The 212,811-nt window shown below is 37.5% G+C and overlaps 7 protein-coding genes across 33 annotated transcripts; 3 read left to right on the forward strand and 4 right to left on the reverse strand.

Moving 5' to 3' along the window:
* Positions 1–18,067: 18,067 nt before the first annotated feature.
* hint1 (histidine triad nucleotide binding protein 1) lies at positions 18,068–19,540 on the reverse strand. Its single transcript, XM_051910519.1, has 3 exons — positions 19,353–19,540; positions 18,770–18,874; positions 18,068–18,364 (listed from the first exon to the last, which is right to left on the reverse strand). Exons 1-3 carry the CDS (start codon positions 19,461–19,463, stop codon positions 18,200–18,202), a joined length of 381 nt encoding a protein of 126 aa, XP_051766479.1. The 5' UTR covers positions 19,464–19,540; the 3' UTR covers positions 18,068–18,199.
* Positions 19,541–19,913: 373 nt separating this feature from the next.
* On the forward strand, positions 19,914–25,330 carry ubxn8 (UBX domain protein 8). 2 transcript variants are annotated; one of them, XM_051910517.1, is made up of 8 exons: positions 19,914–20,051; positions 20,515–20,640; positions 20,732–20,820; positions 20,932–21,054; positions 24,157–24,288; positions 24,431–24,472; positions 24,599–24,673; positions 24,752–25,330. In XM_051910517.1, exons 1-8 carry the CDS (start codon positions 19,976–19,978, stop codon positions 24,920–24,922), a joined length of 834 nt encoding a protein of 277 aa, XP_051766477.1. In that variant the 5' UTR covers positions 19,914–19,975; the 3' UTR covers positions 24,923–25,330. The 2 variants fall into 2 exon arrangements, with proteins under 2 accessions (XP_051766477.1, XP_051766478.1); XM_051910518.1 differs by having other exon boundaries at positions 20,747–20,820.
* Positions 25,331–25,863: 533 nt separating this feature from the next.
* On the reverse strand, positions 25,864–36,296 carry ppp2cb (protein phosphatase 2, catalytic subunit, beta isozyme). Its single transcript, XM_051910515.1, has 7 exons — positions 35,836–36,296; positions 30,288–30,497; positions 30,034–30,207; positions 29,811–29,900; positions 27,992–28,153; positions 27,773–27,891; positions 25,864–26,600 (listed from the first exon to the last, which is right to left on the reverse strand). The coding sequence occupies exons 1-7, from the start codon at positions 35,935–35,937 to the stop codon at positions 26,528–26,530; spliced, it is 930 nt and encodes a 309-aa protein (XP_051766475.1). The 5' UTR covers positions 35,938–36,296; the 3' UTR covers positions 25,864–26,527.
* Positions 36,297–36,911: 615 nt separating this feature from the next.
* LOC127521311 (purine-rich element-binding protein gamma-like) lies at positions 36,912–55,565 on the reverse strand. Of its 5 annotated transcripts, none has more exons than XM_051910509.1 (10): positions 46,171–46,255; positions 45,522–45,636; positions 44,940–45,084; positions 44,625–44,790; positions 44,249–44,483; positions 44,003–44,146; positions 43,752–43,914; positions 38,463–43,558; positions 37,983–38,029; positions 36,912–37,891 (listed from the first exon to the last, which is right to left on the reverse strand). In XM_051910509.1, exons 3-10 carry the CDS (start codon positions 45,058–45,060, stop codon positions 37,234–37,236), a joined length of 6,630 nt encoding a protein of 2,209 aa, XP_051766469.1. In that variant the 5' UTR covers positions 45,061–45,084; positions 45,522–45,636; positions 46,171–46,255; the 3' UTR covers positions 36,912–37,233. The 5 variants fall into 5 exon arrangements, with proteins under 5 accessions (XP_051766469.1, XP_051766471.1, XP_051766472.1 ...); XM_051910511.1 differs by having other exon boundaries at positions 44,930–45,084; XM_051910512.1 differs by lacking the exon at positions 45,522–45,636 and having other exon boundaries at positions 46,171–55,565.
* A 3,638-nt stretch (positions 55,566–59,203) lies between these two features.
* wrn (WRN RecQ like helicase) lies at positions 59,204–99,139 on the forward strand. The gene is made up of 36 exons (XM_051910513.1): positions 59,204–59,438; positions 59,563–59,636; positions 60,564–60,682; positions 64,501–64,646; positions 64,725–64,873; positions 67,144–67,293; positions 67,605–67,647; positions 67,813–67,921; positions 72,590–72,914; positions 72,993–73,067; positions 73,890–74,010; positions 74,475–74,550; positions 74,685–74,752; positions 75,441–75,549; positions 76,318–76,386; positions 77,502–77,584; positions 77,677–77,783; positions 77,883–78,070; positions 79,362–79,536; positions 79,778–79,959; positions 80,048–80,149; positions 80,451–80,543; positions 80,628–80,757; positions 81,066–81,236; positions 82,016–82,110; positions 82,812–82,875; positions 82,970–83,055; positions 83,210–83,291; positions 83,502–83,614; positions 84,410–84,524; positions 86,526–86,648; positions 87,489–87,651; positions 87,829–87,953; positions 91,114–91,233; positions 91,550–91,690; positions 97,955–99,139. Exons 2-36 carry the CDS (start codon positions 59,583–59,585, stop codon positions 98,066–98,068), a joined length of 4,185 nt encoding a protein of 1,394 aa, XP_051766473.1. The 5' UTR covers positions 59,204–59,438; positions 59,563–59,582; the 3' UTR covers positions 98,069–99,139.
* Positions 99,140–105,069: 5,930 nt separating this feature from the next.
* nrg1 (neuregulin 1) lies at positions 105,070–189,117 on the forward strand. 21 transcript variants are annotated; one of them, XM_051909678.1, is made up of 11 exons: positions 105,070–106,254; positions 142,349–142,523; positions 142,846–142,967; positions 174,457–174,592; positions 177,299–177,357; positions 182,063–182,086; positions 183,613–183,715; positions 183,882–183,996; positions 184,374–184,504; positions 184,868–185,068; positions 186,968–189,117. In XM_051909678.1, the coding sequence occupies exons 1-11, from the start codon at positions 105,768–105,770 to the stop codon at positions 187,647–187,649; spliced, it is 2,235 nt and encodes a 744-aa protein (XP_051765638.1). In that variant the 5' UTR covers positions 105,070–105,767; the 3' UTR covers positions 187,650–189,117. The 21 variants fall into 21 exon arrangements, with proteins under 21 accessions (XP_051765638.1, XP_051765637.1, XP_051765639.1 ...); XM_051909677.1 differs by having other exon boundaries at positions 105,079–106,254; positions 174,454–174,592; XM_051909679.1 differs by having other exon boundaries at positions 105,079–106,254; positions 174,454–174,592; positions 183,616–183,715.
* Positions 189,118–198,067: 8,950 nt separating this feature from the next.
* fut10 (fucosyltransferase 10) lies at positions 198,068–203,322 on the reverse strand. Of its 2 annotated transcripts, none has more exons than XM_051909701.1 (4): positions 203,169–203,322; positions 202,235–202,457; positions 199,907–200,742; positions 198,068–199,694 (listed from the first exon to the last, which is right to left on the reverse strand). In XM_051909701.1, the coding sequence occupies exons 1-4, from the start codon at positions 203,169–203,171 to the stop codon at positions 199,458–199,460; spliced, it is 1,299 nt and encodes a 432-aa protein (XP_051765661.1). In that variant the 5' UTR covers positions 203,172–203,322; the 3' UTR covers positions 198,068–199,457. The 2 variants fall into 2 exon arrangements, with proteins under 2 accessions (XP_051765661.1, XP_051765659.1); XM_051909699.1 differs by having other exon boundaries at positions 203,062–203,322.
* Between the last annotated feature and the right edge of the window lie 9,489 nt (positions 203,323–212,811).

The following is a 212,811-nucleotide window of genomic DNA, read 5'->3' on the forward strand; positions in this document are numbered from 1 at the left end:
AGTTTACTGGGTCCAGCTGACGTTCTCTGCACCATAAAGTGAAGACTCTCCACTTTAGGTATATAGTTTCCTTGTGGAGGGAGCTCTAGAGTTGAGGTTGAGAGACCAGTATTCTGGAGCTGATCCCCTTCAGGAGCCAGACCCACAGTTTCCACACTCGGGTTGGCCAGAATGGGCCTACAAGGCTGATCCCGTCCCGTCTAGAGCAGAGCAATCTTTGCTTACTTTGGATTAAATAAACTGCATTTGGGTTCTACACTACGCTCGCCTCAGTGGACTGATTGTTACATTGGGGAAAACCCCCCTGTTCCTGAGCCACCACTGCAGGGGTCTCATGTACAGCAGGTCAAAAGGTATTACATTGGACGCTGCTGCCATGAGCCCCAACAATCTCTGAAATTGCTTCACAAGGTGCAAAGTGATGGCTAAAAAAAATGGCTAATTTGAGAGGTTTTGACTGACTGAAGTATGTATTGGAAGTTTGTATCTGTTGTTGTATCTATGTGAGTGCAATTTTTAATTTCTACCTATTTGTCTGGAGCTTCAAATTTAGGCCACAGGTTTATGACTTTCATCTCAAAATTCAAATTCACTTTTTCATTTCACAAGCTTTCACTCTGGATCTGTGAGTGTAAATTGTCATATTTATATTCTAATGTTCTCTTAAACGGCTCTTCTCTTAAAGTAATTCCCAGTCCACACATAATCATCACATCCACAAAAATGTCAAATAATAAGGTGAACCAACATTTTATATACTTCTCAGAAATATACTTTATGCACTTCTCAGAAACATAGCTACTTAAAATTGCACTCAAGTATACTTGACTTATACTGACAGAAATGTACAGGTGCTGGTCATATAATTAGAATATCATCAAAAAGTTGATTTATTTCACTAATTCCATTCAAAAAGTGAAACTTGTATATTATATTCATTCATTACACACAGACTGATATATTTCAAATGTTTATTTCTTTTAATTTTGATGATTATAACTGGCAACTAAGGAAAATCCAAAATTCAGTATCTCAGAAAATTAGAATATTGTGAAAAGGTTCAATATTGAAGACACCTGGTGCCACACTCTAATCAGCTAATTAACTCAAAACACCTGCAAAGGCCTTTAAATGGTCTCTCAGTCTAGTTCTGTAGGCTACACAATCATGGGGAAGACTGCTGACTTGACAGTTGTCCAAAAGATGACCATTGACACCTTGCACAAGGAGGGCAAGACACAAAAGGTCATTGCAGAGACTGGCTGTTCACAGAGCTCTGTGTCCAAGCACATTAATAGAGAGGCGAAGGGAAGGAAAAGATGTGGTAGAAAAAAAGTGTACAAGCAATAGGGATAACCACACCCTGGAGAGGATTGTGAAACAAAACCCATTCAAAAATGTGGGGGAGATTCACAAAGAGTGGACTGCAGCTGGAGTCAGTGCTTCAAGTACCACTACGCACAGACGTATGCAAGACATGGGTTTCAGCTGTCGCATTCCTTGTGTCAAGCCACTCTTGAACAACAGACAGCGTCACGCCTGGGCTAAAGACAAAAAGGACTGGACTGCTGCTGAGTGGTCCAAAGTTATGTTCTCTGATGAAAGTAAATTTTGCATTTCCTTTGGAAATCAGGGTCCCAGAGTCTGGAGGAAGAGAGGAGAGGCACACAATCCACGTTGCTTGAGGTCCAGTGTAAAGTTTCCACAGTCAGTGATGGTTTGGTGTGCCATGTCATCTGCTGGTGTTGGTTCACTGTGTTTTCTGAGGTCCAAGGTCAATGCAGCTGTATACCAGGAAGTTTTAGAGCACTTCATGCTTCCTGCTGCTGACCAACTTTATGGAGATGCAAATTTCATTTTCCAACAGGACTTGGCACCTGCACACAGTGCCAAAGCTACCAGTACCTGGTTTAAGGACCATGGTATCCCTGTTCTTAATTGGCCAGCAAACTCGCCTGACCTTAACCCCATAGAAAATCTATGGGGTATTGTGAAGAGAAGATGCGATATGCCAGTATGCCAGTAAGTATTGAGTGCCATACATGCTCATACTTTTCATGTTCATACTTTTCAGTTGGCCAAGATTTCTAAAAATACTTTCTTTGTATTGGTCTTAAGTAATATTCTAATTTTCTGAGATACTGAATTTGGGATTTTCCTTAGTTGTCAGTTATAATCATCAAAATTAAAAGAAATAAACATTTGAAATATATCAGTCTGTGTGTAATGAATGAATATAATATACAAGTTTCACTTTTTGAATGGAATTAGTGAAATAAATCAACTTTTTGATGATATTCTAATTATATGACCAGCACCTGTATATTTGGCCTACTCAGTCTTTTAATACTTAAAAGTATAATTAAGTATTCCAAGTATACTTGGATTGTAGTTGTTTTACATACAGTTTTATAAACAAACATTGTTTGAAAATAAATATTGATTTATAAAGAAAACAGATATGTTTTATATGTTTTATCAATATACTGAATTTTCCAGCTATCCATGTTTTCACTGTTACAGGGTTACAGTAGGGGGCGCTATTATGCATCTTATGAAAGAGTACAGAATCTCTGGATCAAAACACAGAAGAAGAAGAAGCTGAAAGATTGCTCACGCAAATATAAAATAACGCGATCATCAAACATTAAACAGCATGTAAATCACAACTGCCTTACGTTACCAAATGAAATGATGAACCAATGAAGAGGAAACGACTGTGAAGCTTTGGGAGTGTTAATGGACTTAATCTACTCCATCTGTGTTTAGAAATCTGCATCCTCGTTCTGAATATGATCCAGAAGTAGTCTTTGACAAAAATGCGATTTTCTTAACTGTTTCTTAACTGTTTTCTAAAATGTTGCCTTTCTTTATGAAACTTACCCACATTCAAGTGTTGATAAAAAAAGTTGCATGAAGCTAAAATAAAATGTTTATTAAATTAAAGTAGCCTACATTTAAAGGTAGCCAATATTTCATATATAAAAGATGAATACCTAAATTGGAACATAGTAGTATACTGAAAGTGCAAAAATAATATATAAATAGTAAGCTATAAGTATGATTTTATGTTACCTTAAAGAAAACTTACAAGTATACTTGCAGTAAAAATGTACTACTAGTATTAAAATAGTAAACTACTAGTATACTTATAAGTTCACTTGTAGTACAAATGTAGTTGTGAACTAGTTGTGCACTTAAAGTTTACTACTTTTACACTTATAGTACACAATATTTTTATATACTAAAAGTGGGCAAATTTAGTCCCAAGCCATATTGAAATAGTACACTTACAAGCTTACTACTAGTGCACATTGATATTAGTACACTTAATACATAAAGTATACTTAAAATATACTTGAACATTACTTAAGTATACTTCATAAAATGAACTTGAAGTATACTTCTTTTTTGTAAGGGTAGCCACTCCATCGTTACATAAAATGGACCTAAAAGCCCCTGTGTGTTTTACAGGAAACTGCTGCACCTGAAGCTTTCAGTCACAGAATTTATCCACAGCTCGCCTGCTGTTACACTGAGAAATGTCACTATACAGAGTGTGCTTGTAAATTACAGTAAGTCTGTGTGAGCTGTGGCCAGCACTGTTTATCTAGTGGTTTTAACAGCTCCCCCAACTGTGAATGTTGGAGGCACTTCAACAAGTTGTCTATTGATGAAACTGCTGTCTGTTAATCTTTCCACCACTGCAGCTGGCCAATATGAGTTTACATGCATTCAACTCTTCCTAAATATTTGTCAAAACACATGTCCACATCTTCAGTGATGGGACATTTAAAGAAAATAGTCAAGCCATCAGATCACACTAGAAACGTTATGATTGTTACTCTGGCCATTAGTGCAATAATTAGACACCTAATTATTGCACTAATGGCCAGAGTAACAATTTCACAGTAACATTTTTAGTAATTTTACACAGTAACATTTCTTAAATAATTAATAAAGCAATACTAGGGCTGGAGAAGTCCAAGGTCTTAAAAGGGACCTTCATTTAGTGCCTTAACATTAAAGTAAACATTAAATCAAAATGGACAATTCTTGTTGTTTTACGGAATATTGCACTGTTTATTATAAATGATTTATCGGTGCACATGATTGTTTTAAATTCATGTGGCTCGTAATCTTTAATCAAAATAACTTCCCCTTTCTCTTGCAGTCTCTTCTCTTCTCTTCTCTTCTCTTCTCTTCTCTTCTCTTCTCTTCTCTTCTCTTCTCTGATGGAGCAACCTGCCACTCACATGAGATCCACCTATTGCAAACCACAACCATCCAACTATTCAACCAATTCCCCATGGACAAAATCAAGCCCTGCCCTACATTTGTTCTTATTCCAGAAGCAGTTTCACTCAGATATACGTCACAATAGAGAAGAAAAGATGATCGCACCTTCCGTTCCATGCTGATTTTAAACAAAATATCTCACATTAGTTACCTTGTTTCCCGCTTGACCACCAATCAGCTGATTACAAACTGACCTCCAAGTCAAGGTGTACAGAATTTTATCAGTGTACGGCTTTTCTTTTCAATATACACATCTGTTCTTGTTTCTCTTCATTATTCTCATAATAATGAATGGGTAACTATAGCAGCTGGGATTTGTTTCCCCCACAAATGTAATTCATGACGTGACGTGTTATTGAATTTTCCTGTGTCACAGTCAATTATGACTAGTTAGTTTAATCATAAAAATTGTTTTAAATCATTACTAATAGTCATGCTATTGTCAACCTGTGGTAATAACAGATTTAAAGTACACTTAAAGGCATGCAGTCTGACTAGTATTTGTTTTGTATGAGTGAGGACTAGCTTCTTTGTACTACACACTGTGTGTGTGTGTGTGTGTGTGTGTGTGTGTGTGTGTGTGTGTGTGTGTGTGTGTGTGTGTGTGTGTAGTGATGAATGACTGACTGCTGTATTATCTGAATGAATGGAAAACAAATGAAATGACATGCTCATCTGCTCTCATAATATGCTGCTGCTAAAGTGAAGAAATTGATTAAAACCTGCTCAGTGTGCATAAAATGCAGACTTTACCAGAAAAGATCATTACAGAATATCATTTCAGAATTTAAAATATTACAGTGTAAGAGTGAATCTGTGTGAATAAAGACAGCAAGATGTAGATGTTCTCCAGTATAGTCTTTCTGCTTCAGTGGGTTACTTTCATCAATATTGTATAATAATTTCATTTTATTTATATTTTAATATACTTTACAACTGTTTAAGAGCTGCTGTCTGACTCTAAGAGAAAAACTTATGAGGAAGACTGAAAAGCACCAGACCGTTAGCTGGTTACACCTCAAAGTGTCTGTTCATCACCTATAAAACTTTCCTTCCAATATATTACAGTTTCTGTAGACTCAGTCACATCACCCACAAAAAACCTTCATATCTGTTTTCAGATGGAGAGTGTTTTACAGTGCGTATCAAACTGTGATGCATGCAGCACCCCCTTATGGTACATCTCCCTCTGGAAATCTAAAATGCTAAGAAATATGAGAACATAACTGGGAATTTATGGATTACTTCAATTTAAAGTACTTTTGAGTATTTGAAATCTTGACCATGAATCTTCTAAAAGTTTAATCAGTGTTAAAACAATGCTGCTGGTGTGGATTTTTTAATATTACCTATGTGTAATATTACCCATTCTGTATGGTTGGTCAGAACTGTGGAACTCATCGACATTATGAGAAAAAAAGAATAGATACTGCAAAAACTTGATTGGCCCTGATGTTTTTTCTCGATGTGACCAATTTTAAAATGGCAAACTTAAATTGAAAGTACACTGAGTGTGACACAGGTGCAGATATGCCACACGTTATATGAGAATATGTATTGGATTTTTTCCAGGTCTTCTAATGACAGAGCAGGTTTGAATTCAAATGTAAAACAACGTGAACGTGTCTGGTCATCACGGGCCCCCTCCCTGCGGGCCCCAGTTCAGGTTAGGCACTTGTTCTGAGAAAATCATTTTAAAAAGTGCTTCAGGGCTCTTCAACTTCAGTCCTGGAGGGCCGTGTTGTTTCCCACCGGTCTGTAATTTGCAAGCAATTCTGAACACTGTGATTAGCTTGTATATTGGTTAGGGTTGAAACTAAAGTCTGCAAGACACGGGTCCTCGGGACTGGAGTTGAAGAGCCCTGGCTGAAATATTGGGGAACAGTTTGGTTGACTGATATATATAGCTCTAAAAAAGAGACCACTACAAATTGTTTTTCTGAATTTACTATTTATGTGTTTGAGTAAAATTATCATTTTTTGTTTCATTCTATGAACTACTGACAGTATTTGCATTTGCAGAAAAATGAGAACTGGTAACAAAATAACAAAAAAGATTCAGTGTTTTCAGACCTTGAATAATACAAAGAAATCAAGTATTTACTAATTTCAAGTAAAATCAAGTATTTACTAGTATTTACTCAAGTATTTAAAATCGTGTTTACTAAGGAAGAGTTCAAAAATTAATATTTGATGAAGTAACCCTGATTTTTAATCATAGCTCTCATGTGTCTTGGCCATAGCCCCTTTCACACATACAGTCTTTTCTGATAAATTTCTGGTAATTACCGTTAAGAGATCATGTTTGAACAGGACCTTTTCAAAATATATCAGTAAATCGGTTCTGGCAATTGAGAAGTTGTAACATTACCAGTAATTTACCATTATGATGCTGAGTGAACAAAGAATGAAGATTACCTGTATGATCATGTATGAGGTTCGAACACGCTGACGTAATAAGTCTGCTTTGGGCCAATCTAAAACTCTGTCAGAGCTGTTTACGGTAAGTTCATCGCCTAGCTCAGGGGTGTCCAAACCTGCTCCTGGAGGGCCACTGTCCTGCAGAGTTTAGCTCCAACCAATTAGACACCAGCTAATCAAGGTCTTATTAGGCATACTAGAAACTTCCAGGCAGGTGTGTTGAGGCAAGTTGGAGCTAAACTATGCAGGACAGTGACACTTCAGAGTAGGATTGGACACCTCGATCTAGATCACCAAAGATCCTCCACCATATTTCACAGTGGGTGCAAGACACTGTGGCTCTCCAGAACTCCATCTAACCATTAGACGACCAGGTGAAAACTGGATTGATCAGAGCATATGACCTCACACAGTCCTTTACAGACCAATCCAAATCTGCAAATCTGAGCCTGACTCTTCTTTGCTTTTGATTGATGAAGGGCTTTTTTCTAGCTTTGCACGACTTTTATTAATTTCTTTTATTAATTTTTCCTTGTTATGAATCTTTTCTTTATGAATTCTAGATAATTTCAATGCCTTATGTTACTGTTACATTACCCCCCCCTCCACGGTCCGCTCCTGAGGACCGCGGACCCCGATGTCGTGGTGGTCGACCTCTACCTCGGGGAGCTGGCTTGCTGGGATGTCTGGCGTGGAAGTCGTCAAGGAGGCTGGGGTCTAGAACATCATTCCTCGGGACCCATGAGCGTTCTTCGGGACCATAACCTTCCCAGTCGACCAGGTATTCAAGGGACCCACCACGACGCCGGGAGTCCAAGATGTCTTTCACCTGGTAGGCTACTCTGTCTTCTGCGATGAGTGGAGGAGGGGGATCTTCGGGGTCGCCAGGCTCTGTGGAGGGAAGGACAGAGGGATGGTGAGGCTTCAAGAGTGACACATGGAAAACTGGGTGAATGCGATACTCAGGAGGGAGTTGCAGGTGATAGGTGACGGGGTTGACTTGCCGGATGATGGTGAAGGGGCCAACGAACCTAGGACTCAGCTTCCTACAGGGCAGGCGCATCTGATGTCCCTGGTTGACAGCCAAACCTTCTGCCCTGGCTGGTAGTTGGGTGCGTGGGAGCGTCGAAGGTCGGCTGTCAACCTGCGCCTGCGTAGGGCTCGCTGGAGTTGCAGATGTGCTGAGTCCCAGACCCTCTCGCTCTCCCGGAACCAGTAATCCACCGCCGGAACGTCTGATGGTTCCCCATCCCAGGGGAAGAGTGGGGGCTGGTAGCCGAGCACGCATTGGAAAGGTGTAAGGCCTGTAGTGGGTTGACGGAGTGAGTTCTGGGCGTACTCGGCCCAGCCCAGGAACTGGTTCCAGGAGTCCTGGTGGCCGTGACAGAAGGTACGTAGGAAACGGCCGATCTCCTGTATCTTCCTCTCCGTCTGCCCGTTCGTCTGGGGATGGTATCCGGAGGAGAGACTTATGGTCACACCTAGGAGTTTGAAGAAGGCCTTCCAGACTCGGGATGTGAATTGGGATCCACGGTCTGATACAATGTCTTCAGGTAATCCAAAGTAGCGGAATACATGGTTGAACAATAGTTCTGCCGTTTCCATGGCAGTGGGGAGTCCAGGCAGGGGAACTAAGCAACAGGAAAAGCGGTCGACGATGACCAGTACACATGTGCATCCATCGGAGACGGGAAGGTCGGTAATGAAGTCCACTCCTAGGTGTGACCAGGGACGAGTGGGAACGGGCAGAGGCTGGAGCTTTCCGGAGGGAAGATGGCGTGGACTTTTGGAGACGGCACATTCCCTGCACCCTTGTACGTACCTTCTGACGTTGGATATCATGTTGGGCCACCAGAAGCGCTGTTTTAACAGCGAGAGGGTTTCGTTGACCCCGGGGTGGCCAGTGCCCAGTGAAGTATGCGTTGAGTGGATGAGGGGTGTGCGTCATGACCGGGGTACATACTTCAATCCGGGGGGACAACCCGGCGGAATGCTGGTGGAGGCATTGGACTCGGGGAGCGTCTCTTCCGACCAGTAGATGGGACTCACTATGAGTCGTTCGGGGATGATGGGCTCTGGATCCTCGTTGTTCTCATCGAGGCTATGGATACGGGAAAGGGCATCGGCTTTTACGTTCTTTGATCCGGGGCGGTAGGAGATGGTGAAATTAAATCTTGTGAAGAAAAGAGCCCACCTGGCCTGGCGGGGGTTTAGTCTCTTGGCATCTCGTAAGTATCCTAGGTTCTTGTGGTCTGTTAAGACTGTAAATGGGTGTTTAGCTCCCTCAAGCCAATGCCTCCATTCTTCCAGGGCAAGTTTGATGGCGAGGAGTTCGCGGTTGCCGATGTCATAATTAACTTCCGCCGGGTTGAGTTTCCTGGAGAAGAAAGCACATGGATGGAGTTTGCTGGGATTCCCCTGCTGCTGGGATAACACCGCTCCCACTCCGGTGGTTGAGGCGTCAACCTCGACGATGAAGGGGAGCTCTGGGTCAGGGTGAACCAGGAGGGGAGCGGTCGTGAAGGCGGTCTTGAGGGTCTCAAAGGCTTGGGTGGTGGCTGGGGTCCAGGACAGAGACTTGGGCTTACCACGGAGGAGGCTGGTGAGTGGACCGGTGATGGAACTGTAGTGCTGGATGAAACGGCGGTAGAAGTTGGCAAATCCTAGGAATCTTTGTAATTCTTTAATAGTGGAGGGAATGGGCCATTCTTTAACTGCGGTGACCTTCCTCTCGTCCATGCGGACGCCACTGTGGTCGATGTTGTAGCCGAGGAATTGCACGGAAGGCTGATGGAAGGTGCACTTCTCGGCTTTCAGGAAGAGGTGGTATTCTCTCAGGCGTTGGAGGACCTCCGCAACGTGTCGGCGATGTTCGGCCAGCACCTCATGCATGAAGTCTTGGAATACGGAGGGGGCGTTGACCAGTCCATACGGCATGACGAGGTACTCATAATGGCCAGTAGGGGTCACGAAAGCCGTTTTCCACTCGTCCCCCTCACGTATTCTGATGAGGTTGTACGCGCTGCGGAGGTCCAGCTTGGTGAACACAGTGGCGCCGCGTAGATGTTCCAGGGCCGTTGGGACGAGAGGAAGGGGGTAACGGAACTTAACGGTGATTTGGTTGAGTGCTCGGTAATCGATGCAGGGCCGCAAGCCTCCGTCCTTCTTAGCCACGAAGAAAAAGCTAGAAGCAGCAGGGGAAGTGGACGGTCGGATGTAACCTTGCTTGAGAGCCTCGTCGATGTACTCCTCCATGGCTTTCTCCTCCGGAACGGACAGGGAATATATCTTCCCTCTGGGCACTGGCTCACCTGGGATGAGGTCAATGGCACAGTCCCATGGCCGGTGGGGGGGCAGCTTGGAGGCTTGTTTAGGACAGAAGACATCCCTGAAGTGGGAGTAACAGGCTGGGATGTCCGTGGAACGTTTCTCGAGAGGGCTTTCCACAGTAGTAGCCCCGACTTGGATTTCTTGGGAACCTGGAGAACTGGACGCGGGGAGTTCAGGGAAACAGTCCTGGAAGCACTGGTTACCCCACTTCAGGATTTCTCCTGTCCTCCAGGAGATGGTGGGGTTGTGCTGCTCAAGCCATGGGCGCCCTAGGATCACGTCAGATGTAGACTCCTCCAGAACCAGCAGCTGAATCTCCTCGGTGTGGAGCACTCCCACTTGGAGACGGAGGGGTCCCACGCTGTAACGTACTTTCCGTAATGGTTTTCCTGTTATCGCGTGGATCTGGTAGATCTTCGGCGTTGGGGTGGTTTTGAGATGCAGCTGGCGACAGAGGGCTCCGGAGTTTCCAGCTGACCCAGAATCGAGGAGCGCACTGGCTGAAAGACAAAGTTCAGCGGCAGTAAGTGTTACTTCAATTGTGAGCGGTTTCATTTTATTCAGAGTGGGCAGGATGGCACTCACCAAAGGCCGGGCAGGACGTAGGGGGCATTCAGTGATATAATGCCCGGCACCACCACAATACAGGCAGAGATTCTGGGTCAGCCTCCTCTGTCGCTCAGCTGCTGAAAGACGTGAGTGCTCAATTTGCATGTTGTCGTTGGCTGGTTCTGGGGAGCTGACGGACTCTGGCTGGCGGGGAAAGGAGGGGAATAGCGGCTGGCCCTGGTGCTCTTCTAAGCACAGCTGCATACGAGTGGCGAATCTGATGGATAGCTGAATGAATTTCTCGAGCCCGATGGAATCCTCGTATGCAGCGAGATGCAACCGCACGCGTGGATCGAGGCCTTGACGATATGTAGTGATCAAAGCCTGCTCATTCCAGCCACTTGCAGCAGCGAGGGTACGAAACTGGAGGGCATAATCAGACACAGTTAGTGCACCTTGCTTTAAATTGCATAATCTCTCACCAATCGACGAGTCCTAGGCGGGTTTACCAAAAACTTCCTTGAAGTGGGTTGTAAAACTTGACAAGGATGATACTACGGGGTTGTTTAAGTTCCAGAGAGGTTCAGCCCATCGCAGTGCTTTTCCATGGAGCTGAGAGATTATGAAAGCCACCTTTGAACGATCGTCGGGATATAAGTGCGGTTGTATCTCCAGGACCAGCGAACATTGCAGGAGAAAACCGTTGCAATCCTCCGCCAGACCAGAGAAGGGCGCCGGTTTGGCCATGGGACTGGCGACCACGGGAGGTGAAGGAGCTGCGGCGGTGGATGCGGAAGTGTTCGCTGGTATCGTTGTCGTGGAGGTGCTGGCGAAGGTGCGACGAAGTGCAGTGACCAGCTCTTGAATGGGATCCGGGGTGCTCATGCTGTTACCTGGGCGGTGTTGGTCCGGTCTTCTGTTACATACAGAAGGGAGTGGAGACACAGGTAAGGATTAACAGGTTTATTTCAGGTAATGCAGAGCGTGAGCAGAGTGCAGGTGAGTGATGGCAGATGAATAGATCGCTGAGCCGATGAACTGGAACTGATACTTGTCTGTGTGTTGTTAGGGAGCGTGGATGCCTGGAGACATGGAACAGACAACACACCGGAGAAGCACGGGAGACGAGGAGACGAGGAGACACTGGGAATCACTGAGGACGCTGGAGACAGGTAAGTAGAAAGCAAGGGAGTCCAGGAGGTAAGTGAACACAGGTATGTGTTAACGAGACCGGACAGTGACTGAGTGAACTGGCGTGTCTTTTATGTGGCTGTGGTGATGAGTGTGAATGAGCGTCAGGTGTGGCTTGTCAGTACTCAGGAGAGGGAGTGCGATGTGATTGGGTGAGTGTGGAGCCTGGCGTGTCTGTGACAGTTACATGATAATTTCTTTTTACGTTATTGATTTGATCATTTACATATAGTCTACTATATGCTCTGATATGTTAGATTATTTCCAAATGTTAGATTTTTTGTGTCTGTTCTGTGCTGTAAGATCGAGTAGGTGTATTTTCCATCAGAACTGATTACATGATGTACCTTGGTATCAAAATATTAGAATCAGAATGATCTTTATTCGCCAAGTGTGTGCAAACACAACGCAGATTGTGTTGTTGTTTTCAGTAGCTCTGGGTACATACATACATACATACATACATACACAAGAAAATAGAAAGAACCTTTAAAAAAGTAAGATTAAGAAAAAATAAGAATAAAAAATAATACATTAAAAAAATGATAAAGTAATACGCATCTAGGTCAGAACACTTGTGTACAGATGTGTGTATTATAATGTATATACAACTGTATAAATAAAAATTTGTATTTACATGTATGTATTTATTGCCTAACTCTCCGCTGGCAAAACGCCATAAGAGTACTGAATTGTGAATTATAAAAACAGGTAATTGTGTGCTAGCTATTTAAGGTAGAGATAGGCTGGGGAAAGAAACTGTTTTTATGCCTAGATGTTCTAGTGCACAGAGATCTGTAACATCTGCTTGAGGGCAGAAGTGCAGGCTGTGGTCTGTGATGATGTTACCTGCTCGTTTATTCACTCTGAAGATGTACAAGTCCTGGAGGTTGGGCAGGTGCACACCAGTTATCCTCTCAGTTGTCCTTACAGTCCGTTGCAGACAGTATTCTTATGTCTGATTTGCTGACTGACCCAAACCAGACTGTTATAGAAGTGCACAGAACCGACTCAATAACCGCCGAGTAAAACTGTGTCATCTGGTCAATCAGCATCATTGTTCTGAATATGATCCAGACGTAGTCTTTGACAAAAATGCAATTTTCTCAACTTTTTGTATAAATTGTTGCCTTTCTTTATGAAACTTGCCCACATTCAAGTGTTGATAGAAAAGGATGCATGAAGCTAAAATAAAACGTTTATTAAATTAAAGTACATTTAAAGGCAGGCTTTTAAGTATAAAAAATGAATACCTAAATTGGAACATAGTAGTATACTGAAAGTGCAAAAATAATATATAAATAGTAAACTATAAGTATGATTTTATGTGACCTTAAAGAAAACTTACAAGTATACTTGCAGTATAAAACTACCAAACTAGTAGTTTACTGAAAGTGCACTTCAAAGTATACTTTCATTCACTAAAAAATGTACTAGTATTAAAATAGTAAACTACAAGTACTAGTTCACTTGTAGTACAGATGCAAGTACAAATGAGAAAGGTAACACTTTACAATACGGGTGCACTAATATGCATTAATTCATGCTTAACTAATGCACAGATAATCATGTTTCAATGTATGACTCATGAAGAACTAAACCATTAATTAATGATTACTGCATCAGCAACTAATAAAGAGTTTAAATGATTAATAGATTAAGTAATATACGAATTGTTATTAATTAATTCCTTAATAACATATTTTATTAACTAATAGTGTAAGTTAATGTGTTAATTACCACAATGGGTTGAAGCTATGTACTTCAACTTCCAGCTGTCTGCTTTAATTAATTAATGATTTGCAAATGTATCATTATGTTATGACTTTACTTGTTGAGGCACACGACTATTAACTAATTGTTAAGTAATATGTCAATATGGTTTTGACATCTACACTAAGCCATGGATTTCAATTTCCAACTATCTACAACCATGATTCCTCTATACCAGATAAACTGCTGTATCCAGAACCTTGTTGTTCATGGCACAGGAATGTGTCAGGTTAAGCTTGAGGTCTAGGATTCAAAGGCAGAACACTGAGAACATGCAGCCGGGCACTGCTATTTCGTAACATTGTGTCTAGACCGGACAAAGAGAATAGAACCCATTATAATCAGTGATAGTGATACTACACTGGGTGCGGCACGACGCAACACAACAAAACGTCACTTCTGTTATGAAGGACAAATGGACTTGCAATGGTCTGTCATGTCCAGTGCAGACAGCTGTTGCGGCATGACTCAATAATGGTCGCATCCAGTTTAAACACAGTGCAACATCAATCTGTAGTTCAGATTCTGGTGTGCTGATATTTGTGTGCAGCCCAACTTACCCATCCTTCAAACACATTCTCTGTCATTACACTCACTGCATGCGCAACTGTCAAAATACATTAATTACATATTACTTAACAATTAGTTAATAGTCATGTGCCTCAACAAGTAAAGTCATAACATAATGATACATTTGCAAATCATTAGTTAATGATTAATTAAAGCAGACAACTGGAAGTTGAAGTACATAGCTTCAACCCATTGTGGTAATTAACACATTAACTTACACTTTTAGTTAATAAAATATGTTATTAAGGAATTAATACATTATGACACGTTTAATTATTAATTAATAACAATTCATATATTTACTTAATCTATTAATATAGACTCTTTATTAGTTGCTGATGCAGTAATCATTAATTAATTGTTTAGTTCTTCATGAGTCATACATTAACGCATGATTATCTGTGCATTAGTTAAGCATGAATTAATGCATATTAGTGCACCCGTATTGTAAAGTGTTACCATGAGAAACGTAGTTGTGAACTAGTTGTGCACTTAACATTTACTACTTTTACACTTATAGTACATTTAAACTAATGTTTTTATATACTTAAAGCAGTATTGAAATAGTACACTTACAAGTTTACTACTAGTACACATTGATATTAGTATACTTACTACATAAAGTGTACTTAAAATATACTTGAACGTTACTTAAGTATACTTCATAAAATGAACTTGAAGTATACTTCTTTTTCGTAAGGGGAGCTCCAGTGCTGATGGTGAGGGTCCTAGATGTGAGTTTCCCCAGTCTCACTAGCTGCTACCTGTCTGTCAGGAAGTACTGTAAGTACAGAAATATGTCTGTTTCCATCTCTGCAGACATGAGATAATGCAAGATCTGCAGTATTTTCTTAAAAGTGTTAAAATCACAATTGTTTCTTAAGTTATTCCACGTGCCTTACAAGGGCCATGGTGATCTAATCAGAGCTGTTAGGGTACATTTTGTCTTGAGTTCATCATTAAATGGTTGCAAGAGAAGTAAAGAACTTCAATAGGTACTTTCCCTAGTCCCTTCCTGTTACAGAGGCACAGTATAATAACATGTTTAGTTTCAGAAGACTTGGAGCTTCTTTCTTTTCTCTCCTTTCATTCTGCAAATAGCCTATCTTACTTCTTTTGGGCCTTTCTTTCTCTATACTCTGATCTTAAACTTCATCTGTTAGATACAATACTTTGGATATTAATACTTAGGATTTACTTTTCTATCTTATCTTGAAACTTGTTTGCTACATTTTAATAAAATTTGTTATTCTTTTTTCAAATTTAATCTCTGACACAATCATTGCTTGTCTGACAGGATCTCACTGCATCAGTTTGCGATACACAACTAGAGCCCGTTTCAAAGTGTCCTCACCACACACTTCACCCCAGCTGCTGTTTGCCATTCTTTTTGTAAGTCACTTGATTTACTCCTACATTCGAATGTGTTGGCAGTCATCAGTGGACAGTCGTTTTTTCCCTCTGCCAGTCTGAGCTTTGTTGTCCCCAATGTCTGCTGCTTGACCTTGTTCTTACGAACCATCATCTTTTAACAACAGGCTGCTTCTAACCTCAAAATTTCACTGTAAAGCCAGCATTGAATCATTCTTTTCCTCACTCAAAAACTTTTCGTTTCAACTGTTTTGGCTTGATCAACAGGAATTTTGATTCCAATTACTTTTGAGGTGCCCCCTCACTCCAACATTGTTTGGGATCTTTGCTCTTATCCTGAAGCACACATTCAGATATTCAACAAGAATACAGAATCTGATGGGAAACTGTCAGTTCTCAGGTTGGGAAGTCCTCATGAGAGACACGTTGCTCACAGTCAACACTCCTGTAGTAACACAGGGAAAATTAAAAACCGTATGTTCGCTAGACTATGCTGGGACTTAAAGACAAACGTTCCTTTGGCAGGATGTTGTTGAAGCTGAGTATCAACAAATACACGTTAGGGCTCGTCTATGAGTTTAGTCACCTCAGATTCACCGTGCCTGCATGTTGCAAGGAAGAAGAGATTATTCTCATAAAATTGCATGCTGATTTTTTTTTTTTTTTTTACTTTTTACTATTAAAAATAATTTAGATCGACATGAGGGTAGGTAACTGACGACAGATTTTGTTCCTTAAAAAAAAAAAACCACTACAAACTTGTGAACAAGTCGTGTTTTCTTTCCACAAATCAGATGTTCCTTTTGAACCAAAAATCATACACATCATGCTGGCACTGGTGCTAAGGACACAGTCAGTGGCTTAAAGTCACTTTAACTGTGCCTTGCCTTGTGTCCATCCCACTTTTCAAATTGTTCCTGGACAGTTTCAACTAAATGAATTTACCCATATGAGCCTCATGAGGGTGCTGTAATGCAAGAAACCATTTCACTCATTTCCGTGTATAGGTTAGGCTGGCTAATGAACCGCCATTGTATCATGGCAGTCAGCTGCCTGTTATTTACATTTGATTTATATAATGAAGTCTGTTTGAACTTTGCAAATGTGTGATCTGTATTCAATATAAAAGTAGTTGAGCAAATGGAATAACCTTGACTTGAATCCACACACTATAAAGCTTGACATTATTCATATAAAAGATTCATACACTATATTGCCAAAAGTTTTGGGACTTTCCACAAGGTTTAGGAGTGTGTTTATGGGAATTTTTGACCATTCTTCTAGAAGCGCATTTGTGAGGTCAGGCAGTGATGTTGGATGAGAAGGTCTGGCCCGCAGTCTCCTCTATAATTCATCCCAAAGGTGTTCTATCGGGTTGAGGTCAGGACTCTATGCAGGCCAGTCAAGTTCCTCCACACCAAACTTGCTCGTCCATGTCTTTATGGACCTTGCTTTGTGCACTGGTGCGCAGTCATGTTGGAACAGAAAGGGGCCATCCCCAAACTGTTCCCACAAAGTTGGGAGCATGAAATTGTCCAAAATTTCTTGGTATGCTGAAGCATTAAGAGTTCCTTTCACTGGAACTAAGATGCCAAGCCCAACCCCTGAAAAACAACCCCACACCATAATCCCCCCTCCACCAAACTTTACACTTGGCACAATGCAGTCAGGCAAGTATCGTTCTCTTGCCAACCACCAAACCCAGACTCGTCCATCGGATTGCCAGACAGAGAAGCGTGATTCTTCACTCCAGAGAACACGTCTCCACTGCTCTAGAGTCCAGTGGCGGCGTGCTTTACACCACTGAATCCGATGTTTTGCATTGCACTTGGTGATGTAAGGCTTGGATGCAGCTACTCGGCCACGGAAACCCATTCCATGAAGCTCTCTACGCACTGTTCTTGAGCTAAGCTGAAGGCCACATGAAGTTTGGAGGTCTGTAGCTATTGACTCTGCAGAAAGTTGGTGACTTCTGCGCCTCAGCATGCGCTGACCCCGCTCTGTGATTTTACATGGTCTACCACTTTGTGGCTGAGTTGCTGTTGTTCCTAATTGCTTCCACTTTGTTATGATACCAGTAACAGTTGACCGTGGAATATTTAGTAGTGAGGAAATTTCACAAATGGACTTATTGCACAGGTGGCAACCTATCACAGTACCACGCTTGAATTCACAGCTCCTGAGAGCGACCCATTCTTTCACAAATGTTTGTAAAAGCAGTCTGCATGCCTAGGTGCTTGATTTTATACACCTGTGGCCATGGAAGTGATTGGAACACCTGAATTCAATGATTTGGAGGAGTGTCCAAATAATTTTGGCAATATAGTGTATATCAGCTCATTCTCACATTGCTGTTGTCCTGAGCTCAGAGGCACATGCTGATCTTCAGGGGGAAATACTCAAACACATACTTTATTTTTGTACACTGCTTTCTCACACCTTTTTATTTCTCAAAGTTAACAATGTAAAAACATTGGATGACATTCAAGAGTCAGCCCGGGAAATACAACCAAAAACAAGGAATATTTGTAGCAAGACTAAAATAATGACACATTCCAAAAAATAACATTTAATGGTTTTTATTGACATCCTCAGTCAGAACTTAATTTCAGTTGTTTTCTTTAGTGATTCCTAAATGACATTTAACATTTAACCTCAGTTATGGCAAACAATGACACGACTAGCTATAAAGTGGTTATCCAGGAGGCCATCCCAGCTGACGGCCACCCAGGACATGGATGTGAACATGGTAAACGGACTGACCACCGTCGGGACCCTCATTGAGCACCAGTCGGTATCCTCTGGGTAAACCCACCTGCTCAGCACACTTCTTAGCAACCATCATCAGGTGTCCGAGCAGCTGTGCCAACACAAAGAAACATCAGAATATATAACACTCACAAAAACATCCAGCACATCCACCAGTAGATCTAGTCAATTGGCATAGATTTCAAGAAGTGCCTTTATAAAAATATAAACCTATAAGGCATGAGTTACAAAGCTAGACCATAATACTGATTTTTAGCAATAACCTTTCAATCAGAGAATCACAGGAAACATATTCTATGTCTATATTAATGATTGTAATGTTGTGAGCTGGTTGATTTAGATCAGAACTCTTTATTGAAGAATTATTAAATGAATAAGATCAGGAACAAAACCACAAATAATTAAGTAGATTCATGTGCACGGTATTCATTTGGGGGCCTGTGGCTCTGAGATTAAGTTCAAACACACTGTGATACAGTGTCAGTTTAATACTGACCTCTTTATCAGCGTCCTCTACTTTAGAGATCTGAGTGATGGCCTTTCTGGGGACCACCAGGAAGTGAGTGGGAGCCTGAGGGGCCACGTCATGGAAGGCAATACACTAATAATTCATTACACACACAGGAAGAGATTGAGAGAAAGAAAGAGAGAGAGTTTAACAATGTGTATTATTCAACTGGGTATAATAAGCAAGTGTATAAGTAGTAAAACTGCCGTGTAACTGAAAGCATGCATTATTTTGGACGGGGGCTTCATCAATCGCTGTTCAATGTGCAACAAAAGTGTGCAGAAATGCACATGCTCTCGTACAAGTGCAAAACATGTGAACTAGCACTGAAATTTGGCACATTTCCAAATATCCTAGATTTCAATATAACTGTCAGCAGAACTCGAAAGGAATTTGCAACTGAACTTCAAACGCGTCTATAACAGTGATCAGACACTCGAATGATTCTCATTCTTATAAATAGTCTGAAGCGCATTGTAATGCTGCAGATCAGGCGCAGGATCGACCACAGACTTGCATGTCAGCGCTGATGGCAGTATCGCTATCGCTGTACAAACAGCTGAGATCGCACCTGATCATCTTCATAAATGATGTTGGCAGGAATCTCTTTACGGATGATTTTGCCGAATATCGTGTCTCCTCCCGGCTGCGCGCTCTGAGCTCGCGACACCTCATCCGCCATGATCACAGATCTGCTTCTGCAGCTGCGGAGCTGTCAATCAGACATGCGAACACACAGCTCAACGCCTATTGGCTGAGACCAGCACAAAACGAGAACAACGACTGGACAGAGCCCAGTGACGATCGGCCACATGATTGGACACTCTTTTCATAATAAAAGCGCCCTGGCGAGACGACCTATATATTTCAGTTTATTGTTTGCTTTTATTTGTTCTATAATGCTTTGTTGGCACTACTATATTCATAATAATAAAATCTAATAAAACTGAGCAGTTCTATAATTTTAATATTCTATGATTGCAATCTTGTTGCTAAAATTAGCATAGATCTGTTATAACAGCGCAGAAATAAACTGAATTAGAGCAGTCTAAAGCTCAGTGCAAACCTAAAAACTCAATAATAAGCAAGGTCTAATAAAATACTAAAATAATACTATTTATGTATTTTTCGCGTCTTGTCAGCTTTTAATTTGAAACTTCTTACTTCCGTGTTGTTATTCGTATCACTGCTGACATGTCTAACAGAGGTGTTGTGCTCTGTGTTTTACTGGCGGGATTTTGCTTCATTTCATGGAAACACTCGTTAATTGGTAACACGATATCATAAGAATCATTATTCCAGCAATTATTATTCTTTTATTTTTCTGAAAACACTTCGTGTCACACATTTTAATAGAGCAAGAACAAATGGCTCCAAATTCATTATTAAAATTTCCTGTAAAATACAGTCTTCAACTTAAGTGGGAAAAAAATGTGTTAAAAATTTAACCGACGTAATTGAATTAATAGTATCATTTATTTAGATCAATTGTCGATGTTTAAAATGTTTGAAGTCTTAAGTGTGCTTTTAAAATGCCAGTGGTGTGATACTGCTTATTAAATTATGGATAGCTTTTTTTTCTCCAGTGGAAATGGATATTGTTCTATATTTTGAGGCCGTTGCTATAAATCTTGAAGATCAGCTTGTGTTAATGCTGCTGCAGCTGTGAAGTGATCCAGGGCTGCTAAGATCTGACCACTGAGGGCCTGACAGCTGTTTGATGTGTGTTAAAGGTGTTACAGATGCTCTGAAGCTGGCCGGACGTGGGCTCATATTCCTGGGCATCTGCACATGGCTGATTTACATGTTTCCAAGGCTGAAATCTTTCTTCTTTCCAGTGTGTCAAGAGCTCCCAGACAGTACGCACATTCAGATGACAATTTTTATTCTCATTTAATTGTGTAGTTGTATATTTGCTGTAACTGTAATGGCTTATTTTTATGATTGAAGTTTGTGATCTTGCAGGCCCACTGCATGAATCCAGCAGACTGAAACAAGAGCAAGTTAGAAGAATTCAACAACATCAACACAATGACAAGGTTCAGCACAACACATGACTCCCTGCCTTTAAAAGCAAATAAATGTTCCACTGTAGGTCAGTAAATATGTTCTGAATATATTCTAAATATGTTGTTTCTCATATCATGAAGACGTCTGACTATGCTGAAAGCGTGTTAAAGCCGAGACAGAACTCGTTGCTCCAGCAGAAAATTGAGCGACACCATCGCATGACAGGAGAGACCTGGAAACTCAGCCAAGGGTTAACAGTCGGGGTGAGCAAACTCATCCACATATCACTAGTGTCACATGCTGCAGGACAGGTAATGTGTTCTTCTGTTTTGTTTTGTTTTGTTTTTTAAAACAATTAAAAATAAGTCAAGGCACCTTTATTTCTGTTGCGCATTATAAAATACATATTTTTAAAAATCAAATTTACAGTGATAAACAGGAACATAATGATCAAAGATGCAAAAAGAGTTAAACTCTACAGTTAAGCAGCTCTACAGAAGACAATAGTGTTGTTATTCAGTCAAAAAGTTAAAGTAGTAATACATGTTAGAGTGTAATACTCATGCATCAGAAAAATAAACAATTTAGATATAATGTAGGGGTTCTCAACTCAAGATGTTCAAAACAACTGGCTGTTATGTATCTTCACTATTATGTTTATTAGATAAAAATACTCTACTGTCTGTCACATTTATTTTATTTAAAATAACAACTATTAACAACAATAAACACGTGTATGAACATACATTGTGTACACAATATTATGCAGTTGAAAATAATTACTGCATCAATCAATCTCTAACATTACGCTTCACAATATCATAATACAGATGTACTTTAATTAGCAAAACATTACACTTAGATTTGTAGAAGTTGCCACCTCTGGTGTTGCCATAACCCATCTTTCATTTTCTTTTGAGCTCTATCACTGTCTCGCATTGCAATATGGGAAATAGTCCATTAGTGAGTGTGCATCAAAAGTACGCTCCAAATCAGAGTGCATTGTGGGTATAAAAGAGTGAATGAACGTAGGGAATGATATTGTTCACTCAGAATTGGACACCACTACAGAATGGCAGTAACGCAATATAGTGCACTTTTTAAGAAATAGGGAGCAGTTTCAGACACAGCTCCACTTTCCTGCAGAGTTCAGCTCCAACCCTGTTCAAACACACCTGAAAAAGCTAATCAATGTCAGGGTCACTAGAAAGCTACAGGCAGGTGAATTTGATCAGGGTTGGATCACAAGGGCCAGAGTCTGGAACTCCTGATATAATCAGTACAGTTGCAGAATAGTGTGATGATTTTAGCAACCTTTCCAGCATCTTATCTTGCTGGCAGCCACAGTAATGTGTAAGTGTACCGAATCTAGGAATTATCTTCATTAAAAGTTATTAAACAAAATTAATAGTACTTAGTAGTAGTAGTAATGGGGATTATGTACAACAAACTTACGTATTGTGCAAAACAGGTCGCATCACTTCCAGTTCAGCTCTTTGTTAAATGGGTCAATGACGTATAAGGATTTTCGACAAGCCAATTTTAAAAGACAAAAAATAATATCTCTTGCAATTGTTCAAACATTAAGAATGTTGTGTACACATAAATTCATATTAATTTTAAATTAAGTGATTTTAGTGGGGTTTTTTTTATCTAGATGAATTGGCCATAGCCTGAAAAAATGTCACGTGGTGCGACCGTGATTTATCTTAAAGTTAATTCATTTACATGCTTAACATTTTTTTACAAGTTCTCAGTAATGTAGTGTTTAGAAACAAAGTATTTGCAGAGTTGCCTTCTTAAATGTATTTAACAGACTTATTTTTCCTGTAAATTGCATAAAACTGATAAAAATGTTTTAAAAATACCATTCACTTAAGCATACTCTATCAGTCATTCATATTTCAGCCACAGAAATTAGATATTTTATTTTTAATTTAATACAGTTATTGCTATTATTGGTCAAGTCAAGTCACCTTTATTTATATAGCGCTTTTTACAATGCAGATTGTGTCAAAGCAGCTTTACAGTGATAAATGGTATATAATTTTGGCTGCACAGCAGCTCTTAAACAAAATGCTGTCAGTGTATGCAGATGCAAAGCACTGTTGAATATCAAATGTCAAATGTCAAGTGTCCCCAACTAAGCAAGCCAAAGGCCCACCACATGATGCTCCAAATGACACAAAGACCTTAAATATCATTAAAAAATCTATTTAAAGAGATCAATAAATAATCAATTTTATACAAAAAAATAGATTTAAACAGATTTTATTAAAATTTCACAGAATTTTCATTAACACAAAAAAATTGTATAAACATTTTTTTATATTAAAAAAATCACATCGGAAACATAAGTGCACCATTTCATTTAAGTTGACTAAGAAAAAATTAATTAATACTTTAATTAATCAAGGACACATTAGACCTAAAATAATCAAAAGTGACAGTAAAGACATTGAAAATTTTACAAAAGATTCTATTTCAAATAAAAAAAAAACACTGCAGTGGTCGCACCACAGGATTACAAAACACTTTGGAAATCATGCCAAATAGTGCAGAAAATGAATTCAAATAAATTTAGAGTAATTTCAAAGACATTTCCAAAACAGAAGTTATGGTCGGACGGCCGCACCACATGATATTTTGACACTTTAAATAAGAAAATTACAAATAACTAATGTTTTTTGAAACGTTAAAGAGAGTGGTGCATGGGAGAGGTACTCTATATATATATAACTTTTATGCATTTAAACCAAATTTAAAAAAATCTGCAGATGCAGATTGATATCTAAAAGTTTTTTATTTTTCTTCTTCTCACTATCATTTAGATATTTAAATTGAATTAAACAGTAACAATAAAATGAACTAGCTAGGTTAGCAGATTACCTTAAAAGTCCATAGATGTCGGGGTCAGTTCATACTGCTGTTAACCCTTTCTTCGAGAAGCGGGCGCAATTAGAACTCCTTTCCTGTTTGTTCATGTGACGTTCGACATAAAGACAATTAATTGTAATCATGGCTGACTACAAACAGAGCATTTCTACAATGGCATTGTTAACAGTAAACTTTTACATGATACACTGCATTGGCTCCAGTAGGTGTCAGTCTGATTATAAGACAGGGGTGTCCAAAAATGCTCCTAGAGGGCCACTGTTCAGCTCCAACCCTAGTTAAACATACCTGAACCAGCCAATCAAGGTCTTACTAGGCATACTACAAACTTCCAGGCAGGTGTGTTGAGAGCTAAAGTTGGAGATAAACTCTGCAGGACAGTGACGTTCCAGAGCAGGATTGGACATCCCTGGTCTAAGATGAGTGACACATATTACTGAGAGCACCTTTATTTGTATTTTGTGGTTCAGGGGGAAGAGGATCAGATGTGTCTTGATGTCAATGTAGACGAGAATCCTAATCAGGGAGCCAGGAGGAGACGGAAGCTGCTGCAGACTGTTACTCGAGATCCTGTCCAAAAGGAAGCACCCAAGCAGAAGAAGGTGGGGAAACAGTGAATGTGTTTCGCTTGGAATGTTGCTCTAAAGGAGCCCTTAAGCACAGGCGTAGATTTAGGTAGGACTTTCAGAAACGTACGTTTTGGGCCTGTGTGGAAGAAATGTGTTTTTTTTCTTTCCATTAAAGGTCATAGTTTTGCCCGATGAGCCGTCAGAAGACACCGAGGGGGTGAGTGGACCAACTCTTCCGACATATGAAAAAAACCAAGCAAATGATGACCCAATGATAAATATTACTTTCTTCTGTGAAGTTGTGTATTTATAGTTACATCTCTGCTCTGTAATTCGCTAACAGGTTGTAAAAATAGCTCTAAGATGTCCAACCAGAAGAACGATCCACCGGCGATTCCTCAAAACCTGGAGCTCGATGGTGAGTCCTTCCTGATTACTGTCGTCTGCTTTGACTAGAAAAGATGATGAGGTAATATTAACTGCTTATGATCATTAGCTCCTCCTTGACTGGATGATGAAGACAGGATACCATCCTGCTCTCTACACGCTGTGTACATCCTACCCCAGGAAAACCCTGCTGATGGCTGCAGACGTGAGCCTGGAGGAGGCTGGGATTCTCACTGACACACTGCTGCACGTGGAGGAGAAAGAGCTGTCCGTTACCTAAGAGCACTTCTGTTTTTGAAATGCTTTAATGGGACTGAATGGATATCAGTATCAGTGCTGTAACATCGTGCACCAATCAAAAGGACAGAATTGGGATACATTCATTGTAACTCTTCACTTTTGCTCTTCAACTGGCATATGGATGAATCTTACAGCCTGTATGCTGATCTTAGTTTTTCTATAAATACATGAGAATAATCCTGTTCAGATACAATGTTTTTTAAATCAGCAAAAAAAAGTAATGGTAATAAAACAAGGGTTGTTAGGGTGACAGTCAAAATTCTCAGGTAGTTTTTATATTAGGCTGCAGATTGGTACTCTCGTCTCATTTTATCTAATATCTGAATGTTCATATACTAAAAAGTTTGAGGTCCATACAATTTTGACAAATAAATGCAGGTCAGTGTAAGAGACTTCTTTCATGTTTTTCTTTGTAATCTTTCTCCAAATCTATTAACTTGCCCAACTCTGAAACACCTGGTTATGGAAATGCTATAACTGAATAAGTGTCACCTTTGGGATGTGAAGTTCTGGACAGTGACTTTGAACTTGAACCTCCATGGGAACCAAAGAATCGTTCGCTGGTAAAAGAACTACAACTACAAAGTGATAAAATGCTTGCTTGCAAAAATGCATGTTCTCAGAATACATGGATATTTTAGACCATCTGTGAATGGAGAAAAAAGCTCTTTGCAGCCAGATGGTGTAGTTTCACATGTACCAGCAGAGGATGACCAGTCAAAGCTTAAACAATGATCTGCACCACTCTAGTACAGCAAACAAAAACACTTTATGCTCCAGTCAATTCTTAATGGAAACTACAAAAAAACAGTTCCACTCTACATTTCTTGCTGAGTATAGTTTCACATTATGCAAGTATTATTTTACTCTCAAGATGATAATCCTCAAGTAGCAATGTCAAATAAAAGCACAACTAGTGTGTGGTTTTGGAGTAGCTTGCGATTAAAAGTACTTTATTAGTTCAAATACACCAAAGAAGAGGCTATCACTTATTAACAATAACACAGAAGACAGGAAACAAAAGAAAATAAAATGGTAAGATTAGACAAAGAGGGACAGTCAGATGAAGTCCATGTACACTTGTGTGTTCACTCCCAGAACGGAAGAGGCACGTCCTTCGGTTTCAACATTCCTTCCCGATAGGATTTTTTTGTGTTTTTTTGATGAAGATAGAGGAAAGAATGTCAGCTTGTGCACTTGTATAAAATGTTACTGTTTTTCACATGCCTGGCATTGCCAACTTAAATGACATTTTTTTTCCAGTGATACCGTAAGAGAGAAAGCTAGTTGCTTGTTTTTTTACTCAGAGTAATTTACAATTCAAGAACGAAGGAACAACTCTATTCATTGTATACAGCAGGCAATTTGCACTATAGGCTAAAACGAGACACTTTGTAGCAGTACTGAGACAGAGCGATCGGATTTGGGCATTAAATGCTTGTATGGCACATTTTGGTCCATGTTAGTGTTGTGTCAGAACATATCCCCCATTTTATGTACACATTGGATGAATAGATGTATGCATGTTTGGAATTGTCAATTTTTCGTTTGCGTAAGAGGTCTTTGGAGGCAGGCCAGTGCTTGCTTATAGGAAGTAGTCGGGGGTGCGGCGGGTGACGTGAGGCTCTCCGCGTCGGGGAGCTGGATCAAACTGAAGGCTGTGGAAAAAAGGAAAATGCAGCTCACTGTATGTTCAAATCAATCTCATGAAAACCTGTCCTGATCACATTTCAACAAGAAATAATATATTGCAGAATGCATGAAAATGAAGATAATTTTAGGACTAGATTTTTTGCATTGTGACATTAAGCACATTTTACCTCACAGTTCACATTATGTAATATATTATTTTTAATTCCCACTATTCTCAATGGTGATTGTTATTACTGCAAGTCATTTTTTTATTTCTCCTATCCTGGTTTAATATGCAGTGAGACATATGTAGGCTGATTTTCCTGAAGTGTCCAACACTTGTGCTATGAAAACACTTCTCACATCCAAACACAACAACACACAAGTTTGGGTTGTTCTTGTTCAACCAATGGCAGACGGGGGAGTGTTCAGAGTACCTGCTTATATTATATATATATATATTTATTCATTTTTCTTGCAGTTTGTCAACAATTACACAGCAATAAGAATTTTGAAGTAATATGGTTAAAGTGAATCTATTATGCCATTTTAACAGCTCCTAATTCTGTTTTGGAGTCTCCTACAATAGGTTTACATGCATCCAAGGTCAATAAACATTTTAATTTTCTCAATGTACATTGCTGCATCACCTCTTCTCTCACAGTGTCTGAAACTGTTCCATAAAGAAATCAGACTCTCAAAACCCCTCCTTTCTGAGAGCTTCCTCTGCTCTGATTAGTGAGCCTAGCTGCTACTACTACAGTGTTTAAGGGTCAAAGTAGATTGTTCATGGGCAGCCAATGAACACCATAGGTGGGCATTATGCAAATTTGTTACAAACCTACATAGAGGTGTTACAGAAGTGAGACCAGAATTGCTGACAACTCGTTTCTTTCTTGTAGGAGACAATAACTTTGTGTCGTACACTTTGATCTTTAAAACTTTGCAGACATTACAATCACAATATTATACACTACATGAAAGGTAATATCCGAAAAAGCATAATAGGGACTTCAAAAGCAATGAAAATAATGTCACAATATGAAGATAATACCACAAAAGTGGAAAACCTTTATAGTCCTCGAAACAGGCTTCATTTTCATTCTTTAAGTAAAACAATTGAAATATGGTTCAGACTTGTTCTTGACATAACACTTTATAAGTGTATATGAGAAAGATCATAATAAGTGTAACTTACAATGAATATTTAAGGGTATCGTCCAGTTCCATAATGGCTGCCTGGTTGCCACAGCGATAGCAGTAGTTTGGCGCACTGAAGATGGTGACAACGTTCCTATCATGACACCAATTGTACCCCTGAAAGAAAAAAAAAAAAAAAAAAAAAGTTGTTTTATATGATCTGATCTTGATTGTTATTCCACTGAAGGGCTATGAAGAGTTGAATTGTGGATCTCACCTCCATGACCAGCTGATGTGCACGGGACACCAGCGTGAGGCCATTAGCGTGGTTGAAGGTCTCAGAAATGTCCTGTCCAAAGGTGTAACCAGCTCCTCGTGGCGAGATTCCCCAGCCACCACGATCATCAGGGTCTGACCACAGCAGGTCACACATGGGTCCCTGAAACACACACACTGATTTACAGCCAATCCCCTCAAACCAGTGAAAGCCTTTATAAGAATGTGTGTTGTATAGATGCCATATATCTTAAACGCACTTTAATTACTCCTGACATTTACAAATACAGCTGGTATCTTGGTTCATTTGAACAGGTAATAAAGTTTAAGAGACAAGGTTCTGCAGGGCTGTACAGTCACAAGAGTTCAGCTCAACACCCATGAATCTGATCTTGATAAGAGCAGACGAAAGCCCATAATGTACAGCAGGTGACGGTGAATGAGCGTGACTTATGGCCACTTCATCCATGCTGCCTCACAGCAGTGGTATCTGCCTTGAGACACATTTTATCTGAGAATTTCAGTTATGAAGACATGTCGCATATTTCCGTTGGCTTTTTAAAATCAGAACTATCAATGGCAATGAATCATTTGGAGCATTAAGCATTGTTTTGGTTTCTGATGAATTGGCCATATGGATTTGTAAAGTAGTCTGAATCAATTCAAGATTCATTTGTCAGAGTTTCCCCAGTAAAACAGTACCAGAGTGGAAATCGAGGCTGGTGTCTAATTATACATACAACTATGACTACACAAGAGAACTTTTATTCAATTAGTGCTGTCATGTTTTTGGTGAGAACGGCCCTTTATTCACATTTTTATTTCTGCCTGAGCCGTTTTTCAATGGGGGGGGGAATAAGAGGAATTTTATATTCCTCTTAAAAAAAAAATTAGTATTTAAAAATAATAATAATAATAATAATAATAATAAATAAATAAATAATAATACTACAAGAATTTTAGACTACAATTGTAAAATTACATTAATAATATTTATGGTTGTCTTAATTTTCAAACGTTAAACCACTGAACATTTATTTTCACTGAAAACCACAGGAAGCCTACAAATATGCGAAAATGGTTGTGTTCCCAGATGCAGCAAGTAGTAAGTACTAACAAAAAGTTTACAGTGTTTCTACTGCATAGACAGACAGGTTTTATTAAAAGCCCATTTTGCCAGCAGTGAATTACCCCTTTAAAAGGTGCAATGTGTAAATTTTAGGAGGATCTATTGGCAGAGATGCAATATAATATACATAACTATGTTTTCAGTGGTGTATAAATACCTTACATAATGAACCGTTTTTATTACCTTAGAATGAAACATTTCTATCTACATACACTCCCCTTACATGTTAAGTCACCATTTTGCGCCGGCATGTTTCTACAGTAGCCCTAAACGGACAAACTGCTCTACAGAGGGCGTATACTTGACTGGCTAGTCTCTGCCGTCTCAGACGACAATGTCTTTGTCCTGTGTTGGCCACGGTAGCTTCTCTGTATTGCAATTCGCAACGTCACCGGTAGATGATGATAGATAATAGATAAAGATGATAGATAATAGATGATAGATAAAACTTACATACTGCACCTTTAAACATTTTTCTTTCTTCTCCCACAGTTAATTCAATTAGATTTCAAACAATATGTGCCAGTCTTTCTGAGTGTCATGGCAAGGGCAGAGCAGTTCTGATACAACATTTCATTCACACAGACCAAAACCTTAAAATTTTACACTACTGCTACACACACTGATGTCCTCTTTCTTCAAGCCACTTGACACAGTCAATAGTGTGGATGCGATCTGTGGTTGTACTGACCTCATGTGGCACCTCCTGCAGACGATCCAGTGCACGAATGTGATCCAGTGTGTCAATGGATGGAGAGAGACCACCGTGCAGGCAGAAGATCTGACACAAAGAGAGAGAGAGTTATGCAAGATATTTACGGCCATCAGCAGGTGTCAGAGGATTCTACGGCAGAGAAGTTACTTCGGTTCTGTTATTATTCTTGTGTATTTCTTAGAAGAGGAGGGTTTCTCACCTGCCCATCCACCAGGGCTGTGAGGGGTAGGTAGTCAAAGAGGTCTGTGAAATACTTCCAGACGTTTGCGTTGCCGTATTTCCTCAAGCACTCGTCATAGAAACCGTACACCTGTGTGATCTGTCTGCTCTCGTGGTTTCCTCGCAATATCGTGATGCGTTCGGGATAGCGAACCTACAAATGAAGACGACAAATGGAGTGTCAAGAAGTTTGGAGTGTTTGCAAGACCATCATAGTAAATGTAGCCAACGTACCTTTAGTGCAACAAGAAGTGTGACTGTTTCCACTGAGTAATATCCTCTGTCTACATAGTCGCCCATAAACAGGTAGTTGGTGTCAGGTGACTTCCCACCAATTCTGAAGAGCTCCATCAGGTCATGAAACTGGCCATGCACATCTCCACACACTGTGACGGGGCAGCGCACCTCCTGCACATTGGACTCCTTAGTGAGAATCTCTTTAGCCTGCGTGTGTGAGAACGAGAGTGCATCAGTCACAGTAAGAGTCCAAGGACCTCAAGTATAAAACTTTACGTAGATTTCATCCTAAAAGTATGCGTATACACAAAAGCTAGACTTTGCATACGCACAAAAGTTTTCATGCATGTATAAAACCATGCATACGCCAGAACCTGCGCAAAATTCCCTTTATAAAACCCAGTCAGCGGAAGATCGGGCGTACATGCATCTCCACTCCGTCTCTTCCCCAAAATAGTGACATATGGGTATAAAACTATACAATGCCTAGTTTTACCACGCATAACATCTGCATACCCTTTCCATATGCATATTCCCATCTATGTGATACCATGTTTAATGGTAGGCTACAAGACATCAGGAAAATATGAGATACGGACTGTAAGTGCTATTTGTGCAGTCACATTACATTGCTAAAATTATTTAGCATCCTTGTCTTGTTTTAGAATAAATACTATATCAAAATATCCATAAAAGCCATATAAAATATTTTTCAGAGAAAGTTTTCAGAGAAAACATACGAGTTATTCTCATTCTTTTCCACTGGCCAAATAGTATTTTTAATTATTTAAATTAATCAAATTACTTTTTTGCAGCAGCGTAAATACACTTGTGTCAATTGACTTGTGTCAGTAACAAATCATTTTAAAAAACGTGCAAATCTTACCGTTTCCTTCAAATTCTATCCTTCAAATACAATAGTATTTTTCATCACAGGAGTTATCATTGGGATACTGTCTGCCTGCACATCAACAGCACCTCCGTGCAGCAGTGGTTGAACAGTATTGTCATCGGATCTTTTCAAACTGGCCAATGGACCATTCGACCATTGAACGAATCCAGCAGTGTCTTCCATAATAGAGTCAAGTGCACATCTATTGTTCTCGCGAGAAATATTTTCTCCGAACATGAGTTCTGCAATTTAAAGAGGAATTATCATGCGACTAGCATTCCTCGCTGTCATTAGAGAATTAAAACAGAGCGTGCCACAGGAAAAGTGTTCAAAAGCAGTGCATTTACTGCAAATATTTCCATTTAAATTCATTCAAATTTTTCTTTAACTTCTGGATAATGACTATGCTTAACTCCATTAATGAGAGTGGGATATTTAATTAAATGTGTATATCAAAATGAAAACAGTTTAAAGTCATTCTGTTTACTTCATTACTTTGCTCGCTCCAGTAAAAGTTTTTTTTATAAATCCCGATTATAAAAAAGTGTGCACGCACATTTCAATGCATTCAATTTTTGTGCGAACATACACATATATGTATGTATATGTATATATGGCCCCAGGTGAGTAGCCTAATCATGCACCGAAATAAATTCTGGGACAAAACCAAAAATAACTTTTTTTTTTTTTACTTATTTTAGAATAAGTATTCTGTATGACTGTATTAATATTACACTTGATTAATATTATGAATTTTACCTAAACACCGAAATTAAATCTTTTAGAAAACAAAGTTTTTTTTCTTTCAAAGTTTGTTTAATAATCAATTACTTATTATTTACAAAAAATTAAATTGCACATTTTTATATCAACTTTTTAATAATAGAATATTTCTATAACAATTTGTTGGTTAAACTTAAACATTTAAATGATGGCTGTAATAATTTGTTTTTACAACAGATTTATTCAAACACATTAAATAATGAAGACTACTAACAGGTTAAGTAAAAATATAATGAATATGTAATTGAATAATGAATATGCAAAATGATGCTCTCTAGGAGTTATTTTTTCCAGCTAACTATTGAGTTTATGGTTACTGAATGACTTTCCTGAGGTAAATGTAACGTTACATGACATTGTTCGAAAGCTGTTTTATTGACATCTTTAGGCAGTTGAAACACTGCTTGATCGATTAAATGAGACATGGTACATTTCAGTAAGGTGTCCTATATCTTTCAACATTCCTTCTGATGTTCATTCATGTTTATTTAGTGCTATAACTAGTAGTAAAGAGGAAGTGATTACTGGTTCACGTGCTTGATCTGCACTGCCACTTGAAATGAGGTGCTACAGCAATCAGTCACGCCAAACCGACATTTATTCTTTGAATTGTGATAAAATCTGCAAAATTAGAAAGTTTAGACTGTTTCATATCAAAAGTAACAAAGCTTATTGCGATTATTGGATGGCAGGTGCACTACAAATGTTCGGTGAAGTTTTATTCTAGCATCAACAGAAAAAAAGCACAGACTAAAAGATCGATCTTGAGATTTACGAATCTTTATCAGTATCGCGGATGCTAGGGCTGGGCGGTATGAAGATATATATCGTGACAATATAGTGTCTCAGAGATTTTGCTATATCGTTTAGATCACGGTATGTAAATATATTTATTGTGTACTACAGTACTAAAAGTTATTGAGTGGTAAAGTATGGGGATTTGCGCTGATTTGCGTATGTTAAATAAACCAACTGTACCTGAAAAGCTTAAATTTAATTTGTATATTTGTTCTATTGTCTATTTATATATTCTATTGTCTGTTTATAATTTGCTTATTTGTTCTTATTTTTCATAAAAACAAAAGTAAAGATAACTAGCCTATATTATGATATATATTGTTATCGTGAAATAAAATGTCTCATATCATGAAATAAACTCTCATATCACCCACCACTAGCTGACACACTTAATTGTTGTAGTTCATCCACATTGTGTGCATGAAATAGATGCTGAACAGTCAAACTGCACCACTGGAGAAGTGCCAATTCAACATCATTGTTTCGGTCAATGATTTCGACCCTTCACAACCATTTCGGCCTGAAAATTTTTGGCAGCAGAAAATAAGTGTTGTGAAAGCATTCAGTGCGTCAGTGCATGCCTAGCCTGGGTTAACCTCAAGCACACGGAGCAGGAAAACAGATAAAAACATTTCCAAAGCCCAATCTGGTTGTTTTTGAAGGAGGAGCTACAAACATCCAACCTTCACACAACTCAAGCACCAAGATTGCTTTAGACAATTTTCACACTTATTAATGGCATTTGATAAAGCAACAGGCACTATTCCTCTCATCTAGTGACTTGAACAAACAGTACACCCATTGTCTGGACATGATGTCTCCTTGAAGTCTTAAGTGACCAGGCAAGCACCACTGAAACTTTCATCAGAAAATGTAAAAATCTAGTTGAATATCATAAATGCACGCTCCCAAATCTCTCTAACATTGTCAGTCAAATCAAGCCTGCCTTTACTGGAATGCCGATGCTGAATTGAGAATAAATGGACAGGCTGCTAATACGGACCACCTTCTATATAGGATTGTCTAAAGTTTGACCATGCTGAAAATCCTCAAGACAACAGCAGCTTTTAAACATGCAAAGATGAAGTCATATAACAAGAAATAATAAAAGATGCCAGAGTGCTTATCTGATGGACGTGCATGTCTGTGCTCTCTGTATCACTGTGAAATCAAATCAATATCTGCTGAGAGAACAACCCCCATCACCATAGAGACAGTATGAGTGTGTTTCCATGGAGACCTCTGGTCCCATTTCTATTTAGTACAGTAGGAAACAGAGTTTTCTTTACTTTTACCCCTTTTTAACATAGTCCACGATTGTGTGTAGCAATACATAGGCAGATTTAGACCAGTACAGATCAAGCCATGCTTTCTGCTCGAGTACTCAATACTCAGGAGTTAGGGAGCTATTTTTGCATCTTTGCCCCACGTGCAATCCTGTGACGCCAAAGGCCTGACATATTCTTAAAAAGTACAAACAAAACCAGCAAACTCAAAACAAAAGTCATCACTTTTTATTATATGAAGACTCACTGGCTCAATGAAAAAAGCATTTCTCAGCTCTTCCTGAAGAGCTGTATGGGTAACATTTAAAACGTCAGAATGGCATGTCGTGACAGTTATGAAAAACACATCTTCGTGTTTCTAGATTAAGCAATACTGCAATATCGGTTCATCAAATAATGGATTAGGTTGTTTTTTTTTTTTAATGGCAATCTTCTGTTCTGTTAGGATTACATCTTCAAGCAGAATAATGGCACCTAACGAATGTGCTTTATAAATAACATTTTAATATAATTGTGACAAAGCAATAAGGCTTTATATGCCACACTACAGAATAAAGTTACTCGCTATGTTTTGTGCCTACTTTTTGTGCCTAGCACTAAATCTTATACTGTAGTGCCTAAATGAAAACCATCTTCATTTTAGACACCATAAAGAACTCCTGATAAAGCCTTCCTACTTTTTATCCAGAAAAACATACACTGACTGCATTGATACATTTTTATCAGATATTCTCTGCTGTTTGAGCCACCAGAGCTGCTTTATTTCCTTATTTTAATTGAAACTGCACTTTTTACTAGGCCTAACTTGTATTATCTAAGCCTTTGGTTATATCAAATAGATAACTACACACATTTTCCAGGCAATGTTTTGGTAAATCTTTGGATCTTCTCAGGACTTGTTCAACATAGTCTAGAATTCATGGAGTCCGTGATGACATCAGACAGATGTGAGGTAACATCTGTGTCACATGTAAACAACTGTGGTAGTGACTGTAAATAGAAGCAACTTGAGTGTGTTTGCTGGAGGATACTATTCAACCAGACAGGCAGTCAATTTCAAGTTATATAGACTGCAAATGACAAATTTATATAACAAATACTGACATGAATAAATACAGGCAACTAAATATAAATTAGTACACCATTTCACCTGTCGCAAATTCGTTAACCTTTGAAAATAAAGTTACCAGGAACACTTTATACAAGAGGTTTGTTGGCTGCTGTGTTACATCAATCAAATGATGCTATAATAACGTTAACACTTTATCACGTTAGAATTATTAAATGTACAGACAAAAACATGCAAATCAGGAGAATCATTTCGATAGGTCCTCGACACATTTTGGTGAGCAATGAGAATTTTTAAATAGCCGAAACTGATCTGCTTTAGTCATTATGGAATATCAGTAGACATTTTTCCTCCAACCTTTCTATGCAGGTTACAAAAGTATTAAGGAGTTCTCTATCAGTTTTATTGTACGCAACAATGTAATTGTTGAAGGACTACTGCGAACTTTATTTTACTTTGCTACAATACAGAATAAAAAAAAAGTAATTTTCCTAAGCTACAAATATCTATATCAGTGTGTGCTTTTATGTAAATCCCATTCATTGCATCAAAAAATGGTTCAAAGAATCTTGATGACTGTTTTATATAATAATGATGTATATATTTGATGTTTTCACAGAGCGTTCAGTAATGCTAAGGGTTATATTTAATGGAATCGTTTATGTTTATTAAAGGACATATGAGCTAATAATGTATAAAACACGAGATTTCCTTTACCTTCTCGCAGAGTGTTCTCACTTGGTTCTCGGTCAGCTGTTTGCACTCGTTCAGCTGTTCGACCCATTGGTCTAATTCTTTCGTGAACGTTTTATCATCCATCACCTGCGCGATTCTGCGGTAGTTCTCACGGATTCTTCGGTAATTAAATCAGCAGTGAGTGCGCGCGCACTGAACTCCAGTTTAATGTACCACTGCCACACTCACGCGCTGCGCTGGGCCGACGCGAAGCACAAACACCAAACACTGCTGTTCAACTCGGATATCAGCTCATTAAACGCCAAATGCCGTGTCACGGGTGTTTTTTTTTTATCTCGGCTTGGTGATAACAGATATCTGTCTTTATACTGTATCCGCGATCTGTCGTTGATAGATTTTCCGTTGACTCGTTGCGCTTCCGACCTTCCTCATAAACGCGCTGTGTAATGGCCGCTGCTATCGCCGTCCATGACGTCATCAAAAAGGCATGCTACTAAACCCTCTGCTGCCCCATGTGGCCAGGAAGACCATATGTACTTTTCCATTGTTAAATGAAGGCCAAACTGTGCATTTTTAATGTTTACAACGAATTAGTGGGAAACCTATTAGACATAACATGCATCTCTGTGCCCAAATATAATGGCTACTTAATAGGCTACTTATATGTTCTGCAATATAAACAAAAGTTAAAAATAAATAAATAAATTAATTAATAGTTCCCCGTCAAGTGACACATTTCTGAACAGCAAAGTAATACAACTCAGCAGAGTAATACTGTTAGTTATGTAAAATACCTGGCAAAACTGTGTGGCTAAACCTACCCACCCCAGTGTGCGGACTTCACATTTCTTTTTTCATTAGTTTTTTTTTTGTTGTTGTTGTCCTGCACCTGAGCCCAGTTTGGGTTTTTTTGGGATGTGCACACCTACCTGAATATTTAAACCTACCTATGCCAGAATCATGAATAGTACAGTGTAGTGTATATGTAAGTATCATGTTTCTAATGATGTGTAAGAGGTCACAAACAATATCTGTTGAAAACAGCGCTGTTATGCAGTGAGCTGGCCAGCATATTGCAGAACAGTTTTTCTACTAAATTTGTAGAATTATCAAATCATTTCTTTATTCACATAAATGTTGAATTGCAATAAATACCACAATAAAGTAACTGAACTCTGTACAAAACACTGTTATATACAGAAATGGATGGTTTTACCTGAAAATGTATGTTATATAATATATACATTAAAGTCACATTAAAGTACATTTGCTTAAAAGTACCAAGTGCATATGTATGTATCAGTGATTTTAGTTATAAGATGTAAAACCAGTTCTTTGATGTTATTTCCCCGTAAATAAAATTGTCATAGACAAAAATACATTAGCTATCTATGTGATTCACTCGTAGCTTGTAGTTCATTAGCCCATGGTGTTGGGATAATATCTAGTATCAGGGTGAATGGCTGAAGTGGAGCCTGTGGTGTATGTTTGTCCATTCAGAAGGAAATAGGGGTAATGAATAGCTGTAATCGTGCTGGGCATAGGGACATGTGTCAAAGCCTGAACTGAGAGAGGAGGATGTACCAAATTTGCATTCAAAGGACAATTTGGTAAATTATAAGGTTGTGTCATGGCTAAACTGAACTGGTTTACTTGTTCTTGTGAGAGCACAGGACGATGTGCTGCAGTGTTAGTTTGTCGATATTTAACACTATCAAACGCTGGATGTGTAGCACAAGAATCTCCTCGTAAAGTTGCTTGGGGAGCCGAGACTGAAGGCCATTGAGGTCTTTGTACGTCTGCTAAAGATCTCCTCTCATCAGAGTGTGATAAAGTCACTCGTCTTTTAGACAGAAGATTCGAATTTATTTCAGGGTGTGCATGAGACGTGGAAGGTGAAGACACGTTCCAGTCTGCAGCGGTGCTTCCAACCATTCCCCAATGGCCCGGATCCACTCTGTGAGGAAGAGCGCAGTATGGCCTTGGGATCTCAACATGGCTTGCAGGAGTTGTTTGGAAAGGGGGGTTCACACCTTTATTATTCATGTTATATTGTGTTACAGGTGGATGAGTTGCCCTGAGGATGTTGGAAAACACTAATTTAGCCACATTTATTAGCCATTAAAAAAAAATATTTACTTTTATATTACATTTTAAAAATCTCCTACCTCCTTTTAGCCATGTTGTAAGCCACCTCCTTGTCAGCCTTTATACTCTAGATTATAAAAAAAAAACATTTAGAAAGATACACAATGTTTAAATTAAATATCTCTATCATTCAAAAAGCAACTCTTTAACTTCCTAAAAATCGAAGTAAACTGCCATTTGTAACCCATATTCAAGAAGATATTCAACGAGAAAAAAAAAAAATATGGAAGGACTTTATTCACTGGGAATTGATTGGATCGAGAGAAATGGGTGTTATAGCTAATGTAAGGAGCCAGACCAAGTAAGAGTTTGCTAAAATAACGCATTATAAGCATTATGAGGAAAGGGGAAATTAATTTCTGAGAAAGTTATTACATTTTTATTAAAGCCAAACTATTTTCTTTGGAATAACATGAACCCCGAGTCACAATAAAACCTAACATTTTGATTTCATGTTGACTTATATATATATATATATATATTTCTGAGCAAAATCTTACCTGTGCAACACGGGGTTGAGAGGACATCCACAACTGTAAACTTTTGCGTTTCCGTGCAGCATTACTCTTTTGTTTGGTCTCTGCTCCATCCATGGACGGAGGAGGCTGTTCCACTTTGTTTACGAGAGCAACACCTGACTCTGTCACCCCAAAAATAATCTGCGGGTTTGAATTCTTATATGTCTTGAGAACCTCACTTGGTGCACCATGACCCATGTCTTTCCACACAAGAACCTTAGAGGCATCATATAGAAGGTGCTCGATTCCAAACCATGATATTTTGCAAATCACTTCTTTGCATGATTTCAAGAAAAGTGCTTTTTCTTGGAGGTATCTGCATGCTATGGACAGATGCTCTGCTTTTCCAACATCAAATGTCCCTGGCAACTGATCTGATGGTGTTTCCACAAAAGTCATTATAACTTTGTGGACCTTTTCCAGTCTTTCCAAATTGTCTCCAAAATTGATCATCGCAGTAATTGGTACAGATAAAAAGAAGCTTTTAATATCGTGGGGATTTCTGAGAGCAGCCTCAGCCTCGAGGAGTTCACGCTTGCTCTTCAGATACATGTAGTAAGATGCATCAGGGGCCGCATGGAGCTGTTGGTGCAAGGAGGACACTGCACTGTAGTATTCCTGCAGTTTGCTGTAGCCCTCTTGTGCCAAGATCTTTTGAAAAGAAGCAAACAACGACGACTGCTGCTGAAAGCCAACCTCCCCCTTGTAGAGTTCTCCGTAAAGAGAAGGATCATACCAAAGCAAACTCCTAAAAGTAGGTTTACCTCTCATGAAGTTCATTTTGTTTTCTACAAACTGCCAAGCTTCCATCATCATCTGCAACTCCAAGTAAGAATTCACAGCTTCATACTTCAGGTCTACTTGTGCAGGTGGATGTTCCAAATATTGTTCTAAGATGAGACACCTTGAAACGAAAGACTGGTTGAATGGCTCTTTCTGATCTCGTTCAAAACTAGAGACAAAATGCTGCAACATGTTTTTGCATTTAGACTGCAAAGATCCAAGTTCGGTTAACAAGGTTGTTTCATCAGCCATTTTAAGCATGTTTGAAATGTCACTGATGCTGTACTCATTGCCAGCGAATGTACTGCTCACATTGCCATCATCAATGATTTCTATGATCGCGTTCGAAGACTGATTCTCTTGACTCTTTCGTTCACATAAACTATCCAAATTTGCTGAGGCATTTTGCTGGCCAGTTGTGTTATTTCTTTGCATCTGTAACTGGGCATTGCAGGTGTTATTAATGGAGATTTCTGGGGAACCAATATTCAGGTCGTTCACCTGGACCAAGGGATGAGGACTCGTATTATCTTTGACGGTGTCTAATGCACTGGTACTGTCAGGACTAACACTAGTGACTTTGCTCCTTCTTGATCTTCTGGTGCGTTTGGTTTGAGAAGATCGTCTGCCTCTCTTAGATTCAACAGGTACTAGCAGGCAAACATCAGTTCCAGTTTGAGCATGTTCACTTTGAGGAACCTTCCTGGTTTGAACAGAGGTTTTGGTGCATTCACTGGAATTGTCTTTTGTAACTGCGTCACTCCCAGGAGGCAACAGGCAGGGAAGATTCACCATACAGTACTGGCCTTTTTCAAACAACTGCTGTTTATGTGCCGTGCTGTCAAGTGTTATCCACACCACTGGTCTTTCTTTCAGATCTTCATTTACTGTTTCTTGTTTCTTGACAGTGGACTCAAATTTGGTCAAATAATCTCTTAGTTTAGAAATAAGCTGGGTTTCTGGTGAGTTCGCATCATCTTTTTTGTTTTGCTCTGGCCTTGATAAATCACATTTGTCTTTGATTATGTAAGTACTTGATGATTTGGTAGAACCAAGCAAATTGGTGTTGCTGCTCTTTACGTGCTCTGAAGAAATCTCACATTGGCCACTCAAAGCTGGATCATCAACAGTAAGATCTACAACATTATTTGATGCACATTTCAAAGCCTCTAGACCACACTTTGAATCTGATGTTGCCTCTTCCAACACCTTTGTATCAGTACTCCACACACTGCTGCCATTAGATGTGTTGGTAAAAATTTTGACACATGGGTGATTCATATTTGGGATATTTGCTGGCATGCGTTCTCTTGCTTGTACATTTAGAGAACTTTTCACGCTTGCATTTTGCTCACATTTGATAGTGTCTGTCTCAGCTGTATTATTGATAGTATCCATCACTTTGGTTTCTGTGAATTTAGTGGTATGACTGTTGTTTGTGTTGCTTACGGTCACATCACTGTGTGTTTTTGATGCCTTATAATCATGTATACTCAAGCTCTTAGAAGCATCTACATTGTCATCTACTGATATTTTCATAGTGAAATGCTCGTTGCTTAATGGATTCAATCTAGTGTCTGATGTCACTTTCAGCAACATGTTCTCCTCCTTGCGCTCTGTAATACTCCCATAATCTTTGCTAGTGCTTGTCATCAAGGATGTTTCCTTTTGATTTGGAATGTTTTTAGTTGTCTTCACTTCTTCATCCACCATTACTGAAATTAGGTGTGAAGTTAAATCTTTTGATGCCTTCTGAGTGTAGGCTGAGTTACTTTTACAGAGATCTTCTGAACATGCTTCTGTATGATTTATTGGTTCCTCTTTGGTCTCAGGAATAGTGTTGAAACCTATGGATGGTGTCAGATCTTTGCTGATAACAGACATGGTTGGACAACACTGATCTTGGAGTATACCTTTAAAAGCATTAGCTTCCTGACAACTCTCAATGTGTAGCCACTGTCTGTCATCCTCAGCATCAGATGTTTGAGAAATTACTCTTAAAATAGAGTCTGGGTCTTGATCTTTTTCAGATGTATGTGACGGAATGTTTGTAGAGTCTGATGTTGCCGTGCTGTTTACTGTTTCATGGGCACTCTTAGCTGACACAATTTTTCTGCTAAGATTCTTCTTTGCTTTCCAAAAACGTGTCTTCTTGACATATTTGCTTCTCTTTAGAGAGTGACCTAGTGATAGAACTGTGTGCTGTTTTTTGAGACATGCCTTCTTACTGCCTGGTCTGCTCAAGCTCTTGCTTTTCACATATATTTTAGATTTAGTGAACCTCCGAGCTAGTAGCTGTATTAGTTCGGCATTACTGGTTGCAGTTTCTTTGTGTCCTTCACTGCTGCACATTTGGGTCCCTGGGGTTTGAATCACTTTGTTGTTTCTTCCTCTCAATTTCTTTTGAAGGCCTTTGATTGTTGAAAATCGTTCAGAAAGAGAAAGCATTTCTCTTATATGGGCAGACGTTTTGTTGGCTTTTAGAGTAACTCTGAGATGGAGATCTTCTGAGATTCTCGTGTGTAGGTATGTTTTGGCTTGGTTGTGATCTTTGCTTTCATTTTTTGGCTTGGAAATGGTGTCTGTGGGTCTGCCCATAACTCTGGGTGTAAGGTAAGCCCTTAAGGATAAAACATGCTTTTGATTTTTGCTTGGCAATAGTTGATCAAGTTGAAGTCTTTTGTACAATTCCCTGTGAGGGCTGTAGTCCAGCTGTACTGTTTCCATTTCAGGCTCTGGAGGTATTTCACAGTATTTTACCTGTCTAAAGGAATCCATCCCTTGAACACTGCTGCAACTTTGCCCATTCTGCTTTTGCGTTTCTGCCATGGCAGGGCTGAGATTACAGTTGTCTGATGTCCCGCAGCTAGAGACTTCGACACAGCTTGCAATATCCATGACGATTATGTTGTTTGCATACATAAGGGACGATTCAGTGCTGGGCCTTTCAACCAAGTTAACACCTAGAGTAGATTCATTCTCCTGCATGTCCTCTCCTGCACTTCTGGAGAGCTCACACTCACATTCTGTGCTGTGATTAAGCTTAGCTTCATTAGAGGGACAAGTTGAAGGACTCGGGTGCTTGAGATCAAACTGAACACTTCGTGTATCAGCTTTTTCATCTGTGAGGTTAAGATTCAATGAACCCAGCACCAATGATTGCTCTGAAAGTTTATCTGAAGACTGAATCAGACCCACATCCTCCTGTAGGTGATCCTGTACCTTTTCTGTCAACATTACTGCACTGGGTTCTGGATGATCTGGATGTTTGTTCTCATGAATATGTGTTATGCTCCATTTATCCCTGTTAACAAAATCATTGTTATCTGACAAACTTGCAGCATCATGCCGTTGTGCTTGGCACAAACTAGATGGATTCTGTTTGTATGGGTTGTCTTTTGTCTGTAAAACATGATTTTCTTTGGGCTCTCTTTGAGACAGACTGGAGGTCTCCTTTGTCTCATAGATTTTTTGAAAGAGCAATCCCTTTTTATACTTCTCATAAAAAACCTCATAGAAAAGTATACGGTTAGCTAAATCTTGCTTTTGTTCTAGTGACAAGTTTTCTTGTGACCAGATTTTTTGTTGTCTCTCTTCCTCATTCATTCTAAAGTAGCCAGCATATTTCTGGAACTTCATTTTGAATAACTTCATTGAGGGCAATGCTGGGCTAGGCACACATTCATCATTCATTGAGGATTTTAGGGAACAAGCACCCTTATCTCTTTGAGCTTCCTTCTTGTCCATGTTTGATGGCTCTTTTGAATCACACTTATTTCCAGCAAACCCATAATTGTCCTGTTGGTTTTGATAGGCTAGTTGGATTGTTTTATTATCACATGCTGAGCCAGTGTACACTGCCTCGGCCTCTGAGCAGTTGGTCTGTTGGTTTGCTTCTTGTCTAGACAGACGTGGATCCCTAACAAAGCGTGAAGAATACACTAAGGTGGAAATTTTGTCCAATGGACTTTGAGGTGTTTTGTCCCATTTACTGTCATTTCTTCGATGTGTGAATGCTTTCTTTCCCAGCAAGCTTTGGGAGAGAGCAGTGTGATCCATAACTGGTACTGAACTGCTGGAAGATACAGAGTCCTCACTGGCAAGAGTCCAGTGCTGTTTTGGCTCGAGTGACCGAGTGTTTTGCATATCAGTCTTTTGAAATGGAGCTTCTACTCCTGGATTCTGAGGGGTATAATCCGTCTCTAAGCAGCCCGGTGTGCCAAAATGTTTGAATGTAATGGTGGCTGTGTTTCCTTTTCTTCTTCTCTCTGCCACAGTACAGGCCTTAAAACGATCTATTGCATTTTCAGTGGTAGAATAAACAACAAGTTTTTGATTAAATAGATAGATGCATGATAACGAGACATTCATTTCTACAAAGCTGTTTTGAAATCATATGCATCATGGAAAGTGTAATACAAATAAACTTGATGTGATAATGATGGGCATGTATTTGATGTGTTAAAAAAGAGGTTTGTTTTATTTTACCCTGCACTTGGCCAATAGGTAGCGCTGAAGGAGAGAGTGGTAAGTTTGTAGGTATAGTCAGAAGGGCACTGCTGGCAGGAACGAATGAAGCTACAGCATACGGCAAACACTGCCTGGGTCTTTCACTGAGCTCGTGATTTTCATTAAAGTCAAATAGAAAAACCTAGAAAAACAATGTTTTATTAAGACTCTTGCTGATCTGTAGGTACATTTGATTGGATCATTTGCTATTCTGAAATTAATCAACTCACAGCAGAGCCCAGTACTTGCTGATGAAGAGTGTCTCGATGGGACACTGCATCTTTACACATGTGACAGTCAAAGCTCACTGTGGGATCCTGCGTCTTGTTCCAGTCCAAGCTTGGAGCAATTTTTTTCACCTTTCCATAAAGAACCTGAAGCGCCAAAGCACAAAAATGCTCACAATTGTCATTTCATAAGTAAGTGTCATTCCAAAATGTTCAGACTGTATAGGGTACAAGAAACATTCAACAAACCTTGAAAATTAGCATTTTGTTTGCACTTAATATGCTGGTAGTTGACTTTAATGCCACATCGACATGCCTAAACAGATATACACCATGTGATGGCTTTCCCAAGGCATGCTGGACTGTGTTGCCAACCCGCAGACCATGCTGATAAATCTGGGCCGTCATTTGATCTGATGCAACTAAAAAACAGAAACTTTCCTCCATTTCTCTCCCGTGTCTTCCTTTAGCACGCATCTCTGCCCTGTAGTGACAGATAAGCAATGGAAAGCAAAATTCATTCTTTGTGGATTCACTTTTTTAAATATACAGTTACAGTAGGTAACAGATGTATGAAGCAGAATCACTGAAGATGTTATTGCACACTGCAGTTTTATGTAATTACCTTTTTTCAGAGAACTTTTTAAGGAGTTCTTCATTGTGCACTAAACAAACATCTCTCCAGATCCATGCGTTTGCTCGGTCCTTTCTTGTGTCTAGGTTGGAATCTCTCAGTTTTGTCTGAATGAGACTGTAATCGCGGCTGTCTTCTGAACAATGTTCCAGTAGGACTGACCGAACAAAAGTGAAAGCACTCATTAAAAAACAGCTGATGAATTTAACAGTAACTCTGGATTACAACAGTAACATCATCACACAGTTTGCATGCCATCACAAATCTTTTTCTGCCAATGTGGATTTTGTGAAAACCTAGTAAAACCTTCTCCAGAGGTCCGTTTCTTCCTGGGTATAGTGAAGTTCTTCAGTGCCAGGATTCCTGTTAATGTTGACTGTTGCGATCTGGAGCCCTCTACTGTCTCCTCACGCTGTCTTCTCTCCATTGTTGTTTACAACTGATACTCACCCTAAAAAAAGACAATATACCTTAATTAATCTGACGTTCAAAAAGAGAGTATAGATTTTGTCTGAAGACTCTTTGCGATATTCCCAAAACACTATAATAAGCTGTCACTCTTAGGCAAACAGATAAAACACGGAAACCTTAACAGCCGATTTGCTCTTTCACACGCACACACACACACACACACACACACACACACAGTTGGTGTCTTTGGTGTTTGTATAGATAACTAAATGTATATGGATTTAGGATCAAGTGCATGTTGCCCCACTAGCACTAAAGCACTAAAGCACCTGTGCCCCACTAGAACTAAAGCACACTTATCACCACCCAGTAATCATTTACTCACATAGATCTTTGCTAGAGTTCTGAAAACCAGCATTACCATACTGAGAACTGCCTTTATGTAAAATAATGGTTAGAGTTAAAACTAAATCTTACCAAATTTCATGGCAGCGAGAGCTTCCCTGTTGTCCAGATTATATGTTGTAGTGCTCACAAATGTGAACTTTGATTAAACCTGGTCAGCTCTCTGTTTGTTCTATTTATCACGTGACTGTCCAACCATAAAAAGTCAGTTAGGTTTTAGTTCAACAATAACTTCTTAAACAGATGAATAAGATGCTATTTAGGACAAGGAGGGGTCGCAGAAATCTTGATTGAGAAAAAGAAATGCATCTTGGAAAATAATGCTGCCACAGCAAAACTCAACACACAGCATGGTAAAATACACCAATGAAATGTAAACATCGACACAGGTGTTTAAGCCTTTACATGTAAAAGCAGCCTTTAGTCGTGGTCAGTACTAATATAATGGTTTAGGGAACGTTGCTGTTATGCAATGACAATCACATGGGTTCTAGTGAAAGCTGATTTGGCTAAAGCTGTATTGTTAGTAGCATTAAATTACGTGTTGGTTATTTTCACATAACAGTGCATGTGAAAACCCAGATATGAATATATGTAAAATGTTTATTGCCAAGTAAACTCATGTCTACACCATAACCGAGAAAACAAACTGACATATATCAATACGCTGATGAAAGATATCATAGTTTCGCCTTGTAAGATCAAAATTCTAGGTACTTACCATCATGTAAAATGGCAGTTGAACATGTATGACATGATCGAAGATGTCTTAGCAAGGAACTGTGCGAAGTTTGTCACTTCAGTTTGAGGAACATCAAGTGAGACATACCAAAAAGGAAATCGCTTGACCTCAAACGCTGAACAGCAAATGCACAGGAAATTACCTAGTACTGTTAGCTCTAACACCACGGGTTCTTCTTTAGTCCAACCACCAGTGAGCCTCGAGAAAATATCACCCACATACACAAGCGATGAGAACATTTGGTTCATTTTACTTTGAGAATACTTTCGAATTTTAGTATTATACTATTTGAGAATCTCCTCGATATATGGTTTAAGGGTCGCCACATGCAGGGCTTCATAAAGGAAAACAGTGGCCATTAAAAAAAGACTAGCCAATATATTCTTGTGCCTTGTTTTTACAATGTATAAAGATTCTAGATGACACTTGAATCTGAATATAATGGTTGTTTCATCTTTTTTTGTAGTTTTTGTATTTCCAACATATGTGCATTTCTCAGATGCACTTTAGATCATTTATGCAATAGAGGAAATGCTTTTTTTTACTTGAAGCTGTGCACCAACTGACCATCATTCTCAGAAAGAGAAGCCTCTATTTACAACGTTTACGCCCATCATCACACCCGCATTTGAAGCTGCCGTTTTCTGTGCTTCCTTTTTTGTGGGTTTTTCTTCTTCTTGAGAATGATTTGAATCTCTAACAAAGTTCTTAAAATACTTACACATCCTATGAATGCAGATGAAAACAATTCCTTGCTGCAATTATGTGACTAAATAACCAGTATTTCTGAAAGAAAAGGCCAGCGCTATCAGGCAGCTATCAGAAACCATGGCTCAGCGCTTAAGCTCAAATGACCCTGAGTCAGAGGGATATTTCTTCCTGACACGATTGGAAGAGCACTAGAGTTAAGATTCAGTATATGCGGAACACACTAGAAAAACAATGCGAAATAGATCAAGACAGTCAGATGATCTGTATCCTTTACGGTTTCTACACATTTGTCCTTGTGACTGTTCAGAGACACTAATTTAAAAAAAAAAAAACTTTGCGCTTATATACCAAAAGTATGTTACACCAAAACACTTATGTACAAACGACTACAAAAAAAAGGTTATGAAGTCACTTTAATGGGAAAAAAGATAATATCCCCGTTTTGCCAGCATATGCTTACAACAGTCAATAAAATATCATACTGTTAGCCAATGATATCTAAAGAGTTGATCAAAGGACACATTTTAAACATAAAAAAGTTGTACTTTATTAGATTGTCTGTGGAACTTTTACACACAAATATTGGGCAACTGTAAATAAGCATCACACATTTCAGCATGTACTTTGGTGTGGATATCCACCAGAAGACGCCTAGAGCTCAACCGATTCCAGTTATCACACCCACGTATTTATAATGCACTGTTATTCACCATAACATAGGAGTATCAGTCATGCTAGGTTGGCTGCTCCCTGGTTGCATGTCTGACATATTTTTGCAGCTTAAACAGGAGTAAACACACCTTTCCTATGTCAACTATAACTGAAAAACAACAGCAGACTTGTGTGCAGGCAGGGAGCCACCAACACACGACTGGAACGCAGGCTTACGGTCACACAGTTGAGCGCCTGGACGTATGCATGATTTACAGTTACGCAAAACTGCTTGCGTTGAGAACGGGCATCATGAGATTGATGACGGCGTCTGGTCTCGGGTTTGCTCTACTGTTTCCATTGTCATTCAGCATGCATGCAGCTAGGGTCCAGAACAGCACCTTTATAAGTTCTCATATAGCACCATTTTTTCATATATATATATGTGTGTGTGTGAAGTTTGTCAGGACCCTACTGTTGGCATGCACAAACGTCAATTTTAAACTTCATAGTTCTCCATATATGAATCCTACATATTTCAACCTTACATTACAAGGCAAATCAGGAATATTCATACTGTACCATACATGTTAAACAGAAACTAATACAGTACTCACATTAAAGAAAGTGCTACTAGACAGAACCATTTCTTTCTTGTTTTTGAGTCGTATAATATTAAAAGGCTCTACAGGAGGACACACTACATTACATTATCTAAAGGTACACAAAAACATCTTTTAAAAATTTCGCCATCTTTTAAAATCATTTATCAAACACTGACACGTCTTAATTCCAACTGCAAATGGTCAACACAAAGATAAAAAAGGAACAACTCAAGAAAGCTTGTGAACAACCACTCTGTTTTCTTTTTTTAGAACATTACATTACCCACACAACTACCAAGAACAAATACAGAAGTTTATGCATCTCTGCTCTGATATTTCCAGAACTAAAATATTTTACTTTTTGACTCTGTGTTATTGTTCATTTTATTTGCGAGATCATGTTATCGCATTCGAAATACTTTTTTCCCCGTTTCTTTTGTTTTCTTAGATCATGCGTACAAAATGTTACGTTTTAGAGATGAAGGCAAACTACGTTGGAGCAACAATTTGTAACCCTAAATTCAATCATTACAACCACAGTGTAATGATTTTAAGGCCTACGGGTTGACTTCAGTACATGTTATGCATAACAGTCCAATTTCATGAATTCAAGTGTTTAGAGTAACTTGGATATAGCTGCAATACAATAGCATTTTGAGATGGCCTTATAAATTGACATAGCTGTTTCTTCTAACACTACAGAAAAATAGACAGCAGTCTTCCCAATAATTGCTTTTTAAAATGAAATCAGCCATTTTATCTGGGTGATAAAACTGTGTACACTAGCAATAATTATATACCACCTATACATAAAGCAAGAAAAACATCATACGAACACTGCTCTCTTCTGGTCATGCATTGCACATACACGTATAACAAGCATACTTCTACTCATTTTCTTTGTTGGGAACAAACCTGTACTCAGATTTTTAAAGTGCACACGGTTCATCCATTTCACGCCAGCTTTTATACTGCTTCATAGGTAAAAGAAAAATAACTTGCCGCTGCCATTCAAGGGTTACTTTATGAATATTTTGATGCCCTTGGAAGAGAAAAAGGGGGAGATAACAACTGCCTCATCATTCCTACCTTCTAAATACAGGTAATCTGAATACTAGGCATTATGACCCACACTAGTATATTCTGCCTCCTATAGCAGCCCTTATTGTAAGAAATCTGTGTGCAGACAGTCATAGGAAACGAACCAACAATGAGAACAATATAATCACAGACTGAATACTTGGTGTCAGTGATACGCTAATTAGACACATCGCAACCAAATGTGATCGAAATAAACCAAGAAGTGCAAAGAGCAAACAGATGAATGCACTTCTGAAAGGCTGAGGTGTTCATTTGGGAGCACGATTGTCACTCTTCTCACATGGGGCATAAACGAAGGTCCTCTTTGCAGTGGTGAAGCAGCTCAAAGTGCTGTTTAAATAAAGTGCTTCCTGTAGGAGGTGTCTGTTATAGATCAGCATCTTAAAGGGTTAGTTCACCCAAAAATGAAAATTCTGTCATTAATTACTCACCCTCATGTCATTCCACACCCGTAAGACCTTCGTTCATCTTTGGAACACAAATTAAGATATTTTTGTTGAAATCCGAGAGCTTTCTGACTCCTCCATAGACAGCAATTTAACCACCAATTTCAAGGTCCAAAAAAGTACGAAAGACATCGTTAAAATAGTGACTGCAGTGGTTCAAACTTCATTTTATAAAACGACGAGAATACTTTTTGTGCACAAAAATGAAACAAAAATAACGACTTTGTTCAACAATATCCTCTCTTCTGTGTCATTCTCATACGCTGTTTACGTTCAGCGCTTCCAGGTTCTACATCAGAACGCCGACTCATTATTGGCTAGCTCCTGCATCAGCAGCACACGCATGCGTCGTGCTGCTCACATGAACAACGTCTGCCAATACTGAGCCGGCATTCTGACGTAGAACCTGGAAGCGCTGAACGTAAACAGCGTATAGGAGAACGACACGTCGACTATTTTAACAATGTCTTTAGTACCTTTCTGAAACTTGAAAGTGGTGGTTAAATTGGTGTCTATTGAGGAGTCAGAAAGCTCTCGGATTTCATCAAAAACATCTTGATTTGCGTTGCCAAGATGAATGAAAGTCTTACGGGTGTGGAACGACATGAGGGTGAGTAATTAATGACAGAATTTTCATTTTTGGGTGACTAACCCTTTAACACTAACCCAAAGAACGTACCCATAATTCAGTCATATTCTGATACAAGATAAATATTCTCACACACACACACACACACACACACACACTTACGAACAGAGAAGAAAAGGTATTAGGTAACATCTGTTGATAGCTGAGAACTCAAAACGTATCAATAGAAGTGCCGAAACGAATTGCTTTTCCTGTCAGCTGGACAGTAATTACAGTACAAATAAACCCAAGAAGCCAACTCTTAAAACCAACGCAAATATTCCTTTAGTTGTGCTTCAACGAGAAAACAACTGCCTAGATGCACGAATGTCATGCCTCTAAATGCTACAAGCCCAGAAAAAAGGTTTGGTAAAGGCAACTATAGTTAAAATATGCTTTTTGTGTTTTTCATAATAGTACACTACTGCTTGTATTATATTCAATAGAAATTCAGTATGCAGAATACATACTGTGCATAGTATGCCCAATTTCAGTGTAGATTTTAAAACTGTATGCCAAAATCATTTCCGACAATCCAATAAATTGGGCATGAAAGACATCTGGGGATGCAGCTATTTGCTTGTAATTTGTTTATTTTATCCTACGCCATTTAAAAAAGGAATGATTATTAGTTATTAGTTATGCAGTAGAAAATATGTATGATAATATGTTGTTTTAAATACAGCTTGTTTTGAACAGAATGACATCATGTCAAACGCATTTAACCTTTTTTTTTTTTTTTTTTTTTTTAGATCTGTGTAAATCCATAATGCAACACCTCACATAACCATCCAAACCTAGCTATATTACATTCTGCTATTTAAAACAAACATATTTAAACAGCCCATTTATGTTCGCTTTGCTTTTGCACAGTTCTCGTTTAATCCCACTGACAGGGACTGATGAAAATAATATTGCACACCTATCAAGAGTGATTCAGCATTTGTCTTGTCAGAGAGATGGAAAAAATCCATTATTTAAAGCCATGTTTAAACGCTTTTAAATAAACCTAATCTTGGTGTGTGCCTTCATCATTTATGCTAAAGCCACACAATGTCATATTTGAAGCTCTATAGTTCAAGCACCTCATTAAATTGGATATTTTTCATTAGGCTAGTGTGTAAATAATTCATCCAAATAATGTAAATATTAAATGCACTTTTTGGTGTCTGATTTCAGATGGGGAAAGTAATGTGTTTGTGCAATGGCAAAGTGTAGCCATTCTTTTGATCATTGAGATGAAGTCAGACTTCAAGCTTCAAAAGGGGGGAAAAACCCTCACTTTGGACCATCAAAATACTCCAGCACTCGATCGTTCAGGACGAACGTGTGCAGTGTATCTCTGACATAAGTGCTTGATAAGATCTTGATTATTTGATTCCCAGCTCTGAGAAATTGCACAGCAGCCTCATACATGTAAAGCCCAGGAAGAAGCATTGGATGCAAGAGACCAAGTCCTAATGCTATCACACTCTCTCTCTCTCTCTCTCACACACACACACACACACACACACTCACTGAAATACTGCACCTGTCCGGTCCCACACACACACTGCAACCCCAGCAGAGCCTCTCTGCACAGGGACGAGCCGTTTGGATTCTGCCTAGATTCATATCAACTGCAATAATGGCCATGAACAGAAGGGGCCGGACCGTCCGCTAGAGGTACAACTAACAAGAGAAAGATCAGAAACAGTAGTCTGCGTCAATCCTCGTGCTCCTCCGTGTCTGTCCTCTTCTCTTTATGACAGCTGAAGATGTGTCGCATCTCCTCCTCGTACCTTATGAAGTTCTCCCCGAAGCGCGCCCAGGCTTTCAGCGGGACGGTGATGGTGTTCCTGTAGGGCTGCCGGACCTCGCTGATCTTCAGAAACACGCCAAACCTGTTCGAGCCCACGTCGAAGTAAAAGCGCTTGTTATCGACGCGGAACGACGCCGCCTCGGGCAGTTCGGGCGACTCGTCGTGGTTCCGCGCGCAGGCCCGCTCGGGTTCGTCGTCCCCGTAGTCGTCGATGAGCTGAGACAGCGCGTCTCGGAACTCGATGAGCCCTTGCGCGGGCAGCACGATGGTCTGCTCGATGCCCTGCCCGTAGTAACCCATGCCGCCGTGTCCTCGGGTGACGGTCTGCCTGATGCGCAGAAACCGGCCGCGCTGGTTCTCCTTTAGGTCCAGGTAGTACTTTCTGTTGTCCCGCTCGATGAACTCGCTCTTCAGCACCCGGTGCGTCTGCTCCTCTGATGCGGCGGAGCCGATGGGAGACGCCGCTTGGTCCGCTGCTCTCCGGCGGGGTTCCAGCGCGCGGCCCTGGCCGTTGCTCTGCTCCTCTGGTCGGCGGTCCGGCGCCTGGCATCCTCGGAGCCCTATGTGCGCGTAGTAATCGATGAAGTCGCCCAGGCAGTAGCGCAAGTCGGGCGCCATGGACATGGACAGGGTGAGTTTGCTCTTGCGGATGTTGTCGTGTCTGCCTCGGCCGATCCACACCTCGGCGATCTTCAGGAAGCGGCCGCGGGTGCTCTGCTTCACGTCCAGGTAGAAGCGCTTCTTCTGGATGTCCACGCGCTTGGATGCGAGCTCCTGTATGTCTGATGCTTTGCTGCTCGCGTACTGCTGCGAGTATCCTGATGTCATCCTGCCTCTGCCTCTGTCTGTGCCCCTCCGGTGACTATCGGCCATAATCATTCACGGCGCTTCATCATCTCTCCGCTCTGTATTATTCCGCTTATCGACAACTCGAGCTCCGGCGAGTCTCCTCGACTGACCTGAAAATGGCAGCAGCAGCGGCTCCGCTTAAAACGGCTCATCGACTTCCTTTGTCCTGATGAAAGGTCAAGCGAAGCGCGGAGGCACGTACCGTTTGCACCATATTTTAAAAGCTCTTGTTTTTCGCCTCACCATCCATCTGACACATATTCCTGCCAGCTGGAGTGAGAGAGACAGCGGATCTCTATGGAGGGCGCCGCTGCTGTAGTGCGAATGAACCCAATGACCCACTCCCCCTCCCTCTACCACACACACAGGGGCGCGCACGCGCGCGCTCCAGAACGCAGCTCAACTTAACTTACATACCGCTTCTGCGTACTAGAACACGCACTGCGCACGGCAAATTATGTAGTAGTACATAGTATTATACTACTATAGTACATTATAGTACTATAATAGGCTATACTACTACATGTCGGTTTTCAATGGAAGCTCATTTCCGCCACATACAATAAATCATGCTTTTGTAAATCATGACGTAGAGTCGAAAATATGGCATACTAATTCCTAATTATGACTTACGTAGAAATTATGACATTAACCCTCTGGTGTTGTTTGGTCATTTTAGACCGAAAAAAAAAAAGATTTAAAAATCGCTACTTCATCGGAATGGTATGAAACTCAATGACTTTTATGGCAGTCGCTATGTGACCACCAAATAAATAAATAAAATTAAATTAAATAAAAAATCGTAGATTCGAAAAAGCTAAATGGTCGTTAAAAAAAAAAAAAAAAGTTGTTCAGACTTGTGTTGTTCGCGGTCAAAAATGACCACCATTGTAAATGATTAGGAAATAAGCAAAAATACGAAAATACAGAGATTTTTTTGTATAATCTACAAATCATCCACGATGTTAAAAAGTGCACAGCAATGAAGGGGTGACACTCTAAAATATCAAGAGTGCAAAATAAAAACACTCTCCCATCCCCCCACCCCCCACACACATGAGTGAACTATAGTAAGACTGTAACACAAAGGAAGTTTTTGAAAATGCGTGAAATAAAATCAATAATTCAGCCACAATGCAGTAAAAACACCGACACCAAGGAAGGAGTTACACTCTAAAACATCAACAGTACAAAAGAGACACACCCACTCAACACACTATTATACACACACAAATGAACTGGTGTGGCTTTAACAAAATTGAGCAAAATTGAGCCAGAAGATACATCGGTTATCATCAGTAAATTTTTCAGTAAAATTGCTTATGTTTTTATTAATTTGTAAATCACATTGTGTCTGCTAACCAACTAAATAAATTGTAACTAGAGAGAAGAGTGGCACTACCTACAAGAAGGATGGAGACAATCTCTTTTTATCAAGTCAGGTCTGCCTCAAAAACGTTCCTATTATCTATGAACCCTATATTATTCTGTGGACACTGAATGATATCAATCCACAATCTGACTTGTAATGCTGCCTCAATCATAATCACACCATGTTGGTTCGTTTGGCCAGAGGAGAACTGCTCCCCCTGACTGGTCCTGGTTTCTCCCAAGATTTTTTCTCCATTTCTGTGATAGAGTTTGGGTTCTTGCCACTGTCACCTCTGGCTTAAGTTGGAGACACTTAATATTCAGCAATATTATTGATTTGATTGCACTGGCACTATTGGATGAGAACTGAATGGAGCTGGATGATGATATCACTGTTTTCCACAGAGCTGCAGCTGAATTGAACTCATTTAATAATTGATAATCTTTACACAGTTATTGAACTGAACTGAATCAACACTGAACAGACTTCAGCTGAACAATGACACTATTGTCTTTTTAGAGCTGCTTTACAGCAGAATTGAACTCTGTTTCAGTCGCTGATCATTATTTTCCTGTTTAACACTGTAAAGCTGCATTGAAACAATCTGTATTGTATAAAGCGCTATATAATCAGTACATTCCTCTAAAAAGTAACTAGCTACTAATTACATCTTCAACAGTGTAATTAGATTACTGTACTAATTACTCTCTCTAAAAATGTTTGCATTACTTATTACTCATTTCTTTTTTAAATCCAATATCAACATCGACCATGTGAACAATACAAGGATAGACATGAAACTGTTTTTTTAATTCTTTCAAATAAATAATATAAAATTGCATAAGTTATTGTTGATCTGACAAAAGTATTTAAAGACGGTTACATTGAAAACATACATTTTAACATTAGATTTTAAATTTTGATGCTAAATCCACTATTGTTTGTACACACTATTTAATATTAGCAGAAGTAACCGTTAAATTACAGAACAATTAAGAGTAATCCCTTACTTTACTTTTCAAGAGAAAAGTAATTAAATTACAGCAGTGGTGGATAAAGTACTTGAAAGCCATACTTGAGTAAAAGTATAGATATCTTACCAGAAAATGACTTTGGTAGAAGTTAAAGTCACTGTTTAGAATATTACTTGAGTAAGTTTAAAAAGTATGTGATATTTTTTGTACTTAAGTATCAAAAGTATTTTTTTGATATTAAATGTACTTAAGTATTGAAAGTAAAAGTACAAGTAAATGTAAAATACAAAAGGAGCAAAAAAAATATTAAAAATTGTTCTATACACAGTTTGAGCTGCAAGATTGTTCAGTTTTAACTCTTTCTTACATTTTGTTTTCTTTGAATTAAAAAAAATGGCAAAATGTTTATTGTAAGTTGTAAATATAAAAAATACTAATATATTAAAATACATTGATCATTCATGTTAATTCATAGTGCATTATAACTAATGTAAGAGACTTTAAAATGTTAAAATGTAAATGTTGAAATTAACAATGAACAATACTTTTATTAACCTTATGTTAATGTTACAAATGGACTCTTACTGTAACTTGTTCATATAAGTCATACTTAAAAATTGCCATCTTTACACACAAAGGCATAGCATAGGCCTATTATATGTATACTTTCACACATTATTTGCCTCTATTTTAGAAAACTTGAGGATTATCTAATCAAAATATGTGTTACAGTTTCGATAAAAAAAAAGAACTGAAATCGAACACATTTCTGTCGCTGCATGATAGGGATACAGTTTAAATATGCAGCTTCGCTGGATAACGAAAGCATAACAGCGAACAAATGAACATAAACTAATGCAAATGAATAACAATCGTGACATTAAACAGTTGGTGTTTTTGTCACATTGTTTTAACCGCTTGAGGTTCTACTATCTCTCAGCCTCGACGGCAAACATACTGTTCTCCATTAATGCAGCATCTAGTCAACAAACTAATTACTTTATAATGATATGAAAATATGTACTGTAGTGTACTGTATAATATAGAAGCCCGTTTCCAAAAAATAAAAAGAGTAATTGCGATTTTTTATCTTAGAATTCTGACTTTTTATCTCGCAATTGCGAGTTTACATCTCACAATTGCGTGATATAAAGTCAGAATTCTGAAATATAAACTCGCAATTGCGTGATATAAAGTCAGAATTCTGAGATATAAACTCAAAATTTCGTGATATAAAGTCAGAATTGCGAGATATAAACTCGCAATTGCGTGATATAAAGTCACAATTCTGAGATATAAACTCGCAACTGCGTGATATAACGTCAGAATTCTGCCTTTTTTTCTCATTACTGTGTGAAACTTTATTTCTCACAGTTACTTGCTTGCGTTTCCTTTCATTGCGACTGACCATCAGGATTGCTGCTTCGTTATTATTCTACATAAAATGGAAGACATTATAAAGGATTATTTTTAGCGCGGATTTACCAATAAAGAATTTTTGATTTTACTGGAGGAGACACATAAAGATTTGTCTCCGGACATATGCATTATGCAGGAATATGTATATAGCATGTTTCCACGGTAACCTTGTACATGAGTACAGCGTTTCAAGGAGAAAAAACAGCTTTTACTGCCATCTAGTGGGCTTAATACTAAAACACCAATACCTATCATGTTTCATTAACTTTGTAACTTTGCAACTCAAGTCTGGTGGCTCCATAAAAGGGGGCATTCAAGGGTAGAATCATGCAATTCTGCAAATACAGTGGAAGTATTTGGTGAATAAAAGTTGTTTTTAACAGAATGGATACACTGCTCCGGGTGTGTGTTCACGGTGTGTGTGTGTGTGTGTGTGTGTGTGTGTGTGTGTGTGTGTGTGTGTGTGTGTTCACTGCTGTGTGTGTGCACTTGGATGGGTTAAATGCAGAGCACAAATTATAAAAATGGGTCACCATACTTGACCACATGTCACTTCACTAATGAATTTGACACAATAATAATAATATAATAGTAATAAGAAGAAGAATCAGCTGTGGCGGAGACGCAATAAAACAGACGAAGCTGAAGTGGCACATTTTATACACTAACAGCTTCAGACATCAGAACGGCAGCACGGCTATCGTTGGATGTACCAGAAATGTTGGATGTCCGGAATTGTTACAGACAGAGAAACTGTCTGTCAGTTAATTGCGAGTTCTGAGAGTTCTGAATTCTGAGATATAAACTCGCAATTGCGAGAAAAAAAGTCAGAATTCTGAGATATAAACTCGCAATTGCGAGAAAAAAAGTCAGAATTCTGAGATAAAAAGTCGCAATTACTCTTTTTATTTTTTTATTTAGTGGCGGAAACGGGCTTCCATAGTATAACATACCGTTTTGTTGTCTATGTTTTAAGTCCGTTTTTGAAGTGTCCCGCTCTGTGCAGCGCGCAGCCTCAGGTCACGTGTCAAAACAAACTCTACGAGGCATCAGTGATAGTTTTTATTTTGCCTCTAGAGGCCGCTCTAGTACCGTATAATGACAGCGCACTCTTATCAGCCGCTCCAGCAACGGACGCAACCCGGAAAATGAAATCAACCGCGGTTGTGCGGGCACTTGTTTGCACATGTTTGCTTGCAGTCTGTGTTCTTCCGACTTTATTTTGTAGTAAGTAACGAAAATGCTTTGGGGAAATGTATCGGAGTAAAAGTATAGCCTACATTTTATTTAGGAAATGTAGTGGAGTGAAAGTAAAAGTTGACAGAAATTTAAAAACTCAAGTAAAGTACAGTTTCTCCCAAAAAATACTCAAGTACTGTAACGAAGTATTATTACTTCGTTACATTACACCACTGAATTACAGTAATTAATTACTTAGTAATGCATTACATCCAACACTAAATAAAGGTGACTTGACACAGAAACAAAGCTGTTTTGATGCTGTTTTGACTGCTCTGTGTATGTCCATGCAAATAGTGAATTATATCTGATCTCCGTTCCGTTCCCAGATTTAACCCTGTGAAGCACGCATTATTCAGTTGTTTTTCTTCAAACATGAGAAACTTTCAGAATCTTTGTATTGAAGTATTTAATAGCTTTCAGATCATCTAGAACTAGTAATTAATTACCTTGTAAACCCAGAATTTTAAGACTCTGATGTCATTGCAGACATCATGCATCAATGTCAATTTTTAGATAAGCAAACAATATGCCTTATTTAACATCTGTAATGAACTTATGAAGTAACACACTATAATAAAGCATGAGTGTAAAATAATACAGATTGCATCAGTATCTGATATGTGAAATTAGGCAACCTTCCTGTCACCACACAGGCCTATACCTCACATGCACCCCATAAAACACTAGTGCTCCTTATCGTCTTAAAACATGAACACATAAGTTTACAATAAGTCTTACGATCTTTCATGAAATTTTATTTAAATTATCCTTGTGAATTTTTTATTATATCATTTTAAATAAAATATTCACAGTAGGACATGATGCAGACAAAAAAGAGAGTTTTCACTTTTGTATCCTTTTGAATTTGAGTCAGCAGTCTATATGTTTAAGTACTCACATATCCAATATATATGTCAGGAGCACAAAAGCTTTTAAAAAGCATAAACACAAAATAGATTTGCAAGAGGAACACATTTTTAAATGCATCTTTATGGAAAATTATGATAGGCCTACCCTATTCATTTTTCAATAGCCTATATATTAAGTGTTAAGCATTGTAACTAAATAGCTACAGTATGATAAACAATACTAGTTCCATGAAGACTTTGTTCACACAGATGCTTTACTTTAGCCAGTGTTACTTCATTGATATTAAACAAATAAACACGGCGCGTATGACTCTAAAACAGTAACGCCGCCAACGTGTTGATTTCACTCCAGTCCCACAGGTGGCGCTGCTTGGTGTTTCACACACAAATACAGCGCGGGAGAGTTTGGCTGAAGTAACTGGAAATGTTGCGTATAAATATAAATTAATGTTCAACACAAACAGACAGGCTTTGAGTTTTCAAAGCTTTTAGAGGAATATAAAGTGCTGAATGAAATGCACAGACAGACAGCGGGACATTCAGCGCTGTGAGCAATAAACGCGTACTTTGTGTGTTATTGTAAGTATACGCAAGTCAAAAGTAATATTATTATCACGCTATATGTCAAACGCATACTAAACAGTCATACTAGCACTGCTGTTATTATGTGCCGTACTAGCTTTGTGGTGTTTTATTGTTAAAGACGGACGAAATGAAGCTGTAATGGGTGACAGGACTCTACCTGAATGGATGAACAACAAACCCCAAGAAGAACACGTGAGAAAACTCAACAATACAAACATACAGCACACATGAAAAACGTACACTGACCTGTTTACCTGAAATCTGCTCTTTTTTTCTTTCATACATGTGTCCTCTTCATTGGCATGTTGTGTATGAGGAAATGCTGTCTGTGTACCTGTGCTTTCACTAATGTGTATGTTTTCCATTGGTTGAGAGAGAGTAAAAGTCACTTATTTGCATTATTTACTGAGGCACCTGCAGCACTATCATGCTCATATTCAAATAAAACCAAAGCACTGTTTGCAGGTCAACAGTCAAGAAATACTGGTTTAATACTGGTCTACTTATACCAGCTTATCAAATACACATCAATTTATAAATGCAGGCTGCTCAGATGAAACTTGTTCTGTAGAACGAAAGGTTGTGCTCCACATTTATTGAGGTTTATGTAGTGAAAGTCAGTTCAAAAGCTTTTCTAAAGTTTGACACAGCTAGTCTATAACATGATCTGAACGGTTTGCATGATATGATGCATTCATCGCATAGATTAAGTGTGTGTCTTGGCACTGAAGCTTGCAGTACTATGAATATGATATTTGCATGATGCCACCTTTGACATGAACCTACAAATTTCTGGTTATGTATCAGTCACAGCTTCAGTAAACAAATCTTGAGGATTTTTCTAAATGTTCTTGTTATTTATATTTGGTTAACCAGTTTCAAGTAGAGAGGAAATAACTTATTTGTCTAAGCTGGTAAACAAACATGGTAAAATTGGAGTATGATGCACCTGTATGAAAAGCACCTGGCAGCCCTTCATGTTTTTATATTTTTCCATCCGACTGTAGTAGGATCATGTATCTCAGGGACAGCGCTGCTGTGAACATAGACTCTTTGGTTGTTTTGCGCTTACAGTTTTACTATAACAAATAGGAATTGGCTTATTGTGTGTTTCCACAGACACCAGGAAGCTATAAAAAGAATGTTCTGGAGGATTATCTTCCTTGTCTGGAATTTGGTGGGACAGTCATATACAGCCAGGAAAGACACGACTGCTCATTTTTATCAGAAGATTTAAGGTAATATATTTGGCTGAACTTTACAATTTTCATTACAATTAAGATGCACTACAAAGGATTTCTTCTTTAAAGAGATAGTTTACCCAAAAATGAAAATTCTGCATTTACTCCGCCTCAAGTTGTTCCAAACCTGCATGAGTTTCTTAGTTCTGCTGAACACAAAAGATTTTTTTTGAAGAATGTTGGTAACCAAACAGTTTCTAGTCCTCATTGACTTCCATAGTATGAAAAAATATACTATGGAAGTAAATTGGGACCAGAAACTAGCTGTGTTTACATGGAACCTAATAATCCGTTTGTAATCAGACCAGTAGCACAGTGGGAATAAAAAAGCCGCATGTAACAACGTCAATCGGAATGAACTGGCCAAATCTGTTTGTTAAGTAAAGTGTCATAAATGAGTGACCTGTCATTCTAAAATTCTCCTTCCACTCATCATCTGTGAAGTGGAGAACGATAACGTCCCATCAGAACTTGCTTTGGACTCTCATCCACAGATGCCTTGTTTTGGGAGCGGAAGGAGCGTTTTTACTGCTTGATAAATATAAGCAGCATGCAACAAAGCTTCATGTGCTCGCTGTCTCCTAATTAGAACCCAAAATAGATAAATATTAAGTCTGCTCTTTAAAACAAAAAAAGAAACAATGTAGGAGAATGAAATCTATTTGTCAAAAAAATCTGTTTGTATTTGAAGCTTGTGATATATAACAAGCACATCAACCTGATCACTTTATTTAGCATCCATGTAAACACTACATTCGGATTCATCAGTCGGAATGATTTCATTCCAATTGAAACAAAAGGTGTCTATGTAAACGTAGCTAATGTTTGGTTACCCACATTCTTTAAAATATAGCTTATATTTTGAACAATTTTTGTATAGTATTTTTTTTCTTTCATACTATGGTCAATGAGGACCAGAAACTGTGGTTGCTTCTCATTTCTTATTTGTGAATCCTCATTTCCTTTCCTCACGTCTTAGCTCCACGCCTTAGGATGCGAGGGTTGGATACACCTGTGTATCCTCGCTCATGACTTCCTCCTCATTCCTCGCCTCCTCATGGTGCAATTAGAGAATTTAGATGTACTTGAAAGGATTAGTTCGCTTTCAAATGACAATTAGCCCAAGCTTTACTCACCCTCAAGCCATCCTAGGTGTATTTGACTTTCTTCTTCCTGATGAACAAAATCTGAGAGATATTAATACATTTTCTGATGCATCTGAGCTTTATAATGGCAGTGAGTGGGATCAACGAGTATGAGCTGAAGAAAGTGCCTCCATCCACATCCATCCATCATAAATGTGTACACATGGCTTCGGGGGGTTATAAAGGCCTTCTGAAGCGAAGTGATCCGTTTGTGTAAAAAAGAAAAAAAAATCCATATTTAACAAGTCATGTAGTAAAATATCTAGCTTCCACCAGACCGCCTTCCGTATTCAAATTACGGAAAAATACTTAACTGGCATTGCGTCAGTTAAGCTTTTTCCGTAAGTTGAATAGGGAAGGCGTAGGACGTAGCGTAAGCTTTTTGAACTGCAAGAGTTTTACATTTTTTCGTAATTTGAATACAAAAGGCGGCCTGGCAGAAGCTAGATATTTCACTTCATAACTTAAGTATGAATACAATTTACACAATTACACAAATGCATCGCTTCACTTCAGAAGGCCTTTATTAATCCCCCGGAGCCGTGTGAATATGTTTATGATGGATGGATGTGGATGGAGTCACTTTCTTCAGCTCATACTCGTTGGTATCGCTCACTGCCATTAGAAAACTCAGATGCATCAGGATATTTATTAATATATCTCCGATTATGTTCATCCGAAAGAAGAAAGTCATTAAACCTAGGATTGCTTGAGGGTGAGTAAAGCTTGGGGTAATTTTCATTTGAAAGTGAACTAATCCTTTTAAGATGACTGAGATCGCTTGGTTTCCGGGTCACGGGCTGGAGGACGGAGGAGCGAGGAAATGAGGAAGCATCAATTTGAGTATTGAGAAGCACCCTGTTTGGTTACCCACATGTCATCTTTTGTGTTCAACAGAACGAAGAAACTCATACAGGTTTCAACTTGAAGGTGAGTAAATGATGACAGAATTTTCATTTTTGGGTGAACTATCCCTTTAAGTTTTTGTTAGAAAATATTTATAGAACCGGTACATAAAGAACAGTGGTAAAAACCATGTTCTTGTTTCGAGTCACTAGTTTGGTAAGTCTAATAATGATTTATTTTGATTTATAGCTAATAAAAGAAGGCTGTTATAGTGACAAATATGCCACTTGCTCAGATGACATCTTTTTCTTTATACACGTCTTGTAGGACTTTGTTCTTGCTATCAGTGATCTTTTAGCTGGTTTTAGCTGATACGTTGATCACAAATTATGAATATTCTTCAAACATCAGATTTTTCCGCATGGAGCACGATGTTAAAAACTTTCTCTGCAAGTATCTTGCAATTTTATATTTTAACTACAAATGTTGGTAGAGTTCCACAGTGTTTATTTACAGTTTTAAATTACATTTTATACTTAAATTCTTCTTACTGTAATGCAAACAATTCTTGAAAAGTCATGGAAATTTCTATTGTGAATGTACATGTTTTTCTGCTTGTTTAGCTCTGAATTTTTTGTAAAAATGTTGCCCTAATGCTGAAGGATCAGGGCTGTTCATTCAGTCCTGTGTAGATTTGACCCACCCCTTATGGAAAGAAAATATATTTCCCTATATATGAATGATCAATATATTACATGATTTAACAGTATATTTGAAAATATTCAAAAAAATATATTGTGTGAATATATTACAATATATTGAATAATACATAAGGAATTGCTGCTTTTCATATATTGAAAAATATGTGATAATATATTTACTAATATATCATAATGTATGTAATTTTATAATCAGTAATATACTTCATAATATATAGATTTATATGTGATCAGATATGGTACTGCATGCGTAATATATTGCAAATATATTTACTCATGAAGTCAAATATATTATGTAACACATTTCTTGCATTTTATAATTATTTACATTTTAAATGTTTCATATTTTCAAGTTAGTTAACAAAAGCACACCTGCATGTACTAAAGTTTCTACCAAAGAGACTATCACTGTGCTATAGAGTGCACAGCCGTTACTTTTTAAATAAAGTTATTATAGTCTTAATGGTGTTCAGGCCAATCATAAACCTAACCTCAGGCTCTACTCTTCAGCACAATGGTAACACCAAAAACTCACACATACCAGAAAACCTTTTAAATTTCAAAATAATACACTAAGAGATCTCCCCCTATATCAATATTGAGCAAAACATATGAAGTAGCACTTAATTTTAACATTTACTCTCCTTTAACAGTAAGGAGCAAAGCATGCTGGGAACTAGAAGTCTGTTGTAACCACTGATTGTAACTCATTCAATATATGTGTTTACAATACATTCACATTTATATGGGAACATGTATGTGCAATATATGTACACAATAAAGGATAAAACTTTATGAATGTAATGCTATTTTTGTCTTCATTTATAAATATCTTATATGTATCAATATATAGCCATACATGGTCAATGCATATATTGCAGTATATTGAAAAATATAAGCACAAGTTTCCCATATATGGAAATGTATTATGTAATATATTGCATTATATTTTGCAGTATATTCCCATATGTTTTTGTTTCGTAAGGGACACAATTACTGATGTCACGATTTCTCCAGCTGGTCTGCTGTGAATGAGTTTGAATGAACAATGTCTGGTAACCTTCCTCGTCTCTCCTTATGTTTGGCTTTTGTGTGTCTTATCCAGATCTGGTCTGGCTTCGGGATCTGCGGTGGGATTTGATCTGGAATGGCCGCCCAGCTTCACCAAAGGAAAGACAAAGAAAGTGGCTGTAGTGCAGCTGTGTGCATCAGAGGAGAAGTGCTATCTGTTTCACATCTCCTCCATGTCAGGTGAGCTCAGGTAGAAGCTGCCTGTCATTGTTTAGTATTACCTGGTTATCTGCTCACGTATGTCTCATCATGCCCCAGGGTTTCCTCCTGGCCTGAAGGTGTTTCTGGAGGATGAGAGCATCATAAAAGTTGGAGTGGGAATTGAGGGTGACAAGTGGAAGTTATTATCTGATTATGACATCAAATTGAAGAATATTGTTGAGCTCTCTGATCTGGCCAATGAGACGGTATGCTGTCTTAGTATTTATAAATATATTTCATCATACGGTAGTTTTAGTATTTGTTATGGTGTGAAACCTTTGCATTTTTTATTAGTAGAGTTTGAGGAATCAAGTATCACTATTACTAGTGCTCATTCTTGATCAAAGCTGTAACACTCAGAATTAAACTCCCTGCATGAATGATTCCTCATATCTTGTGTTCTGTTGAGGTGAAGTAATCACACCTCAACCTGGTAGATGATGAGTAATGGATAATGTACAGTTAGACAGTCATTATAACAAATAAACCAAGATGATCGGGGTTTATTTTGCAATAATAACTTGCTGACTGTAATTTGTCTTGATTACAATATATAGAATATTGCATCATCAGCAGTCGTGGCAGCATAACAATGGTGGCGTCAAGATGTTTGTTTGAAATGAGAGAGCAAGTCAGTGGTGTGATGTGAGAGACATGAAAGTACATATATTACTGTACACTACAGCATTTCCAGGCATGACTGTGAATATCTGGAGATATCTGCCTCCTGGATGACAATTGACCAATCAGTATCAAGTTTTCTATTAAGTCAGATAATAAATCTCACCGACATGTGTTGAAGGAGGTGCTCCATCCATATTCACAATACATCTTAAGGATATAAGTAGCTCCTAACTTGCCAATTTAGGAGAAACTCTTAAAAATAATAGCTGTGTCAGTCCTAAATTTAGGACTCCTAAATTTTTCCTCTAAGAGTATTTCACAGAGCATTTTAGCACTAAAACTAGCTCCTATATCTGTGAAAAGTTAGGAGTAGTCAGGAGGACTCTTAAGTCACTAAGACCAAATCATAAACAATCATAAAATGGTTGTTGCCGGCGATCTACCTCAGCAATCTGCCCAAAGATACTGCACACAACTGAGGGTATAGGTGATAGATCCTTGAGTGCTGAGCCTTTTCTTCAAAAATGCAATAAATGTTTTGATTTATAGATTTTAATCTGTGATGACATAACATAAAGGTTTGTTTATGTACAGCCAAATTGTACTGAATGATGGAGAATAAAACATTGCAGTCCAGTTGAACATAATATCCTATAGTCGGCACCAATAGCCTTGTGGGCAGCTTGGGTGACCCGAGTTTGAGTTCAGGCTTGTGGACTTTTCCCGATCACATTTTCTCTTCCACTCACTGCCCTATCATAATAAAAAGGCAAAAATAAATCTTTCATAAATAAATAAGAAAATAATGTCCTATTACCTGTGGCAGTTTTTTTCACTAGTTCACACTTACAAATGATCGAATAGAGAAAACAAGTAAAATAAGCATATTTAACATGATGTCCAAATTTAGCCCAAACCCAGAGTACTCCCCTGTATCCCCGGCCTGGGATTAGGAACTAGCCAAGAGTGAGGAGTCAGGGTGGAGGAGGGATGCAGAAAACTGTTGAGGTAACTAGGTGAATCGACAAACATATGCCTCCTCTCGAGCTGATTAGGTAGATCATTCGAACCTGCTCCTCCCGAACTTTGTTTATATCATTTGTCGCTTGAATTCGACATGTAAGAGGCTGACAATTAGCTGAACATATACTTGTTTAATTAGTGACACTTAGCCTTTATTTGAAAATGACAACATTTTTATTTTAAAACCTTTGCAACAAAAATTGCAACATGATACCTCATTCTACAATATTTCTATGATTAAATCACTGACAGAGACCTCTCCACTATCAGCCAATCACTGTGGGCATAGTTAGTAAGCGTGTTGACATCATCCATAGCAACAAGGTCAACCCTGCCCTTACTCTTAGCCTTAGACTTCTCTCTATTCCTTAGTAAAAGTTGGTCTCAGGAGCTTTGTGAATAGGTTTTAAGAGGAAACCCTTAGCCAAAAACTTTTATTGCTATTTAGGTGAACTCTTAGTGGTAAGATAAAATGTTTTGTGAATATGGTCCCAGAATTGCAAGAGACTTGACTCTTGAAACCACCTAGCAACAACTCAGAACACTCTAGCAACCACATAGCAATGCAGTAAAAACATTCAGAGCCCCCTGCAACAACTCAAGCATCATGGCAGTGAGAGTTGAGAGCTGTGAATAAATACAAATACAAAACAACCGTTAAGTTAAATAGGTTTATTCAGTGAAGCTCATTGACCTCGATATGTGAAGAAAATAAAACCTTATAGTTAGTAAAATCTTGTATTGCATAGAAATCTTGTATTGCATAGAAAATGTATTGCTGATTTTGAGTGAGATGAATTGACGTTTGTGTGTTGGTTGTTTTATTCAGCTGAGATGTTGTGAGAAGTGGAGTTTGGATGGTCTAGTGAAGCACTTGTTAAAGAAGCAGCTCTTCAAAGACAAACTTGTGCGCTGTAGTCACTGGGACGACTTTGGTCTGACAGAAGACCAAAAGAGATACGCTGCCACAGATGCTTATGTGAGTCCAAATAAACCATAGCAGCTTAAGAACAGTAAAAGGGTAATGTTGTGGTGTGACAAACTAAACACTGTCTAAAATATTTGAACAGTATTTTTTGCAGGACTGTTTAAAATGTGAAGATGTTTTTTTACCACTTGATCTTGCAAAAAAAAAAAAAAAGTGTGACTAAAATATATGATTAAAATGGTGAAAACATAAATAAAAATAGTCACTTACAGCACCAGCATATAATCTTAACAGTATTTATGTATTCATATAAATCAGATCTTTACATTCTGATGCTAATAAATCTATTATTTTCCCAACAGGCAGGTTTGCTTATTTATCAGAAACTACAGAAAATGATGTCTGGTGAGATCACTTATTTTCTTGTTAGTGTTGTGGCTGAGCTATTGTTTTGTACCTGCATGTAATGACGATCAAATAATGTTTTGGTCCTTTTTTAACCTGCACTATATGTCATATTTGTATTTCTATATCTGTCTTTCTGTACACTTTGTGTTCATTTGCCAATAGGTTGTTCAGGATCCTCAGTGCTCGGTTTGAAACAAAGAGTTTATCAGATAGCTCGTGATCTTAAAGTTCTGGCTGATCATATTCCAGATGAACTGGACTGCACAGACAGGTCAGTTTATTTTCCTCTAAGGACCAGTAATAATGTTAGTCAAGCACCTCTTCATATGTCAAATGAAGATCAGTGTTTTGTTATTTGTACACGGCAAATACATTTGCATATGTCTGCCTTCAGAGCAAGACATTGATGAATAGTTATACATCATCGCACCATAGGCCCGCCCACTGGCGTCCAGTTGCTTAACGGCTGAAATTTTTCCTACGCTGGATGAGAGCGTTGCGTCAAAAGCAAATAAAACCCATTATAATCATTGACACTGTCTACACTGATACAGTATACAGATGCACGTTCAATTTCTGACATACTCCACGCACTTGAGTCTGGCTGACAACAGGACAAATGGAAGAGTGAAAGAACGTTTGCTTTAATGTGTCCGGTTTAAACAGTTCGTTTGCGTCTCTGTACAGTTTTCAGAAGGATTCCAGCTTCGGAATTAAGTGAATGGTTTATTTTAATTTTTTTTTTTTTTTTTTTTTTATTATGCAAACAGACAATTACAATATTTACAGAAAAGAAATTAAATGCAAAATACAAAGACCAACAAAACATACATAACAGCCAGTATGATTTGGGTGTGTGTGTGTGTGTGTGTGTGTGTGTGTGTGTGTGTAACTAAGTGTAACTGGGTGTGGGAGTGGAAATATAAGAATAAAGGAGCATGTAGGAAAGTACAACAGACATAACCAGAGTTAAGAAAAAATATATATCAAAGAGGAGGAAACAATGATGAAGATAATAATAGTATCACACGCAAAAAATGAGGAAGGTGACAATAGCAACAGTATTAATAATAAATAATAATAATAATAATAATAACAATAATAATAATAATAATAATGATAAATCCAATTAATAAGAAATGACAAATAGTAATAATAGTATTAGCAGTAGTAGTAATGATAAATATTAAGAAATATACTCATTTCATCCGGAATGAGGGGGAGGTTAAAGGATCAGGAAGAGGAAAAATAAAGATAACAGTAATAGCAATAATGATAATAATATTAATAATGGTAGTATTGATACAGCCATTAATAGTAATGATAATAGTAGTAGTTGCAATGGCAGTGATAATAATAATAATAATAATAGTATTAATAATGGTAATATTGATACAGCTATTAATAATAAGATATTATAAAGCTGCCTCTATTCCCCTCATGGCCATGGCATAGGATAGACCCCCGTCAGTGTCATGTTGCAACGAGCTATCAAGGTGCGGTGCTGCGGGGCCGAGGGTCCCAAAATCAATCCCCATCCGTCCCACACATGCCACGCTTACCCTGTCTGTGTTTTTTTTTTTTTTTTTTAAATAAATATGGCTGCTTTCATTGTTATACTCATAATATGTTTGTCAACTAGTGTATAATGCATTAAAAAAGCATGGCGTGCAGCATGGAACCAGCCCAGTGCAAAGCCCAGGCCGCCACGCCCACGCCACACTTACCCTATGTGTGTGCATTTTTTTTTTTTTTTTTTTTTTTTTTTTTTTGAATGGTTTGAAAGTGAATGGTTTATTTTAATGACATCCCTGTTTCTTTGGAGCTTTTTGTTTTGTAATTGTGACACAGTGTAATGGAGAGTTTGCAAAGAAACTTTTTTTTTTGAAAGATGAAGCAGCCCACTGTATTGGATCTGCATCACGAACCATAAGAAAATGATTTCACAATGCTTTGTCTGTAAATGATGGTTTTATATGGATAATGTTTTCAAAACACTTACTCGCGTGCAATAGCGAGTGGGTGTTGATACTGTTTCCTATGCAGTGACGTTAGCCTATCATAACAGTGGCATTTACTGACAAGCCTTAAAGGAGCCGTGCCTTAAAAACAGATCATTTCAGACAGAGGATCAAAATGAGGGTTGAAAATAATTGTTTTTCCACGTGTGTGTGTGTGTATATATATATATATATATATATATATATATATATATATATATATATAATATATTATTTTTTTATTATTTTTTTTTTTTGTGTGTGTGTGTGCAAAAAAACCTTATTAACCTTATGAACCTCAAGGAACAGATTGAAATAATAAAATAAATCCATGTTATGACCCCTTTAAAAAGTTCTTAAAAAGTTTTAATTCACGCTTACTCAAGGTAAGGGCTTAAAAGGTCTTAAATCAGAGCAGGAAGTCTTAAACCCTGGGTATACTTTTTTTTTTTTACGCGTACGCTAGTGTATGCGCACAGTTGAACGCACAGCCTTGAAAAGTATACTTCATTTGACTCGTATGTAATACACGTGTGTTCAACGCATGCACAGTTTTGAGCAATCTCTCGCCACGAGTTACAGCCCATGTAAACATCTTTGTATTCTTTCATGCTAGAGTTGTACAAGTGAGGGTACTTTCTAACCTCTTCACACAATCTCTCGTCTGTGTAGGCCTCCATTGTCGCTGTAGCTTGCATGCCTTCCGGTCTGTTATGTTTATGCAGTTTTTCTTTGAATACCTCGACACCCCAGGGCACGGTTGCCACCTTGTGGATAAACTAATTGCTGCAAAAAAAATAAAAAAATAAATGCACTTGTGCAATCTGCGCGTACAAGTAAGCGTCGTTACTTGATATAATTGATATTGCATGCATAGCAAAAAAATGAATTTCTTCCTTATTTTTGTCCGTTTCTCAATACAGATATATAAACATCTTTAAATCAAGATACATTTACTTGAGATGCAAATGTAAAATAAAGTCTTGAAAAATGTAACAAAATGAGGTGAGTTTATGCTTAAAACAAGTACAAATATCTGTCAATGAGTTATAAAACTTTCCTTTGAATTAAGTTTATTTGTGTATTCTTGTTTTAAGCATAAACTCACTTCATTTTGCTTAAAACATGACTTTAGACTTCGTATTTTATGTCATTTTGTATTTCTAGTAAATACATCTTGATTAAAGAATCTTTAGACATCTGCACTGGAAAACAGACAAAGATACTGAGGAAGGACATCACTTTTGTGCAGTGTGATCAGAATCTAAAGTAAGATATTTCCATATTCTAGTGGTTGGGAGCAGAGGTGTTCAATATACTTGTTTTGTAAAATGAAATAAAAAGTAATGGACACCTGTTGGAAGTTGTATTTTCAAACTCTGAAATGTTGCTAATACAACCCAATGTGTTTCTTATTAGGCATTTACATTTAGAGAACATATTGACGTATTGTGTTCCCTTCAATCTATTCAATTTATTCAATTTATACAGAAAATTCTGTAGCTTTTACCATCAGGCTATGATTCCATCCAGTCAGACTCAGAGATCAAACATGTTTGATATTTTTAGCCGATCTCGTAGTATATGATGCTTGACAACTGTACAGTGCAATTATGCATTTGTCAGTGTTGGTTAAGTGACTTCAAACAAACTCCATTTCAAAGATCATGTTGCTTTATACAGCAGTTAGTTTCGGTCCTGAAAATAGATGTAGGTGTAATGCATTTTGAGAACAGAAGCCAGTATCATGAGGAGTATCTTGGAGAATGCAGACACAAATATACAACATAGAAGGGCTATTCAACTCTGGTCCAGGAGTTCTAACACTAATCAGAGCTAAACTCAGCAGGACACAGCCTTCCAGGAGCGGAATCGAATAGCCCTTCAATCATGTATTGAATTTTGTTACAATGTGTGGGCACTAAAAGTCAAGCATAAAGTGAATGTATAACAATGCTTGAATTCTGATTACAGTATGCTAATACATCTAGTCTTTATTCAGTGAGATTGTGAAGACACACTCATTGTCCATCTGGAATTCTCCATGTGCATCAAATCCAGCATTTTTCTTAATTTTTGTTATACAAGCATTTAAAGTACTCTCATTCAAAAATGGTATTTTCATTTTAATATGTTTCCATCCAAAGTTGCGAATTTAACTTGTGCGCCAATTTGGAATATCGCATCAAACATATGCGAATAAAGCACTGTTTCCATCCAGTGAGTTGAAGAGAACAAAATTCCTGATAAACTGCTGCTAAATATCACTAAGATAAATGGAAGTTGCTGCATAGAAGCCACTGTATATAATAATTTTCATATATAATAAATTATTTGCGCCTCAGAACGTGCAGATGAAACGCAGTCATGTTATCTTGCATTCAGATGCCTGGTGTTTGTGAACGCAATCGTGTGAGGTGCTTCTGGGAGGGAATTAAACTGATCCGCTTTAACAATAGACTTTGCTCAGGCATTTCAGAATGTTGCTGTGCAACGAGCTCGGTCCACTGATTGGTCCAGTTATGCCGTCCCATTGTGAAGTCACATGTCTTTTTTTTTGATGCACATCAAGGAATTTATTCGGTAAAAGTGTTTCCATCCTAGTTGATGTGCATGTCTTCGTTTCGCATAAAAAATGTATCCAACTCAGTTGAGTGCACAAGGTTTTTTTTTTTTTTTTTTTTTTTTTTTTTATGCGCATTTTTAGAATTTAAACGCATCTTAGCGTTTCCATCCAGCTTTTTTTATGCGATATATATTAAAAATAGGTGGATGGAAACATTTTGAGAGACCTGAAACTGTAATTTCACATGATATGAGCCATGCTTGAAATGTAGAGGCAAAAGTTTGAAGTTTATTTAAATTTTATTCTCACTGTGCTTGATTATTATTAAGATTATGTGAGTTATGATGTTAAAGTGATTTGTATGATTTTTCAGTGCTGAGAGACTAGTGGATGATCTGTCTCAGACACTTGCATCTCTAAGATGCGTTTTGTCGATTGGCAACAAAACGGCTGATCGGTCAGTTGAAGAACAGTCATCCCTATACCACAACCTCAACAATACCAAAACTAAGACATGTCATGAAGGCGTTTCCACATCTTCTGAAGAGTGGAGCCACAGTCATTCTAAGGAAGAGCCTGGCAGACGCAGTCCGAGCGAGGGTGTGATGTCTCTGGATATCTCAGAGTATGAGCTGCAGATGCTGGAGCAGCAGGCCAGACAGGAGCAGCTGGAGGAGGAGTGTATCTTAGCTTTCCAGGTGAGCGCCACATTCAGCTCTTCTGTGCTTTGTCTGTGTCACTTACTGATGCTTCACGATTGTTATGATTTCCTTCAGACTCAGCAGGCATCAGCCCCCGAGAACTCTCATGAAACGGAGAGTGATGAAGAGTTAGATGATGAAATGATGAAGGTGAAAGTGAATACAGCTCAGTTTATGTTTTCAGGTGATAGCTGCAGAGTGATTGTTCACATACTGCAGCAGCAAAAAAACTTTTTTCCAATTTAACATGAAAACTCTGTGATCATTTAGTCACCCTTATGGTTGTTATTAAAGCAGCAGTATGAAACTTTTGCCTCTCTATCGCCGTCTCTGTTTGAAACACATCAGTGCGGATCTGTCATTGTACATAAACATGACAATAAGAAGTACGTCCTAGTAGGAATATATCTGAAAAAAATGTAATCTGAAGTAACATATCTGCTGCAAAGTTTTATTACATTTTTGTTCCTGAAATCCACCCTTCTGCTGAGATCAGGATAATCATGATTTTTTTTTGGATCAAACCTTTCCCAGTCTTAAAATGTTTTGAACGACACAAACTGACGATTTAATCCAGATCACATTTCCCGACAGCTCAAATTACAAATAATTTTAATAAGATTACTATTGCGAGGAATAGTTAGGAAATCGGTTACATAAGACATCAGTGTTCTAAACTGTTAAGAAGACAGTTTCTTAACACTATGTACTTCCTCAATAACTGATTTTTATCTTTTATTCTAACCAAAACATACTACATACTGCAGCTTTAAAGTGAGTCAGTCAAGCTCCAAAAATACCATAAAGAGCCATTAAAGATAGTCCAAAAAACGATATGGATTTGGAAAGACATTAGGGTGCGTTAAATGATGGCAGATTTTTCTGAAAACTCAACATTTACTCATAGTTTGATTCTTAGTTTCCAGGAGCGAGTCTTTACTCTTGTCATGTCTCTCTTCTGTTGTTCGACAGTGTGCTGATGACATAGAAAAATTAAATGATGAACCTGGTCATGAGAAACAGACAGATGTCCCACAGTCTGGTGCTGACGATGATGATGAGGATGTTGAGGAAGATGAGGAAGAGGTGTCTGGTAAATTTACCGTCCATCGTGAACATGCATTGCCTTCCCAGATTAATATACAGTTAATTATTTTATGATTATGTAATTTTTGACTGAATTCACTGAATTCAACTTGAATGGTATTCATGTTATATGAATATATTGCTCTGTCCAGAGCCAGTTTATATGTTGCAGTGAGTTTCAGTCTTAATATTAGTCAGCAATATTCTGAGAAGTTTTGATACTTCATTTTTTTTTTTTTAATACTACCGTAAAAGATAAAAGCTTTGTTTCTAATATTTATTCTATATATTTCTATTTAAATGTAAATGATGCATGATATTGTAAATAACACAGTCAGGTTTCCTTTTATTTTAGGTTATTTTGAGTTATATTTATTTTGTAATTATTTTGAGTTATCATTATGCTAGATTTTGTTTAATGTTTGTTAGCAGCAGTTTTGAGTTTCAAAAAACTTGTTTGTTTCTGTTTAGATTCAAGTATCCCACAACCAGTTCCTGAACAAATTAAATGTCTGAAAATGTACTTTGGACATCCCAACTTTAAACCGTAAGTTTTGAAACCCAAGCAGTCTTGGTGTGTCTTTTATATGGTTGCTTATGATTATGTAATTTTTCTGTAGTTGTTAATGGCATTAGCACACTGTTTGTTTGATCTGTCATATGATGCTCATGGTTTTTCAGGGTTCAGTGGAAAGTGATTCAGTCCGTTCTCACAGAGAGGAGGGATAATCTTGTTGTCATGGCAACTGGTATAACTTTTTCTTGATCGTTGAAGTTATGAGATATTTACTAAATGATCTTGAAGTCTTTGTAGTTCATTTTCTAAGTAATTGTTCATTTTTGTGTATGGTTTAATGGCATTTAGTGAGTGTACATATTTATGATACTGTACAGATGAAAAATATCTGCATTAGAGATTTACAGTGTTCAGGGTTAGATATCATTCTGCATGATCTACATTTCTTTGCTCTGTTGTGAGATTAGCGTTTATCAGGTGATAGCTGTTCTAGCTATTTATATATCAGTGAAGTATTTAGAAGGTGTAGACTTTAGCCATTATGCATCTGTGTTAAACAGTTGAATGTTGATGCACATCAAGGAATTTATTCGGTAAAAGTGTTTCCATCCTAGTTGATGTGCATGTTTTTGTTTCGCATAAAAAATGTATCCAACTCAGTTGAGTGCACAAGTTTTTTTTTTTTTAATGCACATTTTTAGAATTTAAACGCATCTTAACGAACTATATTATCGCCCAGCTAATCTGCTAAATCCAACTATAAGACATGAAGATATGAAGATATTATAAACATTTAGATCATGATTTTCTGTAAAGCTGCTTTAAAAACAATGTGTATTGTGAAATGCGCTATGCAAAGAAATTTGACTTGACTTAGTTTGTGTTCAAACGTCTGCTCACATGAAATGCTGTGTTGGCAGGATATGGGAAGAGTTTGTGTTTCCAGTTTCCTCCAGTGTACTGCCAGAAAATCAGTGTGGTCATTTCCCCTCTCATCGCCCTCATGGAGGACCAGGTGCTTCAGCTGCAGTACGTCATATTTCTGACATCATTCATGAAACGCGAATTGCAACTGACTTTACTACCGTATTGTGACGTATTTCAAGTTATGACATTTTGAATATGCATTCAGGGCTGTAGTTGATTTGAATGTGTAGTGGATTGGTCAGCCTGTAGATGAAAAGTCTACATAATACAACATTAATCAGATATTTCAGAATAAGAAATCCCATGGCAGCTCTAGGAAGAAAATTGTGTGTTCGTTAATGAGATAAATCAGTGTGATATATCAATGGAGGTCTCATTTATTAATCTTTCATTCGTCTTTGTGTTTGTGCAGTTTTCAACCAAGGGACCGGAACCCACTAGGGGACTCATCAAACTTCCAAGCCCCCACCCCCCAAAAATATTTCAAATAAGACAAAACAAGTTTTAAAATAAGTTACAACAGCTAAAAATCAATATGTAAGCTGAAATTCATTTTAATCTGTTCCCTCAACATCTGCCAGTTTTATTTACGTACCAGGATTCTATAAAATCTGGATATATGCACCAATTTTAAAAGCGTGATTTCTAGACCTGAAATTTTTATAATGAATATACATTTTTCTAGTTATTTCAAGCCGGAAAAAAAAAAAAAAATATATATATATATATATATATATATATATATATATATTAAATAATATTTTATTTTATAGCTCTTGGAAGAACATTGTGTGTTCATTAATGAGATAAATTAGTGTGATATATCAGTAGAGGTCTCATTCATTAATCTTTCATTTGTTTGTGTTGCAGAATGTCAAACATCCCTGCTTGTTTTCTGGGATCTGCTCAGACCAAAAACCTATATGAGGAAGTGAAGAGGTAAAAGGCTGGTTTGCATGAAATACTTTTTGGGCACTTGACATGTCCTGTGATGTTACATGCTATATCTAAAAAAAGATTAATAATGGGGAAAAAATAGAATATTAAGCAGGTACTATACAGGATTTAAAATACAGTGGCACGTGAAATCTTATTAAGCTTGTATTTAAGCTTGTATTCACCTATAAACACTGATAAAATAGACTCACAAACATAGAACTTATCAAATATAGCACAACTGTGCTTGCTTGACGAGTGCAAACCAATGAAGTTTGTTCTCGTGTGCCAAACAAAGAACAGTTGAGCTTCTGTTTACGTGATTTGATGAGCTCTATGTATGTGTGTTGATCAGTGTTAAATCTTCATATAAATCTTTGGTTTCCCTTCAGAAATCCTTGATTAAACTTCTCGATATGTATATTGATATGGATTACTTTTGTATGGATCTCTTTATGAACTTTTTAAAGTATCAAAGTTTTTGGCAATGGACTTTCAATAGAAGGACAAAAATCTTCATTTGTGTTTCAAAGATGAGCATAAGTCTTATTGGTTTGGAATAACAAGAGGTGAGTAAATTATGACTAATTTTATTTCTGGGTGAACTATCCCTTTGATACATACATTTTTGTTCTCTTAATTTTGACCCAGAGAGGATTTTTCTGAAAATGCTAGTTAATGTTATCGCATTGGACTAAAAAGCAATACAAAACTTGTGCTAATTGAGAGAAAACAAGTTGATAAAAAGATTTAATCCAGTATTTGGTGATAATATAGCATAATAACAGATTTACAAGCAATTTTCAACATGGCACAAGGACATCTAATAGAGATGCTGTGTTATGACCTCGAGAGCCAGTGACCAATTTAATCACATTTTATGACCAATTAATACAGAAAACCAACTATTTCCAAAGGGTTCACATACTTTTTTTTTTTTTTTTTGCCATTGTATATTGTCCCTCATACATTCATTAATTGTGACATGGCATCTTGAGGTGGATTAAAAATGTAATTGGACATGAATACCAAGAATAACCAAGAATAGTTTCACTAAAGATGATTCAGTGATGTGTATTCAGCCACTGACGTTTCTTTTCCTGTTGTCTTGTCTTCAGGGGTCATTTCCGAGTGGTGTACATGACACCTGAATTCTGCTCTGGGAATATTCCTCTGCTAGTGCAGCTCGACAGGACTGTTGGTAAATCAAACAGGAAGAAATCAAATGATGTTTGAAATGATTCAGTGCTTCAGTGTAACTGAGGAACTTCTTTACTGTGCATGTGTTTGTAGGTTTATCACTGGTTGCGATAGACGAGGCTCATTGCATCTCTCAGTGGGGTCATGATTTCAGAAGTGCGTATCGTGACCTGGGGAAACTCAAGCAAAATCTCCCCGGTGTAAGTCATATTTGGTTTTAGTTTGTCATTATAAATTTATAGACCAATAGCACTTGTTGATTTTGATCATCTATTCCTAACATATTATTCTTTAATCAGGTTGCTATTTTGGCGCTCACAGCTACTGCGAGTCCGTCTATCCGTGAGGACATCGTTAAGAGCCTTCATCTGATCAATCCCATGATCACCTGCACCTCGTTCGACAGACCAAACCTCTACCTGGATGTCAATCGCAAGTCCGGTGACGTTATCCAAGACCTCAAACAATTTCTTGTTAAAAAGAAAGGGTAGGCCATGCCAAATCTTGTAATAACTTGTCAGAATAATTCTGTGCAAATGTTTTTTGGCTCAGGAGTGTTTTGGGATTGCCTAATGCAGTTCTCAACCAGGTTTATATACAGTGCCCCTTAAAAGTTTGTGAACCCCTTGCAGAATCTGTGAAAATGTGAAAAATTTTAACAAAATAAAAGAGATAATACAAAATGCATGTTATTTTTTATTTAGTACTGTCCTGATTAAGATATTTTACTTAAAAGATGTTTACATATAATTCACAAGACAAAAAATAGCCGAATTTATTAAAATGACCCCGTTCAAAAGTTTATGAACCATTGATTCTTAATACTTTGTGTGGTTACCTGGATGATCTATGACTGTATTTTTGTTTTGTGATGGCTGTTCATGAGTCCCTTGTTTGTCCTGAGCAGTTAAACTGAGCTCTGTTCTTCAGAAAAATCAGAGCCCCCGGCTCTTAATGCATCGTGTTTCCTTCTGGAGCATCAGTGAATGTTTGAACCTTTTTTAATAGTTGTGTTTGAGTCCCTCAATTGTCCTCAGTGTGAAAAGATGGATCTCAAAATCATACAGTCACTGCTGGAAAGGGTTCAAATACGCAAAAAATGCTTGAAATCTGAAGAATCTGCAGGACCTGGTGGATTTTTCTGAAGAACGCTGGGCAATTTAACTGCTCAGAACAAACAAGGGACTTATGAACAACCGTCACAAAACAAAAAAAACAGTCGTAGATCATCCAGGTAACCACACACAGTATTAGGAATCAATGGTTCACAAACTTTTGAATGGGGTCATTTTAATAAATTCAGCTATTTTTTTGTCTTGTGAATTATATGTAAACATCTTTTATGTAAAATATCTTAATCAGGACAGTACTAAATAAAAAATAACATGCATTTTGTATTGTCTCTTTTATTTTGTTAAATTTTTTCACATTTTCAGAGATTCTGCAAGGGGTTCACAAACATTCAAGTGGCACTGTATATCAACAATATCAATCCCAGTAATCATGAACGACTAGAAAAGTAATAAAATTTTTTGAACCTTTCAGTTATTGATACTTGTGTAATTATTTTATTTAATTACTTTAATGCATTACCAAAGTCCGGTGCCCACTCACGAAAATTTGATACCAGCAGTTTATACGTAATTATTTACTAAAGAATTTGCCTTTGTCTTACTATCTCCATTTTAATTATAATCTTCTGAATCCAATAAGATTCCCTTTACACACATTACAAATTCATTTTTAAAATTTAGTTTTTATTTCTCTCTCTCTTTTAGGGGTGGTTTTGAGTTTGAAGGCTCAGCCATTGTGTACTGTCCTTCAAAGAAAGAGGCGGAGCGTGTGACAGCGGCGCTGCATAAGCTGGAAATCCCATGTGGAGTTTATCATGCAGGTCTGAGCATCAAACAGAGGAAAGAAACCCAGCACCAGTTCATGAGAGATGAGATTCAGGTGAAGTCAACTTGTAATGTTCGTCTTGTGCCAGAAACAGAACTCTGCTGAATAGCAGCATGTGCAGTTTGTTTTTGTATTGCCTCTAGTGGTCATATGCTAATGTGCCTAAGGTTGTGGCATCTTATGAACTGGTGAAGATGAGTTAATTTTAGAGTTTTGTTTCAGAAAATGCTCTGGGTGGGGTTTTCTGAAAGTTACAGTACATAACAGTGTTGTTTCTTCATGGTTTCATCCGCAGTGTGTGGTGGCCACTGTGGCGTTTGGGATGGGCATTAATAAATCTGATATCAGGAAGGTCATCCATTACGGAGCTCCCAAAGAAATGGAGTCATACTATCAGGAGATCGGGAGGGCTGGTAGAGACGGGCTGCCCAGCGCCTGTCACGTCTTATGGATGCCTGGAGATATGGCCCTGAATAGGTGACAACTCTCATCTTCATTTTGTTAACTAGCTTAGACTTTTTCTGATGAGCTTGCTGAAAATATATCTGCTTTTGTTTTCCTGAAGATTCATACTCAATCAGTCCAAAAGTGAGCGCTTCAGAGATTACAAAATGGACATGATGGCAAAAATGGAAAAGTATCTAAATTCAACCAAATGCAGACGAAAGTAAGTGAATTTGATTTTGGGTGAATCTCATGATCTCGATCAAGCGAAATAAACACAATTGAATTTTACCAAAAATAAATAAATAAATAAAATGTTCAAATGTATTACAGTAAGTTTAGTGGGAAATATATCAACTTCCTACTCATAATAATGTTATGAATTATTAAAAAAATATTTCTTTATTTTGTTTTTGGCGTGAATGTGACACTTTTACATATTTATAAACACATTCCTGTTGAGATATGATTTCTGTAGTGTAAAGGTGATGATATTTTTGAGCATTGTGTGAATTGTATCGTAGGTTGATATTGTGTCATTTTGAAGACAAGCGTCTGAGGAAAGTGACGTCTGGAATTCTGGGTAGCAGTGAGTGTTGTGATAACTGCAGGACAGGGTGAGTAGATCTGCTCTCTGAGTGTCTTCAGACTGTTCTGATAGTTCATGAAGGATGAGTTATTTTATCTTGTTGTGATGTCAGTGTGAACAGAGGCGATCCAGAGGTGGTCCTAGAGGACTTTGGCTTGTGTGCATATCAGCTGATAAAGGCTGTCAGCACTATGGACGAGAGGTTTGGCATCACAGCGCCCATCCTCTTCCTGCGTGGCTCAGTACGTCAAACACAACATCTGTGAACACCCACTAACATACAAAACCAAACCCTCTGCCTTGATGCTCAGAATGTGGATGAGTTTGTTTTATGTCACTTAATTAAAATCAATTATCAATCCATAAAGTCTTTGCTCAAGATATTTCCATGAAAGGATGCAAAAGGAAAAAGGATCCCTGAAAGATGTTATACTGCATCAATGAGGCCTTTATCTTTTACACATGAGTTAGACCTTTTTAAAATCAGAGCTATAAATGAACATCTGATTTTATCTATTTATGAACATAAATGAAATAATCTTTCTTTTAGAGCTCTCAGCGGGTTCCGGATCACTTTCGGAAGCACTTTCTTTTTGGTATCGGCAGGGAATTCTCAGAAACCTGGTGGAAAGCTCTTGGCAGAGAACTGGTTGCTGAAAAATATCTGATGGAAGCCACAGGCCACAACAAATTCAGCACTCTCTGTAAACTTACACCCAAGGTACTGGCTAAAGATTAGTCATGAACTATTAAGTAAAGCATGTTTCAAGGAGCGTCGCTAGAGGGGGGGAAATGTGGGACTGCAATTTCATCCAAGGGAAAAAGAGAAAAAACGCCCCCCACTTCATGAGACATTGAATTCAGCACGTGGGGGCCCCTTTTATTAGTAGCAGCATGGACTCTGCATTGAATTTATTGTGTGAATGCATTCAAATCTATAAAACTGCCTCTCATGATGGTGGTATTTATGTTAAAATATAAATAGGGGAATTTTTAGGGCCAAGCACACCTATATTATTTGTTGGAGACTGAGTTTCACTACAGTGATACCTACTGATCATGAAATATGAAAGATTGGTACTTTTGCTTAGAACTGTTTACACCTGGTATTAAGATGCGTTTTGGTCGATCGGATCACAAGTAGACGAGGGAGACACATACCCCTTTACACCTGGTGTTTTAATATGTCTCTTTTGTCCACTTTCAACCACTTCTGTCCTGATTTCTTCAAGGGGAGGGTCAATGGGCTATTAATCTAAGTGCTTTTTTTGATTTTTCCATCTAATGGACAACATAAGCTCATGCAATTTACTTCTGGAAGTATCTCTGGAAGTAGTGGAAAGTGGACAAGCTCAAAACATTTTACATTACGTACACAGCTGTATTTAGCGTCGTCCACTTGTGATCCGATCAACCAAACAACATCTTAATACCAGGTGTGCACACTTATGGAAAAAACATTATATATTCATCAAGATCGTATGTGAATATTTGACTCAGGGCAGATCATGGCTGAGTAAAGCTGAAGATGAGAGGAACAGGCAACTCCTGCTGCAGCCCAACAGGGATCTGTTCAGCAGAGTGTGTGTACCGCGGTAAGACCCTCACATCCAATCACAAGTGCTCCAACAACATGCAAACTCATATGTGCACTTTGTAGTTGAGGACACACTGGGTCCATGTGGCAAACCTGAGCCACCTGTCATTTCAGTGCATCATCTATTTCTTTAATTCAGTGTTCATGAGAGGCCATTAACTCAGAATTACATTTATTTTGTGATATCACTGGAACACAGAGCAGACTGCAGATGATTATTTTACATTTGCCATACATCTCTTCTATGCTTGAATAAGTTTATCAATGCTGTGATAAGCCATATGTTGGAGAGCTTAAATGGTACTAGTTTTCTATTGGGTGGGCAGCGCCTACCCGTTGCTACACCTTGTGTAATGAGGTATTTTATCTTTTCTGAATGCAGTCAGTAAATTAGAGGGTTGTGTGCTGTTTGTTATTTTGTTCCATCTGCACAGATTCCAATGCATTCAGTCTAATATTTAGCTTAAATCTAATGAACATTTACATGTTTTTTTTTTTTTCGTTTCGTTTTGTTTTTATCTTCAGTGATTTACATTTTGTTAGCTTTTTTGTCAGTCATGTACTTCATGTAACACTTGAAGGTGTTGTTTTGTAACATTGCAGAAAAGCAGGAGCTGGACATTTTCCTGCTATGCAAAATAGCATGGCACAAAGATCTCTGGATGCATTTTTCATTGTATTCCTGGTTTGTCTTTGCAGGAGAAAAGCAGATCCAGCACATGTTGAGTCTACTGCTTTTAACCTGCAGTCAGATTACACTCGGGTCAGTATCATCCATTAATGAATGCTGAAATATTTCATCTTCCTTTGAATGAACAGTTTCACTTTTAAATGGTTGATTTTATTGTTTTCTGCAGCCCTCTTTTGTTTCTTTTCAGAGGCCAAAGGTCAGTTCTACAGTTGACACCCCTCAGATGGTGGAGAAAGGAGGTTTACCCTCAAGGTATGAATTATACATAAATATTAACTGAAATTTTGACTCCAAATTGGCTTTTTTATTTGATTATGGTTTGTGTATGTTGTTCAAAGGTTTTTACCACTAAATGTGTCACGTCGCAACATTTCTTGGTGTTATGATATTTAATTTTTGTATACAGATCAGCTGCCAGACCAACCCAGATTCACACGGCTGTCAGAGCCCAAACTCCAGCGGTCTCTGCTAGAGAAATCCAGCTACAGGTACTGAATACGAAACAGCTCTGCCAAAGAGTGAGGATGAGCCCAGTGCTGTTATTTATTAATCCTGCTGCGTACTGCTCGCCTTCAGCACCCATCATGTTTCTTATTTCTTAAGGGCAACTGAAAGTTCGCACAGCAGTATATGTTTCTGGAAACAACGGTCAGAATCTGTTTTTCATACTTTTTGTCTTGTTTCTTTTGTTTTTGCAGTCTGAACTGTATGGTAAGCTGGTGTCTGAGCGTCAGAAGTTAGCTAGTCTCAGAGACATCCCACCAGCTCTACTGGCTACCAATAAAATCCTGTTGGACATGGCAAAATTAAGGTAATGTTTGCTTGAAGGATAGGGTTTGATGTCCTTTGGATAGTGTAGGATAGGGTATTTCCCTTAGAGGAGCATTTCCTTTTACTACGGTCACATTTATTGTTGCTCTGTGAAATTTCACTGACAAAATCCAGTCATTCTAACAGGAATCTGTGTGATTGGGAGTTTTGCATGAGATTGAAAAGGTTCCCCATGCAGATAGCACTCATTTTGTCACTTGCTTGGTTTGAAAGTGACTTTTGGTATGAGCTGTGATTTGTACATCACTATACTGTTGACAATAAACAATGGACCGTTTTTTGTGATCGTACTTTAATTGTTAAAAAGCATTTGTACTGTCAATTTAAAGAAAACACACACACACACACACACACACACACACACTTGTATATGTGGTTTACGGGGACTCTCCATAGACGTAATGGTTTTTATACTCTACAAACTGTATATTTTATCCCCCTACACTACCCCTACCCCTAAACCTACCCATCACAGAAAACTGTCTGCTTTTTTTTTATTTAAAAAAAAAAAAACACTGTTTAGTATGTGTTTTTTAAGCCATTTGGTTTACAAGGGCACAGGAAGTGTCCTCATAAACCATGTTTACGTTGTAATACCCATGTCATTATACACATTTGTGTCCTCATAAACCATGTATACAAGAACACACACTCACACACACACTCACACACACACACACACACACAGACACAGTGTTATAAGATGTGATGTTAAACTTAGGCAGGCATGACTGTCATGTCATATTTTGATGCTTCATGTGGACTTCTTTGGCAGGCCGTGCACAACATCCAGCTTAAAACAGGTGGATGGTGTTTCAGAAGCCAAAGCAGCCATGTTAACACCTCTGATTGATGTCATCGTCAGATTCTGTCAGGCACACAGCTTACAGGTACTGCACACTAGGACACTGCTAAACATTGTATATTGTGCACTACTCTTCAAAAGTTTGGGATCAGTAAGTTTTGTTTTGAAAGAAGATTCTTGTGTTCACCAAGGCTGCATTTTGCAATGCTTTTTTTTTTTTTTTTTTGATGCAATTTAATGCATCCTTGCTGAATAAAAGTATTCATTTCTTTAAAAATGTGATTCCAGACTTTTGAACGGTGTGCAAAAATTGTTTGATGTGCAAAAATAATGACTGTAGGTCAAACTTTATGTTAGGTGGCCTTAACTACTATGTACTTAACTATTATATATAATATACTTACTTATATGTACATGTCGGTGCATTTTAGTTACATTTACAATACTTGCATTTAATTAATAGTTGTAGTTACACTGTTAACGTTACCCCTAACTGTAACCCAGTTATTATTATTACCCCAAAAACAATAATTTAAGGCAGGCATGGCAGGGAGTGTATACAATGATAGGACAGGAGAAGAGGAAATCATTTCAGAGTAATCATGGGGATGATGATTTGGCCTTTGCAAATGAGCTGAATATATATAATATATATATATATATATATATATATATATATAATTTTTTTTTTTTTTTTTGTTAGATTTGAAACATCAGATTTTAAAACTGAGCGGAATTTGATTAGACTTCAATTGAATGTAGGGCAGGAGGTAATCATAACATCTGAAGAAGTTTGTAGGACCTTAAAAAGGGTTAATACAAGGAAAGCAGTGGGTCCTGATAAAATAACAGGTAGGGTCCTTAAGGAATGTAGGGAGGAACTTTAGTATTATTTACAGTCATCTGTTTCAAGTGTCTGTGGATACATGCTATGTACCTAGTGCCTGGAAAGTCTCATTTATAGTGCCTGTGCCAAAAATATCAAAACCAGCAGTTTTAAATGATTATCATCAAGTAGCTCTGACATCTACTGTTATGAAGAGTTTTGAAAAAATAGTGTTAGATTGTGTTCTTTGTGAGGTGCAAAACAAACTTGATCCTTTACAATTTGCATATAGGAGGCGGAGGAGTACAGAAGATGCCCTTTTGTATATGCTGCATAGACTCTATTGTCATCTTGATCAACCAAAGCGATATGCCCGTGTTATGTTCATAGATTTCTCATGTGCATTTAACACCATACGACCACATATTCTAAAAAAAATTGTTTAAGCTGGGTGTGAATAGTAGGCGCATTAGATGGGTTGAGTCTTTTCTGACTGATAGATTACAATGTGTTAGGGTAAACTCTGCTTCGTCTTCCCCTATTGTTACCAAATAAATGTGGGAGTGCATAGTCTTTGGGTATTTATTGTTAGTACATAGTTGATAAGGCCACCTAAAATTAAGTGTGACCTGACTGTATATTGCAAAAAAAATTACTGTTCTCAAACAGGTTTCCTAAATCTCACCTCAAACAGATGTTCACAGAGTGGCAGTCTTCAACCTACCAATGACTTAAAGTTGTCACTGCAAATTCAACTGGCATATGAAAGTATTTTAACATTCAGAAAATTATACGCTTCATCTTTATGCACTTACGGTTGTGGTGTATTATGAAAATATTCACAGCTAAAGAGTGTTGATATAATGTGTATATTTTCAGTACAGCACAGTCTTGAGTGCCTCATTTCTCTTTGAAAAATTACTATAACAAATTGAAAGGACATAACATTTCTACATAACATTTAAAAAAAAAAAAATTAATCAAATTGAATGGTGTCTGCCTTCACTAGTAGATCTAGTGTTAACTAAGGTTAATAGTTGGTTTCAGTGAGACACAGTAGCTGCTAAACAGCTGTTTCACGTCACAGCTGTCACAGTTCACCACTGGAACATTGGATTGGCCAGTCAGCATCCAGGACCACGTCCATCCATTTTATAGTGGATCTTACTGGCTCCAATTGCTTCTCTCAGGGCTTGTGGGTTGATTTATTATTTTCAGGATGAAGCGTTATAGTGTATGATGAGTTGTTCTGTGAATCAGGTGGATGTTTCCTCCAGCGCTGCTCCACCTGTCCAAACAGCCGGCGTAGGTTCTGTGTGTCAGTCTCTGCCGGATAGTGTCTCTGTCACTTATAGACTGTTCCAGATGGAGTACAAGAGCATGGTATGACATTCACTTCCTATTACTCACCTCTAGTGCATGGTTTTTTTTTTTCTGACATTTTATTATTATTATTATTATTATTATTATTATTATGCCCAATGTCCATCAAGTGAAAAACATAGCAGTATACCTGGGTCAATGACAAATAAGGATGTCAGAGAAGATGAAAAGCAACAATTAAATAAAATTACGTCCAACAATGCACAAAAATTAGTTGGGGTTAAAAAAAGGAAAATTGTTTGGATGTGTGAGAGACAGAAAATAATGTACAAAGATGCAAAACAGAAGATAAGCAGCTTGAGTGTGAAGCAGCAGCAGTTGCTAAATATGCATCCAGGACAATAGGTGTCTGGCCACTGGGAAAACATAAAAGGGTTAGTTCACCCAAAAATGAAAATTCTCACCCTCATGTTGTTCCAAACCTGTAAGACTTTCGTTCATCTTCGGAGATCTTTTTGATGAAATTTGAGAGCTTTCTGTCCCTCCATAGACAGCTTATGGAACTGAAACTTTGATGCTTCAAAAAGTTCATAAAGAGATCGTAAAACTAATCCATATGAATCGAGCGGTTTAGTCCAAATTTTCTGAAGAGACACAATAGCATTATATGATGAACAGATTTAATTTAGGCTTTTATTCACATATAAACATTCATTAACTCACACATCATCATGAATGGTTTTAGAAAAGATGTATTTAAGTCACTGTCTGTTAAATTAATTGCATTACCACGTTTTTAAATCAGTTTTGGAAGAATAAACTGAGCGCCATGTCATTGAGCCGGTATGTTTTTCTGGTGAAGCAGCAGTTGTTTGACGTGTTTGTGTTTGTCTTGTGTAGAGGCAAGTAGCAGACGCTCGGTCTCTGCCCATGGCAGTGGTGGAGTCTCATCTGCTGCAGGCGCAGAAGATGGGCTGTGCTGTGGACACGGACAGAGCTGGACTCTCAGCATCTGTCTATAACATCATCAGAAAAAACATCGCCTCTCCTCCAGCCAGCTCAGGTTAAACACATCTCACCCCAAAACAACCCACTATCTAAAAGTGTTGTTGTTGGTTTTTTTGTTTGTTTGTTGTTTTTAAAGAAGCTATTTTTGGGCCTCTATTTTTGAATTTGTTCAAAAATCACATGATGCTGCTGAATTATATTAATAAATAATGAATCTTTTATTCCTGAACAGATCTGAGTGATTTTAAAGCAATCCGCTCTCGTGTTCCTGAAGATATCAGTAACTTCCTGCTCAGGCTGGCGGTTTATGAACTCCAAAGAGAAGCACATCATGACATCAGCTGGATAGAGCCGCTGGTGTGTTTCACTCCTGTCACTCTTAACTCCAGGAGAGATGCATTGGATTGAAATCATTTTGTATTAGTTGAAATTTTTTTTTCGTAATCATGTGTACAGGTGCTGGTCATATAATTAGAATGTCATCAAAAAGTTGATTTATTTCACTAATTCCATTCAAAAAGTGAAACTTGTATATTATATTTATTCATTACACACAGACTGATATATTTCAAATGTTTATTTCTTTTAATTTTGATGATTATAACTGACAACTAAGGAAAATCCCAAATTCAGTATCTCAAAAAATTTGAATATTGTGAAAAGGTTCAATATTGAAGACACCTGGTGCCCCACTCTAATCAGCTAATTAACTCAAAACACCTGCAAAGGCCTTTAAATGGTCTCTCAGTCTAGTTCTGTAGGCTACACAATCATGGGGAAGACTGCTGACTTGACAGTTGTCCAAAAGACGACCATTGACACCTTGCACAAGGAGGGCAAGACACAAAAGGTCATTGCAAAAGAGGCTGGCTGTTCACAGAGCTCTGTGTCCAAGCACATTAATAGAGAGGTGAAGGGAAGGAAAAGATGTGGTAGAAAAAAGTGTACAAGCAATAGGGATAACCACACCCTGGAGAGGATTGTGAAACAAAACCCATTCAAAAATGTGGGGGAGATTCACAAAGAGTGGACTGCAGCTGGAGTCAGTGCTTCAAGAACCACTACGCACAGACGTATGCAAGACATGGGTTTCAGCTGTCGCATTCCTTGTGTCAAGCCACTCTTGAACAACAGACAGCGTCAGAAGCGTCTCGCCTGGGCTAAAGACAAAAAGGACTGGACTGCTGCTGAGTGGTCCAAAGTTATGTTCTCTGATGAAAGTAAATTTTGCATTTCCTTTGGAAATCAGGGTCCCAGAGTCTGGAGGAAGAGAGGAGAGGCACACAATCCACGTTGCTTGAGGTCCAGTGTAAAGTTTCCACAGTCAGTGATGGTTTGGGGTGCCATGTCATCTGCTGGTGTTGGTCCACTGTGTTTTCTGAGGTCCAAGGTCAACGCAGCCGTATACCAGGAAGTTTTAGAGCACTTCATGCTTCCTGCTGCTGACCAACTTTATGGAGATGCAGATTTCATTTTCCAACAGGACCTGGCACCTGCACACAGTGGCAAAGCTACCAGTACCTGGTTTAAGGACCATGGTATCCCTGTTCTTAATTGGCCAGCAAACTCGTCTGACCTTAACCCCATAGAAAATCTATGGGGTATTGTGAAGAGGAAGATGCAATATGCCAGACCCAACAATGCAGAAGAGCTGAAGGCCACTATCAGAGCAACCTGGGCTCTTATAACACCTGAGCAGTGCCACAGACTGATCGACTCCATGCCACGCCGCATTGCTGCAGTAATTCAAGCAAAAGGAGCCCCAACTAAGTATTGAGTGCTGTACATGCTCATACTTTTCATGTTCATACTTTTCAGTTGGCCAAGATTTCTAAAAATCTTTTCTTTGTATTGGTCTTAAGTAATATTCTAATTTTCTGAGATACTGAATTTGGGATTTTCATTAGTTGTCAGTTATAATCATCAAAATTAAAAGAAATAAACATTTGAAATATATCAGTCTGTGTGTAATGAATGAATATAATATACAAGTTTCACTTTTTGAATGGAATTAGTGAAATAAATCAACTTTTTGATGATATTCTAATTATATGACCAGCACCTGTATATTTGGCTGAAATGGTGGTGTTAGTGCACCAGCAGAGGGCAGCACAGTGCTGTCACTTTTGGATTTGTTTGTTTTTATCAGAGCAACTGATATACTGATCACTGCTGATGGTTTGTCAACTCTTTCCACTTCATCTGTGCTGAGGATTATTCATGGTGTCTGATATGTGCAAATGCTGAAGTTTACTATGACCTTTTACCTCTTAGTTTTATTATCTCAAAAATCATGTACCAGAAAAATTCAAGGTCTTAAATGATAAATAATATATGTTGGTGCATTCAAGTCCTCCTGGGAAGTTCGTATTTACGAGGTGGGAAGTCATGTTTATGACGGCAGGTGCGTTCAAGTCACTTTTGTCGGAGTAAGATGGCAGTGTAACTTCTTTTAATTAATTACACAAAAATTCTACTTTTAGAAAATGAAACATAAAGAAGGTACAGAAGGTGGTTTTCGTGTTTTTTTTTGTTTTGTTTTTGTTTTTTTTTAATAATTTATGAAGCCAGTGTAAACTTCATCTTTACATATTATATTGTTATATTATAATGCTGTCATATTTTGTGCAGGCAATTAGCTTACATTATTGTAAATAGAAAAGTCTGACAATGTCACTGCTAAATACCTATTAGTATTATGGTATTCCTCCATGCTTCTCACTGACACACCCCCAACTCGTACAGATCGTGGCTTAAAGAAACTCCTGAGCTTCTCACTCATATTTACGACATTGTGGTGCCGTTCATGTGTGTTCAGTTCGTAAATACGATCTTTCTGACATGACTTGAACGTACCATAAGTCAATACCTGCCATCTGTGTGCTGATTCAGGAAACACACTGTATTCAGAGAATTCTGCAGTGTGGCATAACATAATCTGTCTAAAACTACTTTATAAAATTAGATGTGCAGCTCATATTGATAGAAACTAAATTGAATATTTGTATTTTACTTAATTATTTGTGTGCATAGAAAGCACTTTTCCTTACATGTTTTATCCTAAAACCATATTAGTAACATTCACACCCATGCTGTTTGTCAGAATTGATAATTTATAGCCATGTCTGATGACAGTTACTGTGGCGTATTCTCAGCTGTGTTGAGCTCTGACATAAAGACACAGCATCTGCTGTGTCTCTCAGACTGATTACGGCAGACCTACTTTATTTTTCTTAGCCATCATCCCAGCATGCCTCATCTCCAGATGTAGCGTCATTGGCTTCTGCAGCTGTAGTATATACATGTTTCACAGAAGCCTCTGCTAGATTTGATGATAATATTGTTTTACCACTGATGTCTTATAGTAAAGGTTTTGTAGATGTTTTATGCAATTACTTGCTTGCTTCCATGCTTGTGTAGGTTATGTTCTTTGATGGTCACGTTAGCAGGTGTATGAGTTCCTGAGATGCCAGTGTGCAGGGATCAAATGCCAACAGATGTGTTTCATTGTTTATAGGATAAATCAGCGACTGCAGACAGACCTGGTGTTAAACATGTGTTTGAAAAGTCACAGCTCGATTCAGATGTCATGGACACGAGTGAAGATGAGCTCTTCATCAGTATTCCCATGCCGCAGGTGACAGACATCTCAGTTTTTCTGCTTATGTGCGCACATGATCTCTGAAATCAGTGCATATGCTGATAGACGTCATTTGAAAAGCTGATCTTTCATTAGTTCTGATATCTAGTCTACCTTCTGTACAGATATTTTTTTATATCTGTTTGTCCCAGGATCAATGCGGTCATGCATGTAGGTCAGAGGGAATATTATATTAGATTCAAATGATTAATACTGCGTTTGTAAACATACTTAGTGATTGAACAAAATGGGATTAAACATTAATGTTTAGTTTCTGATTGCAGTTGAGGTAAATCTCTGTTGGTGTGTACAGGATGATCACTGCTTGGGCAAAGATGTCCGTCTGACGTCATGTGACCCTGGTCCTCAGAGCAGTGGAATGGTTCTGGCCTCCTGGAACCAGGACAACCTGGATAAGGACACGCAAGATCTCTTCAGCGATTCACCTGTGAAGGTATATTTTAAGGCTCAGATCTGATAAATAATTTTCTGATAAACACATGATTCAAAGAATGATACACTCGTGTTCAAAAGTTTGAAATTAGTACAATTTTTTAAAAATAAGTACTTTTATTCATCAAGGATGCTTTAAATTGGTGAAAAGTGTCAGTAAAGATAATTTTTTTTTTTTTTTTTAATTATATTTCAAATAAGAGCACATTAAATTAATCAAGTCACAGTAAAGACATTTGTTACAAAAAAGTTTAAAATAAATGCTTGAACTTTCTATTCGTCAAAAAAAGTTTCCACAAAAGCAGCACAACTGTTTTCAACATTGATAATAATAATTAGAAATGTTTCTTGAGCATCAAATCATGAAGACTGAAGACTGAAAAGTTCAGCTTTGATTACAGGAATAAATTACATTTCACTAGAAATATTTCACTACAAAATGGTTATTTTAAATTGTAATCATATTTCACATGTTGTTGTTCACATTATTGTTTTTGCTGTATTTTTTTTCTGTGAAAAAGAAACATTTAAAAATCGTACCAATCCCAAACTTTTGATCGGCAGTGCATTAACTTAGCAGGCACGGTCGCTAAATGAAACAGACACCAGAGAGACGAATGAATACATGTACATTACAAACACTATAGAATCTCAAAATACCCTTAACATCCATCGCCATCTTGACCTCATGTTTGGTAAAAAAAGATTAATGCAATTTTCACTTTACATGTATTAATACAGTGCTCCGTGTAAATGAGTACACCCCCTTTGAAAAGTAACATTTTAAACAATATCTCAATGAACACAAAAACAATTTCCAAAATGTTGACAAGACTAAGTTTAATATAACATCTGTTTAACTTATAACATGAAAGTAAGGTTAATAATATAACTTAGATTACACATTTTTCAGTTTTACTCAAATTAGGGTGATGCAAAAATGAGTACACCCCACAACAAAAACTACTACATCTAGTACTTTGTATGGCCTCCATGATTTTAATGACAGCACCAAGTCTTCTAGGCATGGAATGAACAAGTTAGCGACATTTTGCAACATCTATCTTTCCATTCTTCAAGAATGACTTCTTTTAGAGACTGGATGCTGGATGGAGAGTGATGCTCAACTTGTCTCTTCAGAATTTCCCATAGGTGTTTGATTGGGTTCAGATCAGGAGACATACTTGGCCACTGAATCACTTTCACCCTGTTCTTCTTCAGAAATCCAACAGTGGCCTTAGATGTGTGTTTAGGATCATTGTCATGTTGGAAAAGTGCACGACGACCAAGGGCACGGAGTGATGGTAGCATCTTCTCTTTCAGTATAGAGCAGTACATCTGTGAATTCATGATGCCATCAATGAAATGCAGCTCCCTGACACCAGCAGCACTCATGCAGCCCCACATAAGGACACTGCCACCACCATGTTTCACTGTAGGCACCATGCATTTTTCTTTGTATTCCTCACCTTTGCGACGCCATACAGTTTTGAATCCATCAGTTCCAAAAACATTTATCTTGGTCTCATCACTCCAGAGTATAGAGTCCCTGTAATCTTCATCTTTGTCAGCATGGGCCCTGGCAAACTCTAGGCGGGCTTTTTTGTGCCTGGGCTTTAGGAGAGGCTTCTTTTGTGGACGGCACCCATGCATGCCATTCCTCTGCAGTGTACGCCATATTGTGTCACGGGAAATAGTCACCCCAGTTTGGCTTTCTACTTCTTAAGATAAATCAGCATGCAAATTCACTGCAGTTTCTTCAACCCTTCTCATCAGAAGACACTCCTGTTGTCACGTCCACTTTCATGGACGACCTGGACATCTCTGTGAGATGGTTGCAGTTCCATCTTTTTTTAAATTTTTGTACCACTTTTGCTACAGTATTCTGACTGATAAGTAAAGCTTTGCTGATCTTCTTGTAGCCTTCACCTTTCTGGTGTAAAGAAATTATTTTCTTTCTCAGGTCTTGTGACATTTCTCTTCCATGTGGTGCCATTGCTGACAGCATGAAATGGGAAGGGGTTTTAACACCCTTTTATAGTCAACTGTCTGCTGGACACCAGTGTAATGAATAATTAGACTCATCTGTGGTTGAATTCTTGTTAAATTAAACATTTGTAGTCTAAAATTTAGCTTTGCACCAGAGACTTTCAGTGGGTGTACTCATTTTTTGAGTAAAACTGAAAATTTTGTTCTCTAAGTTATATTATTAACCTTGCTTTCATGTTATAAGTTAAACAGAATTAATATAAAACTTAGTCTTGTCAACATTATGGAAATTGTTTTTTTGTTCATTGAGATATTGTTTAAAATGTTACTTTTCAAAGGGGGTGTACTCATTTACGCTGAGCAATGTAATAGAAAATGTACAAAGATAAATTTCTATTTGGTCTGTATTAAAATAAAAAAGTAAAATGTTTTATCATGTAGTTCACATGAAAAAACGTGAAACGAGTCTAGGATACTATGAAGTAGGGACAATGTACAGTCAGTCAGTCATTACAAAATAACCTAGACAAGGGACCGGTCATGAAAATTATTATAAAAACATTTTTTTGTTTTTATTGACATTAGGGCTGGGCGATAAAACGATAACGATATGTATCGCGATAGACACGTGATCGATATCAATAAAAAATGTGTTCGATAAAACGTTCGATATTTTTTTTATTCTTCGTCGGAAGAAAACAGAGGTTGCGAAGCAAGTTTGGTTGCATTAACAAAGGCACTCGCTCTCTGGTAACCTAGCAACGTAGGGAGTGACACGCTAACAGCCAATCATGTAACAGTATCAAGTTTGGTTGCGCCATATCGTTGTCTCGTGCTGGTCTGCTGGATTCCTCTTCAGTAACCGGCAACTGATAAGCAGAAAATGAGTGCCGCAGCAAGCGAGGAAATTGTAAATAAAAGAGGAAATGTCAGCTCGCCAGTATGGCAGTTTTTTGGATATTATAAGTCTGACCGTAGTCAGACCAATGTCGTCTGCAAATTATGCAAGACTGGTAATACCACGAACTTGATGTACCACCTTAGCCGTGCTCACCCTTTGGAGCACAGCCGTATTCAACCAACAACATCTGTAGCTGCAACACCGCACAACATTTTAATTATTTGAGTTTTCTATGGTTGTTGACATTTCTGTCTTAATAACTGAGGGGATTATGATCAGAGGAAGGTTAAGTTTAAAATAAAAATGTTTAAATGTAATATATTTTTCTCCTGGTCCTTATTTTAAATGGGTCAGAAAAAATTATCAATAATTATCGATATCGACCGATATGAAACACTGATATCGTGATACAGTTTTCAGCCATATCGCCCAGCCCTAATTGACATCATTATTGAATGTAAACATTTAAAATAAAACCTCTGAATTCCCTACATTGCTACTGAGTGAAATTTATATTTTGTACAAAACCATATTGGGTACAGCATTGTTTGCTTATTTATTTATTTATTTATTTATTATTATAAAACTACGGATACACGCAAAAGGAATTGAAAATCCTTGTGAAAAGGTTCTTGGAAAAAAGTGACAAGTAGAATTATCTGAAATATGTATAGACTGTATAAAACACTTGAACTTTAGTAATGTTCAGTAATTTCTGAACACTGTGTGACTATGATTGTAACATGGATGCTGTTTTTGATGAATGCGGCACCTTCAGACTTAAAACAACTCATCACATGATGTTAACACAGACGTTTTTTAGGCTGTAATCTGAATCCTAACCCTTGGTTTAGGTGTAATCCTGTCTGCTAGAATCATTGAACATCAGACACCCTCCCCTGAAGTGATGAGCGCTGTGCGCTGCTTTAGCGTGAGCCAACTGTCTTTAACCTCTGCTTGACCTTTGACACGCACCATTACCCGAAACCTCCCCTTGTAAGCTCAAAGCCATTAAGGTCATAAGGTTGTGACCTGTGTCACTGCGCTTCACGTCTGATCTTCAGGAGTGCGGGAGGTGTGACAGGATGAAGAAGATTTTATACTTTTGGCCCATGTTTCTAAAAACAATGTTTCTTAAAACAACAAAGGAAAAAGGCAAAATGAAGTTTTAATTATTAATAAGACAATGTAATAATGCTACTTCGGTAACACTTTATTTTAGGGTCTTTTAACTAGTTGATTATTAGCATGCATATTATTAGAATATTGGCTGTTTATTAGTACTTATTAAGCACATATTAATGCCTTATTCTCCATGAACTTATTCTACATTCTTAATCCTACCCAATACCTAAACTTAACAACTAACTTACTAACTATTAATAAACAGTAAATTAGGATTTTATTGAGGGAAAAGTCATAGTTAATAGTGAATATGTGTTCCCTATACTTAAGTGTTACCACTACTTATTAAGACTAATATATTAATGTTAATTTTTGTGTGCATGGTTCAGGTCTTTTCCAGTAAATTCCAGCCATTACTGTCTAGTGTGCATCTCTCTAACCTGTTAACATGGACCTTAATGGTGATAGAAGCTTGTTTAAAGAGCACGTCCATCATTGCTCTTTTGTCCTGCAGTGACACGAGCCTGTAGTTCGATATGAGATCATTAGGGCGTCTCAAAACACACCCTCCCTGATGTCCCCTCGCCCACTCTGGAGTGACACAAATGATTTAACATGAAGACTGAACAGATTGCAAGACAGGGAGATAAGAAGAGCTGGCTGGAAGGAAATGAAGTTTGGAGAGACCCATAAATGGCTTATGAGGAATTGTGATGGATGTTAATCCGATGGTGGGCAGCGTGGGGTTTTCCTCTGTTGATGCAGCTGTCTGCGTCATGTAAGCCTTCTTACCCAGTATCTTCTCATTGCTGTGGCTGTAACTTAAAGGTACACCCTCTAAAAAACAAAACTGCATGCATTTTGCAGAAGAACATTGTTTTGGTTGTGCTTCAGCTCTGCATGACTGTGCAGATGAATATGAGCCTTCACAATAGATAATGCTTTACAATGAACTCTGTTAGAGAGCTTCATATGGCAATTCATCAGTTCAATAAAATACCTTACTCACCTGTTGAGTAATAAATGTGCCATCTCCTTTTACAACATTTCAAATCCCTCAGTTCTCAGCATCTCCGAAAAGCCAAGCCAATGTTTATTCTGGTTTTATTACGAGCTCTGTCTCGTTCTCTTTTTGCCAGCTGACTCTCCTTTGTTCGGCGTTTGTTTAAAACAGGTAATTCCTTGGAGTTTGGAGATTTAGCTGCTCCATGTCAACTTTTCTTGCTCATTTTGACAACTAACCTATGCCACTCCCACACCAGATACGCATCAAAGTAGCCTGAGCAACTTTTCTCTATTTACAGATATGACGAGAGACACATTGGAGAGAGATGCATGTATGCAATTTCCCGCAAAAACCTTGACAGGTCTAAAAAATAAACACTTATAATAGGCTTACCATAGTGAATCAGGGTAAGACAAGAACACGTTTTGGAAGAAGGATGTTGACTATATTGTTAATTTTGAACAACAAAAAAGTGACAGTGCAAGCCAAACACTGATTCAGTTTGTGTGTTCAAAAACACTTTTCAAATCATAGAATTTGCCAACAGTGTTATAAATTTTGCCTCTTAAGCTCAAACAAGAGCAAGTAAACAGACTATGAATGTTGAGGCGGGATGTCTGTCCCTGTAGCTGCCATTACGATTTCTTTTATTCATATATATGCACAAGCCATTGATGTTGACTAATCCTGTTTCTTACGCATACAATATAAGATTAAACTTGGGCCATTGTAATAGTGTCAGATTCAGTCTTAACAGTGATGCTTTTTGGTGTAATGATCTTGTCCTTTCAAAATCACCATATAGAGAATTGATGTGAGCAAGCTGTTGGAGCAAGCTTCTTCTTCAAATCTTTGTAATTATGTGGTTTTAAAAGTTGAAACTTATAAAAAAATATATGAAACAGAGGCCAGCTGCTAAGAGCTGTGCAGATAAAACTCTTTAACCCCCCTCGCCTGAGAGTAGGACCAGTTACACTACCAACGTTTACATGCACCTAAATAATACGCTTAACCTCAATCGATCCAAATGAAATTTTGATTGAACCCAAAGGGGTGGTGTAAACCCAAAAAAATCAGAGATGCGTATGGTTACGTGCATTTTATGTCTTATGAACGTACATGTTTATTTAAATCTCACGTCTTATGAACTGCCCTCAAGAGGCGCACATACAACTGATGCTAAAGGCGTAATTGTCTTTTGAGCAAAATTAACAATTAGCTGATGGTTATCTTTGTTTCCACAGACTGCGAGTCAGCCTACGAAGAGAAAACTACCGGATTGGGCTGAACGACCAAACGCCACAGTAACTGCTGCTACTGAGAAGAAAACCAAAAAGAAGAAAGGACTTTTTGGTTGACACTCTTGGGTCTTACTAAGCTGTTTAATGTACATTTTGATATTTTGTACAAGATTTTTTTTTTTTTTTTTTTTTTATAAATGCCTCTGAATACTGATATAATCTAGTTCTACGAGAGTGTTTTCTCATTATTTGTCTGCATTTGTTGTCAAGGCTACTGTTGTTAGTGAAGGGGATCAACAGCTTGAACTCCTCTAGGTGTTTTTCAGAATTCTCACAGGTCCACACAATAGTCAGGGACTCTTTCTTGATTTGTGCATATCATGTTTCTGATTCCATGAGTGGCCTAGAGCTGAACGCTACTGGCTTCCACCTGTCGTTGTGGAAACACTCCTCCCAGAATTCCCGCCAACTCCCAGACCTCAAAAAACAGGGAGTTTTACCAACTGTTGTCGGGACTTTATTTCATTAATTTGTTCATTCCTGGGCATAAATATTAAGTAAATAATTAAAGAACTGACCAGAAATTATACGATTTTTGAAAGTTGAGATTGCCAAGTTATTGCCAGTTGTTTATTGTCAAGGAGTAAATTGGTTTGTTAAAACAAACAAAAATGTACAGATAAAAAAAACAAAAAAAACACCTGTAGTTAATACACTACTGATGCAATTTCAGTTAAATGTTTCACTGCTCCCTGTGAAGCAGTGATTTTGCATTTGACTTATGCTTCCTGTTATTGATGCAGCACATTCACAGAGCAGCATGTGTGTGTCAGCCCTGTAAAATTCAGTTTACTAAACAGGAGTAAAGTGCAGGCTTTTATTGTCCGTTCTGTGTCTGTCTTCTGCCACAATTTTCCCCACCATATTAAATACTTCCATTCACAAGTTGCTTTCCAAAACCTTTCCAAACTTTCCCCATCATCATCATCATCCCCAAAACCTGTCAGTTTTGCTCTGGTAGGACATTCAACTGATGCTCCTGAGCACTTCTCTAAGTCTGTCTATGTCTAACATTTGGAACAGGTTTAGCACAACAGTAAATGATTTTGTGCCCTTAACCAGTGTAAATCATTGTTTTGTATAAAAATGTAACAAAAACAATCAAATAATTAAAGAGATGTAACTGTACCTGTATCTGGGGGGAAACTGAGTGCCATGAGCCAGGATCCAACACAGTCAGATCTGAAATGCTGTGAGCACCTTTGAGGTTTCAGCTGCAAAAAATTCTTTCACTGCCCTAAATGGACATAAGATGGCATGAATGTACACATTAACATTTCATACATATGGGACAGAAGTTCATTATAGATAAAAGAACAAAGCTTAAGTGACATTCACACCACCAGAGACGTTGCCGCTGTATGTCGCTAGTCTCTATACTGTGAAGTCACTTCTGGGCATTCCTATTGCTGTCGCATTAAAGTCAATTCAAATTTGTATAGCGCTTTTCAATACGCATTCTTTCAAAGCAGCTTCACAGAAAATCATGATGTTAATGATGTAATCTACATGCATTATAGTCATATTTAACAGATTAGAGCTGGGCAATATTGTAGTTTACATTTTGCGATGATACAAACAATCAAGCAGTTGAGATTTGCTATATAGTAAATTTATCACCCTGTATGTGAGTATACTGTATGTATGTGAATAAAGCTGGACATACTTGTATATCCAACTTTATATAAAGAGCTGGCTGATAATATGGTTACATTTTGCAATGCTAAAAGCAACCAAGCATGTTACTGGTAAACTGCACGTCTGAACCTATCTTTAGGAAATGTGATCACATAATATTGAAACTAAGATGTTCTAATTTGACTAGGAATTAATTTTCTTGTCTATAAAAAAGTAGCATTCTGCTGTTGAAGAGTATTATGCAATTTACAGCAGTGCTAGTGTATTAAATCATAAACCAGATATACAGTGCTCAGCGTAAATGAGTACACCCCCTTTGAAAAGTAACATTTTAAACAATATCTCAATGGACACAAAAACAATTTCCAAAATGTTGACAAGACTAAGTTTTATATAACATCTGTTTAACTTATAACATGAAAGTAAGGTTAATAATATCATTTAGAGAACAAACTTTTCAGTTTTACTCAAATTAGGGTGATGCAAAAATGAGTACACCCACTGAAAGTCTCTGGAGCAAATTTTAGGCTACAAATGTCTAATTTGACTATAAAAGGCTGTTAAAACCCCTTCCCATTTCATGCTGTCAGCAATGGCACCACATTAAAAAAGAGAAATGTCACAAGACCTGAGAAAGAAAATAATTTCTTTACACCAGAAAGGTGACAGCTACAAGAAGATCAGCAAAGCTTTACTTATCAGTCAGAATACTGTAGCAAAAGTGGTACAAAAATATAAAAAAGATGGAACTGCAACCATCTCACAGAGACGTCCAGGTTGTCCACGGAAGTGAACACCTCGACAGGAGCATCTTCTGATGAGAAGGGTTGAAGAAAATCGGCATGCAAGTTCACTGCAGTTATCTAAAGACGTAGAAAGCCAAACTGGGGTGACTATTTCCCGTGACACAATACGGCGTACACTGCAGAGGAATGGCATGCATGGGTGCCGTCCACAAAAGAAGCCTTTCCTAAAGCCCAGGCACAAAAAAGCCCGCCTAGAGTTTGCCAGGGCCCATGCTGACAAAGATGAAGACTACAGGGACTCTATACTCTGGAGTGATGAGACCAAAATAAATGTTTTTGGAACTGATGACTTCAAAACTGTATGGTGTGGCAAAGGTGAGGAATACAAAGAAAAATGCATGGTGCCTACAGTGAAACATGGTGGTGGCAGTGTCCTTATGTGGGGCTGCATGAGTGCTGCTGGTGTCAGGGAGCTGCATTTCATTGATGGCATCATGAATTCACAGATGTACTGCTCTATACTGAAAGAGAAGATGCTACCATCACTCCGTGCCCTTGGTCGTCGTGCACTTTTCTAACATGACAATGATCCTAAACACACATCTAAGGCCACTGTTGGATTTCTGAAGAAGAACAGGGTGAAAGTGATGCAGTGGCCAAGTATGTCTCCTGATCTGAACCCAATTGAACACCTATGGGAAATTCTGAAGTTGAGCATCACTCTCCATCCAGCATCCAGTCTCTAAAAAAAGTCATTCTTGAAGAATGGAAAGATAGATGTTGCAAAATGTCGCTAACTTGTTCATTCCATGCCTAGAAGACTTGGTGCTGTCATTAAAAATCATGGAGGCCATACAAAGTACTAGATGTAATAGTGTTTGTTGTGGGGTGTACTCATTTTTGCATCACCCTAATTTGAGTAAAACTGAAAAATGTGTAATCTAAATTATATTATTAACCTTACTTTCATGTTATATTAAACTTAGTCTTGTTAACATTTTGGAAATTGTTTTTGTGTTCATTGAGATATTGTTTAAAATGTTACTTTTCAAATGGGGTGTACTCATTTACGCTGAGCACTGTACAATATATAAATACACATTTTAACAATCTACTGCAAGCTCGCATTCGGATCTGCCTCTAACAAATCAACAGCCGATGAATAGAACCAAGTTCCCGTCCTAATTTTTTTCTTTTTTGGTGATTTGTTTAATGCTGAAAATGGAAGAAAAGGTCTATCACTACTTCCATTTCATCACAACTTTAAGAAAATAAATGATGATTTTTGATGACTTAAGAATTTTTAAAGAATTGCTCTTAGGAACATTCTTAACTCTTATCATTTATTTTTCTTAAGATGGTTTTCATCTGGCCCCTCATCACCTTACTGAAGAAATAGCCCGCCGGGACCTTCACCTTCCCAAACTTGTCCACGTGCCATGTTCATGGCACTGAAAATATTTGTGCAGGTCAACAGGCTGAGCCACATTGGTGAACAGTATCTCAGGAACTGCCTAAAGCTCTCTGTGAAATCCACAAAACTCTTTGTAGTTGCAAATACGGTGCATCCGTTGTCAGTTTTACATAGCTGAATCTCTTTGATGCAACTGGCCACAGAATTATGCCTGCCTTTCATGACACTGATGTTGTCGCTGATGAACATTACCACATTGATGATGATTTACAAAAGCTAACTTTGGGCAAGGTAAAAATTGTACAGCTAAGTAAACCATTTTTCTGCAGCAGATTGGCGGCAGCAATCTGATGTCATGCATTGCCTTGGTTTGGTTGCATTCATACCACTGGAGCGGGTGACGGAGGGAAACTCACACTCTTAAGAAAAATCTAAACAGTATCAAATTAGGGTTCTTTGGCTTGTAACAATAGCAGAACCCATTTGGTGCTATTTGGAGATCTGAAAATGGCTGTGCACCGATGCTCCCAATCCATCCTGATGGAGCTTGAGAGGTCCAGCAAAGAAGAATGGGAGAAACTGCCCAAAAATAGGTGGCAAGCTTGTAGCATCATACTCAAAAAGACTTGAGGCTGTAATTGGTGCCAAAGGTGCTTCAACAAAGTATTGAGCAAAGGCTGTTAATACTTATGTACATGTGATTTTTTTTTTTTTTTTTTTTAATTTGCAAAGATTTCAAACAAACTTCTTTCACGTTGTCATTATGGGGTATTGTTTGTAGAATTTTGAGAAAAATAATGAATTTAATCCATTTTGGAATAAGGCTGTAGCATAACAAAATGTGGAAAAAGTAAAGCACTGTGAATACTTTCCAGATGCACTGTACATGTTCTGTTAAACTACAAAGAGAAAAAGAGTAGGAAACTAGTTACAAATTGAAAGTTAAAATTTGTAGACATTTTAAGAAATGTGTAGGCAGTCTTTGTAACTGAATGGCTGAGCTCCAGGAAATCAGTAATGAGGTGTGACAGTTACACATTTGAAAAACAAAAAGGCGGGAATAAAGAACCCTAAACTCTTAACAACAAAGAACCATTTCAGCACATAATGGGTTCTTCCGGACGATATAGAAAAACATTTCTCTAAATAAAAATGTTACTACATGTAAAGAACCTTTAAAGAACCATAATTTTTAGAGTGCACGCTTTTACAGAGAGCAGTGCAACTCCAGGCCATTATGGAGCCCCTACTGGAGTCCACCAATGACTAGAGCACAGGTGTTAAACTCTGTTCATTGAGGGCCACTGTCCCGCAGAGTGTGGCTCCAACCAGCTCCAAAACACCTGCCTGGAAGTTTCCAGTAATCCTGAAGACTTTGATTGGCTGGTTCAGGTGTGTTTAATTAGGATTGGATATAAACTTTGCAGGACAGTAAACTGAGTGTGCGTCTAAATCAGCTCCCTAGTCAAGGACACTGATCAGGGAATCGATCATTTTAAGGGCTGTCTCAATTTCTTCCAGTGCACTGAAACTTTCGCTCCCTGACAATTCCCATGATGCACCATGAAAACCAGGGAGCATCGATGCTCGCTATGTTCCCTTAATGGAAGTTCTGAAGTGCAAAACATAAATCATGTGAGCCAACTCACCACACATAATGACACACGATAGATGTTTTTTTAAAATACACACCATTATTTAATTATGTCAGCATAAACATACATTGCTAGACAGGTAATAAACATAATCTAGCAAACATTTATAATTTATTTACGGCCACAATGTTGCACGTTTATGTAACAAGCAATGTATTTATAACCTTAAATAACATTAAAAATGAATATAATAAAGATATCAGTTCTGCTGTTGTTCATAAATACCAGTAATGATGTACAATGAGGATGTTGTCACATCACCGGAAATATTCATCAGTGTCAGTGCCTGAATTTGTGTTATACTGGTTCACCTTCTAATAAGCTATAGTGAGTTGTTTGAGACACACCATGAGTTTGAACTCTCCGGGACTAGAGGGAAGCAAAACAATTTAATGAATGGAGACAGAGGGTTTGTACTGGATCAAACAAAACCTAATTGAAACGGAATGGATTCACAAACTTTTTTTAATTGATGGTGCTTGGACACCATCAGCTCAGCTTTCCTCACTAGGTTCTTTCCTGAGCACTTTGAGAATGGGTAAGACCAATGCTTGAACACTACCAATAGTCTGAATCTGACCTAGTATCAAGAATGTTCAGTGTGACTGTTTAGCTGGCTCTAGTACTTTATTGGGATAAGTGTGCTGAAATGTTTACATCAGCCCCTTTTATCTATTTTAAATTTTACTGTGGTGGCCGAATCTTAGTGCAGAATCTTATGTTTGTACATAGGCATAGTTTATGGATAAATCCAATGCAAGGTTTTATACATGATTTACTCCATTAATGCAAGAATACCTGTTATGCTTCAGAAACAGAGACCATGTTTCATATGACATAGCAATATTTGTGTCCCAATAATTCCTCACTCTGTCCTCTGTTAGCAACTATTATATATATATGACTGTGCTTCATGTCTTTGCTTTAAATAACCTACAGTCTAAGTTGACTCCACCAATGGAAGTAACATTTTGGAAGCAATTTTATTTATTTATTTTTTGGGGGGTTATTTTAGATTATTAATTGGCTCCACTGGGCTGGTTTTCTCCTCTGTTGTGCTTGTTCTTTTTTGTTTTGTTTTTCTTTTGAAAAGCCTTTTGAAATAGTTCCTTTTAATTGAGGCAAGGCTATTCCTGCTAAGGTCAGTGTTACATTGACCAAACTCAATCTTACTTGACATCACATGGCCAAGCAATGACTTTTAGATCATTAAGTGTCATACCATGAATTGCGGTGTACCTTTACAGGTATTTTTTGTTCTGTGTATATTTGTCTGTGTGATTGTATTAATTTGTCATGTAAAATACAAAAAGAGGGCACCAATTAAGAGCATTTTGTACGGCTGTGGGCACGACTGAGAAAGGCCATTCTAAACAGCTTTTAAAGTTTTGACATCAAGTTTGTGTAATTCAGAATTTTCTCTTTGGAGTTTGGAAGCTCACCAGGCAGGGCCAGCTGGAGTTTACAAGATAATCTAGGATCAGACAAGCTGGACAAATCCAAATACATTTTCCAGTGGGTTTTTCCATCTCAACATAGAGGAGATTGGGGTAAGTTGTTAAATCGGAAAGTTGTTTCAAAGTAGGCCTATATAAGACAAGTTTTGAGTCTAAAGTCCAATTACACAAATGCTTGTTTTCTCTTTTACATTAAGATCAGTTTGTCCCCCAAAGCTAAAATTTAAACGTCTGTTAACAAGTGGCTAAACACAGTAAAACACACTGACAACATTAAGACAAGAGTCTATTATAATGGAGATTTTTAACTAAAGGCACTACCACATATTAACATTTGAACTGTTTTCTCAGCTCGAGAATTTTTCATAAATATCAGATCACGTTTACCCATAGGCCTATGTTATACATTTCATATAAATTCATTAAAGTTTCAGTTTGCTAAATTTTTTTTGTTTTTTTTTGGCTTGTTTCATTCATTTTAAAGCGGTTTCTATTTTGCCTTTAAATAAAATAAACAACTTTAAATAGCCTATTTTAATTTTAATAAAACTTTTAAATACAGATATGTTGTGGAAGATTACTTTTTATTTATTTTTCACAGAATTTCATATTTAATATATTTTCAAATCCCTTGCCACTATTTATTTAGGAAATTATGTCCGTAATTCCACACACGACGCGACAAATCGCGCTGTCCTTTGTCGCGTCGCTCGCGGTGGGGAAATCCTCACCCCGCCTCCTGTAATACGATCAGCCGAAGAGCCAACAGAAACCACGCGTCTCTTCATTCACTTCTTCTGCTTCACTTAATTCATCCATTTGAACACAAGGAACGCGCGTGCGGGGATGTGGTGGATTCAGTCAGGTCGCAGTTCTTTCGCGGTCTCCGCTCTCTGTGGAGTGGCTGTATGTTTGTCCCTGTGGACGCGTGTGGTCCGGTGTGGGAGCTTCGCTTGTTCGCCGCCTGCGGCGTCAGTGCAGGAGCTCGCGCGCCGCTCGGGGGTCGTGTTTGAAGGGAAGCTTCAGGAGGAAAAGCGAGCAGAGCAGAACTGGACTGAAGCGCAGGGTGAGTCGCCGGTGAACGCGTCGCGTCAGGTGCGAGTACGAGTGCAGCAGGTGTGGCAGCTGAAGGCAGGAGGGCTGCTCAAGGACTCTGTGGTGTCTCTCATCTGGTTTGAAGGTGGCAGATGTTTCCAGCTCAACACCGGGATCCGGTACATGTTCTTCATGGAAGCCACTAATGACACGTCTGTGTTCACGGCAGTTTTCCCGCCGGTGGAGACCAAGCGCACCGTGAGGAAGGATGTGAGTCAAGTGCTCTGTCAGGACTGCGGTAAGACCCTTACAACTGCCTTTTGGACATTCATATGTTCATATGCTCGTGAGTTTGGTCCAGTGACACACAACAGCAAAACTAAAGTGGAACTTTTTTGTATTTTGTTTTGTCTCCTGACTGTTGATCTTGGTGCTGATGTGGAGCTCAGGGACAAGTACATTTGATGCTTTTAGATGGTAATATCATGGTACTGCTGAATGAGACATAGTATTTACAGGACACTCCAAGATTCTTCAAAGAATACTGTGGTATTGTCCTTTGTACCTAGTGGTGGACATTTGTTGCAGTGTTTGACCAAAATATTTTGCTATCTGATGTTCATTTAACAGAATATAGCATAGCCTACATCCTCTGAAGATCTCTACGTTAGACAAGCTGCTGTCAGAAGGTCCTGTGTGTTAGACACACTATTGTATTTAAACTTGTTTGAACAGCTTGACATGATGGATGGATGCAATGGATGGATGCATGCGATTTTTTTTTTTCTTTTTTTTTTCTTTTCATTTTTGGCACTCAAGCTCACGTCATGCAAAATAATTATTCAAAAGCTGGACTGTCATTGCCTTAAATCTGTGTTTTTGGCAGGATTTCTGCAGAGATTATTGCCACTAATGTCATCACCAGATTCTGAAGGATTACACAAATTCCTTCTCAACCTTGTAGCCTCTGCATTAAAGCTAACCCTAATGATTTGAGCTAGGAGACATTACAGGAAGCTTTCGGCTTGATGGTGGACTCCTGCAGAAAGCTGCCAGGGTTCATTCTGATTAGCTCTGAATCATGTTACATCACGCAATGTTTGTAGAACCTCTGTGTTACAGAACGTGAGGTTGAAAGGTTAGATGAGGTTTTAGAATTTGATGAACAATGAACGCCATCTAAAGTTAAATATAATTCTTCTACTTATCATTTGCCTGCTATGGTTTAGGCTTGTGCATTGTCTAACATTCTGATTTATGTCTGCTAGCATGGCTTGTTGATTTTGCTTGGTGCTTAAACAAAAGGTCCAAGTATAGTTCAATTTTAGCATGGGCTACAGAAGTTGTAATACCTTTGTATGTTCCATACACATTTATTCTTTCACTCTTTGTTATGTGCACCAACAGCCTTGAAGTTCTGGCACTACACATCAATCAAAGTGAACCAGTTTGTTTGGGTTATTAACCCTGTAAAGCTTGACATATGAAATAATAGTAAAAAATTTAATGGCAGTTTATTGAAACCTTACAAAATAAAACAAAATAAATAATAATAATAATAATAATAATAAAAATTTTTTTTTTTTTTTGAGTATAATATTTGATACATTAGGCTTTTATGGCTCATATAGTATGGTATAGGACAATATGGAGCTCATACTCAGGGAGGAAAACAAAATGTAATTTTATTCAGAGCCCCAAACTGAACACAAATATGCAATTTGGTGCAGTTGCTGTAGTAAGTCAATGAGATCTTTGTTATAGTATAGATACTTACACAAATTGCATTTAAATATCAGGTGTCACTTTATATCTACCAATAATGTCTTTGATGCTCACATTTGATTTTTCTAAAAAAAAAATACATATAGACAATAAAGTAAACAAAAAGTTACTTAAAGTTACTTCAGTCCATCTTGAAATATTATTAAAAATATAAAAGTTATTTTTATGTTTAGTTTATAAAAATCAGTAAAGATTTCACAGCAAAAAGACATGTACCATGACCTGAAGAGGGACTTTTTTTAAAAATTATATTAAAAGCCCTTTTACTTGTTAAAAAAGTATAAAATATCAATCAGACAATAGAAGGTATGTAGTAGATTGTGTACAAGTTTTTCTGCAAATTTTTGATCATGTTGATTATTTAGATGCCTTAGAAATTTGCGTATCAAATATACAGATACAGTTGGCTTTATAGGGTTAACGGTTATTAGACCAGCAACATAACAGCATGTTTGCGATAGAAAACTGAATATGTATTTTGGCTTTGCGATTGAGCTGCCTTTGTTTGAATTTGGCAAGATGAAATCCTCCAATTCCAAGTATTGCTTCATCGACTGTGTGGAGCAGTAATGCTGTAAGAAGCTTTGAGATGTTCATGAGCTCAGTGTTGCATTGTTTTTCTCACTCGCAAATAATACAATATATTCAATAAGTTGTAAATCTTGAGTGTTCATGGAGCATTCCAGTAGTGCAGGACATTACACCAGTGCAGTGTTGCACACAGATGCCTCTCAAGTGTGTTTAATAACACTGTGCTGCTTTTGTTGCCATGTGATGAGGTTAGTGAAGGTCATTCACTGGTCTCACTGATGGTGACACAAATATTCCTGTGAGTGCGTCTGCTGTCTTTTAATCTCAGCATTGTGAGTTTATTTACTTCCAGTCTTTTACTTACTGAATGTTCTCCTTTTCTTCATGACCTGAGATATCTGTCCTCTTTTTGCATTAATATTACGAGAATTTAATGATTAGAGTTTTGAATAGATTATGGACATCTAGTCATTGTAAAGCTTTTTATTTTTTAGCATGTCAAATTAATACATTTGACACATTGCTGAAATGATTTTGTCACTTTTTTTAAGTGTTTATATTCTTCAGAATCAAATTAGGAAAATCTCTCTAATATCATGATATACAGTACAGTGATATTATATAATGATATAAAAACAAGAAAGGTTGCAATAATAATTTCAGGGACAGGTAATTTATGTTTTGTTAAATACTTAATATTAGTCACAGATTTTCAAAAACATTTATTTTCAATTTCTATAATGGCAAAGAAATGGATTGATTTTAAAGGCTTCGACTCCTAAGGGAACTACAAATTCCATTCTTCTGTCAGATAATAACATTATTCATTATCTTTATTGAAGCTTATTGATTTACAATTGCCTGTAGGAGAAGGTATTACTGAATGGAGCCTGGGTTTAGCTGAAGCAAAGTGGAATATATAATGAAGATGAGGGGAAGAGAAAACCGTGACCTTCTAGCACATTGTAATGCAGTTTAAAATGGTTCAAGTCACTGCTGCTCTTGGACTGTTATAAATCATATAAGTATAAGTTGCGATATATAAGTTTTTTTTTTTTTTTTTTTTTTTTTACTTCATTAGTCTTTTACTTGTTTCCATTGTTTTACTGCAGTGAATAATATGACTCACACAAAATCCAAAGTTAAGGCTTCAAAGAAAAATTGTAATGCCATATAATGTGATGCTCACAAACAAGCAGTACAATTTATTTAATAAACTTTTTGTTTAACTCTAAAGGAATTTAAATCTTATTGAATAAACTTGAAGGGACAGAGTTTAATTTGTTATATTTTGAGTATGTACTAGAGATAGTTTATTTGAAGGACAGCACATGAGCTGGATCTGTGGCAGATGAATATGAGAGCTGAAGTTAAGTCTGGGCACATATCTCAGAAGGGTTACAGAGATAGCCCAGTCATAATCCCATGTCCTTTCACAGATTATCCCATAATCCCATCTTTATTCTGCATTCAAATGGCCCACATTCAACATGAGCTCCTAGAACACCAAAAGTGTGACACCCTGCATTTGTATGATGTTGCTTGCTATCTAATTGCAATTGCTAGTGTACTTTAATGGGACAAATTAGTATTAGAATACAAAATAAAATAGCCTGGGTCTGTGTTTGTATCATGACTTCAGACGTCCCACATACAGTTGCTTATATTTTTACTTTTTATTTTTTTTGTCCGGACCAAAAGAACCAAAAAAAAAAAAAGTGTGAACACGCCCCAGTTAATGTAGTGTAGTGCAGAAATTCTCACCTCTGGCCTTTAAGGGCCACTGTCCTGCACAGTTTATCTCCAACAAGCTAATCAAAGTACAGGCAGGTGAGTTAAAGCATATGAAATTTATAAAAGATCACAATGCTGTTGCAGATGAAATATAATGTGGATAACACTGAATAAATATCTTTTCATCAGGCTAAATACTGATTATTAATCACTCAAACGCCTTTATCTAAACCGCCCTGCTTAACCATCGGTCTCGCATATCCGCCATGTTTGTAGTTTTTATTTTTTTTTACTTTTTATTCATGTTTGTAGATCTAATCGAATCCTTGTCCAACCTGCAGTGGGTTGTAGGCAATATTAGCCGTTAGAGTGTGGATGGATCTTCTTTTTGAAGTCTAACCAGTTAAAGTGGTGAGTACAGTAATTTTAAATGGGGAAGTTTAGTTCAGACATTTGTTGTAAATTGTTACTCATTTGGCAAGTTAAATGGGAGTTATATGAGAAGGGAAGAAATCTGTCTTTACCACTGGAAGTACCCTGTATCAGTTCCAAGTCATACTTATGAGACTGACAAATGCTCCATCCACATTTCTAAGATTTGTGGAGCTGCTGTTCTGGTCTGCGCTGAAAAATGTGTCATCTGTTTTGATGATCTGCGAGTGTTTAGCTGGAACTTTACAGAACAAACCAGAAGTCTCAATAAATTGCTTTTGAAAGTTAATAAATGCCACTTTGCACAACAACAAATGTCATTCTTCAGCTATGACAGATATACAGCAATGGTCAGTGCGGGTCCCGAAAAAATATCCAGGAATTGTTATTGTGGATTCTGACATTTTACATACTGTGGTTTGACATTAACCAGTGACAAATGTCAGTCAAGGTCATCACAGCTTTGTCACCAAGACTTAAGGTGATGATACACGGGGCAACTTTTTGAGCAATGTTGCTGGGGCACTTTCCCATTTAGAATAGGCAACAAATTTTGATCTAAAGTATCCAGATGATCTAAAGTATCCTGAATTTGGTGCCTATTCTAAATGGGAAAGTGCCCAAGCAACAACGCTAGGCAAAATTGCCCGGCAACATTGCTCAAAAAGTTGCCACGTGTATCATCACCTATACAGACATAGATAGAAACAGGTTGTCAGATGCACCCCTGTAAGGTGCCAACAGAGGTCATCATTTCCAGATATGTGAAATTTGTGACAAATGGATTTCACCATTAACCACAATGTTCCAGTTTACCGAATACTCATAGGTTGTGGCTTTGCTGTTAGGGCCACTACCATACTTCAATAAAATCTTCCGGCATTTTTGCAGCTTTGTTTCAGTAAATCATACAGATTACAAATTGGTGCATGTTTTGTGCATATTTTCACCTGGCACTAAATTAGACACTCACAAACAGTTTCTTTCACCTGAGGCAATATTGAGATTAGTAAGATTCTGTTAGAATCAATGTATTATGTATATTATTTCAAGTCTGCAGTTCAGAGAATTGTTTTATTCCTGGTCTTGATATCTGTAGTTGAAATTCTGAAATTCAAGGGATTATAATCATTTGATCCAGATCCTCTCTTTTAGATTACATATGATTCTGATTCCAGTGTGCATGATTTAGATAAATTTTGTTGTGTCTTAAGTTTTGATTAAAACTCATGGATTTGATTTAGTCTTTTGTGTCTCTCAGTCACCTTCATGTAGCCAGTCTTTAGGATATTAGACAGTAAGGGGCTCTCTGACTCCATGTGCAGTGATCAACCACTGTTTTCTGTGCTGTATAGGAATATGGGAACATTTTGAACCCAGAGGTCATATTGCAATAGATTGATGTGCTTACTTACCTGTAGGTCTTAAACTAAATTGGAGGAGTGTGACTCCCCTTAACAACGCATGGGTTGCAGCTGAACTCGGCATGATAGCGTCTCTCCAAGAGGATTGTCTTCACTAGAATGTCTACCCTACTGTTCACACTTAGCCTGCTGTTCACTACAATCCAGCATAGATCCAACTATTGTTAGCAGTCATGAATTTTTAGTCATCACCAGAATATATGAGACATTGTTTAGTGGGAACAAAACATTTTTCATGTCTTCACAGATCATATTTACTTTTTTCACTTTTCATTAACAACCTACAGCAGGTTTGTTAATGAAATATTTAGTAGTGCGTAAGGTATAAGTTAGTGCCCATTTACGTCAAACCTGGTCCTGGAGTACCTCAACACTGATGTCTCTCTTATCTAACACACACATATGAGGTCTTGAAATATCTTCTCTTCGGATTCTAACCGGAAATAGTAGACCATCCGGGTAACTTTGGAATACTCATTTCAACATACTACGATTTGGGCCCTGAAACTGGCATATCATTAGTCTCTGAGGAGGGCTCTTAACTGGTTCATGGAGTAAAAACAAACTAAATGGAAACAAATTAAGTTTTAACAAGAAAATAAAAATGAAAATGAAAACTAAATCAAGTTTAATTGTTCTGAGAAGAAACAGTCATTTGAAATTACCTTTAACCAGTTAATGTTATTCTATCATTGTTAAATATTTAAGTCTGGCAATCAGCCAAAACTGACCATTCAAATAGGGCAGCCTATGCAAATGTAGGATTGATGCATCCAACATGAGTGAAATACCCATGCTCAGTTTGAAAGTAATCATAGGCAAGGCTTTTTTTACCAGTTTTTACCTTTTTTCTACCAGGCTTTTTTTACCAGTCCACGACTGCATTGGCTACTGTGGCTTTTGGAGCTCAGGAGTTTTTGTGGTTTTTGTATATGTCAACAATAATTAAAGAGCTACATTTGAGTGAAAATAGATGGCAGGTAATATCCAGTATAGTGTGTTATGTCACCTTATCCTAGTATCCCAAAGGCTTGAGATTAAGAATAAGAATATTTCATGCACAAGGCAGATTCTGCCTCCACATTTAGCACAGATCCTGTATACCAGTGGTTCTCAGTTGTCAAGTCAAGTCAAGTCACCTTTATTTATATAGCGCTTTTTACAATGTAGATTGTGTCAAAGCAGCTTTACATTGATAACTGGTACATTGTTTGGCTGCACAGCATCTCTTAAAGAATAGTGTCAATGCAGGCAGATCAAAAGCACTGTTGAATATCAAATGTCAAGTCAAGTGTCCCCAACTAAGCAAGCCAGAGGCGACAGCGGCAAGGAACCCAAACTCCATCAGGTGACATCAGGTGGCAGACAAGTGGCAAATTGGTGTTAAAATGGAGAAAAAAACCTTGGGAGAAACCAGGCTTAGTCGGGGTGCCAGTTCTCCTCTGGCCAACAGTGCTTTGTTACAATTCAGGTTGCTATCATAAGTCCAATAGGATCGCAACATTAAAAGTATTTATTTCAGTTCCATCCAATTGAGGATCGTATTCATCACGCCGGTATGGACGGTTGTTGAGGAACTGTGTCGTGGCTGTCGTGTCGATGAGGCCTTCACAGGGGATGATCTAGTTGACTCAATCTCTGCTGATACTTCAGGGCTGCGTTGTGGTCGTGTCAAGGTGCAGGTCCTTGGTCTCACCTGGATACGGCCCGGATCCGGTTGACTACGGTGAACCTCGGGATAAACAGAAAGACTAATATTAGCGTAGATGCCAGTTGTTGTGAACAAATTTTTGTGTTCTACAGCATTTTGTTGTAGAGTTGGGATAGACTGATTGACATGTCATTCTAGAAAACCATGAACAAAGCTACTCAAGGTAAAAGAAAACAAACATATATTATAAACATGTTTTTTGTAGACCACAAATGTGGTGTGTGCCATGAATAAATAGCTGGCAGTGAAATTTAATTTCTTTAATGCTATTGAAAAAAAAGATTTAATTTATTATTAAAGTAGGGGTTTTTATTACCAGAGGGGTTCTGTTTGGTGAACAAAAGGGACAGGGATTCACCACCATGACCTCCCTGAATGTACCAATATACTGTACACCCATTCCTGTGAAATTTAACGACAGCTCTGCACACTGCTGCAATAGTGTATAATATATACTGTAGGGCCTATACTTGATAGTAGTACTTGACCAGGACCAGTAGCGAACTGTGACTCTTAAACCATGGCCCTCTCGCCTCCTTCCCTCGTCACTTCAGCAAAATATGGTGACGACTGGCTGGGTTTCAAAACGTTTGACAGACACCTCTTCCTATCACACAAAACCAACAAAATCAAATGTAAGCCGACACATCATGACAGCGCTTACAGTAAAGCAAGTTATCAACTGGCACTTCAACATCATAGACAGTGAACAGCAAACGTGGCATTTTGGAACCCATCACCACCACAAACAAGCAATGTTGATAATAAATAATATCATTAGACTGACACAGCAGCCAATTAAATGCATATAACAGACCGTAATAAACTTAAAGTTTGTTTGGGAAAAAAATGTCACTATTATGCAGAATTGCAGCAAATGTGCATAATGGTCACTGAGTTGGTAAATTTACAGATTGAACAGTGATTCTGCAAAAGTTTTCTCAACTAAAGCTTAACATAAAACAGTGGCAGCGGTGGCTTGCTGTTGCTTGGTCCTCTGTAATTTCATATCTGGACCACCAATCACACAGCTGAAAGCGTTAAGGCTCAGGAGTACTTCATTTTCCGCGCTCCGCTCTGTCTTGAGCACAGTTTAGCATGTGGGCCTTTCAAAGTATACTCCTTTGTTTTCCATAGATAATAAAGGTAATTTTGTGGAAAAGTTTGTCATTTTTATCATATTGTTTGTTATATTTATTTGCTTGGTCAATGTCTTGTGGGTTTTGGTTCTTTTGCTGTTGTTGGCTGTAAGGATCTTTTAAAATAACTGAAATAATTTGGCGAAGTGATATGGAATGGTAATGCGATCAAAACCTGCCTGGAACTTCTTTAGCTGTGTGTTTACTGAAAATTATTTGCACACCTTAGAACGATCAACCAATCAGAATCAAGCTACGGAGCCGCGCACATGACATGCAGGAAAAAAATAAATCGTGTGCACGCTTTACTAAGTCGTTCCCTTAGCAGATCGAGGGAACGAATTAGTAAATTGTGCGCACGATTTATAAATTGAGGGAACGACTTAGTACAGCGCGTGCACGATTTAGCCTACTTTTTTTTTTCCCTGCATGTCATGTGCGGGAAATGTAAATTTCAGTGTCAGTGCTCCATATCAAGCATTCAACGGCCTTGTAGTATAAATGTGAATAGTGCTTTTGTGTCTCTTTTCTTTCAGATTTAAGACTTTTGTTACATGTTGGTACTTACCAGGTGCAGATGCAGAGATTTTACTGAGACATTCTTAACTTTGTCTGTAAATACATAGAAATTTAGCTTTCTGCAAACTCTTATAATTTAATATCTTATATTTTTTATGTGTAATGTTAGAAAATGAATGACAAATATTTTACATTGGAGTGTTACATGTAGAATCTATGAGCCACGTGCTGATCTACAGTTTCATCCCTGATTAGAGCTGTTAGAAGTACATACGCGACACACACCTGTCCTGCTCTGGCGTGTGCCCACTAAATACCTTCCTAAACACATTTCCTCAGCTGCTGAAGACAACTGCAGATCAGGCTTCCTCTCGCAGCTCCCATTTTACAGGATCATAAGAAGTCCATTGTTGCAGCCATGTTCAAATTTCAGGGGTTTATGCTCTGAAATTCCTGTCGTAAAAATGCCAAGACATTCAGCAGTTGATTTATCCTGGATTTGTCTTGCCTGCAGTAAATTATATCCATTCTGATAGAGCTTTTGACAAAATGCATTTTGAAATAATACATTGGGAAAAAGAGGAGAGAGATCTGTTGCTTTCTTTTCTAAGATGACAAAAAGAATCTGTTGATGATTAAGAAGTTTTAAGCCACAATGATTTTTCAAAGGAATGGATTTAATTAGCCTGGCATTCATTACCATAGCAGGGTTTATCCAGCATTGGCCCTTGGCCTTATTTTGTCCACGTTTGTGCCAGCTTGAGGTGGGTAGAGTAGCCAAAAACTTACACAAGTAAAATCACTCAAATGACCTTTAGCAGTTTTTTTCATGTTTTTGTTGTGTAAGGGAATGGTTTTGGCTGTGTTTCTGTGCATTGAAATGAGCTGTGTTGTGGAGATTATTTTAATTGTTTCAAGGATGGAGACTGGTGTGTCTCCAGCCAGGTTATGAAAAAAAATCAGCAATGAGCACACCACTTACAGCATGAGAGTGTCAAACTGCTAATGGACTGATCTGTGTGTTGTCTTCATTGTTTTCAGTTAATAATATTTGTTTTTTTTTCTGACAGTTTCATTAAAATATTCAATGGATGTTTTTGCATGACAATTTTACACCAGTGGGACCAATTTTCATGATCTTGCCCACAAACCCACAGGTCAATCATACTCTTAATTGTCATTGAGTTTGCATTGATATTTATTGTACATTCATATGTGAGCATGTGTGGATCAGTCATGATGTGTATGTTTGTCTCTGCCTGTATGAGTTGCAGGAATCATTCAGGCATGTGTTCTTATCTGGTGGGTTCTGAGCTCTAATGGATAGTAGCAGCTGCTTCTTCATCTCCTCCAGACACAAACCACCATTGTATAAATTTGCTCTCCCCTTCCAGTACATTCCCTCACTGCGGCCTAAAGTGACTCAGCTCAGTCTGAAATGTACACTCTGAAAATGCTTTAGAGTGAAAATTTTATTTTTGCAAAAATACAACCCCATTTCCAGAAAAGTTGGGACATTTTGTAAAATGCAATAAATCAAGAATCTGTGATTTTGTTAATTCTCTTGAAACTTTATGTAACTGACAAAAGTACAAAGAAAAGATTTCCAAAGTTTCGTTGTTCAGGGAAGAAGGAGGTGGGAACCGGCGAATATTCAACGTAGCTTTAATGTATAAAATAAACAAACAAAACAAAAGTAAAAAGCGGCAATCCCTTGCGGACGACTGCCGCACACACATACACGAAACAACATAAAACAGTCCAGGCCTGGTCCTCTCTCGTTCGTCACTGTCGTCGCTCCTCCCTTTATGCTTCCGGAGCTCTTCCATGAGAGATACGAGACCGGTGCAGCGCACAAGTGACACTCCTTAGCAATCACGGCACCAGCCTCGCGCCAAAGCCACTAGATGATAAGCCTGCAACCATTAGCCAAAAAAGCGTAACAGCTAATGCTAACGCTGCAGCTTTGGTAAATATTGCCAGCACGAAGGAAAGGAGACCAGAGGCCATTAAACGATAGGCTGAGAGGTGCCTCATGTGATTAAGTTAGCCGTTACACTTTCTCCAATGGTAAGATATACAGACCCTCTCATCTCCCTATAATAATACAATCTCTGCTTCCACCATTCTCTCACGGCTCTCGCCCCGCCCTTCTTGTCACACAATGTATTCACTGACCAACTTCATTTTACTTCAATATAAACAAATTTTGATTTTGATGGCTGCAACACACTCCAAAAAAGTTGTGACAGAGGCAATTAAAAGTGAAAAGAATTTAGAATATCCAAGTTAAACTGTTTTAAAACAGTCCACAATAAGCAAGTGAATTGATAATAGGTGAGGGTATTGTTTTTGGATATAAAAAGAATATCCACCAAAGGCTCAGTCTTTGAAAGCAAAGATGGGTCATGGCTCACTACTTTGTGCCAAATTTCATAAGAGAATTGTCAAACAATTCAAAAATTACATTTCCCAATGCAAGATTGCAAAGAATTTGGGTCTTTCACCTTCTACCATACATAATATTGTGAAAAGATTCAGGGAACCCAGAGAAATCTCAGTCCGTGTAAGGCAAGACAGGAAACTTCTTTTGAATGTGTGTGACTTCAGATGGCATTGCATGAAATAACCATCATGCTGCTGTGTTAAATATAGCCACATGGGCTTGGGAGTTCTTTGGAAAACCTTTGTCACTGAACACAGTCTGCTGCTGCAATCTCTGTTATGCAAGGAGAAAGCTATACATCAGTTCTTTGTAGAGGTGCTGCCGAGTTCTCTGGGCCTGAGCTCATCTCAGATGGTCTAAAAGACAGTGGAAAATGTGTGCTCTGGTCAGATGTCTGCTTGTTTTTGGGAAAAATGGACATTCTTAGTTCCAAAGACGAAAGGGACCATCCAGACTTTCATCAGCGACAGGTGCAAAAGCAAACATCGGTCATGGTATGTGGGTGCATCAGTGCAAACGGCATGGAAGACAATGCTAGGCCTCTTTCAGCACATGCTACAACAGAGTGGTTTCTTAGATACTCGTCTACACCATAGAGTGGATGTGCTTGATTTGGCAAAAATTAGTATCTTCAGTTCATAAATGATTAAGAAGTATAATTAAAAGGAAAGTGATGTGACACAGTAGTAAACATGCCTCTGTCCCAACTTTTTTGGAGTGTGTTGCAGCCATCAAAATCAAAATTTGTTATTTGCAAAATACAATTAAGTTGGTCAGTGAAAACTGGCATTTGGAAAATTGGAAATCAACTGTAAATCTTTTCTTTGTACTTTTGTCTGTTAAATAAAGGTTAACAAATCACAGATTATTGATTTAATTGCATTTTACAAAATTTTATCAAAAATATCTACAAGTTTGAGAAGAACTGCTGTAGACTGTTGATCGGTTTTTGTTGATATTATGTTAGTGTGTGTAGTCAGTGACCGTCTCCAGGTGGCAGTGTTGCACAATAATGAATTTAAACAGTCTCGCTAGGATTGTATCTCCTTAGTTGCCCATATGACTGTGCCAATCACAGTTAGCAGCAGGGGGTCAAAGTTTGCTGGTATCTGCAACTATACAGTTTTGTGGGCAAAAAGCATCTTTCTCCATTGATGGCCAAAAGTATCTGTGTATTCTGGTATATGATCAGTAAGTTTTTTTTTTTTACAGTGTATTATAGCATTAAGTAATATAATAATTTGTTTTCAGTTTGAATATTAATCAGTTATAACAAGACTACGTAGACTTTTACATAATGGAAGGAATTTGTCAGATGATAGGACATTATCAGGCAGTGACAAATTAGATTGCATTTCCATTTAATAATTTAGCATAGCCTATACTTTTTGCCAAAGCAGCTTACAAATGAGGAATATTAAGACATAACAAATTAATCATTATGTGACAGTAACATTAGAGGTGCTGCAGTGCATCCAAATTGGCCAGAAAGGTACAAGCTTAAACAGAGATGTTGGTGTTAAACAAGCAACAATAAACAATGATTTAAAAAAATAAAATAAAACTGCAGTAGTATGTTAAGTTACTTTTAAAAGTAATGCATTACAATTCGGGCTGTGCGATTAATCAATATCATAATAAAATCGCGATAAGCGCAAAAGGACGATTTTTCTGCCAGCCCCCTCAGTGTGCAGTATAAATGCAGCACACTTAAATCTAATTATAAATTATTTATCAATTATTTTTCTACTCCAATTCATTTTCGAAATACAATCAGTTACACAGTTACTGTCATAACTTGTTTTCATGACACATATAGTAAATAATTGAGACATTACTGACAGGTAAAGTAAATATAATGAATATATAAGCTAATATAGTGCATTTATTTAGTGAAATGCTCCCCTCTAGAGTTAATTTTTCTAGTGAACTAACATGCTGTGGACAGTAAATGACTTGCCTGAGGTAAATGTAATGCTACATGATATTATACTAAAGCTGTTTTATTGATGTCTTTCCATGGTTGAAACACTGGTTGAGAGATTACACGTAAACAATTCATAGATTGTCTGTCTGTTTTTCTGTGTTTTTTTTTTTCTGTTGTGGCGGTTAGCAAACAGCGTTGCATAACCGCACGCACCCCCTTCTGGGTTGGAGTGTGGATTGCCTGTGACTGTATTTGTCGTCTGATTGCATGCATTGAACTGTGTCATCTGTACCATGAGGGTTACATGTACCGTTACACCTCTACTAGTTACTTAAAAAAGTAATCTGATTATGTAACTCGCACTACTTGTAATGCGTTACCCCCAACACTGATCACAACAGCTTTTATTTCTGTAAACTCACAATAACAGCAAAACATTGTGCTTTTGTAAAATAATGAAAACTAACAGGATGTGCTTTCTGATGTCTCGGTCATAAGTGAACTCAAAACTCAGCATATACTTGCCTCACAGACATGAGAAATATATCTATGGAAAGCTTGAAATGTCTGCTTTTAAATCTAACACAAATGTTCTCCGATTATGAAATCTGTATGAAACGTGCATATACTCACATCCACTACTGCGGAGATGACGAGTCAGCATTCTCGACTTTAGCATGCATATTACTAGAATATTGGCTATTTATTAGTACTTATTAAGCACATATTAATGCCTTATTCTGCATGACCTTATTCTACATTCTTAATCCTACCCAATACCTAAATTTAACAACTACCTTACTAGCTATTAATAAGCAGTAAATTAGGAGTTTATTGAGGGAAAAGTCGTAGTTAATGGTTTATATGTGTTCCATATACTAAAGTGTTACCGTCAACTTCATCTCTTGCAGTCGAAAACACACAAAACACTAGTTTATCAATAAATTATTAAAATGTTCAGACAGTCTGCTTCTGTTTTTTTCATGACACATTCATAATCATTATGTTTGCTGGTGCGCTGCTGCAAGCTTTATGCTTACGTTTGCGAGCTAATTAGGCTATGTATTATATATAGGCAATTAAAGGCTATTATGATTTATATGGTTTATTAATATAACGTACGATTAGTTGACTAATCGCTTGAATGACTACTAGTCGACTAGAAAAAGTAGTTGAGGGCAGCCCTAGTAAATAATTGAGAAAGTAAACACATGTTGTGTAACAGTATATTGGATCTGTGCATAAGCTCTTAAAGTGACCGTTGTCTAATAAATCTGCTGCTGTCTGCCAGTTTAAAGGGATAGTTCACCCAAAAATGAATATTTGATGTTTATCTGCTTACCCCCAGGGCATCCAAGACGTAGGTGACTTTGTTTCTTCAGTAGAACACAAATGATGATTTTTAACTCCAACCGTTGCGGTCTGTCAGTCATATAATGCTTGTCAATGGTAACTCCATCTGTAAGAGTCAAAAAAACACGCACAGACAAATCCAAATTAAACCCTGCGGCTCGTGACGACACATTGATGTTCTAAGACACGACACGATCGGTTTGTGTGAGAAACCGAACAGTATTTATATAAGCATTATACGACTGACAGACCGCAACGGTTGGAGTTATAAATTATCATTTGTGTTCTAGAAACAAAGTCACCTACATCTTGGATGCCCTGGGGGTAAGCAGATAAACATCAAATTTTCATTTTTGGGTGAACTATCCCTTTAATCAAAGAACAAAAGAGAGACAAAATCCCTCACTGCTCTTGACTGAATAACTTATGTAAAATTGTAAGCATTCATCTGTATTTAATTTTTACAATGAAAACAATCCAGTGTTATTTTACATTTAATTACTTTATTTAATTTGTGTAATATTTCTTACCTGAATACTACTGTTTGACCCACCTGAAAAATTCAAAGCCATGTTTATTTTATTTGTATCTTTATTCTATTGTATAGTTGTTTGCATTGTTTCTTTATTCTTATTTTATTACTGACAGTTTATTTGTCTTTTTGTAAATTTAGTTCAGAGTTTCAAATTAAGCCTCCTTCTTATATGTGCAAACTATTGCAACAAAATTACCCAAATTATCTAAATAAATAAAAGAAAATAAAAAAAATGGCTGTATATATGGCAGTTTTCCACCTGGTATCGAAAATGGTATCATATCGAAGTTGAAAATTCCAGTATCATGACAGCACTATTGTGGGTTGGGTTGGGTTGGACACAATTTACAATCGCAAGCAAGAGCTATCAACGGGAAATGTTGAACATCCCTCCAGCCCCTTAGCATTAACGATGATCTCACTGAAGTGCCATTACTCTTTCCATCAGAAGGTGTCTCTTAGATAAGCTTCCCTGACATCATACTAATGTTAGTGTGCACTCTGTTTAGTATGAAACATTTTACTATCCCAACACTTTGATGGTTATAAATAAATTTTTGCTATTAATTTTGTAATCCTGACATACAAATCTAATGCTTGCTCAACATATATGAGTAGAGTAGAGGGCTGGTTTCATTCCCTGGATTAATAAGTGTTGGGAAAACTACTTTTAACTGAGGCTTGCCAAGCTACAAGCTACTTATAATTTAAAGAACTTAAATTAACAAATAGTTCATATTTATTTTTTATTATTCACAATTGATATTATTTAACAGCAGACAAATAGCAAATAATTTGAGTGATGACTCTTATGAATTCGTGAGAATGCTGTCAGGTCACTCGACAAAGTTAATTGACTCATACAAGCTACTTTTACATGCAGCCAAATAATCCAATATGATAATCAGATTGGTGGCTCAACTGGACTAAAAAAAGGCCTTCATATAAACGCCTCAGTTGATCCACGTGAGCTCAATCTGAGTGAAAATTTGATAGTATGGGTGAATTTTCAAAAGGGGTGGTGTAGACCTGAAAAAGACTCAAAAAGACCTTGTGCACAATTGCAGTGCCATCATGCGTATATTTACGTACCCTTTTACATCTTAGGATGTGCGTATGTTTATTTACATCTCACGTCTTACAAACTAGTCAGCAGAGGAAACAGAAAATTTACTAAATATTTTCTAAAAAAGCTCTTGTGACCGATATATTAGTTTTCTTTTCATCCTTTGGTGAGGGGCTTCTATAGGTCTCTGAAGGTTGTAGTTGGAAATGCTCCCTTCGGTAAGCTGCTAAGGAAAGATACAATATGGTAAGATATGCCTGACACAGATGAGGCTATGTTGGGTATTTTCCTCTTAGAACTCTGCTCTTAGGGTCGTATAGGGCTGAGGCCTGTCCTGCAAGGGAGGGTGGAAGGTGTAACAACCAGGACTTCCCTTGCTGTGTAGAACATAGTAGCACCATCATATGAGTCACATGGGATGCGCCCATGAGGTTGACATGCTTCTGACTCTGGCTGAGTAATTCGTAGAGTCACCTTATGTTATGCCCACTATGTTTGTGCATATCCACAGCCTAGTGAGGCAGGCATGGCGTAGTCAGTCTTGCTGCCATACCTCAGGCTTGTCTGTGCATTTTCTTCAGACAAAAGAGTTGGTGATGTGCAACTCAGATGCCCTTTAATGTTCACGGGTGTGACGTCATGGACTTCCGTTTGCCAATGATTATTGGCATTTGTTTACACATGCCTCAGACACTGGTCACACACCGGTGCACATGTAAGTGCGATCAGACCTCTATCTGTTCAAATTGGAAACCCATTGAAATGAAGGTACTATCTGGCTGTGAAACCTCTGAAACGTGTTAATGCGGGGCTGGAAACTCTGTAAGAAGCACATTTCCTGGGCAGGAGTAATCACGGTAGCTCATGCTCTAATGGGCCAGTGCTGTGCGTTGACATGCAACACAACATTGTTAATGTGCATATTGACTCAAAGTCTCTTTCCTTCTGCATGTGGCAGCTGTGGATGCATCGGACTTCTCAGGCACTTCATTCCCTAAAGTCTTTGCGGTTTTTGTTGTTAAATGAGTGCTGCGCAGCTGTAAGTACATACTGCACAATATCCCTGTGGCAAATACTTCATCCATGTGCCTAAGAACAGCCCTGAAACCTAACAATTGTTTGATTTACATCTACAGTAAATGGTTTGCTTTTTCTTCTGTCCAAAAGAAGACAGAATCTGAAACAGCTGAAACATTAACATTACTATAAACGATTAAGACTAGCTAAGTTTTATTTATGCAGATTTTTATTTTTTTTTTGCTTGAAGTAAATAGTGTATAAATAACACTATTTGATAATTATTATAGTATTTATTGTTTTGAATTAGCTTGAATTCTATTTAATTTTAATTTATTCATTTATTTTATTTCAGGTTTAGTTTTAGTAATTTTAGTACTTCAGCTTAAACATATTTATTTCAGGGAGGTACCATGCAACATTTGTAACTTTCATTCAAGTTTATCATCTAATATTTATATTTTATTTCAATTACAGAAAACAATTTTTTAATAGTTTTTTAATAGTTCAATAACAACGCTGTAAGCATATGGCCTAAAAATGCTGTAAGGGGCCTTAACTAACTTATTTTAGATCAGTTTGAACACTAAAATATCTGTCATAAGATCAGTGCTCCTTTCTTGCATAATGTACAGTAGCATCAGCTCATATACATCCTTATCTTGATCCGTTGCTCAGTGCTTCCAGCAGAGGGTACTGTCTTCTCTTACTAACACTTCTGATCTAAAGCCATAGTAGTAAGGGTTTACTGATGAATACAAATGGGCCTCAGTCAGTCTTTATCTTGGTCATTCAGAGATGTTTGAACCTCCAAACATATCCACATAAACTTTCAAAAATAAACAAACAAAAAGTGTACAGACGAATAAGGTTTTTAAAAGTGTAAAAAAACCTAATGGAGATATAATTAATTTTGAAGTTTTATTAAGTGTTAACAATGAGATTATGTGGTTTTTATAATCAGTTAACACTGCTTTCATCATTTTTTACAAGATGGACAAAATTTATCACCAAAAAAGTCATTTGGTTTAACCAAAATTTTGGTTTTACCAAATCACAGTTTTGGTATACCAATATTTTCAAACAGTGTTAACAGGCTGATATCTAGCTAGCTATCAAAAGGACAATCAAAGATTTTATATTTAGTACAAGTTTTTAAAATATTACAACATTTTCCATGTTTTATAGCGGTTGTACTGAATTACCTGATATTTCAGGACATGTATATGAGCAAATGAAACATGAATTTTTCAAATAGTTAAAAGAGAGTTAGTTACTTTGCTTCACGACCATGTGGTCCTTTGCAGGTGTCTGAATGATGTCACATCCTGTCACGTGATATTGATCGCATGACTTGATCCAAAATGGTCCCTTTATATTGGTTACTTTGAATGACATCAATGAAATTCATTTTTCTGGACATTCTTTCTCATAACAAAGCAACGGCTTCTACACATAATTTTAATACCATTTTGCACTATGTTGATATGTTCTGTTATAAAATAATGCCAGAATAAAAAAATATATATACATTTGTTACATTTTAAGATATTTTAATCACAAATGAAATGGCTATATTGGCCTTTGGACTGTTAAACTGAATGACCTTTTGACACTTCAAAATCTTTAAAATACCTTGATATGTATAGCAAAATATAATTAAAACCTTTTGGATTCAATAAAAGAGATGTTTGTACTACTTTACATACTTTGGATGTCATATCTTTGTTTTTTATTATTATTAAGGCCTTTGGACAAAAAAATGACCCGTCACGTCATTGACCCCTGTACAAAGAGATTGAGAAAGTCATTAATTTGCCATTTAAAGCACACATAGTGTAGCGTGATTGTTATACACAGCAAATAATAGGGAAAGTGCAATGGAAATGTCCAGAACAAATCTTGACTGATATCACTGTGACGTTCACGACAAGAGTACATGGAGAGAGCTGTTTGTTTGACCTCCATTCATACAGATATGTTTAAAACAGATGATATTGGTGGAGATGTGTTCAGTGAATGCCCTCTAATCTGCTGTTTCACCCACGTCTCCAGGCAGGAGAATGGAAACACCCTTCAGTCCTATCAGGAAGAAAAATAATGAACTCATGCTTTCTAATGTCTCTATAAATAGATGCCACAGGCCATAAAAACAGAAAATGCTGTTTTTGGATTGAGGAGGAGGAGGAAGAGGAGGGCCAGGGCAGGGCGAGATTGTGAAGGCGGGGGTCCTGGACCCCCATAGGGGTTAATAAGTATGGCGTTAAAATTTAAAAAGTTAAAAAAAAAAAAAAGTTAAAATTGGGGGGTTTCTTTCTGTTTTATTGAATTAGAAAAATAATCCTGACATAACATGGGTTTTATACACTTAAATGACTATAATCTCTGTTGCATTTAACAAATACAAGCAGGCATTTTATAGGTTAAGCATGTTTAGCTTTGAGGTTGTTAATCAGCGCAAGTCCATGAAATCATTTACTATAATGGAACCAGTTTGGTTTCTCTCCTGTTATACATCCACTAGAAAGAATAGAGTAGCAATTTTAGTTGATGGCAAAAGGCTAAATTAATGTCTATCAGAGTGGATTTGAATCTAGGATGGTTTATATCAGGAGTATTTTGGGTTAAGTGAATGAGCAGTTACTTTAAGGGTGTTTATTAAATGCTCCATTTCCAGGTTTTAGGTTTGTTTGGTTGTCTTTCATATATTGTCATCAGGGAGGGTTGTAAGTGAAGCACTGAAGTTAATCTGAAGATTACTGGATGTTTCCTCAGGGGTGAGTGGGTTTGTTTGATGGTCATATCCTGTTGTAAGTCACCCATCCGCCTCTTCTGTAGCTTAGTAATACACACATTACCATCTCATGATGAGAAAGCGCAGGTGGTGGGCTTTAATCTGTTTGGCTTCTTCTGCTGTTTACGTTTGTCCACGTCATGTTTCAAGAGGATGTGCAGTATATCTGCGTGAAAAAAAAAAAAAGATCTAACAGGTGGGGAAGGTAAGGAGTTCATTTTAGGATGGATGTATCACTGGATATAAATCTGGTCGATATAAGTAACATCAACTCAAAATTAAAATGAAATGAGTCAAGCTTTTAAAGACCTCCTTTCAAAACTGTCTTTCTGTTCGATGTGTGCATTTCCATCTTGAGATAATTTGCTACATTATCTGCCTAAATGTTTGCTGTTTGTGATGTTTATGATTTACAGTGAACTCATATAGGATACACAGTTGTCTTAGTTTATTATAGGTAGAGGTTGAATTAATTTATTGCAGTAAATGACTGTAAACTCATTTAACCAGTGAGATGAGAGGCAGGTTAGAGAAAATTATGACACAGGCAGCAAAAATATGGCTGACCCATTAAATGTGAAAGCGAATTGTACTTATATCACTTTCTGTGATGCTCCGAGATATATTACCTTCACCGAGGGTGCGAAGATGTTCTTTTTAAAGTACCACCACTGTAAAAATATCATTCCTACCTTTACTATATTAGGTAAGAATTACTTTGTCCATTGCTTTAAGATCAAGATCTATTTCTGTTATCTAATAAATAATAATGTATTGCTTGTTATAATACAGCAGCAATAGTAATACAAAACCACAATCACAGTCATCTGGACTATAACAAATATTATTGAATGTACCCATCTTGTAATACTTGTGCAGTATTTATTAATCTTAGTTAATATTAATTTCTACATTTACTAATACATTAAAATTTAAAGTTAAAGTTAAAAAAGTAAAACACAAAAACACAAACAAAAGTAAAAGTAAAAAATTAAAGTTATTAAAAGTAAAACATTAATGCACTGTGAACTAACCTCGAACAAACAATGAGCAATTGTATTTTCATTAACTAACATTAAAGGGTTAGTTCACCCAAAAATGAAATTTCTGTCATTAATTACTCACCCTCATGTTGTTCCACATCTGTAAGACCTTCGTTCATCTTTGGAACACAAATTAATATATTTTTTATGAAATCCGAGAGGTTTTTTTTTATCCCCTATAGAAAGCAACAAAATTCAAGAACCACATTCAAGGTCCAGAAAAGTAGTTAAGAAACCGTTAAAATAGTTAATGTGGCTACAGTGGTTTAACCTTAATGCTATGAAGCAACGAGAATTCTTTTTGTGTGCAAAAATAAAACAAAAATAACGACTTTATTCAAAATGTTTGTCTCTCCCCTGTCAGTCTCCTATGCAGTTTACTTTGTATAGATAGTGCAGGCTTCCGTGTACATTAGAACGGCGACTCATTATTAAAAAAAACTCTCAGATTTCATCAAAAATATCTTAATTTGTGTTTTCCGAAGATGTCTTATGGGTTTGGAACGACATGAGGGTCAGTAATTAATGAAAGAAATTTCATTTTTGGGTGAACTAGCCCTTTAACAAAGATTAATGAATGCTGTTTCATGTAAACTAATGCATTAACTAATGTTAACAAATGAGACCTTATTGTAAAGTGTTACCAATTTTTGGTGTGTTTTATGGCAGTATAAACACTTCATGTCACTGTCAGCAACTTAACCTTTGTTCATATAAAGAGAAAATGTCATTCATCATAAAATAAAAGAAAACATTGAAAAATTAGCCTGACAGTTCAAACAATACAGCAGTATTGTAGAAGGGTTTGGCTGTCATTGTTCATGTATAAGGCTGTTACAGTAAAATCTGCTGACTCCTGGGGAATATACAGATACAGGTGTTGATGGACCGACCCCTCATACCCCAATAACAGACTGGATGGGACAGACCTTTTAACATAATAATGACATCAACTGCTCCTTTTGACTAATCAACCAAAAGACGTAAAACACGGAAAAAAACTCTTGAAATCTTTAACGTGGAACATATGAAACAGGATTGACTTGTTTTGTCTGTATATATATACTCGAAGGTTCAAGGTACCCAAAGATGATGTCATTGTCATATTACAGTTAACGTTCAGACCTAAAGGTCTGTCCCATCCATGGTCTGTTATTGGGGTATGAGGGGTTGGTCCATCATCTGTATCTGTATCTGTATCTGTATCTGTATCTTCCCCAGGAGTCTGTGAGCAGACTTTACTGTTACAGCCTTACACATGAACAATGACAGCCAAACCCTTCTACAATACTGCTTTATTGTTTGAACTGTCAGGCTAATTTGTCAATCATTTGACTTTTATGATTGCCCTTTGTAGGGCCCTATGAAATCTGTTTTATTTTTTCCCGAATTAATTTTTTTCTGTTTAAATTTTTCTGGATTCTGTTTTTTTCATTTTAATGGTTAAATTAAATTTTAGTAATCGAAAAGCATGTCTAATCAATGGAAATAATGCAACTTATCTAATTTACCAACAATTTATTAAAGTTTAACAAAAAATTTAATTTTTTAGGGCCCTATGATATACGTTTTATTCTTTCCCCTCAAATTCTGTTTTATTTTTACCAAATTCTGTTTTCTGTTTTAACTTTTATGGATTCCATTTTAATGGTTTAGTTACATTTTAATAATCAAAAAGCATGTCTAATTAATTGAATTCTTAAAAACAACAAAATTTATTAATTTAAAAAAAGTATTTTTATTTATTTATTTTTTTATTTTTTTCAGAAATTCTGTTCCGTATTTTAATTTTTCCGGCAATCAAATAAACGCATACCATTTAATTTATCTTTTAATCATTAAATTAAACTTTTTTGTCAAACAATGTATGTCATATATGTCAAACATATTAAAGTCTGGATACATGTTGGATGCAGGAGAAATGGGCCGGAATAAAGATCTGAGTGACTTTGACAAGGACCAGATTGTTATGGCAAGGCGATTGGGTCAGAGTATCTCTGAAACGGCAAGGCTTGTATGTTGCTCCCGGTCAGCAGTGGTGAGAATTTACGAACAGTGGTCCGAGGAAGGACAAACCACAAACCACCGACAGGGTTTTGGGTTCCCAAGGCTCATCCATGCTCTCTAAGGCAATGAAGGCTATTCTGTCTGGTCCGAGCCAACAGGTCTACTGTGGCACATACACTTTATACACTGTATCAAAGTCCTCTCAGGCAGTCCTTTTCAGTCATGCAAGTGCTGCTCCTATCACTTTCAATGTGAAAGCATCACATTGCTACTGTGATTATACACCATATAACATCACAAAGGTCATCCTAAGGAGTCCCTTACCAAATGAAACAAATGTACTTAAAGATTAGCAGCATCTTTAAAATCACTGGCAGATCAGCATAGATGGCATAAGCTACATTCACACTGGGCTTTTTTGAAAATGTTCTGGCAAATTGCTGAAGAGCCTTCTGTGTGAATACAAGCTGGAACCAAAATGCCAGAAAATTGATCCTGACATTAGACCCTAGTAACATTACCAAGTGCCTGTGTGAACAAAAATCAGAACCGATGCCGTCAAGGGTGAGTGTCGTAGTCAGTTCCTTTCGAGAAGTCATCGCTCTTTCATTTTTTTTTTACTATCCTATTTTAAACAATCACATCTCATAGAGCAGCTTGATTGTATCTATGTACAAAACGACTATTCAGTTAATTAAATACAAAGTGCCCTTTATATTCCATATGAAACTGTGTTAGTGTGCAATAAAGTCATAACACATTAATAATGACACATTTGCAGTTCATGCAGGTTAACGCCGTATAGAATAAGATATATTGCCTGCAGGAATTTAGCATCACATAGCACACAAGATGTGATCTGCCTTAAACATCAGCTGGATGATTCATCTTTGCTTGCGTTAACATCTCGCTGACTCCTCAGTGACTCTTCTGTTTATGTTTTATATTTCATTTTAATATAAACACTGTAATGAGGCTCAAATTGCGACTTTTAGAATGAAATGTATAATAGCAATACTTTCATAAACATCTGTTTTCTTGATCTATGAAGATTTGAGGTCATTTGATCAGATGTAGCTAATAACAGATGATAGCATGCAGGGTATGATAGCACTGCCACTGAAGTAAAAAGGCCACCAAAAGCACTGGCACAGGCTGCACATCCAGAATGCTTGTGTAGTTTGTGCCTGTGCAAGTTGTGCTCAGATTGGGCTTTGTTGAGTGCGCTCTTCCTTCAGTTAAAGCTGTTTATTAAACAACCCAAACAACTTCACTTTCAAAAATGCTGAATAAAAACAGTCCATTATGAGCAGTACACACAGCGTGCTGGACATCTGGATGAGAAACCGAGAGAGAGCTGTCTTCATGATTCGCCCTTTTCATCTTAGAATCTTCAGCGCATCAAGCACAGGGCTTGTGTTTTACGCTAGCTTTCACACAAATCATAATATTTACATTATGCTCGTATAATTATAGTTTTTGTCGTGTTTTTTTGGTTTTGATGACCTTTTATGGCAATGTAAAACATACACCTGCAAATTGCCTCTATTGCATTCAACACCCACATGCACAATTCAAAAAATATTTACTTCATCAAAGGTGCTTTTCTGTAAGAAAACAAAATGGAGTGAGTGATGTGAAATCGGTTTGCAGTACTCACAGGGCTAGATGATGATATTTAAATAACTATAAACATAGGAGGTGCAATAGACAAGATCTCCTGCAGTGCGTATTAGCCCACTGTTGAAGCGTGTGAAATGCTGTTATATCAAATCTTTTGCTACACCAGACTGTCTATAGGTGTTTCAGTTTGGTTATTGCGGAAATAACTCTAGAAATGTGACCAAAAGGGGTAGTGTGTATCCAAGACAACAAAGCCCAAATAAATAAGGGGAGAGCAGTCAGTGAACATTTTGGATAATGTTCTGATCTATTCAAGTTCAAACAGGCTGTACTGTACCTTCAGACTTTGCCCCTCCTAGAAACTCACAGAAAGGAAAAGGACCTTAAAAAGAGACTCTCTTGTGACGTCTGTAGTGTTTTGTGTTGAATGTCCTTCCTAAATGTCTGAATTTTACTTTTCATTCTCGTAGGCTATTTTTTTTAATGAACACTTTTGACATGATTGTCATGACCTAAGGATTAAAGGCGTAATCCTGCTGTCTGTACAGTCATTATTCATATTCCTCTACAAGACAGCAGAATGACACCTCAACAGCAGAAAAAAAAGTGAGAGTTATGATGATTGCAAAAATGATTTCATGGGTGCTGTATTAACGGATCTAATGGATCTCGGAGTGTGGAGGGATGGTCAATAGCTTGTTTTGCATTGAGGAGGGGTTGTTGGGTCGTACGCTTTACATGTAGGCGTCATGTTTATACAGATTGTACTCACGGAAAGTCTGCGATTTCTCAGAAAAGTTCTCTGGAAAGTTAAGGTTCCCTAAGTGCCTTGAACCCACTACTATAAATTGTTTGTTCAAAAAGACATGGCGTAGGTGAATAAAAGTCACCAATTACGTATCTTTTTCAATTATTGTTTAAAGGACATGACCGCATAGAGCAACGCAAGCGTGTATTTACAACACTGTTTTGTAACATGAATCATATTTTTAAGCTTTTTGCAAACGGGAAGGGACCCCATTTCCAAATGTTGTGATTTTTACCATAATGTTTCGGAGTAATAGTGCCCGTAATAAAGGAAGCTGTAACATATGTATGATAAATAGCAATTACTATGGTAAGATTCCCAAATGCCCATGTGACTTACAAGTGAAATAGTTAGTAGGAAGCTGAACCTACATTATTTATACTCACATTGCGTTTTAATGAGTCACGTAGTTCTACCAATATTTCACTTTTATTAGAAATTAAATATCATGCTTGCATTATACATTTTTTTTTTTTTTTTTTTTTTTTCAAAAAAGTTTTTGGAGAAATCTGCACTTTTTGTTCAACCCTGTTATGTTGTAAATGAATGTACTATATTTTAGTTTGATAATGTTTTTTTTTTTTTAATATTTTGTATTTTAGGGGATTTTATGGCACTAAATTATATTTATGCAATAGTTATAATCCATTTATTCATGTTTTCAACATTCACCTGAAAATTAAATATCCATCTTAAACTGTCATAAATCTTGAATGCTTTGGAGTTTGGCCTTTGGGCAGATTATTGTGAAAAAAAAAAAAAAGGTTTAAAAAGTGAACTTTAAAAAGGTTATAGAATTTTACGTTTATTATGAAAAATGCACAAAAATACTATTTTCAATTTTTATATGAAATACATATTTTCCAAAACGCGCAAGAAAATCCAAACCATAAATCTAAACAAGTTGTGTTCCAAATTTGAGGTTGATATCTCAAAAAAATGAACTTTCAGTAAGATTTTGTTTGGGCACTGTACCAAAATTTTCCAGTAGATGAAATTTGTTCTCCATTTATTTCCATTGCAGTCAGTTTTGACCGTGAGGAGTACAAGTGACTATTTTTTCAGAACCATTTAGAACCATTTAACCTTTTTGAATCATGTCTGTGTCTGTGTTCACATAGCAAGTGCCAAAACCTTTACCAAGTTTCATACCATTCCGATGAAGTAAAAAAAAAAAAAAAAAAATATATATATATATATATATATATATATATTTTTTTTTTTTCGGTCAAAAATTATCAAAGAGCACCAAAGGGTTAAACTTATATTGGCCTCATCAGTCTCAATAGTTAAACTCTGTTATGCTGTTTTTTCATCCTTGAAAAATAATACATCAAGGTTTTTTTTGTTTGTTTGTTTGTTTTTTGTTTTTGTGGTTCAAACAATAGGTTTATCTTTTAGTCAGTATTCTGCAGATATTTCATTATATTTCCACTCATATTGACCTCATCAATAGTTCAACTCTGTTATGGGAAAATTCATAGTTTTTTTGAAAAACAGAAAAAATATTGTTTTTTGCACAAAGAATATCAAAATGGTTTGATGTGGTAAAATGGAACGTGCTAGTTTCCAATGAATAGCTATTTGAGATTCCTTCCTGTCACTGACGTCCTGTTTGACTCAATAAGTGGAGTCTGTCTCTATTCGCTGAGACTGATCCCGTTGGATGAGCACTCGCTGTGTTCACACATGCTCCGCATGCACTGGATCGCAGGTCTGCAGTGGCTTGCTCCAGTCTATTGAAGCCCACACATTCTTCTCACTCCAAAATCACTTAACCGTATCCTTAACTGTAACTGCAATTGTGACGCATCAGCCTTTGTAAAGGAAGAAGGAGTCCTGGATTTCCTCGATCCACCCGACCCCACCCACCTCAAGGAGACTCTCAGGATGACTGTGTTGCGTCTACCTGAAGGGGTGAGTTTCATTCAACACCCACTGGGTGAAACTGAAAGGTTCGAATTAAACAGAACCAAGGACTAACTTTGAAGTGTTACCTGTTTGACATGACGTGCCAGTGCTTGTGCTGAAGGAAATGGCTCAGGACTGGATTTGTGAGGGTAGCGTGTTTGAAGTCTGAAATCACTGAAATCACTGTAAATTAAACATTCTTACCGCCTTTTATGCCTCAAACTGATCTCAGATCTGATTTCAATCAACCCTGCCAAATATCTTTAAAACAAGAAATATATCCTAAAATATCCATAACACAGGAGAAATTCAACTGATAAGCTAAAGTGCCAGTGCTATTACTTGTTTTAGAGAATGTATCTTTAATATATTTATATATATATTTCCTGCCATGTTTTCACTCTCAGTCAGTGATTAAAAAAAAACATTTATTTATAAGCATAAAAAAGACTAAGGCATTCCTACTCACCAATATTAATCAGCAAAGACACTCAACATACATTTGTCAATAAGCACTAATTTAAACATTAACATTCAAACATTTCATTCTGCTAACATTTTAAAAAGGACTGCACGACTAACAAAAATAAATATACTTTATTTAAAAAAAAAATATATGTATATAAATACTTGTTTATGAATAGGCATTGATTATAGGCAGATATTGCAGATACACAGTGTGTATTGGATATATATATTATATTGGTTGAGATTAAATATTTAATTGTACAGACTAATTTGTTCTGTTTGTACATGTAGATTTCCTTTGCTGTCATTTAACACTCGCTCAAAGTAATAATTTAATAACACTGTTAAATGTAATCTTTAGCAAATCTCCAAATGAATATCCATTTCCATACTGTACATGCTGTAATGGCTTAATTCACTTGTAGTTGTATAAACTATATACTTGTAGCTTTATTTTACATTTATCAATGTTTTATTATTAATTTAATAAAATAAGAGTTTTTTTTTAGAATTTTTAAATCTGCCATTTATCAGCCATAATATGAAAATAATTATCAGCCAGAATTTTAATATTGGTGCATCCCTAAGGATAATGAATGACATTATATGGACTAGCAGACAAGGTCTGTTATCCTGTATGAAAACAGATGTTGTTTGTTTGTTTTTGTTTTTTGTTTTTTTAAATTTTAGGTGCACTCAGTTAACCAACATATAATTTTACCACTTTCATAAGCATATTCCCTGAATTTTATTCACTCCCTCATTTGTCAGTAACTGGAGTTCACCAGTGTAAAGCTCCAGTTTCGGTGTGGATGGCAGGAGTATTGGCATGATCTTCTTGGTTGGTGTATCCTGACATTTGTCCCACACATCATGCCAAACAAGACCACAGACCCACATCAAACCGTGACAACAGCAGGAACTGAAATCAAGCATGTCTGGTCTTGTCAAGCGTGCCATGCTCATCTCAGCGATGTGTCGTCACATCCAAAGAGAATGTGTGAGAGAATTATGTGTGTATAGTACTTCTCCATTGATTGTCTTCTCCAATTACTGCCGAGTATTTAGTTATGACACATTTCACAGTACTTAGTTCAATCACAGTTTATGAGTACAGTATATGACAGCACCCATGTGACAAACTGTTTATACACATCAATCAGGAGACCATTAGAGCTGAATTTGATTCATGTCTTTAAATATTAGGAAGTCTTCAAAGTGGCTTAAATACACCAACACAGCATCCGTTACTAATTTATAAATAAAGAAGTGCACGCTGATTCGTACAGCACACTCTGCTGTAACGTAGGCCACGCGGAAATCTGAGAGTTGATCCCGCCTCTCTGCCTCAGTAAAACACACATGCAGACAGGGCAGAGTTTCTGTCCTACAGTTGGCTGGAGGGAGTCCACGCTCACACCACGCGCACAACTTTGACTGACTGACAGCTGAACGGAGCGGAGAAAACACAGATCTAAAGGCCATCATGTCTGAGAAAAAAGCAAGTAAAGAAGGAAAAAATGGTGAAAAGAAAAAGGATAAGGACTCTGAGAGATCAAACAAGTCCGACAACTCCCCGCAAGGTAAACTGCTGCTCTGTTGAGGTGTGGGAAATGTGTGGAGTTTTCAGGTGGTGTGAATGGATTGACAGCTTGACTATTGACTAGATTTCAATAGTTTCTCTCTTTACTCGTGAGCTGCGCTTTCAGGTTACAACTGTTGCAATCCAGTATGTCATTTGATCGTTTGTGACTCTTCTGCCCTTTCTTGCTTGACAATGTTTGTAACCATTAACATGACCCACCGGTCTGGTGACTTAATGGAGAGGTTTTCCCGTTTATCACACCGGCTGCCTAACTTACAGATGCTTCTGGAGTTCAGATAGTACAGCGGGGTCCAACGTTCCTTTAAACTCTGTAAAAAATGAAATGATCAATAAGTCATGTTTCTCTATTACTTTAACTCATCAAAGTAATTTAACCAATATGACTTTTTTAGTTTAGAAACAATTCAAGTAGGCAAGATTTTTAAAGAGTTGAAATGAGCCAATTTTGATTATACTTTTTGATTTATACTTTATAAACTTAAGGCAGCAACTGAACTTATGTTGTTAAGTTGAATTAGGGGGGATTTTTTTTTTTTTTTTTTTTTTTTTTTTTTTTTACAGTGAAATTTTACATTTACAAATGACATTTTTTTAGCATAACAATTTGAGAATTTGAGAAATTCTCAGTGTTTGGTGCATCTCCTTTACTTTAATGTAAAGCAGTACCGAAGCTTCATGAGCTATACCTGATGATCATGTTAACCAGCATGTTTTTAGATGATCCAATGAGCTTCAGTGGCAGCCAAATTCAATGTATTTTGATCTCATGTTTTTTTAATCTTAATTTCACTGTTTATTTCCGAGTTTAAATTAGATTTGAATCTCTGATTTTCAGTGTGGTCTTAGATTTTTTGGGCCCCGCTATATATGTCAATAAACACAAACTCTTGGTTATTGATTATTAACGTCAAGTATTAATGTTATGTGTATTAAGAGTTGAAAGTTAGTGAACCTTCCATTCATAGCCTACTTTTTAATGTCATTTTTTTTGTAATTTATTTTATGACAGGTGTGATGTATGGCAGAATGTATAAGCGAGTAGATTCAATGAATTATCTCTTGGTAAAGAACTCATTCAGATTTTTTTTTAGCACTGATTCAGTTACGCACTCATGTTGAAACATGCTCTTGCCAGCTTTAGAAGAATCTCAGCCATATGAAATGAGTCCTGTTCGTTGAGTTTCCGCACGACGCCAGTGTGCATGCGTATAAACATGAGGAATTATTGTTTGAAGTATCCGAACTCTTGATTCACCCTTAAAAATGTCTGAATATCTCTCCGTTAGATATAAAGTATCAAAGCAACTTTTATCTATTGTAAAGAAAGATAGCAGATGCATGCTTTAACATGAAACGTCATTTGAAAAGATAAAAAATATAGTGTTTAAAATGAAGACAAAAGTATTGTGGGGCTTTTTCATTGTAGTTAGTAGCCTATGGTTAATGCTCATCTGTGTAAATCTGAGGAGAATTTGCTTCATACATCCATGAAAAATCACCAAAACACATATAATAATCATCTAGTTAAAGGCAATATCAAGATGTTTTCACTAATGGAGTTTGGTTCCCCCTTTAGTTACAATAGTTTTAGGAAAAAATCTCTGATATAAGCAGGGGAAATCAGATGACTGGCTGATCTGTCTGTCTGAAGCTCATATTAGATCATGGAATTCTTCACTCTGTCTACTGGAATGTGGACCCTGATCCGACTCAATTTTGTGGCCTAAAAAACAGTGTAGGAGTTTCCCCAAAGGGAACACGTCCATGACATAAAGAAACAGCTGGACGGGCAGCAGCCTGGACCCTGAGATCGCGAGGAGACAGAAATAATGTTATTCACTGTTATCTGTCCATGATTTTATCAGGTTCAAATATGTTACACATACATAACTCACTAAGTGGATTGTGTCGGTGGATGTCTCTGCTGACATCTCTATGTAAGGAAACCCAATAGATGTCCCAGCAGAGGTTTCTACAAAAATGAAGCAGGTCTGTCTGTATTGTTGTCATCACTGTGCTATGCAAAAGATTCTTGTTATTAAAAGCACCTTGTCAACAGGAAGTGTTGTAAGATAAGGCAATAGCCTCCTGCAGATGAGCAAGATTTTTGAGCTGCATGCTTTATCATTTTAAACCGGGAATAGGGGAGTTTGAACTGATTTGGAGTTTAATGTTTCTGATGATTCACAATAAATTGAGCAGCTGTGACTGGTTTGGGTTGGCAAACAAACACCTTCAGGTTCAGTAGAAATCAATGTGCTTCTGTTAGATTTACCAGCCCACAATTAAAGAATAAATTTCCAGAATAAATCAGAATCTCTTTATTAGTTATTTGAACCATTCCCATACAATTCTCATTATAATTATCACAGCAACATTCGAGGGTGAATTTCACAGAAAATCTCTCCTTGCGTTTTTGGCTGGAAATATGCTAAAGTCAGAGGGCAACAAAAAAGGATTTTATAAATAAATGAATAAATGAACATGTTCATGAAATGTGGTCTGTTCATCTTAAGTAATTACTGCAGTACCACCACCTGCTGGTGCGGACATATAACTTCGCTGATTTTGAGTATCAGGACATCCTTCATCAGTCAGAAACTGTGTGCAGTAATAGGAAGATGTTTTCCCCCTAAGTGTCTTTTCCCAAGACTTACACTCACAGGTTTATGTAGTACAGTGGTTCCCAACCTTTTTACGCCAAGGCCCCCCTCCGCTCAAGGCCCCCCTTTTTTAAATTCACAAAAACATTTGTATTGTAGTGTTATTAGCCTACTTTTCAACCCCATGTTATTGTTTTTTTTAAAGAAGAAATTCAAGATAGATTTAAACCTTCAGTGTTCTGTTTTGCAAACATACTTTGCAAACATTCTTTACAACTTAAAAGTATTTACTCTGCTCAGTTTTATACAGTAACTTAACAAATAAGCACAAGTCAACCTGCCATACCAAACAAGACCACAGGACTGAATACCAAAGGACTGAATTTAAATACTATGTGGATCCATTCAAAATTATTAAACACATATAACACCACTGATCCTCTCAAACTTCTCCAAAACATGCTTGTTCGGCGAGCATCCGTTATGAAACATTAAAGGGATAGTTCACCCAAACATAAAAAAAATTAATATTTATCTGCTTACCCCCAGGGCATCCAAGATGTAGGTGACTTTGTTTCTTCAGTAGAACACAAATGATGATTTTTAACTCCAACCGTTGCGGTCTGTCAGTCGTATAATGCTTGTCAATGGTAATTCCATCTATAAGAGTAAAAAAAAAACAAGCACAGATAAATCCAAATTAAACCCTGCGGCTCGTGACGACACATTGATGCACGAAACGATCAGTTTGTGCGAGAAACCGAACAGTATTTATATCATTTTTCACCTTTAAAACACCACTATGTCCACCAATGATATAAATACTGTTCGGTTTCTCACACAAACCGATCGTTTTGTGTCTTAGGACATCAATGTGTCGTCACGAGCCGCAGGGTTTAATTTGGATTTGTCTGTGCATGTTTTATTGACTCTTATAGATGGAGTTACCATTGACAAGCATTATACGACTGACAGACCGCAATGGTTGGAGTTAAAAATCATCATTTGTGTTCCACTGAAGAAACAAAGTCACCTACATCTTGGATGCCCTGGGGGTAAGCAGATAAACATTCAATTTTTTTATGTTTGGGTGAACTATCCCTTTAACAGTACATTAATGACGCGAATATATTGAACTTTGTTCATGTAGAATTATGATGTTATAGCGATCAGTGAGTCGAGAGCGCAAATGTGCGGTTTGTTTGCGCATAATAACAGACTCGCGCATGCCTTATGTACGACTCATGTATGTCACTGTAATCGTCTTTACCTTAATTACAAACGTTATCCATCAAAACCTTATTAGCGACACTGTTTTTCTTTTTCCAACTGAGAGAGTTAGTTTGCGTTTTGAGCCACCGTTCAGTCTGTCTTTCACAGCAGCACGATGAGAAACGGCCTGGGGTGATCGGAAACAATCACAGAATACTTACGAGAGAGGTGGTGCCTTGTTTTAAATGTATTTTTTTAATTAATTTAATTTTTTTTTTTTATGTAACATTTTAATAATTGAATTAATGAATTATATTAATATATTTAATTAATTTTAATTTATCTTGCGGCCCCCCTTGAGGATCACTGAGGACCCCTAGTGGGCCACGGCCCACAGGTTGGGAACCACTGATGTAGTATATGGTGTGTATGGGGTCAAGTTGTTTATAGAAATTAAATTTTAGGGTACCATTTTTAGATTAGATTTCAGATTTAGATTATAAACTATTTACTATTAACTAGTTGCTTATTAGCATATTGGCTGTTTATTAGTACTCCTAAAGCACATATTAGTACCTTATTCTACACCCCTTAGTCCTACCCCATACCTAAACACAACCACTAAAACAACTACAGTATCAGCCTTAGTGTCAATAAGCAGTAATTAGAAGGGAAAACTCCTAGTTAACAATGAATGTGTTCACTGTTCTAAAGTGTGACCAATTATAGTGACTACAAACAAACCCTACCATTTAAACATACAGAACATTATTTAGTTTTGTCGTGTTGTGATGTTTCCACAAGCTAAGGCATGTTGTTTTCCCTTTCTTTCTTCAAAGATGTCATGACTTACGCATGCTTTTATTTTAGGTAATGCCCAGGGCAAGCTTTCACATATTTGTTTTACATGACATCACAGCATATTTTACTGATATAGTTTATTGTGTGTTGTCACACTGTGTGTCACAAAGGAACTTGCCATAAACAGCAGAGGCATTTCAGCAGAATTTAAACAAAATGATAAAGTTACATATGAAGAAACCAAACCATTGTTTTTACAATTTGTTTATTATAAATATTGCAATTAATTGTATAAATTTACAACATACAGTACTGTATAAAACACATGTGACAACATGTGAAAAATACTTTTTGAGAACACAATTCAACCTTTAGTTTAAATCTGCATTCATTATATATTGTCAGATATTCCAAAATGCTATTGTATATATTGGATATGAATTAAAAAAAATAAAAAATCATAATTTATCAAAACAAGGAAAATAAAGTAAAAGAAAATTAGCAAACATGACAAAACAATGTCAGGCCAGTGTGAGCATTACCATGGACAGAAGTCCCATATTCAATTTTGATTAAGGCATTCAACTGTGCTCTCAGAGTTACAGTTATATTTACAAAGAGTCTTCGAGTCATCTCCCACCACAGATGTAATCCACATGTTGAGAGTTTGCTCACTCTTCCATTTTTTTACTGTAGCTACAACTTATATTTATGCCACTTTGGCATTGCGATCACTAGGCTTGCTGCGATAGTCAGTGTTGATGGTGTTACGTCACTTGCCCACCGTGGCACCGCCCCCCACCATCATTTTTTTTTTTTTATATAGTAAATCAAATCATTTAGTTCAGTTAGAAAACAGACACTGCAATTAAAAACTGAAAGCATCTGCTCAATGCAGCATGAGTCAAACGAGAGTCGCAGCACAGATCAGAAGCAGGAGTGGATTTAGCTAATAGTGAACCTGCATAGGATTAGTTGTGTTTTTCTAGTTGTTGTGTTTTTGATTAAGAATAATAATGAAGCCACCATTCAAGCAATTGCCGCCCTTGAATTGGCGCTAATTTGAAAGCGACAGTAAAATGCGCACGGCCACACAGACATTCATAACGGTGCGTGTGGAGCGTTTTCAGTTCATTCAAGCTCAACTTCCATAGGAATTAATTGAAAATGCTCACTCTGCTCCGCACTGTTATTAATGCCCGTGTGGTCGTGTGCATTTTACTTTATTAGCGAATTAGCGATTTAAAAGCGAGGCGCAAAAGAGGGAACCCCCCCCCATCCCACCCCCCAATCCCGGTGATACCAGTATTACTGGTGTTGTCACACGTTGATTAACCGGTGGGAGAATTTCCTCACCGTCACAACCCTAGCGATCACTTAAATACAATTTCAAAATCTGATCACTTATTTGCGCTAAAGACAATGAATCATCATGTCTGTCAGCTATCGCTCTTGATTGGCGGGCTTGTCTGCGACGTCAACGCCAACACCAGCCAATTCTGCAGTATCGTAATGATGACTGATTGGATGGAGGACATGCACACTTTGGTTTGGTTTGTTAACCAATTGGCCTATAAAATTTAAATGTTTGAAAAATACCAAACTGATCCCAAACCAGCCAAATTTTCTCCACCCGCCCAAACCAATTTTGACCCGCACAATCAAATTCAAAACCGATACCGATCTGGCAACACTACTGAGAGGACAGTAATGGGAGAACATTTTAATATTTTGCTCAAAAAAATTAAGCCTAGATTTTTTTACATTTTTTATGGCAACTAAGAACAGTTTCCCCCCTACATTAAAATATAATTACAGAAGAATAGGTGGCATATGGTGAAATATTGCAAACATTCCGTGGGTAATTTCCGTTTTCTGTTTTGTGTCTTTGTTTCAGCGGAACCCAAGTTAAAGAATCTGCGGAGCATGACAGTGGAGGATGGGAAGAAGACTGTACTCAAGTGTGAGATTGTGGCGGGAAACCCAGCGCCCAGCATCAAGTGGTACAAGAACGGGAAAGAACTCACAGGCAAAAGCAAACCCCAAAGCATAAAGATTAAAAAAAAGAAAAGGTAAGTTCCTACTACTTAAATGTATCATTATTTTGTTCTAGCTGAATGAAGATTTCACTTCAGAGAATATTGAGTCAGAAATTTATAGGAACAGATATCTGCCCTGTGTGTAGTATGTAGGCAGGTATTTGTCAAAGTTTAACCCAGTACAATCCAAACAGGCCTGAGCTGAGATTCTCCTTCCTAATTAAATTCTTAACCATGCAAGATAGTGTTGCAGTTTTGAGAAGCATTACTCAGATATTAGCCTCATGCCTCATATATTGCTAATGTTTATCTTGAATTGCAATATAAACAACCAGCATAATGTAACTTTCCACAGGGGGAAAATATCTGAGCTATTGATCAGGAAGTCCACAGAGGCAGATGCTGGTTTATACACCTGTGAGGCAGTCAACAACCTTGGAAAAACAAATACTACAGCAAGCCTAATCATCACCAAAAGTAAGAATGCATCCTTTTCACTAGCATTTAAAACAATAAAGTGCAAATGGCCCTGACCCACCCAAAGTGAAGCCAGAATATACTAATGGTGTGGAAATGAGGCGAAACTGCAAAATCACCACATCTGTTGTGTATATATAGCTTGTAAAGTGTATTTTTACAAATACATGTAACATAATTTCATTTTTCGCTTGGCTCATGAGTCACAACCACAATTTCTATTAATGCAGCGTGAGGAATGATTAGTGGTGTAGCTTAACAAATGCTGTTTTTGATGTCGCATTTGTAATCCTTTACTGCCGAGCGAATGTAGGTAAACAACCACACTGTCGGCTCTTTCTTGTATGTAGCACTGGTACATGTGATTCATTCTAGTGAATCAGTTCGTCTTAAACGGTCCTCCTTCTTATGTAACTTTGGAAAGTTCGATTCATTCTCTTGATTCTCTTTGTCCTAAATGGTTCATTTTTCTTACATATGTAATATTGTAAAGTCCGATTCAATGGAGTGGAATCAGCTCGTCCTAAACGGACCTCATGTGCTGTAGGTTTGGAAAGCCTGATCCATTGTGGTGGTTTGCTTCATTTGGACAGTTCTTGTAAATGAATGCTTTTTTTTTTTTTTTTTTTTTACTTTTCTTCTTGATGTTTTCACTCTAACTTCAATTCTTTATTCATTTTAAAGCCCACATTGATATAATTACAAATAATAAATAATATAATTGGATGATATGGTCATGTTGAACAGCAAATAACCCTGTAAAATTTTGGAAAGCTTCAGAATTTCACATAATAGTTCAAACAAAGCGCATCTCATCACCTCTGTGCAACACAAGAGGGTCCGTTTCTGTAGGTTAAGCTTGTTTAAAATTCAAATACATTGATTCTAAGCAACTTTATTTGATTTAGAAGTTCTGTCTTTCTATTCCCGAGCCATATCTGAAGACTAGAATATCAGTGCATCCCAATTCACATACTTAAGAGATTTTGTCATATACAGTAAATAGTTTGAGTAGTATGATCACACTGAAACTTCCAACAAGAAGAATAGCACTTCAAATACCCGGATGCATGATGCATTTATTTATCCGGAGTGTTGGACGCTTCATGCACTCAACAGTCCTTACATAGCAGAAGTGTGTAGTAACCATATAGCAATGCACTAAAAACCTCTCATAATACCTTAGCAACAGCATAGCAATGTCCTGGCAACAACCAAAAACACTGTTAGCATTGTGGGGAGTTTTGCATGGGAAAAAAATATAAAAATCTACTTAAACTCATGCTGTCTGCTTATTTATATCCACAAATGTAATACAGCCCCAATTTTGATATTGATCATCTATTGTACTGGTTGTGAGTCTAAAAAAACAGTGAGTCATAAATATCTCCTGAAAGCTAAATGGGGTTCCTCCTGCCCAGTCGCAACATTGCAAAAATGATCAGTTTTCTGCTATGTCATTGTTAATGCCTTTTTTCAATTAGTGAGCAGTGCATTTGAATGATTGCCAAAAGAGAAAAGAATGAAGTCTCCTGTGTCTTCCCTCAGGCATTAGAACAGCAATGACCAGCCAGTCTGTTAATGTTAATTACTTTAAACGCCCTGATATTGATGCCTTACAAACCTAGTAAAAAATGAAGAGCACAGACAGAGCACAGATTACTGCTGTGGCAAAACCCTTAGTAGAATGCTTTCATAAAGGATTGCTCATTGAAGCGCATGATTTTAGGATGTTAAACTAATTTTATGTAGTTTAACATGCTGCGCTCATTATGATGTCATACGTCTGCCACTGCTACCATATACAGCAGAGACCAGGAGCAGGAGCTGTGCTGTTTCTCTGTGAAATGCAAAATAAAATGCAGATGCATGCAGCCCCGTTTCTGATATCCATCCACAAACATCCCCCAGAACGTGATTTCAGCTGTGAGGAATTGATTGGTGTCAGTATTGAGTGGTTAGTAATTTGTCTGTGGGAAACTTTGGTGAGTTAGAGACATGCTGAGCTTTGTCCACAGAGCAGAAGCACTTGCAGAGCTTACAGTCGTACCCGGAACCAGACAAAATCCAGATCTATCCCCTTTTCAAAGGCAGAATCTCTGAACGAATGGATCTGCATTTACACTTTATTGATTTGTGGGATTTTGTCTGAGTAGTTTCCCCTCAGGTTCTCCATGTAAGCGGTCCTCTCTGGTAACGTGAGACCGCCGGCCACCATTAGACTCTTCCTCATAGACTTCCACCAAATTCATCAAAGCTTCTCATTTGACCTATTTCAAGGAAACAGTCTTTCTCCATTGCAGTGATGGCACATCTGGTATTATATTCCAGTTGATCACATGTCTTTCAGCATGCTTTTCAAGTAATACCTTTTTATCACAATTAAAGTTCCATCCACAGAGCTGATGGATATTGACAAAGTATCTAATTGAAGAATAGACTTGGACATTAAGGGCAATTTTTGTGCATTTGTTTTTTGTTACTAAGATATACAAAGCTAAATATGGTTGTTTATGGGTGTGTACATGCATAGTCACAGTTCATTTCAACACTTAAGGCCTGTTTGCATCTTTTGGTCAATCGGATCACAAGTAGACGAGGGAGACTTATTACTGTTTACACCTGGTGTTTTAATCTGTCTCTTTGTCCACTTTCAACCACTTCTGTCCTGATTTCTTTGAGGTAAATGTATGGGTTTTTTCAGATCTTTCAATCTAATGGACAAAATAAGCTTGCCCAATTAACATACGAATGTGCCCGGAGACAATGGAAAAACATACGGAGAGCAGCAGCTTTCGTTTCTGCTCTGACAGCCGCAAGACCACCGCCAAACGCTGTGAGTGCATGTTAGAAATCAGGAATAGTGAGGAGAACATTGTGATTGGTACGTTTTTCATCTTCAAACCAAACTTGGGCCCTCCAGCCCAACAAAGCTTAAATCACGTCTGGCTACCGCACTTCCCATAATGTTTTGGCAATAGGTCAGTAGGTGAAGTCTAAAGAAGGTGGTCTTTTGTGGCTGTTCGAACGCATTCGACCACGAGTGTCTAGACCAGGGGTTTTCAACGCGAGTGAAATTAGATAAACGTAGGGGGGCGCATTTCCAAAAAGGCTGAAAACCCCCTGGTCTAGACTATGAAAGCAATCCGGTCAAATGCGTTTTCAACTACTGGGTCTTCCACTTGTGTTCCGATCAACCAAAACGCTTCTTAATACCAGGTTGTAAACATGGCCTTAGTTTCTCTGAAGCAAGCATCCTTTGTTCCAATACAGTATCTGCAGTAGTGGTCAAGACCTCCACATAAACTCAAAAGAAAGTTCAGACGGGAATTACATTTTCACACAATGCTGGTGGATGCCAAAAAAACAGTTGGTCATTTGTCCGGGAACTTTCTACTGGTAGGTGGGAGGGAAAATACTTACATTTCCGCTGTTGGACCGCAATAAAATCACACACTAGCACCGATAAATGCTGAAATGACATCATGGCCCCATGTAAAACAATTATGAGTGACATTTTAGGGCCAGTTGCACGTGTGTTTTGTCTCAGCGGAGCTCCAGTGGCTATATATGAGCTCATGCATAGATGTTTCTGCTGTCGTGTGGTCTGTCCAGCTGTACTGCAGAATAAGACATTCTGCAAAGACAAGAAAAGATGTCATGCGTGTGGTATTTGGATCCAGTATCATTCATGACATTCTCTGCATATGTCTGAATGTTTTTGTAAGTGGTCATCTGAACAGGTCATGTTTTCAATTACAGTGTCTAGACAGGTCTGTGGAGGACTGCCAATTAGTGATAGACAAAATATATGAGGATAACAAGAGATGAGAGAAATACAGTATATGAAGAAGGCCAAACCAGATCAGAGTGAAGTTCATTTTGGTGAGTGTTTCACCATTGCCACTTGGCCGGGGTGTTGTGGGTGCTTGTCAAGGCTAAGCTAGGTTGTTCTGGATAACCTAGGGAGTTGCTTTGCTGTGTTCTGGGTGGTTAAATCCCTAACCCTAGCAATAGCAATAGTAATGCTTGACTTGATGTGAGTCAGGCTGCCCTGTAGAGAGTGTTGCAATACTGTAGGCGTGGACAGGAAGCTGTCTGATGTTCTGGAGGTGTTACTGCAGTGGTCTGTATCGTCACTGTAGTGCGTCCAGTGCAGACAAGCTCTTTGTCTATAGTGGTCTCTGTTATGCCATACTCTTCCAAATCAAAGCCATTTGGGAAAAGCTCTGAAGGAGAGAACACACTGCATCTCCAGACCGCATGAATAATTACAGCATGCTGAGTGCTGCACACTGCACTGCAGCAAGATCAGTAGAGTTTGGCTTTCATAGAAACATCATTACTATGATAAGCTGACTAATGCATCAGCAGTGTGACTGTGAAAGGCTTCAAGAAAGATTGCAGCCATTTGTTTCATTGTTTTATATCTATTCTGGCCTTGGACTTATGAATAGAAACATGAATGAAATGAATTTGATTTCTATTCAGATGATGAAACTGTTAAGAGTTTGATGCACAAGCCAATACTGCTGATCATATTCACCTTATGTTGCAACGTGGAAGTGTGTTTTTTTTTTTTTTTTTGTTTTTTTTTTTTTGTCAATGTGTGGGTACTTCTGATTCATTAGCCATATAGCATTTTGTGAAATAAAATGATTTGTTTTATTATAGCCCTCTCTGATTGGGAAGTCATTCAGTAAAGTGGTGTTAGATCAACCTTTACTGCAAAAAATTACCATTAGAAAATAAGAAATTCTGAATAAATAATAAATAAATAATACTAAAATTTACTTAAATTAAGGGAGTTTTATGTTTAAAACAAATTTTAAAAATCCACCAAAATAACAAAACAAAATACTCTTTGGTAAAATATTTTAAAACAAGATATTCAAGATACATATAAGTTTTAATATCTTTTGAAGTTTTGTTTCTCATGTAAATTTATGTAATTTTAAAGTTTAGATATTTTTACAGGAAAACAAGTCAAAGATAATGATCAAGAATAAAAATGTTTTCAATACTTAGCATGAAACACCATTAGCAACCCATTTTACTTCTGTAATGCAGTATTTGCCCAAGTGCAACAGGATATTCAGTGAGAAACAATGTAGGGCAGAACTTGATTTTGAAGTCATTAGTTTTACATTTTGCTGAAATATTCAAGGCAGAAACTAGTTTTTCTTTGGAATAATGTGCACTAATGAATCAATAAGACCAGGAACATGATTTCACTTTGACTTTAAATTCCTGTCTCACCATTACGCACTTAACTGGGCCCTTAATCGCTCTGTGTGTGTGTGTGTGTGTGTGTGTGTGTGTGTGAGATGGATGATCCTGCAGCAGCGGCACCAGTCGGGCGGGCTTTTGGAGGTGAGGGCATGAACACACAGTCAGACGTGACGCTGTGTGTGTCTGACTCCAGTCTCACTGCTCTGTGACAGCGCAGGAGAAAAGGCCTCTCTATTTCTTTAAAAGCTCTCAGTGTTTGTGCGTCAGCAGAGAAAGGCAACATTATTGAATTGGTGCCCGAGACCTTGTTCCGTGTTTGTTAATAAAACTCTTGCCTTGACGTGTTTGGCATGAAAAGCGTCTCATCTCCTAATGCAGCAGTAACCCATCACCTGCCAAACTGATGCTGCTTCACCTTACTGATCAGAGATTGTTCCAGATCAGATCTCTTTTTAACCATTTTTAGCTGTAAATAATTCATTCAACTTCTTGTAAGAAGGATTTAGAATTTATCCTTATTTCACGTTTTGAGTACTTAGTCAAGAAGGTTAGATGTTTGTATTTGTCTGTGTTCATAGTTTTATTGCATTGATCTTTATTATGTGAGTAATACATTTAGTGTTTATTATATTTACATATAATACTAACACTTAATGCAATTTGTTGGGACCCTTTTTGGCACCTATCCCACATTATTAAGCCAATGACCTTCATATGTACAATATATATCAAAAAGGTATGAGGTTATGCTACATATAATTATTATCTGTCATTTTGATGGAATGGATTGTACATTTTCCATCATTCTCTAATTTTCTCCCCCATTGTTGTCATTGTTCTGTAATTAAAAAGGAAAATCTTAGTCCACTGTAACCTATGGGGTAGCTTATTTTAAGCAGTAACTTTCTGAATCAAACTGGTTGGTGTCTTCCTTCACTAGTAGATATATTGCTGACATGTAAACTAAGGTTAATAGTTGGCAGTGATATACACAGTAGCTGTTTCACATCACAGCTGTCACTAAATTGTGTTTGTAAACATGTTAAACATTCTTTTAATAAGGAATGTGTATGACTTTTTCTTTAGTTGTTCCTGAGTTGGTCCAGCAGGACATTAGCATCTGTCCATACAATGAGAGTCCATTTCCTCTCTTCTTTGAGAGTTGAGGGGTCATGGCTGTTGACCTGACCTTATGCCCTGCTGCACACACACCTCGTGTACATTTGATTCCCAGCCTAATGGCAATGAGACATGGGACAGCTTAACAGGCCTGGGGGGACTTAAACCCCTCAGTATCTGCTTCATTTACCCCTGCACAGGCTTTTGCTCGATGCCATGTGTTGTGTGGTCACTAATCCCAACTCATCTGATAATGGTAACATGTCATCAGTCCACGTCAGTATTAGAGGGCTTAGTTAACGCTAGTGGAAAGCAATGTGTATATTTGTGTGCATAAAAGAGTGAGTTTGCATGTCATCATTTAAAGATCATTCAAAAATTTACACAGGCGATGATGATGTCAAGGATGAGTCTGAATCTGACTAATGTGTTAAACAGATGGCCTCTGTCTGGGTTAACGCAATAGATTTAGATACTCTAATGTTTCGAACAGGTGAATCTCATGAAACCTGTCAAGTCATATTTCCCCCCAAAATCAAAACAAAGAAATTATGTTTTGAAAGACAAAGAAAGACATTTTTGTGACATTTTTATGATGATTAAGCACATTTTACCTCCTTAAATTCTGAATACTGTAAAGCAGTTTATTATACATTTAATGATGATTTTAACAAGTATTATAGTGATGAAAATCTGATGATAACTATTATCAAAAGTAATAAGAAAAAAATCTGAATGAGAATTTGTGGGGGGACAATCCTTTTTGTCATGAAAATATAAAATTTAAAATGTTTAACCGAAATATATTTTTAAAAAAAAGCATCGTAAGCTTAAGGTTTAGTTTCAGTGTGCCTTAATTTATTAACCTGTTTTATCTTTGTAATATTCAGCATGTTAAATCATTCAGCCATTTGTTATATAATCACTTTTACGCTTCCATATTATATAATAGCCTTAAAGATGAATCACACTGTTAACTGTGAAATTGGCTTCATTTTGAGATCACTGAAGCAAATGAAACTAATGGCAATGAAAGTCTAGTAATGAACAACTTGAACTACATAATAGCGACAAAAACAGTTAATTAGTAAAGCCCTTGTTCTTACATTGTGTGTTAGCACAATTGATGTGTAAAGAAAATGCCTCATTATATTAAAGCACACTGATTTCCGGTGTGGCTGCAGTATTCCCTATGGAGTCTGTTCCTCATTCAGTATTTATTGGTCATGGATGGGGGTTCTGGACCGCCCGCAATCTCTCGGCCCCTGAGTCAGCGTTCCTTCAGCATGTAGAAGCAAATGTGATTATAGAACAGTAAAGGGCAAACTGAATATATACCAACATTACTCAAACAAATCAATTTAGCCTTTCAAAAATCAGCTCTGTGATTTAAGAACAGGCATTTGATTGAATGATGCTGTGAGGGGCTCATGAAACGTTTCCATTCATGTTTTATTCTCATTTATTATCAGTGCCACTGCAGACTTTTTGAGTAAAAATAATACTTAAAATCTGATAACTTGTGTCAGTTACCAAAACAAGACCTCAGATGTCCTTAAATTGTAATTTAAATTGTACATTTGGGAAGTTGTTGAAATGGTATAATATGCTTTATCTAAAACTATTTTAAACAACAGTTTGTAAATTCTTTTATAATTATTATGTGTGCAGTTTTTATGGGCTTATATTGATTAAAGAATGCTATGAATATTTGTCATTTAAAAAAATATCATTAAAGACAAAAGACATATTAAAGACAAAAATATCATTAAAAATGGTGAAAAACTTAAGCAAAATACACATTTTATTTTATACATTCATATCAATTTTAACCTAAAATCTTGAAAAAAAAAAAAAAAAAAAAAAAAAGTCTGTGGACACGTGTCAACTACCTACCCATGCATATATATTGTAATTATGTCTACCATCGCCCACCCTGTCTTCTAGATACAGTGTTGGTTATTAGCCATTGAAAAAAAACAAATCACTCGACAACTAATAGAAACGATAGCAGCATATTCCCCTGAGAAAGCGTCCCATCAGTGTGTGTGATACAACTCTATCCTCATCCACAGCAGAATCAATGAGAGAGAGAGAGAGAGGGGATGAGAGAGAAAGAAAGAGAGACTGTCTCATTCGCTGCCGTTCTTTCTAATTGGATCAAGCGTAGACTTGCCCGACTCTCTGCTTTATGCTCATAGTGTGAGAGGAGAGAGACACCAGACAGAGCGAGAGACAGAACGTGTGTGATGGATAAGGAGAGGGAGAAAGAGGAGGGGTGTAAGAAGGGGTGTGTGTAATCTTCACTCCTATCTCCTTGTCCTTCCGTGTGGTTCTGCGCACAAGTCTTTAACGACCGACTCTTACTCTGCTCCGGGGAGGCAGCGCTTTGATCGGACATACACCTGCTGCTTTCAGATGATTCAGCCGTTTTCGGTAGCGACTGGCAGAGTGTGACAGCATGAACCGCAGCCCAGGCACACCAGCCCCCTCCTCCAGCCCTGCCCCCAGGTGAGTGCTGCACTCTCTCCGGACCTCTCTGACACGCTCTGAGGCGGGATCCACCCTGGGGCGGCCTCACACATCTGCCTCCGGAGCATATGCCTTATTTATAGACTTGCTGCCTGTGTTTTTCTTCCTGCTCCTTTGGAGACAGTGAGAACGACCGGGGCGACAGAAATTAGAGCCACTGAAGTCTTCCTCTTCCTCTTTAGTAACGAGGTTAGTCAATTGAGCATCGTGTCCGAGTCCCTTCCCCCTCGCTGGTGATCTGATAATGGAAAGAACACTTTATGAGGCAGCATGCCTGCCGCTGCTGCCGCAGCACTAGAGGGAGGTCTGCTGCACGTCTGCTTCTGAGAGACAGAACGAGGGGGAGAGATGAAGTCGGAAGCGGCGGAGGACATCTCAGCTGGACTTGCATCTCAAGAGGCTCCTTCAGAAGCTTTATCTGAGGTCACCACAAAAGAGACGCCCGGCGAAGCGGAGGAGGACGTTCCGGGGGACGGCGACAGCTCCGAGCGTGGTCCTCTGGGATGCGTGCCTTTGCCTGCGGCCGTGTGCTGTGTGTGCCTCGATCTGGAGCGGGTGAGTAACTGCGTCCGCTCTGAAAAAATCTGCATCCTGCCCATCCTGGCCTGCTTGCTGAGTCTGGCTCTCTGCACTGCCGGCCTCAAGTGGGTCTTTGTGGACAAGATCTTTGAATACGAGCCACCGACCCACCTTGATCTCAAGCGCATAGGACAGGATCCTATAATAAATTCGGACTTTACTCAGAATCCAGTATCAGTCTCACCTTCCACGGTCACCCCGTCGACTCCGTCTTTCCCAGGACAGCCCAAGGTCTTTGTGGAGGGAGAGTCCACAGCCGGACCCTTTGAGGTCCCCTCATCTAAGGTGGCCATTTTCACACCCACTGCAGCAGTAACTGTTCACACAAACTCTGTGTCTCCACCCAGCCCCAAGAGCACCTTCAAACCTGTCCAGAATGGCACTGCAAACCAATATACATCTCAAACTCTGGAATCTAATGAGATTGTTCCAAAGACATGTAAGTACAATCTGTGTTCACTTTGGGGTCATGCAAATGTTAAAAGCTAAAGTTTAGGTCCAGGTCTAGTTATGTCTCTGCATTGAATAATGAAAATGGTTATATATACCCCTGACAGTACAGTTTGTCCATTCATACAGGATCAAAGAACATTAATTGTTTGTACATTTAAGCAACTTGTTTCATAGTGAGGTAAGAGCCGGATGTGAGTGCCGCTATGTAGTATATCACTTCAAAAGAAGACGTGTTGTATCTTGTCAGTTTTGCTGCACACTCATGTGACTAAGCCCTGGAATTATATCTAACTCAAGGTGGGCGTCGATAGTGACGCAGACGCCGCTTTGAATCTTCTTTACAATTACTGTGTCAAATCCAAACACTATTACCGGTTACCTGCTCACATGAGTTGCATCAGACCACGGCACACAAGTGTGTGATAATGCAGCAGTGCTGCAGTGAGAGGAGGACACGTCCTGTTGGCTCTGCTCCATTTCAAGGTCAGTGTCTCCACAAAGACTAGCCAATACCCTTCCAGAGAAAGATGATCATCAGTAATACTATCTGCTCTCCACCGTGACTTTGAGAGCTTGAAGAATTATAATGGCTGGAGGACTGCCAGGCTTCCACTCTCGGATCTTGGATCTCCCTCCCTTTCCTTTTTTCTTCCCAGTTTTTTGGATCAGCTCTGCCACTTTTAGTAGTGTGCAGTGATGCACTGTCATCCTGCAAGAAGTTTCCTGAAGTCAGTCTGATAATAATTCTGAGAATGTCTCTGCAGGTCAGAGCTCATTATTATGCAAATATAGAGCCAAGCCCTTCAGTTCTCTCAGACTGAGATTTTTACTTAAATGCATTTGAAAGATTGGATTATCTTACCTCATCTGTCAGAGGTTAAGACAGCTGCTTATGTAAAATACTGAGCTATAACAGAATGAAGATATGCCGGATGTCTTTGGGAGATCTTAAATAAACCCATGACATTTTTAATTTGTGTTAAATTATAGTAATTCTGACTGGACTTAACAGTCCATTTTTGCTCAGACTTCAGAGTGTTTCAGATGTGGTGGGCAACTTGACCACAGCCAGAGATCTTCCATGACTCGATCTTCATAACCTCAATTTACCTTAGCATTTTGCCTCATTTGGCTGCAAATGCTCACTTTGCTTGAATCAAGTGCTGCTGGGAAGCTCAAAGGCCCTCCCACTGCAAGCACTGTGATCAATCGTCTAGGCCTGAAATGGAAATGCAATCAGTTGTGTTGGACATTTCAGTCTAAATCAATAACAGACAGCAGATCAGCTGACTAACAAGGATGCTTTAGTTAAAGTGAATCTGAGCCTGATGAAATACATCGCACATTTTTTGAGATGAAAGATCAGGACACAAATATTATGAGAGACTAATGCATCATGGGTGTGTATATGCGAAGCTTGTATGTTCTATACATTTACAATTTACATCATCATGTTTTGCATTAGTACTTCATTGTACTAATACACTTCATAAGCACTCAAAAGCCTGTGATTCTATGAAAAGAAGCTCTTTGAAAGTTTTTCTAAATGTAAGCACATTTGTTAAATAGAAATTGCTTTACTGCACAACATTCCCAAATTCAGAGGGATATTTGCTCTTTAACGAGAAACACTGAACACTGATCTCTAGGAGTCTATATTATTGATGAGAGCAGACAATGAGCAAACCAGCTTATAACTGGAAAATAGTGAATTTTGTAAATTTCATGTGCCGAGTTGCAGTTGTTTGCATGTTGTTTAGAGGATTTTGAAGAGTAATGCTGTTATGATTATTAAGATCTCCCAGTACTAGATTACTGTGGGCTAACTTAATAATGCTGCCTCAACTAGATTAGTATTAATTTGAGTTTTCACGTTCAGTAGTTTAGCAAATAAACCATCAAGAACAATTTTTGGTTGTATGTATGGGAATCTTAGGTTGCTAAATAGTTCTTTGGATGGACAAGTTCCTGATGTTTCTTTGAAGTTTCTTCAAATCAGTGTGTTGGTATCTGGGTTCTTCAAAGCACCAGTACATAGATGATTTTCTACAGAACTTGAGAATAGCAAGTTCTTTGTGGAGCTTCAAAGAGTTCTCTTATAGCATCAGACTATGCGACATCAGACATAAGTCACAGCTTCACCAGTCTGTTTGTCGTCTGACTCTGGTCTACAAGTGTTTTTGAGCTCAGGTACAATTTAACCTTTCAACATCAGAGCTCACTACTGACCTGTATTATAGATAGGCAGTGTTATATGTCTTAGTTCTTGTATATTATGAGAAGCCTTGTGTGAACGACCTGATTCAGATCTAACTCCAGTATTTCAGTGGGACTAAAGCAAAGAATCAGACTTGGCCTGTATACAATGCTGAAATTATTGATGTCTTGTGTGGTAACAGCACTAGAGGTCCATACATTTTTCCTGGGTAACATTAGGCATTATAGATTGGGTGGTTGGGTCCTTTGTTGTATATTTTGGGATTCTGCATCTTTTTTTAATCAAATGTAAGGAAATTCAGGTTTCGCTTTTTGTTTACACACACTAAATCTGTGCTGTTCTGTGATAGCGGATTGATGAACACACTAGCTTATGCTAATAGATACTGAAATGCTGCATAGCACTAAGTACATGATAGTAAACATACATAAGCCATAGGTCTCTATCCCGTAAGGCGTGCTGCTTATAAATGCACAGCACTGTGAACTCATTAAATAATGTATAAATAACTTCCCATAGACTCCTGAGCTGATGGCTTTATCGATCAGTGCTGCGCGTCTCACCATCCTTTTAAAATGTCTTCCTTATGATGTCACAGACACGTTTCACATCTTCTCATCACCATTGCCATCAGAACTTGAAGACATAATGTAGATGATTTATTACTTAAGCAAGGAATAAGACTCAAAGAAGCGTCTTTCTTAACAATTTTGTTCTCAATTTTTCTTGAGCATTTCATGTTTTGAATCTACTTACTGTTGTTTTCACTTTATCCATTTTAATTAAGAAATAATCTGTGAAGCTGTTCATTTCATTATTGGGTCTGCTCTCTTGCTGCTTTTGTTGAGTGTAATGAAGTTCATACAGAGTTCATGCCCTGCTTTCAGTAGATGAGTTCCACCCGTCACAGCGACACCTTTTACCACTAATAATGAATGTCTGATGAATTGTTTTTTTAGCTAGATGGCAGAGGTTTCGGCATTTTAATTGCAGCCACTGTTGTAAGTGTTTTATTGGCCATGTGATGTAAATGTCAATATTTTTGATCACTTCTATTTTTTGGCGTCTTCAAACAGGGAACATACTATCAAAGTGCTTCTCAACTGGTTTCAAGGATCCATTTTAAATAAATGCATACATAACAAAAATGTTCTTAAAATCAAAACTGTACTGGATTTTATCACAAAATTCATAGACCCAAAATGAGGCAAAAATACATGACATGACTTTAATGTAAGACAGGTTGGTTATGAAACTTTGATGGATTTTTATGGTTTTATGCTCTCAATAACTCACAGCATGAAACACTTTGTGGTGGAGGCAAACTATATTTTCTTACCTTACCTTTTTCCCTGCTAACTGCGACCCACCTGAGCCACTAGTATACCGAGTGGGATCCAAAGGCTAAACCCAAATTATAAATGCATTTTTACCTGTGCTCATAAATGTGAATTGACAATGAGGAAAATGATAATGTGTTATAATAGCATGCAGCATGTAAATATATATCATCTTTTATTAGCTGTCTCTCAGGCGTTTCCTGTCCCACGAGGCCCATCTGTACGTGGTTTGAAATGTTTCATAAAGCTCATAAAGTCTCAGCAGCAGTCTCACACATACAACACCCCAGGACACGGCAAAAATGTGTTTCAAACACTAAAATTAGTTGTCTTTCTCCATCAAGCCTATCGCACGATCTCAGATGAGCTGTGTTGCATTGAGTCTTACATAAAGGTAAAGTTTAAAGTAAAGTTTAATTAGGACAATTCATGTCTCATTGATCACAGCGTGTTAACCCCTTTCATTACTACACCAAATCCAAATCTAAATCCAAACAGTGTATAGAGATGTGATTGTGAAATGGGGCTGTGGGGTTGATGAATTCATTACTGTAATGGAGAGAGACCAGCTGAGGCAAACATCTCTGATTTAATTATGCTGGAATAAAGTGGCATCTGGCAGTTATGAGAAAGGTAACGGTGCCATTCCAAACAGAATCCTCTAATGGGCCATCATGTTCCATCCAGTGACTCAGCACATAAATAATAGACTTTTGATAATATATGCTGGGTATCTGTCCTTAAAGTCTTTTAAAGTCAATAGCTTCTGCCTCACAAATGTCCTTGCGTTAGATTTTAGCTGAAAGTTTTTCATCTACACCTTCTGTAGCAATATTTCCTGTCAGAATTTGAGCAACACACTGACTACATTGATTGTTAGATGTGAATTGTCTCAGACAACACACACACACACACACACGCACACACACGTTGGGTTTCCTTGTTTCATGGGGTCTTTCCATAGACTTTCATGATTTTTATACTGTACAAACTGTATATTCTATCCCCTAACCCTAAACCTACACTCTAAAAAATGCTGGGTTAAAAATAACCCAAGTTGGGTTAAATATGGACAAACCCAGCAATTGAGTTGTTTTGACCCAACAGTTGGGTTAAATATTTGACCCAACCTGCTGGGTAGTTTAATTTAACTCAATATTGTTTAAAAATTACTATATAGCTCGCCTAAAATGATCCCAAAGTAGGTTGGAAATTAACATTTATTTATAAGTTTAATAGCCTAAATAGTAATTAAATAATAAACATTAAATTGCTTTTTTTTTTATGATTCATACTTTTTATTTCCTTCAATGAGCAAACAATATATTCAATTTACAGATAATTAAATGCATATAGTATTTTTTAATCAATAGCTGGGTTAAATAAAACTACCCAGCAGGTTGGGCAAACATTTAACCCAACCACTGAGTCAAAACAACCCAATCGCTGGGTCATATTTCCATATTTAACCCAACTTGGGTTGTTTTTAACCCAGCATTTTTTAGAGTGTAATCCTAAACCTACTCACAGAAAACTTTCTGCATTTTCACTTAAACATCACTTACCTTGATTTATAAGCTGTTTTCCTCATGGGGACCAAAAATGACATTTATGGGGCTACACCATAACATAGGGAATACCTAAACCACACACACACACACACACACACACACACACACACACACTTTTGAAAATAATGATTAAGATATATACATGTATTCAATGTGTAAGGAAAATATTTTATTACTGTTTATTTGGTGGTCATGCCACATGGCATCTTGAATTTAAACTTTTGGTAGCACTTTATTTTAGGGTCTTTTAACTAGTTGCTTATTAGCATGCATATTACTAAAATATTGGCTATTTATTATTAGTACTTATTAAGCACGTATTAATGCCTTATTCTGCATGACCTTATTCTACATTCTTAATCCTACCCAATACCTAAACTTAACAACTACCTTACTGACTATTAATAAGCAGTAAATTAGGAGTTTATTGAGGGAAAAGTCGTAGTTAATAGTTTATATGTGTTCCCTATACTAAAGTGTTACCAAACTTTTAAAGAAAATAAATCCAGAACGAACACAAAGAGTACTTCTGAACTTGGCAGAGATTTGTCCAAGAGATTTTTCTTTATCGTACACATTCCTTTAAGTCATTAACCCATATTCTGCTGTTATATAAATAATCAATACTAATAATTTTTGGACAAATATCACAAAGTGTGCGCACACATTTGCCGTCATTTTTGGTTGTTTTCTGTTCAACCTGTCATGGAGACTTCTGCTTTTTTACACTTAATTTGATGGTCCCCTTTAGGTGTTCTGTTGACTATAAGTAACATTGCACCGACATGTGAACTAACTCTTATTAGAGTTAATTATTAGTAGACTGTTAGGTTAGGGTTAGTAGAATAAGTTGACTTAGTTGCAAAGTTACTTGCGCTCAGTAGAATGTCTGGGGAGCATCAAAATAAAGTAATAGCAGATTCCTCCATAGTCGTTGCCTGTGTTGCATAGTGTGCACGTAAATGTGGGGATGAAGACATCAAGATAGGTGTGTGATCCTTATGGGTAGGGGCTTGTTCTTTTTGGTGATTTCAAATATCAGCAGCATTTACCAGAAATCGCTTACTTCACCTTTAAGCAGACGGTCTACCAAGGGCCAGATTTACTAACATTTTGCGCCGCGTTAAAAAAACTACTGTTAGGATTTACTAAAGACATGCAGTGAAAAATTAGCGCTGAATAGCCGATAAGGTTATTTTTGAGGCTGACATTATTGCATATGCATTTGTAGGAGTTTTCATTTCAGACGCAAAATTTATGGGAGGAGGGTATGCAAAAGAATCATGCAAGGTGATTTCCTAAGGTTTTCGCTAATCAATTTACTGGTATTTGTGCCATGATTTACCGCCCAAAAAAGCATGTCTTATACCAGATGCTAATTTGCACTGCTCTTGGAAGATTGCGTTGGTCATTATGGAAATGATCCGGCTACATCTGTGTTCTTTAATTTGCACGTCGTCAGTAGATCACGAGCAGAACTTTCCATTCCCATCTGCGCTTTTTTGGAATTGCGCTCTCACGCTAATTTGCCCTGTTTAGTTAATCTGGCCGTAATACTCTAATGAGAGTTATTTGGCATGAAGGTGCAACAATGCTTATAGTCAACAGAATGTCTATAGGGGACCATTAAATAAAGTTTTACTTTATTTCAGATCAAGCTGCGCCTAAACAGCCAGTAAGAACAAAATAACTGTGCTGGTCACTTTACATCTCTTCCAGTTTAAGTGGGCAATTCTCAGCAATTAGATCTGAAACTGATAACAACAGTCTTTCAGTGATATTGAGGTGTCTGATGGTGGATTTCACCCTCCAGCCCCGTCATGTACACGTCTTGTGCACATAATTTCTACTTTGTCATGTTTTGTGGAGCCTTTGGTATCTGCAGAGGACAATAAGTATATCCATATGTTATTTGGCCCTCTGCAAGCCCTGAATTGCCTGCAGAAAGTTTTGCTATGAAACCTCATGAATATGTAGATATCGCATGTGTCTTTTCATGACCTTGTTTGGTGGAAGGTAACAGGGTTTGAATGGATTGCCAAAGGCATTGTGGGTACAGCGAATATATGATACACTCCTGAGAACAGACCTCCCATGAGTCTCTGCTGCATAATGATATTGGTGAGATGCACATCAGTCTTATATTACAATGCACATGGACAAGGTCAGCGAGGCAGGAAACGCTACGCCAGCAGCGGCTCATCTACTGGATGTGTGAATGTCACATGATGGCGGCTTCTTCTGAATCTGAATCATGATATAATAATCTCTAATAGTGTATGTTTATTTCATTGTATATAATCATGGAGCAGCTCACTGACAGAGGTTAAATATCAGTCAGTGTGAAGTCATCATCTGCTGCACCTGTGAATCTGTGTGTGTCTATGGAGAGCTGAACTAGGTTTTCCTAAAGATCACCTTCAGAGTTTAATTAACACCAAGCCAGAGAGTGACATGTGTGTGAGAGTGTGCTGTGTTTGTGTGAGCAAAGCGTGTGGAAATCACATTCCCCTCTGAGCAGCGGCTGATTTCCCAGCCGTCCACATAACACACATCTTTCTGTGTTTTTTCCTCTTCTGTTTGAGAGCAAGCAGCTTAATGAGCATTTGAAAGCTAATGAGCAGACATCTGAGAATAGACAAAAACATACCATCACGCTTCTTTCCTGATTACTGCATGCTGAACTTTGATGTGTCTGCTTCATATGCTTTAAAGAGACCTAATTTCTTCCTCTCATTATACAATAACCAATAATTCGCAGTTGTTTGACTGTTATCCCTTTAGTGAACAAAATATCAAAGCGTTATTTGTTGTAAACAAAGATACGCCACCCACCCTTTACAAACAAAACATTTGACAAAAAGAAGTTCAATTTGAAATTATAAAACAATAAGACATTTGAATTTTGTAATAATGTCAAATTAAATGTTTTACTTAAAGTACATTTCAAATAATTAATTTTTAATAATCTTTTGTCAGGCTTATTATTAAGAACTACACATATGTTGATGTGTTGACTAACATGCTAAAGTATATGACACAAGTTGCAATAGAAAAGACTTTACAGTTTCTTCGTTACACGTTACATGTAGTTACTGTAGAAATAACTATAAATTATGCATAATTACATGAAACTAAGCTTAAACCAAACCCTAACCTAAATAAGTACTGTATATGTTGTTAATTATTGTTATTATTATTTAGTACTTAAATGTATAATTACAGTGTAACACGGACACCTTAAAATAAAGTGTAACCAGTGTATTTTAGTTTTGGCCGTACACTTTAACCATACTTCAAAGACAATAGAAGTAATTATGAAATCACATATAAAGATGTAAGTGGGTCAAAAATCACTCCAAAGTTCAGCTAATTGCATTTAATATAAATTTAGACTATAATACATTTTCAATTAATTGCAATCAACATGGTATTTACTGTCTGAAAACATTGCATTCAGTTCAAACTATTCTAAAGTATTATTTTCCAAATAAACATAACATTGGTAACATTTTAGATTAAGGAATAGATATTCACTATTAACTAGTTGCTTATTAGCATGCCTACTAGGATATTTGCTGTTTATTGGTACTTATAAAGCACATATTAATGCCTTGTTCTGCATGACCATATTCTACATGTACATCCCTTAATCCTACCCAATTCCTACGCGATACCATAAACTTAACAACTACCTTACTATTAATAAGCAGTAATTAGGAGTTTGAGGCAAAATTCATAGTTAATAGTTAGTTAATATTGAGAATTGGACCCTAATCTAAAGTGTGCTAAGTGTGTAAAATTATGCTAATGTATCATTATTTTTCACAAGGGTTGTCGTTAATACATGATGATCATTGCCTTTCATAATAAGCGCCTTGATTTGGTGCTGTGTTTGGAGCAAGACCAACATATAAAAGCCCTAATGAGCAGAAAGGCTGGCACAGAGCGCACTGCGTACTTCCGTATGAAATTGGGGATTAGTGCTGGAACGCTGTGTTGAGCCTGAACCGCTCATGGTCTGCCTTGAATATCTGTGTTTCCACTGGAACAGCTGCTCACAGAAGAAAAAGACATTCACTCTCTTAAACACAGGACTTTAAAAATTTGTCTTTTCTATACCGGAAGGTAGTTCAACTTAAAAAATAAGTGCATAGATTATATACTTAATAGCAATTATTAATGCTGCTAGCTAAAGATTCTAGTTTCTAAGATTAAAATAAACTATAAAATAAGAAATAATAATAAAATAAGTAGCCCACTAGCCCAAAATATCTGTGATTATGCATTTTTAATTTAACTGTTACTCTAATATTAATTAATCTGTTAATAGCAGTGGTCAGGCATGATGTGTCAACGTGATCTCATGAGAATACGTGTGTATTTTTACGTAAAGTGTGGTTCTACTACACGTACATTTCCTTGTTTTCATACACACAAAAACATACATTGACGTATTAATAGCACTAAAACGTAAAAATACTTACGTATTAACAGCAATAAAACGTAAATCATGTAACGTAAAGTGTGAATGTATATGAATTCCTATGTATTAATATTAAAATCGTGGCATTAATGTCTTAAATCTGTTGTATTCAGTTGTCTCATCAATACTTTTTTTAATCGAATTTATTGAATGCAGTTTACTCATCTACGAAAATAACATTTCTGTTCGTGACTTGTGCTGCAAACTCGTTTCGGAGGATTACATACTGTTAAACAAGACTACAATTTGAAACCTTATGAATAAAATTTCTGTAATTGTTTAACCATTTTGTAATATTTAGTTTGTTTGCTGTGCGACACAGAAGGCGTTTTCTCCTACGCAGCGGCTGACAATACAACCATAAGATACACCAAAGCACAACATAAAGTCACAAATCACATCCATTTTATTTGTTTGCTATACTCCATATATTTAGAATCCATATGTTTGTAAGTAACAGATCCGAATTCAGCCCTTTAGCCATCAATCTTTTTTTTCTTCTTTTTTTTTTAATGCTTTATTAAGTAACAAAAAAATAAACAATTAAATAAGAATAACAATAATACAAAATAATAATAATAATAATAATAATAACAATAATAATAATAATAACAGCAGCAAGAAAATCAGTAAAAAACATACACATTACAAAACAAAAATAACAATAGTACCAAAAAAAAAAATAATAATAAATTAAAGACAGGTAATACAAGGATAAATAACTATATACACAGGGGTATTAAAATCAAATCCATATCTCTAATTACAAAATAAATACAAAGATTCCTAAAAAGGATAGAATTTCAAGGCCTTACAACATTCTATAGTCTTTTTTGCTTTGGTGTTCTTTACACCCTTCAGTGACTTAAGATAATGACAAAGCTCAAATTTAAATTGTATTAAACTAGGTGTATTTTTTGCCCATCGACATTTATGAATGTGATATTTGCCTAAAATAATAAACAAATTAAGAACAAAACAAATTTTCTTTTCTAAAGGCTTGTCATAAAAAAATAAAATATTTTTGTCCTCCAGATTAATGTCTGTTCCAGAGATCTCCTTAAAAAAGACCTCAAAATCACACCAGAACAATTTAGTGCAAATATACTAAAAAAAAAGATGATAAATAGTTTAGCCATCAATCTTAATCTACATTCTCAGCAGCAGCGACCGTCACAGTCAAAGCCCGTGCTCGTTATGATTCAAATTTGAAAGTAGCGCCACCCTCGAGAAGCGTTACGGCATGGTTTACGGCACTGATATTGAACGCTCATTGGTTCTCACCTGCTTCGTCACAGATGGCGACATGCCGTGTTTCAGTAGATTGACATTTGAAATGAGTGCGCGCCTTCACGGAGAGAAGCCAGATTCATCATATTTTCATGGATTAATAAGTTAAATAAGTTACATTAAAAACCTATTACCGCCAGAGAGGACTGCGACTGGAACTCATCATCATTTGAACTACTTTTGGTACCACTTTTGACATTTTCGCAATAAATAAATTATTGTGATTACGCTTGTTTGTCTGTTATTCTTTTATTTATAACAGTACAGAGTTTTAAGAAATGGTTATGGGTAGGTGTAGGATTAGCGGCTCAAAATATCGTTTTAATGTTATATTTTTACTAAGATGGTCATTTTCCTACACATTTCTGTCCATTATGTTTTATTCTTTTAACATTCTGTTTAAAATGGGTATGTTTAGGTTCGGGATGGGGTTTAGGGATCTTACATTCATCTACAAAATGATAAAATGGAAATTATACATATATTTTTATGACATGAAAGATTAGTAAATATTTTACATTTTTTCGCTGTAAAGTGCCATACGTTTTAGTGCCATAATTACATCAATATTGTACGTTTTAGCACCTTTGTAAACGTATAAAAATGTGCGTTTTGTGTCTTTGAAAGTTACGTATTAATACCTACGTATTAACAATGAGACCAGGATGGATGTGTAGCTGTGTGTTTTGTCGAAGTGAGACGTTGCTGTGATTGAGATGTTGCAGGACATGTGTCTCTCATGAGGGATTCAGCACCAGTGAGGCCGCGTTTGTTTGTCCTTTCTGCTTCAACAGGTCACAGTGAACATCTCAAACCCCATAGAGAACAACACACCTCACACTCACACTGAGCACAATGACCTGCCCAATTTCACTCAGTATGTCTATACACATAATGTTCAATAACTGTGAGTTTGAAAATATGACACAAGCTCCAGTTTACTGAACATTGAAGAAACAATATTTCTATATTTTATTTTCTTTGTGAATCAGCGTTTTTCTCTTTTTTTTTTTTTTTTTTTTTTTGCTCATTGTCATGGTTGACTCATTGAATTTAATTGCCTGTGCTGAGTAGATGTGTGTAATTGCATTAGTATCAGAAAATAAGCTATAAAAGCACATGCTTTACTATTGGGACATAGAATCAAGACTTCATTTTTTTTTTAATTAGGGGAGTACTGTAGGGGTGGAGTCAGGTTAATTGGGACACTTTTTCCCAGTCATCTCAATGGTAAAAAAGTGTCCCAATCAACCTGAATTCACCCTATATGCTTTTATATTCTACAAAAAAAAAGCCTAGGTTGAATACCTTCCCTCTTTAGAAAAATCATATGGTATATCAGACATTAATAGTGATCTAGTGTATTGTTACCTTGGGTTATTTGTTACCATAGTTGGTTACCACAATATAGTCCATTCTTTCCTTGGATTGGCTGTTTCATAGAGGCACTGAATTGTTTTGTCATGTCACATCAGTTAACTTCCCTTTGGCAGTTAAAGTTCACAAAATAACATCCTGTGGCTGAATTCATTTCACTGCAATATGGGATCACTGTATCCTTGAAGAATATGTGGAATGTTGAAGGTGGCATAACTTTGCTTCTAGAATTGGTAACACTTTATTTCGATAGTCCACAGACATTCTGTTGACTATAAGTAACTTTGCAACTACATGTCAACTATCAGTCATTAGAGTATTAGTAGACTGTCTGCTTAATATCTGCTAACACTTTATTTTGATGTTCCCCAACAGATATTCGACTGACTATAAGTTACTTAGTCAGCTTATTCTACTAAACTGACCGTCTACTAATACTCTAATGAGAGTTAGCTGACATGTAGTTTCCAAAGAATGAGAGTTAGTTGACATGTACAGTAGTTGCAAAGTTATAGTTAGTAGAATGTAGGGCTGAGCATTGACACAAATTTCACAATTCAGTTTGATTTTGACTGACAAGCTTGCCAATCGATTTCATTCAATATCAATTAATTGGGGCCTACCAGTACAGTGCAAATTTCCTCAAGGAAAATGTATCTCCCAACTAATGCCGTAAACTATACAGGGAACTAGCTGACCATCGAGGTTATGGACATCGATTGGCTTTTCTGAGGTAAATGTAAAGTTACATGACATTGTTTACATTGTTTTATTGACATCTTCCTGCAGTTGAAACACTGATTGAGCGATTACATGAGACATGATACAGATTTCAGCAAGTTGCACTGTATCTTTCAACATTCTTTCTGATGTTTGTTCATGTTTATTTCATGCTGTAACTAGTAGTAAAGCGAAAGAGATGATCGGTTTACGTGTCCTTCGCTTAAAGAGCGCCAAATTGGCATGTATTGTTTGAGTTTTGTAATACAATGGACCAAATTTGAAAGCTGGTACTTTGTTTCATATCAAAAGTAGCAAAGCTTATTGTAATTTATTCAATGTGAGGTGCTACAAAGCTTTCTTCATTCATCAACTGAAAACAGCAGAGATTGGAAGATCAATTCTTCAGATTTAAGAATTGATATCGGTTCTTCAATATGAGAATTGGTTAAAATTGAGAAATCAATATCTTTAACCCAGCCCTAGTAGAATGTGTAAATTTGACTATTGAAATAAAGTGTAACCCTATAGATTTTGTGTGCCGGTTGGTGCCTAAAAAACTGCCTACTGTAGGTGGACATGAGGCTTAGGGAATCATGGATAGATGTTCTTCAGGAGTATCTTAAGTATTCCTAGCCTTCAGGTAACCATTGCAACCATTATAACGTACATTTTGCCAATAATCATCATATTTTATTTTATATGCTTTGTCTTCCTTTTGATTGGATGCAGTGCAAACCCTTTGCATCAGTAGTTGAACAGACGAATGTGCAAGCAGTAAGCATTAATCTTGAAAGCCTACTTACCGGTTTTTCGGCAAATCAGTTACGCCTATACTGTGCGAACATTGCATCACCTATTTAATATTCACAGAATGATTTGCTTTTTATGCATGTTTAAGATATTTGTAAGATCAGCACCAAGCACACAGGATCCAGCAACCGGTTCTGATCTGTAATATTTATCAGAAACAACCATAAAGCATTATGAGAAATGAGTTTGATGGCAACTAATGCCCAAATGTGCAAGTAAGAGTGAAAGTTTAATTAAATCTTGCTCAACCTCTGTAATCTTTCTTTCCCTCTCTTCTGTCAGTTAATCTCTTCAACAGCAAATGTAACAGTTAATTTGCACTCCAGATGCACTTCTAAAACAGCAGCAGCTACTTTCACTTCACCTGCCAGTTGTTCTCTCTCTCCAGGTGACTTATGGCCAGTCAGGTGAGGTATGGTCTCAATGTGGTCTCTTTAGGGTCTGTTCATGTAAGTCAGGATTTGAGAGCAAATTTTTACAGTTTACTTATCATTAGTTAACATTAGTTAACTACATTAGTTAACATGAACTAATAATGAACTGCACTTATACAGCATTTATTAATCTTTGTTAATGTTAATTTCAACATTTACTAATTTCAAAATTTACATTTATTAAAATCTTGTTAACATTAGTTAATGCACTGTGAACTAACATGAACAAATTATGAACAACTGTACTTTCTAACTGTATTACTAACGTTAACGAAGATTAGTAAATACAGTAACAAATGTATTGCTCAAGGTTAGCTCATGTTAGTTAATACATTAACTAATCTTTAACTAATGAACCTTACTGTAAAGTGTTACCATCTTATCTATCATTGTAAGTCTAAATACTGAAGCCATTAACAGTCTCTAAAGAGTATTTCAAGGGTACAGTGCATTTTATGACCTGTCACTGCAGTATGATTATCAGTCTGTCCTTCTGCTGCACAGCTCAGGTGAGATTAATTGGTTTGAAGATGTTGGAAACAAAAGGGTTTTCCTCACACCATCTGTCCCATGATGTACGATGAAAACACAGACTTTACTTTCAACCTGCTGGAGAAAGATATGACCTCACACTCTCTCTATATGTTGCTTTCATCTCAGAGTACTTTAACTTGTGCTGTTCAAACTTCACATTATTAGTGCTCAAGTTTAGTATCACTATGTTCTAGATCTACAGTTTCATACCTAGAGGCCAGAACATCACAGAGACTGAGGTTGAATAGCCTATGAGACTGTGAATATACTGTGAATAATCCAGCATAAACTAGCATGAATTCTATGTTGGTCCAGGCTGGTTTATGCTGGTTTGAGCTGGTATAGTGCTGGTCTAGCTGGTGGACCAGCAAAGTCATGCTAGATAGAACATGTGACACTAATGACTTATCCTAGATTAAGATGGAATGACGATAAAACACATTGGTCGGGATAGATGGCTGACATGCAGGATAGATGGCTGACATTTTCCTTCAAATATCCCGCCCACTGGTTTTTTAACAAATCACACCCTGGTTGTAGGTACACATGCCAGCAGTGCAGCAATGTTGAAATTCGTCTAATTAGTAATGTTTCTAATTATTTTCAGGAAGTCTTTGGGGGCGTCTATAGGTTTATCCTGTAGATTATTATGGTCTTAGTGTCACCAGTCAGCCCTCTTTCCAAGTAGGCACCCTGGCCATGGTTAAGTTTGCTAAATATTAACTAGTAAAGTTAGATTGCCCTTCCAAAAATGCTGATATTAGTATTACTAATTAAACCAATCCCTAGCCACATATCAAAGACAAAAATCATGTTCAAATGAAGTCTAAAATGGGAAACAGCTGTGTTTCTCTGTCTGGCAATTTGTAAACATAATCAGCAGGGTGCTGAAGTGTGTTTAACAAACATCTAATGCAGTGTCTCTGTTTGTAATAGTTTGCTTCAGAATTAGTCAATTGGTTTCTTTTTTAAAGGGGACCTATTAGGCAAAATTCACTTTTGCATGGTGTTTGGACATTAATGTGTGTTGGCAGTGTGTGTACACAACCACCCTATAACGATAAAAATCCAACCACTCCTTTTTTTTTTTTTAATCCCCATAAATCATAAGCAGTGTCTCAGAACAAGCCGTTTCCAGATCCCTGGCAGTGTGACGTCACATTAGCCACAGGCCCTGCCCACGAATGTTGACAGACACTGCCGTTTTAACATAGAACCGCCCTGAGCGAGTTTACAGCCAGTTGTACAGTCCGCCATTGCTGCACTGACGAGAACGTCTCCCAAGCATTTTAGGTGTTCTGTAGCTGGATGGATTAATCCACATAGCTCTTTCCATTTACTCCCTAAATCTGAGCCGCTGAAGACGAGGTGGATTAATTTTGTTTTTGAAGAAAATGCTCCCTCAGCTCTACCGAAATTCGTTTATATCTGTGCGAATCATTTCACACCGGACTGCTTTGTGAACGAATGTCAATACAAAGGGACAATACAAAACAGAGGTTGTGCTAAAAAGTTGTTACTCAAGGATATGCAAATAAAAACTTCGTGATCCAGCTTACAGTCTCCAGAGTGATACTGGATACGGCAGTAATGAAGGTGAGAGCACTTTTTTACAGTACAACAGGCTTGTACTAATATAGTGGATAAAAACAAGAAGACAATATAAGTTATAACCGTAATTGAACTAAACTATACCTGTTCTATCTCCATGAAGCATATATTCGCAGTTTCTGACATTATAGTGCGTCCTGACTGAATTCTGACACCGGAGAATCAGCTTTTGAAGCTCCGCCCTCTTAGGTCGAGCGCAGCAGCTCATTTGCATTTAAAGGGCACACACTGAAACGGTGTGTTTTTGCTCAACCCAAAAAAGTGGCAATTTTAACATGCTATAAAAAAATTATCTGTGGGGTATTTTGAGCTAAAACTTCACATTAACACTCTGGGGACATCAGAGACTTATTTAACATCTTGTAAAATGGGGCATAATAGGTCCCCTTTAAAAACTTCCACTCATATTTAAACTGTCTATGGTTTGCTGACGTTGCCAGCATAAAACCTTTGAAGAATGCGCTTAAAAGTAATTTGTCCATACAGGTCCATTAGAACAGGAAATCACTCCCATAGAACAATCATGCCGCACAAGAATTTCTTGGCATTTTTCACAGCCTGAAGCGATCAGATCTGCTCTTTACACACATTGCACAAGACGTACATTAGTTTTCTGCTGGTTATGTTAAGAGAGACGTCAAACACGAGGTTGCTGCGGTTACAGATAAACAGACATCTCATCGTATTGTTGTAGCCGTTGACTGGGCATGTGTGAAATGAATCAGGTAAGCTGTGAGAGAGGTGAGGCATGTGCGATACGACCTGCTGTCCACAGACCGCAGCACACTTCCTGAGCTCTCTGAAACATGCCACACCAGAACTAACATTTGAGGAACAATGGCAGCTTTGAGTTTTGCAATTCTAGGCTTTCTCTGGTGTTTGAGAACAGATCTAGCCTTTCTGAAAGAGAGTTCTAATATGAGAATAGCCTAAATGATTTCTTTCTGGAAACTGAAAGTGGCAGTTCTTTAAAAAGTGAAAATTCTGTCATCATTTATTCACCCTGTCATTCTAAACCTGACTTTCTTTCTTCCATGATACAGAACATTTGATTGAACTGGTTGCTCTTTTTAAAAAATTACAGTTCAATGCTTGACGCTTCAGGCACTAATGTATGGTGCTTTTACATTGAAGCTTGAACACTTCAGTCCCCATTAATTCTTCTAACTGCATGCAAAAGAGCAACAGAAGCAAGTCAACAAGGACAGAATTTTTATTTTTAGCATGAACTATCCCTTCAGTAGCCTCTCTGTGTTTCATTTGTGTTTGAATATTGAGTTAATGTCCTGTGCTAACATGCTGTGTGGCACATGATCTAGTCTTCATCTTCAACTGGCCTGATTCTAGACTATAAGCAAACAGTAGTACTGTACATTGTAGATGCTTTTATCACATACATTTTAAAGCATTGTTTGAAAGAGGAGTTCTTAAAGATGTCAGATAGCCTGAGCCTTGAGCACAAAGCATTCACTGAGTCACCATTAGATCTGCAGTATGATTCAGCAGTCTGTTCACCTCTCAGAACATCGGGAACACTGTATTTATACACCTGAGATTAGAAACTCATCTCAAAGAACAAAATATACTTCAGTATATTTAAATATACCTACTCAGATGGATTTTTTTTCTCCCTGTAGAGGGTTTTGCTGCATTACTGTACTACCCTCATATGCAGCACAGGAAACTGCTGGTCCAGCAGAAGCATTAGAGGAGGTGGCACGTTTGCACTGCAGCATGATGCAGTGTCTGTGCAGAGCCGGCATCTTTGGTTTCTTCCCACCAGCAAAAAAATGAAATGGAACCAAATCGATCCAGCAGTGCCCCTCAAAGCGCTCGCACAGAGAAAGAGACCCTGAGCACTGCTGCATTGCAGTGGATGCGTCTGCAGTGGCCCACACATTTATTTTTAGGGAGCATTTATTTTAAGACTCACTGTGTCTTGCAGCTATTCTCACTGACAGAGAAGCCTGCAAACTTGTTTGATATGAAATACTTTTTGGAACTTGAAATGACGATTTTTACCATGTTTATTATTATTATTATTATTATGCCGCTTTTATGATCACATTATAATTAAGAGACGCATGGAATATTTGTATTTTCAAATATCTATTTGTCACACTGCAGAACCATTTATAATGAACTATTGAAAGTGAAAAGGTGAAAGATATTTCCAAAGATATGGAACTTTCCTTTTTTTATTTTCATATTAGTTTTAACCTAAGATCTTGACAACAGAAAGTTCATGGACTTGTTATGTGTCAACTCTACATTACCATCCCAATCCGTAACCACTACCACAACCTCTACAACCTCCACTTAACTATAAGCATAGACTTGCAGATTAAGAAAAAACTTCTTTATAACCAGGTCAGAGTTCATTAACATGTAAAAAGACCCAAGTAGAAGCATGAATTTTACATAGCAATCCAATTTTCCCTCTCCTTCGCTCATCATTCATGTTTATTTGTGGCATCTTCGCTGTTTGCCGCCAGACTTTGCCTGCATTGAGATGTGCTCATACGTGAGTTGAATAAATTGGCTCTTGTCTCTCACCTTGAAAAGACTCAAATGTTCTCTTGCTGTTTTGATGACAATTCCACTTTACCGAGGTGTCCGTCAATGTGAGCTCAGGATGCCAAAATGCCAACATCACATGAATAGCATCTATTTAAAATCTTGTCGTTCAACTTACAGTCTTTTCATTAGGCATTTTCTTTCAGGCGCTGATGGTCAGTCATATGCAAATGCACGTCACTTTCCCTTCCTCAGAAAACACTGAACGTTGTTGTTATGTGACGGATGATCAAATGTGCCTGATCACTAATGCTGCAGGTTTAATGGGAGTGAAAAACGGCAATTAGATTAACGGGACAAAAGCAATCTGTTACGCTGTCAATTATTCATGCGGTTCTGGTTGTCTCAAACATCAGCAGTTCGGATGGTAAAGATTGAATTACATTGAGCTCAAAGGCAGAACGTCTCCTGCTTCAGTGGTCACCTGATGGGGTCTGTGACCTATGAAATCACAACGAAACTAACTCGATTATCTGTCAGGATGAAGGCTGAGTTTTATTGTAATCTGCTCATCTTCATACCACCAGCCTTGAAATATCCCCAACGTTCAGTGGCTCATGTCTTGTATTGACAGTGTGGAAGGGAAGTCAGAATGGCCGGATGTGGCCACGTATTCCGGCTCATAAATGAGAGTAACTTGATGTCAGAGGTGGTTAGAGATGGCTATCAATATTTCCTGGTGGAATTAGTTTGGTGCTTAAAGCAGAAAATAGAGCCATTAGTATGTGGAGTCATGAAGTAACTTCGGGAGGTTCTCAGAGGGGGCCACAGGGGGCCGTAGGAATTCACGGTTGGGTTGTCAGTCCCTTCCTCAGAATGGTGACAGGTTCAGAAGGATTGCGGATGTGAGTGTGTGTGTGTGTGTGTGTGGTCTTGGTATTCCTTACGTTATGGGGACCAAATGACTTTTCTGGTCACCATGAGGAAAACTGTCATGTTTTTTGAAAATGAAAAAATGCAGAAAGTTTTCTATGATGGGTAGGTTTAGGGTTAGGGGATAGAATATACAGTTTGTACAGTATAAAAATCCTTATGTCCCCATAAATCATAGAAACCAGTATGTGTGTGTGTGTGTGTATGTGTGTCACAGAAGACCTGATGTCCAGAACATGTGGACAGAATGATACTGATTCATTTGTGAAAAAGAAGTGCACTTAAACATACTTTAAAAAAGTACTTATTACAGAAATAATGCTTAAAAAGAACTTAAGTATGTTTTCATATGTGTAATATGTTTTCAGACACTTAATTGCATGTTTTTTTAAAATTAAATAAAATGTATTATAGTTTACGTTTATATTAAATGCATTTAGCTGAATCTTTAGGGTGATTTTTGACCCACTTAATTAGAACTTATGTACATCTTTATATGTGATTTCATACTTCTGTTTTCTATTGAAATATGGTTAAAGTGTACTGCAGAATGTACTGACAAGCATCTTGAAATAGTGTGAAATTTACAAGGTTGCCTGAGCTATTTTCATTTGGAAGTTGCCACTTGCCTAAAACTAAATTACAACATTGCACTTCGTAATAATGCCAAATCAAAGGTTTTAATTTGACATTATTATGAAGTGCATTTTTAAAAAGTGTACATAAGTGTGTTAAGAAACACTCTCTTTAAGTACACTTAAGTAGCTTTTTATTTCATTAATTATATCTTAATTATATATTATAATTATATTATCTGAAAGTACAGTTTTTTTAAAAATGTACTTTTAACATTTGAAGTACACTACAAGTGCACCTTCAATACAGTTAAGCGTAATTCTTTTTCACAAGGGTTGGCCAGGTTGTGACAACTTTGGCTGCTCACCGCTGCATTGATGACGTGTTAGAGACGCAATGCCAGACGTGACGTGTGCAGTGAGCTCGTGAGCTGCCATAGAGGTGCTCATTTAAAAATGTTGATGAGCAGAGATTTTGCAGATCGGAAGTGCAGAGGAAGGCAGTAGATCCAGAGTGCTCAGGGAAACACTTTGTCATCGCAGTGGTTATCGACACACCGGAGTGATGCGCTTTCATATATCCAGATATTATCGAAATGTTACAGGTATGGAGTGATATTATTTGATGTGATGTCTTAGGATACCTTGAAACCCTTTGAAATTTACGAGGTTGCCTGAGCTGTTTTCATTTTGAAGTTGTCACTTGCTTAAAACTAAATTACAATTGGTACAACATTGCATGATAGTTCATTGCTACTTTATAAGTGACTGTATTTAAACATTGTTGCTCATCTTTTACTCTGTGTAGGCGCGTAATGAAGTAGCTGTTTGGTTGAGAAGTATTGCCGTACCTGTACACTCACATTTCTTTTGTAGTGAAAGGCGATGACCCTGCATTTACTTCAGTCTGATCAATAGCTCAAAATAGCCTGTCTGTTCAGTGCTGGCCTTCTCTCGTTCTTCCGATATTTAGCAGTTATTTTGTAAAGGTCATTTGGATCAGACTCACATATTGTGCATGTCATGAGCTGCAGCTCCAGTTTAGACTCTTTTAAATTCTTGATCTCAAATTAGTGTTATACCTAAATAAGATCCTCTGGGGTACAACTGCTCCTTCCTCAGTGCCCTTATGTGTTGTGTTCATCTGTGCAGCAGCCACCAGCACCACTCCCTCGGCCAAGACTTCCAGTCACATGACGCCCTGCAGCGAGACCGAGAAAGAATTCTGCGTGAACGGCGGGAAATGCTACACGCTGGAGGTCACGCCCGGAAACATCAGACACCTCTGCAGGTACAGCTGCACATCCGCTTGTGTGTTACAGGTTCAACACATTTAGTCTGCTATAGTGTGTTTTTGCTTAAGTCTTTTTAGGTGAGGTTTAATTAATTAATAAACTATATCTGTAGCTCAAACAGTGGAGCATTGCATTTGCAACACCAAGGTCATGAGTTTGATTCTCTGGGAATGTATGGAGTGATACAATGTATATCTTCAATGCAATGTTGGATAAAGTGTCAAATACATAAATGTAAATTCTGCTGCAAGCGGAGGTTTTCTGCGTGCATGACACTGACAGCACACTCTGGGGTATTAGTGCTCTTACTGTCCAATTCAGTGAATAAGCACAAAACCTAGTGCTGATGTCAGGACTCTGTTCTGATCAGTAAGTACTGCAGTCGAGAGGAGCTTCTCTCTTTACTGTCAATGCAGGAACAGACAGACAGCAGCACTCCTTGGGGACTGTAGATCTCTGAGCTTTCCGTTTCAGCCATCCATCAGTGGTCACATGACCCTTAACAAACATGTGGAATTATTGCCAACTCATAATAATGTGATCAGACATTCTAAAACTCAAATTAAAGTTGAGTGTGTACATCATCCTGCAGCATTTGTGCTCCAGACATGAATGATTCCTCATGTTGAGGAGAAGCATGCTGGTACTTTACTAAGAGATCACCGTTTCACTGGATGATAAAATGGGAGAAAAAAATCCCACAGACACACATTGAAGGAGGGAGCCGAGCCATATCTAGATACCAGAAGATCACAGAGGATGGACTACCCAGTAATCCTTGACAATCACCTAGCAACACCCTATCAACCACCCACAACACCCCAGCATCAAAGCAACTTTTGAATGTCCAAGACCCATTTACATTTTCTTCAAGGAATGCGACCTGATCATAACGATGTGGATAAGTTTGCACCAGCTCTGTAATTCAGTCATATAAATTCATGTTTATTTATGGCACTTCATACAATAGATTGCTTTAAAGCAGCAGCTTTAACATGAAAAAAAAATACATTGTCAGTTTCACTTTCCATTTTTAATGTTTTTACTCGCATCAAAATTTGACGGACTGGACGGAAGAATTTAAACCAGAGAAGATTTCCACAACAAAGAAGGCAGAGCATCAGAGCCACACCCTACCTATTGCATCATCGCCACAGACCAATGGTAGTTTGAAGATGTTTACTAGCCAGGAAGTTTGCTTTGACAAATTGTTTTGAACTCCAGAAATGCCAGATTTTGTTTAAAATATCACACCAGTTTTTTTCTTCAATTTCGCTTGAAGAATATCAGGGCCTTCACTCTCTACAGGCTCGTTTCCACTGAAATTACCCAGAACAATTTGTCCCAGGAACTTTTTTCCCCCTCAGACCTGTTGCTGTCTGCATTTCCATCATGGTCTAAAGTACCGTAACGATTAGTCCGGTGACATAGGACTGTGCATGGCTTTCCAGTTCCCGCTGGATTTCATCCTCCACATATAAGTTTAATAAAGCCTGAACCTCATTGTTGGTCCATCAGTCGTAATTTTTAAACTCCATTGTTAATTCGAATAGCAAACAACTCTTACTGCATGCACTGCAACAGACTTTTAAAAATGGTAGTTGAAATAAAATGCTGCTTGGAGTCAACCAATCAACATGTTCAGTGCCTAATTCCAACCCTCGAAAGTTCCTGAACTTTGAAAAAGTACTACCTAGAGAGCAGGGACTTTCTGAGGGGGAAAATGTTACCCGGAACTTCATTTAGACCCTGGTCCCTGTGGTCAAAACACACAGAGTACCACCACAAAGTCCCTAGTTCCTGGGGAAAGTTCCTGTGGTGGAAATGCAGCTTCTGTTGAGAAAGACAGCTGCCCCAGCTGTTAAGCCCTTTTCAGAACAACAGCTGGAAGCTCTAAGGATGTGTATGTGGGGGTGGAGGATTGGTTGGGTGTGGGTGTGTGGCAGGGGTTTTTGAGAGCTCTTAATGTCATCAGAGAGCAGTTGGTCAGCTGAAAGATCAAGACTGGAACAATCTCAGCCCTGGACCTTTAAAAAAAAAAAATATATATATATATATATATAAACCATCAAATAAGTGAAATGATGTAACAGCAGAAGTACATCCAGAGGGTCAGCTCACATTTATGAAGAGCAGAGAATATTTCCTGTTCTTGAAATGATCATGGCCCATGCGTGTGTTTGTCTAGTGTTGTTGTGTAATGTTGTGTTGTGATGTGTTGTGCTGTGTTCATCCTCTTTCTAACCCAGGTGCCCTCCAGGATTCACAGGGAACCGCTGTCATACCAGAGACCCTGTGAGAGTCGTAGACCCCAAACGTATGTGCAGTTAGTGAACGTCCCCTTCACCCCCAAACACACACAGCATCGCCGCTGTTTCTGCGCTGCCTCGCCACCTCCGCCATTTAGAAAGCACTCTCTCTGTCAGAGTTTGCCAGGCTGCCCATCTGTCCGGCGTCAGATGTGGACAGGTGCACGATGGGCTGCTGTCATCTCTGCCAACATTTACACCAGAGATACTCACCAATCTTCATAGACTAGTCATGGCTAAACTGTTAATTGGCTCTTGGAACCCGGGCGGATGTTTGCGAGACATTCAGCGAGCAACACCGGAGACACGCGTGTGTGAGGGGGACTTTTGGGTGTCAAACTCACTTCCTGTCTTCCTCTCTTTCTCTCTGTGACTTCTGTCTTTCCCTCTCAGGTGCCCCAATGAGTTTACTGGTGATCGCTGCCAAAGCTACGTAATGGCCAGCTTCTACAGTACGTCTATTTCCTCTTCCTGTCTGTGCTTGGATTGGAGCATGCTCAGTCAGCGCTACCTCCTGTTGCTTTGGTTTTATGTTCTTGACCAACGGGTAGTCAGATCAGACAGAGATTGTTATTTTGGGAGTATTTTTTATGTTTTCCATTCCTTCTCTTTGCATGTTTAGCATTTATTAATCTAGTTTTGTTCTGTTGGATGCTAGTTAGCTGACAATGGTTAGACATGGTTGATATTCTTCAGTCTGGACACGTTAGTTATTAGGGGAGATCAGGTTTCTCTTCATTCACATCATCTTAGACTGTGAACAGATAAAATGAGTAACTCTGTCTGCAGACAACATCACACCACCTGGCCCATGAGGTTATGAATTTACTCTCAGCTCATCAACATGTTTTGTGAGCTAGTCATCATGGATAACTAAGTCCTTTAAACACGTGCCCAGGGTCATTCTCAAGAAATTGTTATAAGTGCCGTTCTCAGTGTTGATATTGTTAACTAAAACTATTAAAATAATTTTCATTAATTAATATAAAACTGAAATAAAGTAAAATATGAATATTAGATTTTTTTTTTTTTAAAGTAAACAAAGAAACTTAAAATGTTGACTTGGTAAATACTAAAATTAAAAAAACGTCGCAGGTTACCACTCTAACCCTGGTTCCCTGAAAAGGGGAACGAGACACTGCATCTTGGATTGATGCTATGGGGAATGCCATCAATGTGACTGGTGTCTGAAGCTTGTGTGACAAACACGCCAATTAATTGGCTGATGACAGTCCATGAAGTCACAAGCAGAGTGCTGGTAAGTATCAAAGGGCACCTGTAATACACGTCATCTACTCTTCTGTCTGAAGGAGATGCGCAGGCAGGCCCAAGGTATGTCTAGGCGCAGTGCCTTATTCCCCATTTCAGGAAACCAGGGTTACAGTCGTAACCTGAGACATTCCCTTTGAAGTCGAACTTTGACACTGCATCTTGGATTGACGCTATGGGGAACGTCTGCCTTGATGCTGAGGAAATGCCTGCCTTATTAAGCTGTGAATAAGCATATAGCATAAATTGACTCTACTGATTACTTAGCCAGAGTCGGAGCACGTCGACCCCCATGGGCACATCCAAAATGACTCATATAGACTATATAATATAGACTATATAATTGAAGTAGAGAAAATCTAAACGGCCCCACTTAAATCCATTCACCTAGCATCGACCCTTTGGCCCATCCAAAGTGGAGATTTGTCTCAGACAAGAGAAAGGCAGTCTGCTTTTTCTTTAGTTTGCCAAAAACTCTCATCCAGCATAAGCCAACCCCAAGGAGGCCACAGGGGAGCTTATGCCCTACTAAAAAAAAAAACAGTACACTGGGTGAGAGCAGCTCAACTCTGAATAAATTATAGGCACTTCTCCAGGACCTGTTATAGCTAGCGCTTTACTCCAGTGCTAACTAAAGCATGCAATAGGTAACCAGGAGGGATACACACAGGCAATCTACCTCTACCTGTCCCGTTCTTGAACATGGTTCATAGAAAAGCCTATAAATCAACCATCCCAAAAGGAGCATACATTCCTACTTCAAGACCCAACAGTAGTTGGGGAGGGAGGTAAACGAGGTATAGGGAGTCTATACTGCCCTAACTCCGTTCACCCTGCATCAGCCCTAAGGGGGCATCTACCAAGCAACCATCCATAGCTGAGCGTACAATTCTACTTTAGACCCTAACATAGGGGAGAATATAGCCCAAACCTGGAAAAAAAAGGAGTGGTTTTAGATTCCTGTTTTCCTGTTAACCAAAACCTGCTCTATTTCTGTGACTATTTATTTGGCAATGGTTGCTTTCAACTCCTCCCTCAGGGGCACATGAAAGATAATGTAGAGTCCATATAGTGAGGTCCTCTATATTCTATCAGTTCAACCCTGGACCAGCAGTGCTCTAAACCAGAAAAGATAGCAGAACACAAACTTTTTTTTTTTTGCGACTCACACTCTTAATGTTAGACTATAATCTGTGCCTATCACGCAGGTCCATGAATCATAACCTCATTGTAAGCTGGAGGGAGTATGAACACAACCTTCTGGCAGCACTGCTAATAATAAAAGTAAAAGTAATAATAATAATAAGTTTATTTATATAGAACCTTTCCATAGATCAAGGAACCTTTACAATGTAGATACATGCATATAAACAAGTAGCTCCTGAAGACAAAAAAGCTGATGAGGTGTATTACAGGCACCTTTTTATACTTACAGGTACTCCGCTTGTGACGTCAGCCAATAAATTTTTGTGTTTGTCACACATGCTTCAGACACCGGTCACTCTGATGGCCTTCCCCATAGCGTCAATCAAAGACGCAGTGTCAAAGTTCTACTTCGAAAGTGAACTAAAACTGAAAAAAAAATTAAAGCAAAATAAAAATATAAAAAAAAAACTAATAAACATAACAAATGCGCATAACAAAATGACTAAAATTAAAATGAAAACTGAAGATATAAAAATAAAAGCTAATTCAAAATATGAATAAATACTACAATAGTATATAATTAATACTAAAATAACACTGGTTTAGAATTTGCATAATTTAAATTCATAATTAAGTAATTTCTGTAGTAATAGTAGTAATAATAAAAGTAGTTGTAATTTTATAATAATTGTCATAATAACCTAGTATGACATTTCTTCTTCAAAACATGTTTGTAATGTTTTTTTGCTTTACACACAAAGGGCCAGATTTACTAAACAGGGCAAATTAGCATGAGACTACAATCCCATAAAAGCACTGATGAGAATGTGAAGTTCTGCAACTGATCAACTGATGATGAGCAAATTAAAGAAGACAGACGCAGCAGCTCATTTACATAATGACTAACGCAAGGGTAGTAGGGTTGCAAACAAGCAGAGCCGCTGATAATCAGGTGCGGGTAATCTACTAACAACACAAGCGCAAAGTGGCTTAAGACATGCTTTTTTGGGCGTTAGATAATGGCAGAAATACCAGTAAACTGATTACTGTAAACCTTAGGAAAACACAGTGCATGATTTATTTAAATACTCTCCTCCTATTAATATTGCGTATGAAAGGGAAAGTCCTACAAATGTTCATGTAATCAGCTGCAAAAAATCAGTGTCCATGCTTTTTCATCACTTATTTTTCACAGCGTGTCTTTAGTAAATCCAGACAGCAGAATTTTTAATGCCAAAAAGAGCGTTTGCGCTGGCACAAGCTGTTAGTAAATCTGGCCCTTAAAAATCAAATGATCAAATCTATGAAATAATGTAAGTTCAGTGTCCTGTTAATTATGCCAGCAGTAAGTCATGGAGACAAACGTGCAGTAGCAGACAAATTGCACCTTTTTCTGAGAATGACCCTTAAACTATTGCCATGACATACAGTACCACAGAAATGACCACAATTCCCTTAATTAACATGCTTAAGGCACACAGAGCCATGTAATGAGAGCTGAGACCCAATCAGTACACTATGAACACTGTGAACCTTGCTTAAAAGAGATTCATAAGTTCAGTCTATTATATTGAACTGGACATCTATATCATACATTTGGGTGATATTCATTATCATTTCTGCATTTCAAATAGCACAGTGAGCAAACAGAATATCTCCATCGATTAACTAAAGTGTTAAAATAGCAATTTTTACTGGAGATCTGCACTGACAATCTATTCTCAGCTATTAATAGGGCTTGCTAATGTGTCCTTTATAGAATGACCTTCATCAGTCGAGATGCTCTGGTTCAGTGTCCACAATGGTTTTATCACTGATAAATGACACAAGATCAGGGCTATCAGTTAATGTACAAATCATTGGGCCTCTAAAAACATGTCATTATTAGGTCAGCATTACAGTCAAACAATTGATAACAATTGACGTGTGATATTATTTTTAATTATTTTAATTGGTAATTTTACTTTTTTTTTTTTTTTTTTTTATTAACTGTGATAACCTTGTAATGACAATGCAGTTTATATCTAGAGTTGCCATTTTATGCATACAGAAATAACAGGATTATATTTCTGCAAACTTGTTCTCAATGTATAGAGGAGTAGGAGATCAAATTTTGCCAGTGTTATTCTTTCAAACTTTGACTGGCTCAGATATCAGTCCAACAAGCAACAGCTTCTGACCGTCAGGTAGTTTAGGTGACCGAGAGATGCATGTGTTTAACAGCATGTTTAACAAGTGCTGGTGTAATCACATGTATTAACTGAATCTGACTTGTCTGTAGAGAAATGTGTCGAGGGTCAAGTCTTTATAACGACGTGAGCGCAGTGATGTCTGCATGTGCATGTCCTTGTGTCATAATGATGACCAACCATAAGTGTCTGTATATAGAGATGTACATCACTATATACGTGTGATAAACCATCCATATATCTCTTAATGAATTCTGACATTTCTAAAAGCATTAAATGATGCATTGTCATGGTGGGTTTAAAGTCAAACAGAATAGGTTTGAATCATTTCTGCTTTCAAATGTGTATCTGTGAATGTGTGTAATGTACCATGCTATATATATACATGCTGAGATGACTTCAGGTATATGGTGTTTTTGGAGGTGGTTTGAGGTGGACCTGACCTGTGTGTTTGTGTGCAGTCAGTCAGAGTTGACATCACCGCTCAACTGTTTTTTTTTTTTTTGTTTGTTTGTGTTTTGCTTTCTTTTCATCACCTTGTCTGCCTTGGCAGAACATCTTGGGATTGAATTTATGGGTATGAATCGTTCTTTCCTCTTAGTTTGCAGATTCGTAGGTCTAGAAGCTTGAGCCTGTTTCCTTCAACTTCAGCTGGTTTCCTTTTGCTCATGAAGGGATCAAACAGCCATAACATATGATTGGAGATTGACATCATTATTCTTTATTATATTAATGCACTGGACTTCAGATGGCTGCTTAGAGCCACTCTGTAGATTTCTAGGGTTTTAGACAAGAAAGTGGATAGCCTCTCCGAAGCATGTGATGTGCGGGGGGGCATTAGCCTGCATGCTAGGAAGGATGTTGTTAATAATTCATCAAGACCTCTGATATCTTCCATTCAAGGCAGATATGGAAAGCTCTCTCTCTCACACTCACTCTCACTCACACACACACACACACACACACACACACACACACACACACACACACACATATACATACACACACACACACAGAGAGACAGCTAAAATTCACACACAGTTCAGCGGTGCAAAAGAGAAGTCGTACTGCAGTAGTTATGCTGTGTTTAGATCCCTTCAGCTTTGCTTTGCCCTCCATTCATGCATCCCTCTATCATCAGCATGACATCTCATTCCTCACTTTCTTCATTTTCTCCCCCTTTTCTACTTCTCATCAGTGTTTTATCAATGTTTGTACATAGTGATTGCCGTTGTGTTGCGTGCATCAAGAATGTGTTTGCTATACTCTAAAAACGATTTAAGATAGAAGTTCTAAATCAAATGGGTGGTAGCATTTGCTCACAGGCTTCAATACGCTTTGTAGTGACAGGAAACTACAGTATTCTGTGTCTTTAAGACCTCATGAAGTTGAAAATGAATTATAATGATCTTTTTTGCAGAGAAAATGGGGCAAAAATGTAAACTAAAGGCTGTTTATAACAACGAGGAGAAGCCGTTTGATATGTCCTACCCAAGTTTCCGTCAAATTGTACATCAGCACAGGAAAGAAAAATGTGCTTGTCTGACATTTTCAACTGTTTGTTTTATCAGCCTGTGAGTTTGTGCTGCTACCAGTTCATGACTTTTTATTAAAGCCTTTAGCATTCCATATCTATTGACCATTCACAAAAATATGCATAAAAATAGTTGCTGAAGACTTCAATAAATTCAGTCTGTCAATGTTGTGATCTAATCCTCATAATGAAATGAGTGAAATGCATGAGTGTTGATTGTTAAAGACATCCTAGAGGCCTCAGGCCCGGCAGGATTTGCATTTTATGTCATTTGTGACGACATGATAATTCTGAACTGACCTTGAATTAGCACGTCCTGTTATCTTGTCCCCTCTCAGTAAAACTACATCCTGAGATCAATAAACCCTGTCTAATTAAAGCATCAGTGGCACTGGAAACATACATGTGTGCTAGCTTATGTTCTTACTTGGAAATCTGTTGAAATAACATTGTTATTATAAAAAAAAATATATATATTCCAAGTAAGAATGTGATTAAGATGTAATGTGTGTGTGTGTGTGTGTGTGTTTTACCTGGAAGCTTCAAAAGCAGTCTGTCCTCTCTTCCAGAAGCTGAGGAGCTCTATCAGAAACGCGTTTTGACTATAACAGGCATCTGCATCGCTCTTCTAGTTGTTGGCATCATGTGTGTGGTGGCTTACTGCAAAACAAAGTAATTCACTTTTTGAAATGTCTGTTTGTACTAAGTTACATTGTACAGTTAGTTTGTACTAATGTTTTACTCAAAAACTAAAATGAGCCATTTGAATTATTGATAGTCATTGAAATGCTATCTCTTGCAATCTAAGAGCTAAGAGTTTTTTTTTCTGCGCACATAGGAAACAGAGGAAAAAGCTGCATGATCGTTTGCGACAAAGTTTACGAGAGCGAAACGCTGCGGCCAAAGGCCCTCAGCAGCCCCACCCTCCACCCGAAAACCTGCAGCTGGTCAATGTGAGTATCATCACTGCACAGCATCTGCAACATCATGTTGATATGACTGTTGATAGGATAAAACCATGCAGTAATGATACCAGAGGTCAATATTTTAAAATCCTGTGCACTGCAGTTTGAAACATTGGTTAAAAACACATTGCCCCTTTTTGGGATTTTAGATAATTCATTCCCAGAAAAAAATGGTGTCTTTTATGTTAATGCCATCAGTATAAAGTATTGTAACATTCATCTAAAAGCCAATTTACAATAAAAGGGGTTTTTAATGTTTAACACATATTAAAAGATGTAAAAAGAGTTAAAGTTGACCTCAGAAAAGTGTATTATACGCTATAAGAAAAAAATAGATACACCAATCAACTTTTGTCTGATTTCAGCATTACATGCCGAAAAATCCCATCCCTCCTCACGTGCATGTGACAGATAGAGAAGCGGAAACATCTCTCTCCACCGAGTTCACAACATCAACACATCCGTCCACTGCTGTCACTCACTCCTCCAGCCAGTGGTACAGTACAATCCCATATATCACACACAGCATCATACACACAAGATTACTAGCTAGAAACTGTCAAGATGAAATCTGAATCAAATTAAGTCATATTTATTTGTATAGCGATTTTCACAGTACACAGGAATGAGTAGTACAATCATTCCCTCACAAGTACAAAGTCTACCTTTGTAATTTTTTTGATTTTCAAGCATCACAGAGCTGGTTTCAGTTTTCTGTTTTTTTGGGGTTTTTTTATGCTATGGTGAATATTGGAAAATATGTCTGGAACAGTCGCTGTTGTTTTAACGTATAAACATTGAGAACAACACATCTCTATATAATATGTATGTTGAGGGGCTTTGCTTTGCGCTCTCACAGCTGGAGTAATGGGAAAGCAGACAGCATGGTTTCTGACAGTCATGCAGTCCTGGTGAAGTCATCGCTGGAGAACTGCCGGCATGGAACACCCGGTCACAGGGGGCGTCTGAATGCTACTGGAGGCGTCCATCAGCTCAACGATTACCTGAAGAACTCCAGAGAAACCCAGGGCTCCTGTAGAGACTCCCCCTACAGCGAGAGGTAGCATTCACTGAGTAGCACTTCATGTAGTTAACTACTTCAGCCCAAAGTAGAGGTCTGCACAGGATGGAATTTTTAGTTCTGCTCCCACGGGATTCTGTCCCACTCCCGTGTTTTGTAATGTTTTTACTCCTGCATCTGCCCTTAACTTTAATGTTTTGTCCGCTCCCGCCCGCAAATGCCCACATGTAGATGTCTAAGCAGATTTACAGCCCCTCTCTCATAAGATTCTCTCTTGCTCTGGTGCAGTAAGCTATTTTTTCCAGTTCTCCCAAACATACAACGCTTCAGACCTTGCTTTGTTGCAATTGTCAAAGCAGGCAAAAGAAAGGTGCTTTGCCTTATCGGAATATCCAACTCTACGCCTGTTAACCATTTATTTTAGTTGCTTGATAGATGAATAACATTCTGTGCCTTAAAAACATAAAATACTGTTTATTTGAGTAGCTTTTATTTTATCTTAAGATATTTAAAAAATATATATTTTGCAGGAGCCCCGAGTCATTTCTTTCTCCCACTTCTTGCACACACATCAAAATCTTCCCTCTCGCACTCAGCAATTCAATTTTTTTCCCATCTGCACTCTGTTGTTTCAGGCTCCGTGGATTGCAGACCTTTAGCCCAGACCATACATTCAATCTTGTTTGTGTTCCGCTCTATCTCACGACAGTACATGTGACCGAATGTTTGTCGCTAACACAGTCCACTCATGTCTGCGCACACCATCTGCTTGCATCTGCCACCATCTACTTGTGTGTGGACAACAGCGAACAAGTGAAAAAGATCAGTGGTTCCCAACACTGGTCCTGGAGAACCCTCAACACTGCACATTTTGAATGTCTCCATTATCAGACACACCCATTTCAGGTCTTGGAGCCTAATGAGCTTATGCACTGAATCAGGTGTGTTTGATTAGGAGACAAAATGTGTTGTGGGTACTCTTGGACCAGAGTTGGGAATCACTGCACTAGGTAGTGTGTATGCACCAAATGTGTCCATGGAGCATACTTTAAAATGCCTGTGCACTCAACTGTGCACAAAATGGAGCAGAGCACAAGAAACAAAGTATACCCAGACCTTAAAGGAATAGTTCACCAAAAAATGAAAATTCTGTCATTAAATACTCACCTTCATGTCGTTCCAAACCCGTAAGACTTTCGTTCATCTTCGGAACACAAGTGAAGATCTTTTTGATGAAATCTGAGAGCTTTCTGTCCCTCCATAGACAGCTACGCAAACTGACACTTTGACGCTTCAAAAGGTTAAAATCCATATGATTCGAGTGGTTTAGTCCAAATTTTCTGAAGAGATACAATTACTTTATATGATGAACAGATTGAATTTAGGCTTTTATTCACACATTCAAAACGAAAGGAAAGCTGAAACATGTTTGCTTGATGCACGCGAGAACCAATGAGGTTCATTCTCGTGTGTTACGCAGCACGGAAGTGGTTTGTTCAACATGAGAGTGAGTATTTAATGACAGAATTTTCATTTTTGGGTGAACTAACCCTTTAAGTCTTAGTAATATAGCCAACTATGTTTCAAAAGAGTATGACAAAGAGTAGTACAAAAGAGTACTATGTTTCATTGAACTACTGTAAATTATGAGTGGCTTGTAGCTTGGTACAGTTTTATAGCAGCTTCTCCAACACAATTGCTTTGTATTGTTTTGAAGGCTGTGCCCTCTGTAGGTCGCATTTGTCAGACACATACGTCAACAAGGGTGCCTCATTTCAGAAAAGTAAGCATTACATTCCAAAGTAAGAAAGAACTTACAGTAATTAACAAATGCGACCTCTGGAGGGCACAGCCTATGAAAAGAGACAGTTTATCAGTTGCTGATGAGGCAGTAGTTATGATATTTGCTGTAAAGTGATTCTGTTTTTTTTCTGCCAGGTATGTTTCAGCCATGACTACACCCACCCGTCTGTCCCCCATGGGGCTTCTCTCTCCAGAGACACCTTCCTCGCCTCCCTCTGAGATGTCGGCTCCTCTCTCCAGCCTGGCAACCTCTGTTCCTTCTATGGCAACCAGTCCCTCAGGAGAGGAGGAGCGCCCCCTGCTGTTCCGGACACCGCCAATCCTGCGTGACAAATCCAGTTCAAACCAGGGCCAGAAGGGCCATAATCTCCGCAACTCAGCCCACTACAATCACGGCCTGGACCTGCCCAGCCCTCCGGCCAGCCCTCTGCACATTGCAGAGCACGAGGAGTACGAGAGTTCACAGCAGTACACAAGCACAGCTGCAGCGGCCGCACCGTCCTCCCCCCTTCACAGCCCCAGCGCCACCGCTCAGCGCAGTACAAGAACTCAGTCGAGCGGCCAGACGGCGCCGGAGCCCGTCAGCGGCAGTAACTCAGAGAGCAGCAGCTCAGAGAGCGAGACAGAGGATGAGCGGGTGGGAGAGGACACACCGTTTCTCGGCTTACAGAACCCTCTGGCCACGGCTGCTGGGTCAGTCATTCTGGACGGGCTGGAGGGCAGCAGAACTAACCCCGCACTGCACCTCTCGCCGCAACACGACCTGCAGAGCAGACTGACGGCCGTCATGGCCAACCAAGATCCTATAGCTGTTTGAAAGATGCATTGAAGAAAAAAATCACCACTAAACCTTTATTTTCTATAATTAAGTATTGCGAAAAGAAAAACTTAAACTTTTATTTTAGTGATGTAGTGAAACAAAGACTTTTATAATGTGTGCAACGTGTTTGTGTCATGGAAAAAAGTGCCATTCACATGTAGCTAAGGTCACAGTATTTCAATGGCAGAAAAAATATAATCAATGGTGCCTTTTAATTTCAGTTTGAAAAAAGAAGATCTGCATTATGACACTGGGCCATATATTCACGACTTTGAGGCAACAAAATAAATAATTTGTGACTGAAAGAAAAAAAAAAATCCACCAGCACTCCATGTTTGAATTCTGATTAAAATGTGTAAAAATGCATTATGGTCTCTTAGCCTAGTGGTTTTCAATCCTGATCCGGGTCCATTTTGTATGTCTCCCATATTTAACACACCTGATTCAGATGATCAGCTCCATGAACTGAGCTGTGTCAGATATGAGAGACGTCCAGAGAGGCTGCTCGCCAGGACTGGCCTTGAAAATTAGATTTAACCTGACTTGGCAAGAATGTTTTTTTTTTTTACATTGATAATTATTTTTGCATTTTGATTTAAAATATTGATGTGAGGCTGCTGCAAACTGAAAACAAGACAATTCAAAAGCTATAGAATTAAGAAAAGAAAAAAATTCACAGGAAGCAAATCATGTACGATCAGCTATTAATGAAACATAATCATTTTATATTATGGCTGTCATGTATAGCGGACATTAGTTCTATGAGAAAGCCATTATATCTGATTACTGATTTATGACTGAATATATGGCTCACTTTGTCGATCATGCTCATTGGCTTTTCAAGCAATGCATTGTGGGAAAGTTATAGCACCACTTTTATGATACTGACATCATTTTTATTCCTATATTTTATTTTATTAGTTATTGTCCAGATCACTTTTTTACATTTGTCCATTGCTATCCATGTAGAAAGTTACATTATATTCAAAGTGTTCCTTTGTGTCTTGTTATTTCTCATCATGTTTATGTATATATATGTGATCATTTAAAGAACAAATCACCTGTTGTACAGTATTTTGTTATGTTTGCGTCACCAGATTACTACAGTAACTTATGTATTCACAAGGGTTTACTGAAAATAGCCTCTAATAGTCTATCCAGCTTGCAAAACAAAAGAACTGGTTACACAGGCAACACTTTTAACCCTAGAGCTCACTATAAAGCTCCTGGCTCTAGTGTGTGAAGGCCTTTTCCCCTACGTTTCCTCTTTCATGAAATGTGGCCCGTTTTACTGTATTTATTTTCTTTATTTATTTGTTATTTATTTATTTATTATCTGGGCCTTATGGAATCTAGCATCTATAAATCTATATTTTAATATAGCAATGACAATAAGAGATATTTGCAGTCTTTGGGTACATCAACAAAACCTTATTTTTAGTGTGTTTTTTTTTTTTTTTTTTTTTTGCCTCATCACTCCATAATATAATTGTGTGTTGTTTTGCCATTTAGGCTTAGACTCTGTTAATCAACATTCTGTCATTCAAACTTGCATTCGAAAAAAACAATAAATGTTCACCATGACAAATATCCATGAAACTGATTGTACAATAAAAATGAGCTGAACTGCTTCTGGGACACTTGAAAACAGCCTTTTTTCTGTTGCTTCTAACGCAAGCCTTTATATAACTATTTAGACCATTTTAAGTTGTTTGATTTTGGATGTGATACACATGGCGGTTTTAAAGGTGACGTCACCTCTTCCATCATCTTATTTTTGTTTTCAGAAATGGCTGTTCATTTACATCTTGGATGAAATGGCTACCTTTTTCAGAAATATTCAAACCAAGATATAAGACGTGAGATCTCTAAATGCATCAATGTTCTAGCATAGCAGATTTTGGCTTATTGGTTGATCATCACAATGAAGATAAAGGAAGAACAGATACTTTCCACAGAGACAAATAAAGTCGTTCTGATGGCTGCATGAGTGCAGGAGGACAAACACGGGCATGCCTTGCACAACACATGCAAACAAGCACGATCAGCGTTGTCAGTCAAGACGTGACCATAATGTTCATTTTCATTTGCTCTTGTATGAACAACTTTGAAATTCGGATTGTACTAGAGCGGGTATCATTTCTGCTGGTGACAATTTTAGGGGTTTCCTTTAAACTCATTAAACTTGGGTCAGATAATGCTGTTCTTTTGATGTACCAAACTGCACATGAAATCTCACGGTAAGGATGGCAAACAGGAAGTGAAGACTTATCTTCACAATGCTTCAGCATATTGACATAAAGTTTGGTACGTGTCGTCACAATACCCTGAGCTTATTGGATTTGGTGACAACGCCACCTATTGGTAATATGGAGACTGGAAACTGAAGAAAAATCATTATAAACGTGGCATAGACCAGTGTTTCCCAACCCTGTTCCTGGAGGCACACAAACACAACACATTTTAAAACTCTTCCTAGTCAAACTGACCTGAATCCACTCATCAGCTCATTAGTAGAGACTCCAAGACCACAAATATATGGGTCAGATCACATCCAAAATGTGTTGGTGTGCCTCCAGGAACAGGGCTGACAAACGCTGGTCAAAAAAGTCAAAAAAAGATGGTAAAACGTTGTCCTCAAATGGTCAACATGGGGTGTCCGCACTTCACAAATGTGCTTGGGCTCACTTGGACATCTGTGTAGGAACTATAGTTAGATTTCAGTCATGCACTTTCACTGCTCTTTATACATTTAATACTTTCAATAAGTTTGTTCATAATACTGTACTGTAGTTTAATTTTGTAGTTTTAACTCACAAGTAAAATTAAAATATCCATATTTCCAAGCAAATGCTTACATCAGTTGTACAGCAACTGGACTAGTCTTTTTCTGCATAGTCTGTCTTAAGAATGTTCCTAATGCAGTTCATAGTAGCAAAATGTTTAGATTTTGAAGTTTGAAAATCGATAAAATGGTTTGCAGGCTCCCTGACTGTTGAACTAAAAGCGATGTTAACGCACACCCCAGCAAAGGATGTAAATTGCGTGTTTGGCATGTGTGGTATTTACAAGAACAATCCAGTTTGCCAGAAACAGAAACAACCAAAAAATTCCCAGAGACAGAAGAATTTGTCCACAATTGATCATAGGCCAAGATAAATAGTTTACATTTTTAAGACTTTTATTATTGTGGCCTTTATAGAAATGGCAAGTTGTGAAATTGACAGAGAACATGTATGAAGCTATGTGATCTACTGTTTTTACTTCAGTGCAAGACTGCTCACTAAAATGAGGGGGGAAAAAAACATAAAAAATGTCAGCAGTTACCTTTGATCAGTGAGTGAAACTGTAAAGATTTTCATTTTGTGTTTACACTAAATTGACAGTTGCAGTCTAAAAAACGTGAACAGACCTGTGGCCATACGTGCAGTGTGAACACCTGTCCACACAAGTCAGAAACAGAAAGAAAATCAATGTATCAAGAATACTGCAGCATTTGAGCTGTAGATATTCCTGCTTCATCTGGGTTGTTCAAGCTTGACTTGTTCTCATGACTTATGGTTTTGCTGTCACTCTTGCAACTGCTGAAGATACTCACAGAAGATTATGACGAGAACAATTTGCACCCTCTGACATCAAGCGTTTACTTATCCAACCGAAGGCAGACCAGGGCATTGATTTGGAAACCTGTTTGAAAGCATTCATTATTTTTGCATTGTGTTCAGTAATGCAAGTGGTGCAGAAATTACACACATTTCACTTTTAACTACCAAAAGTTACTCCTTAATGACAACATCCTCCAGAAAGTGACCATTTTGGTGGCACAACAACAGCACAAACATTAGTATATAGGCCTACAGGTATTAGCAATTTGATGTATTTAGTGACATTTTGTAGCTGCTTTGTCACACACTAAATTCTGCCCTTTTTAATAAAATCAAAATAACAAAAGATGTTTAAAAATATGAAAATGAACTTCAAGTTGGCACACTCATGTTAGCTAACCAATCCAACTCACTGTGCAACAAACTAACTTCAGTTATTATAAACCTAAAATCCAACTCTTCGTTCCTGTTCATTTTCCTGTCACTGTAAATAACCAGGTTATAATAACGAATATAACAGAAGTGTCTGTGCTTGACCAGAACAGCTTTCTGAAAGACTGATAATACAGAAGTAGTGGTAACACTTTATAATAAGTATACAGTAACAAAGCACTTATAAATCGTTTGAAAACTATTACTGTAGTTTATAGTTAATTGATAGTTTATAAACTGTTAATAAGTTGTTAACAAAGCATTAGCTAATTCTTTACAAATGAGCTAATTAAACAATAACACTGTAAATTACAGTGATGATGAATGAAGAACTCAATATTAATAGTTTGCAAATGATTTGTAAATGCCTTATTACTGTATACTTATTATAAAGTTAAATATAAGTTAAAGCTTGTATGTGTCCGGTTATTTATTAATATTTCTCTGATTGTGTTCATCAGAAAGAAGAAAGTCACATACACCTAGGATGCCTTGAGGGTGAGTAAAGCTTGGGGTAATTTCCATTTAAAAGTGACCTATGTTTTTGTTTACTTATTTTGCCATCATCTGGTTTAATCGCAATCATATTTTACAGACCATCAGACATGCAATCAATATTATGCTAAAGTGTAGGCTACTTATTCACAAGGGTAGAGACTGTGGCAATGACTAGATGTACAGTGAAGAAAAGAGTCAATTTTTGGTCTGTTTTCACCCCAAACTGATTAGATCTCTTCAGATGTTGTGGATTAAACCACTGGAGTCTTATGGATTACTTTACTGCCTTTAGGTGCAGAGCCACAGACACAGTCTCCTAAACATTGTTGTTTGAGTTCTGGGATTGTCTGGGATGGCATTAAGGTGAGTCAATGTTGAGAGAACTTTCATTTTTGGGAGAACTATTCCTTTAAATGAATGGAATCCTGGCAGACCAGTTACAGGTTGAATGAAAAGCATTTCAATCATTTTAGATATCTGATAGCACATACTGGATGGCATTAAAGAGTTTCTATCCCATGAGCTGAAACCTCATTCTTTGCTTTATGTGTAAGACTTACTGTTCCGTCATTAATGAATAACTACACAGGAACAAATGAGGAACGCAATATTAACATTCCAGTATAACTATTATTAACTAAAAAGAAACTCTGATAAACGAATTAGTAAATAAGTACAGTAATAGCAGGTAGTTCACTGTTAGCTTATCAGTAGCTACTATTTTTTTTATACCTCACAGAGGACTACTAAGAACCACTATATGCAGGTTCATAATTAATGTGAATAATGCATAATTTATAATTAGTTCTAAAGTGAAGATCATGGTAACCTACTAGTAATGACTCAAGTACAACAAAATCCTTCAGATTGTAGGTGGTTTTCCTGCGTCCTCCATAAAATGCTACACAGTTCAAAATGCAAGAAAATATGATCATATGATCACCCTAAATTTTATCCTCAAATTTTGCATAAAATATAAAATATTGCTACTTGTTATAAAGTCCTAAATGGCCTAGCTCATTTATATTTAACCAATCTTTTATGCTACAATCCATTTTAAGGTCAAAAACTATTGATAGTACCTATAACAATGTCCACGAAGGGAGGTAGAGCTTTTTTACATTTTGCTCCTAAACTCTGGAATAGCCTTCCTGATAATGTTCAGGGCTCAAACACTGAACATGGCACTTTATAAATGTCTTGATCCTTAGGAAATGCTCTGATTTAACTTTTCCACCCACTAAGCTCCATGGACAAGCACAACTTTGTTTTATGATAGAGAGAAATTCCCAGAGAAGCATCTGCCTTCAGAAATGTCATTGAGCGTCTCTGGTGTAGGGGCTCCACGGCTCCGCTGGTGTCCTGAGCTCTTGATTGGAGCGAGTGAGTAACCCTCCAGAGCCCAGTCAAACTTTTTCACACCGCTCTATTGCCGCAGCTGTTACAAAATTGCTGGGAAAACTCCCTTGGCGGTGGAATGGACTGAACTTTCCATGGCTTATTCAGACTGTGCTCCTAATATAGATACTAAAAACATTCTCTAAAGTCAAGCATCTCTTATGAAATATTGTGATAAATGAGGTACTATGTGTGTAAAGTTACAGTTTTAATTGGAAAAGCAATATTTTTTTTGTATCACGCTGAATTTTTATAAATTGCAAGGATGAAAATGAGTGGACATTAGAGCTAAGCTCTTCAGTACAGTGGATCTCCAGGAGCAGGACTGAAATCCTCTTTTTTAGACCTATAGACCTGTAGAGTTTAGCTCCAACCCTGATAAAACTCACCTGCCTGTAGCTTTCTAGTAATCCTGAAGACATTGATTAGCTTGTTCAGGTGAGTTTGATCAGGTTTGGAGCTAAACTCTGCAGGAAAGTAGATCTCGAGGGCCAGAGTTAATATTGATATATTATTTAATATTTATATAGCAGTATTTTATTTATCCTTTATTTAACCAGGAGAAACCCATTGATTTTGCTATCTCTTCTTCCAGAGAGACCAGTATAAATATTTAGGGACTGTATTTGATGATAAACTAAAATTTGAGGCAAACACTGACATTATTAGAAGTAAAGCTTTTCAGCGTATGTATTTTCTGAGGAAACTTTGAACTTTTAATATGGATGTTTCTTTTATGAAAATGTTTTACACCTGTTATATTGAATCTGTCTTAAGTTTTTCCATTATTCGTTGGAATGGCAATCTTAATGTAAAGAATAGGAGTAAGTTGAGTAGTATAGTTACAATGTGCAGCAAGATAGTGGGGACTGACTTAAGGGCTATCACTCAAATTTGTAAACATAGGGTGACTAGGAAGGGAAAGTTAGTCCTTTCCGATGGCACCCACCCATTGTGTACTGAATTTCAACTGCTTCCCTTAGGCCGGAGATTTAAAACTCCCTTTCGTATACACTGTATTAATGAAACAAAGCCACATATTTGTACCAGATATGTGTGAAATTAACATGGAACAAAAGAAATTCTCTAAACCATAAGTACATTTACACAAGCTGAGAAAGTCAAAAAGCACTAGGTTGTGCCCCGCTCTCCCCTATACTGTTGTCTACATAAAGAACTGCCTTCAAGGACAATAAAGTTAAGTTAAGAGTTGCCCAGTGCTGGTCTAGATGCTGGTGCACTAGAGAGAGGAAAATATCATTCATTACATTTATAATCTTTCTAAATAATAAATGTCATTTGTTTTGTGCAATGTTACAGTATGTCCAACAAGGACCTTGGGGCCAGAATTGCCCGTCTCTGTTCAAGAGGGCAGTGAGGGAAATGTTCATTGTGGACTTTAGTGGAATACCCTGGTATTTATTTGGACGACATTATCATCCTGGCTAAAATAACTGGATGAGAGCCTTCACCAACTTGCAGTTGTGTTCCAGCATCTTGACAACTGTGGTTTGCACTTGCAACCTTGGACAGTAGACATGTTGCCAGTAATGTTGACATTTTCAGTAGCAGTTGTACTGTGTAACCAGGCAAGAGGTTTTGGCTGTAGTCTTTCACATAAAGCAATTGTGTCACTAGCTTCTTTTCCAGAGGTTCCTTTTGTGCATGAATCACATCAACCTCACCTTATTATTCCTCACCCAGTACTCAGAAGAATGACTGGTTCACTGGCTGAAGGAACTAGCATGTTATTGCAAAGAGCCAATGTGGATGTAATGTTCTAAGACCAAAAGAACATGACTACTGTCTGATCTGCCACACAAGGTTGTAAATGGATCAAAAGACAACATTTAAGGAAAAGTCTAGAAAATAATTGTTTATTTTCCTGTCAGGCCTCCCGTGTTCAGTGCAAATAACCATGGATGTTTACTTAAATGCATTTGAAGACTTACCAAAGGCATGGTCAAACTAGACTTAACACTCAATTTACTTCTATTCATACAAATGTTACCAAAAAAAGTTTCATTATCTACTGCATACCAAAATTCATACTAGCAATTTGAATAATCTGCAGTAATTTTTTATGCTCAGCATCTAATGTGACTAAGGCATGATATTTAAAGAATTACTCTCTTCATTACGAGTTACATAGAGTAATTGGTACTGAGAGGATCTCTGTGGAGGGTGCGAGGGTAGCACTTTTATTCTTACTCTTTGTTCTTGCAGCTTATTTGTTGTTGCACAGGTTAGAAGAGAATCAGCCTTCTTATTTTTAGTTACCTTCTGCCAAAAGTTGCATTTTGCTGTTCTGATGTAAGAGTTCTGCTGCTCCAACAGAGACCAATCAGTTTGTGCCATGTAGTGAATTATGTGATTCCGTTCGTCCACTTTGCTCGTCATGAATGAGCCTGTGTGATGGTGTCTTTGTGATAACAGTGGTTAAGCAGACTGTTTCTCCCACAACCAGTTATCAGCAGCAGCATGTATTCAGAGCATCTGTGCCAGTAGACCAGCCTTGCTGGACAAAGTAGTGAGGTTTATCTGTGGGTGTCCACTGAGGAAGAACAGCTTGGAAGGACTAATGAAGAGTCCTTCTGACCTACAATTACCTGAAATATAGACATTACTGTTGTACTTTCTCTTTTGGTGACAGACATCTGTTGGTCTGCTGTTGTTTATCCCTTTCTCAAGAGACCCTATACCACAGCCAAAGAAACTTCTGTACTTCTTTAACCACTTCTATGGATGCCTCTTACCTTTTAACATTTTCCTGTTTATTATGAAGAAGACTTAGACTTAGTATAGTTTGTTGTTTCCACACTTTTTAGCTTGTAATTACATTTGAACAACTCCTGAATGCACCACCATGACTCTGCAGTAAAGACCAACTTTGACCAGCATTAATTTCCATGTAAAAAAATGCTGGTCAACCAACATAGTCTTTCTGCTGAAGCCGGCTGAGCAAGGATGTCCTGCTGGTTAGGCTAGTTTAGGATCCAAGTGGGGAAACAACCAGCATCCAAAGCACTGGTTTCCAAAAACTGGTGACTAGCTATGCTGGTTGTAACAAAGTCACATAGTCCTGTACTATACCCCTGGCCCTTGAGTCACAGCTATCACAGCTATCTTCCCAGAAAAAAAACAGCACTGTATTCATCCTATCTGAGCATGTTAATCTCCAGACTGATGACTGGAGATTAACTCCAGACTGATCCACTACCTCAACATCTCATGTATGCTCTGCCACCACTGCTCTTCTGACTGCTTCCCACTGTCTGTCACTATATTGGTAATCTTTGCATCAGTTGAACATTCTTTTACGTTGGGTATCAACCCATCAGAAGTTCATCACTGCATGGATTACATGTAAAAACTCACCAACAGTTAAAACTTGTAGTTCCAGAATGATGATTTCTGGACTTAACCAAAGAAAAGTATGGAATGATTCATACTGTCTGTATTGTTCAGCTCTGTATAGATAACATGTACTCACCTGAATTTGAAAAATGTCTGTAATTCCAGTAGGTTTCTGTCTGAAATACCACTGGTAACTATCAATCTGATGGATTGATGAATGTGAAACAGTGACTTGTTGCTGTTTAAGTTTTAACACATTATTAAAACATTTGAATTCATAACTCTGGTTTGTAGCAGATTTATCTTCCTTGATGAAAATGTTGTTTAACAATTTTACATGGATTTCAACCACCTATAGTACATTTAATTTGAAACCTACTATTGAATTAACTTCAATATCACATATATACTGACTGATGAGTCAAAAAATTATGACCAGTCACAGGTGAAGTGAATATCATTGATCATCTCCTAACAAGACCACATATTAAGTTCTGGATGCAGGAGAAATGAGCAGGAATAAAGATCTGAGCGAATTTGACAAGGGCCAAATTGTTATGGCAAGGCGACTGGGTCAGAGCATCTCTGAAACGGCAAGGCTTGTGCGTTTCTCTCGGACAGCAGAGCTGAGAATTTACCAACAGTGGTCCGAGGAAGGACAAACCACAAACCAGCAAAGGGTGTTGGGCGTCCAAGCCTCATCGATGCACAATGATTTTTGATTTTACTAATGTATTAGTAAATGTTGAAATTAATGCTTTTGAAGTGTTTTAATTGTTCATGTTAACTAATGTAGTTGACTAGTGTTAACAAAAGGAACTTACTGTAATGTGTTTCCAAAATGTCTACAGCAGAGGAGTCTGATCCTGCTCCTAGAATCAGTTTTGCAGAATTTAACTCCAATATAGTTTTATATATATATATATATATATATAATCACAAATTTGTGTTAGGTATAATTAAAACATAACCTCTGTATAACTCATTGTAAACATTACTGCTCAGTAAGTATATATACAATTTTTACACTTTTACAACATTGTACTGAAGAGACAAATACATTGTGCATGTTTGTGTCTCCATCTAGTGTCAAAAAGTGTGAAGAGGAAGCATTTCTCACAAGACTACACAGCAATAAAAGAGGGAATTTTATTTTTTGAGAAGCCTTTTATACAAGGAACCTGTGATTCATATCCATACTGAATGTGTAAAGTTTGTTTAAAGAATATTAGGCTGCTGCCTTGAGTACTAAACATAGACTACATAGGCTGATGAGAAACACACAGGAGCTGTTCCGCCTTCTGCAATAATCTCATTTGAACACAAAGAAGATGCTCAGGAAACAAATACAGAGCTGTAAAAAAATGTTTGCTTCTGTCTGATTTTCTGAATTGTTGCATACTTTTATTCTAAATGTCATCAGATCTTCAACCAGAATCTACCAATAATGTCACAGTCCATGAACAAATAACAAAATAACACACATCTTTCATGTTTTTATTACAGTGTCACTGTGTGAAGTGATTGTCCCTTATGGTTAAAAAACTAAATTCAACAAACTAATTTCCTCCTTTAATAATTATAAATGACTTGCATAAATCACACAAAAAATATATATATAAATGACTTGCATAAATCACAAAAAAAAACAAAATAACGACTTTATTTAACAATATCTAGTGATAGGGGATTTCAAAATACTGCTTCATGAAGCTTCAAAGCTTTACAAATCTTTTGTTTCAAATCAGTGGTTCGGAGTGTGAAAGTCATGTGATTATAGTAAACGAGGCTTCGCTACGTCATAAGTGTTTCGAAATTTCAATAGTTTGCGTGCCTTTGATTCATGCTCCGTCAGTTTGATTCATGCTCCGAACCACTGATTCGAAACAAAAGATTCGTAAAACTTCGAAGCTTCATGAAGCAGTTTTGAAATCGCCCATCACTAGATAATGTTGAATAAAGTCGCTAATTTGGTTTTGTGGCAGACAAAAAGTATTCTCGTCGCTTCATAACATTAAGGTTGAACCACTTTAGTCACATGAACTGTTTTAAATACGTCTTTAGTAGCTTTCTGGGCATCTGAAAGTGTTAATATCTTGCTGGCAATGGAGGCCTCACTGAGCCATCGGATTTTATCAAAAACATCTTAATTTGTGTTCTGAAGATGAACAAAGGTCTTACGGGTGTGGAACGACATGAGGGCGAGTAATTAATGACAGAATTTTCATTTTTGGGTGAACTAACCCTTTAACATTAACTAATAGGACATTAGTATAAAGTGTAACTGTAAAGGAGTAATAAAATAACAAATGGTTAGTGCATATGTTATCTGAGCATTGAACTGAGTGTTTGAGACAAAATGTCAAACTATGTATGACAAATATAATGTTATGAATGACATAACTTTCCACATAACATGAAATAGCCCTATGAATTACACATTACCTTGAAGTTTTTTCTCCTCCTGAAATGCAGTCCACAGGTCTACCATCAACATAAACATGATGACTACAGTTCAGTTATCTGTTTCCTCTCGGTCTGTAAACACTTCTCTCCAGAACTGCGTGACAGTGAAGTTTCTGTTCCTGCGAAGCATCAGACCGAGCGCTCTGGCTTCTTTCTTGGATTGTTCATAACTGGCTCTCCACATCTGCCGAAGAGATGAGCTTGAGCTCACGGCAAAGTCAAACAGTTTTGGAGATGGGCACTTGAGGTGGCTTTCTTCAGCTCGCCAAACTTTAGAAGGCAGCTTCTGTCATTGACCAAATAAAAAAACACAAGTTAACAATAGCAAAAAGTTGATTAATTATATTATGTATACATTTGACTCATCAGCCTTACATTATGATCAGAAAAACTATTGGAAGTCTTGCAAAATCAACTTAACTCAACTCAAGTGAATGATGTGTGAAAAGCTTAGGTGATTGATTTGTACATATCCTGCCAGAAATGTCATTTCATTACCTTTTCCTGCCTGTGGATATTCTCCCAGACCCTGTTGCACACCATGCACTCAAAGACGTCAATGAAGTTATCTTGACCGATATCCTGAACACCCCACTGACGTTCCTTCAGTGCGGTCACCAGATTCACATTCGAGATTTCACGCTTGAGCTTCCACTCCAGATATTTCAGATATTCCCAGTCATTCTTGTCCAGCATCTTTATATACTGAGCGAGCTTCTTCGGCGGCTCATTGGGATCGACCACGATCGCACTCCTGCTATCTGGCAACCACATGTGTACGTTAGGTGCTCCGTAGTACACTGGCACAACACCTAGCTTGAGCGCCCTCCACAGCTTCTCAGTGATATAGTCATCACAGATGGCATTCTCAAAGGCCAGGATGAACTTGTACTGGGTGAGGATCTGGTAGAAATTCTGATCGTCCATTGCAGTAGAGTCTCTCAGGTGAGGAGGCAGGTCTTTATTATGAAGACACTGTCCGTACGAGTCCACTTGAATGTGCTGCATCAGCTCTTGAATGTAAACATCTCTATCAGATGGTGGGTCGCAGTCTGACTGGACATACACCACAGGCGCCAGAGTTTTCCTCAGGCGGTTTTTGTAGGCCAGAGAAAGCAGGTGTGTTTGTGCGGTGAGAGCGTTGATGCCCTCCAGGTGCTGCGTGGTGAGAGGCAGATGAGCGTGCCGGCTGAAGCTTGCTGTGTGGTTGAACAGGGTAATGAGTGGCTCATGAAAAAGCTTGTAGTTATTCTTGGGTGACTCCTCATGAAACAGTGCCCACTGGTGCTGCTCATGTCTAGGAAGAGGGAGACTCTCAATGCTGAAATCGGTACCTGATTAAAAAAAGGAAATGTTGGTGTTCAGTACTAGGTATATCAACATTTTTTGTGTTGAATGCTATTGAAAAAACATATCCTTTGGTTTATTATATAAAAAAGATCAGAAACACCTGTACTCTGCTTGCTTCCAGTTCCTTTAAACACACCACTTAAACATAAAATAATCATTCATAAAGTTCGAAAAAGTTGAAGCGAATTACAAGGGTGTTCGCAGTGGGCTGTGTTTACATTAATCTTGCATCATAAAACATTCTGAGCCGAGGTGTAAGCATATTTAACCACTTACATGACTCAGCCGAACATATGATCGCTGTCCAGTACTCTTCTTCGTGAGCATTTGAGTGTGTGGTTAAAAACTAGCATAGAGCACCATCTGCTGTTGAAACTAAGCTCAGAATTGATTAGAGAGAGAAAATATCAGAATCGATCCAGAATCATTGTATCGAAATTGAGAATCAATGTATTGTCCCAGCCCTATTTAAAACAATAATGATGAGTGTGATGCTTAGTACAGTATGTCTTCAAAATACAACAATGAACCAGCATAATATAACCAGGATTTTCAGTGGATACATTTTAAGTCAAAAAGTTTGGAATATCAAAAATGTTTGGAAACAACCCCTTAAGTACATTTCTATAATGTACTTAAAGTGCTCTATTTTCGTGCACTAATTTTGTACTTAATATACTAAAAAGTCTTCTTTAGTACTTCTTGAGATAATCTTAAGAACATCTAAGTGTACTCAACTGTGCTATTTTGAGACATCATGAAATATGAACTAAAAAGTGCTTTTAATATATTATCTCTGTATTTAAAAAATGTATTTAGTTACCACTTACAGTACATTTGAACCCATAGTGTAACTAAATATATTTTTTAAATACAGAGATAGTATATTAAAAGCACATTTTAGTTCATATTTCATGGTGTCTCAAAATAGCACAGTTGAGTACACTTAGATGTTCTTAAGATTATCTTAAGAAATACTAAAGAACAATTTTTAGTATATTAAGTACAAAATTAGTGCGTGAAAATAGAGCACTTTAAATACATTATAGAAATGTACTTTTTTTCACCTGGGATGATCTAGAGATTTCTGTCCACTTAATAAAAAGCAAACAAAATATGATATATATTAAGGATGCATGATATATTAATACTATATTGCTAATATTACAGATTTTTTTCATTTTACCAGTATCGGCTGATATTAGGTAATTAATTTGACATATATTTACTTTTGCTGTCATTTAACAATCACTAACACTTTAATAAACATTTTTCGTTCTGTACATTATAATGTTGTGATGGCTAAATTCATTTGTAGCATTTAAAACAACTGATATTAGTGTGTAGCATTTTATTTAGACAAAATTTTAATATCAGCTTGTTGGTATCAGAAATTTAATATTGGTGCATCCTCAATATATCTACCAAATGAATATGAATGTATAAAATTAATGTTTATGCCACAATTGCACTCACCATAGAAAAGAAAAGCTTTTGTCTGTGGATGGGAATGATAGGACTTGTTAACAGTAAAGAAACACCTGTTACGGCCACACTCTCCGAGACGTCCCAGTTCTCCGGTCAGAGGAGACCACCACACAATGACAGGGTACGGGACCTCTATCGCCCGGGCGGCTTGTATGTGTGTGAACTGCTGGCTGTGTGCAGCCTGCTCAAACCGTCCTAACTGCTCAATAACCTACAAAAAGAGACAAGCCTGTATAAATACATGACAACTGATACTACTGCTGACATGAAAGGTGGATTTACTGAGGAAGGTTTGGTCAAGATAAGCATATATAATACTGTCTGCAGAAATACAAGAATGAATTCTTCTTCCAAAAAGTGTCATAAATGTTTTATTTGTAAGAGAAGTGGAGAAAACTCCTATATGAGAAATGCAATGCATCTAATAGTGAAAATATCAACCAATAATCAACTGTTATTTGCACCAGGTTTCAAGGATGGAAAAGGGGAGATTTTAGTAAAAGGAAATACCAAGGATGAGGAAAAGGACAGAGATTATCCAAATGTTAGTGAGAGACTTGAGCAGATCCCAAGAGCCAGTGGACACACCTGTAAACAAGAAACACTTTAAAGCGAGCATGGTACTTTTACGTTATGTTTAGTTACAACTCATCATGCGTTGATTAGGGAACAAACATGCTGTCTACGTGAGACTCTTATTAAGTTTAGAGACACAGCCTCTTGTCATAAAACAACGTGAAACATCTGATGTTTAGGTATGCAAATCTTTGCCGACTATTTTAAGCTTCACTTAAAAGATAAAGTTAATATTTTACCTGAAATGTCATGATTAAAAACACAAACGCACTCGCGCAGAGACAAAAAGCACAACGTTTTTTAACAGAGATTCGCCACATGTCAAACACGCTGTCCGTGAGCGTACCATTAAACGTTAATACTTCCAACTTATTTATTTTGATGGTAGGCTATGTTTTTTTCGAATAGGCCTATTTGCAGTCTGTAATGCATGATTTATTCCTGCAAATACATTGATCCTATAGCGGCTGTCCGACGAGCGTCTATCCGTATAATTTCATCGTCACTTCCGTTATGCTTCCCTTTAAACTACAGACGTGAAAGGAAGTTACAACGCCTATGTTACCATGGAAACACACATGCTTTGATGCGAGTAATGTTGAAAGGTTCAGGTTTTGTTTCGTCCTTTTTTTTATCACTGACTCAGCAAAGAAATTGTTTTGCTATTTTCTGTGTGACTTTGCAAAGGTTTAACAATATTATGTAGGCTACAATGTTTAATAGCCTATATAAGTATTTACAAAAAAAATAATTATTTATTCATGGAAGCTGCAGCAGGTGTCCCCCTCAAAATACACTAGGACCTAAACCAGGTGTGTACAGAAGTATAATAATCAATAGACATTATCAGTAGCCTACACATCACTCTAAATATGAAGCTCCATCAGAGACGTTGTCTGAGCACCTGTATTTAACTACAGCTTGTGCTCTTCTTTTATCTAGTGATAGATGATTTGTCCTTAAACATGAAATTTAATGCAATCTTCAGACCAATTCTGCACAACCAATTCTGAAAACATATTATAGGCTATGCTTTCCACTCAGTTTGCAATTGAAAAACAAACTTTTTGCAAAATGCTAAACACAGTTCTACATTAGACACATCACTCAAAACCAACAGCTCTTGTGCTTCATTTGGGAAACACTGGCATTCAAATACCACACTCATTTTCCGATTACCCAGATGATCATGTATGACACTTATACATTTTGTTCACAATCAAAACTCAATGGGTCTCATTCACCAAGCATGCGTACGCACAAATTTGTGCTTGAAATCTGCATATGAACGTTTTCACAAGCAAATCATGATTCACCAAAAACTTTTGCACTAAAATTTATTCTAAATTTATGAAAAAAAATGTAGGAACAACTTGGCGGATTAAGACTCGTTGATGCCCCTGGGCACTGACACCTAGAGTAAAATAGACCAAATAACCTAAAAAGCTAAAAATAAAATGTGCTTCATGTGATAATTTACATTTACTAATTATTATTATTATTTTACTAAACTCAGAAGTAATTCATATTAATAAACTTATCTGATAACAGGTTATGTCAACAAAAGTCATTTTAAATGACCAACCGGTATATATATATATATGTGTGTGTATGTGTGTGTGTGTGTGTGTGTGTGTGTGTGTGTGTGTGTGTGTGTGAGTGAGAGTGTGTGTGTAATGTACGTCTGCATTAGTAGATTCACCAATAGTTCACCAGAGCAAACAGTGAGTCATACCTGTTTGCTGCCATGGCAACAACAAAAATACTTTGAGTGGCTATTCTCCTTTATGTTTGAGAGGAGAAATCCTTCTCTTACAGCATCCTCTCATGCAGTAAAACGACAAACACATTACTTCACACTAAACCACAAATGAAAGGCAAATTAATTTTCGTAAAGGGTTTACAAAATAGAAATGCTTTTGAGTTTTTTTTTTTTTTTTAATATTACGACTGACTGTTGTTTGATATTATTGTGTCTTTAATTCATAAATGTGGAGTTTTTTAAAACTGGTAGCCAAACAGACTATCTGACAAATTATTTCCTGTACAGTTCATAAAAGCTCAAGAAAGAGCAATAAAGTACACTATTGTTTATTTAGTGATCGCTCACCATTACATTCTGTTTCCTATAATCAATGTGAAGAGCGCTTCACAAACACAATAAACAGTCACTCACCAGACAAAGAATAATAATAACAACTAATGTCTACATCTCACTGGTTCTCATTCAGCACTACTGATTCATGGAAAGATGATGTTTATGTGCTGTTTGACTTTAAACAATGAGATATTCATACAGTTCTCACAATAATCCTTAATAGTGAACAAAGATCAGATGAAATAAGACTCATCATTACAGTACACAATTGCTAAGAAATTGCTTCTTGAAAACTTCGCCCATTTTCCCACAACATTAGATAGAAAACCAAATCTACATTCTCAAAACCCCTGACTCTTCTAGCAAAATCAATATCACCTTAAAACCATTTCACCAGTTCTCAAAATAAAACATTGCTTTTAACCCTCATATTCTCATCATTTTCCCCCTACACTTATTGTCTTTGGGGTCCGTTTAGACCCCACACATTTACAGAACTATTGGAAAAAAACTATACATTTTTTTAATACAAATGATATATCATTTTTTTTTTATTTACTTTACCTATTTACCACAAAATTACTCAACTACACCATTAGCGTGCATAATGAAAATATTGCATTTTTCTGAAAAAAATACTTTGATGATTTAAATTAAATATAAGTTTCTGGATATTCATCTAGGTGTTGGAGGCAGAATTCTGCCATCTGTTGGTTAGATTTTTTTTTTTATAACTACAGTTTTAGGGAAAAAAAAAAAAAAGTGTTTTGATGATATATATCCAGCAGAGGGCCATAGAGATCCATTCATTTTTCTGGATGAGGCCAACTGATCATAGGACAAGTTTTTTCCTATATTTTGTGAAAATACATTTAAATATTTAAACACTAAAATACATTAAAATAAGTATTTTTGTGAAGGTTTAGAAGTAGTTTTTGCTGTTTGGGGACTTCTGGAGTGTGTGTCTTTGCAATAATGCCATATAAATTTGCAAAAATATAATTAAAATGACAAAAAAAAAAAAAAAACCCTTAAAACTCAGATTATATTCACAAAATATTTATTTCAATAAACCAAAAGTAAAAACAAAACAAACAAAAAACAAAACATTAATTTTAGAATAAGAAATTATTAAAAAAAACATGTAAATACAACCAACAGCAATAAGCAGAAATGAACAGGAGTGTGTGTGTGTGTGTGTGTGTGTGTGTGTGTGTGTGTGTGTGTGTGTGTGTGTGTGTGTGTGTGTGTGTGCATGTGCAATCACAGGCAATGTCTTCTCTTTCCAGGCAAAGGAAAAATCCCTCTGTTGTGCCAGATCCAGCCTTGACAACACTTTGCTCTTTATCATTCTCATCCTCTTCCTCCTCTTACACATATTTTTCCTCCTCTCCCTGTCAGGTTGTTTCCATCTATTGTTTGTATCAACATTCAGCGCACCTGTGCACTCTGAGCTGGCTCATATTGTGTACAGTTGGTTTGATCACATCATTAGAAACGAGTGTGAACAATTTTGAGTCATTGTGTGTAAATGATGACAACTGTGTTGTAGTTGTGTTTAACGCTTGTGTTTACTGTTTTACAACACAGTATGCATCACAGTGCAAAATGTGTTTTAGTGAGTAAGAATGTGTTTAAAGTTTTTTTTTAAAGGGTGCATGTGATTTCCAAATGGTGTTTAACTGCCTGAATTTGTTTAATGTTTTACAGAAAGAGTGATTTATTCAAAGAATGGGTTTAGGCCTTTGAGAATTTGGTTCAGAGAATGTGGTTTAGTGTTTTAAAGGGTTAGTTCACCCAAAAATGAAAATTCTGTCATTTATTACTCACCCTCATGCCGTTCCACACCCGTAAGACCTTCGTTAATCTTTGGAACGCAAATTGAGATATTTTTGTTATGGCTCCGTGAGGCCTGCACTATTGGCAATGACATTTCCTCTCTCAAGATCCATAAAAGTACTAAAAACATATTTAAATCAGTTCATGTGAGTACAGTGGTTCAATATTAATATTATAAAGCGACGAGAATATTTTTGGTGTGCCAAAAAAACATAAAATAACGACTTATATAGTGATGGCCGATTTCAAACCACTGCTTCAGGAAGCTTCGGAGCGTTATGAATCAGCGTGTCGAATCAGCGGTTTGGAGCGCCAAAGTCACGTGATTTCAGTAGTTTGGCGGTTTGACACGCGATCCGAATCATGATTCGATACGCTGATTCATTATGCTCCGAAGCTTCATGACGCAGTGTTTTGAAATCGGCCATCACTATATAAGTCGTTATTTTGTTTTTTTTTTGGCACACCAAAAATATTCTCATTGCTTTATAATATTAATATTGAACCACTGTACTCACATGAACTGATTTAAATATGTTTTTAGCACCTTTATGGATCTTGAGAGAGGAAATGTCATTGCTCCCTATGCAGGCCTCACGGAGCCATCGGATTTCAACAAAAATATCTCAGTTTGCGTTCCGAAGATTAACGATGGTCTTACGGGTGTGGAACGCCATGAGGGTGAGTAATAAATGACAGAATTTTCATTTTTGGGTGATCTAACCCTTTAACAATTGTGAAAAAACTGAAATAATGTTACAAAAGAGTTCTATTTCAAATAAATGCTGTTCATTTAAGCTTTCTATTTTTCATAGAATCCTTCCACAAAAATATGAAGCAGCACAACTGTTTTCAACACTGATAATAATCAGAAATGTTTCTTGAGCATCAAATCAGCATATTAGAATGATTTCTGAAGGATCATGTGACACTGAAGACTGGAGTAATGATGCTGAAAATTCAGCTTTGATCACAGGAATAAATTACATTTTACAATATATTCAATTAGAAAACAGTTATTTGAAACTTTAATAATATTTCACAATATTAATGTTATTACTGTATTTTATTTATTTATTTATTTACTTGATCAAATAAATGCAGCCTTTGTAAGCAGAAGAGACTTCTTTCAAAAACATGAAAAAATATTACTGACTCCAAACATTTGAACGGTGGTGTGTATAAATCTAACAGTTATCTGAGAAACAGTATAAGAAAAAGCAGTGTAAATTATATTCTCTGGAAAGTTTATAGCTGCTAATTATAACTAGAGCAAATGCATGGTTTGGATTTGGTTGCTAGTGGCAACGTGTAGGTGGCCACAAATTTATACACTGAAGAAAGACACAAGAGTCTAATTATTAGAAGCACAATTGGGCACTTATATGAAGACCAGCGCTCTGCTTGACTTTGATAATGTGTCTGCTGTTGACACACATTAATCACACATTAAAAACTACCTTGATTTAATGGATAGTATCTAACATTACACTCTCAGAAAAAAAGGTACAAAAGCTTTCACTGGGACGGTACCCTTTCAAAAGGTACATCTTTGTACCTAAAGAGTGCATATTAGTACATTAAAGGTATATTAGAATCTTTTTAAAGGGTACCGTCCCAGTGACAGATTTTGTACCATTTTTTTCTGAGAGTGTATGATATAATCACATCAAGAATCACATTGAGAGATGTTTTGTCTAAGTTTGATTTCATTCATACAATTATGAAACTGAAAAATACAGTGTCTTGAGGTCAGAAACCCTTTAATAGCTCTTTACTTTGAGGTAAATAAAACTCTATATAGGCATTCAATGACTTTCCAGTACATAAATGTCAAAGTGCTTGTGGAATGAAGTAAACCCACACAGATGTCCTTGCTGTCCATTAGCTCCTCATCCCTCCTCGACTGCGTCTCCATCATCTGAAGAGCATCTCAGCAATCTGGTTTCCAAGCAACTGTTTCCAATCAGCACTATCATAAAACTCTCACTCACCCATTTAAAGAAAGAGTAAAGCTGTTCTGACCACATCGGGTGACGTAAAAGGAAAGATTAGTGCTTTATTTCATTTGAATCTTTTGATTCAATGAGGCACATGATTATCCATTCACACGAGGCCTCTGCCTAATGTTGAAGTTGAAAGTGGATAAGATTCCACATCCAGGACCTTCTTTTGTTGCAATTCTTCTCCTTCTTTTTTTTTTTTTTTTTTTTACCTTTATTTATATAGCACTTTTTACAATGTAGATTGTGTCAAAGCAGCTTTACATTGATAACTGGTACATTATTTGGCTGCACAGCAGCTCTTAAAAGAATAGTGTCAATGCAGGCAGATCAAAGCACTGTTGAATATCAAATGTCAAGTCAAATGTCAAGTGTCCCCAACTAAGCAAGCCAAAAGGCGACAGCGGCAAGGAACCCAAACTCCATCAGGTGACATCAGGTGGCAGACAAGTGGCAAATAGGTGTTTAAATGGAGAAAAAAACCTTGGGAGAAACCAGGCTTATTCGGGGGGCCAGTTCTCCTCTGGCCAACAGTGCTTTGTTACGATTCAGGTAGCTATCATAAGTCCGACAGGATCGCAACATTCAAAGTATTTATTCCAGTTCCATCCAATTGAGGATCGTATTCATCACGGCGGTATAGACGGTTGTTGAAGAACTGTGTTGTGGCTGTCGTGTCGATGAGGCCCTCACAGTGGATGATCTAGTTGACTCAATCTCTGCTGATACTTCAGGGCTGCGTTGTGGTCGTGTCAAGGTGCAGGTCCTTGGTCTCACCTGGATACGGCCCGGATCCGGTTGACTACGGTGAACCTCGGGATAACCAGAAAGACTAATATTAGCGTAGATGCCATTCTTCTTCTGATGTAACGAGTACATCAGGCGTTATAGGAAGTGTTCCCGGTTCCGGCTGACCTAATTTATGCAGCCTAATAATCCTTTAACAGATTTGAAAATATAAATTGGTAATTTGTTATGTGTATGCCAGGTTAAAGAAATGCGTTTTTAGTCTTGATTTAAACTGACAGAGTGTGTCTGCTTCCCGAACAATGCTAGGAAGATTGTTCCAGAGTTTAGGTGCCAAATAGGAGAAGGATCTACCGCCTGCGGTTGATTTTGATATTCTAGGTATTATCAGCTGGCCTGAATTCTGAGATCGCAATAGACGTGAAGGACTATAATGAATTAGGAGCTCGCTCAGGTACTGGGGAGCTAAACCATTTAGTGCTTTGTAAGTAATAAGCAAGATTTTAAAATCTATACGATGTTTAACAGGAAGCCAATGCAGTGTTGACAGAACTGGGCTAATATGGTCATACTTCCTAGTTCTAGTAAGAACTCTAGCTGCTGCATTTTGTACGAGCTGTAGTTTATTTATCAGGCGAGCAGAACAACCACCCAGTAGAGCGTTACAGTAATCTAGCCTTGAGGTCATGAACGCATGAACTAACTGTTCTGCATTTTTCATTGAGAGCATATGTCGTAGTTTAGATATATTTTTAAGATGGAAGAATGTGGTTTTACAGATGCTAGTAACATGGCCTTCAAATGAAAGATTGGTATCAAAGAGCACACCCAGGTTCCTAAGTGACGACGAAGACTTAACAGAGCAGCCATCAAGTGTTAGACAGTATTCTAGGTTATTACGTGAAGAAGTTTTTGGTCCAAAAATTAGAATCTCTGTTTTTTCTGAATTTAGTAGTAGGAAATTACTGGTCATCCAATTTTTTATATCAGCTATGCATTCTGTTAATTTTGTGAATTGGTAAGTTTCGTCAGGGCGCAAAGAAATATAGAGCTGAGTATCATCAGCGTAACAGTGAAAACTAACGCCATGCTTCCTAATGATATCTCCCAAGGGTAGCATGTACAGAGTGAACAGCAATGGTCCTAGTACTGAGCCTTGCGGTACTCCATATTGAACTTGTGATCGATATGACATCTCTTCGTTTACTACTACAAACTGATAACGGTCAGATAAGTATGATTTGAACCATGACAATGCAATTCCACTAATGCCAACATAATTTTCGAGTCTATTTAAAAGAATATTATGATCAATAGTGTCAAATGCAGCACTAAGATCCAGTAACACTAATAGAGAGATACAGCCACGATCTGATGATAAGAGCAAATCATTAGTAACTCTAATGAGAGCAGTCTCAGTACTATGGTACGGTCTAAATCCTGACTGGAAATCCTCACAGATACTATTTCTTTCTAAAAAGGAACATAGTTGTGATGATACTACCTTTTCTAGTATTTTTGACAGAAAAGTGAGATTTGAGATCGGCCTGTAATTGACTAATTCTCTAGGATCAAGTTGTGTTGTTTTAATAAGAGGTTTAATAATAGCCAGCTTAAAAGTTTTTGGTACGTGTCCTAGTGATAAAGATGAATTGACGATATTAAGAAGAGGATCTATAACCTCTGGAAGCATTTCTTTCAATAGCTTAGTCGGTATAGGGTCTAACATACATGTTGTTGATTTTGATGATTTAACAAGTTTAGACAATTCTTCCTCTCCTAAAGCAGTAAATGAATTTAATTTTTCCTCAGGGACACTACAATGCACTATCTGACGCAATACTGTAATAGACGGTTGCATGGTTATAATTTTTTCTCTAATATTATCAATCTTGCAAGTAAAGAAGTTCATAAAGTCATTACTGCTGTGCTCTTTGGAAACATCAGAAGTCGAAGCTTTATTTCTTGTTAATTTAGCCACTGTATCAAATAAATACCTAGGGTTGTGTTTATTTTCTTCTAAAAGTTTTGAAAAATAAGCAGATCTAGCAGATTTTAAGGCCTTTCTGTACTCAATCATTCTCTCTCTCCACGAAATGCGAAATACTTCTAGTTTTGTTTTCTTCCAGCTGCGCTCCATTTTTCTGGCTGCTAACTTTAGGGCCCGAGTGTGCTCATTGTACCATGGCATTGGATTAATTTCCTTAATCTTTTTTAAGCGCAAAGGAGCAACTGAGTCTAATGTGCTGGAAAAGACAGAGGCAATAGTTTCTGTTACAACATCGAGATCTTCTAAGCTTTCTGGTATGCTAAGGCGATGAAACTGATCAGGAAGATTATTTATAAAGTGATCTTTAGTGGTAGAAGTGATGGTTCTACCATATTTAAGGCATGGAGGCAGTTTAGCCGCCTTGACTAAATGTAGTATACACGAGACTAGATAATGATCTGAGATGTCGTCACTTTGCTGCAGAATTTCAACAGCATCAATATCGATTCCATGTGACAATATTAGATCTAAAGTATGATTACGACAATGAGTGGGTCCTGACACATGTTGTCTAACACCAATAGAGTTTAGAATATCTGCAAATGCCAATCCTAATGCGTCTTTTTTATTATCTACATGGATATTAAAATCACCAACAACAAGGACTTTATCTGCAGCCAATACTAACTCCGACAGAAAATCAGCAAATTCTTTGATAAAGTCTGTATGGTGTCCTGGTGGCCTGTATACAGTAGCCAGCACAAATGTCAACCTACATAATGTCACGTAAAGTACCATCACTTCGAAGGAATTATATTTGAAAGACTTTTGACTAATACTGTAAATATTACTATAGATTACAGCAACACCTCCCCCTTTGCCTTTCTGACGGGCATTGTGTCGATAATCATAACCTTGAGGACTAGACTCATTTAAAGTAATGTAATCGTCCGGTTTTAGCCAAGTTTCTGTCAAACACAGCACATCTAGATTATTATCTTTGATAATATCATTAACAATAAGTGATTTTGAAGAAAGGGATCTAATATTTAACAACCCGAGTTTTATCATTTGTTTAGCATTATTATCTCTATTTTTTATTTGTTGAACATCAATTAAATTTTGACCATTAAATGGGTTTGGAAGTTTTTTGTTTTTACTAATTCGCGGTACAGACACAGTCTCTATATCTAGGTGTAAGAGTTTCTATGTGTTGGGAGTTATCTGAATTTTCTGACTTTTGTAACGTGAGGCAGCTAGCAGACGGTCAGTTTAGCCAGGCTGTCTGCTTCCTGACTTGGGCCCCAGTTTG

The sequence above is a fragment of the Ctenopharyngodon idella genome, chromosome 10 (genome assembly GCF_019924925.1).
Source record: "Ctenopharyngodon idella isolate HZGC_01 chromosome 10, HZGC01, whole genome shotgun sequence".
Lineage (NCBI taxonomy): Eukaryota > Metazoa > Chordata > Actinopteri > Cypriniformes > Xenocyprididae > Ctenopharyngodon > Ctenopharyngodon idella.

Bases quoted from the DNA above. Each gene is read 5' to 3' on its own strand.
- hint1 (XM_051910519.1), bottom strand. From the start codon at position 19,463: ATGGCGGATGAGGTGTCGCGAGCTCAGAGCGCGCAGCCGGGAGGAGAC. The intron at 18,875-19,352 runs GTGCGATCTCAG...ATGAATTATTAG, and splicing joins TCATTTATGAAGATGATCAG to TGTATTGCCTTCCATGACGT. The intron at 18,365-18,769 runs GTCAGTATTAAA...GTGTTGGCACAG, and splicing joins TAGAGGACGCTGATAAAGAG to CTGCTCGGACACCTGATGAT.
- fut10 (XM_051909699.1), bottom strand. From the start codon at position 203,142: ATGTGGCGAATCTCTGTTAAAAAACGTTGTGCTTTTTGTCTCTGCGCG. The intron at 202,458-203,061 runs GTAAAATATTAA...CTCTTTTTGTAG, and splicing joins TTTTAATCATGACATTTCAG to GTTATTGAGCAGTTAGGACG. The intron at 199,695-199,906 runs GTAATGAAATGA...GGTCAATGACAG, and splicing joins ATATCCACAGGCAGGAAAAG to AAGCTGCCTTCTAAAGTTTG.
- nrg1 (XM_051909677.1), top strand. From the start codon at position 105,768: ATGTGGTGGATTCAGTCAGGTCGCAGTTCTTTCGCGGTCTCCGCTCTC. The intron at 177,358-182,062 runs GTACGTCTATTT...CTGCCTTGGCAG, and splicing joins CGTAATGGCCAGCTTCTACA to AACATCTTGGGATTGAATTT. The intron at 183,997-184,373 runs GTGAGTATCATC...GTCTGATTTCAG, and splicing joins AAAACCTGCAGCTGGTCAAT to CATTACATGCCGAAAAATCC.
- ppp2cb (XM_051910515.1), bottom strand. From the start codon at position 35,937: ATGGATGATAAAACGTTCACGAAAGAATTAGACCAATGGGTCGAACAG. The intron at 28,154-29,810 runs GTCAGTACAACC...TGTGTGTTTCAG, and splicing joins TGCAGGAGGTGCCACATGAG to GGACCCATGTGTGACCTGCT. The intron at 26,601-27,772 runs GTAAGTTACACT...TTTTTTCCACAG, and splicing joins GATACCCTTAAATATTCATT to CCTTCAGTTTGATCCAGCTC.
- ubxn8 (XM_051910517.1), top strand. From the start codon at position 19,976: ATGTCTAACAGAGGTGTTGTGCTCTGTGTTTTACTGGCGGGATTTTGC. The intron at 24,289-24,430 runs GTGGGGAAACAG...TTTCCATTAAAG, and splicing joins AAGCACCCAAGCAGAAGAAG to GTCATAGTTTTGCCCGATGA. The intron at 24,473-24,598 runs GTGAGTGGACCA...ATTCGCTAACAG, and splicing joins CGTCAGAAGACACCGAGGGG to GTTGTAAAAATAGCTCTAAG.
- wrn (XM_051910513.1), top strand. From the start codon at position 59,583: ATGGGTGACAGGACTCTACCTGAATGGATGAACAACAAACCCCAAGAA. The intron at 64,647-64,724 runs GTGAGCTCAGGT...ATCATGCCCCAG, and splicing joins TCACATCTCCTCCATGTCAG to GGTTTCCTCCTGGCCTGAAG. The intron at 91,691-97,954 runs GTATATTTTAAG...TTGTTTCCACAG, and splicing joins TCAGCGATTCACCTGTGAAG to ACTGCGAGTCAGCCTACGAA.
- LOC127521311 (XM_051910508.1), bottom strand. From the start codon at position 45,060: ATGGAGAGAAGACAGCGTGAGGAGACAGTAGAGGGCTCCAGATCGCAA. The intron at 43,559-43,751 runs GTAAAATAAAAC...AAAATGCAATAG, and splicing joins ACCTATTGGCCAAGTGCAGG to ATCGTTTTAAGGCCTGTACT. The intron at 38,030-38,462 runs GTAAGATTTTGC...TTTATAATCTAG, and splicing joins CTCAACCCCGTGTTGCACAG to AGTATAAAGGCTGACAAGGA.